Below are 287,277 nucleotides of genomic sequence, written 5' to 3'. Positions count from 1 at the left end.
TCTTCATAAGAAAACCAGCATCGCAGAATTCAAGTAAAAATTTACTTACCATCTGTAAATTGTCTTCAATACTTGGATTGGTAGCGAATGTGTCTCATCTCTTTGTTTATAGGTCTCACAGGTAAAGGAAATTTACAGTTGAACCCTCGCCAAAATGCGTTTGAAGACATTAACACTATCTGCGAACATTTGAGTGGATAGCGACGGTAATGTTATTTTTTTCGCGCCTGTCTCGCTCCTTACGCTAGCCTCCCACTTACCTCCGTTTGACCGGAAAGCTCAAAAACAACAACAATAACAACAAATACTTAATTAAAACAGGGTTTTATCTGTAGGGTAGCAAAACTCAATTTTATATACACCCTTTGACTAAATTTTGCAGTAAAATATGGGCTGGTGCTCAACCATTCTTGTAAAAGTTAGTTTAATTTGCATGTTAATGAAAACTTATTATCATATGAAAGGATGAGCAGAAGGACTCGTTTTGAAAATGAGGCCAAGGGTAATTCGGAAACGGGCTATTGAGACTTGATCAGAAATATTAAATCGCTAGGCGCTATCCTGAAATTGAAATTATTGTACATGCGTGGATTCCTGCTAACCGTAAAAGCGCGTACCACTGACTATTTAAATAATTTTTCAATACGCTCTACTTTACAGCCAGTTCCTAGTTTAGGATTATAATAGACGTTATAAAATAACTGAAATACTACATGCACCCAGGTTTTTATAGGTTTACGGGCGTAATGCTGGGACAACACTCGAAAAGTTCGTCGATCACTCGCCTCTAGCGCGTGATTTACAAACTTTTCTCGTGTTCCCGGCCTCCCAAACATCATGCGTGGGTTATTACTCTGAAAACCCGTTAGAAATTGCGGTCTATTGCCTGAAACCACGCAGCCTCTTTATTTGCGGAAAAACTCAGACAACCGTGACCAGGTCAACCGCTTACAAACCAATCGCAATAAAGTCATTAAAAAAAAAAAAAAAAAAAAATCAAAACAAAACAAAAAAAATCGCACATGGTCATTATCTTCGTTGCATGTGGTTGGTATCTCGTCCCCCAATTTACCTAAACACAGTATAAACATTTCTAAAACATTTTAAGAGCATTTTTGCGGTTTTACCTCCTAAAATCTCTGAATTGATCGACATGAAGCTTCTCCTTACAATATGAGTAAGTTACCTAGCCGATAGGTTATGAGAATAAACAGATTTACTAGTTGTTGTGTGTTTGAATCTGGATGTCACACTAAATTCTCTTTACATATTGACTGTCAAATGTTACGAAGTTACTAGGGAGAACTGCTATTTTGATCCTAAGGGTTAAAAAAAAAAATTAAGGTGTAATTTGTTTCTTAGCGTGCCACTGCACGTATTGCGCCATCGATTTACGCTTTTCAAGTACTTGCCGGCTGATTTTCAATGAGCCGATCGATTTTCTGCCGAATGCAACTCACAACAAACAACACAGCGAACACTATTGAGTTATGGTTGCACTTGGGAGGTTTGCTAGGCACTCAAGAAGTTAGAGACGCTCTCGGCTACCGCCTCGTGCGACTCTCGTGCATCTTTTGTGTTTAGCAGCAACCAAAGGAATGGAAGGTGTCACTCTTCTGTTCTTTTGCAGGCTAGATGAGAGGTGACCATATCATCACCAAGAGAATTCTCAAAAAGAAATGTCAATTTTTCTTAATATTTGTTATGGAAGCATAGTGATAGTATCTCCTTTTATTCCACTCAGACAAATAATCATAAGTATGTACCATTAGATGTTTCTGCTTGTTTGTGATTAGTTTAAATGCATCATATCACTGAATGTACCTTGGCTAAAACTGGGGAATTATTATATAGAACAATAGCCTCCATTTGGTGCAAAAAATATGTACGGATATTTATCCGCAGACATTATCTGTTTGGATCTGCAAGAGAGGGTAGCTCAAAGAAAACTGCAAGCCTCAAGGGACGCACATAATGTCCAAGGACATTGTGTTTACAATCCTACAAATATTCTTCAGCGCACAGGAAAAATGTTTACAAACAACTACCAGTTATGGCGGGGATGTTCATTTCTCATTTTCAACTAAAAAAAAAACATGTTGGGCCTTCTTCTGTAACAACCACATAACTCTTTCTCATCTTTAATTAAACTTTATGCTGAAAATTTTCCATATTGGATGTAAGGTTTGAAAATTGAGGAATAGTGCTAGGGGTATATCCTCAGAAATCCCCCAGGTCACATGATGTATCTTAACCAATCATGTGCTAGTAAAAATATTTTGTTGGATTATTTATAAGAGGTGATGTTCCAGGAATGATACTCCCCATTTTCATTTAACCTGTAATAAGAATTGATGAAGGTCTTCCTATTACAAAGTAGACTGAAGCTGGGAGAGGATTTGAAAAGTCCTTGAGGGTAAGTCGTTTGAAAGTATTTAGTTGTGCATGATGTTAAAATAAATCTATATTTGAATGACAATAAGCACATAAAACCTCCAATTGGCTCAAAATAGCCCTCCTTATTATCCAGCTACACCTAGACGAGTACAAATAACACCATACACCAGTACAAATATCACGCGGTATTTGTACTCGTCTATTGTAGAGTACCGGTTAAACAGGCTTTCCCGGATCGCACAAGCGAAGAATTGGATTGTAGTTACGAAAAAAACACAAATGACGGACAATTTGAATCATATTGCCGACGAAGAAGAGTCAGAATGGCTGAAAAATATAGATCCAAGTTCATTAGATGAATCGAACGAAGAAAAACAGCATGACGACCAGGAAATTTCTTCATTTAATGAAGAAAATAGAAACGGCAACACAACAACGCGCCAATTCCGTTCCGCTTCGCATACTTCTGTCACACACTCCCTGTAAAATAAATATCCACGAAATTCGCCCGCACTGAAATAACAGTTTCGCGTGTTGGATAATAAATAACTTATTAGACATTTTGTTGTGTAGTATCGCTGAGTATTTTTTACGAGTTGTGCCGCATTTTGACGAGCCCGTAGGGCAAGTCAAAATACAAATAACGAGTAAAAATACTCAGCGATACCACACAACAAAACGTCTAATAAGATATATATATTACTTGTCATGGGAAATTCATTGTTCTTGTAAGCTCACAGTTTTCTTTAACCTCTGTACTGAGAGAACATTGTGGCTCAGAACTGGCAAATATTTCGTTAACTACTCGGTTCTGTAAAACACAAGATTCTTTATTCGCGCACACACTAATCCAAGTAATAATAAAATGTAGAGTCAAAATTCACGTGTTTTAGACCTGCGGGCATTTTGCATATAATTACGGTCACACTACAATATACACTAATTAGCAACGATTCTGTTGTGATAAATCTAAATGGCGGCGTGAATTGCTGATTATGCAACATATTTAGGCATGTTTTTTTTATGTGTATATTCATTCAAATTAAATATTTACCAGATAAATTATGCTTGAAACACGAAGAAGGCATACCAGTTGGTTTTGTTTACGTATATTTTTGGATGGTCCTCAACTTGTTATAACTATGAAACAAATCCAGTAATGAAAGGCCGAAGTTGCACAGTATGTCTAATATACAGACAAGGATTGGAACAGTCTATAGATAGCTGTCTGTGTTAAGTATATTTTCACTGAATATTTGGTTAAAATCGAATTTCGTCATGACGAATTGTTAAAAAACTACTCCCTGAACACCTCAACCCATTCAAAATCTATGCTGAAATAGACCAATGAAATGCAAGTTAAAGTGTTGAATTAAAAACTTACAACAACATCTTTATTCTTTTTAATCTTCATTAACACATAATTTGGACTGCCCTGAAAATAGCCACACTGATCTAGGCAGGCTGGTGAAATATTATGATACCATTATTCTTTCAATTAGCATATACCACACAGAACACTGGTTGGCCAGTTCAGAAGTGATTAGCTTGCCCTATTCACAAACAAGTGGCTGAAGAGAAAAAAGTGCATCTCAAGAGTTAAGTTTCCAGACTCTCTTTTAATATATCGACACAACTGAAACATTTTTTTTTTGTTTTTGCGTTGTATTGACAAAAAATTATTCACTTCATTTTTGGTGAAAGTGGGGAATATTTCAACTTTTGTAATTATTAATAATCACTGAGTAATGATATTTTTAAAAATTAAAAATTATTTTTTTCATGAGTTATAAATAACGAATTATCTTTTTACTATACCCTGTGTTTTTTCTTTATCATTATTACTTAAAGGTTAAAGATAACACCTGATATTCTGATTGTCTTAAAACATGAATTTGTGGTAATGAGGGGATTATTTAATGACAGTGACACTTTCTGCTCATTTCTCCAAACAGGGGAAAAAGTTCCATGGCTATCGTCAATTCTGAACTTTGGAATTTCCATGTCTTTTAGGGGGACAATACAACACGACACAACTGAACTTGCTTCAACCGTTTGTAGAAGATTGCGTTATGACTGGATTGAAATGGATGAGGTCATGCAACAGCAATGGCTAGTCACGCAATTTTAAGAAGTATGGGAACTATTGTTACGGTTTGCTTATGTTTTAAAAGTAATAAGATATTCCGGATAGCACTGCGCCTCACGAAATACAACAAAAACGGATGGATTTTCCGTGTTGTCCACTACAGAATCAAACAGAACTTCTGGTTCATGGCAGGGTATAGCTGGAGGTACCAGTAACCCTCTCTGACCTAGGGTATAGAAACCCACAACGACTCGAGCCAGATACATGTGTCTCAGTCCGTTGCTATCTGGGGCAGTGTACCCATTGGAATAGGAAGCTCTAGACGCGAAGTACACCCCATTACCAAAGACCGCTCCTGAAACAAAACAACAGAAATAAAATGTAAAACCGGTTTGCTCTGACCACTAAGGATTAAAATCTCCAATCTAACGCTAGTTCACGCCAGCCGACCAAAGTCTCGCGCCTAACTGGAATAATGAGATAAAATATGAGTAATACGAAACAAGAAATGTCGATGTGATAGAAAATGTCCTGTTTTAGAAGGGGGAGTCCTGGGGAGGAAGTTTTGTCAGAACTCTTGGGAAGGGTAAGAAGTTCTCGGAGTCTTCGGCGCGGATGTGGTCGGGTCCACTCCGAATAATTTTGGAATCCACTCAAGATCAAGATGTCTTGCCTTTTGAGAATATAAGGGAGATATGGTGAACAAACTAACCATGTGTCGTTCCAGGAAAGGTTCTAATAAATCCATGCCTGTTGATGGCGTTCACGTTCGATCCTTTAGTCCCGTGAAAAAGTTGTAACTCGTTCCTCACAATTCGACCGGATCGACTGTTTTTCTGCTCAACATCCTGCTTGTAAGTAATATACTGCGTGTAAAGACATGGATTCTGGACACGATCGATGCGGACTATTGTGCCAGCACCACCGGTGCTGTAAAACATGTTGGCGACGCTTTGGTACTCCATCTCCGGCAAAGGAAACATGGTGACCGGGACTGGTTTTCCGTCTGCGAAGTACGGTTGTGTTGACCAAGAATCTGGAGTGACAACACCTAAAAAAGAAATGGATGCTATGGTTAACAAATAGATGCCATGTTGCCGTGCGTCAATTCAGTAATACATCACATACGACGTAAAAATGTGGTAAGAACAAGGAAGTGACGCACAAGGCGTGGTCGCATGTGCCACGGATAGTCTTACCTCGTTTTGACGTCTTTTGTGATCTATTACTGTACAGACCCACGGCAACATGAAAACAATTTGTTTGATATCATAAATTATAACATAACCTGAGTAAGGCGCGCGCCCTGATTGGTCAATTCAGAGTCCAACATTTGCCCATGGGTGTACGCTGCTCGCGTGAGCAAATGCAAAAAATAGTTTCCGCGCGCTTGTCTTTTTCTGGTCCGTATGGTTTCAGTGTTAAATAAAAGGGAACTCTTTTGCTACAATGTACCAATGTTATGTTATAAAACAAATGGTAAACAACACAGCGAACACTATTGAGTTATGGTTGCACTTGGGAGGTTTGCTAGGCACTCAAGAAGTTAGAGACGCTCTCGGCTACCGCCTCGTGCGACTCTCGTGCATCTTTTGTGTTTAGCAGCAACCCTCCCGCGTGCGTCCATAACTCAATAGTGTACGCTGCGATGTTTACCATTTGTTAAAAGGCAAAATCTTGACGCTGGTGACATCATCTACGCGTTTGTCCTCTGATAAATCATAAGTAAGAACCAATCAAAATGCGTTGCCTGACGAGACCGAAAGGGAAAAAACTTGACAAAGAGACTCCCTCACACTCACAACATAAAGCATCTTAAGCACGAAAGCGTACCAGTTTCTGTGTGTAACTTGCGACTTAACCGGAGGGGTGGATATTTCATGTCACTCGACACAACGGTCATAGACTTAAAGTCCACTTTGTAAGTGTTATTACTCATACAGAATGCAACTCCATCTTGTTTCTTAGTCCAAGCCTCTTCAATCGTTGAGCTGACTTTCTCGTTGACAGCAATCTCCCGGTCAAGAATAACATAGTGCCACTGCACGTATTGCGCCATCAATTTACGCTTTTCAAGTACTTGCTGATTTTCAATGAGCCGATCGATTTTCTGCCGAATGCAACTCACAACCAAACAAACATCGTCCCAATTCCCGCTTACAACAATAGTACTGTTGTGCTCATCTTTCTTAAGGTCCGTGTCATGTTTTGATCCCAAATGTCGAAGCCATGCCCAGCAGCTTTGAATCAAACGAGGCACCTCTTGGTGAGTTACTTTTTGGACTGTGCAATATTTCACAAACTTCCCACGTAAACTGTTCATGACAGTGGTAACACACTTCTTGTCTTTGCCATACACTCGAAACTCCGCCGTCGCAATCGGCGGAGTGTTTCCGTACCCTTCATGAAATGCGACATCCACAGGAGTCATCGCAGTTATGCAGTCTTCCTCCTTAGGGGGCATAGAAAGTGGGAGAAAGCCCTCAAGGGCTTGAATGGGGGCGAATTCATTTTTCATCTCATCGTGAAACGTCGAAAACAGACTTTCGTTGAATAGGACAATTCTTATCTCTCTGATTGTCCGTGGAGGCGACTCAAGAAAGCTCAGAATTGCCCTTGTAAGAACCCGGGCTGAGTTTGTTGGTGACAGTCCCATGGCCCCCACGCCTATCGCTGGCAGAACTATAGAACCCATTCCTCTTTCATCTGCGAACTTAAGGCCCATTTTCACACCCATCTGAAGGTCCAGGATCTGCGGAGAACCTGGGTAAGCGATGACATGTATTAGATTCTTACAAGGGAGATCCCCAGCTCCTGTCATTACTATGTTGCCGGGGAACTGCGCTCCATCTCTGGAAATGATACGCTTGCACTCTTTACGGACAGACGGACCTGCAGTGCGGTCTATATCTTTGTTCAACTGACCACCTTTCTTCAGCTCCAGTGTATTGGTATTCATGATCAACAATGAGTCAGTCATTTCTTTCGTCACATCACCCATGCACACGCATATCTGTGTGTTCTTTATCCATGTGCTCCGACTGGAATCTTCTGATAGTTCATGGGGGGTTCGTTTCCAGCTCCTCTCGCGCCAAACATTCTCGTCCACAACTTCGGGCGAACCCATCTGTAAAATAAGTACCGTCGTTAGAAAAAAATCTTCCATTGTTCAACAGCTGTTTTAGTACCGGGTTGTCGCGACATTCGCATTCGCCTACAAAACAGCGTGGGTGATGTAGTCACCTAGTGGTAAGCGTTATGCACAACGGGTCTGGGGTCCGTTTCTCGAAAGTCCCGGTAACTTAACGGGTCCGAAGCCATGTTTTAAAATCAATATTTAAAGAATAGCAAAGCAATTTCTGGCACCCAAACCAGTCCTTTTTGTTTCTTTAATTGATAGCTTTACTGTATCATTTTCAAAATTTTGAAATACCCATTTTGAATAAAAACAGAACAGCTTTATGGGCCCGTTAATTTACCGGGACTTTCGAGAAACGGGCCCCAGGCCCCAGTTGTATAAAGAGCAGATAACGCTCTCCAACGGGTAAATCGCTAACGTTATCCACTGGCTAGAGCTTTATCCGGTGGATAGTGTTATCCAACTTTCAAACAACCGGGGCCTGGTGTTTTGCTTTGTTTTTTTGTTTTTGTTTTGTTTTCTCGATGTTCTTAGAGGAGGATGACTCTACTCCTCCCCCTCATTCTTCTCTACTCCTCCCCCCTCATTCTTCTCTACCCCATCCCCCCTCATAGTGTGTTGTATTAACTCAGGTTGTATACTAACATGTGTTTTGAAAACATCCGAGATCCTCTCAAACTCAGCTAAGGCACTGTCAAAGCAAGTTTGGATCTCGTCACTGAGGTCAGCCCGTGTCTTGTCGTCAAGTATCTCTATCAAACAAGAATGTTTCCTCTCCACAGAATTCAAAACGTGCTTCCCAATGCCATCGGTGAAAAACTTCCGCAGACCTGGCAGTTTCAAACGCACGTTTGCAACGATTACGTGACTCGCAACTTCAGCGATGAGTGCGTGAAAAGGACTCGATCTTTCTTCCGTCACACCCGTGAGTGTCTCACGGAGTTGATCCTCATCTTTCAACCGCGCCAGGTTATTTTTAAGCTGTTTTAGAGTTTTCTTGTGGGACGGAAACTCTTTTCGACCGTACTCCAATAAATACTTGTAAATAGCACTTTTTGTGTCGTCCAGTTGCCAGTGCATATCCGAAGCTGAACCATATTTCACACTGAACACCTCCTCTGGCTGTTCTTCAGGTATTGGTTGCATGGGCTGAGGTAAACTGCTACGGGACTTTGTTACGTCTGCAAAAATAAAAAAACAGGAATTCAGATAACGAGTCTTTTACATTCGTTATCATATTATACTTCTTCGTAAAGGGAAAGCCAGTCGGGCCTCACTCCCTTGATAGTGCCCAGGCCCCCATCAAACAGTGATGCGTACTTAGAAACCAAACTTTCTACTCTGTCGCATGGCTCTAGGGAAATCTGCTTGATCTGCTTCCAGTTAAGTCGAAGAACGGACAACCAATTTCGTCCCATAAGTGCTGGACCATCACCAGTCGTGACAATAACTGGAAAGCAGGCTTGTTGATCGCCATACGACACCTGGACTTTCGCCTCCCTAAGAACTGGAATTTCATGCCCTGAATAACTCTTCAGTCTCACGTCAGTTTGCCGCAAAGACTTCGCTGCCAATACACCCGACCAAACATGATTCGGAATGATCGTCATAGAAGCACCAGTATCCAGCTCTAAGTCCACTGACTTTCCATCAATCAGTACTGGCACGATCAATTCTTTACATCTTCGCTGGGAATCGACTACGGTGAACATAGGCCAGGCGGACTTGTCTACTGGTTCAGCCATCGTCACCGTTTCTTCAACGCTATGGACTCCACCGGGTTTCTTTTTCCTCTTCTTCCTACTTTTCTTACTTTCTCCAGCATTGGCTTTAGGTGCACGCTTCTCCGGACACTTAAGTATAATGTGGCCAAACTTCTGCCATCCATGGCACTGTGCTTTACGATGAAAACATTTTTCCGGAGAATGGTTAGTTTTACCACACCTGAAGCACTCGGGAAAAGTTCCCTCGATTTTCTTGACATCATGGGCGGAACCATGAAATCCTGAGGCTTCCTTTTCCGTTAACTCACTAGCACAGGCTCTCTCCACTGCCGTTTGTAATGTCAGCGTCGCTTCAGCAAGTAACTCGCGTTGAATTGACTGTGAACGCAAACCACAAACAAACCGGTCTCGAATGGCTTCCTTGCGATGAAGGCCAAATTCGCAGGTCTCCGCAAACTTTTTTTACCTTGGCGAGGTACTGCCTAATCGTTTCCGACTCTTCCTGTTCGGCTTTGTGGAACTTGTATCTTTCCGCGTTAATTATCGGTTTTGGATCCACATGCTGAGCCAGAATATCCACAATTTCCGCGAAATTTAATTCCTTCGGTCTCCTCGGCGCTGAAATGGACCTCAACAAAGCATACATCTTACTACCCATCAATGTAAGTATGCTCGGTGCACGCTTATCTGTCGGTACACTGTTAACTTCAAAGAACATTTCGAGTCGCTCCACATAATTTTTCCAATCGCTGCCCGGCGTAAACTCTTCAATACGCCCTAAACACGATGGATGTACCACGATGCAGGCTGCACTGGTTCTCCTCTTCTTGTTGGAGCAATTCACTTTATTGGGGCCACCGGCTGCGCAATAATTCTTAGCTCCCTTCTTTGCCCTCTTGTCCGCCATGAAACTGTCGTCTTCAGAACCACGACCTACGTTACTTCCTGCGTAAAGCCTGGTTCACATATAAGCGCAGACGATCGCAGACGATCGCTGAAACCACTCAAGCGAAGATCGCGAATAGCATGTTCACATATGATCGCAGCCGATCGCAGCGATCTGTGACAACCAAGTCCATGGTTTACCATTCAGTGGCAGTACAATGTAACTCCAGTCAACCAACATAAACGCAAAGGACGCTGAACTTTTAATTAATAGGTCTTAACATTCTGCTTCTGTTGTCTTTAATTAAACGGAGAATCGCCGCCAGATCAAAGAAGAAACGTCGCTTCTTGGTGCAGAAAGTCTTAAGAAAGAGAGAATTCTTTGCCAAGGCGATTGAACAAACAATCGTATTTTCTAATTTCTTCCATAAACTGCTCCGTGTCACATTCATCTTCCATCTTGTCAAAACACACGCACGTGTAAAAGTTGATAAACAACTGGTTGTCTTGGTATCATGCCGCTTGCATAGCATTATTGGACACATTCCAATCGCATGATCGCAGAACTTTGTTCACATATGGTCGTTTCATCATATTAATAACTAAAATAAGTAAATAAAAATGAACAAAAGCCCTGTTGAAATGATTTTGAAAGCCTAAGTGATAGCACACCAATAACTCAAGAGTAGAATTGGCAGAGAAAAAATCTCAAGGAGAAGAACCTTCACAATCACCTGATGTAATTTGCTCTATATCTCCATGTTCTGAATCATGCATTTCGCTACCATTCGCGTTAGTGTCAGCGGGTGATGGCAACGATGATGCTTCATCATCTGCTTCGTAGCCACTCTGGTTCACATCATCAACTGGAGAACTTACCGCTTGGGCATCATTAGCACCTGGCGTGAACAAGTAAGACAACAGCTATGGTCTGCTATAACTTACTTCTTGCTACACTTATACCGTGGAACCCGCCAGCTAATAAAAAAAAAATTTAAAAGTTCCTGACAATAGGGTTACATCTATTTCATGATCTCCTGGTTTGGGACGGGCCAGGAACGAGTATAGATATCCCAAAACCCGTAGTGAAAAATAAAAATAAAAAATAGAAATAAAAATAAAAAATAAAAGGAGCTGTTGATGATCTGTGTAGCAGTATTCACTGTTTGCAATAAACTTCGACTCCACACGATATGCTGTGCTTCGTACCTGTATCTTATGATCAAAGTGAAAACTTACTGGGTAGACAAATTTTCTTGTCCACGGCATACTTAAGCTCTAACCAATCAATGGTTTCATAGTTGTCTCCTCTGCAAACTTCCTTTGATAGCCTGTATGAGTAAGAAAATGATGTAACGTAGACAGTCCTGCTGAGCGCTACTGCAAATTCTTACGACTTCAGTAACATTTCAGAAACATTGCATCACAAATTAGCCTACAACTTTACCTTGTTTTTACAAAAAGTAGAATCTAAGCAGGAGACTGAAAGGCTCATTACCTCAAGAAACAAGAAGCTTCAAGATTTTAAGAAAAGATGAGAACCATTATCAAAATGATTTTTTCTATTTATCTATTTGTTTTTATTTATTTACTTTTCTGATATTGCGCAGAGAGAATGTGTGGTTGGTTCATTCAAAATCTGCATTATCTATTTAAGTTTTTAACAACCTTCCGCTCAGAAACCTAATTGAAGTATTTGCATTGTGTCTGTGATGTGGTGCTGGTGCAGTCTACCTCTCATTAATTGAAATAACTGCCTGATCTAGAATAAGTAGAAACGGAATTGCATCGTATGTGGAGTAGGCTAATTATTTAAAAAATCATAATCTAAGTAGTGTTTGTATCATATAATCTGAACCCTAAGCAGTCTTTAACGTGAGTAGCGATAACTATAAATAGAAACAGTGTCAGCATTGTAAATAACGTAAGCATTGTTATTCCCGTAAATACTTTGAGTGTTTTACGTATTGTACTGTATTGTTTTGTGCAAATTAAAAGTGAATAAAGACAATTGATAAAAGAAAAAAAAAAGCCCTCGAATAAATTGCATATAAAACGTATGGTTGGAGGAAGACACTCTGAGAGAATAACGTGTATTGACAGGAACACGAGAAAACAGGAACACAGTAGCCATAATCTCTCGATCCGATTTGGAGTCCATTATGAAGGTAACAGGGTTGTCCAAGTTTATCGTATTATCTGAAAATCATTGACTTTTCTCACCATCTATAATGTCAGCATTACTTTTCTGGTGGCAAGAAGGCTTTAAATAACCAACCCAGCAAAGAAATACATAATTCTTACCTTTCATTCACATCCTCAAGGAAATCTCCCAAGATGGTATGTCCATTTGCTCTAGCAACATCTTCAGGTAATGTCAAATTGTTTCTGTAGTGATTAAATAATACTCTTCCAACTGAAGTGCTGAAAACCATTTCGAGAAACTCGCGGCCTTCTATTTCGGCAGCTTTGTACACAAGTAGTGTAAGAATTTCTTCAGGTAGAGCATCATTCCTCTTATTCATATTGGACGATCCTAGTAAAATAACCATATGCAATGTTAGGTTACAAGACCAAATGTAAATTAATGAGAAGGTTTTATTTGAGTATCGTAATACCAAAACTACCGTAAACACATCAGCCAATTAGAGAACAGAAAAATATCACAAGGACACAAAGAGAACTCAAAGCACGGACAAGCGCGAGGAGACGCGAGTGACCATGTCACGATTGCTATTAGTTTTGCAACTAACTGGTTGAGAGAGTAGCGGGAGTCTTCTAAACCAATCAAAGCGCATTGAAGGGAAACCAGCGTTACGTCTTTCGACACTTTATATAAAAGCGCTCTTACTTTACAACGCATTTGCACTAGAGATCTGATAGAGAACTCTAGTGTAAGGCGAAGAGGAAGAAGGCGAGAGGTTACATTGAGTAGTTTGGTGAATCTCAGAATGTTGCGAAGAGGCAATGGAATACACTTCTATTCAATATGAGAAGACCAAGCCATCAATGAATTCCATAAGAAAAGCAGTTAATGTCGTAAAGAAGTCACCCCTAATGTTTTGTTTGTCCACATACGGTATGTAATTGAGAAGATTTCTCCAGACGGAAGAGACTCGTTTAGCCGAGGTTAAAAAACTATCAAAACTTTTTTCCGATGATCCTAAAAGATGAATTTGTTCCGAACCATTACGATATTTAATTTAGTAATTCCAGTTGGCCAAATATCATCACAGGAGTTCACGAATTATGGTTTCACACACTGTAAAAATTGGGTTCCATTGCATTTTATGAATCCTTAATCAAGGTCACTGAAGTGATTCAACACTTTAAGGTAGCCTGCCAGCCTTTGTGGTGGAGCAATGGGTCTTTATAAATAAAATACATTCCTTCGTGAAGGGCAATCAAGGGTTATTATGATACCATAACGTTTTCAGTACCATTTCTTACCTGCCACCCTAGACCTTAGCAGATGTGACGCACATTCAAATACTACGGTATCCATTACTCATAACAAAAATTTCAATTGAAGCCATGATAGTAAAATTACAAATTCAAGTTGTGCATGATACTTTACAGTAATACATACCAACACCTGTTCCTCTTGCACCAGGAGGGGTTTCTTGTTGAACACCACTGCTTCTCGATACAGCAAGACTATTAACCGTCTTGTACATTGCATCTTGGCTCATCCTAACTTTCGAGATCTCTTCAAGTATGACTCTTTCAGAGTTCTTGGTAAATTCAAAGTAGGTAAAACCAATTGATTTTCCATTTGAACCTTTATACTCCAGAGTTACCTTCACTTTTCCGGCCAAAGAAGAAACTAACAAAAATTAAATGCGACCTCAGTAATATCAGTAGATTTAATATCCAAAATAGATTAACTATCCATAAGAATAGGCCATTTCCGAATTACTTTTGGCCTCTTTTTCAAAACGAGGCCTGGTGCTCAACCATTCTTATGAAATGAGTTTAATTTGCATGTGAATGAAAACTTATAATCATATGTAAGGATGAGCACCAGGACTCTTTTTGAAAATGAGGCCAAGGGTAATTCGGAAATGGGCTATTATCATCAATTATAGCTAGTGATACTCTGTCGTTTAATCAATGAATGAATGAAAACTTTGTTCAAGTGTCAATGTAGTTAGCTTTACAGGTGTAAAAACTAATTGGGGACACTACTTAGTTACTTAATCTAAAGAAGTTTGAAGATAAATTTATTAGTTATTTACAAATTTTGAGTAAAATTTGAAATGTAAAACTGGAGCCTTAGTTACATACTAATAATACTTTTAGATGGCTAAAAAAAATTATAATCATTGTCTGGTGATGTTTAGTGTTAAAGGTGGGGGTCAGAAACAAAATTTGGATTAAGCAATCCTTCTTTGATTTTGACACAGCTAAGTTTTTTTCTCCTCTACGGATATTAGAGCCTATACTGCTTGGCATCTACAGTACTGTAAAAGTAGTTTGGAAAACATAGAATGCCGGAATTCGGAACCGGAACCGGAATACTCGGAATACCCGGAATTCCCGGAATGACCAAAAAATAATAAATTTAAAAAAATAAAAGTAAATAAATAAATAAATAAATAAGAATATTGAAGATTAAAAATTAATGGTAAGTTCACAACCTAATCAAATAATTTAACACGAAATTTTTCGCTGAGGGTCCCAAAAAAAAACACTTACCGGCACTGTTCATGGAGATGCACGTATTAGAATTAAAAAAGTCAGCGTCAGGCCAGTAGTCCATACAGCCTAAGCGATAAAATATTTCTACTCTTCCTTACGCCTGGATGGGATGTTAGTCCATCACATGGTTACTCCCCATTTTAAATTCGCCTCCACCCATTTACACACCTGTATGATGTCTCGGGAGCCATGACCGTTAGGCCGCCACGCTTTTCCAGCCGGAACCATTGCAGAAGATTAAACAAATGCAATATTTCCACTCAGTTTAATAGCTGAATTGTAAAAAGCTCCAAACTATTAAAAATTAATACTCTACCTTAAATAATTATTAGCCACACACTGAGAGCTATCAAAGCAGGAACCATTAAGACCAGCCGTCTACAGTTAAAATTGAGAGATCGTCAGTTACTCGACACCTTTTCGCGTTTATTATATATACCTTGAATATATACCTTTAAATATAAACCTTGTTCAAAAGATTCCATCAGTACAATGGTTCCGGCTGGAAAAGCGTGGCGGCCTAATGGTCATGGCGCCTTAGACATCCAACAGGTGTGTTACTGTGTGGAGGCGAATTTAAAACGAGGAGTAACCATGTGATGGACTAGCATCCCATCCAGGGTGAAGGGAGAGTAGAAATATTTCGTCGCTTAGGCTGTATGGGCTACTGGCCTGACGCAGACCTTTTTCTAATTCTAAAGCGTGCATCTCCGTGAACCGGTAAGTGTTTTTTTCGGGGATCCTCAGAGAAATATTCCGTATTAAACTTTTGTGAACTTACCATTAATTTTTAATCATCAATATTCTTATTTATTTATTTATTTACTTTTATTTTCTTAAAATTTATCATTTTTCGGTAATTCCGGGAATTCCGAGTATTCCGATTCCGGTTCCGAATTCCGGCATTCTATATTTTCCAAACTACCTACTATAAAACCTCGCTGACACGAACTCCCATGGGAATCGAAAAATGGTTCAAGTTCCCGGGATTTGTACTGCATTTCAATTCCCCTTTGAATAAATAAAAAGGATTCACATCTTTACCATTCTTTCCCATAAACAGTCTTTCGGTACATTTAATTTGTTTCATAAGAACGTTAAGTTTGGGAACTTAGCTTAACTTGTTACGTTTTAATTAATGTTAGCATGCAACTGAAGACAGGGACGTGTCAATCAGCTATGTTCTGACATTTTTACGTTTATAAAGCTACGGCATCATTTAAAGTTTGAGTTATTAGGAGCAATTTGAGCCAAAGGGAAGTAACATTAGTTAAAGGAGAGTTTGAGTTAAACAAATTCGAGTTTGTTGATAGTAAATGGGGCCAAATCCAGGGGAAATCAGCCATATCTTGTCCAAGTTAGCAGGAGGTTCAACTATATTTGATATCTACTTACTAATATTTCCAGTCAGGGCTGGACCATCTCTTTTTAAAGGCACAGTGGCAATGTTCGCGAAGTTGGCCTGAAAGCTCAATCCCTTGTAGTTTCTAGGCAATTTCTGGCCCAAAAGGATGCAGAAGCGTATATCTGTCTGTCAGTATTCAAAAGAAAGTGTTCCTTTATCGTTTATGTCCAGACACGAAAGAGAACCGGAGGTCAGTGAAATGGTGGATATTAAAGGGAAGAATTCACGGTTATGCACATGAGTGAGACACGACGCAGCTTTATTGTTTATTAGCCAATCAGAGTATAAAGGTAAAGACAGACCGGATAGGACTCCCTATGTGGCTTTTGTGGTCGCGTCGCATTATCGCCTTTCAGTTGTATTTTTGGTCTCACAATAGTGTCGTCAGGGATTTTCCCTTTTTGTAAGAGATGATCGGATGTTACATAAAAATTGTTTTCAGCAAGGGCTGATTGTATATCTAGGCGGTTGGGAGTTTGTGAAAGCCATTTCTTAGTCATGTCATTGATGTGTTTTCCCCGACGCATTTGGTCAATATCTCAGTTACCCTTTCCTGCATATTTTTTCTGTCGGTGCTTTGAAAAGTTTGTAGTGAATTCTGTTGTCGAGTTGCAATGTGGCCCCTTCTTTTTTTTTTTTTTTTTTTCTGTCTTATTCATGACTGCTGTTGTGTTGCTTTTACGAGGGTTTAAAGCAGAGTTGTTTTTCAACTCTTTTGGCACCGTGACCTTAAGGTGTTACAAATTGTTTTATGGCCTGGGCACAGTAATCTCTGCAAGTTAGCTCTCAAGGGCAATAATAGGCTGAACCGGTGGCATCCAGTCTGATATGAAATGGATTTGGTTCTTTGTTTTGTCCGTAAAAGGTGTAATGGAGGCGCATTCATCTTACGAACAGATCTCGCAAAAGTTGGCCTGATTTGACATTCGTATGTCACGGGTGTTGGGATGAATTTGAGACCCTTTGATAACACGCTGATTTAGCTGTCAGAAATTTGATAATGCGACACGACCACAATAGCCAGACAGGGAGTCCGTACCGGTCTGTCTTTTCCTTTATTCTCAAAATTTTTTGCGAAATCTTAAAATATAGTTCGATGATTGAACAACTCAACAAGCACTGTCGGGTCGAAGGATAGCCACTCCTTACAGCCAATTCAGGTCGATTGCTCGAGCGATGTCACATATTAAATTAGTGTTGACCCAATCCGAAGGCTGTCACGTCACGCATGCGTCGACCCGACGAATTACATCCGAGGGCTATCACGCCACGCTTGCTCTTAACCGTGATTTCGCTTCGTGGTTCGGTAAACATCCACCACTATTAACCTTACCTTAGCTTTAAATTTGTGAATAATTATCAAATATTCCCTAAACTCGATCAAAGACTCCACACAAGGCTGAATAGCACAACATATACAAGACAACCGGCAACAAACAGGTCTACATTCTTAGCAAATTAAATATGCCATTGCAGGCAAAACTCTGAGCTCAAAGCCCTTAGTACTACAATTAATTTAATAAGAGGCAGTCAACGAATGCATGACTACTATACTTTTGGAGAATATGGCAACACAAAAAGCAATGCTACATGAAATGAAGAGAGGTTCATACACAGCTCTTATAGAAGCCAAAATTGTTACAAAAAGAGGGCATAGTTAAAGCAGAATTTGTAAAATGGACAATTGACTGGTCCGGGGACAACGCAAGATATTAACCAGAATACCCGTGGCATTTAATGTGCATTGATTGTAAGCGGATACGATACTTCAACAACTGTTTGAACAAACTCTGCGCTTTTACGCCCTGCATATTTGGTGGAATGGAAAACCAACTCCATTGAATGACTACATGGAAAAAGATTTTCAACATACCAAGAAATAAAGCAACCTGGCAGAGTACAACGCACATTATGTAAGAACATTTGACGAGGTAGCTTTTGCGTTCCCATCGATGAAAAGTCGAAAAGCAGAGGCGATACCCTGAACAGAAATCGAACTGCACTCCACAAAAACCAAAAAGGAATGCGAATAAAATGGATAAGATTCGTTCATCGATAGATAGCGTTGGAACTGAACCAAATTACACGAGTCAAGAAAAGTCACGAGAGAGGTTACGCGAGTCTAACAATAGTCTGTCATTTTGAAAATCGTGAGGGGTTTGGGGGAAGGTTTAAGGACTTATACGACAGCATAACATAATGACATTACCGGCCAACAATTTCCTAAAAGGAAGGCAGTAGCAACAAAATTTCTTACCTCAGTACATCCTTGCGACGGAATGATTTCTTTGACCACTGCAACAATTTAGAACATAAAGTAAATCTACATAACAATTTGCTTATCATCTGCATAGTTGTAGTAATGAACAAGGGGAAAACTGGCATCTTGTCTGTTTGTTTGGAATTAAAACTTCACGCAAAAATACTGTAAGAAATTGTAATCAAGAAAAACATGCAGTCAGATCGACAAAGACCTTTTGTTAATTTTAAAACTTTTACTAAGTTGCTTGTTCTGTCTTAATTGCTAAAGGGCGAGGAATTATTAGTAAGCAGAACCCATTAAATTTAAGTGAGGGATTGAATTATAAAGAAAACATCAACGAACATGGCCCAAGCGCCATACGAGACACTCCTTAACAACCTGAGTAGCTCCATCTTGCTCGGGCCGCACATGGGAATATTGCCAGTACAGCCCTCGCACTCTGTTAGATAGAGATAATCATAATAAAATATACTTTTATCACCAATCCATTAATTTTCACGCGATTCTTTTGGCTACGTTGCGTAACGTCACTGACCCCCCCCCCCCCCGTCTTCGTCGATATCTGTCCGATTATTTCCGCCCACAAGAAAAAAGGCCAGTGGAAAAAAAACCATCTCGAGAGTTTCTTTTTTTGTTCTTTCTCTTTATATGAAAGAAAAACAAATTCGTTTGTAAGGTCCTGCGATAGTGACAAAAGAGAGCTGACAATATTCCCTTCGAAGCTTCACTTCCGGGCCAAATATTTATTTCTAGGACAATCTCCCGGCCGCGGATATTATCAGCCGACATACCAGCCACCTGAAGGGGTTTATTTACTAAAGAAAAAAAATGGTATTGCGTTGCAAGAACAAACTGTCGAAAATCCTAACTTTTTATAATATTTTGGAGCAGCCACTTTGTTAATCAATTAGTTTTCTTTTTGGAAACTGTAGTGAGAAGGAAAGATGGCATCTATTGTTTTTATTCAATTACTCATAAGTGCCCTCTAAGGTCATGTTTGCTTATATTTATTATTATTAATTAGTTACAAGTCTTCAATCTAACCCTAACCTCCAGATGATTGGGTTAAGCATTCAAACATCACCTCACTTCCCTCTTCCAAAATAGAGTCAATATCCTCAGACAAATCAAAAATCTGTTTAAAGAAAGAATTATAGACATTTTAGGCTGAAGCATTCGCTCATGTTACCTAGTCTGCTTTTAAGGTTCAAATAGTAATGACAATCAATCGTCTTAACCTTTGCCATTGACTTTCTTCTTACAGTGCATAAGTCCGTTAAGACTTTTCCAGTTTCCGTGGCATGAAGCCACTATGTGTATTCCTACTCCCCCCTGGATGGGATGCTAGTCCCTCGAAGAATTACCCCTTTCCTTTAAATTTGCCAGTACCCATTTAAACACCTGGGTGAAGAGAGGCACTGCAAAAGTAAAGTGTCTTGCCTAAGAACACAACACAATGTCCCCGACCAGGGCTCGAGCCCGGACCACTCAATCCGGAATCGAACGCTCTAACCATGAGGCCATCGCGCCCTCCTATTGAACACTGTTACTTGTAAAACTTTCGGTAAATTTACACAGTAATAGATCACTTTCTGTTGAAGTCTAGCAAGCAAGAAATTTAATATTGTTAATAAATGCAAATACACTTATTAAGGGTTTTGTATTTCATCATCTGTGTTTGTAACTATGTCATGTTCTACACTGATGTAAAAACGGATTCTACATCTATCACCAAGTAACTAAATGAGTAATTACATGAACCATTCAGTCTGCAAGAGTGTTTTTGTGACAGATTTGATCACCTGCTTGTGGATGAGTTAATTTATAATCAACCACCTATCATGCTAACAGAAATTACGCCTTTAAACTGAGCAATGTTCAGCAACAGCCACTGGTCAACTTCCAAAAAAAGGCAGCGAAAACAATTGTCAATAGAACTGCGCTTTGTTATCTAACAGTAATCTCATCTAGACATACGCCTTCACATCAATATAGTATGTTTCGTTGTATCCTAGGGGAAGGTGCAAATCTCTGAAAGTGGATGGATGTTTACAAAGTCAAATTTGGTGCAAATCACAATAAGCATATTCTTTCTCTCAAAATAGAGTTCGTAGGAGATTTAGCAACGAACGGAAAGATAGTCCATGGTCGTTCTCGGCCGGAAAAATTGTACAGTTATAATTGCAAGTATTAAAGATTCATTCTGAAAGCCCTGAAGAAAATTAAATTGCTGAAAACTGCCACACTGTAACTTTTGTCTTCTCAGATGCTCTAGATGTGTTAGAGTCTGGCTCAGTTTTTGAGAATGGCGACCGGACTATGGAAAGCATGCAAGCGATTAGACTGTTCTCCAAGAGCTAAAGAATGACTGCATTAACAAGAAGAGGAAAAGATACCAAAATTGTGGATGTGCCAGGAGAGATTGAGGGTCAAATATACCCTTCAATAAAGCTGACGTCCTCGTAAAGAGCACGAGCCCACACTCCAACAACCAAACAAAACTACTCACGAGGAAGTCAAAGCCATCCCATAGGCCAACGAAAAGAAACCTCTGTTCCCAACGCTAAGGGAGAGGAAAATACATGCAGCTGTGAGCTCTGAACCAAAACCCATTCTTCTTGTACAGGACCTCGAGCCAGTTAACAACCGAATATCCTGAACAAACTACTCATAAGAAAGTAAGGGTTATTCCACAGGCCAACCTCTGATCCTTAGCTTAAGGGAGACGAAAAATAGTTGTAAGGTCTGCGCCAAAACCCATCTCCAAAACTATTAGTTTAAATGTAACAGATGTAAGTGAAGTAGGAACTTTTCTGTCTTTGGAAAGCGAAACAAATTTAAAGTAGCCAGCAAAATTAAGCTGCCTCGGATCCATAAAAGGTGAGCAGGTTCAAGGTGGTAGCCACAGAGGAAACCATGAAAATCCCTCACACAGCTAGCTCCAGAAATTCTACAATTAGATTTTTTTGGCTGAATATCTTGTGTAATTATTGAGCAAACATTATTAGAGGTCAAACGTAAATATACCCCTTCCAACATCTTAATGAACATCTTATACTTTCCCTCTGTTACGCGGACTCGCGGACTCCAGAACCACGGGGACTGGAACGAGACAGTCAAAGTCCACGACGTGACCTCCGTGAACTGTCTGAAGTTTTAGTTTTTCATTGACTAGGCGTTTTTGCGGTTCGGATAAGGTTTTGTTTGTTGACGTTAAAGGTTTGATGCTTAATGCTGTTTTCTGTTTTGTGGCTTCTAATGTTGGACAAGCTTGGACAAGCTTTCTACCTCGAGAAGGTTCATCAACTATCCAAACCACCCTGGATGATATATCCACCTGATGTTCTTCAAATTACATGAAATTGAACCCAAAAAAGTGCAAATAACTCAGAATATGCTTCCTACGTAACCCTGCCACTCTACTACAGTTGACTATTAATAACACCTCAATCGAAGTAGCAGAAAGTCACAAGCTCCTTGGAGTGCTCATTCAGGATGATCTAAAATGGCGTAGTCACATTCTTAGCATTACAAAGAAAGCTGCTCAGCGACTTTATATCCTTCGTGTCCTGCGCCGCAATGGCCTTCCACCCAAGGATTTACTTAGTGTCTATACTGCTCTAATAAGTTCTGTTTTGGAGTACGCATGCCCGATATGGCATTCTAGCCTTCCATCTTACCTTGTGGACAATTTAGAACAGATACAAAGAAGAGCTTTCAGGATAATCGAACCACTAATTTCTGACAAAACTGTATGTAATGTTTTGAATTACCCCACACTGGAAGAAAATAGGGAACGTCTTTGCCTCGAACAGTTCAAGAAAATTAAAAACTCACAGTTGTCATCATTAATTCCACAGAAAAGACTAGACGCACACGGCCGCCAGCTGCGCTCCAGCAATAACTTGACTCTTTTTAAATGTAGGACAAAACGATTTCAAATAAGTTTTTTTCCCGCAATGACGTCAAAGCTTAATGAATTATCGAAATAGACTTATATCACATTTGTAATAATTTGTTAATAGAATCTTGTGAGCCGGTAACCCAGTCCCCCGGCAAAATTTTTAATTATATAGTCTCATTTAATTTGTAAATATTTTTTGTAATTTCTTGTAAATATGAAGTATTTCATTTTAGTGCCGAATTCATATCTAATAAACCATTACCATTACCATTACCATTACCATTACCAAACGTAAGTTCATACAACTTCGTGGAGCTTTCATTTTCCATTTTGATATATTATTTCAAATCATTGATACGTGATTAATTTTCTTACAGCTTCAGAATGTAAACTATTACTATTACGTAATAAATACTGAAAACTCCAAGCTTTTCCGTCGTCATTCCCTCGTTCGACAATTCACCCTCCGCATGCCATATTTCCTTGAATAAGCACCTGGGCACTCATTTAAATTTCAGCTGAAAGGAGTGGCGCTTATTGGAAGGAAGGGGCTTTAACAAGCTAAAGGGAGGCACTTATAAAGTTAGCGTAACAAGAGGACAAAAATTAATAACAGAACAGCTGAGACACGTAAAAGGACCCTCCAGGAAAATGTAGACAGAATTAGCTGTACTGATTCCGCTATAGTCGAAGCCTAAAATCTTGTAAATAAAGTGGCAATAGAAACAGGTTTTCCTTGTATCCTTACTATTTAAGAAAGTGAAACAGTAGGGGAAGGATCACTTATTCAAGTTGAGCACTTTTTTGACCTCATGACCAGCAGGGGGGTTGGCCATTATTCTGGGGAGAGCGCACTTATTAGGGGAAATACAGTAGGTGCATTCACTAGTACCCTTTCTCTCTTCATTTACACCAAAGCTGTCATTAAAGAAGCAGTTGTCATAAATTAAAGGATGAAATGCTATTTTTATTAAGTCACCTTTAAGTGGTGATACATACCTCAGAAGGAGCACTTATATCTAAGGGGTAAAAAGAAGTACGGATACCAGTGTCAATACATTTTTAAATTAACATAATGCCACACATAATATTCAAAGTTAGCTCTTATTTGCTTATTGACGTATCAGGCAGACATTACTCAAGGTCTCCATAAACAAAACAACCAAATATCAATCACACTTGACTACTGATCATGAATTCCTGGAGATCAGAACAAACATATGCACTGACCATTAAAACTTGCGAGTAAAAATGCATTGTAAATTTATGGTGCCCATACGTATTATGTACATCCTGAAAATCCCACTAAATTATATTTTGCTCTTTATCAGAATAACATGATTCATCATAATGACTACATATGGCAGATGAGTACAAAAAAATCACAAAAAAATCACAAAAAAATCTGATGTAGACCATTAACCCTAACCCTAAAAGATACCCTAACCCTAACTTTTTCACCTGATTTTACGTTACCCTAACCGATTTGATTGCTTAATGCCAAAAAGTGGATTTTTCCGAAAAAACTTGCCTCTCTGTTAACCCATTAATGGCCGCAGCTTTTGTGGAAAACTGTGTTTTGAAGCTAGTCCAGCAGATTTCGGGTCACTGTTGGGGTTTTAAAAGCTCGAACTTACCAAAAACCACTCGACAGCTCGTGCACTCGACGGCCTTTCGATCCAAATGCAAAATGGCGGCCTGAAAATCTCGGGCACGCGCAGAGAGCAAAATTTCGACATTTTTTGGGTTGAAAAGTCACGCCCCACTTACGACTTCTACTTTTCTCTCTTTCTCCTGCCCTTTTTTTCCCCTCTCCTTGCCTAAAGTTTCTTCTCACTTGCTGGAAATTGAGTAGGCTTCATTTTGGTGTAGAGATTTTTCAGAAACTACTCATTATTTTCAAAGCACATGCTCGGAAAGGTAGGTGGGTAGTGAAACACGATCTTCGTGCAGATTTTCCAGTCAAAGTGACACGGTTTTTTGGCTATTTCTCCAATCCTCCACTCAATTGCGCTCATTCTGGTATCGTCTGCAAGATATTTTCAACCCGTTCAAGTACATGCTCGAATTCGTGCTCCAGAGTTAAAATTGATGACGTCACAGGGCGTAGAAAGGGTGTGGGTCCCCATGGGCGCATACGGGCGCACTGGACGTTAATGGGTTAAGCTGAAAGTTGAAGTGAGCTGGTCCATAGATTAAGCAGTGTGGTACTTAGACTGCTCTGTTGAATTTTCTGAGAATATAAATTCTTAGTGCGGACTCAAATAAAACAGAAAAGACAAACTCATTGAGTCACCTTCATTGTTGACTGCGTGCACTCCTATTTCCTTTGTTGCACGCATACATTACAAAGGAAATAGGAGATGTCTGCATGCAGACAACCTTCATTGATGAAATGTGATTTTCTTGTTCTGACATGCACAAATGTAGGAAAAGTTCATATAAATGTACAATCCCTTTTAAGTCATCCTGCATACCTGTTTGCATCCTTAGTTTGAGTTCAAACAAGACAAGCCGTAATGGTCATACATATATAATAATAAAAAGACTGAAAGACTGATCGATTCAGACCAAGTAGAAAAATATTTGGCTCTATAGGTCATCATGCTTGTACCTCACTGTCTTCCATTCTGGATTCATAACCTCAAGCCATATAATTTCCCAAGCAACCCTCTCATTCAGTCAAAAGACATAGTGTAGGAACCACTAGACTCACCTCCTGACTGCTCAGCAGGGTCACTAGCTACAGCCAAACCAAGGGCATTGCTCCTGATTGAATCCCTTCCAGAGTCTGACTACATAATTGAGAAGGAATGAAATTCCTCATGAATACAGAAAAAACATTTCAGTCTGCACATCAATACCTCAGTGGCAGATCTAGGGGAAAGGCCCAGGGTTCCCCTTTATTTTGGAAAATAAAATAAAATGCAGGAGGAAGAAAAGCCACCACATGTACACACACAAAAAAAACCAGGCCCCTCTTTTGCTCAAGCTCTGGATCTGCCACTGTAACTAGTAAAAAATTTGTAGAAAAAGGTAGGTTACTGTTTGCATCCATAATTATGTTTACTCAAAAACAATCAGGGGGCTGCTTTCTGCTGGACAGAATAAGTTAAAAGCAAATTACTCTTCAGTCCAGCTAGGACTGCAGCTGACTCAGGCTGCTTAAAACATACACATTCTTTTAAGAGGACTGCATGTTTATATGCAGATGAGCTCTCAAGCTAATTAAGGAATGGCCGCTAAACTATAGCAGAGGGAAGCTTATACCCAGAAAAAATTACTTGTCTTGAGTTAGCTAGGTTATATTACTACTAAAGAAGGTTGGGTTTGAGGGGCTCATAAAAGAGATTTCACGATATCCAAATTGCTCCCAAGCTACTGTCTGCATGGAAATTAAAGGTGTTTGAGAAAAGAGAGTGGAACCATGGACGACCCATCCGAAAACATAGATATATGGCCAAAAACAAAATTACCATATGTGAGGTGGGTTGCTGATCTGCAGTCAAAGCTATTTGTTGTAAAGGATCATTCTGTAATATCCCTAAATGGACAATAAATAAAAAAACGTACAGACTGCTCTAGTGAAGTTAGCACTTCTGGTTTAGGAAAGGGTAAAACACATTCTCAGGTTTAAATAAGTCATCCCTAATTTGCACACACAATGCTACCATGACATCAAGTTAACATAAAAAAATTTTATCTTTCAGTCTGAGGAGAGTTTTCAATTGAATTATGTCATTTAGTTTTACCATATTACTAATCTTGTGCTCCAAGACAAACCAAAATTTGAAAATGAGGATATACATTTTATTTTATCTATTATCTTATTTTAACAATTTAATGGCAACTTAGTAAACAAAAGAAAGAAAAAGAAATGCCAAAGGGATGGTCTGTAAAAGAGTCAAAGACCCCATCAGCTTATAGACAGACCACCCAGCTAATGAAACGATATACATAATTGATATACAAAGACAAAGAAGATATAAAAGTAAAATTTACAATTTACAATTAAATGGCCTATTTAAAATATATATATAAATTATACCAAATTTGTATCTTATCCATTTGTCTTTTAAAACAATTAGTCAATTTCATAAATACATATATTAAGTATAATTGATGTGATTTACCTGGTTCTGTAAGACTTGCCCCTGAGGTTTGGGCATTTTGGGAAATTTGATCTCCCACTGTGTTGTTACCTAAGCATGTCGACGTTATCTGTCCTTGCCCAATTTGGCTTTGACTTGACACTAGCACTACAGGAGATGTGATTATTGTTAGTTATAGCTCCTTGCGTTTCAGGTACTCTGCCAAACACAGACCTTAAAAATTGATTAAGATCTCATTACAACAGATCTGAAAGCAAACTCTTGTCACTATTGATTGCATGCAATTATTTCTTTGCTGGTAAAATATCATTTATCATATTCCTGAGAAGTTGATATCATATCTTTCCATTATAGAAACAATAACTTTTTAAATAACTTACAATACCTTAAGGGTATAAAAGAAGACCTTCAAAGATGTCCTTTGCAAAATAAATTTTTTAAGTGCTCATGCATGCATAACCACCAGAAACTATAATTATGTCAATGGAAAGATTATGAAATGCACTATCAAGCAAACTTATTATGTTTTAGCTCAGTAAAATTGTAAACCAAGTGGGGCATGACAATTCAAAATGGACATTGCTGGACTGAACAAATAAACTGCATAATATCTGACTGCAAAAAAAATAAAACATTATGCATCATTTCATTTCTGAGAGGTTGATCGTCAAAACCAGGTGGGGATTTTTTGATATTTTTACTGACAGGTTGTCCTTTGAAATTTAACTGTCAAGCTTTCTCACAAAATTTAATTGATATGCACTACATTGGAGACTGCATTGATGGGGATCCATTTTGAAAAAGGGAATTCTCCCTAATGTTATTTAGGTTGGCATCCTGGGAGTCTTCTGATAACCTTAGTTTCTCGGTTATAATGCACACGGCTTTTGCAAGAAAATTCTGTCTTTAGGTGGAAAACCAAATCTTAAGATCACAATTTTAGCAGAACTTACAGTTGAAAAGATCTTAAGATTTGGTTGCACAAAAATACTTAGCTATGAGATGCACTCCAATTTAAGCACTAACTTTCCACCCAAAGACAGAATTTTCTTGAAAAAGACCTACGCCTTATAAGCGAGAAACTACAGTAAATTTTGAGTCAATCTGTCTAATAATTTATTGCTTCCAAAGTTTTTCTAACAAGTTATACCTTTGGGTGAGTGACCACAATATCAATAATTAGTTGTGTCAAAACCCTGAAAAACTTGAAATGTTGACTGCCAATAGAGCCACAGAGGTCTCCTGCAGAGTCTCAAGAGACTGATCTTTGCAAAAACACACTAAGTGGGTTACTTAAGTTACCCATGACAGACCTTTCATTCGGTTCTGCTGAACCTCAAATATTGATTTCAACTCTTTTCTTTCCACTTAAAAGTGGCTGAGGCATATTGCAACAAACCTTAATAATTGCTGATCAAGTGCAAGCAATTATGGAGTTTTCTCCTTTTTATCTATCTCCTTTCCATGATTCTAGTTTTATACTCAGAGAGATACTAAAGATCTTCACATGCAAACCAAATCAAGAGATGTTTACGCAATTGATTGAAATTTGACGGCTAGTACAGGGAGGCTTTGGGATTTTTGGTTTTGCGGTATTGACTGTTTTTTGGATCGGTTTTTTGGTTTTTGGTCCAAAAGGTTCGGTTTTTCGGTTTTGATTATCAGAGCGGTTTGTGGATTTTATGTGTTTTTGCATTCGGTTTTCGGTTTTCACGAAAACTCTGATGTGGTTTTCAGTTTTTCCTTTTTGACCCCTTTAAAGGCAAAAAGGTAGTGGTTTTGTCAGGTTTGCATGTGGTTTTCAGTTTTGCTGCCTTTTTTCATCGGTTTTTCAGTTTTGGAGGTTTTTTTCTCCGGTTTTGCGGTTTCCCAGAGGCCCCTGAATGCCCCCCTTCTAGTATGAGGACGTTTTGCCACAAGAAACTCTTCAGAATTGAATTCACTTGAGATGACATGTTAGAATTGGTTATAAGTACACTTTAGAAGGCCTCAGTTCAAAAATATGTTTTTTTTAATAACTTGGGTGCATTTCAATATATTACCAACATTTTTCTTGGAAACTAAAGTTAAAATAATATTGCTTAGTTAAACATGAAAAAAAAACCCTCCCAAAAATTAGCCCTCAAATGTCTACCATATCCTTCACTACCATTTTTTAGAGATGCAGATCTTTAATTACGAGCTAATACTTGTATTCTGTTCATCAATTTATCTTAATTAATAAACTGCTGTGATTGTAAAATGAATTAATTAACAATTATTAAAAGGTGATCATAGATCAATACCCTTACCAAAGTAAAAGTATGGGTCTGATATGGCAAATTATGGCCCTTACGTGGCCCATATATGGGTAAGATATGGAATGGTTAGACCACCATATGGGATTGATATGGTGCCCAGTTTTGTGAAAATTCAAGCTATGGGAAGCATATGGGATTGAAAGCCTGAGAAAAGATTTGTATGGTAATACTATGGGAACAAGGTGCCCATACATATTCCATAGCAATGGCTCATCTGCTTCACTTTCCTTCTCTATGGGAATGATATGGGACCATCACATTGTGTGGGATAACTATGGGAATCAAGTGCCCATAGGAATTCCATATAGCAGCTGGTAATTAAAGCTGCATGCACACTGGCTTTACCTGCTCTATGGAAATTATATGGGATCATTTTACTGCATGGTAAAACTATGGGAATAAGTTGCCCATACTTATTCGATAGCAAATGTGTGATGTAGGATTACATCAAACGTTATGGAGATTCCACATAATTTCACATCTAGAAGAAGTCTAGGAATATTTAGGTGCTGGCAAGCAATGTATGCAATATCACTGCTTGCATTTCCATACAATTGTATAAAAGAAGCATCAAATTTAAGGGCAAAAACAGACAAGTCAGTCAGTACTTTAGCACGATTTCTGAACACATAATACAATGGGTGCTTTTGACAAAATTGGAGGTGTTTGGATAGCAGAAGAAACACTTTATCAAATGTTTGATATGTTTGCTTGATTGAACAGAAACTACAGAATCAGGTTGCCATGCTACAATCACTGTCATGGTTTTTCTTTGACAACCACATTGACTTTATTCTTTTTTTAAAATGCAAGAAATAAAGGCTTTTGTAGCCCGCAGTTAGCAAAGCTATTCTAGGCGGGCTACCTAAACAGACGCTGCATTGTTCTCGCCTGTTTTATATAAAAGCTTCCAGCTACTTTGTATAAAATTTTTAATTTCTAAGGATGTATAAATAGACTTCACCACACAGAAATAATACTGTTAAAAGTACTTCACAGATTTCAATATCCTTCTTTTCTTTTCAAAACCGCAGTTACATTAATTAATAGTTTACTGTACATTAATCTCGTTCCAAGTGATTTGGAAAATGAGCTGCATAATGCACCTCACTGTCTGAAAATGCCATATAAACACAGACATCAATAATGTTTTCAACTGGAACGATAACGAACAAATGCCTGTGTGGGTGGCGCAAGGAAATGATGTGACTCACTGGTCTCCCAAGCACTTCATGTTGCTTGCAGAGACATTGGCTGCTTCTTGACAGTGGCTTAACCACAGCGCCACTGGAAATCCTCGAACCAACTGGTGCTTTAAAGAAAACCTCTATTTGACCATATTCAAGAGAGGGATGTTCATCCAATCTGTAGGCAACTGTGAATGTATTTCTTCTGGAAACCCTCTTGTACTGTTTTGAATGAAGTACAGCGCTTCCAGCTTGGAGTCTTGTAAAGAACTTCACAGATGATAAAGAATCCAGGCCTAGGGATGATTGAAGATCATCTTGAAAAGGCTCAGTCATAAAGCTGCCACTCTTTACTGCACCGAGAGCATAGAAATCATCTTTCAGGTGAGTTTTGTTGCTCCTTTAAAAGAACATAATAACAATAAGAATTTGAGATACTAAGTTCTCCTACATAATTATACTGGTAAAATGAGGGTGACAAATGTAAATGTTGCTTACATTCAAAACAAAAGCATCACAGTCAAATGAGTATCATTTTAAGAGTTGAAAGCCCCCCTAAATTTTAAAATAAATTTTTTTTCTTCCTCTCACCTACAATAATGGTATAATCAGGGAAAAGCCAATGATGAGATAACCAATTGCAAAAAGATTTGAAGTGGATCACATGAGCACAGATACAACTATAGTCACTATGGCAACTCTACCTATTAAGCTGTCCTCGAAGGCGCATCACTAAATCTTTTGCACTTCCTGGAGGCATCTCCTTGATGAGCTCTGGGAGTTGCTGTTGACTTGTGACAGCTGTCATAATCTAACAATACATTCAAAATTATGTATCAAACAGCATGAGCAACATTTTTAGATATTAATATTTCAGTTGATGAAATCATAAAGACCAAAACAGGTCAGTTCTGTTCTTAAAATCTTAAGCTTCACGCTTCTTGTTTTCTCTCTCCCTTCCTTTTGAATGCTTGTCAAACAAGCTATCCTATTTGACCTTGTTGCTATATCAACATGAAATCATTTTCCACAAAAGTCCACTAACCTGACCAGCTATGTTCTGAGTCCCATGGAAATAGTGGCCAATGTCTCCATTCCAGTCCTCAAATACGAAAAGAGAACTAGACCACAGGGGACCATGATTAAGGACAGATTCCTTCAAGTGCAGCAACATGTGCTGATTCATAAGAACGTAACGTGAACCTATGGGAACAAAATTTGTATTTTAAGGTTAGTCTTAGGCTGGTTTTCAATGAGTAAGACTTCACATGACTTAACTCTATGCTTTATGGGTAAAAAAAAAAGTCTGTTTAAGAGCCACGAGGCCCATCAGGCCAGCACTTAACTCCAGTTTCTTTGGCATGAATGAAGCGACTAGGAGTATTTCTACTCCCCCCTGGATGGGATTCTAGTCCATTGCAGGGTTACCCCCGGCATTAAATTTGTCAGTACCTATTTGTACATCTGGGTGAAGTGAGGCACTGTGAGAGTGAAGTGTCTTGCATAAGAACACAACACGATGCCTCCGGCCTGGAATTGAACCAGACCACTCAATCCAGAGTTGAGCGCACTATCATGAGCCCACTGTGCCTCTTGTGCTTTTTGGGTTGGGAAAGTTTGTTGTTGAAAATGGCAATCAATTAACTAGAAAGTAAACAGGTAGCATGTAATAACGGAGGCCACTGCACAAAATGAACAGATTTGTAATGTATATCAAATAATTAATGTACATTAAAGTTAATAAACTTTTATTTCTCATATTCAGAGGATTTTCACCTTAGCTTATAATTAAGTGCTGTTGTAAGTAAACAACAATCAAACCTTCACTGGTTTACTAACCATAATATGCATCAAACATCTCCACAAAATGGATCAAGAGATTACCAGCCAATTCAAGTTGTTCTGGGGATATAGATCTTCCTGAGAGTAAAACAATTCCACCAACCAATAAAGCATAATGCTGATAGTATTCGTCATCCAAGATACCTTTCATACAGGGTAGTGAATAAAAATACAGCCAATTTCGGTACTCGGTTGCTGCAAAAGATCAAATACAGGTACCAGTACTTCAATTTAACTAAAAACTCTAACAAATAAAATATACACTACAGTCAGTGGAACATTGATTTAACAAACCTCTGTTTTACAAAGTCGTCAATATAACGAACAATATTCTTGAGCCAAGCCACAGTTAGGTAGTGATATATATGGAACATGTATAATGAATGTCATACGCAAACCCAAACACAAAATCTACTGTCAACACACAACAGAAGATGAATGTGGAACAGACCAACAGCAATAAAAATCCTTTAATCTTTGCAACTCAAAACGTAGCAATAAGCTGCACTAATTAGGTGACAAAAAAGTTGGCAAGATATACATGTGTACCTTTACAAATCAATCATGAAGTATACCTTATTATTAAAAACTGGATCATTGGATAATGCAATTCAAGACTTTTTACTGGGTTAGCCATTGTGTTACATGAGCCAATATATCACAATCTACAAATATGGTAAGCATTTGCAGCAGCTTAAAATTAAAAGGGAGATAAAAAATTTGAAATTTGTCTAATATAATTTTATTGGGGAGTTTTAATAAAACTATTGTTCCACTCATACTTGGATATGAGATGGCTATCATCTCATATCCAACGTGTACTCATGGATTAATTGTTAAATATAACTTGCATTTGGTCATTTTCTCCTCAAGTTTATTATATGAAGGTTTTCAATGTAACAAACCCTCGATTAAAAAAAGCAATCCACCCATTCCTTAGTGACTTTGTTAAATCAACATTCCACTGTACTATGCAATTTTTTTCAGTTTTGGACTTGGACTGAAAAACTGGATACTTATATTATAGGAAATCATCCAGTGTACCACTATCAATTAGACAACATTTCTTAAAGATAGTGAGACTTACCTTTCCAGAATTTTACATGATGTTCTATACTCCTGGGAACTCTGGTAATGACACTGGGGGGCCTTATCTCCAAAAGACGCATGTCAACTTTCTGAACACTATTTCCACAATACCACATTTCTGTGCTGTGTTTTGAGTTGAACCACAAACCAACTAGTTGTTTTACCACCCCAAGGAACACACAATGCATGGAATCTATACCAATTCCATTAACAATGTCAAAACTTGGAAGCTGTAACAAGGGACTGGGGGCCTTAAAGCCAGAGACCTAAGAAGTATGCACAAAAAAATTCTGAATCAAACTACATGTAAAACTAGACATTGTAAGTGTTGATATAATTTCTTATATTAAGATTGTATAGTTAAATATTAGCAGGGCTGTCTAGCCAGCCCGTTTATCCCAATGTGAAAAAAAAAAAGACATTGACTTTATATTAAAATTAATTTAAAAAGTTCCATTTTACACCTGAACAAGATTGTGGTTGATGCAGAATTACAAAAGGCTGAAAGTTGTTAAAGGAGCTTTGTCACAATTCATGTATTTTGAAAAAATTGGCTAAACCTTTCAAAATCATTTGAATATTGTTTTACTTGATGACTCTGTGAGTTTGTAAAATGCAGTGTATCATTAGATGGCAATGTTAAGCAACCTACCACTGAATTTTTTTCAAGTGCCTCAAATGAGTGGGATGTGACTAATTCTGCAGTTCGTGATTTAGCATGTCCTGATGCTGTGTTTCTGAATGGAAATGACATCACATGGCCCCTGGGACCAGTCTTGACAGTTTCACCATGCTCATCACAGTAACAGCAGCTGTCATGACCAACATATGTCACCTGTTCTAATACACCAGCACGGGCAGGAAGATCAAAATGGCTTGAGAGAGCCTTGACCTTAGATTTTGCCCTCTGTCCATTTGGAAGTACCACTTCAATTCCTGTTGGTTAAAACAGTTGATTAGTAATATAAATAACAATCATTCATCATTAGTGCTGGCCAGAAGAATAAGAACCACACAAAATGTAAAATGCTGGTTTGTTTGACTAAAAGTGCAACTTACCATTAATTTCTGTTTCTTGCAAAGCGTTAACAAATGGTTTGAGGAAGGTAGAAAAAAATGGTTTTTCTTCTCCAAACCACAGGCCACCAAACACCCTGAACTTGTTATTTATCCTAGATAAACAAAGTACAGTGTATATACACTTGTGAGACAAATGCAAATGAGAGAAGACTACACTTAGCATCTGTATTCTGATCTGTGTGTTGTTGCAGTGTGAAAGTACAAAGTTCTACCTTACAAAACAATGTAAGATATTAATTCATACTTAGTTTACATGTTAAGGACATTAATAGTGAGGATTTTTCATTTCACTTTACAATGCACTAGCTTGCAAAACTCAAAGTGATAGTCACTTCAATCTCCAGATTACTCTCAACAGAATACCCGCCTGAGCTCTGGCAGGTGCCGGGTCTTATTGAAAGTGCTGTTTATGTCTGAGTGACATGACCCTTTTTGTTACACTTACCTCATTGCTGGAGGGAGTTCATTGACAAGAAGAAACAGTGGCCAAACTCCAAACTGCGATGAATGAAATATTGCCACACCATCAGTGTTAAGCTTGACAGAGATGTTGTACGGTTCTGAGAGGAAGCCACTTGACTTAAACTCCTTTTGGTAGAGTGCGCCATCATATACATCTTCCATGTTACTGTCATCCCTCTTCACTCTTTGAAATCGATATTTTAAGCCACTTACAAATTCAGGGTCTGCAAAAAAAAAAAAAAAAAAAAGGAAGAAAAATAAAACATCAATATTATTCCTTAATTGCATGATTGTTGCACAAAATGTTAACTCTTAATCTTGCAAAGATAAGGGTACATGTTATCATTCCAGTTTGTAACAGCAGGACTTAAAAATTACAGCTCATTTCTTTTGTTGTTTATTTGTGACAAATCCACATTGTAGGTTCTGCTAACATTGCTGCCATCCGGCTAAGATTTGCTTAAAAAAAGGCTGGGAAAACAAATATTAATTGTTAGCTTTTAAGTGTCCTTTATCATTAGAGGGTCTGTCCCTCCGCAATCACGAGAAAGACACTTTACTAAATTTGTAATCCAAATGAACCCTTATTAGGACATACTGTATGTACAGAAGCCTCAAAGAAGCTCACTGTATGAATATTCTGGCATGCTGCTTGGCCCAGATGTCAATCTTTACCATCTCTGAATGGAAAAGAATAGATATTAAGCTAACTTTAATTAAACTCACCTCCGAAAAATGTTTGCAGCTGCTTAACAATCGGAGCTTCTATGAAGAATCCATGAGTGGTAGCAAGATTCTTACCACAAATGTGACAAGTTCCCTTTATTCCAGTATTTCCTCGATTATCCTGAGTACCTTTGCCAAAATACGCCTTGCAGTAAGAACAAAAGAAGTGTTTGACAATATTCCCTTTTGCTTGACTCACAAACTCGAAAAGTTTCTTAACTTCCTTCTTGCAGTTGTTGGGTCTGGGGCAATGAGCTTCAATCACTGCAAGCAAGTCACGAAATGCTTCTTTAGTGAGTTTATATTTCATCACAAACGACAATATCAAAACAATGCTTGAAGTGGTTGTTATTGGCGAACCAGAATATAAAACATCATCCTCTTTTTCACACTCCTCTGAAAGACTTTCAGAGTCTGATCCCCCACTGTTCTCAACATCACTAAAAATGTCTGAAGAAGAATCATCCTCCTTGATGAAACGTGCATACATCCTTTCGCGTTCGGTGAACTGTAATGGCTCGTCGTCACTTGTACTGTCGCATTGTAAAATCTCGGCTGTAAACACTCCACAATCTGTGCTAAGAACTTCGTCCTCCATGTGGTAGAATTGTTCATCGCTGTTACTACAAGACAAACTGGCGTTTGTTGTCATTGTCACATCGCAGTCGATCGAGACATCATCTTCGCACTCAAAATCGTGATCGTGCAGAGAAACGTTTTGCGACCGACGAATACTGCGGAGATATCGCTTGGATACGTTTTGTCTTCTTGCTGCTGGAAATTTAAACGGGTTTGAATGCCGCATGTACTCTTTGTAGCGTCCTCTCTTCTTCTTCTCCGCCATTTTCCGTGATTTCAAGTGACTGCGATCGTACGTGCCTCCGAATAGAAAGATCAGTGCGCACGCGTTTACTTCTGATCACATGGTCACTTTGAACCAATCACAATGTGACAAAAAGAAAGCGCGTGCTTTTCGAATTTGTCACTCAATTCTTCCTGCCATCGCGATTCATCAATGTTTTAGCAAGATTTTCGTCGCGTTTAGCTTACAGCGAAAGATTCCATCCGATTCGAGTGCGTTTAAAGTTTCAATGGCTGACCGTACCTCACGCAAGAGAAATATCCCAGCTCGTCTTAGAGAAGGTAAGAAATTTCTTACGTGTGAATGCCTTAAGTTTCAAAAGCTTATGGTGTCATTCCTTTGAGAACTTCGATCCTAAGCTTGTATACTCTCACTGTCTTCTCCAAGTTCCTATTTTTTCGTCAGTGCAGAGCTCCTTTCCAAACTTAGGACATACTCCACTCAAAAAGTGATTTCACAATGATCTCGATCCGACTTCGTTCGGATCGAGATCATTATTGAATCTTACATGTGCTAATCGTGCAGATCATTATTGAATCTTACATGTGCTAATCGTGCAGGTCACTGCACGATTAGCACATGTAAATGCTGAAATTGCTACAACCCAAGACAAGTCAAGAAGCTATTTTCAAATAGATCTGTGTTTTTTTTTTTTTTTTTTTTTTTTTTTTTTTTTTTTTTTTAACAGAGTGTTGGTACCTTGTGACCTATGAAGATGACGGTAACCTGAGGGTCCTTCATGAAGATGAAGTCCGTCACATCTTTCCAGAAGACAGTGAAGAGGAGATACAAGTGGGGGATGTTGTTAGTGCACTTTGGCTTCCAAACGACCAATATTATGATGCTAAAGTGCTTCAGATAGGAGGTAAGCGATTTTCACTTTTTATAATAATAGGAATATTTCCTTACAAATTTATATATTCATTAATCAATAGGAGGGTGCCTCCAACAGTTCTTATTGAACATTGCTATACTTTCCCTGATTATTTCCCTTAAGATGATACCTGTAACAGTCACCTTAGTTTATATTTCACAAAAAGGACGGATTATTTTGTACAAAATCTAGAACCTGTTTTTAGTTATGGGACATACAGGTTGGGGGACAACCTGCTTGGAAAGTTTTAAACCATGATTTTCAGTATCGTTAGTTTACCATGCTGTTCATATTAATTTTTGCTTCTTTTTTTGTCAACTTTCTGATTGCTTTCATTTAACCCAATCAAAGTGAAAGGAAAGATTTCCATATAACCCCATGCATTAATTTTGCATCCATTTCTTTAAGACTAAATCTAAATGTTTCTTTGCAACACTCCATAATTGATGTATGGGGTAATATCGAAATCTTGCTCAGTGAAACAACTGTCTGTCATCTCTAGCTTTCAAGTGGGGTACATTCTGTGTGTTTTATTGTACAAACTCTAGTATGGGGTATCACCTTGGACTGTGGGGAAAATTCTTTTCAAAACAGGACCAAATTTGGAGTACTGGATGGTAAATATCCACCCAAAAATACCCAACTACCCCCTTCTCTGACTTGCCTTGTTTGAATTAGTTATTTTAAATGAGAGCCGTCCTGAATTTTTAAAAAAGATAAGTGTCGAAATGGTTTAGCACATGATATTACAACAATTACCTTCATCTTTCATTTTAGGTGAAAAGGAAGAGCTTATGAAGGAAAGAATACGTCTAGAAAAGGCAAAGAAAAAGGGAAAGCAACCAGAAAAAAGTGCAGGAAAGAAGCGCAAGCATCCAGATGATAGCAACACAGAGTTGCAGCAGTGTGAGAAGTCCAACAAACGAAATGATGACAAGGAAAATGAGCAGAAATCCAAAGAAAAGGAAGCAAAAAAGAAGAAGAAAGAAGAAGAAAAACAAAGGCAGCTACTGTTACTGCAGACAAGAAAGTCACAAGCTGCTGCACGATGGGCAAGTAGCAGTCACCAAATGGAAAAAGAGGTGACCATTCTTGGTGAGGTGAACCCTACTCCTGCCGCTGGATTCACACCTTTACCAATTCGTGGCAGGAATTCAACTACACAAGCCAGAGTCTTCCCTCCAGGTAAAGAACAAGATGAGCACTTTGATAATTCAGCTCTAACCCCAACTGGTGGACAGAAAACCTGCTCAAGCTTGCCTCCATCTAAACAAAAGATAGGAACACCCCAACTCAACAGTCCTTGCTCTACCTCAACAAATTCTCCAACCTTGTCTATTGCTTCTACATCTAAAGAATCAACTCAACCTCCAGAGGAGACTCCCAGAAGGTCCAGCAACGAAAAAAGGAGTGACTGTGACCCCAGGCGGGGTTTACATTTTCAAAGCTCTGTGGTAGACAGCAGCAGTGAAGAGGAAGGTACCGAATATTGCACAGAAGACAACCCTGCTGTTGCCCATGGAAATTGCTGTAAAGAACAACAACTGGAAAATAAAGCTTTAAGGGAGAGAATTCAGAAACTGCACAGGAGGCTTAATATAGCATGTACGTAATCTTGAGTATTCTCTTTGTAATCAATAATTGTTATTACTAAAACAGTCCAAGTGTTTTATCTTCATCTACAATTTGTTTTATTATTTGTTTACATTGGCCCTAGTCTGAAGAGCCCCACTGTGAAGTGGTTAATTTTGTTTACATTTCTAGTGTAATCCCTCAATCCTGATATTAATTGCAAGCCTTGCTAGCAGGCATTTCAAAACAAGCTGTGACCATCAGAGTTCTATCAAGTACTTGATTACATGTGTCCAGTTATTTTAGTCCAAGCAATCAGCTCACAAACAAGTTCACTCGCCACAACAGCCAATTCTTTCAGTTGCTGAAGGCATTAGTTTTTTACATGTGTATCATGAGTGGAAGATTGTTTTTTATAATTGTCTACCTCTTTAACATTTTGAAATCATTGGCTTTCCACTTGGTACAACTGTGGCTATTCAGTGGCAGATATTTTACATAGTTCCCTTTTAACCTACTTGTACATAAACACTAAAATTCTCAATCATTTGATTTACAGTGAAAGCAAAGACCACAGAGGAGATAATGAGCAACAGGCCTTCCCCAGGTGTTCTTGATCCTTCCTTAGCCTTAGAATACAAGGTGATGTGTTATATTTTGACCCTTGGAGTTCTAATAATTTCACCATTAATGATTGATGGCATAGTAGGACTCTGTAAAGTATAATCCAGGGAGTAATCAAAGCAAGTAATTTTAAATTAGCTGAGTGTGATGATGTGCAGCCAATTTGAAATTATGAGAAGGATTACCCCTGACTTATATGACACAAAGTCCTTTAACTGCTATAAGTTAATCATTTAAATAACAAAGTAAAGGCTATGAAGTCTGAAAACTTTTTTGCATGAAAGCCAGCGTACAAACAGAAGAAAGAATAAAAAGAACAAGAAAAGCTTATGTTTGTCACTGTATTTTTGTTTTTGATAACAGATGGTAGAACTTATCGAAGGATCTGGGGTGTTTTGGTATACTCAACAACGTGCCTACTGTTCAGCAGTAAAAAATTGGTCCGGCTATGTCAATGCTGTTGTCGACATTTTCTTCAGCAAAGAAAAACTGGCATCCTCTTGTGCCATGGGCAACCAGAAAAAAAGCAAGACTGGTGACAGCCACCAACCACTTAACCCGTTGATTGTCCATGCGATCATTGGTAGGTTTAATTATACTTTTCTAACCATTAACTATTTCTACAAAGTTGCCATAATTTTGAGGGTAATAAAGGGCATAAGATGTAATTCCTCGGTAATTTAATTTTTATGTATTAATAGGGGTGAATTTAACTAGCTCATGTATTACAGTGTACATTAATAGAAAATAAAGAATAAATATGTGGAATGCTTGTGTCTGCAGAAAAAGAAAAGTAATGCTATGTGCCTGGACAATTTTTGAATTTGAATTGTCTTAAATTGCTTACATTCTAAAGCCCATACCTGAATACCTGCTTTTACATGGACACTAAGACACCCAGGTTATAAAAGTGTTGTGACTACTTAGAGTATTGTAGACCATAAACATTATTAAATATTGTTTGGTAAATACAAATGAAACAACGATTAACATTTAATTCTTGATTCTCTCTTTAGGCAAAGTGTGTTCGAAATTTACCCACGACAAAGTTAGTGCCAGCCAAGTTGTTCAAAAAATAAATATGAAATGTGTTGAGGCTAGGCGCCCACAGCGAATAAGAGTTGTCTCTTCCAGAGTAGAATAAAACTATTGTAGTTAAACCAAAAATCAATATAGACACTTAGGTTATACTGTTACAGTTACTGTAAAAGGGGTACAAGACTTGCATGTACAGTTTTACTTTGTAAGTATTTAAATTTTAGTTTCCAGTTTATAAATGTCTAGAGGGTTTGAATAAATGGACTTTATAATTATCACAAAGTGGTTGTTTTCTTTCAGTAGCTTTTACCTTTGTGGAAATGTTGCAGCAATTGCATACCCCCAGGAAGTAGCCTGTTCACAGGCTACCAAATAACAAGCTGTGGTATGGGTTTGCTATGGGTACAGCTTGTGTTTCCCAATGTAGTCCCATAGTTTTTCCATAGCTTATGGAGGACGTATTGATTAATCAAAGGGACATGCTGGGTTACCCCTGACCATTCCCAAAGCTGAGAAAAGTATGGATTATTACGAAATGTCGACATGTCTATCTCTTTCCCATAGATGTGGGTTTGGTATGGAACTAATGTAAGCTCCCATATCATCCCCATATTCCTTTACATAGCAATCATCCCATACCATTCCAACTGCCCATATCATCCCCAAGTATGGGAAAAGTATGGATTTTAACGAAATACGTATCTTTCCCATAGACGTCAGTTTGATATGGAACTGATTTAAGCTTCCATACCACTCCCATATCATACCTTTACACAACAATCACCCCATACCATTCCCATTGCCCATGTCATTCCCATGTATGGCAAAAGTATGGATTTTTACGAAATACGTATCTTTCCCATAGAAAAGACAATAGAGAGGCAGTATTTGGCAACATATGGGTTCAATGTGGTGTGTAGTGTCTCATATCAAAACCATATGAAATCCATATATGGCCCATAGATTATCCCATATCAGAACCATATAGGGGCCATATATGTCCCATAGCACTCAGTTTGGTAAGGGTAGCTTTTTTATACAAGTTTTGCCTAATTTTGTGCTTAATTAATTCTCCCAAACTATAAAATAAAAATTAACTGTGGTCCTTGTATACAAACAAAGTTGATAAATCAAGTATATATTTTTCTTTTATTTTTAGTCCATGAGTGCCAAACTACAGACATACCTGATGAATGAAGACCACATTGAGATCCCGGTAACAGATCAGCATGTACTGAAATCTGACAAGTATTACCTGAATCAAGAATTATCTAAACAATGCAACACATAATAAAATATTAATTGCTTCTACAGATAAATTCAACTAAGATGGAGAAAATTATCAATTAAGGAAAGAAAGTCATTGATATCTCATTATCTACAAGAACCCTACTGCACAAAATGCCCAATAAAATATGAAAGAATGTCATCACAGTACAATTGTATCAAACATTTACATAGAATCTTATTCTTTATCAGTCAATGCAAGTCTAAGCCCAAAGGTACTGATCTAGGAGAGATTCAATGCTAGTCAATCATAATTGAAAAACATTACAGAATCACTGTAGTCCCTTTTACTGGTAATAAAGTTTATGATTTACTAATTAGAGATGAGAACAATTCATATCAATATTTATATATTCATGTACATACATGTAATAGTCATTCCCTGTAGATTTTAAGTCAAAGCATCCCACAACTGCATTTAACTAATAATAGCTACAGTCACTATTAACAGTATACCTCTGAGACTACTTTGGGTCTGTTAGATTGATCTTCTCTTGTTCTTTGTTGTTCTTTTGTTGCTTGCCCAACATAACCCAGGGGTGGGGTTGTCTCTGGTACCCGTGACCATATAACTGGGGCCTATAAAGTAAAGTTTCAAGTTTTGCTCAGGTTTTGATTGGTGCAACTATCATCATATAAGGGAAGACACTGAGGGTTTCTTTCATTTGTGGGCTGCCCTTATTTGTGGCGTGGTTTCTGTACACTTCAAAAGTAAATTGTTTAAGCACAGTCATTTTAGTCATGACACTGTGCAAAGGAACCTGATAGGTTTTTTTCAATTATTTTAGGTCAATTAAGATAATACCAGTCATTAGGTTATTTTAGATAATTTTAGGTCATTTCAAACAGCACTCAAGGTCATTTTAGGTCAGTTTAGATTACTGGTAGTTTAATTTAGGTCATTTTAGCTTATATTCCTTGTTTTAGTATCCATGGAAATACACTAGCAATAGCAATAACAACAGCATTTGTATCAAAGAGTGCAAGCAAATGCATGCAGTGAATGACCAAAGACAAATTAAAATACTGGCGCATGCATATCCCAAACCACTGTACCTGAGTGTGTTATATTTTACTAATGGAAGTGCATTATTACTCCACCTTTGAAAAGTGCTAAGGCTGTGCTCTAAGAAACATTGAATGGAGCCCAGTGCTCTGAAACTGTGAAATCCAGGAAGAGTAAGGCACCAGGGACCACCTAGCACTGCTAGACCACAGCCCTGCATATATAATTCACACCTATTACATGCACCTAAAGAGTGTATTAGGAGTGCTGCAGCAGGCTACTCTCCATGCACATACAGATCACATGACTTGTGAATACATTACCCATGGATGGATCATGCGATTCCTGAATACATACAAGGCTGTGGTCTAAGAAAAATTGAAGGAAGCCCAGTGCTTTAAAACTGTAAAATTCAGGGTGCCTAGCAATTATGCTTTTTGTGAGAAAAACTAAGATTCCCGGGTCACCCAAGAGCAAAAGTAAGGCACCAGGGGCCACCTGGTGCTGCTAGACCACAACCCTGACATATTAGATGACTCATAACAATCCAAGGTATTGGACAGTGAATAGTTAACAACTATTCACCAAAGTGGAGGTGGTTAGTGGTGGATATTTACTGAGCCACGAAGCAGCAAGGTAAATATCCACCGCTAACCACCGACACTGAGGTGAATAGTTGTTTTAGTATACACTAAATCAGTGAGATAACATACACAGCTTTCGTTAATTTAAATGATTTCTTCGCTTGTCACTGACGCAAACTGGTACGCCATTTTTCCCGAGTTGCTCAGAGGTAAATAGCAAAGGATATTCGGAGTTTGACTAGCCAATCAGAGCGCGCCTTCAATGCTATCCACCATTTTAGTATATACTAATAATAACTATTTGAAAAAATTTAATATCAGATACGACCTTGCTTCATTCTTATTCAATCTAAATAAGATTTTGATGACATGACTTGTTAATGCACAGTCATATTAAATGAAGGCCTGTTGTAAAAAGAAATTAAATACCTCAAGTGAAATGGGTTGCTGATCTGTTCTTTGTTGGGAAGAATCAACTTGTAATATTCCATACCCTATTTATATAAAAATATTTCTCATTTTAAACTTTAATTATCACCCTTTGTTATTCTATAATAAATTGTCCCCTGGCTACAAATCATTTCATTAACAGCCTCATTTCCAAGTTAAAATAACATGTCATATACTCTTTAACTTACTAAAGTATTTATTCGTCTATAGGCTGAGCAATTTTTTCACAAAACTTCACCAAAACCTTGAAAATTTGAGCTAGAGAAGGGTCCTCAGCTTATAGCCGAGTGTTTTTCTAAACAAAAATTTTGCAAAACAGCAAATTCAAAAGAAAAATAGATTTATTTGTCTATAAGCCAAGATACTGCATGCAGTGTGGATAATCATATCACCACCTCATTGCTATCACAAACTGAGGGAATTTGATGGTCTGCTCTTCAAGATCATTTGGAAGGAGCTGTGCTAGCTGGATTGTCTTTGTATGAAGGCTGACAGAATGGTGCCCTTTCCACTTTTGGTACCAGCCAAAAAGAAAACTTACCTTGGCTTCTCTGCTCCGTAAACCGGTCAAGTAATCTCTCATCCAACAGCGGATATTTCGGAGTGTAATGGCCTATCCTTGTGCATTTTGCTGACATCTCGAGCTCTCAACTAAAAAGGTTCTCTTGATCTTTCCTCTCATTTGTTTTCAACACTGACAATAAGTTTACAATGTTTTTCATTGTTTATGGCAATACTGCATAAAAATCTCTTTTCTCTTTCAAAACTTTTGCGCTCCATTTCAGTTTGTTTGAGAATGGAATTCTCTGAATAATATGGTCTTGGCTTAAAGCCAAGTAGTTTCAATTTACATGTTTTAAGAACCTTCCCGATTTAAACAGACTTAAGTTTAGGGTCTCGCCTTATAGCCTAGTTCAGCTTGTAGACGAATAAATACAGTAATATATTACATAGTACCATTATAACAAATTTTCATTGTGGGAAAGAAATTTCTCCTCTGATCAGGACAGTTTTTAATAAGCTTATCATTTGCTTTAATTCTCTATGACAAATTAATATTTGCTCTTGAGGCATTTATTCCCAATAGAGACCAGTTCCCAAACGCCTTAATTAAGTCGTTATGCCAATTTTCACATCAGTTCACTAAATGTCTCTTGGGTTTTTTCGCTAACATTTAATATGATTTCACTGATGTACTCTTTAATTTTTTTTCCTTAAAATTGGCAACAAAGGAAACGTCAATTGTGTCTATATGTCATGTAAGATGGGCCAAAGAATTAAGAAAGAAATGTACCAGACTTTCAACTTCAGTTTTATTTGAATTTATTTGTATCTGCATGTAAATGACTTAACTCTGCTGGAACTTTTTTCCAAGTCCAAGTTCCAATGACATGAATCACAATGAAATTATTACATGTTCAATGACATGATTATGTTAGATAAACAACCTTGGATATGTTAGCAAACTCCCCTGAGACAATGGAAAAGATAAACAAATGCATTTAATTTGTATAACCTTTAAGTTTGTTTACAACTTTGGTTGTATTAAGGGGACATGCACACACTTTAAATTATAGCATATTATAGTGAAATCATGATACTGGATTACCTTGCTCAATTTGGTTGGGACTTGACCTTAGAGATACAGGTGATCCACTGGGATAACTTTTTCTTGATATAAGTTTAAGTCTTTCAGAAGCTGGTAAAACTGACCCTATAAATGAAAAAAAGAAAATGAAGGCAATCTTATTGTAGCACCAATATCAATTCTAATTTTAAAAGGAGTTATGGTATTCATATATGAACAAATTTCTAAAGTCAGCAGCCTATTTAAATTCATTAGTCTGACTTTAATCATGAATTCAAAGCAATTAAAATACATTTACCTCTATCTAAATTTGTATTTTTAAGTGGCTTATAGTTTGGGTGGTCATTTTAAATAAAGCTAGCTTGAGAACTGGGGGCAATATGTCTAACTCCAGGTAAGAGAGAGCCTTCTAAACTGATTATCTCGTCATTATTAAACCCATCAGTGGTTACACACAAGGCCGCATATGCATGCTAGTTTCAAGAAAACCCTAACAAACCATACATCATAAGAAAGCTTAATTAATAAAAGCAGTTTACGATAAAAATATAATTTAGGCAATTTTTTCATTTAGGGAGTGTCAGGAGCTGGTAAACAATGGTAATTAACGTATATGAGAACGATCCTTCGCAGTAAAGCACTATTTGAGCAATAGTGAAAATCAGACCTGAAAAAAATTTCAGGCCTGTACGGGATTCGAACCACTGACCTCTGCGTACAGGCCTGAAATTTTTTTCAGGTCTGATTTTCACTATTGCTCAAATAGTGCTTTACTGCGAAGGATCGTTCTCATATACATCTCATAACCGCAGTTCACACATATGTTTCATATGTTTGTTGTTGTTTGATTTATCATCCACGGGTTTATATCGAATTGATTTGATGGCCTGCTCCCAGTTGGCTTGTTAGCTCAATTGGTAGAGCGCTGCACTAGTATCACAGAGGTCAGTGGTTCGAATCCCGTACAGGCCTGAAATTTTTTTCAGGTCTGATTTTCACTATTGCTCAAATAGTGCTTTACGGCGAAGGATCGTTCTCATATACGTCTCATAACCGCAGTTCACACATATGTTTCATATGTTTGTTGTTGTTTGAATGGTAATTAAACTGAGTGGGGTGCAATTTGGGCTGAAATCATATGCGTGATTTCAAAATCGAACGAGCACGCAGCGCAAGTTCGATTTGAAATCACAAGTATGATTTCAGACCAAAATTGCATGACACAAGGTTCAATTACCACTTTATTACATCCATTTTGAAATCGACCAAATACAGGACTTTAGTTAATTCAAATGTTTTACTGAGATGTAGTTTTGAGCCGGTTTTTAAATAAAAAGCGGAACCGGAAACGCTTTTACATCTTACTTTGTATGCAAAACAGAAAGACTTTGATGTCATGTGTCAAAAATTCAGTCAAGCATAAAATGATGTGACTTAGGGTAAAAAATGGTGTGATTTGAGAATAAATCGCACCAATTAGAGCCAATCAGATTACAGGGACCACCAGTGATTTCAAAATGGTTGTAATAAGGCATGAAATCACTGAGCGTCCATCTATTGAAATTTATTGGGTATCGGATCCCGCAGCACAAGCAAAATGGCTGCACGGTCTTATCCAATAGGCATCAAGCATCAAAAGAGCGTCAGGCTTTTCTGATTTTCTGATTGGTTGTCTAGATATCTGCATCTAACGCTAGAGTAGCATAAGAAAGGTGAAGTGTATTGCCAAAAATAGACATCAAAATTCCAATTTGATCTGGAAACAGTGGACAAGAAGAGCCACCCAGTGGAATGTCCATTGCTAAATTATTATTTATCTATAATTTTATTTATTAGCAGTAGTAAATGAAGAATTGAAGAAGTCATAAGTGAAAACCATCCTTGGAGACCCAGGGGCTGTGAGTCGATTTCAAGTTGGAGCAGAATAGCCCCCTGGGGACATTGTCTTACAAGACTAGTCCCAAATGGTTGCAGTTGCTCTGGCATCTGATTGGTGCCAGAAAATCTTTCTGTTTTTCTTCCCAATCAGAGTGAAGTGTGCTTTAGAGTCCTTTTGTGTGTTTTAACACGGACATAATTATACATGCAGTCAAGAAGCTTCTAGTTGCATGCCATGTTTGTTTGGGCCATACGACAGAGCTTTGCTTGAGGTGAAAAGTTTCAGTTTCAGCACAATCGATCAGATTGTCCACAAAAATCTCATCAGAAATTATACTGAATACTTTCGCAGGTATCACAAGAGAACATGTTTAAAAGTTTGTGAGGTTAAATTAGTATAAAAACACGATGGTTGCAGGGTTGATATGTTGCTTTAAACGTTAAACAAGATGTAAGCTTAAATCTTAAGTTTCTAGATTTTTTGTATAATTTGCTGTGACTGAAACTTTGCCGATCCCGTGAAGTTATTTCGTCGCATGGGTCATGCAGGTATGTCAAGCAACTGGCGCTTACGCTTAAGTAGCTTTCTGTGCGAGCTAAAATCTAATCTTCGCTTTGTAGTAAAGTCTTTCACAATATGGCCAAGGTTGCAGAGAACGTTAAGTTCGTGGACGACCTTCAGCAAGCGCTTAGAGAAAGCTTAGCTGTGTTTCCAGTCAGCTAAGTAAAATCTGAACAAAAACTTATTATCAAGAACATCGTGGGAAGGAGAGATGTTTTTGGACAGTTACCAAAGGGGTTTGGAAAGAGCTTAATCTTTCAACTGCTGCCTAGAGTGTTCAAATTCTTGAGCTCGAAAGGCCACCTTTTCTCTTCTAGTGCCTTGCATGGTCATTGTCATTTCACCTCTTTTGTCAAATGTTGAAGACCAAGTTAAATACCTTTGATCATTTGGAATTGATGCTGCTTTCATTGGGGAAAACAAAACCAAAGACCAAGAAATGTTGGATGGAAAGGGCCGGTTTGCTTTATTGTAAATGACTGTCAGCTTAGTACACGGTCATCTACCCACATCTAATAAACAAAAGTTTCTACTCTTAGCTTTTCTTTTTTTTCAAGCAAAGATTAGATTAGATTTTGGCACGCACAGAAAGCTGCGTAAGCACCAGTTGCTCGACATAACCTGCGTGGCCCATGCAACAAAATGACTCCATGGGATTGGCAAAGCCAATTACAATTACAGCAAATTATACAAAAAATCTAGAAATATTTAAGCTTACATCTCGTCTAACGTTTAAAGCGACATATTAACGCCTGCAACCATTATGTTTTACACAAACCTCGCAAACTTTTAAACAGGTTCTCTTGTGATACCTGCGAAAGTGTTCGGTATAATTTCCAGTAAGATTTTTGCGGGCAATCTGATTGATTTCTCTTACATTGTGTGCTGAGAATGAAACTTTTCACCTTGAGCAAAGCTTCATTGCACGGCCCAAACAAACATGGCGAGCAACAGAGCTTCTTGTATAATTATGTCCCTGTTAAAACACATGAAAGGACTCTAAAGCACACTTCAATCTGATTGGACAGAAAATCACAAAGATTTTCTGCAGGCACCAATCAGATGCCAGAACGGCTGCGACCATTTAGAACTATAATCTTGTAAGACAATGTCCCCAGGGGCTCTTCCGCCCTAACTTGAAATTGACTCACAGCCCCTGGGTCTCTGAGGATGAGTCAAAACATGATCCATCAGAAGACAGTTGAACTAAAAATTTCAACTTGAAATCATGTGTAACTTTTGTAGTGTGGAATTAAGACAACTATCAATTAAAAAAAATGTCTTTTACTTAAAATTTATTTATTCTATCTATTGGCGGCAGTAGAAAACAAAGGATTGAAGAAGTTATAATTTGAAATATAACTCCATCAGAAGAAAGTTGAACTAAAATTTTAACTCAGAATTTAATCTTAACTTTTGCAGCGTGGAATTAGGACAACTATCGATTAAAAAAAATATGTCTTTGCAAAACCAAGGAGAGGTGACTGACAGACCATGCTTGTGATTTTAATGACCACTCAATCAAGAATCAAACTTGGAGGATTAATAGCTTTATAAACAGGTTAGAAAAGCTAAAAATATTAATTTGTGAAATTGACTTGAATTTTACGTAAATTATGAAAGAATTTAGGTTATTATTAAGGATACATGAAAAGCCAATTTTTGAGTGACTAAGTTTACAAAGGGCTATTAAGGTGGGTGCCCTACAGGTGGACATAACAGTCAGTAGATTCAGTCAATTAACTGAGATTGAGAACAAGGAAAGTAGGTAATTGACATTTGCAAATTAAAACCAAAGTTTGTTCAACACATTTCAGGTTGAGAAAATCTCAAGAATACTTTATAAAACAAGGTAGGAAGCCTGGTGGTGGTTTAACATGAGAGATAAAGTGGAATAATAATAATAATATAGATCAATTTCTATAGCGCATTTCCATGTAAATGCTCTAATGCGCTTTACAACACTGTGTGGGGGACTTTTCCAGACTGCCGGCGGCAGTTTACAATTGATAAAGGAGAAATTTTTACAGATGCCCCCTCCCTCCCTTCCCAGTAAACAGGCCAGACCACATCACAGTAATCTCGTGATGTGGGTTCTTTAACGTCCCTTGCCGAAATTAACTAATTGATAGGTGCAGGAGACGGGACCTCCGGCTTTACGTCCTATCCGAGAAGACGAAGCAATGTGAGTGAAGCGTCTTGCTTAAGGACACAACGTCAAGCCCCAGCCAGGACTTGAACCCGGGCCATCTGACTTAGAGTCCAGCGCACTGACCACTGGACTACTCACGCCTCATGGAAGAGAGAACCCCTCTCAAACAAAAGATTGTTTCTATTTGTTTTTGTAGTTTTGAGAATGCCATATTAGATTAAAATAAAATTTATCTCTCCTAATTATTTCAACTGCATCCCCTAGCCTATGGTCACTTTAAGGGTATGCCAATTTGAACATTAATTAACACCACCTCACCTGATGAAGTTGGTCCCAGATATGCCACTGTTGGATCCCCTAACCTCGTGGGGATTCTTCCTGACTCTGATGTCTAGTAAACAAACAAAAAATTAATTGGGGTTTATGACCACTGCTGTTTAATAGCTGTATGGTAACACAGGGTCCAAAACATTTGTTTTAAGCCCCATGTAAGAAGCTGTTAAAGAGTTCTTCATTCATCAGATAAAAAAATTGGTTGCCAAAGAGGTTAATCTGCAATTTTTATATCATCAGTTGAGTACAAAGAATAAAATTTTTTGTTGCTTCTTTTAAACAATCGCCACGATGTAAATTACAGCACAAACAAAAAAATAGTTTCAGGGACTTTAAGAGAGAAAATAATGTATGTCTTCTCCCAAACAACCCGAAAATTAATTTTGAGATTGGACACTAAATTAAGATCTTGAGAACTATTCCAGCAAACATAACTAGCCTTAAATTCTGGTCACTTTAAGTCATCTTTCAAGGCACTCAGCAATTTCAAAGGTTGTTCAATCAAACAATAAGAAAATTTAAAATAAAAACAGATGTAAAGATGAACACAAATGATTGAATATATGAAGTACTACAAATACAAACCTCGCCAAATACATAAAGGGCAGAGTTCCCTTTTAAATGTTTTTTAATCATTGCACCATTCCAAAGTCCACGATGCTGACTTTCCTCATGAAAATCCAGCATTGTTCTGTTATCTTTGGCTGATGCACAGGACAATCTAAAAATTTGCAAAGACAATAAAGACCGGGTTGATCGACTAGCTGACACAAATTCGATCTTGCCGCTTGGAATGTTTTGACTTAATTAACTATACACGCGCCGACGAGTCTTGAACAAACTTGAACTACAGGTATCCTCTAGACTGCATGTTATGTATCCCTTCCCTTTTTCGAGTTTTCTTTTTTTAATAATCCAATAATCCATCAGCTATGGAAGCTCAGACAACTGCTACATGCACTAAGGAGCTTAGAGACCTCAACTCGCAGGAGAGCGTGTTGTTTATATTTGTGGTAAACTATATCAACCTAGTTACTCTAGACTGAGTTATACTCAATAACATCTTGGGAATTTCATGCTGTTCGTCGATAACGTTCCTCACATTCAATGTGTAAATAACATAGGATTCTCCCATGAGCTTGAAACGCTTTTCATTGATACGACCCATCACCAACTATCTTGAACGTACAAGAAAGTGAGCACAATATCATTACCTTGCACAAGGGCGCAAAATTGGAAAATGATGCAGGAGCCGTTCTTTGACTTGCATTTCCGTCATCTCTGTGGTAAATTCTATATTAGATTTGTATTGTCCCTTGTCGTGTTTATGGATCCTGGCCATCTCGATCGTATTTGGCATCAAGACCTGATCGTTTACGCAACGAACGTCGCTCTCCAGCAGGACAACTACATTTTTTTTGTATGGGTCTGTTGTTTTGAGCCTTTTGGGAGTTGGAAGCTCTCCTCTTCCTAACGCATCCCTTTCTTCTTGCTCCATCCTTAGCACTCTGTTATAGGAGAGAAAAGTTCAAAGTTTTTCACAGTAGAAAGGACAGAAGTATCATGGTCAAGTTTCGACTAAGAAGCTTCCAATCCTAAAAACATTAGCCTGGAGGTTTGCCCTCCCTATATTTATGCCTCACACTACACCCCTTTCCACCGTTAAGCTCCAGGCAGTCCCAAAACTATCAGAAGACTTTGTAATCTACATAAACATAGTTTTATCTTAAATTAATTCCCGCTCCAGAGTTCTTTCCCACACTTACAGCTTATATCCAAAGCTGAATACTTTTCCAAGACCAACGTCTCACTTACGGCGTAATCAAACGATGCAAATTCGATGTCACTCAAATTGTTAGACCGATAAAAAGTTCCATCGTCATTTGATGAATTGTTGGACAAAATCTCTGTCGTAGCTATATGCACAAACACAAGTACAACTAACTCAAGAGCGGAAATTTTTGGATATACGTTGCGCGCGCACCGAATAAGTCGTACGACTCCAGTGACCTGTAAATACATCCACGTGGTCGCTAACAGAGCCTAAAATGTTTATTTCTCGAAACAGAAAAAAAATGGTATTTATTTGACAGTCGTGAGGTACTATAGACACATTTTTACAAAACTGGAAATACTATGGGGTTAGAAAAATCGTTTGGTAATATGTGTTTGTGTATACCCCAAGAAACGGAAATGCGACCGATGGTGACCTTTCGTACAGCCAGGTGTTCTCTCATAAGCATAAATTAGGAAACGAATCAGGAACGAGGATCGAGGAATGGTAGGGGAGGGATCGGGCCAAATGGGAAAAAAAAAAAAAAAAAAAACGCGCAAGATTTGATAGGTCACGCCGAGTGCAATTTTTTTTTGCGGGGGGGGGGGGGGGAGGGAAATCCACGCAGCGATCAAACATTGCCGCCAATACCAGGTCGCTTCGCGATCGCGCGGCCTCGAACTTTGGTGACGTTGAATGAGATTTTTTGTTTTGTTTTGTTTTTTTTTTTCCCAATTTTGTAGAAAAACTAGACGCATAGCTGCGTGAACTTGGGCTTCTTTTGTTTGAAGTTGTTGTGAAATATGATAGCGCCGTGGTTAAATTTTTTCGATGAATAATTAAGTCAGCGTGGCAGACCCAATTTATTCGAGTTGAGAGGATTTTTACAGATAGTAAACTAAGGAAACCGTGAACACTTATCTTCCTGAGCTATTTTCAACGATCTTGTTTGAAAAGAATGCAAGATATTGGTGAAACTTGAGAAATATTTCGTATTCTTGAATTGTGTGAAAGAAATATTTCATACACAGGTGTTCACGATTTTCTTAGTTTGACTTTGGTATGTGTATTATTTTCTTGCACCTTCAGTCAAAGAATCGATACAATAGAGTGAAACGTGTAACAATAAAACAGTAACAATGTAACTCGAAATTAAAGAACTCTATAAATATTCTTTGTAACTCTTCTAACCTTCACATAACGACGTAGCAAAGAGGGCTTCGGTATGCTTGGACGAATACGCTCATAAACAAATTCCTTCTCTGCCGGCTATCTTTAAAATAGGGAATGGGGAATGAGGAATGAGGAATGGGGAATGGGGAATGGAGAATAGAGGAATGAGGAATGTGGAATGGGGAATGGGGAATGGAGAATGGGAGAATGAGGAAAGGGGAATGGGGAATGGGGAATGGAGAATGGGGAATGAGGAATGGAGAATGATGAATGGGGAATGGAGAATGGGGAATGGGGAATTGGGAATGGGGAATTGGGAATGGGGAATGGAGAATGGGAAATGAGAAATAAGGAATGGGGAATGGGGAATGGGGAATGGGGAAAGGGCAAAGGGGAATGGGGAATGGGGAATGAGAATGGGGAATGGGGAATGGGGAATGGGGAATGGGAATGGGGAATGGGGAATGTGGAATGGGAGATCTTTAAAGTGAGGAATCTTTGAAAGCGGGAATCTTTAAAATGGGAAATCTTTAAAAGCGGGAATCTTTAAAAGGGTGAATCTTTAAAAGTGGGAGTCTTTAAAATGAGGAATCTTTAAAAGCGGGAAGCTTTAAAACGTAACAATTTTTTTTGTTGTTGGATAGCAGTGGCACTCGATTATTATTATTATTATTATTTTTTTATTAGCCTGAATGGTAAGTGAGCCATCAGCCCTATAAGTAATTATGACTGAATACTCTGACCTACATCGTTTTCCGGTATTATCTTCAGGGTTCAAATAACAGCCTGCTGCTGGCGGCAGCTGGAACTTTTAACACACTCTGGCAATTTTTTTACCAAAGAACTAGAATTTTTATAGAAAATATTATGCTTATTGATCGTCCAACTGAAGTAGAAGTCGCTGTCCTGTTATGGTGAACATTTCATATCAGACAATAAAGCAGCAAAGAAATGTTTAGAAGCTTTTTGGAAACATAAACGAGTATAAAGTTTCGAAAATTAATGCGTGCTACAGGGAGTATTTTTGTTTACAGTATTCAGCTTCGACGTAGTTGTTAAAGCGTGAAATATGCAAGTTTGTGTACACACCGTCACATTGCTGTGTTTACGTTTCAGCACGAACATACTACCTTTAATCAAGATTTATTCTCCGCCAAATCCTGTTTAATGTCGTTTGTATAGCCTTCTCACACGTTCAGATTACCACTATTTGCGTTCTACCGTGAGGCGTGAACGTTTTTTCGTGCATGTTTATTTTTCAAACGAGACAGTTTCCCACACAACTGTGACGATTGGACCAATGAAAATGTTTCGTTTTAAGCACGAAACTATGAATAGTTTTCGTGCTCATGTTGAGTGTGGACAACATGTGCTGAGTGTCCTTTCATGATAGCGTAGTTTTACCCGTGTCAACAGTCATGAATTTTGAGGGATTCACTGGCCTAAAATTGAAAAAAAGAGCACCTTCTCCGCAGACCACTCATTCACTTAGTCGATTTCATTTCACGCTTCTAAAGATTCCTCATTTTAAATATTCTCGCTTTTAAAGATTCCTGCTTTTAAAGATTCCCCATTTTAAAGATTCCCGCTTTTAAAGATTGCCGCTTTTAAAGATTGCCGCTTTTAAAGATTCCCCGTTTTAAAGATTGCCGCTTTTAAAGATTCCCCGTTTTAAAGATTCCCGCTTTTAATTAAAGATTCCTCATTTTGAAGATTCCCACTTTTAAAGATTCCCGCTTTTAAAGATTCCCACTTTTAAAGATTCCTCGTTTTAAAGATTCCCGCTTTTAGAGATTCCCGTTTTGAAAGATTCCACGTTTTAAAGATTCCCGCTTTTAAAGATTCCCCATTTCAAAGATTCCCGCTTTTACAGATTCCTCATTTTAAATATTTCCCATTTTAAAGATTTCCCATTCCCCATTACCTATTCCTCATTCCCGCTTCCCCCATTCCCTATTCCCTCATTCCCCATTCCCTCATTCCCCATTCCCTCATTACCATTCCCTCATTCCCTCATTCCTCATTCCCCATTCCCTCATTCCCCATTCCCTCATTTCCTATTCCCCGTTCCCTCATTTTCCCATTCCCTCATTCCCTCATTCCCCATTCCCTCATTCCCCGTTCCCTCATTCCCCATTCTCTCATTCCCCATTCCCTCATTCCCCATTCCTTATTTTAAAGATAGCCGTTTTCTGCCCTTTCTTCTGAGACGTTTCATAGTAGCTTCTGGTATTCTACTGGGTTCTCGATCACGTCTAAGACTAGGTTTATACTAGAGGAGAGTTTTCCGGATTCGTAAATGTTTCCGGATTCATCAATTTTGGAGTATTCGGATTCGAAGGCGTTTACACTGAGAGGATAATCGGATTACCGATCGTTTACACACAAAGACAACTCCGGGAACATTGGAAATGGAATGGTTACCAAGCCCAGACTGTTTTGTAACGTCGTTTGATCGACAAAGTGAAAATGCCTCCCCCAAAAAAGGCTAGAATAGATCCAGATGCCACCGAGGCAAATTTGAGTTGGACAGATGCCAAGCCATCTACGTCGTCGGCGATTAAGTGTGGCTGACGTTAAACTTCCTTGCAATAATAATTTGTGTTTCATCAGAAATACTGCGGTACACAAGATAGCATTTATCGCCTGAACCTGCAACAAGATTTGGCAACCGGAGACCGCCAGCAATGTTAGCACCAGATCCCCGATTTTGGTTTCACCGAAAACTCAAAAGATTGCCGGCGGAGATAATATCCGGATTCGAGAAAAAAAGCGGTTACACGACAAAACTTCCCGATTCAAAAGTTATCGGATTGAAAGTTCCCACTTTAAATTCCGGATTCAAAATCTCCAGAGACACGACCAAACCGGGGCGTTTTTATTTCGGATTCGTCCACTTTCGTGTAAACGGCCAAATCAATCCGTTATTAAAACGTTTCGGATTCATCACGAATCCGGAACAATTTCCTCTGGTGTAAACCTAGTCTAAATACACGGTTGTGTTTATATGTAAACATAATATGACATAACTCGTTTGGTATAGCAGGTTTCGCTTGATATTTCTCGATAAAGGTTCACTCGTAAAGGATCGATCGTAAATTGATCTCTCGTAAAGTTCGCGGAACGACCCGTTCCCAAATCGCTCCACAAGTTTTGGTGCGGTTCTACCGTGAGCGGTGTGTGACTTTTGTATATACATTGGGCGTAATAGCCATCGAATCTCTTTCGGGTACATCAAGCAAGGAATTGTCCATGAAGGCGGCCATTGCTTTCTCGTTTTAAACCATGCGCTCTAGGGTTCATGCTATGCATGCGGTTACATTTTTACGCATGCGCCGTAATAGAACTGCGTTTTGTGACTGAACGCAAAAAAAACAAACAAACCAACAAACAAAGCCCAATTTTTACCTCGGGCGTCTCCTTCGGAAGCCCGTGTTAAAAAAAGCATTAAATTTCAAAGTTTACAACCAAAATACCGTTCGATAGGGAGTAGAACGACGTTTCGATTTATATGAAGAAAATTCAGGTACAGATACTTTTGAAGTCTGTTGTCTGAACAATTTTATGCAGAAACAAGCTGCACTGGTGCCACGCTTACTGTAGTCTTCATTCGCAGCTGGCTGTTTGGTCTCGTCACGCAACACGCTCTCTATCCCCCCATCAACCTCGTTCCCAGGGCTTTTCCCTTTTTGAATATTTTGGCGGGCAAGAAAAGGCCCTGGCATAGGCTGATGAGTTCTCGTTTTCCCGCCCGCCCAAATATTCAAAAAGGGAAAAGCCCTGGGAACGAGGTTGTCCCCCATGCGAATGAGACAACGCTAACATGCGTGAAGGCTCTCATAATTAGCGCTTCGGCACAAACATTTTCACATTAACCGTGGAAAGCGAACCAAAACTCCATTTCATCTCCAGGTGACCTTCACCAAAGATATTTCGCGGTCTCCGTTTCTCGAGTAAATGAACAAAGAGAGAAGAATCGTATTTCAAAGGCTTTCACGTAGCATTACAATGCGCGGGCTGTTGCAAGTTACGACTGCTCTCACTTACAAATTAAAGTTCTCCGCTAATTGAAGTTAAGTATAGACGGTATAAAAAGGAGTATTTAGTGTGTTGCTGGTCTCCTCTCGCGGCCGTTCTTTGTCTCGAGATCCCTGTGCCTCCCTCCCTCTCTGCTTCCTTTCCTTTTCACTTCATCTACAATCCCTTCAAAACACTTCGATATATTTGTGTCAGGTGAAATGGCTTCGACGACATATGTTATATTGGGTTTCTCAGGACTCTCCTAGATTTCATAAGGTGCTTTCATCTGTAATACATCTATTGTCGTATCTTGGGTGTCCTTTGTCGCAGTAGCGGCAACAGCGAGAATGTTAACCAGAGGAGCTAGAGATCTCAACTAGATCTTCCATAGCATTTCCGAAAAGGAGCCAATTTAGAGGCAATAGAAGTCCTCCTGAAATTAAGAATAGTATAAGTAAATCACAATTTGCAAAGATTTTAGCATGTTTTAGCATAGTTTTAGAGACAAGATCTGGGGGTAAAGGTAACGAATCTGATCCAACCGACGCGTCGGCCGACACACTACCGACACACCACCGATGCTGTACAAACAGCCGCTGTCGAACCTGGCTTTTCGAACCTGGTTTTTCGAAGGTTCCAACATCCCGCTGAGTACGTGGCTTCATCTAATGTTCCTGTGGGCTATCAAGGCTTCTGGAAGTAACATCGCCAGACTGACTAGCCTTTCAAAGCCTACAGTGATCCATGCGCTGAGCGACTTACGAACGGTATGTTCGACGAAAATTATGAACGCTGACATGAAGATCGGAGGTGTAGTAAAAACAGTGGAGATCGACGAGTTGAAGTTTGGAGTCAAGCGAAAGTACCAGCGAGGCAGAGTCTTTCTATAAGGTCCGATTCGTTACCTTACCCGATCTGGGTATAACATAAGTTATACGACGTGTTTATATTAAGAATACTAATGAGGGCCAAAAAGACACAACAAACTCTCGCCCTAAAATCAACTTCAGACAATTCATTTTCTATATACTTACCACTGTTTGATGACATGAGCTTCATCAATAGCAATCGCACAGAGTTCAGACGGGTTAGTATGCAAATTTGTCGCCACCTCTTGTTCTTTAGAATTGCTTTGGGAGTAGCGTAAACAACTTGAAACAAGCCCTTCTCCACGTCTGATGTTTCTTTATCGGTCTCAAGATGACTGAGACTTACATAGTACATCCCTAATGCTCTAAAATTTTGTATCTGGTCGTCGATAAGTGTCAGCAGAGGCGGTAAAACAATGACAATGTGACCCGATTCTTTAGTCAAAGAGTCTAACACTAACGGCAAACTTTGAAAAATTAAAGATTTATCGAGGCCATTTGGAAGACTTACAAAGACGTTCTGCTTCTCTGCAACCAGTTTTGTAATTGCAACTTTTTGATGTTCATTTAAATCGGAAATTTTGAACAAATCACAGACAACGCTGAAAGCTTCGCTCATGTCCGCCATTTTGAAAAGCATTGGCGAGGAGATGTAATGAGCCTTGCAGATTTCGGAAGGCGGCACTCTGATTGGTCAATCGGCTGGAATTGAATGTTTGGTCAACACGAGCAGCCGTTTATGGAGAGGGAGACAGAGGGATCCCGAGACAAAGAACGGCTGCGAGAGGACACTAGTGTGTTGCAGGATCCAAAGATAAATATGAAAGGATTACCTCTGTTTACATTAGAAGAGTCTTCTTGAAACAACCGAGACTTGGTTATGGTGGGCATGGATCTTTTGAACGTGTTACTTGCGGCAAAGCAGATAGTGAAACCGTTGCCTCAGAAGTGCCTTGGATGGCGACAGACCTCATTTCTGTTTTTTTTTTTTTTTTTTTTTCAAGTACGGAACCCTTTTCTCTGCAATTTCCTATACATATATAGGAAACTTCTCGATTTCTTCTTTGATACTGGCAAATTTTGCATAACAAAAGGCAATTGATCAGGTTAACATCGCGACAGCGCAGCCATCCTTCAGGCACAATGGTTTATTATTAATCATATCACTCAGTACCAAAAAAAGAATCAATCACACTTAATTTTAGTCACGCGCGTTATCGTCGTGGGAATGAAGCCAACCACTTGAGTTTCTTTCTACAAACTGTTCGCCAGCAGCATACCCAGGCGGGGATCTGTTGCAACATTGATTTTTTTTAATGCTTCGTTTCCTATGTTTCATCTTAAGCCTACGTTTACTTCAAAAATTAAATATAGCTGCTTAAGAAAAACTTCCCCAGAAGTTGCAGTTTTTTCTTCTACTTGTTGCCTTCTGATTCTTCGTGAAGATCTTGCTGGTTTTGAAAAGCTACCGAAGATCGCAGTTTTAGATCGTTTTAGCTGTTGTTTTGACAGTTTCCATGGTTCACTGAGCTCTCGTTAACGGCGCTTTCTGACTGGTTAATTTTAAGAGGCGCTGATTGACATAGACAAGACGCAGGCCTGGACAAGACGATATAAAGATGAAAATAGGGGGCGTTTCGTTAGCTAGTGGGGTCTGTGGCAAGCCCTCCCTCTCCCCTCCGCACTTTCCGCTCCCCCCAATCCCCCCTCCTTTCCCTCAAGGCTTGCTTCGCAGGCTACTTATAACATCGACAACATCATTGTCGATGTTAACCGACATCACTAAGGCGCTTTAAACTACGCAAACGAATAACTTAGCTAGTCTCCCTCGCGTCGAACATCCCGCGCGGACCGATCAGGATCTGTACAAACTTGACACTAGAAATATCACGGTCAACAAATAACAAAGGTCACAAAGACTTTGTCAAATGTGGATTCTCATTACGGCTAAGATGTCCAAGTTTCACGAAAATTGACCACAGATCACCATAGGGGTCACAGAGCAGCGTGATAGGGTCGTGGAAAACGTGGATGTCGACTAGGTCATTGTTCGGCTATTTCCGACCATTTCCGACCATTTCCGACGTTAATAAGATGAGCTAGCTAAGATGACAACTTGATTTTCTTTGCATATATTTCAGAATCTGGAATTCACGAATCACGGTTTCTTTAAAGCGACATTTCCCGATTCACGCCTGTTAAAATCGCCAAATCCCGTGTCCCGGTCATAAATACAATCCCGAATCTCGTCTCCCTTTTCCTTCAAAATCTCGAATCCCGGCCTTCAAATAAGCCAAATCCCGGTCCCGGATCCTGAAAAACCTATTGGGAACCCTCTACGTAAGCTTGTATGCTATTCAATGTTCTCCTGCCAAGCGATTTGGTCTTGTTCAAAAATCAGCTGAGCTTCATATAGCTTAAAAGGCAGATAAATGAATTCATAGTTTGATTTTGCAACATTTTCATCCATCTTTTTACAAAAAACTAGAATAAATCGTCTCGAAGTAACACTGTTACTATTTCTAAAAACCATCGTGGAATACAAAAGCAAAAAATTCTATGACAAAGGGTACAGTTGAATAGAGGAAACATAAGGTTTTCGAACTTCGCCACGGATGTCAATGGATCTTTAACACTTTCAAGTACTTTAAAAAGTTCGGGTCCCTCGTGTACTTTTCCTTACTTGCCTTGCATGGGTTGAAGACTGACATAGTGTACCTGATGAATATGTCCCAGCACTAGGGGCTTGATGTCGTCAACGGCACAATGTGGCCTGATGATCACATCATTGTCTAGACTGCTGACCACATGAATGCACGTTTTCGAGCAATTCCATGACAGGACGGAAAATGTGTGCACTGTAACTACCTCCCGTTGTCCTATACAAAGCCTTAGAAAAGTTTTCTAAGACTTTGTATGGGGACAACAGAAGGTACTTACAGTGCACGCATTTTCCGTCCTGTCATACTGCTGCACAAACAATGAGGTGGTCACCCCAAGCGTCAACTTGTACCTTATATGTTAGGTAATCAGCCCTATGTCCACGGAGAAAGTGGAAAAAATCTGTTTCATCCGGCTGTAAGGAGAGACATTTAAGGAAGCAATTAAGACTAAAATTCCACGAAAAATCAATCTCTTTACGATGAAAGAGGTAGTGATACTTTTTGAACACGTTCAACGTGATAGAAGAACAGAAAAAGCTAAACAAAGATCACGTAAGTGTCATACACTTTGAACAGCCCTCTGTCACAGACCTGGTGAGTTATTTTGCCTTCCCCGGTGGAATTTTGACCTCCCTGGCACCTGGCGGTTTTTTAAAAACTCCCTGGTAAATTTTTTCCTCCCTGGTGTAGAATTTTAGTTTCCCTGGTGAGGCGTGCTCCCTGCAAGAAAAAGTCACAAGTTTGGAGTTCCGTTCTTGTTTCTGTTGCTTGAGAGCTTTTTAAAGGGTCGGGCATTACAAGTCTTATTCTGTTGTACAAAAGGATTGCGGGTTTGGGAAGCGCTCTTAAGAAACATGCGCAGTTTGTCTCTTTCTATTGGTTCCCGCTGGCCAAAATCGTGCGGGCTCTGATCAGTGACCGGCTCGTGAAGGAAAATGGCGGATGGGTCGGATAAATGTGGAGTTTCTGAACATGCTTCTGATACCAACACAAGCAGTGAATTAACTTCTCGATCTTCCTCGTTTTCCTCCGTGGCCAGTAACGAGTATTCAAAGCAAGCTAAACGGAGGAAGAAACGGAAACATGGTGAAGATTGGTGGGATTCTTCCGACACATGTGACACGATTGAAACGAAAAGGCGCAAGAAGAATCAGATGACAAAACGCAAGATAGTCAGAAAGAAAAGGAACACGAAAAAGCGCAGGAAATTACTGAAAGGCACAGAAAGTCTCCTTAAGCGAAGAGCCCGAGAACAAGACGTCATTTTCACTTCCCATGTAAGGATAGATAAGAATGATAGTCGAATTCCTGTCCTTTTTTCCTTGACCTCGAGCTGTGCTGCCTCGTTTGCTGCCTTTAAAGGCAAAATTTTAGAAGCCTGTGGGCTCTCATGTCGTAAGAATGTTCAATTTTTCTATCTCCACAATGATCTTAAAGTCCAATTGTGTGAAACCACATAGGTGGCATTTATGCATTTCTTAAAGGGACGCACAGATTATACTGTTTCGTTAGAGTTGGAAACTGTGTCAAGCAAAGTTAGTGCTTCCATTCAATCTAAAGAGCCAGGCAAAAGCTTTCTTGCAGCCCCGTTGTCGTCAAGGTCTCCTCGTGAATCACAAAATCTAAGCAATTCAGTGTTGAAAAGGATAGTTGAAAAGGAATGGAGCAGTATGTACATATATGGAGTTTCAAAAAGGTAAAGGGAAGAAGCAATACGAGAGCTAGTAACTGAGCACCTGATGGAGAGCCAGTGTAAAAATTGCCGCTTTTCTCATACTTCCAAAGTTGCTGTCTCGGCATGCCCAGAAGAGCTGCCTGATTAACTCAAGAAACTTTTGACAGCCAATGAACTGAAAATGTTTTTTGACAAGAGAGCGAAAGTGACAAAAGTGTATGGATCAGCAGACTTGTATGCTGGGATGAAACTCAGTGTAACAATCACGGAAACCACATACAAGATATCAGTGGAGACGCAATGAAATTCAAGAAATAGCTCAAGTAGTGGCTAGTGAAATAGTGAAATTCAAGAAATAGCTCACGACTCTCAAGCGCGTGTTTAGAATATTCAATTAAAGTTTGGCCCTCACGAGTATGCTTTGAGCGATCGCCCTCTTTTGTAAGATACGAGCGGCGGATTTTTGTATATTTCGCTCAATACTGCTTGTGTTTCTATTAAATGCCAGTTCATGTAGTTTATGTAGTTAATGTTTATGCAGTTGTCATTGAATAATTTCTATTTCTTTGACGCTGAATTTCTCTTTCTTTCGGTGCTTTCCTCTTAGGAGCATGTGCTCAACTTACTTGCGCTGGTCTTAGATTTGCCTTCAGTGGATCGGGAAATTCGGCCGTTGGACCTTTTTCGCCGGGCTAGGGAAGAGCACAAATATAACTCAAGTGTTTCTTGTTATGTTTTTCTCCGTAAAAAACTCACGCGAAGAAGCCACTAGCCAACGCTTGCACTTTGCAATGTCTCGCGAAGGTTTTGGGAAAGGAATGAATACTTTCTTCCCCGATTCCTTTCACTCTTTGAGTGATTTTGGCCATTTATCTGCATATCGTGAGTCTGTCTTACACTCACCCCAACAACAGTGTTTGGTACCAACCATGCCGCTTCCTTTTAGAACGCCAAGTCATTTTTTGACGAAATTTTCCGTCGTTTTGTTTTAATTTTACGGCTCTCGCTCATACATTTCCTTAAGCTGGTCGCAATGTTTGTCTGAGTCTGTACGGGGAGTCTCATAGGTTATCACGTAACAAAATTTATTTTTAGTAATAGTAGAAAGCGCTATTCAAAACAATTCTAGACACGTTCAATGAGTGAGTTGCTTTCACCAAGGATTTTTCCTTTTCCTTTTCTGGGCCTGTTTTTTAGTTTAGCTCAAAATATTTCATAATTACAATTTCTGGTTTTCTCAAAGCCAACACCCTAATTCGGTCGAATTTCGAGTCGAAGAGCCACTAAGACCGAGTGACCGATTCGCGCTATTTCGTTGAATTGAGATAATACGACTCGCTAAGATCTCTGAAGCTGTTTAAAGCGATATTTTCCAAGGACAAAGCTTCCCTGCTTTCGTTGTTCTTCTTTACAGGTCCAATGTCTTCTTCCAATGTCATGTTTAACAAAAAGTTCAGCACGTCTTTAAAGTACGACTAACAGTGTGGTTTGCCGAAAATTCTGCAACTTCTGATGAATATGGATTAATATATGCAGCCAATAATCGGCTGCTACGTCACAGATTTGGCTCGGAGTTCAGTTTGCACGCTCAGCTAGCTAAGCAATAATCAAGCTAAATGAAAGGTATTATGAGTGATTGGCATGGGAATGTGACACGAAGAAAAAACTCACAGCAAATGAATTCTAGGAAGAGATATCCATGAAATTACTCTGAAACCTGAAATAGCTCATTTGAAACACTGATATTATTAAAAGAAGTATATCTCCGAGGTAAATAAACCCGTATTTAAGGCCTCAATTTAAAAATTGCATGAATAATTGAAAAGTCGTTCCCTATTTTAGTATGAAGGGAGTTAAAAAAAGAACGCAAAATTACTGTTGAAAAAAAAGAAAAACGAAAGAAATTAAAGCACTGTTATTCTCTAATGAGGGAAAACCATCACTAAAAGTATGCAAAATGTTTTAAAAGCACTGTCACTCTATCACGTAAGTAGAAAGCAACGTGGGCACCGAGTTACTCGTTATTGTTCGAGTGACCGGCCTCACTGCGCATTGAGCTGGGGTAGTCCTGATACTTACACCTGATAATAGATAAAAAAAATAGAGGCGAATTGCATTTGAAAGAATGTTGCAAAGATTTTCATTAGTCTTGTCTCGAGTGTAAGACAAAAAAAAGCTGTTAGTCTCCAAGAGGATTCGAATGTCATGCCTTCAGATTCGTCGCTCCGATGTCTTACCATTAAGCCACAGAGACTCCACGAGGAGTAAAGCAATTATCGGAACCATGTTTAACAAGCTTCCTGCATACAGCTGCGATAAGGTCGATAGGCAATGTCGATGAAAGCGTCGTATATGTGAACAGGATAATACAGAGACGAGACAAAAAAAATCTTTCTCTAACTTTTTGCTGTACTGTATGGCGGATAAAGCACTCCCGTTTCAGTTTCGTTAAAGTTTCAGCCCAGTTGAACTGAGTGCTCCAGAAAATTTCCTTCCAAGGCGTTTCATGATCTAGAAGGGAAAAAAGGGGAAAAAAACGAAAGGAAAGTGTTTCTCTTTTATTTGGCTTTCCTTCATAGTCTTTTTTGACAAATATCACTTAACAGAACTTTGATACTCTACCAGTTACTTATTTCCCTCGAGTGCTTGCCTTTATATGGAGATGTAGGTCGCAACTTTTCGACCATAGGCGTAGCAGGTACAAAAAAAAACATAGATTAAAATGAATTTTTAGTTGCTCAGGGCTGAATGACTGGTTGGAAACTTTTATTAAAATCATACAATGAATCCAACCAGCAGCTCTCTAATCTGTCCAGGACTAATTGGAAACCTTGGGTTGTCAAACATCTCCAATTTCAAGAAAAGGGGATTTTACAAGAAAGATTAGATAAAGGTGGCAGATCCTTGCTAAAGTGATCGTGTATTGTGCTTAATAGGTTACCGCTGGACCACGTAGCTAGTGGAATCGCATTTAAGAAAGCCACCAAGAAGTGTCTCTTCCACTGTTTTCGCCAAACAGCCATGACCGGCATGTTTTGATAACGTGTTTCAATCGCAAGAGACACACTGGTGAAAAACCATTCTATCACCAGTGGAACTGAAGTATAAATGGCAAACGACACTAGCAAATTTGAAAAGGAATCGCTTTGTAGGTAAATAAGCTGATAAAATAATAACAAGCCGTTGACAGATATTATGGCAGCAGACTCAAACATCATGCTCATGATAGCAGTGCCTGCAGTTAGTCTCTCGCGGCGAGAAGTTTGAAAGCTTCCCCAGGAAGCTGAAGTTCTTTTCCAAAGCCGATAGCAAAAGTGGTCGACAACCATCATGGTACTACGTTCCACGACCTCTGCAAAGCCATGAATTACTCCAAGAGTAGCTATGTAAACCAAAGTGTCAAGCTCCGCTTGTAAACCTCGAGTCACAACGGCAGCACCAAAATACGTTGGCACCAGAAGAACATAGGAATATCCCGGAAGAGTGATGTTCCATAGTTGTTGAACAGATATTCGAGAAATAACTTTAGTAATCACACCAATGAGGGGAGCAAAGATTGCAATTAATAATTTGCCGTGGCTTTCTTTTTGTCTGTTGTAGGCTGGGTAGATGAAGAAAATCACAACAAAGGCCAATGAGCATGACAAACAGCCAGGCGGCTTAAGTTTAAAAACAAGAATTGCAATTTGTTTGCTTGATCCTCTCCTTAAGTTCCATGCGATATAAGAGAATTGTAGACAGGGACCGATAGCAAAGAACACGTACAATGGAATGTAGAGTAAAAAAGACTCTTCGTAAGGCTTTCCAACGGCTTGTAGAGCTATGCAGTAAAGTACATGAAACAAGTACATAATACAGCTGACAAGAAACAAGTTCATTCTTAAACCCTGCCGGCGGAAAAGGAACAACATATTCCAAAACATCCAGAAATAAAAGACGTTACTTAAAATAACATCGTAAACTGTCGTTATCCACTTCACGTTCATTAGAACTAACCTTACTGGAACAAATGCGCAGGCACTGATGGTTTTGTAAGAAAGATAAGAGAAAACGATGTATACAGCACTTACAATTGTAGTGGTGAAAAGCGAAATGGATGCCCCGATGTACATTGATTTACAAACTGTTCTCAGAAAGGACGGTCTTACTCGCTTCCAAGCCATCGCTCTATCCTCCGAAAAATCACCTTGCAATTCTTCCAGCTCCTCAAGAGAACATGCATTTATAAGCCTCACATTTATAGCTCTTCCTGCGATATAGTACGTGCTTCTGCTCTCTTCATTGCCGTATTCTTTGTAAATAAGCTCGCCGACTGGAGGGTAGTACCATTCTCGCCCTGTGTTTTCTAAAGGATTGAATCCAAATGACTCGATAGTGAATGCTGGTTCTTCTGGGTTGCAATGTTCCATAACACTCCATATAAACGAAACTAATATCTTCTCTAACACTTCTATCAGAATACTTCCTGCCATAAATTAGGACACTCGGGAATGACCGTAACGAACGTCACAAAGGCACTGAGACATTAAGTATAGGTCAGAAAGATTTACTAAAACTTTACAAGAAAAAGGGTTTACAGTCAGACCCTTGTTAAATCACTGGTTTAGAGACCCCGTTATGTGGAATATGGTTTGTTGATTAATATTCTGCGGTTACTTACTAGGAGTCATTTTCGGTCTTGTTTAAGCTCTCTACGAATTTTGATTCACAAATAAAAAACATGTGCCAAAGAAGTGTTACAAATCCAGCTATTATTTATGATTTTTCAAGCCTCAGAAGCTTACAAGATAAATTTGCCTTGAAATGGCAATATGACATTACGAGTTCATTGATTTCTTCCCACGTGAAACCGATTCCTCAAACAACCTCATGTTCATTACCACTTGGGAATTGAAAAACAATCTATCTTTTAATGAGAAGATTCTTATGGCTATCTTTTGACGTAGAAATTCATTTTCAACAGTTGTGCACTACAACAATTTAAAGGAAGTGCATTGTCTGAAAATTCTGAAACAAACTGCGACCAACTACATCCGGCCTCGTGGAAGAAAAGTTTAAGAACAATAGATTATGCCTCGGAAAGAAACTGTATCTTTTTCAGCTTGGAAATCCACCGCTGAATAACAAACCACAATAGTGTTACATTTCTATAAAAAAAATTCATTAATTCCTGGGGGATTTAGCTGCTCTCTGGACAGATTTCTTTGTATGCTCTCAAAAGTTTGGTATTCTCAGCATGGCTGGAAGTATTCTGATAGAAGTGTTTGGAAAGATAGCATTTTCTTTCACACGGAGTGTTATGGAACACTATCACCCAGAGGAACCAGAGTTTACTATCGAGTCCTTTGGCTTAAATCCTTTAGAAAGCACGGGACGAGAATGGTACTACCGTCCCGTTGACGAGCTTATTTACCAAGAATACAGCAACGAAGAGACCACAAGCACGAACCATTACCATTACCATTACCTGGCAGTTAGAGGTATAAATGTGAGGCTCATAAACGCATGTTCTGTGGAGGAACACGAAGAAATCCAAGATGAAAAGCCCGAGGAAAGAGCGATGGCCTGGAAGCAATTAAGACCATCCTTTATGAAGACAATTTGTAAATCAATGTACATTGGAGCTCTAATATCGCTTATAACTGCTTCTGTTATAGGTGCAATATACTTGCTGTTCTCTTATTTCATGTACAAAACCTTGCTTAGCTGCGCGTTTATCCCAGAAAGGTTTATCACGGAAAGCATGCAGTGGATTATTACAGTTTGGGATCTAACTGTTTCTCTCATTTTCCATTTCGGTTTATTTTGTAATACTTTATTTCTTTTCCGCCGACACCAACTACATGGTCTTAAAAAAATGCTCTTTCTCATATCTTTTGCAATGTACTGCTTACATGCACTTTACTGTGTTATTCTGCAAGTCGTTAATAAGCCTTATGCCTGGCTCTCTCCTTTATATAGAATTCCAATATACCTATTCATTGCCATGGGACCTTTTCTTCAGCTGTGGTATCTCGCTAAGAGCTTTGGAGTAAGATCCGGAAAAAAAATGATCATACACCTTTGTAAACTAATGCTGCCAGGATTTTTGACATACACAATCGCCTTTGTTGCCATCTATTTCGTCTACCCAGCTTATCAAAAGCAAAAAGGGAATGGAAAATTACTAATTGCAATTTTTGCTCCTCTGATTGGGGTTATAGCGAAAGTTCTTTCGCGAATTTCTGTTCAGCAGTTATGGAACATCACTCATCCAGGATATTCTTATGTCTTATTGGTGCCATTGTATTTTGGTGCCGCCGTCGTGTGTCGACTTTTACAAGCTGAACTTGACGGTTTGCTCTACATCGTAGTGCTTGGAGTGATTCACGGAATCACGGAAGTTGTGGAGCGCAGCACAATGGTGCTTATCGATCATTTTTGTCATCAGCTTTGGAAAAGAAAATCAGCTCCATGGGGAAGCTTTCGAACTCCTCGCCGCGAGAGGCTCATGGCCGACATCGCCATCATCAGCATGATGTTTGAGTCTATTGCCATAGTTTCTGTAAACGGCTTTTTATTTTTCTATCAGTTCATCTATTTACTAAACGATTCCTTTTCAAACCTGATCATGTCGCTGGTTATTTATACTACTGTTCCACTGGTTATTGAGTGGTTTTTCACAAGTGTGTCTCTTGCGATTGAAACACGTTATCAGAACATGCCAGTCATGGCTGTTTGGCGAAGGCAGTGGAAAAGGCACGTTTTGGTAGCAGTAGTAAATGCAATTCTATTGTCCGCCTGGTCCAGTGGTAATCTTTTAAACGCTGTTAGTAGTGAATTCATCCAACAACGCCCTAAATTGAACCGTACTTGCAAAATGTGATTTCCGTAAATTTCTGAAAATAAGAAAAACGTTCTAGCAATCCATAAACGAAGACTTTCAACCAAATACTGTTTCCCATTTTTCTACGGAACAAAGCTACCTGTACAAGTTACGTAAATATAAGAAGAAAGGCAGCAAAATTTCAGGATGGGTTGATTGTAAAAAGAAAGATGTTGGATTCCTCAGTAGCGCGTGATAAACAGCCCCCCGGTCCCACGAAAATTCAGAATGTTTATGTTTCGGATATGAGGGTCTCATTTTCGCTTAGTTTACAATTCCTGGGATTCTAATCGGACACATTTTTCATTGGGGTACTCCTCTTTAAGTGATACGTCACAGGTTTGGATTTGAAGTTACGTTGTAGTGATCTTTAGATATCTCCAGGGATATCGTGTTTCTCCTCTTCAAGTTTTAGACGCGTAAAAAATAAACAGACTCTTCCGTAGTGATCTTATGCAAAGACGACACACGTCTGTTTTATAATTTAATCATGATTTTACTTTGAGAGGTATCTTTAATGATTTTACAGGTCAAGTTATCGGTTACCTTAAGTGTTTCAGGATGCTGAAGTTCCCTTGCAAAAAAAATAAATTTTTTCTTATTCAACGCAAGTCCTACGTTTAATTCGGTTTATCCTACCAATGGGTCATATAGCAAAATGTCTGACATAACCCCTATTCCCTTAGTTAAAACATAACGAGTGTTACTGGAATGTGAAAAAAACTATGGATAAGTTATTTATTCACGGTGATAAATACTAAAATATCTATCAAAGGAAATAAACTGCAAATTCTTCCAGACTACAACAACTGCATTGAAGGCATTTTGAAGAAAATAACTTTTCATCATCGAAAAGTTCAATTGATGTGGTTGTACTAGCTGTATCCCTATAATTAGGCTAAAACTTTCATGTACATATAAAACAAAATAAGTGCACTGATACCCTCTGCTGTCACTTTCTATTCTTGACAAGGAATGTAGAGAACAGCTGCTTCCAGAGTACTTGATTTCTCATGGGGAGGGGTTGATTAGGATCATATTTGTATCATAACATATTTACAGGTAAAATTTCCCGGGAACGAAGTATTTCCAAGTATAGGGTCAGCGGAGAAAGGGTTGGAGGGAAAGGAAGTGGGGGAATGACTACTCTGTTTCCTTTTTAGCTAAATAGTGTTAGAATTTAAAAAACAAAACTGTTGTTTTCGTGAAAATTTCTAAAAACGAATCAAAGTAATTACCTCAGCCAATATTAACGAAATATTACGTAATTATTAGTCAACGAGGTTTCAAAACAAAGACAAGCAAACTACCAAAAATGTGGGGAAACGTGGGCGACCAAGTCTCGATTCATTTTCGTTCGGCGTCTGATTTGTTTAGCACATTGTACGCGTCTCTAGACAAAACAGACCGAAATAAAGGAAAACAAAAGCAATATCGAATTACTTCAGTTTTACACTCAGTTTAGAATTACTCTACATCATAATTTCTGTCAAACCACAAAAACCTGATGGCAACTCATTGACTTAAGCTCATCCAAACTGAAGGACCTGTGACTTCTAAGAATCTTTGCTTCATCTAAAGCTGATTTTTTCAGCTAAAATAGAATTTCGTCGAAGAATTCCTCAAACGTCGCAGTTTTTCCTTATTTCCTTATTGCGTTCTGTTTCTTCGGGAAGGTTTTGCTTGTTTGTAGCCATTACCTTCTGAGAATCTTTACTTCAGCCTGTAAATTCAACCATAAAACAAAAGAAAATTATTGAACAAAAATTTCACGTTTCCCAGGAGATGGTTCTCCGCATAGAGATTGGAAATCGCAATAAATATGGAGGGAGGAAAAAATCCGGAGGGCTCGACGAACAAGGTCTTGGATATAACCCGACCGGGCCTCAATGGTGGAAAGCAAGTGTTCCCACAACGATACCTTCAATACCCTGCACCTCAAATACATGAAGTCGATTTCATATTCAACAGGTGTGACTTGTAAATAACTTTGACTTTAGCATGTATACTTTGCAATGTCCTCCTACCGAGCGACTCTTGTTCAAATACAAATAGCCTTTCTTAATATACAAGGCTCGACACTGACGGTAGCCAACTAGCCACAGACTAGTAGAAATTCAGTTTTGGCTAATCGTTTTCGATTTCCACTGTCCAGTTTAGCTAGGAAACAAACTGAAATTGTCGTAAAATCTACTGTTTGTCTCTAGCCACTTGGTTTAGTAAGTTAAAAAGTTAGTGTCGAGCCCTGATATACCTGAAGAACCCGATGACTGAACACCAAATTCGCTTCCCACGATTTCTTCGTTTGCCATCTTTTTGAATCAAACTGTAAGTTGATCATCTTCATGAATCACTTCTACGAGTTCTAAAAACCATCGAGGAATGTAGCTTGGAGCTTATTTTATAATATGCACGACTTATGAAACGACGGCAATGGTACATTTCAAGTTACTTAAGGCGCTGGTTTGTTTTTCAAGCAAGGAAAATGGAAAGCTTAGTTCATTCTCACGGTTATCTCTGACAAAGATCAACTTAATAACCACGCTGTGATTCGAGAAGTGTTGACTACTCGATGGTCAACCTTTCGACTCAGCTAGTGTTTTACGCAGGAAACATAAGGTTTTCGAATGTTGCTATGGATGTTAATTGATCTTCATTGCTTTAATATTGAACAGCACGTGCATTGTGCATTTTCATTCTTACCTTGTATGGGTTGAAGGCTGACATAGTGTACCTCATGGATATGGCCCAGCACAAGTGGCTTGCTTTCGTTAACAGGACGATGTGGCTTGACGACTACTTCATTTTGTAGACTGCTGACCACATGAATGCACGTTTTAAAGCTATTTGCCGCTGCACAGAGAATGAGGTGGTCTCCCCACGAGCCATCTTGTTCCATGTATGTTAGGTAATCAGCCCATGTTTCATGGCCATGGACGAAGTGAAATAGATCTGTTCCATCTGTCTGTAAGAAGAGACAGTTAAAGAAACAACTAAGACCTGAATTCCAAAACAAAAATCAACCTCCTTACTGAAAAAAGCAGTGGTACCTTTTAAACACTTTGAACTTGGTGGGCAAGCAGCAGTAACTAAGGCAAAAATCACCTAATGTCATCCTGTAGAATCTAAATGGGCAGCTACAGTTTGGCATCAACATAATTTCAAGCACATTGGCAAGCCCATTAATACTGTGCAGCGGTTCCTTCGTAGATGTCATAAACGCAGTTTTATATCCTATGCTATAGCTATATATGATTTGCTTGAGAAAACAGATAGGTCAGTGTCAAAGAGGATTAGCTGCCTGGCTACTCATCCGCTGTACAATTTGCTGCCCAAAGTTAAAGAATCATCCAAAGGTTTGAGAACTCAAACAAGCCTACCACCTTGTATCAACACAGAAAGTTTCAAAGCTAGTCATATTAATAGACTGTATTTTAAATATGCTTCCGCTTTCTACCTTTTTAATTAATAATTTAAACATGTAAATATAGGTATGTATTTTTACTTGTATATTCAATAAAGACTAAAGTAAAGAAAGATGACACATAGCCGTGCATAGAACTTATTACAAATGTTTACCATTATACCACTACTAAGAAATGATTATTTATTGAAATGCGACCACGCGAGGGAAATGTCAGGGAGGTAGTAAATAAAACTGCTAATATTCTATTTTATTCTAATATATTTTGCATCGGTGGAAAGGTCTTCAAAAACTATCAACGTCTTTCTTAGATCCGTGCTAAACTGATGGCAGGTGATCGATTCTAAAAGGAATAATTCTTTAAGTTGGGATGACTCCTCCAGACATACAGTACACTTGGATCAGACAAGAAAGTGGAAAAGAATACCATTTAATTTCTTTCTCAAGAGAGAAACTAAGTTGCCTACTGCTTGGCACTGAGATCCAAGATACAAGCTCTTTGTACAATCTTGCGGTGATTATAACGATTCAGCTCTAGGGGAAAAAAACTCACTGCTCAAGTACCTATCTCTATCCATGAGAATATGCGAACACAGAATAAACTTTTCAGGCCAACCTAAAACAATACTCGAAGATGTAAGGGGAGAATTAAACACAAAAGAAAAAACAGCTAATCCACTACTAGTTCTCTTTCTTTTAAGGCTTACAGTAACTCACCAGCTTTGGGTTTTCCCTGAGGTACTGAACCAAAGATTGTCTCAAATGGCCATGTTGCATTTTGATTCCTTTGACCGGCTCTAGTTGTTCTAACAAGGCATGAAACATGCAGTTTCCTGATCCTTGACTGTCAGAAATTCTGAAACCCTTATCTAAAGCAATCTGCGTTAACTCTTCAGTCAAGTGAGTGTTGCTGTTGACCTTGCTTGCAAAGAGGTGCATCTGCTGAAGATCCTGAATAACTTGCCTCAGCAGCCCTAGCAGAGAAATAATTTGTGGTGGGTTTAACTGAATCATACAATGTAGTTCAAGGAAAAGGTTCAGTTGTGACACGGAGAAAATCTATTTCATCTTAGACCGTACTTTAAATTTACCACGTATGATTTTTGTTTTCGCCCCACCAGGATCTCTTTCGGCATCAGCATTGCGGCTGAGTGAAACTCCTACATGAACAATGAGTTTTCTGTCAGGGAAGCAATACCCGCCCAAATTAGGGATGTGAAAGACATTGACCCAATACCCTCTCTCTACAGGGAGGCAATAGCCTCGACCGAACGAGATCTTTCCTTATTTTTAAGATAATGCGTCGATAAACATTTCATGAGAACATAAAGTGATCCAAAATCGATCGTCACTAAAAGAATAAGGCTATTCTTTCAAGTGGAATATAAAAATTAATATATTGAGAAATACGGCAAAGAGTTCCCAGTCAGGGTCTTTGAAAGACGATTCAACAATGAGAGAAAAAGTAGCGAAATAAACTATCACTCTTAAATAATAGTGGGTAATTGGTTAGACTAGCCACTGAGCATTCTATATTATTGCTTTTTCTTTTTCATCATGACAGATATTTATGTTGCAAAGTAAGCAATAATTGCATTGTGAACAACCGGAGCAGATACCTTTTATCTTGACCCTATCATAGGATATGAGATTTGTGCAACGGGTACATTACCATTCTGGAATATACTCGCTTTACGAAAGATAATGAAAATGGAGATTGATACTATCGATTTTGAAGGTTCCTTTTGCTTTTATTTCCTATCTCACTCTTGTCAATTTGGCAAACATTGGTGCTGTACACAAAAATGAATGAAAAGCCTATTTCACGCTGTTTTAGAAGCTTAATTCGTGGCGTTTTGACATCAATGTCAGCAGAGAGTGGGATACGATATAAAAAAAAAGTCTACAGAAAGACGTTATTAATAATCATCGACATACCCGCACCATAAACTTTGTTCCACATCTTATCAACAAGAAGGTCACACTGTTTCTCCCAGCTGAACTGCTCTTCGTAAGATGTTCGAAGAAGTTGAGTCTCTTGAAGACGCTCTAATCTCTCCTTCACACGAATACCAGCAATTGCCTCAGCCCACACCTTGGAGTCATCAGAATCAACCACAAAAGATCTCCCCGATGGTACGCTGTAGAGTGCGTCTCCGAACCCCGAGTTTCCACTTACAAGAATAGGAAGACCAGCTGATAAGGCTTCCAACCCTGTTAGACCGAACCCTTCCGTCCGCGATGGCATGATACAGAGATCAACCTCACAAAAACACTCTTTCAACTTCTCTTTGTCTTGCAAAAACGTTCTTACTGTCAGCTGACGATTAGAAATACCACTCTGCAGCAAACGTTCTTTGACTGCCTCTTGTTTTCCATCAGGTGCACCCACATATATCAGATGGTACGAGTAGTCATTCAGTTCAACAACTGCTTTGGCAGCGATATCATACCCTTTCAGACTGAAGTCCTCTGGATCACCACGACCAAAGGTCAACACTCTAAAATTTCCTAAGTCAACTGGATCTTGTATTAAAGCGGAAAACTCTTTGAAAGTTCCAGGAGTCAACTTTAAGATATCTTGCTGCTTCTGGCATGGGCGAAGATAGGCAGAATAGGCCTCCGCCAACTTGGGTCCAATCGCCACAACTAGATCTGCCAATTTACACAAATCTACCTCAGTTGTAGTCTTCAGCTCTCCTTTAGCAACAGCTCGAGGATGGGTCTTGAACATTCCGAGCTCTTCAGGCGCAGTATGGACTACTTGCACCCACTGACAATTGTGGGACTCCCTAATGACTTGAGCTTGCTTACCTAGCTGGGCTCCATGACCCAGAATTACATCAATGATGAGATCTTTAGGTGGGAAGCTCAACCAGTCAAGGGGGTCAAAACCTGGACGTTTCTCTGCTTCTTTAATAAGGACATTGTGATTCCAAGCGGTCCTCCTGTCTTCTTCAGAGCAGCTAAATTTTGGAACTAGGAGGGTGACTTCTATTTCCCTATGTTTGGCCAGGAGTATGGCAAGCTGTCGATTGATGGTAGACATGCCACCCATAGATGATCCCCACTCACTCGCTAAAAGAGTAATTCTCAAACTACCAGTTTTTGACGGATCCTTTGAAAAAATAGTAACACATTTTATTCCCAAGTATATAAATACTAAGATTCACGCAATGAAAGGGCGTTAAATAAATTTTAATTTACAAGCTGGTCGAAGAAGACGAGAGCGAATCAAATGGTGCGTATCGTACCTTTCATGCATTTTTTAAAACGATACGTCTAATTAGGGATTGATCAAGATGTAGCGAGAGAAAGGAAAAACCCCGTCGATGATTTTTAGCATACGGCCCGACGAAAAACGCCATTTTGAATTCTGTTGATCACTCGATGTATTCATGATATACCTCTATGCTCATGATATGAAAAAGAAGACGAAAGTACGACTATGGGGACAATACAAAATCTTGTAGGGGAAGCAGGGAATAAATCCACACTTAATGCACAAATGAACTTCCTGACAAATCAGAATTGGGTGAGCGAGTTAGTTTTTTCCCTCCATACCTAAAACCTCATTGTATGACGTCGTATGACATCATACCACGGGGTAAAAACGTGGTAAAAAACGCAATCAAATGTTGCAGATGGTTTGCTTGCTCTTTCCATTTTAATTATTCACTCTTCTGTTGGCCACTTTCGGCCCTTGGTTAGGCTAGGGTTTTCACGCTTTCAAAGGGTCAGTTATTAACAAAAGTTTGAGAGCTTGGCCGTCCTTTAAATCACATTACGCAGACGTTATCTGACTATCCGATGGGCCGAAAAAATCAGCTGTCGGAACGATAAGACAAAACAATGACACGGTTTGTATGTCGCTCAGCTATCCATTAGATTCTACCCTTTTAACGGAAGAACCGTTAAGGAATATTTCCCAAATGACTATCAGCAAAGTGAAATTGAGTTGCAAATGATATTATTTCTTCGATGAAGTGTATTGTTATTATAATAAATGATGATAGTACCTGGGTTCCTTCCGATGAAAACCACAAGTCCCGTCCTTGAACTGTCAAGACTTCGTTGTATCCGGCGCTTTCCATACAGATCAGATGCTTTCCTTGCTTAACTTCGAGAAGGTGTAAACAGTCTTCATGTGTACAAGAGGGTTTTCTGTGGATTGCACATTCTTCTACCCTTTGCAAACAGTACGGGCATTCGACGGAGAACTGATACCTCAGTTTGCTCAGATATGGGAATTCTTGTGAAAAATGTTCTAAGCTGCTCTTCAAGAACAATCTCACTCTTCTTGCAACTTCTGCAGATCTTGAAGTTGAGAGCGGGAGTGCAACTGCTTTGGCTTCCTTTACTTCCCTCAGTAGTATTTTTATAAATCTTTTTTTGCAAATTAGGATCATGTCATGTATGACTTTTCCCTCTAGAACAAACCAAGCTCCATTCTGGTAGAGTTTCGGCAGGTGAGAAGATCCAGTCGTAGCCACCCAAGCTGTCGAACTAGAGACAAGCCGTGGGAAAAGACCATGCGGGACAAAACCATCGAGGAAATAAAGATACAATGGACAAGGATCAGTGGATGATGGCTCCATTTTACAAAGCTCTATTGGTGGGGACTTCAGTTGACATGGTACAAAATACTTCACGTCAGGCAGAGCTGGTGAAGAGAACTTAGCAATCAAACCAAACTGCTCCATCATGTCCAAGATGTCTTCTTTGATAACGCCTCGACGAAGAAATTTTGTAAACACGTGATCAACAAGCTCCATGCTGAGAACACCATTTCTCTCGAGTTCAGGCCAGTGCTTTGATTCCACAGGATCCTAATCAAGAACGCAATTAGCACATAAAGTGAACTATACTTCCCATGAATACTTAAAATATACAGAAATAGCAAACTCAACAACACTAGCTACCTTCGGAAAATTTAATGTAAAATTCAAAAAGAGAATAAAACTAAATATTTGAAGACAATTTAATGGAATACAATGAAAATATGAAGTTCATATATTTTTAACTGCGGTTGTAGATACGTATGATGCACGATCCTCGCAGAAGAGGATCGTGATTTATCATCACGGGTTTATTACGAATCAACTTAACGGCCTGCTCCCAGTTGGCTTGTTAGCTCAATTGGTAGAGCGCTGCACTAGTATCGCAGAGGTCAGTGTTTCGAATCCCGTACAGGCCTGATTTTTTTCAGGTCTGATTTTTGCTATTGCATAAATAGCGCTCTCTACTGCGAGGATCGTGGATGTTTCTCTGACAATTCTATTTGGCCAAAGTTGTTTATTTAATCAGCGAATTCAACAACTCAGAGCTTGAAAACCATTGCTCGCTTAAAATTGTCGAGTATGGGAACACCATAAAACATGGCTACTATCTATCATCACTTCATAACTGGACTGATTTTATTTCTTATACTTATCATAGGGAAAAAACACTTTTTAACGTAAATAAGGCATTTCCTACCATTTTGTCAAATGTTGGAATGGTTATCAACTTCCTGAACAGATCAATTAGCCACTGAGCTTTAAGAATGACCGTGTTGCGGTGCTTAACAATCATCCCCAAGTCGTGATAAAAATTAAGCATGGTTTTGAAATGGTCATCCCCTTCTATTATGTTCGCATTCTCGACGAGCGTTCGAAGCTCCTCCACATCCATGAAATAAACATTGCTAGCCACTAAAGTCTCCACAAGTTTTTCAAAGTTAAACCACCTGTTGAAAAAGTAAGGCAATAAAGTTGAACCACTCCACAGTGGCTACCTTTAGGACAGAAGAAAGTGTCCGTTGCAGAGAGGTTTAAATCAATGTATTGGCAGCCTGCCGGGACCGAAAAACGTGGCCTTTGTGGAGAAGCCCATCGTAGAGAGGTGGCCGTTAGTAGAGGTTCGACTGTAGTCTCAAAGGCCAGAGGCTTATTAAGTTATATAGTGATTCCACACGCAAGCTAATAGATACTTCTCAAGTAAAATTGTCATTGATACAAAACAGGCTAACATAAGATTAGACTGCTCAAAATCCCCTGTTTTACCGAGAGCAAATCAACATTGTTCTTTGAACTCGTGCCGTCAAAATTTCACCCAGGAGTTTCATTGCAGATATGAGGGATTCTAAAAAGCAAAATTTTGAAATGTTGCACGGCGAATGCAGGAGATCTTATTATAATATCATAACCCTGATATCAAATTCATTTTAGACGTCTTTACTTAAAATGTATGCAAACGCACTTTACCTAACTGGTATTTTCTCTCCCATGTATGGCTCCTGTCGCAGAATCTCCATAATTTTGGCACGAAGAATATGAATCTCATCACCAGTAGCTTTGCCTTTTTCTCCACTTTTTCCTTAAAATCATGAGTAAGATAAAAATAAAAACAGTACCTAGTATCCTCTATTACTATCTTGAGGTCACCACGCTATCATATATACAAGGGCTATTTCTCCTGTCAGATGTACGCATTGGATAAAAAGGAAGTTCTATCTCGTGCTCACACAATATGACAGAAATATCAAATAACAAAATGATTTGAGAGTGAACTTTCTTCGCCATTCATTAAGGTATGTATCTTCAAGACCAGATTATTCCAAAAATAACCGCTCTGTTTCACTAATTATGGTAAATTCCACCTTTTTTTTAATTTTTTACACATCACAAAGAAATCTATAGCTAGTGACAGTAATTTGAAATTGACTTGGATTCATTACAGTCTAGATTTGCATGAATGCCGTCCGCCTTATGGATAAATGACCGCTAATATAATGACATATTTTTTAAAGTTTGCCAGAAAAGCAACTTTTTCCACTTACATCTTTTTTACCTTACCTCTCTGATGACTCCTTTGCGACTTCCCAACGAACAATCTCTTAACCTTGGGTAACACAGATTCGTTTCTCTGTGTTTTACCGAACGATGATTGGTGACCTTGTGTGTTATCAATGCTGAAGAAAGGTCGGATCACGTGTTTGTCGTACTCCTTACCAGATATAGCTTGTTGTATCTTTGTTGTCACAATCTCGATATTTTCTGTTGGTTGGTCAGCATGTGTGCCAACAATGAATACCGGGGGTCGAAGATAGGAAATCCCTGTGCCTGAGTTGTCAACTGGCATTCCCTCGTCCTTCGGTTTGATACTGTGAATAGTGGCAAGCCATGAAAGCAGATCCTCTAGATTTGTTATTCGGCCAGGGTTTTCCAAGATAATGTTATGACAACCTTGTCTTGCACAAGGCTGGGCTGGGTCATTCAGTTCTTTGCTGAGATTGTGCACAAGGACGTACACGGCTCTTTTAGTAAAAAATACAGAATGAGCAGCATAATACAGGTGCTGTCCCGCGAAGTCCCATAAATCGATAGTTACAATCGATTCTTTGTCGTCCTGAGGGTTTTGTCTATCCTTACCGTCAATCATTTCCTTCAATAATCTATCAGCATGTTCCACCACTGTATCAGGTATCAATCCAGACTCACTTGAGCAATCACTTCTTTTCTCTTCCAAGCAACCGCGGGTTTGGTTTTCTGTTTCGTTGTCTTGCTTTTCACTTGTTGACGAATAGACGTTCGGACTCTTAGGACTGTCTTCAGTACGAAGAATCTAATAAGGAGGATGGTACGGAAAATATAGTTATAAACGCCACACATTTACACTAGGTCATATCGAGTGTGTGAATTCAAAACTTGCATTATGACAAACCTCATTTTCATCCTTGATGTTGGAGTCTTCCGCGGGTTTTTCTTTAGGTTCTTCATGAGGCACTTCTTCTGATTCCATTTGTTCTTTTTGAAGAATCCATTGATATCTTTTTTCAGCCAACATTCTTGATATCTCTTCACAGCATTCACTCAAACATGATTCCTTTTTACCTGTCGAATTCCAGTTCTTAATTTGGTCAACTTTAATGGCGCACTTAGATGGATCGACCTCAATTCCATCGGTACTCTGTTCTTCAGGGTCGAATGGTTGACCCAAGAGTGACTTTTTCAAGCTTGTTTTGCCAGCACGATCCTGACCAGTGATCAATATTCGAGTTCGATAAACACTTAGAGACCCATCCTTTAGAGCTTCTTCATAAAGCCGTTTTGCAACGGGTCCTTGCGCCAGTATCTCGGCCGGAACTACAAGTTTAAAAATGAAGAAATTAATTAAACAGTATTCATTTGTAGTATTTCTCTCTGTCTTAGTGATGGTTCTTTATCGCCAGGAGTTTTTCAAGAAATACAGAGAATAGAAGAGACAGAGAAAGTCGACTACGATTCTTCAAATCTATACTCTTTTTTTTAACTTTCATGAGGAATTCAGCAATTGATGAAACAGCGTTTTAGGAGGAGTAGAAGAATGAACTGCTGCTGGGAAAAACTATTGCAGCTATGAATTTGACCTACGTAACATATATCTTATTAACCAAGCGCGAGGGCCGTACTGGGAGAATATCGGCCCGAGGTCCGTACAAAAAAGACCGAGGGCCGATATTCTTCCAGTACGGTCCCGAGCAAGCTTGGTTAATAAGAGATTTATTCTACGACTGAAGTTCAAAGGGACACAGGTGCGGTATCATTCGGGACCATTCGGGACAGTACCCGGTCCAATACTGAGAGAATATTGACCGGCGATAGAGCATTTTGATTGGTTGATTTTAGTTATTGGCCCTCTGACTGCCCGAGTCGTGTAATAAAAAACCTTATTGTCCCTTTGCTTCTTTTGAAGATCGTATCATGAGGAAGAAATTATGTAAACATTACTACAGATAATTTTACATCAAAAGCCAAGAAAATGTGAATGAAGATCAAAACAGCCGAGAGAAATGCCATTCATAGGATGAAACGCTTGTTTCAGGATAGTGGAAGTCTTTTCCACACGCTTATCGAGTAAATATTCATTGTCCATGAAACAAAAAACCTTTTTTCATCGGTGAAGTCACCCTTATAAGAATAATGGGGCAACATGGACTGGGCACAAACATGATACGTTAATCATCACCGGAGACATGAATGGAAAAGTGGGAAACCTTGTCAACGGCCTTGGAAGAGTAATGGGGCAACATGGACTGGGCACGGTTAACGATACTGGAGAATGACTGAAAGAATTCTGTGATTTTAATGAAATGGTTATCACTGGAACAGTATTTCCTCACAAGGAAATTCACAAGAATACCAAAATAAAGTTCGACACCCACCAACTCCAAAACGATGACATACACAGAAGGTTCAATATACAGCTAAAAAATAGATTCAGGCACTGGAAATAGAAGAGACAATGACTGATGAAAGAGAAGTAGAAGACCAAGTAGAGAGGAAAAGCGAGATATTGGAGAAAGCTTATGTAAAAAGGCAGAAGAGGTACTAGGGTACAAGAAAAAGAAAAACAAGCCATGGTTGAGTAAGGTAACTTGGGCTCTGGTCGACCAAAGGAAGGCCATCAAACAAAAGTTAATCGGTGCAAGATCAGAGAGACTTAAGCAGAGATGGCAAGATGAATACCGACAGAAGGATAGGGAAATTAAAAGACAGGTTAGGGTGGATAAAAGAAGATGGACTGAAGAGATTGCAGAAGAAGCTGAAAATGCGGCCAAACAACAACATATGAAGACACTGTATACCCTGACGATGATGTTAGTCAGATCCACAATAAGAGATGAAATGAGTACGTGAGCGATCTTCACAGTAACGAACATTACTTAAGCAGTAGTAGTGTTCGTTACTGCAGTTCACACATATATGATTTTCATATATTCACCTATAAAAGATGAGCTTCGTTTCATGCTTTGGTTTGCTTCGTGTTGATCCGCGTCACTCGATGGCATTTAAAATTTCGAAGAGATGAGATGATTTATTTGAGCGTCGTAAAACTTCCACAAATAGCAATCAGAATAACGGAAAATCATGCATTACAACAAGAAGTCGTGACAATTTTTCGGGAAAACGCGAGAGACTTCCAAGTAGACTGGCACGAGCGGTTAGCGCAGTGAGGCCTGGGAGGAAAGTCCCGCGTTGTTTCGGATACTCAATAGGAAATTGTTCTAGTCTGCGACGAAATCGAAACTTGATAGAGATTTGCGACAGGAAACAATAACATTACATTAGTCCGTATGGTATTCTCGAACACCATGATCGTGAATCATAAGGACATTGTTTTAGGCTTGGAAATGTAAGACAGCCTAATCATTTTACAAGAAGTAAATATATTGGTTATCTCTTAAAGCTGGCCAATTTAGATATCACCCCAGTTGATAAAACTAGTCGATCTTGGAATCATCAAATAATTGCGACTGTAATTAAAACAATTAATTAAGCCACCACGCAAGTGGCGAGGAGGACAAGAGGTGTATGAATTAATGCAAGAAAATGTGGGAGCACCTTTTATCTCCACAATGTCTGTACCATAAGGCAAGGATTCCATTTCCTTTTCAGAATCATCTCTGTTTGCGAATGAAGACCCGCTCCCCGCCTGTCGTTCGTTTCTCTTCTGATGTCGTCGTCTTTCAGTTTCAGTCGTGATTGAATCACGCGAATCATCCTTACCTAGTGATATAAAACAACATGGTAAGCTAGAAACGTTGTTGAAAGATACTGCATGGCTTGTAAAATGAATGTTAGATGTATAACTAAAATAAGTAAATAAAAATGAACAAAAGCCCTGTTGAAATGATTTTGAAAGCCTAAGTGATAGCACACCAATAACTCAGGAGTAGAATTGGCAGAGAAAAAATCTCAAGGAGAAGAACCTTCACAATCACCTGATGTAATTTGCTCTATATCTCCATGTTCTGAATCATGCATTTCGCTACCATTCGCGTTAGTGTCAGCGGGTGATGGCAACGATGATGCTTCATCATCTGCTTCGTAGCCACTCTGGTTCACATCATCAACTGGAGAACTTACCGCTTGGGCATCATTAGTACCTGGCGTGAACAAGTAAGACAACAGCTATGGTCTGCTATAACTTACTTCTTGCTACACTTATACCGTGGAACCCGCCAGCTAACAAAAAAAAATTTAAAAGTTCCTGACAATAGGGTTACATCTATTTCATGATCTCCTGGTTTGGGACGGGCCAGGAACAAGTATAGATATCCCAAAACCCGTAGTGAAAAATAAAAATAAAAAATAGAAATAAAAATAAAAAATAAAAGGAGCTGTTGATGATCTGTGTAGCAGTATTCACTGTTTGCAATAAACTTCGACTCCACACGATATGCTGTGCTTCGTACCTGTATCTTATGATCAAAGTGAAAACTTACTGGGTAGACAAATTTTCTTGTCCACGGCATACTTAAGCTCTAACCAATCAATGGTTTCATAGTTGTCTCCTCTGCAAACTTCCTTTGATAGCCTGTATGAGTAAGAAAATGATGTAACGTAGACAGTCCTGCTGAGCGCTACTGCAAATTCTTACGACTTCAGTAACATTTCAGAAACATTGCATCACAAATTAGCCTACAACTTTACCTTGTTTTTACAAAAAGTAGAAACTAAGCAGGAGACTGAAAGGCTCATTACCTCAAGAAACAAGAAGCTTCAAGATTTTAAGAAAAGATGAGAACCATTATCAAAATGATTTCTTCTATTTATCCATTTGTTTTTATTTATTTACTTTTCTGATATTGCGCAGAGAGAATATGTGGTTGGTTCATTCAAAATCTGCATTATTTATTTAAGTTTTTAACAACCTTCCGCTCAGAAACCTAATTGAAGTATTTGCATTGTGTCTGTGATGTGGTGCTGGTGCAGTCTACCTCTCATTAATTGAAATAACTGCCTGATCTAGAATAAGTAGAAACGGAATTGTATCGTATGTGGAGTAGGCTAATTATTTAAAAAATCATAATGTAAGTAGTGTTTGTATCATATAATCTGAACCCTAAGCGGACTTTAACGTGAGTAGCGATAACTATAAATGGAAACAGTGTCAGCATTGTAAATAACGTAAGCATTGTTATTCCCGTAAATACTTTGAGTGTTTTACGTATTGTACTGTATTGTTTTGTGCAAATTAAAAGTGAATAAAGACAATTGATAAAAGAAAAAAAAAAGCCCTCGAATAAATTGCATATAAAACGTATGGTTGGAGGAAGACACTCTGAGAGAATAACGTGTATTGACAGGAACACGAGAAAACAGGAACACAGTAGCCATAATCTCTCGATCCGATTTGGAGTCCATTATGAAGGTAACAGGGTTGTCCAAGTTTATCGTATTATCTGAAAATCATTGACTTTTCTCACCATCTATAATGTCAGCATTACTTTTCTGGTGGCAAGAAGGCTTTAAATAACCAACCCAGCAAAGAAATACATAATTCTTACCTTTCATTCACATCCTCAAGGAAATCTCCCAAGATGGTATGTCCATTTGCTCTAGCAACATCTTCAGGTAATGTCAAATTGTTTCTGTAGTGATTAAATAATACTCTTCCAACTGAAGTGCTGAAAACCATTTCGAGAAACTCGCGGCCTTCTATTTCGGCAGCTTTGTACACAAGTAGTGTAAGAATTTCTTCAGGTAGAGCATCATTCCTCTTATTCATATTGGACGATCCTAGTAAAATAACCATATGCAATGTTAGGTTACAAGACCAAATGTAAATTAATGAGAAGGTTTTAATTGAGTATCGTAATACCAAAACCACCGTAAACACATCAGCCAATTAGAGAACAGAAAAATATCACAAGGACACAAAGAGAACTCAAAGCACGGACAAGCGCGAGGAGACGTGAGTGACCATGTCACGATTGCTATTAGTTTTGTAACTAACTGGTTGAGAGAGTAGCGGGAGTCTTCTAAACCAATCAAAGCGCATTGAAGGGAAACCAGCGTTACGTCTTTCGACACTTTATATAAAAGCACTCTTACTTTACAACGCATTTGCACTAGAGATCTGATAGAGAACTCTAGTGTAAGGCGAAGAGGAAGAAGGCGAGAGGTTACATTGAGTAGTTTGGTGAATCTCAGAATGTTGCGAAGAGGCAATGGAATACACTTCTATTCAATATGAGAAGACCAAGCCATCAATGAATTCCATAAGAAAAGCAGTTAATGTCGGAAAGAAGTCACCCCTAATGTTTTGTTTGTCCACATACGGTATGTAATTGAGAAGATTTCTCCAGACGGAAGAGACTCGTTTAGCCGAGGTTAAAAAACTATCAAAACTTTTTCCCGATGATCCTAAAAGATGAATTTGTTCCGAACGATTACGATATTTAATTTAGTAATTCCAGTTGGCCAAATATCATCACAGGAGTTCACGAATTATAGTTTCCTACACTGTAAAAATTGGGTTCCATTGCATTTTATGAATCCTTAATCAAGGTCACTGAAGTGATTCAACACTTTAAGGTAGCCTGCCAGCCTTTGTGGTGGAGCAGTGGGTCTTTATAAATAAAATACATACCTTCGTGAAGGGCAATCAAGGGTTATTATGATACCATAACGTTTTCAGTACCATTTCTTACCTGCCACCCTAGACCTTAGCAGATGTGACGCACATTCAAATACTACGGAATCCATTACTCATAACAAAAATTTCAATCAAAGTCATGATAGTAAAATTACAAATTCAAGTTGTGCATGATACTTTACAGTAATACATACCAACACCTGTTCCTCTTGCACCACGAGGGTTTCTTGTTGAACACCACTGCTTCTCGATACAGCAAGACTATTAACTGTCTTGTACATTGCATCTTGGCTCGTCCTAACTTTCGAGATCTCTTCAAGTATGACTCTTTCAGAGTTCTTGGTAAATTCAAAGTAGGTAAAACCAATTGATTTTCCATTTGAACCTTTATACTCCAGAGTTACCTTCACTTTTCCGGCCAAAGAAGAAAGTAACAAAAATTAAATGCGACCTCAGTAATGTCAGTAGATTTAATATCCAAAATAGATTAACTATCCAAAAGAATAGGCCATTTCCGAATTACTTTTGGCCTCTTTTTTAAAACGAGGCCTGGTGCTCAACCATTCTTATGAAATGAGTTTAATTTGCATGTGAATGAAAACTTATAATCATATGAAAGGATGAACACCAGGACTCGTTTTGAAAATGAGGTCAAGGGTAATTCGGAAATGGGCTATTATCATCAATTATAGCTAGTGATACTCTGTCGTTTAATCAATGAATGAATGAAAACTTTGTTCAAGTGTCAATGTAGTTAGCTTTACAGGTGTAAAAACTAATTGGGGACACTACTTAGTTACTTAATCTAAAGAAGTTTGAAGATAAATTTATTAGTTATTTACAAATTTTGAGTAAAATTTGAAATGTAAAACTGGAGCCTTAGTTACATACTAATAATACTTTTAGATGGCTAAAAAAAAATTATAATCATTGTCTGGTGATGTTTAGTGTTAAAGGTGGGGGTCAGAAACAAAATTTGGATGAAGCAATCCTTCTTTGACTTTGACACAGCTAAGTTTTTTTCTCCTCTACGGATATTAGAGCCTATACTGCTTGGCATTTACAGTACTGTAAAAGTAGTTTGGAAAACATAGAATGCCGGAATTCGGAACCGGAAACGGAATACTCGGAATACCCGGAATTCTCGGAATGACCAAAAAATAATAAATTTTAAAAAATAAAAGTAAATAAATAAATAAATAAGAACTTTCTTTCTCTTACTCAATTAGAAACATGACTACTGGTAATCAGTTTAAATAAGAAAACGCTCAAATTTGCAAGACAAAGGGATCTAAGAGCACCTTTCTTAAGCCTATCGACGCGTCACAGCCTAAATTCAACTGGAACATCAATACTGCAATCCGTTTCCATTGAAACCCATGTCAGTATCGGATTTAATTGGTATTTATAGCAACATCAATTTTTTTTTAAGGTCAAAAGCGACCTATGCCCAGATTTATTTATCATAATTATTTTTTTCACAATACTACTTATTATATTGTAAAAAACGAAGGGATTTTTATAATCCCTGGAGTATACGCTACGCATTTTCAGAAGCATCCAGTGAGGTATCTGGGACCAAGGTCCATGCAAAAGTGAGATATCAACAGACTTTGGATGTTTTTGCCAAGTCTAACAGAAAACAAGATCTAGTCCAGATACATGTAATGTTACCAGATAACGGTAAAAAATTGCGTCCTGTGCGGCTCATAATTTTTATTAACAGTTAGTGCAATCGGATACATCTATACAGCAAAGGGCTTCGTGTGATAGAATTTTGTACTTCTGAACTTTTTAAAACTGTTATTTTTTTTATTTAATTACCCCTTTTATTTTAGTTTTGTGTCTGTCCATACCTAAGTGTCCTTACTTGGTGGGTTGCTGCTATTTTTATTGACAAAGTAATAAAGTTTAACTTACCATTTCTAGAAAATTGTTCAAGAGTAACCCTCTAATGCAACACAACAGACGCGAGGGACTGGGACTAGGGCTACAACACTGATTCATAAATGCTAGTTTAAGTGAACCTTTTAGCAGCTACTTCCAGGTCTACTTTGAAAACTTTTACATATCTATTTATATCTCAAATGTTGTATTTGTGAGAGTTCTCAGAGGAATCAAAGGTTGTGTAAAAATTTCCTTACATGGTCAGTTTTATAGCCCCAGCTGGTCGGCAACTTATGCTTCCGATGCGAAGCGTAACAAGAAACGGGCTAGAAATTTCCTAAATTGCCATATCTGATAAAAATACGACAAATATTGTGAGACACCCCCGCTTTCAGCACATATACATTTAAAAATTTCCCGTGAAAATTGTGAAGCGAAAACAAATCAAACAAAACCAAATCAAACCAAACCTACACAAAACACAACAAAACGGAATACACACAAGACAAAATAAGAGTTTGTGCACAGCTGATAAACAATAATCGCATTTGGATAAAATCATAATTTTTTTTTGAGAGTATACCATCCATGGAATCTTAATTTTGAAGGTCGTGAATAGTTTCGAATCAGTTGGACTCTTTCAGTAAATGGATCGCTACGCGGAATATTATCTCAAATGTAAATGTCCCCGGTTAATTAGTTGCTACAGTTGAATATTAACTAGCTGTTTGTCGATGCATTACCTTGCAATTTTTAAAATTTTTATGAGACAAGGTTTTTATGGATCTTTGTAGAACTAGCTTCGCTGTGAAATTCACGACCTCGATCGAAACGTTTAATCTCTTTTTCAGGATGTAAATGTTTACGAAAAGCGCTGACTAAGCTCTCGATGACGACACTACTAAGATGGCGCCTAGATTTTCGATTAGAGACTGCCAGACAATATTTCGAGAACCTTCCGACAACTCGTTGACTCTTATTGCGAAATAAAACGTCGAAGACTTTCAATACTGCTTAAAATTAGCGAAGTATAGTGTAGTGCATAACATTTTGAAAAGCAAACCTTAAACGAATCTCGCAAAGCAAATGATTTATGAGTTTCTCAGATCATGGCCTAATTCTTCATAAGAAAACCAGCATCGCAGAATTCAAGTAAAAATTTACTTACCATCTGTAAATTGTCTTCAATACTTGGATTGGTAGCGAATGTGTCTCATCTCTTTGTTTATAGGTCTCACAGGTAAAGGAAATTTACAGTTGAACCCTCGCCAAAATGCGTTTGAAGACATTAACACTATCTGCGAACATTTGAGTGGATAGCGACGGTAATGTTATTTTTTTCGCGCCTGTCTCGCTCCTTACGCTAGCCTCCCACTTACCTCCGTTTGACCGGAAAGCTCAAAAACAACAACAATAACAACAAATACTTAATTAAAACAGGGTTTTATCTGTAGGGTAGCAAAACTCAATTTTATATACACCCTTTGACTAAATTTTGCAGTAAAATATGGGCTGGTGCTCAACCATTCTTGTAAAAATTAGTTTAATTTGCATGTTAATGAAAACTTATTATCATATGAAAGGATGAGCAGAAGGACTCGTTTTGAAAATGAGGCCAAGGGTAATTCGGAAACGGGCTATTGAGACTTGATCAGAAATATTAAATCGCTAGGCGCTATCCTGAAATTGAAATTATTGTACATGCGTGGATTCCTGCTAACCGTAAAAGCGCGTACCACTGACTATTTAAATAATTTTTCAATACGCTCTACTTTACAGCCAGTTCCTAGTTTAGGATTATAATAGACGTTATAAAATAACTGAAATACTACATGCACCCAGGTTTTTATAGGTTTACGGGCGTAATGCTGGGACAACACTCGAAAAGTTCGTCGATCACTCGCCTCTAGCGCGTGATTTACAAACTTTTCTCGTGTTCCCGGCCTCCCAAACATCATGCGTGGGTTATTACTCTGAAAACCCGTTAGAAATTGCGGTCTATTGCCTGAAACCACGCAGCCTCTTTATTTGCGGAAAAACTCAGACAACCGTGACCAGGTCAACCGCTTACAAACCAATCGCAATAAAGTCATTAAAAAAAAAAAAAAAAAATCAAAACAAAACAAAAAAAATCGCACATGGTCATTATCTTCGTTGCATGTGGTTGGTATCTCGTCCCCCAATTTACCTAAACACAGTATAAACATTTCTAAAACATTTTGAGAGCATTTTTGCGGTTTTACCTCCTAAAATCTCTGAATTGATCGACATGAAGCTTCTCCTTACAATATGAGTAAGTTACCTAGCCGATAGGTTATGAGAATAAACAGATTTACTAGTTGTTGTGTGTTTGAATCTGGATGTCACACTAAATTCTCTTTACATATTGACTGTCAAATGTTACGAAGTTACTAGGGAGAACTGCTATTTTGATCCTAAGGGTTAAAAAAAAAAAATTAAGGTGTAATTTGTTTCTTAGCGTGCCACTGCACGTATTGCGCCATCGATTTACGCTTTTCAAGTACTTGCCGGCTGATTTTCAATGAGCCGATCGATTTTCTGCCGAATGCAACTCACAACAAACAACACAGCGAACACTATTGAGTTATGGTTGCACTTGGGAGGTTTGCTAGGCACTCAAGAAGTTAGAGACGCTCTCGGCTACCGCCTCGTGCGACTCTCGTGCATCTTTTGTGTTTAGCAGCAACCAAAGGAATGGAAGGTGTCACTCTTCTGTTCTTTTGCAGGCTAGATGAGAGGTGACCATATCATCACCAAGAGAATTCTCAAAAAGAAATGTCAATTTTTCTTAATATTTGTTATGGAAGCATAGTGATAGTATCTCCTTTTATTCCACTCAGACAAATAATCATAAGTATGTACCATTAGATGTTTCTGCTTGTTTGTGATTAGTTTAAATGCATCATATCACTGAATGTACCTTGGCTAAAACTGGGGAATTATTATATAGAACAATAGCCTCCATTTGGTGCAAAAAATATGTACGGATATTTATCCGCAGACATTATCTGTTTGGATCTGCAAGAGAGGGTAGCTCAAAGAAAACTGCAAGCCTCAAGGGACGCACATAATGTCCAAGGACATTGTGTTTACAATCCTACAAATATTCTTCAGCGCACAGGAAAAATGTTTACAAACAACTACCAGTTATGGCGGGGATGTTCATTTCTCATTTTCAACTAAAAAAAAAACGTGTTGGGCCTTCTTCTGGAACAACCACATAACTCTTTCTCATCTTTAATTAAACTTTATGCTGAAAATTTTCCATATTGGATGTAAGGTTTGAAAATTGAGGAATAGTGCTAGGGGTATATCCTCAGAAATCCCCCAGGTCACATGATGTATCTTAACCAATCATGTGCTAGTAAAAATATTTTGTTGGATTATTTATAAGAGGTGATGTTCCAGGAATGATACTCCCCATTTTCATTTAACCTGTAATAAGAATTGATGAAGGTCTTCCTATTACAAAGTAGACTGAAGCTGGGAGAGGATTTGAAAAGTCCTTGAGGGTAAGTCGTTTGAAAGTATTTAGTTGTGCATGATGTTAAAATAAATCTATATTTGAATGACAATAAGCACATAAAACCTCCAATTGGCTCAAAATAGCCCTCCTTATTATCCAGCTACACCTAGACGAGTACAAATAACACCATACACCAGTACAAATATCACGCGGTATTTGTACTCGTCTATTTTAGAGTACCGGTTAAACAGGCTTTCCCGGATCGCACAAGCGAAGAATTGGATTGTAGTTACGAAAAAAACACAAATGACGGACAATTTGAATCATATTGCCGACGAAGAAGAGTCAGAATGGCTGAAAAATATAGATCCAAGTTCATTAGAAGAATCGAACGAAGAAAAACAGCATGACGACCAGGAAATTTCTTCATTTAATGAAGAAAATAGAAACGGCAACACAACAACGCGCCAATTCCGTTCCGCTTCGCATACTTCTGTCACACACTCCCTGTAAAATAAATATCCACGAAATTCGCCCGCACTGAAATAACAGTTTCGCGTGCTGGATAACAAATAACTTATTAGACATTTTGTTGTGTAGTATCGCTGAGTATTTTTTACGAGTTGTGCCGTATTTTGACGAGCCCGTAGGGCAAGTCAAAATACAAATAACGAGTAAAAATACTCAGCGATACCACACAACAAAACGTCTAATAAGATATATATATTACTTGTCATGGGAAATTCATTGTTCTTGTAAGCTCACAGTTTTCTTCAACCTCTGTACTGAGAGAACATTGTGGCTCAGAACTGGCAAATATTTCGTTAACTACTCGGTTCTGTAAAACACAAGATTCTTTATTCGCGCACACACTAATCCAAGTAATAATAAAATGTAGAGTCAAAATTCACGTGTTTTAGACCTGCGGGCATTTTGCATATAATTACGGTCACACTACAATATACACTAATTAGCAACGATTCTGTTGTGATAAATCTAAATGGCGGCGTGAATTGCTGATTATGCAACATATTTAGGCATGTTTTTTTTATGTGTATATTCATTCAAATTAAATATTTACCAGATAAATTATGCTTGAAACACGAAGAAGGCATACCAGTTGGTTTTGTTTACGTATATTTTTGGATGGTCCTCAACTTTTAACTATGAAACAAATCCAGTAATGAAAGGCCGAAGTTGCACAGTATGTCTAATATACAGACAAGGATTGGAACAGTCTATAGATAGCTGTCTGTGTTAAGTATATTTTCACTGAATATTTGGTTAAAATCGAATTTCGTCATGACGAATTGTTAAAAAACTACTCCCTGAACACCTCAACCCATTCAAAATCTATGCTGAAATAGACCAATGAAATGCAAGTTAAAGTGTTGAATTAAAAACTTACAACAACATCTTTATTCTTTTTAATCTTCATTAACACATAATTTGGACTGCCCTGAAAATAGCCACACTGATCTAGGCAGGCTGGTGAAATATTATGATACCATTATTCTTTCAATTAGCATATACCACACAGAACACTGGTTGGCCAGTTCAGAAGTGATTAGCTTGCCCTATTCACAAACAAGTGGCTGAAGAGAAAAAAGTGCATCTCAAGAGTTAAGTTTCCAGACTCTCTTTTAATATATCGACACAACTGAAACATTTTTTTTTTGTTTTTGCGTTGTATTGACAAAAAATTATTCACCTCATTTTTGGTGAAAGTGGGGAATATTTCAACTTTTGTAATTATTAATAATCACTGAGTAATGATATTTTTAAAAATTAAAAATTATTTTTTTCATGAGTTATAAATAACGAATTATCTTTTTACTATACCCTGTGTTTTTTCTTTATCATTATTACTTAAAGGTTAAAGATAACACCTGATATTCTGATTGTCTTAAAACATGAATTTGTGGTAATGAGGGGATTATTTAATGACAGTGACACTTTCTGCTCATTTCTCCAAACAGGGGAAAAAGTTCCATGGCTATCGTCAATTCTGAACTTTGGAATTTCCATGTCTTTTAGGGGGACAATACAACACGACACAACTGAACTTGCTTCAACCGTTTGTAGAAGATTGCGTTATGACTGGATTGAAATGGATGAGGTCATGCAACAGCAATGGCTAGTCACGCAATTTTAAGAAGTATGGGAACTATTGTTACGGTTTGCTTATGTTTTAAAAGTAATAAGATATTCCGGATAGCACTGCGCCTCACGAAATACAACAAAAACGGATGGATTTTCCGTGTTGTCCACTACAGAATCAAACAGAACTTCTGGTTCATGGCAGGGTATAGCTGGAGGTACCAGTAACCCTCTCTGACCCAGGGTATAGAAACCCACAACGACTCGAGCCAGATACATGTGTCTCAGTCCGTTGCTATCTGGGGCAGTGTACCCCTTGGAATAGGAAGCTCTAGACGCGAAGTACACCCCATTACCAAAGACCGCTCCTGAAACAAAACAACAGAAATAAAATGTAAAACCGGTTTGCTCTGACCACTAAGGATTAAAATCTCCAATCTAACGCTAGTTCACGCCAGCCGACCAAAGTCTCGCGCCTAACTGGAATAATGAGATAAAATATGAGTAATACGAAACAAGAAATGTCGATGTGATAGAAAATGTCCTGTTTTAGAAGGGGGAGTCCTGGGAAGGAAGTTTTGTCAGAACTCTTGGGAAGGGTAAGAAGTTCTCGGAGTCTTCGGCGCGGATGTGGTCGGGTCCACTCCGAATAATTTTGGAATCCACTCAAGATCAAGATGTCTTGCCTTTTGAGAATATAAGGGAGATATGGTGAACATACTCCTATATGGTGAACATACTCATATTGTGCCAGCACCACCGGTGCTGTAAAACATGTTGGCGACGCTTTGGTACTCCATCTCCGGCAAAGGAAACATGGTGACCGGGACTGGTTTTCCGTCTGCGAAGTACGGTTGTGTTGACCAAGAATCTGGAGTGACAACACCTAAAAAAGAAATGGATGCTATGGTTAACAAATAGATGCCATGTTGCCGTGCGTCAATTCAGTAATACATCACATACGACGTAAAAATGTGGTAAGAACAAGGAAGTGACAGACAAGGCGTGGTCGCATGTGCCACGGATAGTCTTACCTCGTTTTGACGTCTTTTGTGATCTATTACTGTACAGACCCACGGCAACATGAAAACAATTTGTTTGATATGATAAATTATAACATAACCTGAGTAAGGCGCGCGCCCTGATTGGTCAATTCAGAGTCCAACATTTGCCCATGGGTGTACGCTGCTCGCGTGAGCAAATGCAAAAAATAGTTTCCGCGCGCTTGTCTTTTTCTGGTCCGTATGGTTTCAGTGTTAAATAAAAGGGAACTCTTTTGCTACAATGTACCAATGTTATGTTATAAAACAAATGGTAAACAACACAGCGAACACTATTGAGTTATGGTTGCACTTGGGAGGTTTGCTAGGCACTCAAGAAGTTAGAGACGCTCTCGGCTACCGCCTCGTGCGACTCTCGTGCATCTTTTGTGTTTAGCAGCAACCCTCCCGCGTGCGTCCATAACTCAATAGTGTACGCTGCGATGTTTACCATTTGTTAAAAGGCAAAATCTTGACGCTGGTGACATCATCTACGCGTTTGTCCTCTGATAAATCATAAGTAAGAACCAATCAAAATGCGTTGCCTGACGAGACCAAAAGGGAAAAAACTTGACAAAGAGACTCCCTCACACTCACAACATAAAGCATCTTAAGCACGAAAGCGTACCAGTTTCTGTGTGTAACTTGCGACTTAACCGGAGGGGTGGATATTTCATGTCACTCGACACAACGGTCATAGACTTAAAGTCCACTTTGTAAGTGTTATTATTCATACAGAATGCAACTCCATCTTGTTTCTTAGTCCAAGCCTCTTCAATCGTTGAGCTGACTTTCTCGTTGACAGCAATCTCCCGGTCAAGAATAACATAGTGCCACTGCACGTATTGCGCCATCAATTTACGCTTTTCAAGTACTTGCTGATTTTCAATGAGCCGATCGATTTTCTGCCGAATGCAACTCACAACCAAACAAACATCGTCCCAATTCCCGCTTACAACAATAGTACTGTTGTGCTCATCTTTCTTAAGGTCCGTGTCATGTTTTGATGCCAAATGTCGAAGCCATGCCCTGCAGCTTTGAATCAAACGAGGCACCTCTTGGTGAGTTACTTTTTGGACTGTGCAATATTTCACAAACTTCCCACGTAAACTGTTCATGACAGTGGTAACACACTTCTTGTCTTTGCCATACACTCGAAACTCCGCCGTCGCAATCGGCGGAGTGTTTCCGTACCCTTCATGAAATGCGACATCCACAGGAGTCATCGCAGTTATGCAGTCTTCCTCCTTAGGGGGCATAGAAAGTGGGAAAAAGCCCTCAAGGGCTTGAATGGGGGCGAATTCATTTTTCATCTCATCGTGAAACGTCGAAAACAGACTTTCGTTGAATAGGACAATTCTTATCTCTCTGATTGTCCGTGGAGGCGACTCAAGAAAGCTCAGAATTGCCCTTGTAAGAACCCGGGCTGAGTTTGTTGGTGACAGTCCCATGGCCCCCACGCCTATCGCTGGCAGAACTATAGAACCCATTCCTCTTTCATCTGCGAACTTAAGGCCCATTTTCACACTCATCTGAAGGTCCAGGATCTGCGAAGAACCTGGGTAAGCGATGACATGTATTAGATTCTTACAAGGGAGATCCCCAGCTCCTGTCATTACTATGTTGCCGGGGAGCTGCGCTCCATCTCTGGAAATGATACGCTTGCACTCTTTACGGACAGACGGACCTGCAGTGCGGTCTATATCTTTGTTCAACTGACCACCTTCCTTCAGCTCCAGTGTATTGGTATTCATGATCAACAATGAGTCAGTCATTTCTTTCGTCACATCACCCATGCACACGCATATCTGTGTGTTCTTTATCCATGTGCTCCGACTGGAATCTTCTGACAGTTCATGGAGGGTTCGTTTCCAGCTCCTCTCGCGCCAAACATTCTCGTCCACAACTTCGGGCGAACCCATCTGTAAAATAAGTACCGTCGTTAGAAAAAAATCTTCCATTGTTCAACAGCTGTTTTAGTACCGGGTTGTCGCGACATTCGCATTCGCCTACAAAACAGCGTGGGTGATGTAGTCACCTAGTGGTAAGCGTTATGCACAACGGGTCTGGGGTCCGTTTCTCGAAAGTCCCGGTAACTTAACGGGTCCGAAGCCATGTTTTAAAATCAATATTTAAAGAATAGCAAAGCAATTTCTGGCACCCAAACCTGTCCTTTTTGTTTCTTTAATTGATAGCTTTACTGTATCATTTTCAAAATTTTGAAATCCCCATTTTGAATAAAAACAGAACAGCTTTATGGGCCCGTTAATATACCGGGACTTTCGAAAAACGGGCCCCAGGCCCCAGTTGTATAAAGAGCAGATAACGCTCTCCAACGGGTAAATCGCTAACGTTATCCACTGGCTAGAGCTTTATCCGGTGGATAGTGTTATCCAACTTTCAAACAACCAGGGCCTGGTGTTTTGCTTTGTTTTTTTTGTTTTTGTTTTGTTTTCTTAGTGTTCTTAGAGGAGGATGACTCTACTCCTCCCCCTCATTCTTCTCTACTCCTCCCCCCTCATTCTTCTCTACCCCATCCCCCCTCATAGTGTGTTGTATTAACTCAGGTTGTATACTAACATGTGTTTTGAAAACATCCGAGATCCTCTCAAACTCAGCTGAGGCACTGTCAAAGCAAGTTTGGATCTCGTCACTGAGGTCAGCCCGTGTCTTGTCGTCAAGTATCTCTATCAAACAAGAATGTTTCCTCTCCACAGAATTCAAAACGTGCTTCCCAATGCCATCGGTGAAAAACTTCCGCAGACCTGGCAGTTTCAAACGCACGTTTGCAACGATTACGTGACTCGCAACTTCAGCGATGAGTGCGTGAAAAGGACTCGATCTTTCTTCCGTCACACCCGTGAGTGTCTCACGGAGTTGATCCTCATCTTTCAACCGCGCCAGGTTATTTTTAAGCTGTTTTAGAGTTTTCTTGTGGGACGGAAACTCTTTTCGACCGTACTCCAATAAATACTTGTAAATAGCACTTTTTGTGTCGTCCAGTTGCCAGTGCATATCCGAAGCTGAACCATATTTCACACTGAACACCTCCTCTGGCTGTTCTTCAGGTATTGGTTGCATGGGCTGAGGTAAACTGCTACGGGACTTTGTTACGTCTGCGAAAATAAAAAAACAGGAATTCAGATAACGAGTCTTTTACATTCGTTATCATATTATACTTCTTCGTAAAGGGAAAGCCAGTCGGGCCTCAAATTGTTTCTTGTGCCAAGTGAAACGTCCTTGACCAACTTGCTTAAGTGGAAAGTGCACTGGAATTGCGATCGAAGGTCCGGGTTCGAGCCGTAGGATCAATGTTTCTGTCCCTGGACAAGACACTCGCCTCTTAAATGCCTCTCTCTTCCAAGGAATACAAACGAATACCGCGAAAATTGATGAAACTGCGCATTTCTTGAGGGTTTACCCACCGCCAACCACTTCGGCTCCTTTCTACCACGGACTAGCAACCCAATCAAGACTAATGCTGTATCAGCTCATGTTAAGAAAGGTGAGATAAGCTCAGGCAGTAAGAGGCAAGTGAGCTTTGGCAAGAACTAATTGAATGGTAACCTACCAACCCCCTCCCTCCCTTTTTGAAAACCTACCTTTTTCAACGTTCCAGTATGATATTTCCGAACCTAGGCCCCAGCCTTTCCTGTGCACCTCCTCGGGTTGTTTCTCAGACAATGACTGCGTAATCTCAAATAACTCTTGTTGGGATAGAACTGCATCTACGAAAAAATACAACAAAGAAATTTAGAGAAAGTAACTGTTTCCTTTTTTTTTTAAGCTAATCAATCTTTTACACCCTGATTTCAGTATGCATATTCCCCCATTCTGTTCTCTTTACATTTCCTAAGGTGCTGACAAGGAGAATTTGTTTAACAATCAAAAGTTCCTTCTAGTTTGGTGATTATTTCATATATTCTCGTGACCTTGATGTTTGATTAAGGGGTGGAATTGTTAAGTAAAATTAGATGCCAGTCACTCTTTAGGGACAATGGGTTAAGTGAAGACATTAAGGGTGAAAAGCAACGAATCACTCGGGAAAAGGCATTAGGATAGGTTAGGGTTAATTGCTTTAAAGTTACTGGCAGATGGCCTCGAGAAAGCTGTTTTTTCCAGGGACGTCTGCAAAGCTCTTTCACTGAGAGACCGAGTGGGGGCGAAGTTTCAAATGCTAGTATTCCAAATGGTTTATACGTTTCGTAAGTATTTTACAAGGGGAAATTTTTATAATTTGCTTATGTCCGAAGGGCTTAAAGATCAGAAAAGCCGATGTCCTGCCTCGAGGCAGGCCATATCTCGTCTTATCGCCTTAAAATAATAATTTTTGTTTTTCCTCTGTCGCAACGTCGATCAAATCTGAACTACTAGAAAAAATTTGGATTTTCGCAATTCTGCAAAGACAACACGTGTGCACAGCTAGCTATCAGTTCAATATTTTAGTCACAGGTTTTCTCGACACACGCTTTATCTGGTCCCTATGGCGAATTTCAACCCATACCAATTTACAAATTTGCACTATTCACCTAATTATTTTCAGTATGGGACTAGCTTGTTTTCACCCTTTGGCTCGCAGATATTATCCCATTTTTTCGCATCCGTCGACGTCGGTTTAAAGCGGCAAGAGCCAACAATTGCCGCTGGCGAGTGTTGTACAATGCGTACAAACCAATAAGGTTTTGTAGATTGAACAAATTAAACAGAGAATGAAGAAATGTCGCTAAGAAAACTAGCACCAGGTTCATGTCTACAAAGTTTTATTTGGTGCTCTTTTCGCGCGTGAAATATTAAGAGTTGACAGTCTGGTTTCAAATATCATTTCTGTCGAACAAGTGCGACCTCCATGACTCCCGTGGTGTAAATGTCGCGACATATTTGTAGGACAACTTATGACGTTCATGAGATAAGAAAATCATTGTGAGCAGTTTTTAGTCGTTCAGAGACTTCGCGTAACGTTGTTCTGCCTGCTTTTTTGAGTAATAAATTCTGGAAGAAAACAGTGACAGTGTGGGCTCCTCACTAATTCCCCACACCCTTTTGAACAGCATCAGGGGCCAAACGGCTTTGGTTAAAATCGTTTATTAAGCCTTGGCAGTCGCGTAAAGCTCCCAACCGGGAAAGAGTACCATGTAACCCCATACATTAATTATGCATTCTACTTTGTCTTTCACGACAAAACTTTAAATTTACAAAGTCTACCAGTCTGAATGCATAATTATGGAAGGCTGGTGATATGGTACTCTTGCCAGACAACCGTCATTGATCCAATGAACAAAACAGACTTTGTGGTTGTAATCTTAACCGAAAGAGCACCTTTTGTCGCCAGAGTTTTTTTTTTTTTTTTTTTTTTTTTTTATTGTCGATGAAGAAACAGACAGCATTGTTTTTTTATTCATTTTGTTTGTTTTTTTTTTTACTGCAGTCGTCTCCAACATCCGCCGTGACGTACCACTTCCTCTACTGATAGTGATGTTATTGATCTTACAACTCGCACGGTTATGAAAGCTGCCATGCATTTTCAAAGTCTGAATTGTAATGTTACTTCTGCGATGATTTAACATCGGTATCATTCCGAAAATCGAGAAGAGTTCTGCTTTGCAGCCGCAAAAGCCAAGTTCATGAGATATAGAAGAAATGAAGTGAAACAATGCATTTTAAATTCCACTAATAAATCACGATTGACGTGAGAAGAAAAAAAAATCGCATAATTTTTTAGTGGTCGGGTTTTAATGTCAGTGTGCAAATTTGTCGGCAAGTACTGCTCTCTCACCCGCGAGCAACCCTTCCGCTTCTCTCGTACTCTTCTAACATCGCAAGTGCATCCAGACTCGACATACGCACGCTCATACAAGAAAAACCAAGAAAAACACTTTCAGTGGCGGTCTAAGACTCGGAGAAGGGTTCTGTTTTTCAAATTGTTGCTATTAGCTCCGTGCATGCTGCAGTTGCAGTTTCCTTCAGAGCAACTACTCTGATGGTGTCAGTTTTCAATATTTTCTTCAACTGAATGACAGAAATTTTGCAATTAGAACTGTCAACTGAACTTGATGGGAACTTTCAACTGAAGCAAATCGCAACCGCACACATCGTGATATACTCTCAATTCCAGAAACGTTGATCCCAAAAATGCTCATGCAGATACTTAATCAGTGATTCACTTATTTTGCATTTCATGATAAACATTTTTGGTATGATAATCCCTTCCAGCTTCCTTAAAGCGTACTTTGATTCCATCATTCACCACTTGGTGCACATGTGTACCCAAGAGCCATAGGGTATCATCCTGCTTTATGAACGCAGTTTTTGTAGTGTCACGTTCTTGCATGCAACCATACGAACACAGACATATCGTAGACAATCATATCTCAATACGAAGCTTCATTGGTGATACAAGCACGCGAGGTACGTTATTGCAATTTAGAGAGGATTTCGGGTCTCGTCGGATGTCACAACTACATAACGAAGCCATTTCACGCAGTCTCATCAAATATTTTGTTATTTGCATTTAGAACAATTATTGATATAAAACTAGCCGACAATTATCCGAATGAGACAGAACGCTTAAAATGTAATTACTCTGGCATATGGCTAAAATTCAGTCCAAGACAGACGTGAAATATGTCATGTACAATAAAAATGTAAGAAGCTGTTAGGCGCTCAATCTTGAGTCCCCTGTCAAAATATCGCTCAGTGTAAAGTAATTAATGACAACGGTTAAATAAGAAAGAAAGGCGACAAATGCGGATTCTCATCGACTACTTCGAAAATAATTTGACTGGATCTGATTTTTCTAAGATGTGTGAAACAGTTGACGGGACACTTTACGTCTAAAATTAAGTTACTTACTCATTTTTGCGCTCTTGGTAGTGATTCCTCGCTAGTTTTCTAAAATTCCTCGAGTCGATAGCCTTCGAATGTAAGGAATCCTCCTCGGCAAGCACGATCTACGTAAAGCACGATCTACGTATTTCCGAACCTAGGCCCCAGGATGGGGATCCAATTTGAAAAAGGGAATTCTCCCTAATGTTATTTAGGTTGGCATCCTGGGAGTCTTCTGATAACCTTAGTTTCTTGGTTATAATGCACACGGCTTTTGCAAGAAAATTCTGTCTTTAGGTGGAAAGCCAAATCTTAAGATCACAATTTTAGCAGAACTTACAGTTGAAAAGATCTTAAGATTTGGTTGCACAAAAATACTTAGCTATAAGATGCACTCCAATTTAAGCACTAACTTTCCACCCGAAGACAGAATTTTCTTGAAAAAGACCTACGCCTTATAAGCGAGAAACTACAGTAAATTTTGAGTCAATCTGTAAAGTTGACATACCCTAATAATTTATTGCTTCCAAAGTTTTTCTAACAATTTATACCTTTGGGTGAGTGACCACAATATCAATAATTAGTTATGTCAAAACCCTGAAAAACTTGAAATGTTGACTGCCAATAGAACCACAGAGGTCTCCTGCAGTCTCAGGAGACTGATCTTTGCAAAAACACACTAAGTGGGTTACTAAAGTTACCCATGACAGACCTTTCGTTCGGTTCTGCTGAACCTCAAATATTGATTTCAACTCTTTTCTTTCCACTTAAAAGTGGCTGAGGCATATTGCAACAAACCTTAATAATTGCTGATCGAGTGCAAGCAATTATGGAGTTTTCTCCTTTTGATCTTTCTCCTTTCACATTCTAGCTTTATACTCAGAGAGATACTAAAGATCTTCACATGCAAACCAAATCAAGAGATGTTTACGCAATTGATTGAAATTTGACGGCTAGTACAGGGAGGCTTTGGGATTTTTGGTTTTGCGGTATTGACTGTTTTTTGGATCGGTTTTTTGGTTTTTGGTCCAAAAAGGTTCGGTTTTTCGGTTTTGATTATCAGAGCGGTTTGTGGATTTTATGTGTTTTTGCATTCGGTTTTCGGTTTTCACGAAAACTCTGATGTGGTTTTCAGTTTTTCCTTTTTGACCCCTTTAAAGGCAAAAATGTAGTGGTTTTGTCAGGTTTGCATGTGGTTTTCAGTTTTGCTGCCTTCTTTCATCGGTTTTTCAGTTTTGGAGGTTTTTTTCTCCGGTTTTGCGGTTTCCCAGAGGCCCCTGAATGCCCCCCTTCTAGTATGAGGACGTTTTGCCACAAGAAACTCTTCAGAATTGAATTCACTTGAGATGACATGTTAGAATTGGTTATAAGTACACTTTAGAAGGCCTCAGTTCAAAAATATGTTTTTTTTTAATAACTTGGGTGCATTTCAATATATTACCAACATTTTTCTTGGAAACTAAAGTTAAAATAATATTGCTTAGTTAAACATGAAAAAAAAACCCTCCCAAAAATTAGCCCTCAAATGTCTACCATATCCTTCACTACCATTTTTTAGAGATGCAGATCTTCAATTACGAGCGAATACTTGTATTCTGTTCATCAATTTATCTTAATTAATAAACTGCTGTGATTGTAAAATGAATTAATTAACAATTATTAAAAGGTGATCATAGATCAAGAGCTTTTTTATACAAGTTTTGCCTAATTTTGTGCTTAATTAATTCTCCCAAACTATAAAATAAAAATTAACTGTGGTCCTTGTATACAAACAAAGTTGATAAATCAAGTATATATTTTTCTTTTATTTTTAGTCCATGTGTGCCAAACTACAGACATACCTGATGAATGAAGACCACATTGAGATCCCGGTAACAGATCAGCATGTACTGAAATCTGACAAGTATTACCTGAATCAAGAATTATCTAAACAATGCAACACATAATAAAATATTAATTGCTTCTACAGATAAATTCAACTATGATGGAGAAAATTATCAATTAAGGAAAGAAAGTCATTGATATCTCATTATCTACAAGAACCCTACTGCACAAAATGCCCAATAAAATATGAAAGAATGTCATCACAGTACAATTGTATCAAACATTTACATAGAATCTTATTCTTTATCAGTCAATGCAAGTCTAAGCCCAAAGGTACTGATCTAGGAGAGATTCAATGCTAGTCAATCATAATTGAAAAACATTACAGAATCACTGTAGTCCCTTTTACTGGTAATAAAGTTTATGATTTACTAATTAGAGATGAGAACAATTTATATCAATATTTATATATTCATGTACATACATGTAATAGTCATTCCCTGTAGATTTTAAGTCAAAGCATCCCACAACTGCATTTAACTAATAATAGCTACAGTCACTATTAACAATATACCTCTGAGACTACTTTGGCTCTGTTACATTGATCTTCTCTTGTTCTTTGTTGTTCTTTTGTTGCTTGCCCAACATAACCCAGGGGTGGAGTTGTCTCTGGTACCCGTGACCATATAACTGGGGCCTATAAAGTAAAGTTTCAAGTTTTGCTCAGGTTTTGATTGGTGCAAGTATCATCATATAAGGGAAGACACTGAGGGTTTCTTTCATTTGTGGGCTGCCCTTATTTGTGGCGTGGTTTCTGTACACTTCAAAAGTAAATTGTTTAAGCACAGTCATTTTAGTCATGACACTGTGCAAAGGAACCTGATAGGTTTTTTTCAATTATTTTAGGTCAATTAAGATAATACCAGTCATTAGGTTATTTTAGATAATTTTAGGTCATTTTGAACAGCACTCAAGGTCATTTTAGGTCAGTTTAGATTACTGGTAGTTTAATTTAGGTCATTTTAGCTTATATTCCTTGTTTTAGTATCCATGGAAATACACTAGCAATAGCAATAACAACAGCATTTGTATCAAAGAGTGCAAGCAAATGCATGCAGTGAATGACCAAAGACAAATTAAAATACTGGCGCATGCATATCCCAAACCACTGTACCTGAGTGTGTTATATTTTACTAATGGAAGTGCATTATTACTCCACCTTTGAAAAGTGCTAAGGCTGTGCTCTAAGAAACATTGAATGGAGCCCAGTGCTCTGAAACTGTGAAATCCAGGAAGAGTAAGGCACCAGGGACCACCTAGCACTGCTAGACCACAGCCCTGCATATATAATTCACACCTATTACATGCACCTAAAGAGTGTAAGGAGTGCTGCAGCAGGCTACTCTCCATGCACATACAGATCACATGACTTGTGAATACATTACCCATGGATGGATCATGCAATTCCTGAATACATACAAGGCTGTGGTCTAAGAAAAATTGAAGGAAGCCCAGTGCTTTAAAACTGTAAAATTCAGGGTGCCTAGCAATTATGCTTTTTATGAGAAAAACTAAGATTCCCGGGTCACCCAAGAGCAAAAGTAAGGCACCAGGGGCCACCTGGTGCTGCTAGACCACAACCCTGACATATTAGATGACTCATAACAATCCAAGGTATTGGACAGTGAATAGTTAACAACTATTCACCCAAGTGGAGGTGGTTATAGTGGTGGATATTTACTGAGCCACGAAGCAGCAAGGTAAATATCCTCTGCTAACCACCGACACTGAGGTGAATAGTTGTTTTAGTATACACTAAATCAGTGAGATAACATACACAGCTTTCATTAATTTAAATGATTTCTTCGCTTGTCACTGACGCAAACTGGTACGCCATTTTTCCCGAGTTGCTCAGAGGTAAATAGCAAAGGATATTCGGAGTTTGACTAGCCAATCAGAGCGCGCCTTCAATGCTATCCACCATTTTAGTCTATACTTATAATAACTATTTGAAAAAATTTAATATCAGATACGACCTTGCTTCATTCTTATTCAATCTAAATAAGATTTTGAGGACATGACTTGTTAATGCACAGTCACATTAAATGAAGGCCTGTTGTAAAAAGAAAATTAAATACCTCAAGTGAAATGGGTTGCTGATCTGTTCTTTGTTGGGAAGAATCAACTTGTAATATTCCATTCCCTATTTATATAAAAATATGTCTCATTTTAAACTTTAATTGTCACCCTTTGTTATTCTATAATAAATTGTCCCCTGGCTATAAATCATTTCATTAACAGCCTCATTTCCAAGTTAAAATAACATGTCATATACTATTTAACTTACTAAAGTATTTATTCGTCTATAGGCTGAGCAATTTTTTCACAAAACTTCACCAAAACCTTGAAAATTTGAGCTACAGAAGGGTCCTCAGCTTATAGCCAAGTGTTTTCCTAAACAAAAATTTTGCAAAACAGCAAATTCAGAAGAAAAATAGATTTATTTGTCTATAAGCCAAGATACCGCATGCAGTGTGGATAATCATATCACCACCTCGTCACTATCACAAACTGAGGGAATTTGATGGTCTGCTCTTCAAGATCATTTGGAAGGAGCTGTGCTAGCTGGATTGTCTTTGTATGAAGGTTGACAGAATGGCACCCTTTCCACTTTTGGTACCAGCCAAAAAGAAAAATTACCTTGGCTTCTCTGCTCCGTAAACCGGTCAAGTAATCTCTCATCCAACAGTGGATATTTCGGAGTGTAACGGCCTATCCTTGTGCATTTTGCTGACATCTCGAGCTCTCAACTAAAAAGGTTCTCTTGATCTTTCCTCTCATTTGTTTTCAACACTGACAATAAGTTTACAATGTTTTTCATTGTTTATGGCAATACTGCATAAAAAAACTCTTTTCTCTTTCAAAACTTTTGCGCTCCATTTCAGTTTGTTTGAGAATGGAATTCTCTGAATAATATCGTCTTGGCTTAAAGCCAAGTAGTTTCAATTTACATGTTTTAAGAACCTTCCCGATTTAAACAGCCTTTAAAGTTTAGGGTCTCGCCTTATAGCCTAGTTCAGCTTGCAGACGAATAAATACAGTAATATATTACATAGTACCATTATAACAAATTTTCATTGTGGGAAAGAAATTTCTCCTCTGATCAGGACAGTTTTAATAAGCTTATCATTTGCCTTAATTCTCTATGACAAATTAATATTTGCTCTTGAGGCATTTATTTCCTATAGAGACCAGTTCCCAAACGCCTTAATTAAGTCGTTATGCCAATTTTCACATCAGTTCACTAAAATTAATGTCTCTTGGGTTTTTTCGCTAACATTTTATATGATTTCACTGATGTACTCTTTAATTTTTTTTCCTTAAAACTGGCAACAAAGGAAACGTCAATTGTGTCTATATGTCATGTAAGATGGGCCAAAGAAGAAAGAAATGTACCAGACTTTCAACTTGAGTTTTATTTGAATTTATTTGTATCTGCATGTAAATGACCTAACTCTGCTGGAACTTTTTTCCAAGTTCAAGTTCCAATGACATGAATCACAATGAAATTATTACATGTTCAATGACATGATTAATGTTAGATAAACAACCTTGGATATGTTGGCAAACTCCCCTGAGACAATGGAAAAGATAAACAAATGCATTTAATTTGTAACCTTTAAGTTTGTTTACAACTTTGGTTGTATTAAGGGGACATGCACACACTTTATAGCATATTATAGTGAAATCATGATATTGGATTACCTTGCTCAATTTGGTTGGGACTTGACCTTAGAGATACAGGTGATCCACTGGGATAACTTTTTCTTGATATAAGTTTAAGTCTTTCAGAAGCTGGTAAAACTGACCCTATAAATGAAAAAAAGAAAATGAAGGCAATCTTATTGTAGCACCAATATCAATTCTAATTTTAAAAGGAGTTATGGTATTCATATATGAACAAATTTCTAAAGTCAGCAGCCTATTTAAATTCATTAGTCTGACTTTAATCATGAAAGCAATTAAAATACATTTACCTCTATCTAAATTTGTATTTTTAAGTGGCTTATAGTTTGGGTGGTCATTTTAAATAAAGCTAGCTTGAGAACTGGGGGCAACATATCTAACTCCAGGTAAGAGAGAGCCTTCTAAACTGATTATCTCGTCACTATGAAACCCATCAGTGGTTACACACAAGGCCTCATATGCATGCTAGTTTCAAGAAAACCCTAACAAACCATACATCATAAGAAAGCTTAATTAATAAAAGCAGTTTACGATAAAAATATAATTTAGGCAATTTTTTCATTTAGGGAGTGTCAGGAGCTGGTAAACAATGGTAATTAAACTGAGTGGGGTGCAATTTGGGCTGAAATCATATGAGTGATTTCAAAATCGAACAAGTACGCAGCGCGAGTTCGATTTGAAATCACAAGTATGATTTCAGACCAAAATTGCATGACACAAGGTTCAATTACCACTTTATTACATCCATTTTGAAATCGACCAAATACAGGACTTTAGTTAATTCAAATGTTTTACTGAGATGTAGTTTTGAGCCGGTTTTTAAATAAAAAGCGGAACCGGAAACGCTTTTACATCTTACTTTGTACGCAAAACAGAAAGACTTTGATGTCATGTGTCAAAAATGCAGTCAAGCATAAAATGATGTGACTTAGGGTAAAAAATGGTGTGATTTGAGAATAAATCACACCAATTAGAGCCAATCAGATTACAGGGACCACCAGTGATTTCAAAATGGTTGTAATAAGGCATGAAATCACTGAGCGTCCATCTATTGAAATTTATTGGGTATCGGATCCCGCAGCACAAGCAAAATGGCTGCACGGTCTTATCCAATAGGCATCAAGCATCAAAAGAGCGTCAGGCTTTTCTGATTTTCTGATTGGTTGTCTAGATATCTGCATCTAACGCTAGAGTAGCATAAGAAAGGTGAAGTGTATTGCCAAAAATAGACATCAAAATTCCAATTTGATCTGGAAACAGTGGACAAGAAGAGCCACCCAGTGGGATGTCCATTGCTAAATTATTATTTATCTATAATTTTATTTATTAGCAGTAGTTAATGAAGAATTGAAGAAGTCATAAGTGAAAACCATCCTTGGAGACCCAGGGGCTGTGAGTCGATTTCAAGTTGGAGCAGAATAGCCCCCTGGGCACATTGTCTTACAAGACTAGTCCCAAATGGTTGCAGTTGCTCTGGCATCTGATTGGTGCCAGAAAATCTTTCTGTTTTTCTTCCCAATCAGAGTGAAGTGTGCTTTAGAGTCCTTTTGTGTGTTTTAACACGGACATAGTTATACATGCAGTCAAGAAGCTTCTAGTTGCATGCCATGTTTGTTTGGGCCATACGACAGAGCTTTGCTTGAGGTGAAAAGTTTCAGTCTCAGCACAATCGATCAGATTGTCCACAAAAATCTCATCAGAAATTATACTGAATACTTTCGCAGGTATCACAAGAGAACATGTTTAAAAGTTTGTGAGGTTAAATTCGTATAAAAACACAATGGTTGCAGGTGTTGATATGTTGCTTTAAACGTTAAACAAGATGTATAAGCTTAAATCTTAAGTTTCTAGATTTTTTGTATAATTTGCTGTGACTGAAACTTTGCCGATCCCGTGAAGTTATTTCGTCGCATGGGTCATGCAGGTATGTCAAGCAACTGGCGCTTATGCTTAAGTAGCTTTCTGTGCGAGCTAAAATCTAATCTTCGCTTTGTAGTAAAGTCTTTCACAATATGGCCAAGGTTGCAGAGAACGTTAAGTTCGTGGACAACCTCCAGCAAGCGCTTAGAGAAAGCTTAGCTGTGTTTCCAGTCAGCTACGTAAAATCTGAACAAAAACTTATTATCAAGAACATCGTGGGAAGGAGAGATGTTTTTGGACAGTTACCAAAGGGGTTTGGAAAGAGCTTAATCTTTCAACTGCTGCCTAGAGTGTTCAAATTCTTGAGCTCGAAAGGCCACGTTTTCTCTTCTAGTGCCTTGCATGGTCATTGTCATTTCACCTCTTTTGTCAAATGTTGAAGACCAAGTTAAATACCTTTGATCATTTGGAATTGATGCTGCTTTCATTGGGGAAAACAAAACCAAAGACCAAGAAATGTTGGATGGAAAGGGCGGGTTTGCTTTATTGTAAATGACTGTCAGCTTAGCACAGGGTCATCTACCCACATCTAATAAACAAAAGTTTCTACTCTTAGCTTTTCTTTTTTTTCAAGCAAAGATTAGATTAGATTTTGGCACGCACAGAAAGCTGTGTAAACACCAGCTGCTTGACATAACCTGCGTGGCCCATGCAACAAAATGACTTCATGGGATTGGCAAAGCCAATTACAATTACAGCAAATTATACAAAAAATCTAGAAATATTTAAGCTTACATCTTGTCTAACGTTTAAAGCGACATATTAACGCCTGCAACCATTATGTTTTACACAAACCTCGCAAACTTTTAAACAGGTTCTCTTGTGATACCTGCAAAAGTGTTCGGTATAATTTCCAGTAAGATTTTTGCGGACAATCTGATTGATTTCTCTTACATTGTGTGCTGAGAATGAAACTTTTCACCTCGAGCAAAGCTTCATTGCACGGCCCAAACAAACATGGCGAGCAACGGAGCTTCTTGTATAATTACGTCCCTGTTAAAACACATGAAAGGACTCTAAAGCACACTTCAATCTGATTGGACAGAAAATCACAAAGATTTTCTGGCACCAATCAGATGCCAGAACGGCTGCAACCATTTAGAACTATAATCTTGTAAGACAATGTCCCCAGGGGCTCTTCTGCCCTAACCTGAAATTGACTCACAGCCCCTGGGTCTCTGAGGATGAGTCAAAACATGATCCATCAGAAGACAGTTGAACTAAAAATTTCAACTTGAAATCATGTGTAACTTTTGTAGTGTAGAATTAAGACAACTATCAATTAAAAAAATGTCTTTTACTTAAAATTTATTTATTCTATCTATTGGCGGCAGTAGAAAACAAAGGATTGAAGAAGTTATAATTGGAAATATAACTCCATCAGAAGAAAGTTGAACTAAAATTTTAACTCAGAATTAATCTTAACTTTTGCAGCGTGGAATTAGGACAACTATCGATTAAAAAAAATATGTCTTTGCAAAACCAAGGAGAGGTGACTAACAGACCATGCTTGTGATTTTAATGACCACTCAATCAAGAATCAAACTTGGAGGATTAATAGCTTTATAAACAGGTTAGAAAAGCTAAAAATATTAATTTGTGAAATTGACTTGAATTTTACGTAAATTATGAAAGAATTTTGGTTATTATTAAGGATACATGAAAAGCCAATTTTTGAGTGACTAAGTTTACATAGGGCTATTAAGGTGGGTGCCCTACAGGTGGACATAACAGTCAGTAGATTCAGTCAATTAACTGAGATTGAGAACAAGGAAAGTAGTTAATTGACATTTGCAAATTAAAACCAAAGTTTGTTCAACACATTTCAGGTTGAGAAAATCTCAAGAATACTTTATAAAACAAGGTAGGAAGCCTGGTGGTGGTTTAACATGAGAGATAAAGTGGAAGAGAGAACCCCTCTCAAACAAAAGATTGTTTCTATTTGTTTTTGTAGTTTTGAGAATGCCATATTAGATTAAAATAAAATTTATCTCTCCTAATTATTTCAACTGCATCCCCTAGCCTATGGTCACTTTAAGGGTATGCCAATTTGAACATTAATTAACACCACCTCACCTGATGAAGTTGGTCCCAGATATGCCACTGTTGGATCCCCTAACCTCGTGGGGATTCTTCCTGACTCTGATGTCTAGTAAACAAACAAAAAATTAATTGGGGTTTATGACCACTGCTGTTTAATAGCTGTATGGTAACACAGGGTCCAAAACATTTGTTTTAAGCCCCATGTAAGAAGCTGTTAAAGAGTTCTTCATTCATCAGATAAGAAAATTGCTTGCCAAAGAGGTTAATCTGCAATTTTTATATCATCAGTTGAGTACAAAAAATAAAATTTTTTGTTGCTTCTTTTAAACAATCGCCACGATGTAAATTACAGCACACACAAAAAAATAGTTTCAGGGACTTTAAGAGAGAAAATAATGTATGTCTTCTCCCAAACAACCCGAAAATTAATTTTGAGATTGGACACTAAATTAAGATCTTGAGAACTATTCCAGGAAAGATAACTAGCCTTAAATTCTGGTCACTTTAAGTCATCTTTCAAGGCACTCAGCAATTTCAAAGGTTGTTCAATCAAACAATAAGAAAATTTAAAATAAAAACAGATGTAAAGATGAACACAAATGATTGAATATATGAAGTACTACAAATACAAACCTCGCCAAATACATAAAGGGCAGAGTTCCCTTTTAAATGTTTTTTAATCATTGCACCATTCCAAAGTCCACGATGCTGACTTTCCGCATGAAAATCCAGCATTGTTCTGTTATCTTTGGCTGATGCACAGGACAATCTAAAAATTTGCAAAGACAATAAAGACCGGGTTGATCGACTAGCTGACACAAATTCGATCTTGCCGCTTGGAATGTTTTGACTTAATTAACTATACACGCGCCGACGAGTCTTGAACAAACTTGAACTACAGGTATCCTCTAGACTGCATGTTATGTATCCCTTCCCTTTTTCGAGTTTTTTTTTTTTTTAATAATCCAATAATCCATCAGCTATGGAAGCTCAGACAACTGCTACATGCACTAAGGAGCTTAGAGACCTCAACTCGAAGGAGAGCGTGTTGTTTATATTTGTGGTAAACTATATCAACCTAGTTACTCTAGACTGAGTTATACTCAATAACATCTTGGGAATTTCATGCTGTTCGTCGATAACGTTCCTCACAATCAATGTGTAAATAACATAGGATTCTCCCATGAGCTTGAAACGCTTTTCATTGATACGACCCATCACCAACTATCTTGAACGTACAAGAAAGTGAGCACAATATCATTACCTTGCACAAGGGCGCAAAATTGGAAAATCATGCAGGAGCCGTTCTTTGACTTGCATTTCTGTCATCTCTGTGGTAAATTCTATATTAGATTTGTATTGTCCCTTGTCGGGTTCATGGATCCTGGCCATGTCCATATAAATTGGCATCAAGACCTGATCGTTTACGCAACGAACGTCGCTCTCCAGCAGGACAACTACATTTTTTTTGTATGGGTCTGTTGTTTTGAGCCTTTTGGGAGTTGGATGCTCTCCTCTTCCTAAAGCATCCCTTTCTTCTTGCTCCATCCTTAGCACTCTGTTATAGGAGAGAAAAGTTCAAAGTTTTTCACAGTAGAAAGGACAGAAGTATCATGGTCAAGTTTCGACTAAGAAGCTTCCAATCCTAAAAACATTAGCCTGGAGGTTTGCCCTCCCTATATTTATGCCTCACACTACACCCCTTTCCACCGTTAAGCTCCAGGCAGTCCCAAAACTATCAGAAGACTTTGTAATCTACATAAACATAGTTTTATCTTAAATTAATTCCCGCTCCAGAGTTCTTTCCCACACTTACAGCTTATATCCAAAGCTGAATACTTTTCCAAGACCAACGTCTCACTTACGGTGTAATCAAACGATGCAAATTCGATGTCACTCAAATTGTTAGACCGATAAAAAGTTCCATCGTCATTTGATGAATTGTTGGACAAAATCACTGTCGTAGCTATATGCACAAACACAGGTACAACTAACTCAAGAGCGGAAATTTTTGGATATACGTTGCGCGCGCACCGAATAAGTCGTACGACTCCAGTGACCTGTAAATACATCCACGTGGTCGCTAACAGAGCCTAAAATGTTTATTTCTCGAAACAGAAAAAAAATGGTATTTATTTGACAGTCGTGAGGTACTATAGACACATTTTTACAAAACTGGAAATACTATGGGGTTAGAAAAATCGTTTGGTAATATGTGTTTGTGTATACCCCAAGAAACGGAAATGCGACCGATGGTGACCTTTCGTACAGCCAGGTGTTCTCTCATAAGCATAAATTAGGAAACGAATCAGGAACGAGGATCGAGGAATGGTAGGGGAGGGATCGGGCCAAATGGGAAAAAAAAAAAAAAAAAAAACGCGCAAGATTTGATAGGTCACGCCGAGTGCAATTTTTTTTTGCGGGGGGGGGGGGGGGAGGGAAATCCACGCAGCGATCAAACATTGCCGCCAATACCAGGTCGCTTCGCGATCGCGCGGCCTCGAACTTTGGTGACGTTGAATGAGATTTTTTGTTTTGTTTTGTTTTTTTTTTTCCCAATTTTGTAGAAAAACTAGACGCATAGCTGCGTGAACTTGGGCTTCTTTTGTTTGAAGTTGTTGTGAAATATGATAGCGCCGTGGTTAAATTTTTTCGATGAATAATTAAGTCAGCGTGGCAGACCCAATTTATTCGAGTTGAGAGGATTTTTACAGATAGTAAACTAAGGAAACCGTGAACACTTATCTTCCTGAGCTATTTTTAACGATCTTGTTTGAAAAGAATGCAAGATATTGGTGAAACTTGAGAAATATTTCGTATTCTTGAATTGTGTGAAAGAAATATTTCATACACAGGTGTTCACGATTTTCTTAGTTTGACTTTGGTATGTGTATTATTTTCTTGCACCTTCAGTCAAAGAATCGATACAATAGAGTGAAACGTGTAACAATAAAACAGTAACAATGTAACTCGAAATTAAAGAACTCTATAAATATTCTTTGTAACTCTTCTAACCTTCACATAACGACGTAGCAGAGAGGGCTTCGGTATGCTTGGACGAATACGCTCATAAACAAATTCCTTCTCTGCCGGCTATCTTTAAAATAGGGAATGGGGAATGAGGAATGAGGAATGGGGAATGGCGAATGGAGAATAGAGGAATGAGGAATGTGGAATGGGGAATGGGGAATGGAGAATGGGAGAATGAGGAATGGGGAATGGGGAATGGGGAATGGAGAATGGGGAATGAGGAATGGAGAATGATGAATGGGGAATGGAGAATGGGAATGGGGAATTGGGAATGGGGAATGGAGAATGGGAAATGAGAAATAAGGAATGGGGAATGGGGAATGAGGAATGGGGAAAGGGCAAAGGAAAATGAGGAATGGGGAATGAGAATGGGGAATGGGGAATGGGGAATGGGGAATGGGAATGGGGAATGGGGAATGTGGAATGTGAGATCTTTAAAGTGAGGAATCTTTGAAAGCGGGAATCTTTAAAATGGGAAATCTTTAAAAGCGGGAATCTTTAAAAGGGTGAATCTTTAAAAGTGGGAGTCTTTAAAATGAGGAATCTTTAAAAGCGGGAAGCTTTAAAACGTAACAATTTTTTTTGTTGTTGGATAGCAGTGGCACTCGATTATTATTATTATTATTTTTTTTTTATTAGCCTGAATGGTAAGTGAGCCATCAGCCCTATAAGTAATTATGACTGAATACTCTGACCTACATCGTTTTCCGGTATTATCTTCAGGGTTCAAATAACAGCCTGCTGCTGGCGGCAGCTGGAACTTTTAACACACTCTGGCAATTTTTTTACCAAAGAACTAGAATTTTTATAGAAAATATTATGCTTATTGATCGTCCAACTGAAGTAGAAGTCGCTGTCCTGTTATGGTGAACATTTCATATCAGACAATAAAGCAGCAAAGAAATGTTTAGAAGCTTTTTGGAAACATAAACGAGTATAAAGTTTCGAAAATTAATGCGTGCTACAGGGAGTATTTTTGTTTACAGTATTCAGCTTCGACGTAGTTGTTAAAGCGTGAAATATGCAAGTTTGTGTACACACCGTCACATTGCTGTGTTTACGTTTCAGCACGAACATACTACCTTTAATCAAGATTTATTCTCCGCCAAATCCTGTTTAATGTCGTTTGTATAGCCTTCTCACACGTTCAGATTACCACTATTTGCGTTCTACCGTGAGGCGTGAACGTTTTTTCGTGCATGTTTATTTTTCAAACGAGACAGTTTCCCACACAACTGTGACGATTGGACCAATGAAAATGTTTCGTTTTAAGCACGAAACTATGAATAGTTTTCGTGCTCATGTTGAGTGTGGACAACATGTGCTGAGTGTCCTTTCATGATAGCGTAGTTTTACCCGTGTCAACAGTCATGAATTTTGACGGATTCACTGGCCTAAAATTGAAAAAAAGAGCACCTTCTCCGCAGACCACTCATTCACTTAGTCGATTTCATTTCACGCTTCTAAAGATTCCTCATTTTAAATATTCTCGCTTTTAAAGATTCCTGCTTTTAAAGATTCCCCATTTTAAAGATTCCCGCTTTTAAAGATTCCCGCTTTTAAAGATTGCCGCTTTTAAAAATTCCCCGTTTTAAAGATTGCCGCTTTTAAAGATTCCCCGTTTTAAAGATTCCCGCTTTTAATTAAAGATTCCTCATTTTGAAGATTCCCACTTTTAAAGATTCCCGCTTTTAAAGATTCCCACTTTTAAAGATTCCTCGTTTTAAAGATTCCCGCTTTTAGAGATTCCCGTTTTGAAAGATTCCACGTTTTAAAGATTCCCGCTTTTAAAGATTCCCCATTTCAAAGATTCCCGCTTTTACAGATTCCTCATTTTAAATATTTCCCATTTTAAAGATTTCCCATTCCCCATTACCTATTCCTCATTCCCGCTTCCCCCATTCCCTATTCCCTCATTCCCCATTCCCTCATTACCATTCCCTCATTCCCTCGTTCTTCATTCCCCATTCCCTCATTCCCCATTCCCTCATTTCCTATTCCTCGTTCCCTCATTTTCCCATTCCCTCATTCCCTCATTCCCCATTCCCTCATTCCTCGTTCCCTCATCTTCCATTCTCTCATTCCCCATTCCCTCATTCCCCATTCCTTATTTTAAAGATAGCCATTTTCTTCCCTTTCTTCTGAGACGTTTCATAGTAGCTTCTGGTATTCTACTGGGTTCCCGATCACGTCTAAGACTAGGTTTATACTAGAGGAGAGTTTTCCGGATTCGTAAATGTTTCCGGATTCATCAATTTTGGAGTATTCGGATTCGAAGGCGTTTACACTGAGAGGATATTCGGATTACCGATCGTTTACACACAAAGACAACTCCGGGAACATTGGAAATGGAATGGTTACCAAGCCCAGACTGTTTTGTATCGTCGTTTGATCGACAAAGTGAAAATGCCTCCCCCAAAAAAGGCTAGAATAGATCCAGATGCCACCGAGGCAAATTTGAGTTGGACAGATGCCAAGCCATCTACGTCGTCGGCGATTAAGTGTGGCTGACGTTAAACTTCCTTGCAATAATAATTTGTGTTTCATCAGAAATACTGCGGTACACAAGATAGCATTTATCGCCTGAACCTGCAACAAGATTTGGCAACTGGAGACCGCCAGCAATGTTAGCACCAGATCCCCGATTTTGGTTTCACCGCAAACTCAAAAGATTGCCGGCGGAGATAATATCCGGATTCGAGAAAAAAAGCGGTTACACGACAAAACTTCCCGATTCAAAAGTTATCGGATTGAAAGTTCCCACTTTAAATTCCGGATTCAAAATCTCCAGAGACACGACCAAACCGGGGCGTTTTTATTTCGGATTCGTCCACTTTCGTGTAAACGGCCAAATCAATCCGTTATTAAAACGTTTCGGATTCATCACGAATCCGGAACAATTTCCTCTGGTGTAAACCTAGTCTAAATACACGGTTGTGTTTATATGTAAACATAATATGACATAACTCGTTTGGTATAGCAGGTTTCGCTTGATATTTCTCGATAAAGGTTCACTCGTAAAGGATCGATCGTAAATTGATCTCTCGTAAAGTTCGCGGAACGACCCGTTCCCAAATCGCTCCACAAGTTTTGGTGCGGTTCTACCGTGAGCGGTGTGTGACTTTTGTATATACATTGGGCGTAATAGCCATCGAATCTCTTTCGGGTACATCAAGCAAGGAATTGTCCATGAAGGCGGCCATTGCTTTCTCGTTTTAAACCATGCGCTCTAGGGTTCATGCTATGCATGCGGTTACATTTTTACGCATGCGCCGTAATAGAACTGCGTTTTGTGACTGAACGCAAAAAAAACAAACAAACCAACAAACAAAGCCCAATTTTTACCTCGGGCGTCTCCTTCGGAAGCCCGTGTTAAAAAAAGCATTAAATTTCAAAGTTTACAACCAAAATACCGTTCGATAGGGAGTAGAACGACGTTTCGATTTATATGAAGAAAATTCAGGTACAGATACTTTTGAAGTCTGTTGTCTGAACAATTTTATGCAGAAACAAGCTGCACTGGTGCCACGCTTACTGTAGTCTTCATTCGCAGCTGGCTGTTTGGTCTCGTCACGCAACACGCTCTCTATCCCCCCATCAACCTCGTTCCCAGGGCTTTTCCCTTTTTGAATATTTTGGCGGGCAAGAAAAGGCCCTGGCATAGGCTGATGAGTTCTCGTTTTCCCGCCCGCCCAAATATTCAAAAAGGGAAAAGCCCTGGGAACGAGGTTGTCCCCCATGCGAATGAGACAACGCTAACATGCGTGAAGGCTCTCATAATTAGCGCTTCGGCACAAACATGCGAACCAAAACTCCATTTCATCTCCAGGTGACCTTCACCAAAGATATTTCGCGGTCTCCGTTTCTCGAGTAAATGAACAAAGAGAGAAGAATCGTATTTCAAAGGCTTTCACGTAGCATTACAATGCGCGGGCTGTTGCAAGTTACGACTGCTCTCACTTACAAATTAAAGTTCTCCGCTAATTGAAGTTAAGTATAGACGGTATAAAAAGGAGTATTTAGTGTGTTGCTGGTCTCCTCTCGCGGCCGTTCTTTGTCTCGAGATCCCTGTGCCTCCCTCCCTCTCTGCTTCCTTTCCTTTTCACTTCATCTACAATCCCTTCAAAACACTTCGATATATTTGTGTCAGGTGAAATGGCGTCGACGACATATGTTATATTGGTTTTCTCAGGACTCTCCTAGATTTCATAAGGTGCTTTCATCTGTAATACATCTATTGTCGTATCTTGGGTGTCCTTTGTCGCAGTAGCGGCAACAGCGAGAATGTTAACCAGAGGAGCTAGAGATCTCAACTAGATCTTCCATAGCATTTCCGAAAAGGAGCCAATTTAGAGGCAATAGAAGTCCTCCTGAAATTAAGAATAGTATAAGTAAATCACAATTTGCAAAGATTTTAGCATGTTTTAGAGACAAGATCTGGGGGTAAAGGTAACGAATCTGATCCAACCGACGCGTCGGCCGACACACTACCGACACACCACCGATGCTGTACAAACAGCCGCTGTCGAACCTGGCTTTTCGAACCTGGTTTTTCGAAGGTTCCAACATCCCGCTGAGTACGTGGCTTCATCTAATGTTCCTGTGGGCTATCAAGGCTTCTGGAAGTAACATCGCCAGACTGACTAGCCTTTCAAAGCCTACAGTGATCCATGCGCTGAGCGACTTACGAACGGTATGTTCGACGAAAATTATGAACGCTGACATGAAGATCGGAGGTGTAGTAAAAACAGTGGAGATCGACGAGTTGAAGTTTGGAGTCAAGCGAAAGTACCAGCGAGGCAGAGTCTTTCTATAAGGTCCGATTCGTTACCTTACCCGATCTGGGTATAACATAAGTTATACGACGTGTTTATATTAAGAATACTAATGAGGGCCAAAAAGACACAACAAACTCTCGCCCTAAAATCAACTTCAGACAATTCATTTTCTATATACTTACCACTGTTTGATGACATGAGCTTCATCAATAGCAATCGCACAGAGTTCAGACGGGTTAGTATGCAAATTTGTCGCCACCTCTTGCTCTTTAGAATTGCTTTGGGAGTAGCGTAAACAACTTGAAACAAGCCCTTCTCCACGTCTGATGTTTCTTTATCGGTCTCAAGATGACTGAGACTTACATAGTACATCCCTAATGCTCTAAAATTTTGTATCTGGTCGTCGATAAGTGTCAGCAGAGGCGGTAAAACAATGACAATGTGACCCGATTCTTTAGTCAAAGAGTCTAACACTAACGGCAAACTTTGAAAAATTAAAGATTTATCGAGGCCATTTGGAAGACTTACAAAGACGTTCTGCTTCTCTGCAACCAGTTTTGTAATTGCAACTTTTTGATGTTCATTTAAATCGGAAATTTTGAACAAATCACAGACAACGCTGAAAGCTTCGCTCATGTCCGCCATTTTGAAAAGCATTGGCGAGGTGATGTAATGAGCCTTGCAGATTTCGGAAGGCGGCACTCTGATTGGTCAATCGGCTGGAATTGAATGTTTGGTCAACACGAGCAGCCGTTTATGGAGAGGGAGACAGAGGGATCCCGAGACAAAGAACGGCTGCGAGAGGACACTAGTGTGTTGCAGGATCCAAAGATAAATATGAAAGGATTACCTCTGTTTACATTAGAAGAGTCTTCTTGAAGCAACCGAGACTTGGTTATGGTGGGCATGGATCTTTTGAACGTGTTACTTGCGGCAAAGCAGATAGTGAAACCGTTGCCTCAGAAGTGCCTTGGATGGCGACAGACCTCATTTCTGTTTTTTTTTTTTTTTTTTTTTTTTTTTTTCAAGTACGGAACCCTTTTCTCTGCAATTTCCTATACATATATAGGAAACTTCTCGATTTCTTCTTTGATACTGGCAAATTTTGCATAACAAAAGGCAATTGATCAGGTTAACAACGCGACAGCGCAGCCATCCTTCAGGCACAATGGTTTCTTATTAATCATATCACTCAGTACCAAAAAAAGAATCAATCACACTTAATTTTAGTCACGCGCGTTATCGTCGTGGGAATGAAGCCAACCACTTGAGTTTCTTTCTACAAACTGTTCGCCAGCAGCATACCCAGGCGGGGATCTGTTGCAACATTGATTTTTTTTAATGCTTCGTTTCCTATGTTTCATCTTAAGCCTACGTTTACTTCAAAAATTAAATATAGCTGCTTAAGAAAAACTTCCCCAGAAGTTGCAGTTTTTTCTTCTACTTGTTGCCTTCTGATTCTTCGTGAAGATCTTGCTGGTTTTGAAAAGCTACCGAAGATCGCAGTTTTAGATCGTTTTAGCTGTTGTTTTGACAGTTTCCATGGTTCACTGAGCTCTCGTTAACGGCGCTTTCTGACTGGTTAATTTTAAGAGGCGCTGATTGACATAGACAAGACGCAGGCCTGGACAAGACGATATAAAGATGAAAATAGGGGGCGTTTCGTTAGCTAGTGGGGTCTGTGGCAAGCCCTCCCTCTCCCCTCCGCACATTCCGCTCCCCCCAATCCCCCCTCCTTTCCCTCAAGGCTTGCTTCGCAGGCTACTAATAACATCGACAACATCATTGTCGATGTTAACCGACATCACTAAGGCGCTTTAAACTACGCAAACGAATAACTTAGCTAGTCTCCCTCGCGTCGAACATCCCGCGCGGACCGATCAGGATCTGTACAAACTTGACACTAGAAATATCACGGTCAACAAATAACAAAGGTCACAAAGACTTTGTCAAATTTGGATTCTCATTACGGCTAAGATGTCCAAGTTTCACGAAAATTGACCACAGATCACCATAGGGGTCACAGAGCAGCGTGATAGGGTCGTGGAAAACGTGGATGTCGACTAGGTCATTGTTCGGCTATTTCCGACCATTTCCGACCATTTCCGACGTTAATAAGATGAGCTAGCTAAGATGACAACTTGATTTTCTTTGCATATATTGCAGAATCTGGAATTCCCGAATCACGGTTTCTTTAAAGCGACATTTCCCGATTCACGCCTGTTAAAATCGCCAAATCCCGTGTCCCGGTCATAAATACAATCCCGAATCTCGTCTCCCTTTTCCTTCAAAATCTCGAATCCCGGCCTTCAAATAAGCCAAATCCCGGATCCTGAAAAACCTATTGGGAACCCTCTACGTAAGCTTGTATGCTATTCAATGTTCTCCTGCCAAGCGATTTGGTCTTGTTCAAAAATCAGCTGAGCTTCATATAGCTTAAAAGGCAGATAAATGAATTCATAGTTTGATTTTGCAACATTTTCATCCATCTTTTTACAAAAAACTAGAATAAATCGTCTCGAAGTAACACTGTTACTATTTCTAAAAACCATCGTGGAATACAAAAGCAAAAAAATTCTATGACAAAGGGTACAGTTGAATACAGGAAACATAAAGTTTTCGAACTTCGCCACGGATGTCAATTGATCTTTAACACTTTCAAGTACTTTAAAAAGCTCGGGTCCCTCGTGTACTTTTCCTTACTTGCCTTGCATGGGTTGAAGACTTACATAGTGTACCTGATGAATATGTCCCAGCACTAGGGGCTTGATGTCGTCAACGGCACAATGTGGCCCGATGATCACATCATTGTCTAGACTGCTGACCACATGAATGCACGTTTTCGAGCAATTCCATGACAGGACGGAAAATGTGTGCACTGTAACTACCTCCCGTTGTCCCATACAAAGCCTTAGAAAAGTTTTCTAAGACTTTGTATGGGGACAACAGAAGGTACTTACAGTGCACGCATTTTCCGTCCTGTCATACTGCTGCACAAACAATGAGGTGGTCACCCCAAGCGTCAACTTGTTCCTTATATGTTAGGTAATCAGCCCTATGTCCACGGAGAAAGTGGAAAAAATCTGTTTCATCCGGCTGTAAGGAGAGACATTTAAGGAAGCAATTAAGACTAAAATTCCACGAAAAATCAATCTCTTTACGATGAAAGAGGTAGTGATACTTTTTGAACACGTTCAACGTGATAGAAGAACAGAAAAAGCTAAACAAAGATCACGTAAGTGTCATACACTTTGAACAACCCTCTGTCACAGACCTGGTGAGTTATTTTGCCTTCCCCGGTGGAATTTTGACCTCCCTGGCACCTGGTGGTTTTTTAAAAACTCCCTGGTAAATATCTTTCCTCCCTGGTGTAGAAGTTTGGTTTCCCTGGTGAGGCGTGCTCCCCTGCAAGAAAAAGTCACAAGTTTGGAGTTCCGTTCTTGTTTCTGTTATATGAGAGCTTTTTAAAGGGTCGGGCATTACAAGTCTTATTCTGTTGTACAAAAGGATTGCGGGTTTGGGAAGCGCTCTCAAGAAACATGCGCAGTTTGTCTCTTTCTATTGGTTCCCGCTGGCCAAAATCGTGCGGGCTCTGATCAGTGACCGGCTCGTGAAGGAAAATGGCGGATGGGTCGGATAAATGTGGAGTTTCTGAACATGCTCCTGATACCAACACAAGCAGTGAATTAACTTCTCGATCTTCCTCGTTTTCCTCCGAGGCCAGTAACGAGTATTGAAAGCAAGCTAAACGGAGGAAGAAACGGAAACATGGTGAAGATTGGTGGGATTCTTCCGACACATGTGACACGATTGAAACGAAAAGGCGCAAGAAGAATCAGATTACAAAACGCAAGATAGTCAGAAAGAAAAGGACAACGAAAAACCGCAGGAAATTACCGAAAGGCACAGAACGTCTCCTTAAGCGAAGAGCCCGAGAACAAGACGTCATTTTCACTTCCCATGTAAGGATAGATAAGAATGATAGTCGAATTCCTGTCCTTTTTTCCTTGACCTCGAGCTGTGCTGCCTCGTTTGCTGCCTTTAAAGGCAAAATTTTAGAAGCCTGTGGGCTCTCATGTCGTAAGAATGTTCAATTTTTCTATCTCCACAATGATCTTAAAGTCCAATTGTGTGAAACCACATGGGCGGCATTTATGCATTTCTTAAAGGGACGCACAGATTATACTGTTTCGTTAGAGTTGGAAACTGTGTCAAGCAAAGTTAGTGCTTCCATTCAGTCTAAAGAGCCAGGCAAAAGCTCTCTTGCAGACCCGTTGTCGCCAAGGTCTCCTCGTGAATCACAAAATCTAAGCAATTCAGTGTTGAAAAGGATAGTTGAAAAGGAATAGAGCAGTATGTACATATATGGACTTTCAAAAAGGTAAAGGGAAGAAGCAATTCGAGAGCTAGTAACTGAGCACCTGATGGAGAGCCAGTGTAAAAATTTCCCCTTTTCTCATACTTCCAAAGTTGCTGTCTCGGCATGCCCAGAAGAGCTGCCTGATCAACTCAAGAAACTTTTGACAGCCTGCGAACTGAAAATTTTTTTTGACGAGAGAGCGAAAGTGAGAAAAGTGTATGGATCAGCAGACTTGTATGCTGGGATGAAACTCAGTGTAACAATCACGGAAACCACATACAAGATATCAGTGGAGACGCAATGAAATTCAAGAAATAGCTCAAGAATTTGAGGATTCCCTCAGACGAGCATTGGTACCACCATATGCAGACGATAACTACGAAGATGACGACGAAGAGGCAACCTTAGAACCTGTCGAGGCAGCAGAGACCCTTGCCTATCAAGTGAAAGTGAGGTGAACTTTAAATACAAAAGGCCTTGTTTTCTTATCATTTGCATTTACCCCCCTTAAGAGGGCAAATGTCGCAGTGTCCTGTGAACCGAGAATAGCCTCGTGAGCGTTTTTTTTTTTCGCTTTCTTTTCTTTTTTGAAAAGCATTACTGCAAAATCCGAGCACAAATCTGAATTAAGCCATATGGTCATCATGTCTTTACAAGGACCAAAGAAAAACTACCTCATAATAAAAACTGCAAGCGTGACCTTGCAGGCCCTCGAACAAAACAATTCTAGACACGTTCAACGAGTGAGTTGCTTTGACCAAGGATTTTTCCTTTCCTTTTCTGGGCCTGTTTTTTATTTCCATTTCTTTTTTTTGTACCCATAGACTTTTTGAATAACTGCTTTTGATTTTTTCCACGAGCAAAGATATTTTCATAAGCTTCGACTGTGTGCGGAATTTTGTCATTCTGCCATGTAAACAAAATACAAATAATTTGAAGATGAGCCGTTGCCGCGAAAACTCGCTCAGGTAGGAGATTACGACACCCTCCTGATTTATCAACCATTATTTGATTTCGATTTGCTTTTTGAAACATTAGGTAAAATGTCTGAGTTCAAATTAGTTTAATAAAAGAAAAACGATTTTTTCGACGTGTGAAGGTGGGAAATACATGTACAGCGGCCCATAAGTGCAAGCTGGATTTGTTTTGCCGTGATGAACAAATAATAACGTATAGTTTTCGTGTGAGACAGTGATGGTCTTTTATAACACCGAATCTTCGCCAATACACCTATTTACTGCTTACTGGTGAATAATTTTGCACGCACGTTCAAGTTGATTTTCGTTCAATATGTTAGCTATTTTTCAACGACTTGTGAAACAATTCAACACTCATTTATTACGAATGAACTCTTTCGAGTCATGATCTGTATTTCTCCGTCGTAAACAGGAGTCAATAGAAACTGATTTGTGTAAAGGTAATTTTCAACTTTATCAGTTTATCGAAGAGACCAGGCATTAGGGTTTTAAAAACATACTACTTCAAACGGAAAACGACTCAGTTAATGGTACAAAGAAATGTATATAATCAAAGGTGGCATTGTATTGAATTCTTGCTTCGTGCATGAAAAACGAGTACTTCTTTTTTCAATAGGATTCCCTAAATTTCCAGTTTAAAAGTTCCTGCCGAGAATAAATTTTCAATGAATTAATATCTTTTTGGCCAACTTCTTTACGTGGTATCATTCAGTTGTCAACGAAGTAGTTCGATCTTTTGCCTGAGGGTAGTCCTGAGGGTAGTCCTGAGGGTAGTCCTGAGGGTAGTCCTGAAAAGGCTTCACTGGCCTGAGCAGACGTCATCAGAGTCGAGTAAATAATTGTTTCGAAGCCGAACGTTACAACGTTGGTTCGTAGAGCTGATTGGCCAGTTTTGCATTAAAATGGCTGATAGACTCATATGGCGTTCATCCTTTGATAAGTAAGTTTTTGTATATCGGAAATGTTAGTTTGTTCTGTTTAGTCCATTGGTGACCGTGTTGGTGTTTTTAAGTTGTCTGTAAGGTGCCATCTGTTGTGAGGAGTCCTCTTTACTTAGTAAACTAGCTTATATTTTAAAGTCAGTCGTTAGAGAAGCGCTAAGTCGATGGTGTTCAGCAATGTGATTTTTGACGTAAATGAATCAGCGGAGTCAGTCAACTCGTCAAAAGATTCAGTTCAATTTTGAGTTTCATTCGATCTTTCTCCGGCCGAAGTAAGTTGTGAGTGCCACCCTCATATCACTTCTTTGCAACATCAACTAGGATATAACAATAATACTAACTGTTAAACAAACCCAAAAAAGTGAGCGATCAGAGCTTCGAAATTCATTGGTCGACTGTGCCGCATTTCGTAGCTAGGATTATATTAGTGTCCGGTTATTTCAGTTTCCTTCTCGATGCAACGAGATTATCTTATAGATAAATTACACCAAATGATAGCTGATAGGTCCTATAAGTCAATAGTCTCCCTCGCATCCGTTTTTTTGGATGTCACGCAACGCTCCCCCAAAAGAACGGCTGCTGACAACCGAACTACATTCCTTTCTCCGAATTGGCCAATCACAGCTCGGGTTCCATTTTTAGGAACCTTTTCGCGCCAGACTCACCTTTTAAGACTCCTCCAATCAGATATCGTTTTCTATCGCGATCCTCATGTGGAAAACACAAGACAAATGGCGGTGCTTGAAGGAGCTTTTCGCAAAGCGTCGTCAAAGTTCAAAATTTTCGAGCTTAATGCTCACCAGAAGCTTGCAATTAGAAAAGTTTTAGTCGAGAAAAAAAAATTTTTTGTCAAGCTGCCTACAGGATCCTGGAAATCGTTAATATATCGAGCACTCCCGCTCGTGTTTGACCATGTTACCGATGAAAGTGGTCATATTATTGTTATTGTTGTTGCGTTGTACGAACGTGCGGAAACACTCGATCATTTGGGCCGATTTCCTGTACCGGTGATAAGAAGCCACGAACAGAACTAATCGGGTTCGCTCCAGCTTGCAGCGGACTGGCAAATGAAGAAGTACAAGTAGTGTAGGAGACGTTGGCCGACCTAAATTGCAGTGTTCTCGAAGCCTTCGCCCGGTTTGTTGACGGCAAGAACGCGCTTTTTTCCTCCTGATCTCCATCTGTAGGTCGAAGCAAGCGTTTAGCCCTTGGCCTCGATTGAAAGGCGTCTTGTATTTCGTTTTGATTATTGATGTAATTTACTGTTTCTTATATATTCTGACTTTTATAATCTGTAGTAACCTCTTGAAGTAGTGCGTAAAAAGAGTTTCAGTTCAGTTTTTAGCTTCTACTTTCTCAGTTGCTCGCTGAAACTCTAACAACCGCTCAAACAATCTAGCGTTCGTGTCGTTGGCGTAGCAGTTGACGTCTATGTTAAGCGTTGATTCTATAATTTCAACGAAATTGTGAGAATATATACTCTATCTTTACCAGGGCACAACGATGAACATGTGAAACATTTTGAGCTCTTACTGACAAATTTCTTCAGTGATTCTGCCGACATGATAGCTGGATCATCTGCCACATCCACATTTTCGCGTGAAACCTTACGTCATTCAGATTTTCTGGTATGTGATTGGTCTGTTCAATAGACCGCGAACAAACCGCAAGGACAATCAGAAAGGAATGTAGTTCGGTTGTCAGCAGCCGTTCTTTTGGGGGAGCGTTGCGTGACATCCAAAAAAACGGATGCGAGGGAGACTAATAAGTCAATTAATCTCTCAGGGTCTGCATAACAATCAGTAACACAGTAAACTATTCCAAAAATGGTGGCCAATTGGGAATTACTCACTTATCATGTAATCTGTTTAAAACTCTTCCAAGACAATTGGTGAAAGAACGAAGACTTCGTACATTAATTACACATATAAAGGGCCACCATTTTTGCTAGGATTACAAAAATGTTCCAAGATTCTTATCTTTGCAGTTTCCATTAAATTCCTGAGCAATTTCAAAGTCTTCCCTTGACCAGGATCTTTGTTCTTCCACCCCTCTAACAACACTGCTCCTCCTAAAAGTACAAAATATAAATGTGATGGGGAAATGCTTACTCCATGAGGTCGTTAACTTAAAAATTCTGTATAATTCCTTTACCTTTTAACAACATTATAGAAAAAGGGAGGATACCAAAAATTATTAAGTGTTATTACATTATTATTTGAGTAGAGGAGCCATGCCTCCACGTGGCAGCACTCAAATACAAAATGGAGTCCCAAAAGATTGAGCAACCAAAACATTTTTATTCGAGCGTTTAACTCAAAATATTTCAAAATTACAATTTCTGGTTTTCTCAAAGCCAACACCCTAATTCGGTCGAATTTCGAGTCGAAGAGCCGCTAAGACCGAGTAACCGATTCGCGCTATTTCGTTGAATTGAGATAGTACGACTCGCTAAGATCTCTGAAGCTGTTTAAAGCGATATTTTCCAAGGACAAAGCTTCCCTGCTTTCGTTGTTCTTCTTTTCAGGTCCAATGTCTTCTTCCAATGTCATGTTTAACAAAAAGTTCAGCACGTCTTTAAAGTACGACTAACAGTGTGGTTTGCCGAAAATTTTGTAACTTCTGATGAATATGGATTAATATTTGCAGCCAATAATCGGCTGCTACGTCACAGATTTGGCTCGGAGTTCAGTTTGCATGCTCAGTTAGCTAAGCAATAATCAAGCTAAATGAAAGGTATTATGAGTGATTGGCATGGGAATGTGACACGAAAAAAAACTCACAGCAAATGAATTCTAGGAAGAGATATCTGTCCAAGAAATTACTCTGAAACCTGAAATAGCTCATTTGAAACACTGATATTGTTAAAAGAAGTAGATCTCCGAGGTAAATAAACCCGTATTTAAGGCCTCAATTTAAAAATTGCATGAATAATTGAAAAGTCGTTCCCTCTTCTAGTATGAAGGGAGTTAAAAAAAGAACGCAAAATTACTGTTGAAAGAAAAAAAAACCGAAAGAAATTAAAGCACTGTTATTCTCTAATGAGGGAAAACCATCACTAAAAGTATGCAAAATGTATTAAAAGCACTGTCACTCTATCACGTAAGTAGAAAGCAACGTGGGCACCGAGTTACTCGTTATTGTTCGAGTGACCGGCCTCACTGCGCATTGAGCTGGGTTAGTCCTGATACTTACACCTGATAATAGATAAAAAAATAGAGGCGAATTGCATTTGAAAGAATGTGGAAAAGATTTTCATTAGTCTTGTCTCGAGTATAAGACAAAATAAAGGTATTAGTCTCCAAGAGGAATCGAATGTCATGCCTTCAGATTCGTCGCTCCGATGTCTTACCATTAAGCCACAGAGACTCCACGAGGAGTAAAGCAATTATCGGAACCATGTTTAACACGCTTCCTGCATACAGCTGCGATAAGGTCGATAGGCAATGTCGATGAAAGCGTCGTATATGTGAACAGGATAATACAGAGACGAGACAAAAAAAATCTTTCTCTAACTTTTTGCTGTACTGTATGAATAAAGCACTCCCGTTTCAGTTTCGTTAAAGTTTCAGCCCAGTTGAACTGAGTGCTCCAGAAAATTTCCTTCCAAGGCGTTTCATGATCTAGAAGGGAAAAAAGGGGAAAAAAACGAAAGGAAAGTGTTTCTCTTTTATTTGGCTTTCCTTCATAGTCTTTTTTGACAAATATCACTTAACAGAACTTTGATACTCTACCAGTTACTTATTTCCCTCGAGTGCTTGCCTTTATATGGAGATGTAGGTCGCAACTTTTCGACCATAGGCGTAGCAGGTACAAAAAAAAACATAGATTAAAATGAATTTTTAGTTGCTCAGGTTGCTGAATTTTTAGTTGCTGAATGACTGGTTGGAAACTTTTATTAAAATCATACAATGAATCCAACCAGCAGCTCTCTAATCTGTCCAGGACTAATTGGAAACCTTGGGTTGTCAAACATCTCCAATTTTAAGAAAAGGGGATTTTACAAGAAAGATTAGATAAAGGTGGCAGATCCTTGCTAAAGTGATCGTGTATTGTGCTTAATAGGTTACCGCTGGACCACGTAGCTAGTGGAATCGCATTTAAGAAAGCCACCAAGAAGTGTCTCTTCCACTGTTTTCGCCAAACAGCCATGACCGGCATGTTTTGATAACGTGTTTCAATCGCAAGAGACACACTGGTGAAAAACCATTCTATCACCAGTGGAACTGAAGTATAAATGGCAAACGACACTAGCAAATTTGAAAAGGAATCGCTTTGTAGGTAAATAAGCTGATAAAATAATAACAAGCCGTTGACAGATATTATGGCAGCAGACTCAAACATCATGCTCATGATAGCAGTGTCTGCCATTAGTCTCTCGCGGCGAGAAGTTTGAAAGCTTCCCCAGGAAGCTGAAGTTCTTTTCCAAAGCCGATAGCAAAAGTGGTCGACAACCATCATGGTACTACGTTCCACGACCTCTGCAAAGCCATGAATTACTCCAAGAGTAGCTATGTAAACCAAAGTGTCAAGCTCCGCTTGTAAACCTCGAGTCACAACGGCAGCACCAAAATACGTTGGCACTAGAAGAACATAGGAATATCCCGGAAGAGTGATGTTCCATAGTTGTTGAACAGATATTCGAGAAATAACTTTAGTAATCACACCAATGAAGGGAGCAAAGATTGCAATTAATAATTTGCCGTGGCTTTCTTTTTGTCTGTTGTAGGCTGGGTAGATGAAGAAAATCACAACAAAGGCCAATGAGCATGACAAACAGCCAGGCGGCTTAAGTTTAAAAACAAGAATTGCAATTTGTTTTCTTGATCCTCTCCTTAAGTTCCATGCGATATAAGAGAATTGTAGACAGGGACCGATAGCAAAGAACACGTACAATGGAATGTAGAGTAAAAAAGACTCTTCGTAAGGCTTTCCAACGGCTTGTAGAGCTATGCAGTAAAGTACATGAAACAAGTACATAATACAGCTGACAAGAAACAAGTTCATTCTTAAACCCTGCCGGCGGAAAAGGAACAACATATTCCAAAACATCCAGAAATAAAAGACGTTACTTAAAATAACATCGTAAACTGTCGTTATCCACTTCACGTTCATTGGAACTAACCTTACTGGAACAAATGCGCAGGCACTGATGGTTTTGTAAGAAAGATAAGAGAAAACGATGTATACAGCACTTACAATTGTAGCGGTGAAAAGCGAAATGGATGCCCCGATGTACATTGATTTACAAACTGTTCTCAGAAAGGAAGGTCTTACTCGCTTCCAAGCCATCGCTCTATCCTCCGAAAAATCACCTTGCAATTCTTCCAGCTCCTCAAGAGAACATGCATTTATAAGCCTCACATTTATAGCTCTTCCTGCGATATAGTACGTGCTTCTGCTCTCTTCATTGCCGTATTCTTTGTAAATAAGCTCGCCGACTGGAGGGTGGTACCATTCTCGCCCTGTGTTTTCTAAAGGATTGAATCCAAATGACTCGATAGTGAATGCTGGTTCTTCTGGGTTGCAATGTTCCATAACACTCCATATAAACGAAACTAATATCTTCTCTAACACTTCTATCAGAATACTTCCTGCCATAAATTAGGACACTCGGGAATGACCGTAACGAACGTCACAAAGGCACTGAGACATTAAGTATACGAAAGAAAGATTTACTAAAACTTTACAAGAAAAAGGGTTTACAGTCAGACCCTTGTTAAATCACTGGTTTAGAGACCCCGTTATGTGGAATATGGTTTGTTGATTAATATTCTGCGGTTACTTACTAGGAGTCATTTTCGGTCTTGTTTAAGCTCTCTACGAATTTTGATTCACAAATAAAAAACATGTGCCAAAGAAGTGTTACAAATCCAGCTATTATTTATGATTGTTCAAGCCTCAGAAGCTTACAAGATAAATTTGCCTTGAAATGGCAATATGACATTACGAGTTCATTGATTTCTTCCCAAGTGAAACCGATTCCTCAAACAACCTCATGTTCATTACAACTTGGGAATTGAAAAACAATCTATCTTTTAATGAGAAGATTCTTATGGCTATCTTTTGACGTAGAAATTCATTTTCAACAGTTGTGCACTACAAACAATTTAAAGGAAGTGCATTGTCTGAAAATTCTGAAACAAACTGCGACCAACTACATCCGGCCTCGTGGAAGAAAAGTTTAAGAACAATAGATTATGCCTCGGAAAGAAACTGTATCTTTTTCAGCTTGGAAATCCACCGCTGAATAACAAACCACAATAGTGTTACATTTCTATAAAAAAAATTCATTAATTCCTGGGGGATTTAGCTGCTCTCTGGACAGATTTCTTTGTATGCTCTCAAAAGTTTGGTATTCTCAGCATGGCAGGAAGTATTCTGATAGAAGTGTTTGGAAAGATAGCATTTTCTTTCACACGGAGTGTTATGGAACACTATCACCCAGAGGAACCAGAGTTTACTATCGAGTCCTTTGGCTTAAATCCTTTAGAAAGCACGGGACGAGAATGGTACTACCGTCCCGTTGACGAGCTTATTTACCAAGAATACAGCAACGAAGAGACCTCAAGCACGAACCATTACCATTACCATTACCTGGCAGTTAGAGGTATAAATGTGAGGCTCATAAACGCATGTTCTGTGGAGGAACACGAAGAAATCCAAGATGAAAAGCCCGAGGAAAGAGCGATGGCCTGGAAGCAATTAAGACCATCCTTTATGAAGACAATTTGTAAATCAATGTACATTGGAGCTCTAATATCGCTTATAACTGCTTCTGTTATAGGTGCAATATACTTGCTGTTCTCTTATTTCATGTACAAAACCTTGCTTAGCTGCGCGTTTGTCCCAGAGAGGTTTATCACGGAAAGCATGCAGTGGATTATTACAGTTTGGGATCTAACTGTTTCTCTCATTTTCCATTTCGGTTTATTTTGCAATACTTTATTTCTTTTCCGCCGACACCAACTACATGGTCTTAAAAAAATGCTCTTTCTCATATCTTTTGCAATGTACTGCTTACATGCACTTTACTGTGTTATTCTGCAAGCCGTTAATAAGCCTTATGCCTGGCTCTCTCCTTTATATAGAATTCCAATATACCTATTCATTGCCATGGGACCTTTTCTTCAGCTGTGGTATCTTGCTAAGAGCTTTGGAGTAAGATCCGGAAAAAAAATGATCATACACCTTTGTAAACTAATGCTGCCAGGATTTTTGACATACACAATCGCCTTTGTTGCCATCTATTTCGTCTACCCAGCTTATCAAAAGCAAAAAGGGAATGGAAAATTACTAATTGCAATTTTTGCTCCTCTCATTGGGGTTATAGCGAAAGTTCTTTCGCGAATTTCTGTTCAGCAGTTATGGAACATCACTCATCCAGGATATTCTTATGTCTTATTGGTGCCATTGTATTTTGGTGCCGCCGTCGTGTGTCGACTTTTACAAGCTGAACTTGACGGTTTGCTCTACATCGTAGTGCTTGGAGTGATTCACGGAATCACGGAAGTTGTGGAGCGCAGCACAATGGTGCTTATCGATCATTTTTGTCATCAGCTTTGGAAAAGAAAATCAGCTCCATGGGGAAGCTTTCGAACCCCTCGCCGCGAGAGGCTCATGGCCGACATCGCCATCATCAGCATGATGTTTGAGTCTATTGCCATAGTTTCTGTAAACGGCTTTTTATTTTTCTATCAGTTCATCTATTTACTAAACGATTCCTTTTCAAACCTGATCCTGTCGCTGGTTATTTATACTACTGTTCCACTGGTTATTGAGTGGTTTTTCACAAGTGTGTCTCTTGCGATTGAAACACGTTATCAGAACATGCCAGTCATGGCTGTTTGGCGATGGCAGTGGAAAAGGCACGTTTTGGTAGCAGTAGTAAATGCAATTCTATTGTCCGCCTGGTCCAGTGGTAATCTTTTAAACGCGGTTAGTAGTGAATTCATCCAACAACGCCCTAAATTGAACCGTACTTGCAAAATGTGATTTCCGTAAATTTCTGAAAATAAGAAAAACGTTCTAGCAATCCATAAACGAAAACTTTCAACCAAATACTGTTTCCCATTTTTCTACGGAACAAAGCTACCTGTACAAGTTACGTAAATATATGAAGAAAGGCAGTAAAATTTCAGGATGTGTTGATTGTAAAAAGAAAGATGTTGGATTCCTCAGTAGCGCGTGATAAACAGCCCCCCGGTCCCACGAAAATTCAAAATGTTTATGTTTTGGATATGAGGGTCTCATTTTCGCTTAGTTTACAATTCCTGGGATTCTAATCGGACACATTTTTTATTGGGGTACTCCTCTTTAAGTGATACGTCACAGGTTTGGATTTGAAGTTACGTTGTAGTGATCTTTAGATATCTCCAGGGATATCGTGTTTCTCCTCTTCAAGTTTTAGACGCGTAAAAAATGAACAGACTCTTCCGTAGTGATCTTATGCAAAGACGACACACGTCTGTTTTATAATTTAATCATGATTTTACTTTGAGAGGTATCCGTTTAATGATTTTACAGGTCAAGTTATCGGTTACCTTAAGTGTTTCAGGATGCTGAAGTTCCCTTGCAAAAAAAATAAATTTTTTCTTATTCAACGCAAGTCCTACGTTTAATTCGGTTTATCCTACCAATGGGTCATATAGCAAAATGTATGACATAACCCCTATTCCCTTACTTAAAACATAACGAGTGTTACTGGAATGTGAAAAAATCTATGGATAAGTTATTTATTCACGGTGATAAATACTAAAATATCTATCAAAGGAAATAAACTGCAAATTCTTCCAGACTACAACAACTGTATTGAAGGCATTTTGAAGAAAATAACTTTTCATCATCGAAAAGTTCAATTGATGTGGTTGTACTAGCTGTATCCCTATAATTAGGCTAAAACTTTCACGTACATATAAAACAAAATAAGTGTACTGATACCCTCTGCTGTCACTTTCTATTCTTGACAAGGAATGTAGAGAACAGCTGCTTCCAGAGTACTTGATTTCTCATGGGGAGGGGTTGATTAGGATCATATTTGTATCATAACATATTTACAGGTAAAATTTCCCGGGAACGAAGTATTTCCAAGTATAGGGTCAGCGGAGAAAGGGTTGGAGGGAAAGGAAGTGGGGGAATGACTACTCTGTTTCCTTTTTAGCTAAATAGTGTTAGAATTTAAAAAACAAAACTGTTGTTTTCGTGAAAATTTCTAAAAACGAATCAAAGTAATTACCTAAGCCAATATTAACGAAATATTACGTAATTATTAGTCAACGAGGTTTCAAAACAAAGACAAGCAAACTACCAAAAATGTGGGGAAACGTGGGCGACCAAGTCTCGATTCATTTTCGTTCGGCGTCTGATTTGTTTAGCACATTGTACGCGTCTCTAGACAAAACAGACCGAAATAAAGGAAAACAAAAGCAATATCGAATTACTTCAGTTTTACACTCAGTTTAGAATTACTCTACATCATAATTTCAGTCAAACCACAAAAACCTGAAGGCAACTCATTGACTTAAGCTCATCCAAACTGAAGGACCTGTGACTTCTAAGAATCTTTGCTTCATCTAAAGCTGATTTTTTCAGCTAAAATAGAATTTCGTCGAAGAATTCCTCAAACGTCGCAGTTTTTCCTTATTTCCTTATTGCGTCCTGTTTCTTCGGGAAGGTTTTGCTTGTTTGTAAGCATTACTTCTGAGAATCTTTACTGCAGCCTGTAAATGGAACCATAAAACAAAAGAAAATTATTGAACAAAAATTTCACGTTTCCCAGGAGATGGTTCTCCGCATAGAGATTGGAAATCGCAATAAATATGGAGGGAGGAAAAAATCCGGAGGGCTCGACGAACAAGGTCTTGGATATAACCCGACCGGGTCTCAATGGTGGAAAGCAAGTGTTCCCACAACGATACCTTCAATTCCCTGCACCTCAAATACATGAAGTCGATTTCATATTCAACAGGTGTGACTTGTAAATAACTTTGACTTTAGCATGTATGCTTTGCAATGTCCTCCTACCGAGCGACTCTTGTTCAAATACAAATAGCCTTTCTTAATATACAGGGCTCTACACTGACGGTAGCCAACTAGCCACAGACTAGTAGAAATTCAGTTTTGGCTAATCGTTTTCGATTTCCACTGTCCAGTTTAGCTAGTAAACAAACTGAAATTGTCGTAAAATCTACTGTTTGTCTCTAGCCACTTGGTTTAGTAAGTTAAAAAGTTAGTGTCGAGCCCTGATATACCTGAAGAACCCGATGACTGAACACCAAATTCGCTTCCCACGATTTCTTCGTTTGCCATCTTTTTGAAACAAACTGTAAATTGATCATCTTCATGAATCACTTCTACGAGTTCTAAAAACCATCGAGGAATGTAGCTTGGAGCTTGTTTTATAATATGCACGACTTATGAAACGACGGCAATGGTACATTTCAAGTTACTTAAGGCGCTGGTTTGTTTTTCAAGCAAGGAAATGGAAAGCTTAGTTCATTCTCACGGTTATCTCTGACAAAGATCAACTTAATAACCACGCTGTGATTCGAGAAGTGTTGACTACTCGATGGTCAACCTTTCGACTCAGCTAGTGCTTTACGCAGGAAACATAAGGTTTTCGAATGTTGCTATGGATGTTAATTGATCTTCATTGCTTTAATATTGAACAGCACGTGCATTGTGCATTTTCATTCTTACCTTGTATGGGTTGAAGGCTGACATAGTGTACCTCATGGATATGGCCCAGCACAAGTGGCTTGCTTTCGTTAACAGGACGATGTGGCTTGACGACTACTTCATTTTGTAGACTGCTGACCACATGAATGCACGTTTTAAAGCTATTTGCCGCTGCACAGAGAATGAGGTGGTCTCCCCACGAGCCATCTTGTTCCATGTATGTTAGGTAATCAGCCCATGTTTCATGGCCATGGACGAAGTGAAATAGATCTGTTCCATCTGTCTGTAAGAAGAGACAGTTAAAGAAACAACTAAGACCTGAATTCCAAAACAAAAATCAACCTCCTTACTGAAAAAAGCAGTGGTACCTTTTAAACACTTTGAACTTGGTGGGCAAGCAGCAGTAACTAAGGCAAAAATCACCTAATGTCATCCTGTAGAATCTAAATGGGCAGCTGCAGTTTGGCATCAACATAATTTCAAGCACATTGGCAAGCCCATTAATACTGTGCAGCGGTTCCTTCGTAGATGTCATAAACGCAGTTTTATATCCTATGCTATAGCTATATATGATTTGCTTGAGAAAACAGATAGGTCAGTGTCAAAGAGGATTAGCTGCCTGGCTACTCATCCGCTGTACAATTTGCTGCCCAAAGTTAAAGAATCATCCAAAGGTTTGAGAACTCAAACAAGCCTACCACCTTGTATCAACACAGAAAGTTTCAAAGCTAGTCATATTAATAGACTGTATTTTAAATATGCTTCCGCTTTCTAACTTTTTAATTAATAATTTAAACATGTAAATATAGGTATGTATTTTTACTTGTATATTCAATAAAGACTAAAGTAAAGAAAGATGACACATAGCCGTGCATAGAACTTATTACAAATGTTTACCATTATACCACTAAGAAATGATTATTTATTGAAATGCGACCACGCGAGGGAAATCTCAGGGAGGTAGTAAATAAAACTGCTCATATTCTATTTTATTCTAACATATTTTGCATCGGTGGAAAGGTCTTCAAAAACTATCAACGTCTTTCTTAGATCCGTGCTAAACTGATGGCAGGTGATCGATTCTAAAAGGAATAATTCTTTAAGTTGGGATGACTCCTCCAGACATACAGTACACTTGGATCAGACAAGAAAGTGGAAAAGAATACCATTTAATTTCTTTCTCAAGAGAGAAACTAAGTTGCCTACTGCTTGGCACTGAGATCCAAGATACAAGCTCTTTATACAATCTTGCGGTGATTATAACGATTCAGCTCTAGGGGAAATAAACTCACTGCTCAAGTACCTATCTCTATCCATGAGAATATGCGAACACAGAATAAACTTTTCAGGCCAACCTAAAACAATACTCGAAGATGTAAGGGGAGAATTAAACACAAAAGAAAAAACAGCTAATCCACTACTAGTTCTCTTTCTTTTAAGGCTTACAGTGACTCACCAGCTTTGGGTTTTCCCTGAGGTACTGAACCAAAGATTGTCTCAAATGGCCATGTTGCATTTTGATTCCTTTGACCGTCTCTAGTTGTTCTAACAAGGCATGAAACATGCAGTTTCCTGATCCTTGACTGTCAGAAATTCTGAAACCCTTATCTAAAGCAATCTGCGTTAACTCTTCAGTCAAGTGAGTGTTGCTGTTGACCTTGCTTGCAAAGAGGTGCATCTGCTGAAGATCCTGAATAACTTGCCTCAGCAGCCCTAGCAGAGAAATAATTTGTGGTGGGTTTAACTGAATCATACAATGTAGTTCAAGGAAAAGGTTCAGTTGTGACACGGAGAAAATCTATTTCATCTTAGACGGTACTTTAAATTTACCACGTATGATTTTTGTTTTCGCCCCACCAGGATCTCTTTCGGCATCAGCATTGCGGCTGAGTGAAACTCCTACATGAACAATGAGTTTTCTGTCAGGGAAGCAATACCCGCCCAAATTAGGGATGTGAAAGACATTGACCCAATACCCTCTCTCTACAGGGAGGCAATAGCCTCGATCGAACGAGATCTTTCCTTATTTTTAAGATAATGCGTCGATAAACATTTCATAAGAACATAAAGTGATCCAAAATCGATCGTCACTAAAAGAATAAGGCTATTCTTTCAAGTGGAATATAAAAATTAATATATTGAGAAATACGGCAAAGAGTTCCCTGTCAGGGTCTTTGAAAGACGATTCAACAATGAGAAAAAGTAGCGAAATAAACTATCACTCTTAAATAATAGTGGGTAATTGGTTAGACTAGCCACTGAGCATTCTATATTATTGCTTTTTCTTTTTCATCATGACAGATATTTATGTTGCAAAGTAAGCAATAATTGCATTGTGAACAAGCGGAGCAGATACCTTTTATCTTGACCCTATCATAGGATATGAGATTTGTGCAACGGGTACATTACCATTCTGGAATATACTCGCTTTACGAAAGATAATGAAAATGGAGATTGATACTATCGATTTTGAAGGTTCCTTTTGCTTTTATTTCCTATCTCACTCTTGTCAATTTGGCAAACATTGGTGCTGTACACAAAAATGAATGAAAAGCCTATTTCACGCTGTTTTAGAAGCTTAATTCGTGGCGTTTTCACATCAATGTCAGCAGAGAGTGGGATACGATATAAAAAAAAAGTCTACAGAAAGACGTTATTAATAATCATCGACATACCCGCACCATAAACTTTGTTCCACATCTTATCAACAAGACGGTCACACTGTTTCTCCCAGCTAAATTGCTCTTCGTAATGTGTCCGAAGAAGTTGAGTCTCTTGAAGACGTTCTAATCTCTCTTTCACACGAATACCAGCAATTGCCTCAGCCCACACCTTGGGGTCATCAGAATCAACCACAAAAGATCTCCCCGATGGTACGCTGCAGAGTGCGTCTCCGAACCCTGAGTTTCCACTTACAAGAATAGGAAGACCAGCTGATAAGGCTTCCAACCCTGTTAGACCGAACCCTTCCGTCCGCGATGGCATGATACAGAGATCAACCTCACAAAAACACTCTTTCAACTTCTCTTTGTCTTGCAAAAACGTTCTTACTGTCAGCTGACGATTAGAAATACCACTCTGCAGCAAACGTTCTTTGACTGCCTCTTGTTTTCCATCAGGTGCACCCACATATATCAGATGGTACGAGTAGTCATTCAGTTCAACAACTGCTTTGGCAGCGATATCATACCCTTTCAGACTGAAGTCCTCTGGATCACCACGACCAAAGGTCAACACTCTAAAATTTCCTAAGTCAACTGGATCTTGTATTAAAGCGGAAAACTCTTTGAAAGTTCCAGGAGTCAACTTTAAGATATCTTGCTGCTTCTGGCATGGGCGAAGATAGGCAGAATAGGCCTCTGCCAACTTGGGTCCAATCGCTACAACTAGATTTGCCAATTTACACAAATCTACCTCAGTTGTAGTCTTCAGCTCTCCTTTAGCAACAGCTCGAGGATGGGTCTTGAACATTCCGAGCTCCTCAGGCGCAGTATGGACTACTTGCACCCACTGACAATTGTGGGACTCCCTAATGACTTGAGCTTGCTTACCTAGCTGGGCTCCATGACCCAGGATTACATCAATGATGAGATCTTTAGGTGGGAAGCTCAACCAGTCAAGGGGGTCAAAACCTGGACGTTTCTCTGCTTCTTTAATAAGGACATTGTGATTCCAAGCGGTCCTCCTGTCTTCTTCAGAGCAGCTAAATTTTGGAACTAGGAGGGTGACTTCTATTTCCCTATGTTTGGCCAGGAGTATGGCAAGCTGTCGATTGATGGTAGACATGCCACCCATAGATGATCCCCACTCACTCGCTAAAAGAGTAACTCTCAAACTACCAGTTTTTGACGGATCCTTTGAAAAAATAGTAACACATTTTATTCCCAAGTATATAAATACTAAGATTCACGCAATGAAAGGGCGTTAAATAAATTTTAATTTACAAGCTGGTCGAAGAAGGCGAGAGCGAATCAAATGGGGCGTATCGTACCTTTCATGCATTTTTTAAAACGATACGTCTAATTAGGGATTGATCAAGATGTAGCGAGAGGAAGGAAAAACCCCGTCGATGATTTTTAACATACGGCCCGACGAAAAACGCCATTTTGAATTCTGTTGATCACTCGATGTATTCATGATATACCTCTATGCTCATGATATGAAAAAGAAGACGAAAGTACGACTATGGGGACAATACAAAATCTTGTAGGGGAAGCAGGGAATAAATCCACACTTAATGCACAAATGAACTTCCTGACAAATCAGAATTGGGTGAGCGAGTTAGTTTTTTCCCTCCATACCTAAAACCTCACTGTATGACGTCGTATGACATCATACCACGGGGTAAAAACGTGGTAAAAAATGCAATCAAATGTTGCAGATGGTTTGCTTGCTCTTTCCATTTTAATTATTCACTCTTCTGTTGGCCACTTTCGGCCCTTGGTTAGGCTAGGGTTTTCACGCTTTCAAAGGGTCAGTTATTAACAAAAGTTTGAGAGCTTGGCCGTCCTTTAAATCACATTACGCAGACGTTATCTGACTATCCGATGGGCCGACAAAATCAGCTGTCGGAACGATAAGACAAAACAATGACACGGTTTGTATGTCGCTCAGCTATCCATTATATTCTATCCTTTTAACGGAAGAACCGTTAAGGAATATTTCCCAAATGACTATCAGCAAAGTGAAAATGAGTTGCAAATGGTATTATTTCTTCGATGAAGTGTATTGTTATTATAATAAATGATGATAGTACCTGGGTTCCTTCCGATGAAAACCACAAGTCCCGTCCTTGAACTGTCAAGACTTCGTTGTATCCGGCGCTTTCCATACAGATCAGATGCTTTCCTTGTTTAACTTCGAGAAGGTGTAAACAGTCCTCATGTGTACAAGAGGGTTTTCTGTGGATTGCACATTCTTCCACCCTTTGCAAACAGTACGGGCATTCGACGGAGAACTGATACCTCAGTTTGCTCAGATATGGGAATTCTTGTGAAAAATGTTCTAAGCTGCTCTTCAAGAACAATCTCACTCTTCTTGCAACTTCTGCAGATCTTGAAGTTGAGAGCGGGAGTGCAACTGCTTTGGCTTCCTTTACTTCCCTCAGTAGTATTTTTATAAATCTTTTTTTGCAAATTAGGATCATGTCATGTATGACTTTTCCCTCTAGAACAAACCAAGCTCCATTCTGGTAGAGTTTCGGCAGGTGTGAAGATCCAGTCGTAGCCACCCAAGCTGTCGAACTAGAGACAAGCCGTGGGAAAAGACCATGCGGGACAAAACCATCGAGGAAATAAAGATACAATGGACAAGGATCAGTGGATGATGGCTCCATTTTACAAAGCTCTATTGGTGGGGACTTCAGTTGACATGGTACAAAATACTTCACGTCAGGCAGAGCTGGTGAAGAGAACTTAGCAATCAAACCAAACTGCTCCATCATGTCCAAGATGTCTTCTTTGATAACGCCTCGACGAAGAAATTTTGTAAACACGTGATCAACAAGCTCCATGCTGAGAACACCATTTCTCTCGAGTTCAGGCCAGTGCTTTGATTCCACAGGATCCTAATCAAGAACGCAATTAGCACATAAAGTGAATTATACTTCCCATGAATACTTAAAATATACAGAAATAGCAAACTCAACAACACTAGCTACCTTCGGAAAATTTAATGTAAAATTCAAAAAGAGAATTAAACTAAATATTTGAAGACAATTTAATGGAATACAATGAATATATGAAGTTCATATATTTTTAACTGCGGTTGTAGATACGTATGATGCACGATCCTCGCAGTAGAGGATCGTGATTTATCATCACGGGTTTATTACGAATCAACTTAACGGCCTGCTCCCAGTTGGCTTGTTAGCTCAATTGGTAGAGCGCTGCACTAGTATCGCAGAGGTCAGTGTTTCGAATCCCGTACAGGCCTGATTTTTTTCAGGTCTGATTTTTGCTATTGCATAAATAGCGCTCTCTACTGCGAGGATCGTGGATGTTTCCCTGACAATTCTATTTGGCCAAAGTTGTTTATTTAATCAGCGAATTCAACAACTCAGAGCTTGAAAACCATTGCCCGCTTAAAATTGTCGAGTATGGGAACACCATAAAACATGGCTACTATCTATCATCACTTCATAACTGGACTGATTTTATTTCTTATACTTATCATAGGGAAAAAACACTTTTTAACGTAAATAAGGCATTTCCTACCATTTTGTCAAATGTTGGAATGGTTATCAACTTCCTGAACAGATCAATTAGCCACTGAGCTTTAAGAATGACCGTGTTGCGGTGCTTAACAATCATCCCCAAGTCGTGATAAAAATTAAGCATGGTTTTGAAATGGTCATCCCCTTCTATTATGTTCGCATTCTCGACGAGCGTTCGAAGCTCCTCCACAACCATGAAATAAACATTGCTAGCCACTAAAGTCTCCACAAGTTTTTCAAAGTTAAACCACCTGTTGAAAAAGTAAGGCAATAAAGTTGAACCACTCCACAGCGGCCACCTTTAGGACAGAAGAAAGTGTCCGTTGCAGAGAGGTTTAAATCAATGTATTGGCAGCCTGCCGGGACCGAAAAACGTGGCCGTTGTGGAGAAGCCCATCGTAGAGAGGTGGCCGTTAGTAGAAGTTCGACTGTAGTCTCAAAGGCCAGAGGCTTATTAAGTTATATAGTGATTCCACACGCAAGCTAATAGATACTTCTCAAGTAAAATTGTCATTGATACAAGACAGGCTAACATAAGATTAGACTGCTCAAAATCCCCTGTTTTACCGAGAGCAAATCAACATTGTTCTTTGAACTCGTGCCGTCAAAATTTCACCCAGGAGTTTCATTGCAGATATGAGGGATTCTAAAAAGCAAAATTTTGAAATGTTGCACGGCGAATGCAGGAGATCTTATTATAATATCATAACCCTGATATCAAATTTCATTTTAGTCGTCTTTACTTAAAATGTATGCAAACGCACTTTACCTAACTGGTATTTTCTCTCCCATGTATGGCTCCTGTCGCAGAATCTCCATAATTTTGGCACGAAGAATATGAATCTCATCGCCAGTAGCTTTGCCTTTTTCTCCACTTTTTCCTTAAAATCATGAGTAAGATAAAAATAAAAACAGTACCTAGTATCCTCTATTACTATCTTGAGGTCACCACGCTATCATATATACAAGGGCTATTTCTCCTGTCAGATGTACGCATTGGATAAAAAAGAAGTTCTATCTCGTGCTCACACAATATGACAGAAATATCAAATAACAAAATGATTTGAGAGTGAACTTTCTTCTCCATTCATTAAGGTAAGTATCTTCAAGACCAGATTATTCCAAAAATAACCGCTCTGTTTCACTAATTATGGTAAATTCCACCTTTTTTTTTAATTTTTCACACATCACAAAGAAATCTATAGCTAGTGACAGTAATTTGAAATTGACTTGGATTCATTACAGTCTAGATTTGCATGAATGCCGTCCGCCTTATGGATAAATGACCGCTAATATAATGACATATTTTTTAAAGTTTGCCAGAAAAGCAACTTTTTCCACTTACATCTTTTTTACCTTACCTCTCTGATGACTCCTTTGCGACTTCCCAACGAACAATCTCTTAACCTTGGGTAACACAGATTCGTTTCTCTGTGTTTTACCGAACGATGATTGGTGACCTTGTGTGTTATCAATGCTGAAGAAAGGTCGGATCACGTGTTTGTCGTACTCCTTACCAGATATAGCTTGTTGTATCTTTGTTGTCACAATCTCGATATTTTCTCTTGGTTGGTCAGCATGTGTGCCAACAATGAATACCGGGGGTCGAAGATAGGAAATCCCTGTGCCTGAGTTGTCAACTGGCATTCCCTCGTCCTTCGGTTTGATACTGTGAATGGTGGCAAGCCATGAAAGCAGATCCTCTAGATTTGTTATTCGGCCAGGGTTTTCCAAGATAATGTTATGACAACCTTGTCTTGCACAAGGCTGGGCTGGGTCATTCAGTTCTTTGCTGAGATTGTGCACAAGGATGTACACGGCTCTTTTAGTAAAAAATACAGAATGAGCAGCATAATACAGGTGCTGTCCCGCGAAGTCCCATAAATCGATAGTTACAATCGATTCTTTGTCGTCCTGAGGGTTTTGTCTATCCTTACCGTCAATCATTTCCTTCAATAATCTATCAGCATGTTCCACCACTGTATCAGGTATCAATCCAGACTCACTTGAGCAATCACTTCTTTTCTCTTCCAAGCAACCGCGGGTTTGGTTTTCTGTTTCGTTGTCTTGCTTTTCACTTGTTGACGAATAGACGTTCGGACTCTTAGGACTGTCTTCAGTACGAAGAATCTAATAAGGAGGATGGTACGGAAAAATATAGTTACAAACGCCACACATTTACACTAGGTCATATGGAGTGTGTGAATTCAAAACTGGCATTATGACAAACCTCATTTTCATCCTTGATGTTGGAGTCTTCCGCGGGTTTTTCTTTAGGTTCTTCATGAGGCGCTTCTTCTGATTCTATTTCTTCTTTTTGAAGAATCCATTGATATCTTTTTTCAGCCAACATTCTTGATATCTCTTCACAGCATTCACTCAAACATGATTCCTTTTTACCTGTCGAATTCCAGTTCTTAATTTGGTCAACTTTAATGGCGCACTTAGATGGATCGACCTCAATTCCATCGGTACTCTGTTCTTCAGGGTCGAATGGTTGACCCAAGAGTGACTTTTTCAAGCTTGTTTTGCCAGCACGATCCTGACCAGTGATCAATATTCGAGTTCGATAAACACTTAGAGACCCATCCTTTAGAGCTTCTTCATAAAGCCGTTTTGCAACGGGTCCTTGCGCCAGTATCTCGGCCGGAACTACAAGTTTAAAAATGAAGAAATTAATTAAACAGTATTCATTTGTAGTATTTCTCTCTGTCTTAGTGATGGTTCTTTGTCGCCAGGAGTTTTTCAAGAAATACAGAGAATAGAAGAGACTGAGAAAGTCGACTACGATTCTTCAAAGCTATACTCTTTTTTTTAACTTTCATGAGGAATTCAGCAATTGATGAAATAGCGTTTTAGGAGGAGTAGAAGAATGAACTGCTGCTGGGAAAAACTATTGCAGCTATGAATTTGACCTACGTAACATATATCTTATTAACCAAGCGTGAGGGCCGTACTGGGAGAATATCGGCCCGAGGTCTTGACAGTACAAAAAAGACCGAGGGCCGATATTCTTCCAGTACGGTCCCGAGCAAGCTTGGTTAATAGGAGATTTATTCTACGACTGAAGTTCAAAGGGACACAAGTGCGGTATCATTCGGGACCATTCGGGACAGTACCCGGTCCAATACTGAGAGAATATTGACCGGCAATAGAGCATTTTGATTGGTTGATTTTAGTTATTGGCCCTCTGACTGCCCGAGTCGTGTAATAAAAAACCTTATTGTCCCTTTGCTTCTTTTGAAGATCGTATCATGAGGAAGAAACTATGTAAACATTACTACAGATAATTTTACATCAAAAGCCAAGAAAATGTGAATGAAGATCAAAACAGCCGAGAGAAATGCCATTCATAGGATGAAACGCTTGTTTCAGGATAGTGGAAGTCTTTTCCACACGCTTATCGAGTAAATATTCATTGTCCATGAAACAAAAAACCTTTTTTCATCGGTGAAGTCACCCTTATACTCCATCTCTAATGTTTTGATAAAATGTTTTTGTCCCTCATTACGTGCTAATCAGATCAGTCTTAAATGAGATAGCCAAGAGAGAAATTTGCATTTTTTTACAGCTACCTGCAATATCCAAACAAATCCTTCCCTGATATTTCTCCTTTAGGTCCATTAGACTTCTGACTGCTTCTAGTTCCAAGGGGTTACCATTCACAGAGAGCTTTTTAAGTCGCTTCAGGCAGCTGATATCTGCATCAAGTCTTTGCAATTTGTTATTCCTCAAATCCAGCACTTGAAGTTTCTGCAGGCTTATGATAGCTTTAGGTAGACAGGAAATCTGGTTGTCGCTCACGTTAAGACAAATCAGGTTGGTCAGTTCAATGATAGCATCTGGCAGCCGTTTCAGCTTGTTTTGGCTTAAGATCAACATTGTAGCATTCTTCAGATTGTTCAAACATCTTGGTAGCTGGGTGAGATCATTCTCTGAAAGGTTTAGTATTTGTACTTCCCTTAATTCTGCGACGGAGTCAGGGACTCTCACCAGCTTTCTGCGTCCAAGATCTAAGGTCTTGGAATTTTTATCTATTGTTTCCTTCAAATCATTCACAGACATATGCGCCAGCTTTAAGTTATACCCTACGAAATTAAAAATAAACCATTTACGCGGTAATAACGCTATAGTGGAATGCGACAAGATTGCTAAGCAAAATTTCATAGCTGAGACAGTAAGACAGATGCATTTGCATGGTAATATATTACTTGTACACTCATTTTTACAACAACAGCATCGCGTTTTGTTTTTTAATAAGGTTAAAAACAGTTGCAGTTGTTTTGTGTGTGTGTGTCTGTGTGTGTGTGTGTGTGTGTGTGTGTGTGTGTTACTGCAGCTCTACTCTAGTGCCATCTTGTCATTGTAAACGTAATCGTACAATGTAGCTGTCCACTGCTCATGTTTTAACTTTCTCTTTAGAGTCTTTCTCTTGGTAGTGGTGCCATCTTGTCATTGTAAATCGCAGCCTATTTGTGACATTTAATGATGGCTTTGAGCTTCTTATAATTTAAGAAAAGTCCTCTTCTTTCTGAAAAAAGTCAGTTACTTCATGCGCTTAAGTGTGGACAAAATCTTCTTGTATGTATAATATCGCTGGAACTGTTGTGACCTTCAATCGCTTCAAGTACAGTAGTCAGTGAAAATCGCATACTGCAAGCCGGATTACTTACCTATTGCCAATAACAATTCTTCCATATTGCCTCCACTCTTGGCTGACAATTCCATGCAGAGATCTATTCCAATGGATTCGGCATAGCTCTGAGCATCCTGATTGAACAAATTCATTTCAGGTTAAAACCTTCACCAAGCAGTTACCCTCATCCCAAGCCAGCTTTAAATCGTAACGGTTGTTGTTTGTGTAAAATTTATAGCATGGTGAACTAAAAGTTAAAAGCATAAGCAGACATCTTAGCTGTGACATAGAAGAGATTTATGGTTTCCCGCTTCCAATTAGGATTTCTAGAAGGCGTTTAACACTGTGTGACTATAAAAGACACAGAAATCCAATTTCAACTGATAACATCGAAATTTGCATTAAATTACCTCACTTTTAATTTTCCTGTTAGCTTCAAGGTCTGCTTTGTTCCCTACAAGTGCCAGAAAAATGTTTGGGATGGCCATTTCCTGAACCTCTTTAACCCACTTCTTCGCTCTTTCAAAAGAAGTCTCCTCTGTTATGTCATACAGAACAATGATAGCGTGAGCTCCTTCGCACTGCGCTGAGCTCAAACTGTCAAATCTTGCGGCACCAGCGGTATCCCAAATAACAAGTTTCACCTGTGTGTCATCTTCAAGATTTACTCTCTTGACAGAAAAGGAGACTGAAAGTACAGAAGTTGAAACAGTGGTCAAAACATGTACTTTTTCACCCCTTTAATTAATCAAGTATTTCTGATTGAAGAAGCACCTCTTACTTCCAATGGTGGAAGGGATACGTTGATCGATCAAGCCATGAATGCATCTGTGAAGCAGCCACGATTTCCCTACACTGTTACCACCTGTTTCAAGAAACAGTCAAAAGGTGTTTGAGGGCGAAAAAAATAGCACTGTGTACCCTTAATTTCGAGCTATAGAAATTTCAACAATGAATTTCCATGGTCGCACATAAACAAGAAGAGAAATAATCCACGAGACACGGAAAGGTCTCAAACATATCAGCATGATACAGATGGTGGAGAGAATAATAAATGATGGCTTACCTTTCAAATTTGCCGGTACATCACATTACAAGCAACGAGAGGCAAATATAATGTATGGTACAAGGGAAGCAAACTGTTGTATCCTGGGTTATTATATGGCTGTGTCTCACAAGGACTGGAAACTACCAAATTCACGAATTTGATTGGCTGAAATCAATATTGAAAGCGGTCTAGATTTTCCCATCTAGACCGGCATCTAGACCGGTCTAGAAAAAAAAGTTACAAATAATATGTTCTGTTACTTTCTAGATCCAGCCATATAATTAACAACTTATTAACCGAGCTAGGTCGGTCTGTATGGGAGAATCTTGACCTCGATCGCTGGTACAGACCTGCGTTCAGTCTGTACTGGCGACCTCGGTCAAGATTAAGTTCTTATTAACCGAGCGGGAGGTCTGTATGGGAGAATCTTGACCGAGGTCGCTAGTACAGACCGAACGCAGTGAGGTCTGTACCAGGAACCGAGGTCAAGGTTCTCTCATACAGACTGACCTAACTCGGTTAATAAGATGTTTATTATATGGCTGTCTTATATGCCAATTTTATTATTGGTCTACCGGAAATTTATTATTGGTATACCGGTCTAGATGCCGGTCTAGGTGGGAAAATCTAGACCGCTTTCAATATTGATTTCAGCCAATCAAATTCGTGAATTCGGTAGTTCCCAGTTCTTGTGAGACACAGCCATATAATAATCTCCCATACAGACTTCCCGCTCGGTTAATAAGAACTAAATAATACCTGGTTGATTAAAGGGGGTAAGTTTTCAAAGAAACTGCGATGCTATATATGTCAGTGGGGGTATTACAAGATAATTTGGTTTTATCAACTGAGATGATAATGAAAATTGACCACCTTTAAGAGTTTCAAAGCTGACGTTGCGAGCGTTCGCTCCTCGTCGTCAGTTCGCTGTTACAAAGAGCTTTCAATTAACGGTGGCCAATATTTCGATGAAATGTTGGTTCCCTCCGGTGCACATTGTCCATTTGAATGTAAGTTAACTTTTTACCTATGCATTGCAATTTCAGCTTACGTTCAGCGCGTTTGCTGGGACTGTTTCATCTCTTCAGTGTAAACAAGAAAGAAAATCTTCTCTTGCTGCATATTATACGCACTACCCAGCTAACTCCTACACATGAATAAAGGCTGATAGTTTCTAAAGAAACTGTTTGGGGCTGCGTCGGTGGGGGTAACGAAATAATTTGGATCGATATATGGACAAAGTTGAAATGGTAAATTGGCCACCGTAACGATTACAAAAGCTGACGTTTCGAGCGTTAGCCCTTCGTCGGAGCGAATAGAGGAATTGTGGGTTGTGTGTGCTTTTAAAGGCAGAAACGTAGCTCCATTTTCTGCCTTTAAAAGCACACACAACCCACAATTCCTCCATTCGCTCCGACGAAGGGCTAAAGCTCGAAACGTCAGCTTTTGTAATCGTTACGTTGGCCAATTTACCATTTCAACTTTGTTGATATATCCAAATTAACTCCTACACACTTTTCCCATCATATTCATTACACTCACCTAAAAGGACTACTTTGAATGAACTGAACTCTACGGAATTGGATCGCAACATAGCGAAGTATCGTTTGAATTCCAGACGTTCAAGCAAGGTTTGTCAGCTGAAGAAAAAAAGGGAAAAACATAACTGTGGACCATTTAGTCACAATAGGCCTAATAACCGCAAATTTGAATAAAGTATTTTGCTTTTTCCCCTTTATTTAGTTTCTGTAAATATTTAAAATGAAATCAATAGCGTGACCGACTCTCACTCGATCGTCTGTCGGTTGAGTTGTCCTGTGTAAACAATTACAAAAGGTGATTTAATTCGTTTAGTGAGTTTACATTCATTGTAATAATCATGCAAAGAATAAAACATCGATAAATTAAAAGGGTCGTGTGGATCATGATATTGGCCCTGATAGTGGTCAGCTGCAAGCTGATATCCGGACTGTATGGCTCTTTAAGACATTATGCGATCTATTTTATCAAACATCACAAAACTGGGTCTTCCAAATTCTATTTTCCATCAACTTTATTGGGCCATTTGATCAATGATTTAAGTGAAGTAATACAAGGAGACAGTGATCCTGAAACGGACCGTAACTAATTATTGCAAAACTGAAGGAAGTGGGAAAGTTAATTAGCAAATGAACCTTATTAAATATGCACACTGTGGAGTGACAATAACTACTCTCGGAATAAAACGACTGAGACCTGTTACTGTTTACTACTGATTACATTTTGGCATGTATTATACTAAGAATTTTATCAGCATCCGTCTCAAAAAGGGAAATAAACTTTAACTATCTTAGATGATTCCAATTTACCTATTTTCGCAGCATTACTCTCGCTTTCGAGTACATTTGCTCTGATTCAATGATTCTTCCTGTTTTTTACTGATATTCCTACGAGCATCAGCATGGGGGAGCAGCTGGAATAACAACTAAAAATATCGAAGACTTTTAGTAACACCTTTCACTGTCTTGTGAACAGATTGTTATTCAATTTAAAGATAAACCCCATGCAATTATATGCAAATGTATATATTGAGGTTTGTTTTACGACCATGGCTTAGCATAGGTTTAATCTGAAACGCCACTCAGAACTGGCATTGCTCAGCATATGAACACCTCTTACCAACCTAGGGAAGGTCGTCTCACCGACATTGTCCTGCACAGTGGCGTTGATGATCTGGACTTTTCTCATAAACAAAGACCTACCTCACAGAGCTTCCATAATGACGTAAGAATCTTTTAAACATATCGTTATTCAATCGACACGGATGGGTGACCTGATACAATGAAACGCATCGATCAAACGTCTGCGTATGCAACTGCATAGAAGTGACGCCACGAATAACAAATAATAATAAAAAATGGGATAATTACATCGCGTTTAAAATCAAATGCTCTTGAAAACAATACATGGAGGACAACTCGACAAAATAGCAATGACATTGAAACTTTTTGGCAGAAAATTCTGAGGTTCTGCTTTTCCCTGCTGTGATTTCCATGTACAGATCAAACTGTATTTTACTAAGACTAGCGCGACACTGCTGGTTGTATCACAAACTTTCCCATAAAATTTTACCCAGTCCCCACGATTCTGAGTGGTTTTGTAGGGTTTTCATATTCGGAGGTACCTATAATTCGGACACCTTTAATTTCATGAAATTTCACTTGGTTACATGTTGTTTAGTTATTAAAGTTCTCGTTTTTCGAGGATGCCGGGAAAGAAATGTCATTACAATTGATACAATAAGACAGCTTTCCAGGAAAGGCATCCCAAACGAACTGACGAGGCGATAACTTAGCCGTCTTAATTTAGTTAGTTCTCCACAACTACGGCCCCGCCACCCCAACCCCCTCCTAAAAAAATAAACCAAAACAAAACAAAACAAAACAAAACAAACAAAAAAAAGTGAGCGTACCTTTGGAAATAAAAACGGGGGGTCGCCACTCTCATTTAGGACCAACAACAATATATGTTTTATGGAGAAAAATTTGCTGTCACTGAATGCTATATGTAACATAAAGGAAAGATAGTATGTCATCTGGAAAAAGAATTTTAAATGTTTTTTTTTTTTCTTTTCAACTAATTTTTAACAAGTCTAGTAAGTAGAGGTAAAAAGTGAAGTACATTTCAAGAAATACACAGGCTGACCCTTCTCTTTCTTTCTTTCTTTCTTTTTTTTTTTTTTTTTTTTTAGAAGAGAACAGTATTAGATACAAGTTTTTGAAAAAATTCTTTCTCTGTTACTCCCGGAGGTGGTCAGTACGTAACTTCGCCTGACCAACCGGTGAAAAGGACTGACTGTGTTTTAATGGTATCATTCAAACTGATATTTCCTCCTTGTATTTTTCACTGTATTTCTCACTGATCTCTGGCTCTACTGAGTTTGACGATTCCATAACACTCCTTGTGAGTGAAATTGCCATCTTTCCCAACCCTTCTATCAATGCCCTTCCTTGATGGGAATACTGACTTTTGAGCAACCGAATCAGTAAACATCTTCTCATTCACAGCTCAGACAAATGCTCTGAAATAAACTAGTTTCATAGCAGGCTCGAGACATTTGTGGTTTACAATTCAGCCGTGAGACTAAGGCTACCAAAAACACAATTTCATTCTCGGGTATTATCTTTTGTTTTGTACGTTACTGTTTGTTTCAAGTGGCCGGATGTGGTTGGTCGCAGTTTGATTCAGATTTTATAGAACACGATACTTCCTGTTTGTTATTTGTATGCCCAAAGACAAAAAAGGTACAACACTCAAAGGCTATCATAAGCATTGACTATTACCTTATGGTCATTCTTTGAACAACATCGGTTTTATAACAAAACATCAAGTCTTCCGAGTTGGGATTGTACTGCTTGTCTAAAGCTCAGCAGGATTCTTTTTTGTTTAACCGTCACTGATAAAAGACATTAATTGGCCCATAATTTCATTTCCGGTTGTTTCAGTACAGCAGATTTCCTTCGGTGGCCTGAAAAGTCTTAGATGGTTCAAGTAAACCTGCTCTAGCCCATCTTTTATCAGTTCACAACGAATATGCTGAAAACACTCCGACGGAACCGAAAAGCAGTCCTTTCAGCTAACCGCAGAATAATTATCATTCAAATTCTTTATGTATTCAGTTCCCAAACATTTATGCAACCAGAACTTCTAATCTGATTCTTGCGTATACGGAAAACTAAGAGGGCAAATTTCAAGTTAGATTAACTTGCACTCTCTTTGAGAAGTTGAATCGTTCTATCGAAAATCCTTCAAGTTATGGCAGTGGGAGTACTGATAGAGGTGTTTGGAAAGATAGTATTTTCGTTTACACGAAGTGTTATGGAACATTACAACCCGGAAGAACCAGCATTCACTATCGAGTCGTTTGGATTCAACCCTTTGGAAAGCACTGGACGAGAATGGTATTACCCTCCAGTCGGCGAACTTATTTACCAAGAATATGGCAACGAAGAGAGCACAATCACGAACTACTTGGCAGCGAGAGGTGTACACGTGAGAGTCATAAATGCATGTTCTCCTGAGGAGCCGGAAGAATTACAGGATGACCAACTAGAAGACAGATCAATGGCCTGGAAGCAACTTAGACCATCTTCCTTTCAGACAATTTGTAAATCAATGTACATTGGAGCTTTGATTTCGCTTTTTGCTGCTACAGGAATAGCTGCAGGGTTCATTCTTCTCTGTTACCTCGCGTATAGTTTTTTTCCGCTACACACATGTCAAGCCCATGCCATTACGCATACAGTGGATCAGAGCAGGTTACGATTTGACTACAGGTTGCGTTCTCTTTCACTTTTGGTCACTTTGCAATGTTCTGTTTCTTTTCCGCCGGCACCAACTACGAGGTTTAAAAAAGCGATTGTTTCTAATTTGTTTTAGTGTGTTCTGCGTTGACGCACTCTATCGAATAATGCTTCAAGCTTTTGTAAAGCCTTACTATGAGAAGTACTCTCTTAAATACGAATTATCGTCGTATGTTTTTGTCGCTGCCGGCCCTTGTCTTCAGTTTTGTTATCTTGGAAGGAAGGCTCTGCGTATGAGATCAAGTCGGGAAACGCTGAGCCTAGTTTGTAAACTCATGACGCCAAGCTTTCTGACATATTTAGGCGGCTTTGCTGTCTTATATTTCCTCTACCCAGCCTACCTGAAACAAAGGAAAGGAAGTCATGACAGGTTACTAATTGCAACGTTTGCTCCTCTTATTGGGGTGGCTGCAAAAGTGTTATCTCGTATATGTGTTCAACAGCTGTGGAATATCACTCATCCGGGATATTCTTATGTTCTTTTAGTCCCGGTATATTTTAGTGCTGCCGTTGTGACACGACTTTTACAAGCTGAGCTAGATGGCATGGTCAGTATTGCTACACTTGGAATAATTCACGGAGTGATAGAAGTTGTGGAGCGCAGTACCATGGTGGTTCTCGATCACTTTTGTCATCAGCTTTGGAAAAGAACCTCAGCTCCTTGGGGAAGCTTTCGAACTCCTCGCCGCGAGAGACTAATGGCAGACATTGCTATTATAAGCATGCTGTTTGAGTCAACTGCTATAGTGTCTGACAACGGTTTTTTATTTTTGTATCAATTGATTTTTTTGCAAAGCGATTCCTTTGTTAACTTGCTGATATCGTTTATTTCTTGTACCTCAATTCCACTGGTGATTGAGTGGTTTTTCACCAGTGTGTCTCTTGCAATTGAGACACGTTATCAGAACATGCCTGTTATGGCTGTTTGGCGAAGACAGTGGAAGAGACACATCTTAGTGGCATTTGTGAATATGATTCCACTGGCTATGTGGTCCAGTGGAAACCTTTTTGTCGCTGTGCGTCACTATTTTAAGGAAAAGTCCTTGTAATTACAGGAGATGCATGCTCCAGAAACCAGAAACATCTATCTGGGCTATCAAAAAACTTTTTGTAAAATTTACTGCTTTTCAAAGAGTAATATAACCGTTCCAAGATTACGTTAAAAAAAGAAAGAACAAAAATTGACTATGAATGTAACCACTTTGATAGTAATATAATGAATCCGTCTTGAGCTCAGAACTCTAGTCGTTATCAAATTTCCCAATCAAAGGCAATTAACCCAAAACAAAAATTGCATGAACAGCGTATAAGGTTGCCTCTTTATTAGGTGACAGCGAGAGTAATAGTTATCTGTGTTAAATTGGTTCTTACGGTTAAATTGTGTAATTTTTGAAAGGGAGATGTTCATTGAACGTCTCTTGTTGTCGAGTAAAGATTTACATTATCTTCAAAATGGTTAAAAGTGATTAACGAACAGATATCACAGGAATTACCCAGGTAACATCTTTAAAAAAAGACTTGCAACCAGAGCCCCAATCTGAGAACTCAGCTTCTACATCTTTTCGATAGATTCATTTTCCACTAATCCTGGCTAGCCAGCGTTAGTTTGTATAGTATTAAATATATTAATCAGTAGTTTCACTAGCAACCTTTGTGGCTTTCCTTGGTGTTGATGTATGGGATCCCATGAAAATGGGTTCCCACTCCACTAATCCTGACTAGCCAGCGTTATCCATCATACACCACCTTCTCAGCCAAAACAATGGCTGCTCACAGTAACTGCTTCGTCTCAGAACATGTGTGACTTCACAGATAAGTGAAAGCGGGAAATGCAACCTATATGCGTCAGAAATGGCGATATAGTAAGCGTGGAAACTTTTTCTTATATTTTGGTATGAAAATGTGACTCTTCTATAAAGGACAACGAAACCTATTTTTAATTGAAGGGGCTTGTTTGTAGGGGGGGGGGGTGAGGATTGGCTACACCCTCCTCAGAATATTCTGCGGTCTAGAGGCCCGGAAATGAAGAAAAATCGACAACGGTCTGACGTGGTCTGTACTCTTATTACACGACTTGGGCAGTCAGAGGGCCAATAACTAAAATCAACCAATCAAAATGCTCTATTGCCGGTCAATATTCTCTCATTATCGAGAGCCATATAACTATACTCGTCATCACAGAGGTCAGCATGTTGTGGATTGCACTTCGTGAGTCAATGACATTTTCACAACGTTGTTTTCGATGAGAGTACATACTACGTCAAACGACTGTCGATCTGTTATTTACTACAATATCGACCTCATTTAAAGCGATTCTTTCATGCGTCACCATTATGTGAAACGTTGAAGCGAGCAGCAATGTCTTAATTAACTCCCATCGAAAACTGCAAATTAGCCAATCAGAATGGTTTAGTTTTAGTTTTAGTTTAGTTTAATTCATTCGCCATAGGAATGGCAGGAGAAAGGAACAGAACTTTCATTCCAATTGACACCTAACCCCTTTATTACCCACCCATCCCACCCCAGGGAGGACATCCATCACACTGTAATCTCGTGTGTGGGAAATTAACGTCTCCTACCCCAACCCTGCAGGAGACGGGACCTCCATTTATCGTCCCTATCCGAGAAGACTAGAAAGTCTAACCATTTTGCAGATATTATTACAAAGGCACCACTTTCTTCTCAGTTAATTAAAGACCCTGAGTGTTGGTCCGGCCGGATTTGAACTCACGACCTCCCGCACAACAGCCCGACGCTCTACCAATGTGAGAGTATTACCAACTGTAGTGAAATGGTATTTTCAATATTCTCCATGAGATATTTTGTGTCGAAACATTTTCGATGGGCGTTTTATAAGGTTGTAATTTTTCGTTTCTTCGCGTCCTCCCAAAAATTGAGCCTCACCGTCCCTTTGTTGGTTTAATTTGTTCATCCCATCATTCAGGAACCAGAAAACGGGCATGGGCGAACTGATCAGCTAAAGGACGCTATAACACTAAGCATATTTCATTAATGTATTTGGAATTAATGCTGTTGGGGAGGATCGCATGTTAGATATTTAAGGCACAAAGGGGAAAACCTTCTGGTGCGTTGAAGCCTACTTTTATATCCCACTCAGAAAAGGCTTGTAACTGAAACGTTACCGCTTCCGGAATGTTGCCTCTACTCCTCTTAGGAAAGCTGCGCGTATTCAGGGACCAGTTCTTTTTTTTACCGTCGAGGGAGGGGCTTATGAAGGAATTTTGGGGGAGGGGGCATCACATTATTTTCAAGGGGAAAGCAGAGGGATTCGGCCGTCGCCAACAGAATATAAAGTGAGGACTATAGAACATTGACTGCCTATTACCTGTTAAAGAGAGGTGGATCATAACAATATAACGAAGCCTTATGGGGCATCAACTGAATTTTATCGTGACATAAGCAAAATCCTCCCCCCCCACCACCCTGGGGATAAATGATGACCAGTTTCTAAGAATAGTGTTATTGTTTAGGGAGATGATACTAATTAAATTTTACGTCTACTAAATTTACAACCAAGTAATCGCCACAATCAACTCGCTGACCCTTTTTAATTTCAATTACATTGCCAAATCGTAAATCTATCAAAAAAGTAATATTAAAAAACAGGAATAATGAAACAGTAAAAACTGATTGTTGCTCATATAATGCGACTAAATACTTATTTATGTTACAACAGCAATCTACGCCTTGTGTGATGATATGCAATAGCTCCAGAGTTATAGTATAGTACATAAAAATGCTAGATAAAGTACTTCACCTGGAAGATGTAATCTTCACGGCTAGAAGGCTCGGCACTAACGTAACTTCAAATGGGGTTTGTGTGGGGTTTGCGTGGACTCCTACATTCGGAAGGGACTTTTACTTTTAGAGAGGACTTGTTCATTCAGAAAGGACTTGACATCTGTTAGGCCTTACATGGGGAAATAAACTAGATTTACACGTTCTGACTTTACAAGGTTTAAGAAAATTGATACACTTAGCTTATTTGTTCCATTTATTCCCCCAAGTGTTTTTCCTGTTCATAGATAGTCTCCAGTGCGTAGATGAGATAAGGAGGGGGGAATCATAAAAATGAATTTGCACTCCCCATGGGGGAAATTGCTCATATTGTTGCTTTACCCGCGTATCAGCAGGCTCGTATTTACTCAGGGAGATTCGAAGAACCCGCAAGCTGAGTGAGAGTATAAAACTAAAAAAAATTATGCCTTGGAAAGAAATTATTATCTCTTGGCCATGGACGCTGTTTTGACTGAATTATGAAAGTTTTATGTTGTCGACGCGCAAATAGTTATCTCATAAAGGGGGAGGAATTTACGGACACCCCAGGGGTTACGGGCACCTCATGAATCCCCAGCCACACTCTTGATCTAGAGACGCATGCGTATAAGCCATCACCCGGTTGAGACCCTCGATCAGCATATTGAGAGTAATGGGTAGATCTTGATCAACAGTGGATGCTATTCCACAATATTTTTTTCTAAAACGACTGATCATGCTTTCAAAAGGGAATAGGGAAAGCTATGATTGTTAAAAGAAAAAACTGTTTGCCTCGGTTTGTTGGAAACTACAACTTTCCACGAGACCGCTCAATTTGGGTCAGGAAATTTGCGATGAACGTTGTTGTAGGATGTTGTTGAATCTTTAGGTGACGCCATTTGATAAAAACTGAAAATCGAAGAAAGTTATCTGAACCTAACTCTAACTTATCGGTGGAAGAGAGATCTCAAGCTATAGCGGAGACGATGCTTCCAAGGTGCTTGTTGGTGTCTAGCGTATTAATTGGTTGAAAAAGCATTGAGTTTATAAGTGTGGTCTAAACACATTTTCTTATTGGCTGATTAATTATACTTGGATGTTACCATGGCACTGATCACGATGCACGAAGTTGCAATTTTGGCAGGAAACTTGATTACACACGGGAACCCACGCTATCTCCCGGAGAAGTCGAGAAGTCCGGCTGTGAATCAGATACTTTACTGACGCACTGTTTTTCCTGTACAAACCATGAGTACGAATCGTCGCGTCACGCAGTATTGGCAGCGCAGAATCCACTTTGTCACCGATTCACTAAGCGTTCAAAATTAACAGTTGGGCGGCCTGTGAAACTTCCTGTCCTACTCCAAAGGCAATCGCAGAAACACGACCCGTCAGGTACATTATACACCGCTGACCTGGCTTTGACTGTCGGCGGTAAGTTTGAAAAACAATATGGCGGAATCTAAAAACAACATGAAGGGATCGGAGTTCCCGAACTTGCCAAAAGTTGAGCTTATTGAGTTTTTCCGCCCTTACAAAAACGAAGTCAATCTTTATGTCACCAACATATCAAGGCGACTTGAGAAAGAAGTAGTGCAGGTGAGGTTTGATTTGAAGATAACTGCCATTTAGGTTACATTTGAATGATTTTTACAGCTGAGTTTGTTCGTAGGTGAGGCTGTTAGAAATATTCTCCCAGTTCGGTTTAATATACGAAGTACAAGTGATGGACTCATCAGATAATTCAGAAGGTATATTACTGAGATAGCTCAATTCTCCGATCTGCAACTTGCACAGACAATTCATTAAACTTTGCAGTTATCAATTTCAATACTTCTAATGTTGCACGTAAAATTAATACAAGAAATCTTCATCATTCTAGCTTCAGAGGAAATCAATTCAAACTGCGGTTCTTCATATGCATTTGTCAAGTTCTATTCAGCAAGAGCAGCAAGAAGGGCCAAGGAAAACATACACGGAAAGTGGATTCTAGGAGGGCTGTTTTTGAAGGTAAAAAGGTTCTTATGTGTTTATGATAACTTTTGTGAATAATTATATGAAAATCATATATTTGAACTGTGGTTGAAGCAATGAGTATAAAAGTGATCTTCGCAGTAGTGAACACTACTTAAGCAGTTGTGAAAATAAGGTCTGAAATTTTTTAGGTCTTAATTATTTTCACTACTGCGAAAACCGCTCTCATACGTATACTCATTGCTTTATGATAACTGTTTGGTAGTGTTTCTGCGGCTGACCATGAAAGAGATACATGATTGTAGTTGATAAAAAGACCTAGTGTCAGACAGCCTTATGGAGGTTCACAAAAGTGCTCGTGTAAATTTGATGTTCTCTTGGCTTTAAATGAATAAAAGGCCCATACACAAGATGATAATAGTTGCTTCTACTTCTGTTATAATCCTTAGTAATATAATGCATCATTGAATTCATGTACTGGTATGTGTGACCCACATGCAGGTTCGATTTGCTCAACGAAAAAAGTTCACAGAGGTTCGACGACCATTGTACATGGCAAAGTGTACAGTGCTGGCTAATTACTATTTAGGATTCAATGGTTGGTCAACTCGGATAACGCAGGTAAGAGATTCTCTGTATCCCTATGACAGAAACTAATCATTACAACTCATCACTTGGCTTTTTTTTTTCGCTTTTATGATGAGTTACCATAATATTATTCTTTAGGGGATAAAACATTTTCTTAATGACTTGGAAGCTTTCAAAGAACAATTAAATTTGGTAGGTTTACACCTATCCTGTAGCAATATTATTATTATTTAGCTAAAGGACAGTATAGCATACTCTGAGCCAGAATTCCCTCTCTCCCAGTTGAGTCTGTTGCATAAGAGAGAAGTGATCTGTGTCTAACAGCAGCAAGTTTTCTTTCTTTTTTTTTTCTCTGATTTTTTTTAAAATTTAATTCTCCACATGTTAAGCTGTTTAGTTATGTGCTGCTCTAAAGAGTACAGCTTTTTTAAATTATTGTTTTGGTCAGACGATGGGTGTAAGCTTTGACTCTTAAGGTCCTATACCAGTTATACAATGTACTAGGGCATACAGGACTGGTATATGACAGTATTTTTGCTTTCAACTCTAAATTGAGTTTTTCAGAAAGAGAAGTAATCAAATTTTGTAGTGAGTTTTAGCCACTTTCAATAATAAATGTGGAAAATGATAAATATATCTGAAGAAGGGTCATGATTTGAAGAGCTAGGTTGCAAAACTCTCCTAAGAACCCTCCTAAGGATTCCAAGATGTAATCTCTCTCCCCCCCCCCCCCTGCAAGGTGGTTACTTCTGAGTAATAAAACATGACAGACCAATCCGGGAGAAAGAAAATTCTCACAGTAAAAAGGTAATCTGGCAAACATTGACCTTTTATTGCCAGTTGTTATTATTAATTCTCTTTACTTTCTACCATAAAAATTAATTCTTATGATGTTATTACAGATAATTTGGTATTGGATGAACCACTGATACTGTAGTTGATATTTTTCTCTCCTCTCCTCTCTTTTCTGCTGATTTTGTATGGATATTGTATGGAGAATTTTTATCTTGGTCACTCATGGGAGTCTGAGGGTCTGTCAGAAATAATATGTTAATGTAAGCACTGAAATCTACAGAGGGAGCACTTCTTGAAAAGGAAAATGAAAACAGCATTAATGAACATTGCAAGAAAGCTAGTTGTCCATACCGCTCTACAACTGTGCTACAAATCCCGCTCCATTAGTCACTAACCAGTGCTGATGTTCTGTTCTTTTAGTTGGATAGACTTGAGAATACGTCTGAAGCTGGAGATAGCCAGGAAAAGACAAATGCTGTTTATAGATGTGTGGTAAGGCTGGAGATAAAAGATTGTGAATTCTTCTGTGAAGGTACTGGATATGGTGGAGATAAAAACATACTGGAACAAGGTTAGAATTGAAGAGCGTAGTGGGTGGCTAAGTGAAACCGGTTGGGTCAGCTAAAGAAATTTTTATATCTGAGTCAGTTGGTTGGCCATGATTGGTCAATTTAGCAGACCATATTTCACTTAATGGCCCACTAAATTCAAAATTTTGTTTGAATTAAAATCTTCCCCCTTCATTTCATGGCTGTGCTCTAAGAAAAATTGAAGGGAGCCCAGTGCTCTGAAACCGTGAAATCCAGGGTGCCCAGCATAATTATGCTTTTTATGAAAAAACTAAGATTCTTGAGTCACCCAAGAGCAAAAGTAAGGTGCCAGGGGCCACAGGGCACTGCTAGACCACAGCCTTGCATTTGAACCCTCAGATTCAATAATTATCTTACCAACCTTGTTTTGGTCTTCTTGGTCCACATTGTAAGTAATGAAACCTCATTTTTTCTGGTTTCAAGATCTGGCTGGTTCATTAATGTTACGTTGTTGGGCAAATTTACACTTTTCTTTGACAGAGTCTCTCTCCTACCAGGGATATCCTTGCACTGGACTGGCATCATATTTGGGCGGGGGGAGGGGGGTAGTAACACTCTTAGTTGTTTCACTGATAAGGAAATCGAGATATTTTCAGGCTGGTTAGTCCAGTGAAGAAAAGCTACATGAATGCCAGATTGAGACACTGGGTTATTCAGTTTTACATGTAGTTATAATACCAGCACTGCAATTAATTTGGAAAAGTTGTTTTTTCCTCATTTGCAGAAAAAGACCCCACCAAGAAGATTGAATTGCTTGGATATGCAAAGAAGGTTGCTCACAGACACGCTTATGAAAATGCATTCCAAAGAGTTATTATTACAAGTTTAGACAATGGAAAAGTAGGAGTGGAAATAAATCTGCAAGATATCCCAGAGTGTAGTCTTGATGAATCAGGAGATCTAGAGGAAGGAATAGTTCAAGTTAATTATTTGCAAGAAATGCTTTTCAGTGATTCAGAGGAAGAAGACAACTCAGAGGTTGAATTTCAGGACACAAGTGGCACCCTACTTGATTCTCATGTTACTGATGGTTCAAGCTGAAACTTTGTACTTTTCAGTCAATGTCATCAACCCTTACAACCATGTAACTCCCACGAGTGACCGAGACTGAGTTTCTCCTAAAAAGATCAATAAAATTTCTGGCAGGAAAGTGATGAGAATAAAGAAAAATGTCAATAAGGGGATTATTTGTTGATGCAATACCAAATTCTCCCAAATAAGATCATATGAATTCTATGGCAAACAGTAAGGAGAATAAATAATGAGGTCTTAGGAGTGAAAGGATTAATGGAAAAGTGCTGAGTCAGATGTGATGATAGTGTTTCCATGATTATTACTTTTGATTATTACTGTATTTCCTCAAATAAGTGCCCTGTCCTATTGTGTACCCACCCCCTGGGTCACAGTGTCAAACAAAAGCCTCCCTCAAGTAAGTGCCCTGTCCTATTGTGTACCCACCCCCCTGGGTCACAGTGTCAAACAAAAGCCTCCCTCAAGTAAGTGCCCTGTCCTCCTCCCTCACGTTCTTAAAAAGTAGGGATACATAGAAAACCTGTTGATATTGCCACTTTTTTAGATTCAACTAGAGAAAAATCAGTTCAAGAAGTTTCAATTCTTGTCCTTTTGCTGTGTTTTGATGTATTAAGTTCCACTCTTGATTAAGCACCTTCCTTGAAATAGTCACCCCTCATTTTTTTAGCCAAATTTTTAAATAAGCACCTATGTGCTTATTTGACAAAATAATTATGGTCTGACAGTGGTGAGAAAAAAAACTAGTATACACAATTTTTTCTTCAAGCATGCACAGGATAGAAAATATAAACTATGAACACATAAGAGGATGTTTTAGAAGAAGAATTTGTCTGATTGCTTTTTTGTGGAAAATTACTCTGAAGACCGGCATTATTTCTTTCATCAAGTATGATGCTTAGTTGTGCATAGAGTACATTGAAAAAGTGATGTGAAAATGATGAAAAGGAACCACTACACCCAGTACTATTTGTAGAGAATATCAAATTATCTGACATGGAAAATTCTACATTGAATGCAACACAGTGCTTATTAAAAAGCTTTTTTACTTCCATGTCTCATTTCCCACTGTTTATTGATAGGACAAAGAGGTCTGGCAAGTGGAAGAGTGTTGACAGGTTATATCTAAAAAGTGAAAAAAGGGTCAAGAGAACAAAGGTACATCAAACTAAGTCAAGGTGGAAATTAGACCGCAAGTAGTCTCTTTTCCTATTGAAGCAAAATGTAACTAAGGAGAATAAATAGGGCATGCAGAAAATCTGCTCCTTAGTTCTGCCAACTGCTCTTAGGAGAATGGTAGGACTATTTTACAGGACTGGTGTACTACAGAATTCAAGCAGATCTGATTGAAAGGAATGTTCTGTAAACTTTTAAGCTTTCATTAAGCACCATGCTAAGTTTTCTGATATCCCGAATTCGAAATCAAATAATTGTTGACCTTTTGATCCCTAAGAGTGACTAGCATCTAATTTTTCGTTAAAATGTCGCCCCTAAATCACAGCTTAAGGTCACAGGAAAAATAAAAAAAAAAGGAAATGATCACAAAGTAAGGAAGCTCTTGATTGTTCACCCTTTAACCCCCTACAGAGACTAACATCTAATTTCTCCTTACAAAATCACCCGACTCAATCATTAAGGTCATGAGAATAAAGGAAATGATCAACAACTGCACAAGCTCTTGATTGTTAAGCAGATTCTCCTTGTCAGCACCTTAGGAAATGTGTAGAGAACAGCATGGAGAATATTCATACTGATATTAAGATGTCAAGGGTTAATAAAACAAATTCTCCATGTCAGCACCTTATAAAAACTGTCAAGATCAGTGTAGAGAATATGCCTAATTATTCAATTTGATTGAACATGGTGCTTTACTTCTTTAAATTTGCCTTCAAAAATATTTAATAATGTCACTAGTTAGAGGCTAATGAGAAGTCACACTGTTTACGAGCGGGTAGAGTACATGTCTTTGTCTTCAGGGTTTGATTGCCCTGTGTCTCCTTCTGCCTTAGGAACATCGCTTGATGTCTCCTCTTGAACTATCACTTGATCTTTGCTACTTCCAGTCTTATCTGAAGATTCTACCACTTCAACCCGCTTCACTTCATGAGCCTCACTTGGTCTTGGTGCCATAAACTTATCAACAAATGGGATCATACTCCAAAATGATCCCTTGGATGTGTTTTCCGTTGACACAACCACTGGTTCTGTAGTTGTCTCTTGTGTTTCTTGCTTCTTGACTTTGTTCTGGCTTGAAGCACCTTCCTCTTTGACTACATCCACTGAAGCAGTCTCTGCTTTGACTTCTTCTGCTGTGGAGGTTTTCTGACCTTCCAAAGTTTTTGTTTCATCAACAGAAGTTTTAAGTTCCCCCTTAGCAGCTCTTTCAGCTTGCCTTTCATTGTGCTTTTCCCACTGCTCTTTAATGAAGGTCTTTAGTCTGTGGTAATTTTTTTGTGAAATAAGAACTGCCTCGTTTGGATAACAAATAGCTGCTGCAGTTGTTCCCAAAACCGATGAGAAGAAAAGTCTTCTAATTGGCCGACCTGCAACAAATACAATGACACAAAGTAATCAATAAAATCCAATGAAAAAAGTTAAAGGATAAGTTCCACAAAGAGAATTCTATATACTTACGGCCTCTTCCTGCAAGCAGTGCACCACCAAACACAGCCGCTGTTATGCCTCCAACTTTCATTTGAAACTGTCTGTCAGTGTGCAAGAGCTGAACAAATTCTGTTAAAAAAAAAAAATAAAAAAAAAAAAATAATTATTGAGTACTAAGGCATGTACTATTTTTATAGATGCAATTAAAATGTCTTAGAGATAAATGTACAGGTGAATTACTTTCTTTTTTTGTTTTTTCTTTCTTTGCAGGATTTTTTTTTCACAGGGAACTCATAATGATCATTTAGAAGTCAAAAAAACAAAATCTGAAACTATCAAAATGAAACATTTTTAAGTCAAATGGTACATGATGAACACTGCTGGGGCATTTGATACTGAGACCAAAAAAAAAATCTTTGAAGTGGTTGTCTGATTGAAGAGCCATGATTTATAACTACTTGTACCTATAGATCTCTCCTCAACTGAAGAAAAGGTTCTTCTGGTTTTATCTATACCATCCTGTCAAAAGAAACAAACAAAAATGAAAATGCCAACCATACGTAGAAAATAAAAAGCATTTTCCTTAGTTCCTACTTTAATACTGTTATTGAAATACATGAACATGTACATCTTTAGAGGCTTAGGGCTGTTCTTTTGGCTCTAAAGCTCAATTACAAACAACTAAAGCCCTAGTGCTGGTAATAATAAGTTCTCAAAAAATAAAAATCTGTAATGATGATTAAATTATTAAAAAGATAGGAAGGGAAATGTACAATAAGTAATTTAACTACTGAGGCAAATTTTAATTCATTTTGCGTCTAACACATGAAGGAACTTTTCTAGAGATGGACATCGCTGCTAGTTCACCCAAAAAGTGTTTTCCTTTTCAGGCAGTGACCAGTAAAATTTACTGCTCATAGTATCTCTTATTACTGTCTAAAATCTCATTTGTAAATTCTCCTTACTGTCTGCCACACAATCCTTATGATGTCATAATTTGGATATATCAACAAAGTTGAAATGGTAAATTGGCCACCGTAATGATTACAAAAGCTGACGTTTCGAGCGTTAGCCCTTCGTCGGAGCGAATAGAGGAATTGTGGGTTGTGTGTGCTTTTAAAGGCAGAAAATGGAGCTACGTTATTGGTGGATGCATGACAACGAGAAAAACATGATGTCAGTTGGGAGAATTTGGTATTGGATCAACTAAGAATCTCCTTATTGATACTGCATGTAGGTAAAAGGATTGCTGTACCAGTTTGAAAATTTCTTTCACCTGTCATGCTTACAATAAAAGGAGAAAACTACACACATCAGCTGATAACAATGCTTGTTAACTTCAATGTGGTGAGAACCACCTAGGAACTGTTACACTTAAAGATTTGTTGCAAAAGTTATTCCCAAACCTTCACTGTAGAAGTCCAACCCCACACAAATCTTCTAGCCACTGACACTTTCTCCTCAAATGCTGAGACTTCTTCCTCATCCGGTTTGACTTTAGATATCTCAACTGGTTCGTCATAAATCTCCAACTGAAGTCAAATGATTAAAAATTAATTCAAAGGTTAAGGGTAACATCAGCTGATGGGCCCTGTTACCCATCTGAACAGAGCTTGCCATCAACATGAAGCAACCAGTAGTGCTGTTACAGTGTACTTCCCCTGGATGGGATTCACATCTGATGTACCCCTCCCCTATCCCTTTGGCATTTTGTCAATTCTCACTGACACTTTGCCAATACCCAATTTTACACTCCTGAGTTAAGAGAAACACTGGAAATAAGAGTGTCTTTCCCATAATGCAACTGAAGAGGTACCTTTAGCAGTCAGGATGGCAAAGCTAAAGACAAGGTGGATTAAAAAATGAATTTACATTTTCAGTTAGAGTTTCACAAAATAATGACTGGGTGTTCTTTATCATCTCTTACCATGCCACAACTTGACTTCAGTAAAACATGTGGGAGAAGTGTTAAGTTCCAAATGGAAACTTACATGTAAATAATTTGCCATCAGGGTTCTCACTTAATCCTTAATGTCCTATCATCAGCAAGCATAATTTATTCTCCATACTGTTCTCTACACATTTCCTAAGTGCTGACAAGGAGAATTTGTTTAACAATCAAGAGCTTCTTTCTTTGGTGATCATTCCCTTTATTCTTGTAAGCTTAATGTTTGATTCAGGGGTGATATTGTAAGGAGAAATAAGACATTAATCACTCTTGTGGGTATTTACAGTAAGGGTTAAAATTAATGAGCAGCCTTGTCAGACGTTCCTGAGAATTGCTCCTTGAACATACAAGAAACTGATGGACTTTGAAATCCTGTTGTAAAGTATGTAGAAATGAAGGTATACTGTTAATAATTACCTCACTGGGATGTACCTTGATGGACCCAGCTTGGACGGTTTGCAAGAAAGGAACTCCAAGGGCAGGTACTGAGACAGCAACCAACAATCTGCTCTTCTGTTTTATGTTAAAAAAAGAAAAAAAAAAAACAAAAAAAACATAAGAAACATTTATTTACCTACTCTGATTACAAGCGTTTTAGACTATAATTTATACAGATTCAGGGGGATTTATTTCTGGTGTTAGGTTTTTTTCATCTTGCAAAAGTGGAGGTATATCGTGCTTGAAATGAAGCCGACTAAACCATGCACGCAAAAAGTTAAACTTTAAAGTTAAACAAAAAGAATAACATTGCTAGATCGCAAGAAGCGACAAGATGGGGTTAGACGGAAATATTTTCTAAGAAGCTTATGGAATATCGTTATAGAAATAAGTTGGTAAACTGTAAGATGAACTGATAAGAAACTTTACATGATAATGGCAATATCAAAGAACGAGCAGTTTGCTTTGGACGAGGCACATTTGAACCCTACGATGGGGTTGCAGGCCTCCACTTAACCCCTTCGTATTTGAGCTATATCGTACTGACAGCTTGTAAGAGCGAAAACTAAAGTTCATCAACTGCACTGGTCATGTGTACATTTTTAACTTCACGTACCCAACTGACTCCTCCAACTGCCATCTTGGCTGCCATCTTGAACGATGCGTAGCTTCATGTAACACAAAAGCGAATCCTCGCCGACTTTCCTCTTCGAAATGGCCCATGGGAATTTTCATTCTCAAAAATAAAATGGCGGCCAGCGAGGATTGTTATAGATTTTCCAATATTGCTGGAAAATGAAGCTTAACTCACATCTTTGAATTGTTCGAAAAAATAACCTGAAACCATGTTCATATATCTGAGCAAGAAGGTTTGTCGCGTTCTGTCTTGTTGATTTGTTAATCTATTTTCACAGGTTTGTTTACATCTCAGATCGTTGTCAAGGCGAATTTTTTCTAAATCTTCCTTTTATTTATTTATTTTTAATTTATTAGATTGCCATACCAAATAATGTCAGACTAAGATGCCTGGCTTGGAATCGAGAACAGGGGTACATTGCTTGTGGAGGTGAAGATGGATTGCTCAAAGTTCTCAAACTGGAAACACAACCAGGTGAGAATTAGATGTTAAATCAAACAACAGCGATTATCCTTTTGTTGCTATTTTCCTTTTTTCTCGTCACCTTTCTAGTTTATGTTGTGTATATATATTACACCTACCAACTTAATCGTCACCCTGCCTCTGGAATCAATGAGAGTCCCGGAGAAACAAGATAAGACTCCCCGTTTTTCTCCCTTGGGGCCAGCCATTAAGTGCTTATTGATGTTGTTAGGAGAAACTACATTTTGGTCATGTGCAGGAGTGAAAATATTTTAGAATACAATCATGTCGAACAATTGTCATAAAATAATGTACATGTATATACTATCAAATTTCATTGTTGACAGGATATGTATCTCATTGCTCAGTGAGGACAATTCTTTGTGATGATCATGATTTCATTATCATATTCTGCAATATTCATACCTGACTCTGATGATGACTTCCGCACGGGTTGTCGAAACGTCAGTCACTACAACCGACAACAGTCCTTCTCAGGACTACACTCACCCGGACGATCAGACTACATTTTCACATGCTACCCCTGGGTTCAAGCCTTTTACTGCAATATTCATACTGTTTTGTTGCAGGAAAAGATGCTAAAGTTAGAGGATTGGCTGCTCCAAGTAATCTCTCTATGAATCAAACCCTAGAGGGACACACTGGTAAGCCCAAAAAAAGATGCATACCAGTTTTGATAAATTTAGTTCTTCTCCCTCTATTTAACCACCTTTACCATGTTTAGGATTTAAAAAAGGTGTTATGGTATCATCTAACCTTCTTCAACTATTTTCTGATGTTTTAGACTTCATAAATCTATATTTGTTAAAATTAATTTTTCTGCTCAATAGGTGCTGTGCAAGTAGTAACCTGGAATGAACATTTTCAAAAACTGACCACAAGTGACCAATATGGCCTGATCATTGTCTGGATTCTGTACAAAGGTTGGTAGCAATATCTATTGTAGTGTTCTTTATCTGAAACATATGTTGAGGAAAGGCACTGGCTTACACCTTTAGAAGTAAGCTTCCTTAGTGGACTCTGTTTAGAGGTTTTAGATTCAAGACCAGGTCTGGTTATTTTTTTGTGTTTTTGTGCAAAATGCATTACTCTCAATGTGCAGTTGGTCTGAACCTAAGAATTTAAAGGGGTACAGTCAAGCCTTGCTTCGATCCTGACCTGGATTATCCGGATTTTTTTATTATCCATTTTTTTATTACTTCTCTGTTTCCATTTGCTATTCATATTTTTGATTATTCAGACTCTCGCTTATCCAGGCTGAAGTTCACACTACTCTGGATAATCAAGGTTTAATATTACTAGCAAACTGTAGGAAGCCTGAAAAAAATTCTACCGGGGAGGGGTAATCTGTAATGGTGTAGCATTAGCACAGACTATAGCTAAATGATTTCAGTTAGCACATTGGGTTTTGATATTGATTACTGGTATTATCACTTGTCTGATTTAGAGTATCATCTGATAATAAGGGTGTGGTCAAACCAATTACGTGTCAAACCAAGAGAAGGAAAACAAAATAAACAAATAATTTGTGTGAAATTTATAACGTACAGGGTCTTGGTATGAAGAAATGATCAACAATAGAAACAGAAGTGTGGTGCGAGACATGAAATGGAATGCAGATGGACAGAGAATCTGTATTGTCTATGAGGATGGTAAGTGTATGGTACATGCTGTGCTTTCATAATTTGCATTTGACAAACCTTGAGTGTATACTACATGTATAAGTGTAATTTTTTTTTTTTTGAAATGGTATATGAAGCTACATGAATGATGACAAGCTACAAAATTGTTCCAGCATATGACTTGTATAATGTCAAGTTAAAAGTGAATTATCTTATATTAATTTTAATTAATAACACCATTCTCTGCTGTTGATGTATAATTATGTATTATGGGTTGCATGACTGAATGACCCGTCATATTAAATATCTCATGGATGTATACTATTCCTGTAAAGTGTGCTTGTTGATTTAAACAAGAGGTAGTTTATTATCGTCATCAAGGAGTATTTGGCTGTTTAGCAAGCTGGAACCACTGACCATTTATTTCTGCAAAGTTGTCTGTGTCCAGCTTCTTGCTCTCAGATCTATCGCACAGAGTGACATGTTTTAGTGAGACATTGCTCTGAAAAAGAGGCCTGATGACTTCTTACAAATATTTGTAATTAGTTTTTATTAACCAAGTGGGAGGTCTGTATGGGAGAATCTTGACTGAGGTCGCCAGTACAGACCGAACGCAGTGAGGTCTGTACCAGCGACCAAGGTCAAGATTCTCCCATACAGACTGACCTAGCTTGGTTAATAAAATGTTTATTATATGGCTGTGTCTTATATGCCAATTTTTTATATTCTTTGTACCTTTTTTTTCTAGACTGGTCTAGATGCCGGTCCAGATGGGAAAATCTAGACTGCTTTCAATATTGATTTCAGCCAATTAAATTCGTGAATTCGGTAGTTCCCAGTCCTTGTGAGACACAGCCCTATAATAATATATACATAATATTTGCAGAAGATGAAACAGTTGTCTTCGTCAAACTTGAATTTAATTAAAAATTGAATATGGCAGCAGCTTGGGGGCTACAATAGCCGGTGTGGCAAGGAAGGGGTGTATTGACCGTGTTTTTTTGGAATAATTATGTCATTACAGGGGCAGTGATTGTTGGTTCTGTTGATGGAAACAGGATTTGGGGAAAGGAATTGAAAGGACTGCAGCTCAACAATGTGGAATGGTCCCCAGATGGAAAAAATATTGTGTTTGGAATTAGTAATGGAGAAGTTCAAATCTTTGACAACACAGGCAACTTTTGTGTGAGTTCCTCTGGAGTTAAAGCATTAAGGATTTCTAGCCATCCTTACAAAATCTCACTTAGTCGTGTACTGTATGTGTATATGGTAAAGCTATGGATGGTTTAATAAATTCAAAAACAAAACCAGATCAGATTATTGTTAAATATTCAAACTACCTGTAAGCATTCATAAACAGTTTAAAAACTATATAAACCATTCTTGACTACAAATTTGAATTTTTCTCTCTCATTTGTAGACTAAGATGACATTGTTTTGCTTGACCAATGTTACCGGAGCTGTTAAGATCGCTGGGATTGAGTGGTAAACCCCAAACTTTTGTATTGTCCTACCAACTAGATATTCTGTATTATAGTGTGGCACAAATTGTGTCCCTGAGCAAAACTCTAGTTTACTATCAGAGTACCTCACTTATTAAAAGCACACTTGATTTGAAGTGTTGCTCTGTTCTGAGAACTGCACCTTCATGGTGAAAGTGATTAAATATATAAATAAATAGAGTAACTGTCTTGGACTACAGTAGGATATTGGCTTACTTAGCTAAAGGGTTTTCCTTTGGTCTCTTGTCTGCTAATATCTGCTCTATATCAATTGAAATTCTTTCCTTGTTTGAAGGTACGATGGACGAGAGGGATATGTTGAGCCTAACTGTCCTTGCCTGGCAGTGTGCTTTGACATTGGACGGATGCAGATAATGAGACACGAACTGGATGAGAGTAAGTGATTGGAAATGAATTTGTGAGAGTTTCTGCCAAGCTGAATATAAAGGCTAATAGTTTCTAAAGAAACTGTTTGGGGCTGTGTTGGTGGGGGTAACGAAATAATTTGAATGTATCAGCAAAGTTGAAATGGTAAATTGGCCATTGGCCGTTACGATTATAAAAGCTGACGTTTCGAGCGTTAGCCCTTCGTCGGAGTGAAATGGTCTATAAAACCTTTCGCTCCGATGAAGGGCTAACGCTCGAAACGTTAGCTTTTATAATCATAACGGTGGTCAATTTACCATTTCTACTTTGTTGATATAATTTTATTCAAATTATTTCTGCCAAGCTGGTCAGCTGAGTCAATCAAAATTAGGAAGCTAAGCCTGAGTCCAATTCCTGGACCTTTTCATTTCCTTTTTTCCCTTTTTTTTTCTTTTTATTTGTCATTGAATTTTGTTGGTTTGGCATGTGTTAAAAAGTACTCATCCCCTCGTCATACTCCAGAATCGTCATTTTGAGTTGGCAAGGGGTGTAATGTACTATCTATTTTTAAAAACACATTGGCTATTTCAATACTTGTCAATGACTGGCATATTGTTTTCAGCATGGGAGTTTGATGTTGTGCTGCCTACTTTGTATCACAATTTGGTTAGTTAGAGTCTTTTTTACAACCCAGGTAGACTGAATAATTATGTGGTATAGGGTTGCCTTGGTTAAAATTAGGAAAGGTCTGGGAAAAACAAGAAATTTTCAAGGTTAATGTTACAGTGTACCAATTTATAAAAGTCAAATTTTATTTTCGATTTCACAAGTCATTGTTAGGCTGATGAGTGTGAGTAACAGCACGTGATCATGGAAGTGCTATTCTTACACATGAAGTATTGTAATACTTGTATTTTGCACTTAGGTCCCATATTGATTGACACATCAATGTCAGTGATGAATATTCAATGGAATAACTGTGGGTCTGTTCTGGCTGTTGCTGGAGTACAGCGAGCTTCAGGACAGGTAGGTACAGGACTGTACAATTATAGTATTGCAAGTTATGGAACATTGGAATATCTTGTCTTGTACATCTCGTTTCACTCAAACATCTTTTGTGGCCCAAGTTGTTGATTGAGTGTGAAAAATGCATAATACTGGTATTACTGCTGTTAAAATATCTCATTTGTTATTTTTATTTTCATACTTAAACAATTGCCTCAAGAACTCTAGATGTCCTTTGGACCTCTTCTCTAGACATGTTTACCCACGAAACTCAGTACATTGGCCATGATTACCATTCAAAAATTAAAACAACATGCCTAGCTTTGATTCTTGAAATATTCACAAAACAACTAAGGAACAGAAAATTACCTGGTATAATAATTTGTTATCTAGACATGTACAGGTGTACATTCAGTTGTACAATGTCAATTCTTAATTTATTTCCAGGACCTAATTGAATGTGGTATGACTTCATCTTGTGGTTGTTTCTTTTGTTTGAGATTTGATTCGTTTCTTTTGTTTGATACAATTATATAATTTTTTTTTCTCCTAAAGGACAAGGATGTTAATGTGGTGCAGTTTTATACTCCTTTTGGAGAGGTAGGTGTCAGATAATCTCGCCTTTACTTTTGTACATGTAACTGTAGTACTCCTTGATGAACCTCTGTAACTTCTGTAGACATTATACGAACACATTGTCCAGTTAAAAAGTGTCAAGTGGTTGGTGGGTTTTATCTTGACACTGACAGTAACAAATTCTCAACTTACTTTAACCTTCATTTCATGGATTTGTTTGTGTTTGTAGCATCTGCGAACTCTTAAAGTACCTGGTAAACAGATAATGCAAGCCTGCTTTGAAGGTGGAGGGCTGCGCATTGCCTTAGCTGTGGATTCGTTCATCTACTTTGCCAACATTAGGCCTAATTACAAGGTGAGTGGATTCTACGAGACTTTTTAGGTTGAACCATTCAATTGTAATTCCAAAACATTATCTTGCAAACAAGTTATGAGAGCAGACAAGCTTATCAGTTAGAGTGTGTAACCTTAGTATAGAATGGAATTCTCTTGTCTAATTTACAAGAGAATGTATGGCAGTCATTTGGGAGAATGACTAATTGGATCTTGAGAGTTAGGGAGTATTATGTAACACAGTGACAGGATATAATTTTGAACAATAAAATTATACGCTGTAGAGTAATAGTAGCAACACTGAAGATTGAATCTTTTGAATGAAAATTTCGCCTGTATTGGAAAAACTACTGAGATCAGAATCACAATCAGTCACAATTGAGTATAATAAATTGATTGGCAGTGTGCATTGTATATGTATGTGATGCACATGCATACAGTTCACATTTTGTCACCAGGAGGTAATATTTCTATCAAGAGGGACTCTTGGTGGGGTGATGGCTTTTATGGCTATCAGTTAAAATTTTGGCCTTATTATGGCTAACGGTTTTTATTAAAAACTGGATCATTGGATAATGCAATTCAAGACTTTTTATTGGTTCAGCCATTATGGTATATGAGCCAATATACCATAATCTAATTTCTGTACATTGTTAAATCCGGTTTCTTCTCACAAAATAAAGTCGAGAAGATTTGTCTAATAGCTTGGGGGCGTTTTTTTTTTAATAAAACAATTATTCCACTCGCGTTTGTTGGATATGAGATGATTATAGCCAACTCGGCGCTACGCGCCTCGTTGGCTATCTATCATCTCATATCCAACGCGCGCTCGTGGAATAATTGTTAAATATCATTCCATTCTTTTCACCAGAAATTGTTTTCTATGGTTAACTGTTTTTGAGACTTGGTTAAAACTTGTCAATTTTTACGCGTAACGGCTAAATTTTGTGGCCGGTTATGGCTATCGGTTAACCTAATTGAGACCCTCTATTCATGTTTAAAAATATCTTTTCAGTGGGGTTATTTCTCAAATACTGTGGTATATGCATTCAACAAGCCAGACAGACAGGAACACTGCGTGGTGTTCTGGGATACAAAAAATGGAGAGGTGCGTATTTGTGTATGTTTAGAGGAGGAGTCTTGGGAGTCGTAAGGAAGTTAATGCTGGCCCTCTTGATCTAAGTTGTGAATTTGTTTTTTTTCTATTTAATTGCCGCTTGGACAGATTGGCTTCGTTTGACTTGAAGGATATTTTCAAAATGTTTGTCCGTGCAGTATGATTTTGTCCCGGTAACTAGTTACATCCGGTAAGACTGAGTTGAAGTCATGGGTATGGGCATTACGACAACATTTTGTCGCACTGGAACGAGAATTTTCATTTGTCGCCCGGAGGGAACTGTGGTTATGACGTACCGCCTTGATTTTAGCGAGTTTGCACGACGTGTCAATTTTTTTTTTTCATCTGTTACCCGATGTTCTTGATTTTTTCTTTCACTAGAAATACGTAAAGTACGTGCGAAACTTATTGTCAATCACAGCCTGCGGAGAACACTGTGTGCTGGCCACAAGGGGTGATGACAGCAGCGGCCAGGTACAGTACAAATATGTACGGCGCAATTTTCATTGGATTGTTCAAAGTAATGCAAAGTTCTTTAATTTTGCCTTACCCCAGCCGGTTTCGGATTTGTCTGGAAAACTCGCCGAACACTCTCTTAAACAATCAGCTCTATAGCAAAAACGAATTTGAAGTTGCTTACTTGTGTTTTTATTTTCCAGCATGTTCTTGTGCTGTGTAATGCGATTGGCACTCCATTGGACTCTAAGTATATTGAAATAGGTAAGCTGGGTCAAGAAGAGAACTCTGTGTGGCATAACACTTTTTAACATTTTGCTTATAACCTACTACTTGCCATGTATTTATAATGTACAAGAACTATCCTTTATGCTATACTTACCAATTTACTCTTCAGAGGTACATAAAGTTTAATTAAAAGATGAAACGAACTTGCAAGGTAGCGCGATTTGCACAGTTTTTTTGCATTAGTTCTGTCGAGCTTTCATTTCATTTCATTTGTTCTGGCGAAGGGCTAACGCTCGAAACGTCAGCTTTGAAACTCTCTAGGGTGGACAATTTACATTATCAACTCAGCTGATTTAAAACAAAACTACCATGTTACTCTCACAGACGCAGCACCAAAGTTTCTTTAGAAACTTGATTACCCCCTTTATTCATTTCATCAGTTCAGAACGTACGTCTTAGCTAGCCGCAACCTCGAGTAACTCACTCTCGTGTTCTCCAAATTTTCTGCTATGATTGGTAACTCGAATCGTAACTCGATTTTGCCGGCGAACAGGCTCACCTTAGTTGTTTATTGATGCGTATGAAACCTTCCATCATTACAGAACCTCTCTTCGTTGCCATGACTCGAAGTCACGTGATAGCTTCATCCAGGGAGGCCTTCTATTCCTGGCAATACCGCAGCCCAAAAAAACTGACTGCTCTGGAACTTCAGACTCCCTCGAAAAAGAAGGATGTCAGAGAAAGGTGGGTTTTGATTCGCTGAAAAAGTTAGCGAGTTAAAGTAATCCCTTGCAACAAATTTGGATCTTTGTCATCATCTGAGCTACAGCGCACCCACCCCCCTCCCCTAACGCAACATTAACCCTTACTTGGTATCAGTTGACTGTAGTTGGGTTAAGGGGGGAAGGGGTAGGTGGGAAGTTGCACAGATACTGATATTCGTGGTTTTCACTTGACGTCATCAAAATTAGAAAATAAGGAATCATCAATCCTTTTGAGATTTTAGTTTAGTTTAAAACAGCTGAATACTTATCTCTTTACAAATTTTTAGTTTGATAGGGTTCTTCGTTTTGTGTTAAGGCAGGGTTGAATTTCTAAGCTTTTGCGCGGCACTTTATTACAATGGCTGCCGAGAATGCTTTTACGTAGTTTAAAATGATATATGACACATGTTTTGCTAGCTTTCGACCGCCGTATTTGTGGCCTTCAGGGGGACGCAAACATGTCGTCTCCATACTAAGCCTTATGAAATTGAGTAAAATATTTCTTCGAACATCTCCCGCTATCACAAAGACCTACATTTTTTGCGTGATTGTTTGGATATTCATATTTTTTCATCTCTTTGGTTCTTTATTTGCTGAATGGTTTTGATGATGTGACAGTGAAAACCGGCAATTGATCCACAAAGTTTCTTCGTTTACACGTATCTTCATATAGCGTAGATGGAATGTCAGCTAATTGTTGATTATCCAAGAAAATAGGTGTCCGAAGTATGGTTAAAATTCATCGATATTAAAATCTCCACGTGGCTACTTCTCGACCATTGTCGACAACCTTTTTTTTTACTAGCATTCTAGCCTGCAAGCAGGCCACTCATTATTATTAACGTAACAGGAAGTGCGTTTCTTCGCCCCCGGGAAGATTTGGGACAAAATGGGGAGAAGTTTTCAGGGGGTCTCGCACTAGTGATGAGTTTATCGGCCCTAGACTCCCCCCTCCCCCGTAGACCACTTACTGGCTAATGTTGCACAAGGCCTCATGTCGATGCGCCTATAATGGGGGGCCTGTTCGCAGGTTGCTTGCACTTCCTTGTCGTTTTTGTTGCAACTTGAACTTAAAAGATAATGGTTGTATGGGCATCCTTTGAAATTAATTTAAGTAAAACAGAAAAAAAATTAACTCAAACCTAAGTTCTGAGTAATGAGGTAATGAGGTTGTGAATTGCAGTTAAAAAGGAATATAGCATAATGTTGAAACTTCTTAATTATGAAAGTATGGGAAAGCTTAAAATTTCAGTCTTTATTTTGAGTGTAAATAAAGTTTCATCTCAGTTCTGGTGCTAACAAAAAGAACAAAAAAAAGCTAAAAACAAATTTAAGAATAAATTGCATGCATAAATAGCTATTATATTTGTGCGTAGCTTGCGTAGCTGGGGGTTTTGAGTACGTCAAATGGCGAAAAAAAGCTCTTTTCCGTCCCAAAACCTCTCTCGGAACGGAACACTGTTCATTCCCGAACCTCTTTCCAGAAGGAGCTCTTTTCCCCCCCAAATCCTTTTAGGCTTCGAAACCTGTTATTGCCGGCCATTCCCGCGAGTGACGCTTCAAAGCGCTCTGAAAGCCACTAGCTGTGCATTCTTAATTGTTTAAAACATGACAAACTTAACTTGCCATCAAATACTTTAAACTAACTGAAGGAAAGCGTGGCAGAAGTGTTTTTCTCTGTTGCGCATTTGTTTTAAATTTGTCAACATTAAACTCTTGTAGTGATGTTGGAACTACTTACTACCCCGAGTACTCCAATCTCCGGTAAGATTTCTCAACATTTTGCCTTAAATAATTTATTTAAATACAAATAAATCATCTTGATAAGGACGTTTGAAATAAGAGTCTGAAGACAAACTTTGTCCTAAACAGGAACTTATTAAGAGATGTATTTTCGGTTCTCTTTTATCTAAACAAATTTGAGGTTCCGATCCAACAATGTCTCTGAAATAAAAGTAGTAAAAACGATTTTTTTAAACTTTCCTTGAATGTGACCTTACCAGTCTCTGTTTCGAGAACTTGAACATGAAAGACAGTTGACCGTGCTTGCTAACGAGATTTTAGAGTGGCTAATCGTCCCCCTGTTATGCCAGTACTGGGAGTGAGCATGCGCTCTATTTCATTGGTTCATGGTACATTTTGCAGTTGCTGGGTTTTTAAAGTAACACTTTGTAACTTCCTTCCGCATGAAAGGAAGTTAATCCCACAACCTTTGGGCAAACACAAGGACCCGATTAATGGCAACTCATTTATTTGAAAAAGTAAAAGGAAAACAAACAAACTGATGAATCAAGGATTTGATAGGATAAGATGGTAATTTCGTCACGTTGGTTTAAAGAGAGTTTACTTAATTTCTATTTTGTTACTTTTATTTTCGCGAGCAGAATGTTTCACATTGACGACGTACCGTCAGGAGCTGGAGAAGGCATCAAAGACGTGAGCAAGGCTTTAGCGGTACGTAAACCTTGTCACTCCCGATAGCCCACAATACAGAAAAATTTTGCGCAACTGTGTCATGCGTGCAAAACGTGTAAAACGTGTAAAGCGTGTAAAATGCACGTTGATCGACTCGTGATTCGTCTGAGGACGCGTGGTTCTCGCCAAAGACGATGTACCCGTCACAGCTCGCAATTTTTTTTTCTTCTGATTTTTGTTTCGGTTTAGTTTCAGTGGCTATGTTGTTATTGGTACCCATTAAGTTTTAATACATGTCTCACTTTGAACTTTGCAGCCAACTCACGATCCAGTGTGTTGTATTTGTGCTTCTGATAAACTCCTTATACTGGTAAGCGATTAAAAGCGTTATGTCGCGTCCTTTATATGCTAGACAGCATCTTATCAGATAAGCAGGCAGAAAGGCAGACAGACAGGTATACAGAGGCAGATAGAGAGGCATACACAGTCAGACACGTGGACAAACTTACGAATAGACAGAACGGCAAGCATACAGATAGACAGATAGACTTACGAATAGACAGGCGTACAGACAGACAGGCAGACTGACCGATAGACGTACAATCAGGCAGATAGGCAGTCATACAGCGCAGGGGTAGATAAGCAGACATTGAGTCATTCAGTCATTCAAACAGACAGACTGGCATGCGTGGTACCACTGTCAAAACTGAGTACTGCTGCAATTATTCCAATACTTTTCCTAGGGACGTGAATCAGGCACCATTCATCGCTATTCCTTACCAAAGCTTGCTCTGGAGATGAAGAATGTTCTTAACTGCCGCCCACACCAGCTGTCACTCAACTGTACTTCATCGTAAGAAAAAGCTGTTGTATAAGGACCAGAATCGAGTCTTCTTCTCTTTCCATTTTTCTTTCCTTAATTTCTGTCGCTTTTGAGGTCATCGTATTCAAGGGAACTGCACTAAAATTTCAGTATTTACCGTAAATACAGTAATTGATAATTAATTTATTATTAAAACTACCGAGAAATGTGGCTCAAAATTAGACCTTTGCAGCGTTTATGAGAGGATCTTCTTTATACATTCCCTTGGAGACTGACAAGAAAACCTGAGTTAAAAATCAAGAGTTTTTCAAGTTTGTGATAATTTCCTTAATTCTCATGGACCTTATGTTTGATTCAACTGCGATGCCTTCTTGAAAAATCAGATGCTAGTCACCCTCAAGCGTTAAGGGTTTCAACACTGTACCATTTCAATATGTATCCCTCTATAACCTCAATTTCTTAACAGACAATGTATTTATTCTTCTGTTATCCAGGCGCTTGGCAATCATTGATATCTCCGGAATTTTATCATTCTTTGATTTAGTAAGTTTTTGTTAAGAAACTTTACACTTTACTTTTGTTATTTTACGAAGAAATTTAACTTCGATTTATCAAAAGTTTTTTCTTAGAACAAACTTGAATGATTTTTTTTACGATTCATTAGAATTGTCTTATAGTAAAGCCAAGTTTCTTGCCTCTTTCTTTTTCTTTTCCCCTAGGACGTGAGAAAGACAGATTCGCAAAAGAATGAGACTGTGGTCGGCGAACATTTGAAGTTTGAAAGGAAGGATGTGTGGGACATGAAATGGGCTGACGTAAGTTTAAACCGACATAATTCACAACGACCAATTAAAATGAAGGAATTGTTACCAGGAACCAATGAGAGCTTAAAGGAAAACAAGTAAACTGACCGAAGCGATTGGTTTTTAGTTTTGCATCTGATTGGTCGAGAGGGTGGCCAGAGTTTTCTTGACCAATCACAGCGCTCAGTAAAGCAAATTTAGTGGTATCCCGAGTTACTTTCGACATTCAGATGGAAATTATGGTAATTAAAGCGTTTCGTGTGCCTCTTTTTGTTGAGAATGACAGTCACGGTAAAAAAAAAATCTAAGAAAAAGTGTTTAGCTACGGTTGAAAAACAGCATAATTGGCAATCAAAGCATTTTGCAAATGAATAAAGGCTGATAGTTTCGAAAGAAACTGTTTGGGGCTGCGTCGGTGGGGGTAACGAAATAATTTGGATATGTCAACAAAGTTGAAATGGTAAATTGGCCACCGTAACGATTACAAAAGCTGACGTTTCGAGCGTTAGCCCTTCGCTCTGACGAAGGGCTAACGCTCGAAACGTCAGCTTTTGTAATCGTTACGGTGGCCAATTTACCATTTCAACTTTGTTGACATATCCAAATTATAAAGCAGTTTGCAGTTTTGCAATAAAGAGATCAAGAACTTTTGTGGCTGTCTTGTATACCCAGATTTTTCACCCAAGAATCCCAACTTAACTCACCCAAAGGATCACACAGCACCTTGATATTGTTAGATATATAGCGACAAACACTGATAATTTCTCACAAACTCCTCCATATGCAGTTTTAATTACAGTTTAACAACGCGTATTTTAATTCTGATATTAATTGAACACGAAAAGATGCGTTATTGATAAAGCTTGAGGTGAGGGTATCAGAACGTTGTAAATTTTATATTTATCGCCGCAAAAGCTTTTTTTCATGTAAAAAAAATAAAACTTTCTTCGAAGTTCCAAGCATGTTAACCGACTGGAAGCGCTGTGAATATAGGTGGTTTGCAACCAATCTTTAGAGACACAGTTAACAATGGTGAAAGGAACAACTGCTGGTGGACGAACAAAAGAAGCTAATGAGATATCTATTGTTTACGTCCACCAACATGGCGGCGATGACATAACGTGCAAACCTCTTATAGCAGGGACTGAAATCCAGAATATAGCAGGGAAATCCCCGGATGGCAAAGTGGCGAAACCAATCGATTCGCCTTGTCTAGTCCCTGTTAGCGGGGCTAGCAAATGATTTTACTTTGTCAACGCTGTTTTCTCCCGCAGGATAATGCTGAGCTGTTTGCGATGATGGAGAAGACAAGAATGTACATATTCCGGAACTTAGATCCGGAGGTATACTTGACGTCCTCAATTGATTAAAAACTTCCCTTATAAAAAGAACTTTTCTCTCTCCTAAGAAGTACATGCATAGCGTGAGAATGATGTGTCACATGTCTTGTACAGCGCCAGATCTCTCCTTTAGCAGAGCATGTCGATGCAGTGTTTAATTCGAAATATTAAACATAAGTTATTTCTGTCGGAGTCCCCGTTTTCGGGCTACGCAAAATTTGATGATTTCGCTTTATTGTTTCGCACTAGGCGGCTGAAAAGTGTACAAAAGTTGAATACGTGCCAGCTGAGCTGTAGCTATTCTCATTAAATCTTTTACTTCGCTACGTCCTCAATTTCGTCGCCATTGTGGTTTTTTTAACAAATTATTCAAAAGAGTTAATGAACAAAACAAAAGCTCAGCACGTTCGGTCTAAAACCTTGTACGTTTTCCAGCCGTCCTATGCAAAATAACAAGGTGAATTCACCGAATTTTGCTCAGTCTGTAAAAATTATTTCCTTTTCTTTTTCATGGCATTTAACTTTCTGTTGCTTCCACGTGGCAGTGTGATAAACTTTTTCGTCCTTTTGTGAAACAGTTTTTATCTCGTCAACTGTTTTTGTAAGATAACTGTGCATGTATGCTCTAGTGTTTTGGAAATTTGATATTTGAACTTTGACAACTCTGGTTTTTAGGAGCCGATTTTGAGTTCTGGTTACATATGTCAGTTTAACGACCTGGAGGTGAAGGCTGTGTTGTTAGACGAAATCATGAAGGTAAAATATTTAGTGAAGGGGAAGACGTATCTATTTGACGACTTTATCAGCAGCTATTTACTGATGATGTTTTGAAGTTGAAATTGGAAGAAACATCTTACGAACGTGTAGGGTTTGCATGGGTTTTGATAACATCATGCTTTGCTTTCCCAACAGGATCCTGACCATCCAAACAAAGAAAACTTGATCGATTTAGAAGTGAAGGTGAGGTTATGGAGCGTTCTCAGAAATGTTTGTAGGTTACTTTTGCTTTCTCACTTATGGGTGAAAGGTAAGGCCCGGAAGATAATATCATGATATTGTTGTGATATTTCATAGTACTGCGCTCTAGATGGAAATGTGGAAACTATTTTTTCGCAGACGGGTGCGACGTCGAGCCATAGCTAAGACTAACAATCGGTTCATATGGCAACATGCATTAATCGAAATACAAAGCTCGCGGAAAGTTTGAAGAGCACGAGAGATGCCTAAGGGTTCGCTTAGGCGTTGTTAAGACGGATAAGCTCTAGCTTCTTGAGTGCTCTTCAAAGTGTTTTTAAAATATCTTGATGAAATCACAGAGCACGCATGAAGCAATTGTGTGCAACGCGGAAGCGCAAACTTTCCTTGACGCTTACTTTTCGCTTTTGTTCGCAGTCTTTGAGAGATGCTCGCGATTTGTTGGAGAAAGTCGGTATTCCAGATGCCTACCAGTTTATCGAAGATAATCCCCACCCGCGACTTTGGTAGGATAGAAAATTCATTAGAGAAAGTGTAGCGAGCGAGTAGGCCTCTTCCTTATTATTAGCCTTTCGGGACGAGCGCTTTTTCGCCCGCGGGAACATATGAGGCCTTGAACGACGGGCAAGAGGTCTGCGAGGGGAATAGGGCCGATAATTAGTAGTGCCAAACCCCCAGCAAACCTCTCCCCGATTCGTCTCAAATCTTCCCGCGGTGGAGAAGAGCGCGTCCAAAATAATGAGGCCCTGCTCGCAGAGGTTAGAGAAAGTGTAGATATAATTCCTAAGCCGCTCTGCATAGCTGAGGGTCTCAGCGTGGTTAACCGTAAAACGGCTAAAAAACTTAGCCTTTAGGCGTAAAAATTGACAAATTTAACCGTTAATCGTAAAGAAAAGTTTACCTTAACAATGTTTTCTTTAATCACAAAGGAAGGAAGTTATTCGTTAACCGTAAAATGGCTGGAAACAACAACGTGAAATCTCCGATATTTGCATGGTCTGAGAACATAAAAACGACGGCAATTCATTTAAGTTTCCATTTGGAATTCAACTTTCCACACATACGTTATGCTGAAGTTGCAGTGTGGCGTCTTAAAAGACAGTAAACTCATCCAGCTCTTCGCGAAATTCTCACGAAAAATATTGATTATTTTTTTTTTAATCGACGTTTTCCTCGGCGTTGTCGTCCTGACTGGTTAAGGTCCCTAAATCAATATCATGACCGTAAATATTTATTTTCATTTATCTTTTACAGGCGTCTTTTGGCGGAATCGTCGCTCGAAAGGCTGGATCTTGAAGTTTCTGAGAAAGCTTTTGTTCGATGTCAGGATTATCAGGGAATTAAGTTCGTCAAGAGACTTGCCAAGTTAGACGTGAGTTTTGTGTGATTTACTTGTAACTTCTAGGATAAGCTGGATTGAATACGCATTTTACAGCTAATTGGTTCATACTTATAATATTTTTAACAAATAGGTTTTATGTTGCTGTGTGGCAGTTCTGTAAAAGGTCACAGATGTGGATCAAAAAATGTGGTATAATTAATAATTATTCCACGAGTGTGCGTTGGATATGAGATGAAATAGCTATAATCATCTCATATCCAATAAGCGCGAGTGGAATAATTGTTTTTATTAAAAACGCCCCCAAGATATTAGACAAATTTTACGAAATCTTGAATTTTTTAGTTCCTTTTTAATTCTAAGCTGACGCGTACGGTTGCCATATTTGTAGATTATGGTATATTGGCTCCTATACCATAATGCCGGCTAAGCCAACAAAAAGTCTTGAATTGCATTATCCAATGATCCAGTTTTTAATGAACGGTAGTGATCCACTCGGCTAGACCTCGTGAGCCTCTTTTGCGCTCTTACTCATTTTGACGTTATCTGTGATCCCAATCTGTACAGACGCACGACAACATCGAGCCGGTTATTTATACGAGGTCTAACCCAAACTGCGGTTTTTTTTTTGTATTTTTTGTATTTTTAACAGAATGAAACCAAGAAAAAAGCTGAAGTCGCCGCATACTTCAAGCGATTCGAGGAAGCAGAAAGACTGTACTTAGAAATGGACAGAAGGTAACGTTTCCTGTAATAGTCCATTTTATAGTTGCGCGGTTGGTTACCAAGCCTTTGAACAGGAGTGAGGCTATAAGGGTGACCTTGTTGCTGCTTTCCAAATGTAAATTACTTTGTTATCGTGCTCACTAGATACTAGTCTCTGTTACAACAAGATCACCCACTGCCTCACTCAAAGTGAAGTAACTTAACTGTAAAATGGCATGTTGTTATATCAGAGCTGAATTTTTTTTTACGTTTTCTTGCGGAGGTTGATTCCAAATATAATAAGAGTCCTTCCGCAGCATGTTTTGTTTTTCATTTCTATTTAGAGACCTTGCTGTTGACTTGAGATTGAAGCTTGGAGACTGGTTTAGAGTCGTTCAACTTCTTAAGACCGGAGGGGGAGGTGGTAAGTAACATTACACATGCAACATACATTACAATTCAAGCACCTTTTTACTTATTGTGAACATTTCTCACCAGTTTGCATGGGGACATTTTGAATGGTGCAAAATAAGTTCTTAGTTAGTTCTTTCTTTTATATAAAGCTTCCAACTTCCCATACATTCGGTAATGACGAGATTTGGTTGAATTCATTGTTTTTATGACAAATATTTTTCCACCTTTGTTTTAAGCATTCATTTTTTTCACATTGCTAGTGATCATCAACTTTTTAACCATGTTGTAGTCGTATGTAGGCACTGGCGGAGTTTCAAAGCGAACACTCCTGTTATAGACCACTTTCATAAATGGCTGCCGGATTAATATTCTTTTGTTTAAATTTGAATTAGCCCTGCTGGCCTCGTTCTCCAGTACAAAATTCAAAAGAATACATTATCTCAAGCGAGGCCAGAAGGGCTAATTTAAATTTAAACAAAAGAATATTTATACGGCAGCCATTTATGAAAGTGGTCTATGTCGACGTCCAAGTAAAACCGTGTTAAGTTGACCGTTTGAGCATGATCAACAGAGCTAGCTAACATTTAAAATGACTAATTTTTTTATTTGCCCATCGACGCAGCACGAGTGTTTCTCAACAAGCTAAGCTCTTCGTTCACACGAAACAGCGCGATGTTCACGCAATCTGCGTCTAGCGGAAGTGATTCATCTTTCACCGGATACAAAACTCAACCCTGATTATTTTCGAAAATTGTTCCTCGTTTAGGTGATGACCAACTCTTGGAGCAGGCGTGGAACGCAATCGGTGATTACTACGCTGACCGACAGAAGTGGCAGAACGCGGTCACTTATTACGTGCAAGGAAGAAACCAGGCTCGACTGGCGGAGTGTTATTATATGCTGGAAGATTATAACGGACTTGAAAAAATGGTCAACACACTGCCAGAAAATCACGTCTTGTTGACGGTTAGTACATTCTTAAGGTTGGAGGATATTTAAATGTTTGGCAACGTACGGTGTAGTGCGTATTATCATTTCTAAAGTATTTTTCCTGTGATAAGTTTGCATCTTGTTTTGCAGGAGATTGCTGCGATGTTTTCTGCTGTTGGAATGTGTGAGCAAGCAGTACTTGCTTTTACTAAGGTACGCATATCGGGCACACTCTCTCGCTTTTTACGATGTTATACGAACTGCCAATAGCAGCTTCCAAAGAGTCAATCGCCTCTACTGACCCGCACCCCGTCTAGGGCAGGGAGGGGGTTGGTAGAAATGCCCTTAAACAGCCTTAAATGAGCTTTGACATGGTCTAAGCGCCATGCAATGTGTGTCAATCAAACCCTAATTCTTCTAACTCCCTAGATCTGACTTTTGATTCTCCCCTTCTAGCTGCTACAGATTTCCTCTTAAGGTAGTTACAAGAATTTGGAGTTAGATCAAGATGACAACATCTACCTGACAAGTTTGAGTATTCTCTTAACCTGTGCGCAGAATAATGAACTTTCAGTTCCATACATTTCAAAGACCGTCCTCCATTTCACTTACCAAATATTTTTTCTATCTATCTTTTAGTCATTCTTTTTTTTTTTTTTTACTGTTTTTAATATGTTCAGACGGGCAAGGTGAAGGAAGCCATTGATTGCTGTGTTCAACTCAATGAGTGGGATCAAGCCATTAGTCTGGCACAGAAGCACAACGTCAAAGAGATCGATAGTCTGCTCGCCAAGTACGCTTCATACCTGCTGGAAAAGAAAAAGACTCTCGATGCCATTGAACTGTATCCTTGCAACAAATTATATCCTCCATTCCTCCCCCGGAAGTTAGAAATCCAGAGGGAGTGTCCGGGCTTCATCAAACCTGCCGGTCTTTCACTACTTATGTGATACAAAATAGGGACTTTAAGCAGTCAGGACGGCAACGCTACGGAAGACGTCGATTAAAAAATGAGTTTCTACTTTTAGTTAGAATTTCGAAAATGGCTGCATGTGTTTACCGTCTCTTAGGGCACCAGACCTCAAACTCAACATAACGCATAAAAATAGCGTTGAGTTCCAAATGTAGATTAAAATAATTTGCCGCCGCGGTTTCGCTTCGCAGACGACGCAAATTTTGGTGATTTCACGTTGTTGTTTTGCAAAGGACGGCTAAGAAATGTACGAAGTTTTAAAACGCACGTGCTGGGCTATTGTTCTGCCAATTAGGTCTATTGTTTTTTCACGTTTTCGTTGCCGTCGCCCTCGTGGTTTGCTTCAAAGGGAGCTTTAGCAACAACGACGGCGACGGCAACGGCAACAAAAACGTCGTGTCGAAATCTAACTTTTGGTTTTTGTAACTCTTTCGAGATTATTCCGATGTGTTTCACTTGGAAAATGCTGGCGAACTATTCAGGGACTATATCACTACGAACGGCGTTAAAGTAAGGAAAAAGAAAGAAAAATTAACCGTAATCCGCTCAGGTTGTCGAGAAAACCTAAAATTTGGTTATTTCACGTTGTTGTTTTGCCGAGAACGGCAAAGAAATGTACCAAACTGTTAAACGCATGTGCAGGGCGATTGTTTTTGCTCATTAAGCCTATTGTTTTCTACCGTTCTCGTTGCCGTTGCCGCTCTCGTTGCTAAAGCTCCCTAATGTCCCTAATATTTCATAACGGCAGGATCGCATATTAGCAATCGGTGGCGTGTGACTTGTAACTGCGAGTGAAGGGAGAAGGAGAGTGGTGTGATTTGGTCCGATTGTTTGTTTTTGTTTTTTTTTTCGGACTCCTTATATAAAAAAAATTCCTGGATGCATTCTGCAAGGCGTGATCCATGTCAGTTGGTCCAGAATTAATTTATCCGACTCGGGCCTCCAGGCAGCGCCCAAATCACTAGAACACCATTTGACCCTTGTAGAAAGAAACAACTTTTATGCATAAAATGACGACTTTGTTTTACTGTAATAAGACGTTTGTGCAGCTTAGGCATGGCTCGCGCAACACCGTTTTTTGCACCGATTCTTGACCATGTTTAGATACCGCAAAGCAAACCATTTCATCGATGCTGCTAAACTCCTTTTCAAGGTAAGAGTTTGTTTATTTGTACATTGGGTAGAATGAAATTGAGAAACAACAGAGACAAATTTATGTTAGGAATGGACAATTTTCGTTTCGTTTTCTAACCGTTCATTACAGATCCTATATAATCCTCATTAAAAGGATGAATATGATTGATTTTCAATGAGCATAATCTCTCGAGATCTCTCACAAGATATGAAGTGAGGCGACAAAACAGAAGAGCGAAAAGTCCTATTTAAGCGGGATTTTATATAAAGAGCAAGTCACGACTTCCTTTTATCGTCAGATTTTCAGTGCTTTTATTTGAACAGTATTCAGCAACTCCTCATTGTGTATCAGTAACCTGTTTTCCAGAAACAATTAATCAAGAGACAATGCCTTTGCGTAAGAAGTTTGTCTTTGCCGGAACTTTCTCTTTTGTTGATTTAAGGTTGCTTCCGAAGCGTCAGATGCTACGACAAATCCACTTCGTGCCAAGAAAATGTACGTTTTGGCTGCACTGCTGGTACGTATATACAGATCTCTTCTTTTTTTTCATATATATAGGTCAGCGTTCTAGACTTGGGGTTGAGGGGTCTGGGTTCGAGCTTTGTATAGACTCAATACTATAAACTCAAAACCAATCTTGACGTGGTCACCCACGCTTTCCTGCCCTTCAGGCAGTTTGCTTGTTTTTACCTCGAGTGCTCATTGGCTCACTAAGATATTCCCTTTGTTCTGTTTGGTTGTTTAATTTGGTGTTGCTTTTGCGTCACTCAATCGAACTGCGCTTAATGCAACTGAAGCTGGAATAAGCTCGGACCAGATGGAGTACAAGGCTGAATTAACCTTTTAACCTCCACAATAGAGGTAGTAATGCAAAATATACTTTATGTCATTAAAGATGTTTTGCGTTAATTGTAGGTGGAAAATTACCATGAACACGTTAAAATGACAAAGATGAGAACGGCTTCAGGGAAAGAAAAGAGAAGTACAAGAGAGGTTGGTGAAGCTTAGCCTAATGTGTAGCATTGAATCTATTTATGAAAAGGTAATTTTCGTTCGGTCACTGCAACAGTTATAAGAAAAGGTATCGGAGAAAATTTCCCATTTTTAGATGAAGTTTTCTTCGCAGAGGTTTCTGTGCTTGATTTTTGTTTTCAGACAAACTCTATTTCTAATTGTGCGCGAATTGAACAACTTGGTGAGGAAAGAAAGAAGTTGGGACCGAGGAGATAGATGAACATTTCGTTTAGCATGTGTTTCCCGATACGTGCCCCTCGCCTTTTTCTATCAAGGGGTTTTACTATCGGTATTTTTGTTTTTGTTCAGGCGACGTCTGCCCTGGCTGGTTTGCTTGAAGAGGACGCCATTGCTACAGATGAGAGCAAAATCATCGACAACGCTTGGAGAGGAGCTGAGGTTCTTTTGTTGTTGTTGGTTTTTTTTTTTTTTTTTTTTTTTTTCTCACTTTTTTAGTCAGACTTTAGGAGATCAGATCGGTGACAACCAAGAAAGCGTCAATTAGGACAGTTTTCAACTTGGGGTAAAAAGGATTGCGTTGCGCCTGTTCTACTTTGTTTTGTGATTGCTTTGTAGAACACGCATCATCTTCGCACGTAATCAGATGCGAAACTAAAGGCAATCGGAAATTTGTCGCTGGCTCCCTTTTCTTCCTTTTCTTCCTTTTCTTCCTTTTCTTCCTTTTCTCCCTTTTCTTCCTTTTCTTCCTTTTTTTCCCTTCTCTCTTTTCTGTGGTTTAGGAAGAAGTCTCCTTGTTGCTACTTTGAGTTCTCACTGGCTCTCTGAATGGTCGTTGTGATTAGGCTCAGTCGACAACAGTCACGCCTCGATTAACACTCCTTTGGATAATCTTTCTAATTTTACGTGTTGCTCACGTCGCTCCTCCATAGATGGCCATGTAAAGGCAATGATATGTACCACGTAAAACGGCATTCTGTAAAAATCAAGCGACCAAGTTTCCCGTTATTGGTAATACGCCAATTGCAACAATCTCGTTAAGTGGGTTTGCTGCAGGGCATCCAGCTCCAATTCTTTAAAGACGCCGTTTTGTGACCTTAAACTCATGAAATGGTTACCAAATTTTTTTCGCTCTCGCCATGGCGACCAAAATGGTCGAAGTTTGGAGCGCTGTCTAGGTGAGAGCCATGGAAATGAACGTCATTTCAAATCGTGCGCATATACATCTCCAACTAAATATTCTAAGTTGCAAGATAATATGCTAATGACTCGTATTACTGAGACACTTGCTTTTTCTTTGTCTCCTTTTACAGGCATACCACTTCTTCCTCTTGGCACAAAGACAAATGTATGAAGGAGCAATTGATGCTGCAATGAAAACGGTAAGAATTTTACAGCAGAATGTCTGCAAAACTATTGGTTTCATTAAGTGATATGCGAAACTTTTATTCTTTATTCTATGCTGGTTCCCCACCTCTCTCCAGGCCCTACGCTTGTGTGATTACGAAGATGTCCTGGATCCAGTATGCGTCCATTCCCTTCTAGCACTTGTCAGCTGTGCCAACAGGGCATTTGGGACTTGTTCTAAGGTAACTCTTTTCTCCTCTCAGTATGTACCACCGAGTACTGTTCCGCTGGCTCCATTTACTTCTCCGAGACTTATTAGTTTAAAGACTTAACTCTGCTCGCTTTGATCGGTCAAAACACAAACGCTAATTGCATCGATACACCCTGAGCGATTTTGCCACAGACTACATTTCCATCGGTTTAAAAGGCGAACTGTTTACTAGCTTTTCGACTGTTCTCCTGTCGTTGCTTCGGTGGCTGTAATGTGTACATCTGATCAATTGGTCTTCCACCGACCCACGGAAGATGATGACATAAATTTAAAATTCAAGCCCGGCATCCTTGCCACCTTTCTTTCATCGTCACTACATCTGTAATTTCATTTAAAACAATCTCGAAAATCGATGAGATGTACAAATACAAGAGTTCAAAGCCTCGCGTGAAACAGTGACAACATTATGCAAGATGTTACTGAAGGATATTATGCAATCTAGAGGTTGTTGTCATTACAATTACCACACCAAATTATCTGAACTATTTCCCTAGACAGCTTAGCTCAGCTCGAAGAGAGAGTAACGAATTTGACCTATTGAGTCTAAGGGTTGAAAATGTTTCTGTATCTTTGCAGGCCTTTATAAAGTTGGAGTCGATTGAAAGTCTGACTCAAGAACAGAAAAATGCATACGAAGAACTAGCCCTGGAAATATTTACAAAGTATGTGAACATTGACTCTTTAGCGTTAAATTCGACTGATCATAAGCTAACTCTTTCACTCCTCGTAGTCACCCACAATGCATTTCTCCACGAAACATCAACACATTCTTAGGCACATAGTTGAAGAAGAGAAGAAAAGAGAAAAAAAGAAAGGAAAGAAAGAGAAAAAAAAAAAGAAAGAGAAATGTCATCCAAGAGATATATTGTCTCACTTCTCGCGCATTTTAAGTCATAAGTGTGGTAGGTTAAGTCTTTACTCGAGTCAGGTGGTCCATCCAACTTGAGTTTTTCTGGTCTCCTCAGCATGAAGCGACTAGGATTATTATTACACGCCCCCCAACTTTCGAGATACCCATCAATAGCAAGTTTATCCCCCCCCCCCCCACATTTTTTTCCTTTAAACTTTTATTGAAGGAGTTATTTAACCCTTTCTTTCCGTACGTTCTTTTCAGACATTCACCCAAAGACTCACGTGGTAACAAGGCGGAGTGCACCAGCTGCGAAACAATGATTCCAGACTGGTACGTTTACAGATGTTTTACTTTAATTTAGGGTGACGTGAGGTCGATGTCACGTCTTACGAGCCTTGTGGCTCATTATTTCCGGGGCTTATCCAGATGTCTGTGTTGTAAAGAGAATGAGAAAGAGTGTGGCCAAGACTAGATCTTTTGGTGCCAGGTCCAGCGCGTATACCACCAAGTTTTCTTTCATTCATGGAGATTGTGGTCTTCTGCGTTGAAAGCTTACGATGTTCTCCTTGCCACTGCATTTGAAATTTGTCCATCGTGTTATTTGTTTAATAGTCGGTCATAATGTACTAGTACTTATTTCATTAATTTGAGTGACGTTTGATGAAGACGAATAACGTGAACAACTTATAGAGAAGTTCTAACCACCGATCAGTGTTTGTATGGTGGTATGTAGAGAGGAAGCTAGCTTCTGAGTGACCTCGTAAATGTAGGTGTTTTTATTTTATTTCTTTTAACCTTCCTCCCAACTTATAGGAGCCAAATTTGTCCAAACTGTGACACGAAGTTTCCCACGTGCATTGTGACTGGACGTCCATTAATGGACTATCAGTTCTGGATGTGTGGCACCTGCAAACACCGGGCCTACGAGCAAGAGATCAGTTCCCTTAATCACTGCCCACTTTGCCATGCGCAGATCTAGTTTACCGTGTACGTTACTTCAACTGGAAGACAGAGCTGAAAAACTTCTATGCATGTTACCGAGGTTTTAGGAGGATTTGCCATATAATGGTTATAATTCACATTAGCGATTAAACAAGTTTGCTGAAAACATCATTAAGACCGTCGTGACACTTCCTCGCGGTGAAATACAGTAAGAGAGCACTTTTCAATTGAGTGTTGTGAAACCAAAATCAAAGCAATCACAACAGCCAATCATAGGAAGGGAAATTTCACAAAGAGCCAATCAGCTTGAAGTAAAAACAAGCGAACTGCTCGAAGCGCGGGAGAACGCTGGCGTCCAAGTCGCGATTTGAATCTGATTGGTTGAGAAAGTGGCGCGAGTTTTCTTGACCAATCTCATAACAAGATAAAGCGAAAACAAAGCAGTCCCGGATTACTTTTGACGTTCACTTGAAAATTGCTCTCATGAAGTATTGGTGTTGATTCACATTCGATTTATTTACTCTCGATGTGTACTCATTGTAAACATTCGAAGATATGGCTGGGGGAATGTGAGAAAATCATTCCTTTTGGTATACAAGTATTCATCGTATTTAAAACCTCTTTAAACCGCGTATTGCCCTTTAGTTAGAGTTGAGAGAAACACATACGGTTAAATGTATAGTCTAGGCAGAGTTAATAGAGGGGAATTAACTCTGGTCTAGGTAACTCCCGCTGATTTGCACGTAATAAAAAGCGAACTTGAACTCCTCGTCGAAGCAGAGACAAATCCATTACCTTCGCTACGTCAGTTTTTAAACTTCCTTTCGGTGAGTGATTCAATCTTCTCAAATCATCTTGATAACGATTTGTTTCCCTTGCACACCACGGCAGCACAATGTCGTTTTCTTTCATAGAGTTACGTATGATGCACGATCCTTCGCAGTAGATAGTGCTATTTATGCAATAGCGAAAAGCAGACCTGAAAAAAATCAGGCCTGTACGGGATTCGAGCCACTGACCTGGTCAGTGAATATATGAACTTCATATATTTATTGTATCTTTCATGGAGTTGTTACTCGATACAATTATGTAAAGAAAAGTGGATTAAATTTTATGTTACTGATACCTCTTCAGGTAGTTGTGGTTATTGCGTTGCCATTTTGCTTTTTTCTTATAATTATTCATCATGACAATCTCCTTATTTATTAAATGGAGAAAGGAAAACCTGCCCTCACTCTTTACCAACTTCTGTATTATAATAACATTCGTATGAATAAACTCTTCAGCAGCCAATAAGGAACTCATCCTTATCAAGCGAGAGGCTGTAAAATAAACTAACCGGAGCTCCGCGTTTAGGTTAAACCTATGATTATTTTCATCTTTTTAACAGTGTAAGTATTGCGTGCGTTCGACGTGTTGAATGTGTTATCATCGAGCGGTGTCTCTCTTAATCAGTTGTAGATAATTCATTTCAAACCCAGCAAATGTCGAAAACTTCTGCGTGAGAGAAATTGCTTCCGATATATCTACATTCTATTGCTTGTGGTCAATATTTTAACCCGCTAACTCCCAGAAGTGATTTAAATGTAACTTCTCACAATAAGATGGCTTGATATATGTTAACCCGTTTCTTTTTGTGTGAAAGCTTTCCTCACGGCAATAAACCCTACCTGTCTAGTAGGCGGAAATACGGCCAGAAAAAACTCAGGCCTTGTTTTCACCTACTAGATAAGTAGGGTTTATTACCGCGAGGAACGCTTTCATACATTTCATGAAACCGCAGTACACATGTATGATTTTCATACATTTAAAATTCATCCTTTTCTCTTTATTTAGCCCTCTTGCACGGAAAAGAAAAGAGCGATGCCAGGTTCAGGCTAATTTAACCAAGCATGGGTTGGTCAATAAAATATTTAATATATGCTTATCCCCCCCAAAAAAAAAACAATAAAAAAATAAAAAAAAAAATAAATGAAAAAGCAAAAGTAATCTGTAAATTACATTTACGGAGTTCGTTGTAGTTTTTGCTGTTTTGTATATCTTCTAAACAGGCGTTTGCTGTGTTTTGTCACTTATTTGCTGTAAAAACAGTTTTCGGTTACAGTGTCTTAAAATTACGAAGAACCTAAACAGGATAAAATAATTTTTTTTTTCAAAGACGGAAAGGCCTCGATCGCTTTCTCTCACCCGCTAACGTGGCCAGTCAAAAATTAAAGAAAAGTCCGTAAATCCAGCTTTTACAACACTTCACTCTGGTACCTGGCTTAAAGCAGTTGTATAAAGCAATTTCTTTGCAGTGATTTCAGCTGTAAAGATTGTTATGAACACTAATCGTCACTTTATAGATCTCATTAAAGGTGAATGGGAAACGTTCCATATTCTGAATTTCTGCATTAGTTTTTGTGACATACTATCTGCTTATCTGCGTCATAGAATTGAAGAATTGAGGAAACACATCAAACTTTTGCCATAGCCGGGGATCGGTCAGTCAACTGGAAAATCTCTTTGGGCCTTTGTTTCATATCCCTAATACACTCCGGTGCAGAATTCACGAGGTTATCGTCAACTCATTTGTAAAGGAGCTTCTAACAGGTATCATATTTTTGTTTTGTAAGTTCATTTAAATGGATCAATTGAAACAGATTGCTAAGAAAGATGACTTATAATTGGCGTTCGTTGGTCGAGGATCAGTCAAAATTGCGACTTACCGCGGAACATCGCCAGATAAAGCTTTTGTTCATCACACACGCTGGAAATTATTTTGCCGTAATCAATGACGCTAAGTCGAGACTGAGGCCAGAGTTATTGCTGCTTGCAACCCTATCAACTACCTACGCTGGCCTGGCTACCTAAATCAAGCTAGTGTCACACTTTCGCAAGTGCAAGTAACAGGTTCGATAAGTTAAGGTGAAATTGCGGATTAGCAGGATTACTCAGATCTTTTACTTGAGTTTTTTGTTGATTCGCAATAGCCGGGCTGGGAATTTTCCCACCTAGCTAAGCAACTCAGCATTTTATTTTTTTTCTTTATCTTCGTAATTTTTTTGGTTCCCCGACGCTCAATCGTAAATATGGAGGGAATGTTCGGAGAGAAAGAATGACGTAGTGACCAGAAGGCTTCATGTAAGGAAGATTGAAACGACTGCTCTTACATGCTCAGTACAGGTTTACAAGTTACCATCGCAGAATCGTCACATGACAGGCTATTTCCTCAGCGTGATGTGTTTTTCTGTATTTTTTGTTGTCATAAAGGCTACTAAGGAAAGCCACAGAAGTCTTAGTGAAGGTCCCTCAAATTAGTTAAATCTTAAGTTCGGCGAGGAACTACTAAATCAGAGGCACTGAAGTTCTACAGCGCTCAATCATAAATATGGAGGGATATTCGGAGAGAAAGAATGACATAGTGACCAGATGGTTCCATGCAAAGAAGATTGAGACTACTGCTCGTACATGCGCGATACAGATATACAAATTACCATTGTAGGATCGTCACATGATAAGCTGTTTTCTCAGCATGATGTGTTTTTCTGTATTTTTGTCGTTATAAATACTACCAAGGAAAGCCACAGAAGTCTTAGTGAGGTTCACTAAAACTAGTTAAATCTTAAGTTCGGCGAGGAACTACTAAATCAGAGGCACTGAGGAAAGGAAAAGCTTAAGAATGTTTTTTCTTTGCCACAACTCGTTATAATTAAAGTTTTCAAAATTTTACTTTTGCTAAAAGATTTTTTTTGAACATCGGTATTATTGATTTAATTCTACAACAAGTCAAAATGGCAGTCAGAGAAAGAAAAAAAATTATGTAGGGCGATCGTTTTCAAATCAAGCTTGCTTTTAACATAAAGAAAATCACTCTTCAACCGAAATGACAGTCATTATTATTACTTCCATTAAGTGAAACAGACAGAATGCATAAACACTGTCCGAGAGCTGTGCAAACACACAATTAAATTGTTCATAAATCGACCCTTTTATATTGGTGGGAAAAAAAATTTTGAAATGAACGGAAATTTGTTGTTCTACGGGGTATCACAGCTGATTTTGCGAAGCGGAACTCGAGAAGTTGAAATGATACGCGAAACACTAAGTCGCAGCCCTACAATCAGCTCTCAGCGGCGTATCAGCTGTTTAAGTGACGGCAGGTGAAAATTACTTGAAAGAAACAAGTTCAAATTATTTTCAATAGATGGTTTCAATATCCCACGACACTTGATACGATTTTCCTTGCCGCGGTTTAAAATTCAGGTGAACTTTAAGTAAATTTGGTGTTCTGTAAAGACGCTTTCGTAAGATTGAGCGCAGTTCAAGTTCGTGACTTCCAGAGCGTTTTCAATTATTCAAGAATCACCGAGATGAAATTTACATAAGTGGACATTTCGCCGCGAATGTCTCTTTTCAGCGAATCAGCCGAGCTACATAAACAAAGGCACCTCTAAATGTCGACTTTGAATGTGTGATAAACAAGTAATTGATCGATGAAATAAGAAGCAATAAAATAACTAGCTCTCAAGAAAAAATAACTAAAAAGTAGAATGCGAATTGAAGAAAAAACTTTAAAATGAAGTCAACTTTTTGCCGTCTTCAGTCTGTGTCTAAAACACGGCGCTCTGGTTTAAATACTTTGGACAGTATATTTTTGAAAAATAAAGGTTTCCATAGCGATATGTTTCCCCATGTGCTATTGTTTTCACAGCCTTTTATCGTGCGTAGTTTCTTTACAAAACAGGCGTTTGCTAATCATTATTGAAGCAACGTCTAGAAATTGAATATCATATTGAAAGACCAATTTGACAGTGAGTCTCTTGACTTTAAAGGGGTTTTTTCCAAAGAGGTAAGAATGTTCGTTATCTTTGATTGATCTTCCCTCCAAGATACCCCTTTAAAAAAAAAAAAAGATGTATCACATTTGTAAAAAACATTCAAGGTGAGCCAAGAAAAGAAATTCATACTCAATGTGGTAGGCGGCATAATATTTCTGTTTGGCTTGTACGTCTTTGAATGAATGAATGGATAGAGACGCGATCGAACTTAGACGTTTTGATTTTCTTTGCCAATTTATCATAGACTAAAACTTCAGTTTTTTTGGTAGATCACTGAGGTGAAAAGAGGCCCAAAAATCGTACCGCACGTATCAAATTAGTTACACTTCTTTCAGATCACACCTGCTCCGTAAACACTCCCTTGTATCACTAAATAGCTATTTTGCGTGCCCCGCTTAAAAGTATTGCCCTCTCATAACTTGAGTGAGATGATAAAAATCGGATACTGAAAAATAGGGGGACAAGGTAGCATAAGGCTCGCGATATTTTCTGATTACCAGCGAAGCTTATCGAACTTTTGACTAATAGAAAGGTTATTATGTAACCTGGAGCATATGCAAACTAAAATTTTGGTCTCTCTTTGCTCTGTCAGAATAGTACTTTAGACTAACTGAGGGCGTCATAAGAGGAATCGAATCGACACGAAATTTCATTTGGTAAGCCCTATATAAGTTCAAAAGTCAACATACGAATCATTAAACGCAATTTTCAACTTTAGAAATATTTCGTTACTTTTTCTTGGGGAGATTATTTCATTTTCGGTAGGGGGTTTTATTCACTTACAAAAAGCCAGCTTTTTAACAGAGCTTTTTATTTGTTTACATAGAAGGGCTTAAAACTGCATTATACTTCAGTGATACCATTATTGTTGCAATCGCATCTCGAACAGATGGAATACTTTGTAACTGAAAGACCACTGGTGATCAAGGTTTTGATAGCTTTTGTTGGTGGCACTGACACGTGCAATCAGAGTAGCTATCATTGTGTCACGGCCGAGTAATTATAATTTAACTGTAGATTTGACAGAAAAAATTAAAAGTTTGCGCTATTTTCAATTTGTGATAAAATCTGACCCTCTTTGAATCAAATAATGTAGTATTACAAGTTTTGTCTTCACGGCGTCGATAGCGCATGATTTTGTCGCATCAAAATGCTTTCTAGGAATGTTAAAGCACACCAGCTGGCTATAGAATTGAGACAAATTTGAAAAGGCAAGAAAAATATCCGGCCCGAGTCTTCAGTGAATTTATTCAGCGGCTAGTTACTAGGCGATCATTTAAGTGGCTGATGATGTATTTTACTTCGAAAAGAAACCTTTCTTCTGCTGCTGCGATCTCCATCCTTTGACAACAAGGCCAACAAAAGAGAAAAGAAACAAAAAATAAAAAAAGAAGTAAAACATCCGCGATGCATCGACCACTGAGTAATGCGGAACATGACGCAGTATTGAAAAAAATATTTATGATTCCTTTCATTTTTTTTCTGTAGTTTTTAATAAAATGTTTTGTTTTTAATAAAAAATATTTATTATTCCTTTCATTTTTTTTCTGTAGTTTTTAATAAAATGTATTGATATTAATAACAACAAAAATTCTTGGGTTAACATTACAAACCATGTTTAAAAATTATTTCATATTTATAGGAATTTGATATCGATTTTATTAAACTGAGCAAATAACGTACTGGAAATTCTATCCTTAATTTGACGACGGTGTCGGCTTGCTTGCTTTCTCGCCAGCGATAAAAGCAAAATAAAGCATGAAAAATAAATTTAACGCGATTCGAAGTCGGTTTAAGTTTCGATTCGTCAATCTCCTATCCTCATACAGTGCATGATACGAACATCAAAATGCAATTTACTTGGTCAACCAAAACCAGTAAATCACTTCATGTTTGCTCTAAGCTTTCGTTTGATGGGAAAAAGCACGATACAATTAAAAGCACGTAACTGCCGCCCCGAAAAAAACCCTTCACACTCAGATAAACGGAAAGGAAGTTGAGAAGAAAAAATGCGTTCGAGAACTTTCCGCCCGGCCGCGCGCCCGCCAGTCTAGATTTCTTGCCGCTGCTAGGATCTTCAAATATAAGTAATTATATTCCAAATAAAAATTAGCTATACAAGAGAAAATTAGCTCTTTGTTCCACAATATAAAACACAAAGTGTAAAAATACTGAATTACAATGAAAGCGGTAATTCAAATTCGTAATACTGCTAAAAGCGCTATTGTATTCCTTTTCTAAATACAACTTAGAACATAAAGATATTTTTTGATCGAATCTTCTTCTTTTTTCCAATTGCCGATGACTTGAATTGAAGCGCCTATGATCAGATCCAGTCCAATATTTTATTCTAAAGAAAGATCTCCCTCACTTTTATTATAATTTACCCGGCAGTGTGAACCACGATCGTTTGAACAAGAATTTGTAAAGTTGAGCTATTGCAACTGAAAAACCTCGTTCGGCTTTTGTCGTACTGAACAATGACATCATTTAGATTTAAATTTGGCAAAAGCTGAGCAAACACCGAAGTATTTTGCATGTATTATTTGTATGTAACCAACGAGAACCAATCTGTAAACGTATACTTGATTTCCCTGTGAGACAGGCAACGCATCTTTGAACTCGTTAACATATCCGAAAAAATTATCAACGCTGCGAAGATATCTTAAGAGAGAGGGTAAGTATAGAGCATACTATTTTAAGAGTATTCCGCGTTGACACTCTTTTTAATTATCCAGGGTTAAAAACGTGAAATTAAGCTTTTTCAAAAATTTCAGCGACATCGCCTTCGAAAAAAAAAACCTCTCTTTGTTTGTAGAGACTTCGATTTCGTATGTTGCACCGATTTGACTTAATTACAGTAAATTCAAGGAGTCTTAATAAAGGATGTACCTTTATGACTTCTAAATTCAATTTTGATTTCTAGAAATCAAATACACTTAACAAGTGATCCTTTGAAGCTGTGTGAGAAAGGAAAGACTGTAGGTCGGCTTGAAGCTAATTCAAAGTTAGAGAAAGTGAGATTGCGAAGGTGAGAACGCTAAAATTTTTTCGACGTCTTGCAGAATGGGTTCTTTGCAAAGAAATCGCATGAAATGAGAGAAAAAAAAAGGAGGTCGGTTTATGCCAGTAGAATACAAAATAGCAAATTAAATAACATGCTGAAAATTCGCAAAGCGTATTTTGCAAGAAAAAGAACAGCAAAGTACCGAGTTTCATCTCCAAGTAACTGTTTCTGTAGCCACAAAAATGTTCTTTCATTAAACGAAGAGTAGTAATTATTTGCCTTTTGGTCCGATTATTGTCGTCATGAAAGAAAATCGTTAATTAAGGAAGACCGTGCTATAAGTAACATGAATTAGCGACTACTCCTGTAAATGAAAGAGGTTTCTTCATTGTCTACAAATTAAAGAAAATGTGTTTAAACCCTTCCGCCAATCGCAATGTCCTGTAAATCGCTGTTGAGTCAGCTGATGCAGATAAGTAAACACGGCTTTACTAAACTTGTATCATTCACTGCTGTAACCTTCTCAACTCCACCACAGGTCCGTGAGACAAAGAAGACGTTTGCTGGTTTTACCGGTAAATAATAGTCTAAGAGGGTTGACAAGCTACTACATTTTACAAGGGTTACTGGCTTGTATGAAAAGACAGAAAGCGCACGTGAAAAAAAATATCCGGAGACTTAGAGACAGAGAGAGAGTTCAGTTAAGGAACCGCTTCTTGTGAATATCGGCGCCCTTGTGAATATCTATGTACGTGAGGTTTCGTTTCATCCTCACGCCGAAATTAAACATGCCACGTTGATTTCGAATGTAAATAGCCTTTGCTTTGCTCTTTTGCAGTTCAAAAAGATCCGCCAAGATGCCACGATCATTTCTTGTAAAGAAAACGTCGCAGAACACCATCCAGAAGAAGAAGAATGTCGATGTTTTACACCACTCAATGGAGCCTTCCTTGCTCAGTCCTCAAGGTAAATCCAGGAAGCTATTTCTAGGTGCATAGAATTTCGTTCAACACTCAACAATTCTGGTTTCTTCTACTATATAGCTAATACTTTTTAAACACCATATGTCGGTGCGAAGATGAAAGAAAAAAAAAAAAGAAAAAAAAAAAAGAAAAAAAAAAAACCGGATAAAAATTAACCTTTAAAACCTCTGGCTTAAAATTTATGCTCAAGATGTACAAATTAACAATCAGTCCGCCTCAAGGCACATGCGCAAGCTAAGAAGAAGCTCAGAGCAGACAGCCTTCACATCTTTATACTCGAGAATGATATTTTTTGAGAGGAAAACTGTTAATTCATGGGTTCTCCCGGTCTTGCCTGAAATCCAAATCTGCTATAATTACGGATTAAAAGATCCGTGTGGAACTCGAGTGCACCACCGTGACATGTTTTAGACAAAAGAGCGCATTGTACGCATAAAAAGATCAGATGCAAGCGCGTGGATTTTTCTCTGACAAGCATGAGTTCCGACAAAAGCAATTACATGTAAAAGCGAGCGGTTTCATTTTAGGCCGGCAACTAATATTGGCATGACATACTACGAATTGATTCTGTCAGAAGAAAAAAAAAAAAAAAAACTATTTCAGAAGGCTCTGTCCTACCTTGAAACGAGATTATCTTTAAAAAATTCCATATTTTTGGTTTGGTCACAATTCTTTGGATAATGATTGCAAGCTCAAGCTCTTTCCTCAGTTTTGATCAGTATAATCGTAAAATCATACTTCAAATTACGATTTTATTCTGACGATTTAGATGTAATGTCAAAGGACTGTTTAGCAGAGTTTAAGACATTATTACCTTAATATAGAAAACGAAATTTTCGCCACTGGCCGAAAAAACAGTATGTGCGTGGTCATAAGATCAGAGAATTAATTCGTTGATCTTGGTAGTGACCGGGGTGATATCAAATGTAAGCCGATTTCTCAGTTTATCTATTAGGTTAAATAAACTTAATCAAAACCGGTAAAAAAATGACAAGCCACCTAAAGTAGGGCAACCTCTAACTGGTATTATACCTTCTCTTGGAACAACGACTGAATTTTAATTAAATTTCAAATACAAGTGTTTCCTTAGAAACAATTCGAAACCGTTTCAACGAATATTTAACAACCATTCACTGAAGTGGAGGTGAATAGCTGTTTTAGAATATACTAAAATAAGTGATCGGATAGTAAAGCTCATAGAAAAGAAAAATGATTTTAGCTCATCTATACCTGCAACGATTACTAAATGTTGATATTTGTTAATTAACGTTTTTTAGGAATATAACTTACGACATAGTTAACCCTCTTATAATCCTAGTCCTCACCAGTAATTCTCATTTAATTTCTGTCTACCGCACAATTCTTATGATTTGAAATTGGAGAATTTGGTAATGCAGAGGCGTAGCCAGGATTTTTCAAAGGGGGGGGGGGGGTAACAGAGGCTACTACATTTACACCAATGCTCTCCCGCGCGTATCAGCGGGCTCAGTCGTATTATCTCGGCATGAAGGCCCATATCAATGGCTTTTACGGCCAAGATATTGTGATGGCGTTTTTGCCACCTGAATGTTGTAGGTTGTTTGCTCTAAAGAAGACCTACCAAGGGGGGGGGGGGTCACGGGGGCACCCCCCTTTGCTACGCTCTTGTAATGTATCAACTAATAAAAAATCTCCTAATTGATGTTTTCCTTTATCATGATTCTCGTTGTTTGTCTGCCTGCTATTGCACTGATATTGTAAGGGGAAATTCTCTCTTTGTCACACATGGGAGTTAAAAAAGGGTTAAGTAAACGACCTGTGAACAATATAATCAATTACTGGAACTCCATGCTTGCTATTTCTTTCACTTCTTTCACCATTATAGAAATCCTCAGTGATGTTAGTGAGAACTTTAGTGTTTTCTAACTTTGTACAAATCATTAGGGCGGTATTTTTTTTCCCAGGAAACCTCGAATTTTTTTGGAAGGAAAAAAATAACAAAGAACGCTCTTTTCCATCGAAAAATTGTCAGGGAAAACAGAAAACCTTATTCGGAAGTGGGTTTTACATTTGTGTGTTTTCATTCACAACATGCTCCCAGATGGAGCGCCCAGCTTTTGTTACCTATTTCTTAAACACGTTGACTCCTATGAATGACCAACATCTAATTTCTCCTTACAATATCACCCCTGAATCACACAATAAGGTAACTAGTATAAAGGAAATGATCTCCCACTCGAAAAGCTCTTGACTGTTGAACAAATTCTCCTTGTCAGCACCTTAGGAATTTCTAGGGCACAGTATGGAGAATATGCATACTGATGCTAGGATGTAAATGACTCATGGCAAATTGTAGGCCCGGGTAATATCCATACGAAGTCAACTCGCCGCAGAAGAATGACGCTTTCCATTTTATTTGAAGCAATACAAGCAACACTTTTTCTTTCGAAATCCTTATCGGTTTCCCCCAAATGCAAAAACGTACAGAGGGACTAGGTTTTCCCCTCTTTTCTTTTCGATACAGTTATTTGTAGGAACCTTTGCTTCATGATAGTCCTACAGAAACAACTCATAATTTCCTTTCTTAATCTGTACAGAAGAAGCAGCCATCGAAAAGTTGCCACACATTGAAGTAAAGGCGAGCGAGATACACGACCCACACGTACTTGACATCCAAGACCCTTTCCTGAAAGATAGAGGGCTAGAATTAAATCATTTTCAAAAGCCCTTAAATCTTGAGTTCCACCAATCAAAGGAGAGAATCCTCACAGCAAATCAGAGCGCTTTTCAGTACCTCTACGCACCAATAAAGGTCGATCTTGGCTCCAGTGATATAAACTTTCACTGTGGAATCGTTGATGACGTACGAGGGTCGAAGTTAAACAGCACTTTAAGAATCAAACAAGAAGTCACAAATGATGAAGATGATTCACAAGATGTAAAAGTGGAAAGAAACGGCTGGGAAGGTCATGCTACTGAAAGCAGTGCACGAGAATTTTTTAACGAACAATCGGTGCGCCATCAATCAGATTTGGAGAACAGCGTCCCACAAAACGACTCTGTCCTCAGTGTCTACCTCGAAGAGAATTTGGACGGAAAGTTCGAACTTTCTTCGTTTCTTGAAGTCAGCGACCTCGGTAGATTTTTGAAACAAGAGAGGGCGGCAGTAGGTCTTCCTGAGTATTCTACCTTCCTCCCGTCAAGTTCAGAAGAAGATTTGAAGCAGTGTCCTCAGAATGGCGAAACCGCAAAAAAGGTAGAGACGAATTTGCAACCAAAACCTACCAAGCCAAATGGTTCCGCAAGCAAGAAGTACCGTTACACTTGTGATGTATGCGACAAATCTTTTAGCCGCTCGAACACCTTAACGACTCACAAACGTATCCACACTGGAGACAAACCGTTTATCTGCGAGCAGTGTGGCCGCGCCTTCAGACAGCCAGGAAACCTGACACGCCACCGACTGACGCACACCACCGTGAAACCGTACGTGTGCCTGCAGTGCAACAAGGCTTTCAACCGTGCGTCTAATTTGCATACGCACATGCGCACACATACTAATTACAAGCCATTTGTGTGCGACTTCTGCGGAAAAGGATTCCACCAGAAAATTGACATGAAGATCCATCGCTACACTCACACGGGAGAGAAGCCCCACAAATGTGACAAGTGTGGGCGAGGCTTCAAGCAGTTGACACATTTGACGTACCATCTGAGAACCCATTCCGAGATGCGCATGTACCAGTGCGAGTACTGTGGAAAGGGCTTTAACCAGAAGGGAAACTTGCAGGCTCATATCTATGGCCATACAGGTGAACGACCTTTCAAATGTCAGATCTGTGGGAAAGGATTCACACTGGCTTCCACTTTGAACACGCACAAGAGAACACACGCTCCTAAGAAACCTTTCCAATGCCAGTTTTGCAGTAAAGCATTTTATCAAAAGAATGCCCTCAAGACGCACTATATTGCATCGCATCCATATGCCAACGGAGTGAGCCTTCTTTAAAATAGAGTTTTAGAAACTCGAACCACTGACGATTGCAACATAAACTGTTACAATTATGTTTAGGTAATAACAAAACGTTAAGATATCTTCAAGTAACCATGAAGGAGCAGTTTAGATATAAAACTAGACTAATTTTAAGTTCAAGATTATTCCAGAGCAAGCCGATGATTTCTACAACAGGAGCAGTCATGGCACCAGACTCGGTCACGAGTCTGACTTAGATTTGCGATATGCATAGAGTTAGAACGCCTCAGTGGATAAGTAATTGAAACAGTATTACGTGAGATTTAGTAAAGGTGAAGTCATGTTAGTCTGTTGTAGACAAATTAAAGTAAAAGTATAATTATTCCTCAACTAATCCGCAAGAGTGACTGGCCTCTAATTTCACTTTGTATCACCACCCTTTGATCAACTATAAAGCGGCCACGAGAATAAAAGAAATGATCAATGATTTTAGAAACTCCTGATGGTCAAACTAATTCACCTTGTCAGTATCGGAGGTAATGTAAATAGAACGCTGTGGAGAATATGAATATTTATGTTAGGCTGTAGGGTTTAAAGGGTTTCGTGATGTATACTTGAGGGAACACGTTTTGCACAATGATCATTTTTTATGACATCGAAGCAATTTTTAACTTGAGATGATTTAAGAGAGTGCTGGCCATCGGACAAATGAATATATCTTATTGAACATTTTGTTGTGTAGTATCGCTGGGTTATTTTTACGAGTTGTGCCGTATTTTGACGAGCCTGTAGGGCGAGTCAAAATACAAACAACAAGTAAAAGTACTCAGCGATACCACGCAACAAAATGGTTAATAAGGGATTTTTTTATCCAATTCACCAAATTGTTGCGGGCGAATGTCTAACCGGTTCTCTGGAGTAGAAATACTGCGACATATTTGTATTCGTTTTGGTAGTCATTAATTTTGTACTCTATGAAGCACAGTTGGATAATAAAGCAAATTAGTTTAGGTAATTTAACACCCTTTCACGCATCATAAATCATATACACAAGAAATAATGAAAATAAAATATTTGAATAGTCCACCAGTTTCACTTTTTTAGTTATATCGAGTACCCGGGCCAAGTTTTGTAATTACGTTAATTGTTAGAGAAATTTCAGTTTATTGAAAAATTTGGCGTCCTAGTTTATATCACTGAAACCTTTATTTTGACATTTTCAGCGAGCGTTTTAGCTACTATAATGCAAAACGTTTTGGAAACGTTTCAAGTTTACTTGAATGACTACTGTATTTCGTTTGTCTGCAATCTGCAACAGGTAGATTGCGGGTGTCATTATATTTATTTGTCGAAGAAGCCCGCATTCGTAACAAATTCTAAGAGGTAGCTGTACATCTATCTATAAAAATCCGAGAAAACTAATTTGCTCGGAAGAACGGAAGCTTGTGGTGTTTGCTTCAAGTGTTACCAGCGTGCAGAGCAATCGATATTTCATGCCGAGACAAAAAGATCGCAGTCAGGAAAGGGTCCACGTTGAACATGACTGGGAAGACGAGGAAGAAATGAAGAACAGGGCGCAAAGGGGTGAACTGTCTGTGGACTTCCTCATTTGCTGTTTCTTTTGGTGCTCCTGTATTTGGTGGGCCTAGAAACTATAAGAAACAAACAAACGGTGGATGACAAAAAATCGTCATCCACGATTTCACAATGCAACTTTTGGTGAACGCCTTGGGGATAAAGAGACTCATGAATACTACAAGCACATTGTCAACGTCTCGTTGAATTTTCAACGGTGTTAATTCTTTGATGTAATCTAGTTGAGAGAGTTAGAACGGAAAATTATGGTAATTTTTTTATTTCGCTACCAGCCTTTAGGTCGTTTTTGCAATATTGTAAAAACTGAGATACTTTTGTTTCTCAGGTAAGAAGAAGTGTTTTGTATTCCTACTTGGTGAAATTTATTCAAAATTACTGATACAATTGTTGCTCTGAGGTTTCATAGCCAGAGAATCAAACTTGTTTGGATAAAAAGTAACAACATTCTCTTTCATCAGATGGTCTAGGTGAAAGAACATAACTTCATGCTGAAGATATCGAATGTTTCACGCAAAAAATGCCAGCAGATAAGTAATAACACAATCCTGTTTGTTATTTTAATAACTATTCTTATCAACCTCTTTCCCAGGGCCTTTTCCCTTAGTTGGGGGGGGAGTCGGGGGTGGGGCGGGAAAAGGCATTTACCCGCCCCACCCCCAGCTAAGGGAAAAGGCCCTGGGAACGAGGTTGTATTCTTATAACTATTATATAGTTACAAGAAGCTCCTTTAACCGCAATGCTTTGGAAATGTACACCAAAATAAGAGACTGAGATGAATTTTTAACATTTGATTGGAGATTTTAGAGTAAAAGTAACGAATAAATACATTCTAATCACAGATTTTTGACATAACAATTATTTATTCGTGTAGTCTGATAATCTAGATGGGTGCGGTCTTGAGAAGGATTGTTGTCGGTAGTGGACTGACGTTTCGACAACGTCAGTGGAAGTGACTCTCAGTGTAAAAACAAAAACAAAAAAACAAAAACAAAAACAAAAAACAAACAAAAAACAAACAGAAATCAAACAATTAGAAAATAGATAAAAAAATAAGTCATAGAGCGCACGTACACTTATACACTCATTTGCTCCTTGTTTCACGAAGCTAAAACAAAATAAAACAAAATACAACTAAAGAAGGTATCCTTAGGATGAAATTGTTTATCAGAGGGAAACCCTTCTTTAGTCAAAATAATGAAAAGCGATTGATCCTCGCGATTTGATCAGAAAGAGACGCCTTTTGGGTTACGAGAGTTAAGAGTTAACTCGTAAGACGGTATAATTCTGCGCAGAAGCTTTTGACCTAGACTTCAAGGTCATAAGCTTCTGTTCTAGGTTATCTGATAGAATGATGTTCTTGGCCGAGCGGTAAGTTCCTTTGTCTCAGTGTTTGATCTTGACTGCAACTTTGTCCTGGTTTTTTCATCTTAAAGGGTACAAAGACATGGAATCCTTACTAGTGTAGTCCCTTACATCCTACTGACCTTAACTTCCCGGTTTCGTTCCTTCCTTGGTACTTAAGCCAAGCAGGCATATGTAATCTAACGGATATAACGGGTAATTTTTTCCGTTAGTCGTTTGTCAACGACAGACTGAAATTTCTACATATGTCGACAGCTTTCTCTCTATTCAAAGCCTTTCGTTTAATTTTACGCATAGACGTTTTATGTATTTGGAATTTTTTTATCCCAAGAATGCTGCGTTGAAGTAAAACTTATTTGAGCGACAATTCTCATACCTCAAACGCATTTTGCACGCTAAGCAGTCCTACATTTCCTAAATATAATCTGGGAGAGTAGACCGAGTCTTACCCAGTGCTAATGCGGTATTTTGCAATATGGCGGGAGAATCGTAATACATTTGTTTGTAGCAAATTGCTTCTTAAAATTGAATAGCCAGGAGAAATAAAGAAGATCCACGACCTAGGGATGGCGAATACTTCTAGTTCCATGAGCGAGAAACTCGCGCCCATAATGGCGACGTTAATCGCAAGTCGAAATCCCGAAAGGTACGTAAGAATCAGGCTTTTTAATTTAGCATGCTGATTTGGCCAGTTACCTAACATCGGTGTCCAATTTTTCCACACTGATGTCTCTGAATTCCCTATGGTAGACAAGGAGGATTTGTATAAAAATCATAAGGTTTTCAGTTGGAGATCGTTTCCATTTTACTCACTACCTTTACATTAAGAGACATGAAAATCCAGACACTCTAGGGAGCTTATTTAAAGAGTACAGAACGTGATTTGATAGAGGATTTCGTTTGATTGGAAGCTGACTGTCGAAAGTGCAGACCCTGGAAAGAAGGTGTGGAAAAAAGAGGGTGATACTCGACTTTAATCCGTTACGGTTTAAATTGAAAATATATGTACAGGCTTTATGATGGTCTTTGTACATTTTAATACAGTAACTGCAATGTGGCAAATTAATGTTGTTCTATGTATTTCTCTATTTTAAAGAAATGAAGTTAACATTTTTGCTGTCTCAGCTGATTTTTTTAATCCCATTTTATCCAGTCTTAGTACCCAAGAACACTACACTTCAGCAAACCAAATGAAGAAACTCTTGTGTGAGTTTGTGAATAGCATATTGACTGATCTTGATGCTGGTATGTACTGTTTATATTTTTTACTGTTTATATTTTGTTATGAGAGTAAACTTTTGCATTTTGATTACTTTAAGATCTGCACAGTGTATGATCAAATGCTGTCATAAACCTAGCCCACTGCAATTTTTTTGAAAGATATAATTAACTCTGTCATTTGAATCCTAAAAGGATGCAATACCTTGAGACTATTTGGCAATATTCCCCAGACCCCTCTAGTTCCATGCATGTACTTCAGAGTCACGGTAGTGTTAAATGCATGGAAGTAGTTATAAAATACAGTGTGTGTAAACATTTTTATAATCAAGGTGAGATACCTTTGGCTGACATAAACATGTTAACAGGGCTCAACTCACTAGCCAAGTGGCTAGTGACATCTTAGATGTTACAACAATTTCAGTTTGTTTACTAGCCAAACTGGCCAGCAGAAATTGAAAACCGCTATCCAAAACTGAATTTCTTGTAGACTGTGGCTCAAAGTTGGCTACCATTAGTGTCGAACCCTGTTTAAGAGATGTGATTGGCCAGGGGTGTGCAGGGGCCTGTTTCTCGAAAGTCCCGGTAACTAACTTAACGGGCCTGAAGCCAATTGTTTTACAATCAACATTTAAAGGATAGGGTAGCAGGTTCTGATTCCCAAACCAGTCCTTTTTGTTACTTTAACTGATAGTTTTATTGTATCATTTTCAAAACTTATGAAATCCCCATCTTGAATGAAAACAGAACAGCTTTACGGGCTCGTTAAGTTACTGGGACTTTCAAGAAATAGGCCCCAGGTCATAAAAGATGTTTAACCCTCAAAATTCCTCTCTCCCCATAGGGGTGCAATAATTAACAATTATTCCACGAGCGCGCGTTGGATATGAGATGATAGACAGCCAACGAGGCGCGTAGCGCCAAGTTGGCTGTAAACATCTCATATCCAACAAATGCGAGTGGAATAATTGTTTTATTAAAAACGCTGCATTAAATTATTAAATTTTATTAAATTTTTAGCTCTCTTAATTTTAAGCTGACACGTACGCTTACCATATTTGTAGATTATGGTATATTGGCTCATATACCATAATGGCTAAGCCAATAAAAAGTCTTGAATTGCATTATCCAATGATCTAGTTTTTAATAATACCTTTTATTACACGACTCGGGCAGTCAGAGGGCCAATAAATAAAATCAACCAATCATAATGCTCTATTGCCGGTCAATATTCTCTCAGTATTGGACCGAGCACTGTCCTGAATGGTCCCGAATGATGCTGCACTTGTGTCCCTTTGAACTTCAGTCGTATAATAAATCTCTTATTAACCAAGCTTGCTCGGGACCGTACTGGAAGAATATTGGCCCTCAGTCTTTTTTGTACAGACCTCGCTGCGCTTGGTCCGTACTATCAAGACCTTGGGCCAATATTCTCCCAGTACGGCCCTCGTGCTTGGTTAATAAGATATATTAACCCTCTGCACCCTCTATCAGCATGCATATTCTCTATACTTTTTTCTATACATTTCCTAAGGTGCTGCCAAGGAGAATTTGTTTAACAATCAAAGTCTTATTCCCATGATCTTAATGAGTGATTTCGCAGATTTACTATATCGAGAATTTAGATGCTGGTCACTCAAAGAGTTTAGGGATTAACCTGACTTAGTATCTTATCTCCCACCTTCTAGATGGAGAAGACAATATTTATAGATAGTACAGTGGAACCTCGATTTAACAAACCTCTATAATTATAATGAAGTCCTCAGTATAACGAACATTAAACTTCAGTTTCAGCCTGGCTAAAGTTACAGCAAAATGAATGCCACAGAACCTTGATAAAATGAACCCTTGATATAATGAACCAGTTTCCCCAGTCCCTTAGCACCTCGTTAAATTGAGGTTCCACTGTAGTTTTATACCCTAGAGACTGGAATGGGTTACAGTGTTTGACTGCCATAGTTTAATTCATTCTATGTACCTTAATTTACTCTTGTTTTGACCAGGACTTCTTTTATTAGTTAAACATCTATAAATTTTTTGTGGTTGATGAATTTATAGTTGCTGTCCAGTTATCACGAAAGACAGGAGGAACACCTCATTCTGAGATCTTTTGGCAATTCTTGCATCACTGCCTGGATGCATTCCCAGAATGCTTTGTAAGTTTAGAACCCCAGAATACAAATGATGGAATACCTGCCACTGGAACATCCAATTTACAGGGTAACAAGATCTGCAAATCAGGAAAAGGTAAACTTAAAGATCTGATTATGTAATATTTTAATTGATATCATTCTTTCACTCTACAAGTACTGTACAAACCCCAGTTGGACAAAAACTGTACTTTTCATCAACATGAACTCTGAGCCAAACTTACAATTTCTTTTCTTGCTGCTGTTGGAAAATGAGAGAAGATGAATTTGTGAGAGGGCGGTGTTATCATGACTTTTTGGACAGGTAGCCCTGTGCTAATATGGGCAAGTCTCTTGATACTGATTCCTTAAAAAGAAGTGAGAATTTCAAGAGTTTAGATAATGTTACTGACCCAAATCTTCATCTGACAGTTTTCACATCATGGATCCTTTCAAGAATTCTTTGTGTTCTTGCTGAGCCAGATTGTTCTCAGTTGCATGACAAGTCTGTCTCTGCCATTCTGTCATTGATGCAGGTGAGTATATTAAATATTTGTCTGGTACATATACATAATTTATCTTATTAACTAACCGCGAGGGCCGTACTCGGAGGATATCGGCCCGAGGTCTTGACAGTACGGACCGAGTGCAGTGAGGTCCATACAAAAAAGACCGAGGGCCGATATTGTTCCAGTAGGGTCCCGAGCAAGCTTGGTTAAGAAGAGATTTATTATATGACTTAAGTTCAAAGGGACACAAGTGCGGTATCATTCGGGACCATTTGGGACAGTGCCCGGTCCAATACTGAGAGAATATTGACCGGCAATAGAGCATTTTGATTGGTCGATTTTAGTTATTGGCCCTCTGACTGCCCGAGTCGTGTAATAAATTAAATATTTGTCTGGTACATATAGACACATTCTGTACACTGGTGCTTTTCTATTGAGCCACAAACAACTCAGTGGTGAGCTACGTGGAGGTATTACATTTGTCTATTTGCTCAAATCAGGCTTGCTAATCTTGGCAGTGTTCAGGACAAATGACACACATTAACATAGTCGTGGCTTAACTGACCATAGAGTTCACTGAAGCTCAGAAGTAGAACATCAAAGTGCAGAATCCAAAGTTCTGGGGTTTGAATCCTTCTATGGAGACTCTGTATTTTCTTTGTCTAGCACTTGTGATAAGCAAAATACTAATAAAATCTCTTTATTCCACCAACATGCACAAAATTTACCATTCTCCTCTTACTCTATTTAGCCCTTGACACCGTAAAATCAGTATGCATTTTGCCATACTCTCCATACTGCCCACTATATTTTTCTTAGGATTTGACAAGGAGAGTTTGTTGAACAACCGAGAGATTCTTTAGTCGTTGATCATTTAACAATTACTTGATCAGGTTGAGCGTGATTGCAATAATCATCAAGGCCAAAATTTGTGCTATCTGCTGGAGCCAAAGGCTGAGGCTGATAACACAAACTGAGCCCTTGATAATTATCGCTATCATGCAAAAACCAAATCCAATAATTGTTTTATTATGCATATTCCTGAGCTTCACTTGTAAAGACAAGAGCGCGTAAAACTATATCTGTAGGTATGATGTCACTTCTATACAGTCATATGTAAAATCTATTGTTTAATGTAGGTATGACGTAAGAGAATGTATAATAATAATAATTCTTGTGACCTTAAGGAGTGATTCAGGTGTGATATTTTTAGGGGAAATTAGATGCTAATTAATCACTTAAAGGTTTAAAGATGTGTTTTAACTGTTGCTTATGTAGCTTTCAAAGACGGGTTATATGACCAGTGCAGCATTGGTTTTTGCATTTACCTTCATTGAGTGTAACATACTCTTAGTACAATGTACATGTGCACCTTTATTTGTCTCCAAAACAGCTCCTTAAAGGAAAAGACGTAGTATATTACAGCACATGTCTCAAAGAATTTGTTTCACTCTTGGAGGGTAAGTCTTGAAAAAGTAAAATGATGAGCAACTAATGTCCAACTGCACTCACTGTGTAGCCAGTGTCATGACATAATGACATTAGGCCAACTTTTCAACTGTGACTTGTGGTGGCTCCGACTGTTGGTCACCTAGGCTACCGGTTAACCCTGCACCCCTCACTGATTTAAGTGGTCAACTATCCATCCTATTGTATGTGGCGATTCTCGCAGTAACGAACCCTTCTTATGTGGTAGTGGAAGGAAGGCCTGAAAAAAATTCAGGCCTATACGGGATTTGAACCCATGACCTCTGCGATACTGGTTCAGTGCTCTACTAACTGAACTAACAAGCCAACTGGGAGCTGGTCATTATGTTGGTTCATATTTTTATTCGTATTTTTTTAAGGCCTTATTTCCACTACTATGTAAGTTAAGGGTTCATTACTGCAAGGATTGCATTCATAAATTTCATGAAACTGCAGTACACAAATGTGATTTTCATATACTCAAAGTCATTTATCCATCCTATTGTTTGACTATTGATCAACATACAGCTAAAAAATTGTCAATTCTTGGTTTTCATGTGGTGTCATTCATAATTAAAAAATAAAGAATGGTCATTCCTTTTGAGATTTTAGTTAGACTAGCCATTAGAACAGCTGAAGACATAAGCAATATTAAAATGGTAGTTGAGAATGCTGTTTTAGCAAAACTCAATGACATATGATTTTTATGGCTGATAGTTTCGAAAGAAACTGTTTAGGGCTGCGTCGGTGGGAGTAACGAAATAATTTGGATATATCAATGAATTCGCTCCAATGAAGGGCTAACATTCGCTCCGACGAAGGGCTAACATTGGCTCCGACAAAGGGCTAACATTCGCTCCGACGAAGGGCTAATGCTCGAAACGTCAGCTTTTGGAATCGTTACGGTGGCCAATTTACTACTTCAACTTTGTTGATACATCCAAATTATTATGATTTTTATGGTTTGGGCCACCATATTGGTGCCCCTTAGAGGAACACAAACATGGTGTCTCCACACAAAGCCTTTTAAATTTGAATAAAACATTTCTTCAAATATCTCCTGCCCAAACTATCATACAGACCTGATTCTTTGAGGGGCTATTTAAATAATCTTCTTCTTTTATTTCTTTTATTCTTGACTTTATTTTTGGAATGGTTTTGATGATAGTGTGACCAGTGAAAACTGGCTCTAACTTGATCAGTGTTTTCTATCATTTTATCAATTTTCAGACCTAGTAAAGATTGATGAGAAATTGTTTTCATCTGGCACCTGTCCTGTAGATGCTTTGCCTCTCTTTCTTGGCCATTTTCAGTATACAGAAAACCTTGATCAAGAGGTATGGATATTGTAAAATTTTGAGATGTCCATCCCTTGTTTCAAAGATCAAGAATGAAACTGGTGGTGACATCCTCACAGAGAGTAGTAATAAAAGGTTGCTAAATCTCAAACTAACCAGGGTACTTCCACTGCCACCTACATTGTACACTGACAATAATTGATAGTGACAGACCATGAGCATTTAAGCTGGGTTTTGATATTATATCCATATAACTGTATAATATTTCACATTTTCAAATAAGTTTATCTTTTTATAGGAGGAGCTCAACATGGTAAAGAAGTTCATCTGTATCAAGCATGCAGAGGACTGCTATACTTTACAAGAAGGAACATGGTTTGTTTTTCATTGCATATGGTAGTATGTACACAGCTGTACTTATAGTTTCGACCTAATACAGTATGACTGTACAGTTCAATAAAGTACAGTACGAGTGTACTTCTAAAGCAGGGGTTTGAAAATGTTTTGAAGAAGGTGGCTGAGTCTGGAAAAGTAGGCGGCTGTGATAACACCAAGATTGTTTGTCAGGAGCATACTGCTATGACCAGAGTAGCCGGTGACATACAATCAAGTAGCCAGCCGAACTCAGGCAGTGGCTAGCTTGTTTTGAAACCACTGCTAAAGTAGGGTGAAATTATGGGATTAGAGCTGAAAGAAAGAATGTCACAGGGCCTCCTAGAAAGAGGCTACATGTAAACAGCCACTAATTTTTACTCTTTAACTCCCAAGATCTGATTATAAATTCTCCCCCCCCCCTGCCTTGCTGCTTCACATTTGCCTGTGAATTAATGACAAGAATTTGGTGTCAGATTAAGAATACAACTTCTGCCTAACACAGTAAGTTTGAGTATTCTCATTACCTGTTTGCTGGATAATGTATGGATATTATAGGGAGAAGTTACATGTTAATCACTTCTGGAAGTTTAACAGTTAATTTAATTAAATTTATTCCATTTTCACTGCATTATTGCAGTGGGGAAGGACTAGAAGGGAACATACAAACCATTCGAGCTACTCCACCTTCCCACCCATCCCACCCCAGGGGAAGACATCCATCACACAGTAATCTTGTGTGTGGGAAATTAATGTTTCCTACCCCTAACCCTGCAGGAGATGGGACCTCCATTTATTCGTCCCAATCCAAGAAGACTAGATTATCTAACCATTTGTTGATATTATAGAAAGGTAGCAAATTCTTCTCAATTATTTTAAGACCTTGAGCGTTGGTCTGGCCGGGACTCGAACCCTCGACCTCCCACACAACATTCCAGTGCGCTATCCATTGGGCTAACTGGGTGGTGGTTAAAACACTTATTGAATGAGTAGTGCATAAGTTAATTTATTCATTCTTTGAGGACATTATTTTAATTACTAGTAAAACTAAAAGAGGGGTATTTATTTCTTAATTCTTTTAGTAAAATTATCAGCCATTTGGTTAGTGATGTGTACCAGTTTAATCACAGCAGTGTGACAAGTTTATGGACAATCTGCTGCCACCTTCTTCAGACTGGTCTACTTCACATTAAGCAGGTTTGTTCCCATGAGTCATAATATAAAATTGAATTTGTTTTTTGAGTCTACCCTGTCCAGGTGGCCAATTTGTACATGGTGTTAATGGACTACTACAGGCTTTAAAGACTATCAAACCTTGATAGGTCAAAGTTTGTTTTTCTTTTCTTAATTCACAACAGCGCAGAATACATGTAGTTACAATAATTATTTGTCATCACTTGCGCATAAACTCTTATGTCACATGTATTACCTATCATACATCACCTAACTGTTTCACTCTCAAGATCTCTTGAGTAATTCTCCGTACTGTCTGCTGTACAATTCTTAAGATGTTAGTTTGGAGAATTTGGTATTGGATCAACTGATGATCCCCTTATTTATATTTTTCTTGATTCTCATTATTTGTCTGCTTGATACTGTATTTATGTTGTCTGGAGAAATTCTGTCTTGGTCAGTTATGGGAGCATAATGTGTAAAGGGTTAAAATACCTTACTTACAGTAATAATCTGCTTACAATGAATTTCCACAATTACTACATACCTACAATGGGAACATAAATTGATACTAAATTGAATTAATTGAATTAACTTCAATTTCAAAACTTCAAAAAATCCAACATTGCTTACATTACTAAAAACTTTAAGTTTGTTATTTTAACTGCGTGAAAAAGTTTCTCAGCATCCATGCAAAATGTGTCAATAGAAAATTAATTGCCCAGCATCCATTAAAAAATGTGATCAAATGTTGATTGAGTTCTATTGTTCCATTACTCGGCTGTTTGATAGTGTTCGATAGGGTCTTAGGTATTTCATGTAATGCTTAAGTACCAGTTGTTCTTTTTCATTCAGGTAGCAGTAAGTGTAATGACAGCCCTGCTCCCTTGGAGTGGACTTCCCACTGTACCTCTTCTGGACAAGTTCGTCAAATGCCTTTGCTCTTTACTAGAGCTTTTGGTATCTGATGTTGCCTCTAAAATCCCAGTTAATGGGAGGTAAAATATGCATTCCATGTTTTCCTGAGTATCAATGAAGTTACGTGCATACATGTAGATAGTTTGTACCTTGTAATAAAAGAATGATTGTTGAAGCCTACTTATTATTATCTTAAACCCTTATGCTATGTTTCTAGGGATGTAGGTTCACAATTTGAACTGTAGACCATTGATATCTAAATATAATCATAATTATTAGGACTTTTTTTACACGGTTCTGTTGGCTAGATTTTTATTTTTTGTCTTTGAACCACTGTCAGGGGTCAATACTCCTTGTTGCTTCATGCTACAGAAATGGGAGTTAAGCACTTGCTTGATGGGCCACTTGGCTCATAAACAGACTTTACCTTTTATTTAAGTAATGCACTGGAGTTATACGTGCGTTCACTAACGAACTGCCAAGAAAGATTGACTGGTGGTATCTATAATGCTGCTATGGAGTGCCACGCCATTTAGGAGAGGGGAAATGCCTAGTTGCTTCTTGCTGCAGAACCATTAATTTAATGTGTGAATGTTCCCTTTTACGTTTGGTATGCAAAGCTATCTCTACTTTCATCATTTAAATCTGACAGAGAAAAATGCACTACATTGGAGGTCAGTGTAGCTAAGTGCTTGGATGTCCTATCAACAAACCTTCCATCTGAGAAAGGAGAGCCTCCTCAATTGACAGGCTCAACATCAGAAAGACCTCTCTATGCATTTCCTGTGTGGCATGTTAACTACTTTCTATTGAAGCTCAGAGGTGTTTTTCGTGGAGCTGGTCTGCAGAAATTTCTGACCAAAGAGTTAAAGGTGCTGTACTCTTTTTTTTTTTTTTTCAAAATAAAAGATGCATGCGCATGCAATTAATTAGTTAAGTTTCCAAGAATGCTCAAGCACTATTTGCAACATGAGTCGAGTGATTTTTCCCTCCTGCAGAGGTCACCTGCTATTGCAATAGCTGCAACCCTTATCTAGTATGCTAACTATCTGGCCCCAGTTATTCAGAAGATGTATAGCGCTATTCACTGGAGTAGATAAATCTTTATCTCGTGGTCAGTGTAGTGTGTTTAGTTGACACTTATTAATTAATTTTGTTGAATAGTGATTTATCCATCTGGCCTTCAAACCATTGGGCCAGGGTACTTTGAGTTACTCTTGCAGCTAACTGTATAATGATTTATATGTTATTTTTGTCAGGTGGCTGTATGCCAATTCATTTCTCGTATATACAGACATGTGCCAATCAACACTAGTCTTTTAATACAACACCACGTCAGAGATGACATCAATAAGTGTCTGGTCAGATACGTTGGCACTGAACAACAGGAACAGGTAATTGCTTTTATTTGGAAAGGAGTTTTAGGGAGACATCAACAGGTTTTTACTGATAGCATTATGCAATAATTTTCTTGTATCAACCAGCTTATTTTGATGTACTCGTAGGTTTTACCAAAAAGAATTTAATTAATTTATGTTGATCTTCATATGGCTAATCCGTAAGTCCAGCGTGTGGTAACTTCTTCACAACCAAATGTTCCCATTTTGGAGAAATGTCACGAGTGTTTTTCTTTTTCTGTAGTTCTTGGTTAGGTGCTTATGTGAGGCAGTGAATGCAGAAAGGTCCAACAAAAAGGGCACCACCAGTGTCAAGGTAATTGGAAACATTCCTTGGATCTACATGCATGTACGTGTTGTTTCTACATGTCAGTCTATCCGAGACGAATTACCTAAGGTTTGAACCCATAAACTTTCTTTTAAAAGAAATTCAAGTATATGAACTGTAACACCGAAATCATTTTAACTAGTGATATGGGCATGTCATTACTATAATGTCGCGTAATGGCGTAACGCGTTGTTTTCTTCTTCATTCGTTCCTTCGTTTTTTTCCACTCATCTTAGTATCCATTGCTATCTTCAACTTTTTGCTGCGGCTGCCACCTCTATTTTTCCTGTTGTCCCAGTCGTTTACCTCAACGCCTTTTGAAATCTCATCAACCATCCCAATAGTAATTGTAATCAAAGTTTAATGTGTTTACGTGGGGCATGGTTACCCATATTGCCCGAGCCAGAGGCTCATGTATGAAACGCAAGACAACAACCCACCGATCCCACCCCAGGGGAGGACATCTATCACACAGTAATCTCGTGCGTGGGAAGTTAACGTCTCCTACCCCAACCCTGCAGGAGACGGGACCTCCATTAATATTATTCGTCCCTATCTGAGAAGACTAGAATATCTAAACCATTTCTTGATGTTATAGAAAGGCAGCATATTCTTCTCAATTATTTTAAGACCTTGAGTGTTGGTCCGGCCGGTGCTCGAACCCTCGACCTCCCGCACATCAGTCCAGCGCTCTATCCATTGAGCTAACCGGGAGGCGGTTCGTAAATAGGGAAGGAGGAGCATTTATTCCATGTAGTCAAATTTTGCTTTTTAAATATTATAGTCTGATGCCTCAGGAACAGATGGGGTCTCAGGTGAAGAAACAATAGAAAGGTTTGTGACAACGTTTTATTATCAATATCAACCTTTATTATAAAAATTATAGCTAAGGTCATCTGTGGGCAAATGGAGCTAATTCCCTGTTCTAATCGGCTACTTTAGCCTAGCCCGCTTAGGAATGCCCGCTTTGAGCCCGTCCAATAAAAAAAAAAGACATTGCGTGAAGTGGACTTATAAAGTTCGTGAGTTTTGGACAATGTCGCAGATGGAGACGCAAAAGGGGCCCAAGACATCTAAAATAAAGAAAACATAAACCATTGTCGTGGGTTTATTGCGCTACAAAAACTGTTGGCTTTCTTTCCCGGCTCTCGAATGCTTGCGAATTTTTTTTGCTATGTAATAAATCCTTTATTGACCAGGCTTGTTTGCGCGAGATGGCGGGATATTAGCCTTGGTCTTTAAAAACGTCACATAAAAACGCAATTCAGATCTCGCCAACATCTACTGAGCCATGTTGACCTCACGCTTTGTCAGTAACACATAGATGTATACTGTACGTTGTTATCGTTTTGTGATGCTACAATTATATCCTATGATTTGCAGGGCGTTCAATGACTTGAGGCATTCATGGCACGATTTCTGACTAGTAGCTATAATAAATACTTCCTGTTTAATAACTACTTTCTGTTTTGCGCAGTGAGACCAGCTCTTCAAAGAAACGAAAAATGACCACCATCTCAGAGCCTTCTTTGCCAGGCAAAAAGAGATCAAAAGACTCAAGTTCAGAAACAATTGGTAGATTACTTGAGAGAGTAAAAGCCCTTAACATGTCTATAATACGTAAGGGAGATGAAAAGTTACCCAATTTGGTAAGTGTGAAATCATTTGTCTTTTTCTTGTTGTGTGGGATTGGTTGGTGGGAGGGAGGGGGAGCTGGGGACAGAGATTTCTGATGAAAACTACAACGTATCTGCCAAACTACAACGCTGGTCTTGCATCATTTAAAGTAGATACTTAAATATTGTAGCTGTTTTAAAACAATAATTTGTCTTGACCCTAATTTGTGTTTGTATGCTTCGCTTGTCAGGACGAGTTTGCCTGTGAGCTGGAAGGCGTCAGAGTCATTCTGGAAGTGATTGTTCACCTTTGTGGTCAGCAAACAAGGAACCTCAGCGCGGAGAATCCAAGTGACTTAAGTGAAATTAAAGGTGATCTTGTGAACCATAGTATACACAAATTACGAGAGTTAACAGAAGTAGAATTCCCCTTCGAAAAAGTACTTATCTAATAAACATCTCTTGCTTTTTTAAGTATATTTTAAATTTAACGTTATGGTACCTACATCAATGTCTTCACCGAAAGATGGGAGTCAAACGAATGGGGAGAGATCAGTCATCACCATCGTTCCTTTAATCTTTTGTGCTTCTGGAACGTTTGTATTCATTGTTGTAAGTTTGAAGTTTTTTCAGCGAATCATTTATAATCCCGTGAGCTGCCGTTTCATTACTTCATTGTTCGGTCTCTTGTTTTTTACATAGTTTTCGAGGTTGTCACATAGTATGTTTTAATGTGATAACACATTTGGGGTGGATGCATTTAAGAAGTTTGGTTTCCTTTTGAATTTTAGCCGAGTTTTTCTCTTTTTCAGAGTTTTTTACAAGCTTGGATCTCGGCCACCTTTTCTCCATGTTTAAGTTATCTCTGCAATTCATTGTCCAGACTGCAGAGCTGTCATCGCAAGGCACAAGCGCATTTAACATCGCTGATTCGTCCTTTAGAAAACTTGTACAGCTCTGCGGACTATTGTACAGCATATCAGATTTAATTCACATCCCTCTAGCATTATGCCAGTTCTTTATATTTCTGGTATCTATTCCTTGGCTTTCAAAGTGTGATCCTCCATGGTTTGATCTTCCGCATGGGTTCGGTCTTTCGTTGGACGGCATGGTCAGAGTTGGGAGGTCACTCGATCCTTTGCTTGGTAAAGACAGTAGAGTTGGTTGTCTCCAATTACTGGCAGTTCTGGATGCAGCGCCAACCTGGAGAACACAAGTGTTCCTTCTAGTTCTTGTAGGTGTCATTTCTTGGAAGTTTTTGGAGCGTAAATGATAGCATTAAGTGATAACGTAAAACTATGGTACATTCATTTGTGTGAGGTTCATAAGAAAGTTTCAATTGAGTGTGCAATGTTCAAGTAGCTCCGATAGAAAGCATTAGTGTCGCTTCTCTTTGATTGGTTTGGCAGACTTGCAGCACTCTCTCGGAAAATTACAAGTTGAAATGACAGAAATTATGATTTGCCTGCTGGTTTTTATCTACATTGTTTTCAGTCTTTTACGTCTTCTCACCTTGGTCCGTCGTCGGCGCCTTTAGAACTTGGCAGTAGCTTTGTTAGGATCTACCATAATAATGGAGATTTGTGCCTTTTGAACAGATTCCCCTTACTTTTTACTCGCATTGTTTACCCTAGCGAAACTGTAATACACTGAACCTTACATTTTTTTTTAATGAAAGAAATCTCATTTGACCTGTGGATGAAAACCTAGCTCGGAAATGATCTTCGTAATTCCTTTGCTTGATTTTCATCAGCAGCTCATTTGAAATTGATTTTATTAGAAAATTGTGATCAGATTCCTCTAGGGGATAAAGGATGAGCCCTCGAAAATATACCTCCTTTCCAACGTGTAGCTTTGTAGCTCAGTTGCTAGTATGCTCAATCTAGTATTATAACATAACCAAAGTAAAGCGCGCGCTGTGGTTGGTCAATTAAGTGTCCACCATTTGCCCATGGGTGTACGCTGCTGACGTGAGCAAATGCAAAGACAAGTTTTCGCGCGCTTTTTTTCTGGTCACGTAAGATTTGTTATATTAAAGGAAACTCTTTTGCTACAGTGTATCGATGTTGTTATAAAACAAATGAACAACACCACAGTGTACTCTATTGAGTTGTGGATGTATTTGGGAGGTTTGCTAAGCACTCAAGAAACCAGAGTCGCTCTCGGCTATCGTTTTGCTCGACTCCTACGCTTCTGTCGCGCTTAGCAACCTCCCGCGTGCATCATTGTTAATCTGGGAGAGGCAGGTTTGAATCCCTTCGAAGCCTGAATCTTTTCGGACTCCTTTTTCTGCAATTGCTCAAACTGCAGTCCATCTGCATAACTGGTTATCTTTTTTACACAGAAAGATACCAATGACATGAAGATTGTGGCTCTCAAGTATTTTCCTCTGTTGCTGTCCTCTATTGGCTCCTACGCATTTCACTTGATCAATAATGTTCTTCCTGGGATGCTCTCTTGCGGTGAAGCTGTTCAAGTAGAAATTGCCAAAACTATTGGCTCACTAGCCTGTGTACTTACAGAGAATACGGTGATAAAGAAGTTGAAGAATGAATTACCTTTTCAACATTCCATCTCCAGTAGCATCGCATGTCTTTGCCCCGATTGTGATTCTATTAATCAAAACAAAGCAGGTAACAAATTAAAAATATTTTTTGGTGTAATGAAATAGTGTTGTAAAGAAGACTCAGGACTTCCATTACTTCACCCTTAAGAAAGCTGCTTTTCTGACTCGGAACAGACTCTTCTCAACAGAATTCAAGCATTTTTATACCTTAACCTCTATGCACAACAAAATTGTTGTCATCAATAACATAGACATAATCAACGAAACGAATTAAAAGAGCAATCTTTACCTCCGGATCAAAACTGGCGAATGAGATTTGAAGAATGGTCTTTAAGTGTAACTCCAATGCAGAACGGGCCAATCACATTACACGAATCAGACTTTTAGTATTCAACTAGCTCATGGCACTAACATAACACGTAAGTATGAAGGAACACGTAATTATGTGTGTGTAAAGAAACTGTGCGTTTCCTTTCTAGATAATTTGGCTTTATCAAAGGAGTTGATAATGTAAATTCGATAACGCTAGCCCTTCGCTCTGACGAAGGGCTAACGCTCGAAACGTCAGCTTTGTATTCTTTACGATGGTCAAGTTACATTATCAACTCGGTTGACGAAATCAAATTATCTTTTAATATCCCCACTTTCTTGATGATTTGGTTTTATCAACTGATTTGATAATGTAAATTTGTCATCGTTAGCTCTTCGCGCTGACGAAGGGCTATGTTTGAAACGTCAGCTTTCTATTCTTTGCTGGCGGTGGCCAAATTACATTATCAACTCAGCTGGCAAAACCAAATTATCTTGTAATATCCCCACAGACGTAGCACCACAGTTTCTTTAGAAACTTACTCCTGTATTCCTTCTTAGATGACTTGGAGGGAACTAAACCACATGCCATAGTGAATGCAGGAAATTTCATTCCTTACCTTCAACTTATCTCTCCTGAAGCAAGCTCTTCCGTCAAGTGCGCTTTCATCAAGAGCATGAAGAGAATCTTTGCGCATTTGGCAGTGACACCTGATAATGAAGCCCAAAGATCTATTGTGAGTGCAACTTGCTTTGACCTTATTGAGGACCCCGATTTTGACGTCAGGATGCAGTTCAGGTAAGTGATAGAAACCTGTAAGCTCACTTATTATATGAATGGCATGCCCGCGGGTAAGATGAAGTGAATCCCGTGTTCTAATTGGCTACCCGAGTGGGCAAGATGGGCCCATCTTGCCCGCTCGGGATTGCCCGCTTCAATCCCGCGGAAGAAAAAAAGTGGGTGGAGCAGACTTACAAAGGTCGTTACTTTTGGACAATGTTGGCAACGAAGTCGTAAACAGCGGCACAAGACAGTCAAAACAAACAAAAAAAATAGACGACCCTCTTGGGTTTATTGTGCTACAAATTGGCTTTCTTTCCCGGCTCTAGAAATAAAGGAGCATTCTTGATTCTAATTAAAGCGAGATCTTTTTGCTTTATAATAAATCCTTCATTGACCATGCTTCTTTATTGACCAAACTCGGCTAATTTCCAGCAATCCTGACCTCACGCTTGGTCAATGACGCATATTTAGTGGAGATGTGATGGCTGAATAGCTTACACGGTGAGCTTCAGATTAAACCGTCTCGACTTTGTAAAACGTTAGATAAACCTGGCGAAGTGTTGGCTGCTACCAACGTCAACACAGCGGTTAAATGTCGGCGCAAATGGATAAATTTGGGCGGGCAGTGCGCAAATCTCCCGTGCAAATTTCGTAGGATACCATACACTGAATCGAAATAGTCTAGTGAGGTTAGGAATACTCTAAGCTTCATGCGAAAGAAACGGGAATAATTAACAACTATTCACCGAAGTTGAGGTGGTTAGTGGTGGATATTTACCGAGCCGCGAAGCGGCGAGGTAAATATCCACAGCTAACCACCGACACTGAGGTGAATAGTTGTTTGAGTATATACTAAAACAGTGAGATAATATACACTACCAAAAACTAATTTGAGTGATTTCTTCGTCTGTCACGGATGCAAACCGGGACGCCATTTTTTCCCGAGTTGCTCGGAGGTAAATAGCAAAGGATATTCGGAGTTTGACTAGCCAATCAGAGCGCGCCTTCAACGCTATCCACTGTTTTAGTATATACTAACATTCGTTATTAATACATCGTGGGTTACTATACCTGTGTAAGACTTAAACACTGAAATTCAATATTCTTGAGAGTGGCAAATTGATTGCTTGATGTTTGGCAGCAATGTCGTCCCTTATGTTGTTAAACCTGGAGGAGCAGACTCAGACGAGAGCACCCAACAAAATTTCATTTCCAAGCTGAAGAAAGTGTTCGTTGAAGCGTCTTCACAGGGCAACTGCAAACTGCAGGAGACGGTTGTTTTAACGATTGGACAACTTGGAAAAGTGGCCGAAGGGGAACTATTGCTGGTTGTTATTGTGAGTTTGCTAGAGAGCCTGACTGCTCACACTCGGCTCATAAGAGCTGCAGCTTTCAAACAGGTATGGATGCGCTCTGATGGAAGTTGTGTTCATCTGACCTTCTGTAGCTACAAATCCATCACGAACAATTATCTTACGTTCCTTGGTTTGTGGTTAAGTAATGGACCGGTTATTATTTTTTGCCTGGGGTTTGGAGGATTTTGGTTGTGTCGTTAAAATTTACCTTTTTCCCCATAATGTAATGAGGAAAAGCAATAAACCCTCGGACAGGATGATTGTTCCAAAGGTCTGAGGTTCAATGCCTTGATGGGACATAAATTTTGTTCTTTTTCTTACGTTCTTGACAAGACGAAAAGAAATTTTCTCCAGACGACGTCATTTCTGACGTCTATGGTTAAAACTAGATGTGTGACAAAGAAGATTATAGCCTTCAGTGGTCGCGATAGGGAAAAAATGTCCAATTAGAGAATTTCACATGACTTCTAATTCACTACTGATCAACGATTAAGACTTTTGCTTCTTCTACAAGCCAAACACAGTTCAATGAACATTTTTGCGACGTCGTCACACATCTTGATCTCTTTGTCTTTTCTTGTCAGGTCCAAGAGGTGGCCAAGTTTCAGAACAAACAGCTGAAGGATTTGTTTGCAGGGTTCAAGCAGCCGATTTGTAAATTTGTGGTAGATGCCATGGACGAAATGCAAAACTTAAATCCATCTTCTAAAGGTTCTTTGGATGTTGTCTCCGAAGTTGCCAGTGTGTTTGAGTTTAGGGATGTCCATTCGTTTTTAAAGGTAACTCAAGCATCCTATACTATCTTGAGCAGAAATGCAAAAATTGTTGTTGTTTCAGTTGTTTTTTGTCCTAGGTTCATTATTTGGGATCCATTTTCCATTCTTGTACATTCTTTTTTACTTATTATTGTTCTTCACACTTAACCCTTTACAACCCAACATCAGTCTGCATATTCTCCATACTATTCTCTATGCATTTCGTAATGTGCTGACAAGGAGAATTTGTTTAACAATCAAGAGCCTCTTTAGTTGGTGATCATCTCCTCTGTTCTCGTGACCTTAATTTTTGATTCAGCGGTGATGTTGTAAGGAGAAATTAGATGTTAGTCACTCTTAGCGGTTAAAAGGGTTAATCTAATAATCTGACTATTGCACGCATTTTGATTGAGAAGAATATGCTGCCTTTCTGTAACATTAAGAAATGGTTTAGATATTCTAGTCTTCTCGGATAGGGACGAATAAATGGAGGTCCCGTCTCCTGCAGGGTTAGGGGCAGGAGACGTTAATTTCGCACGCACGAGATTACTGTGTGATGGATGTCCTCCCTTTGGGTGGGATGGATGGATTGTTGTCTTGCGTTTCATACATGAGCCTCTGGCTCGGGCAATATGGGTAACCATGCCCCACGTTAAGACATTAAACTTCGATTACTATTACTATAACTTACTTTGATATATTGGAGGACACAGAGATGACGTCACCATTCGCAACGTATGCTGTCTCTTTGTTACGATATAAATAGTTCCATGTTACCCTGGGTCTGCTCTGTAATAGAAGATAGAAGAAGTCAAAAGAACATCAGTGACACACTCGCCTGCCTCTAACGCGCCACCACTTTTTTGTTCTTACCACATTTTGACGTCATCTGTGATTTAGTTCAGAACTGATGCTTGGTAACATGGAACCTATTTCTTAGGTGTTATGTTTTTAAATTTCTCTCTCTTACAGAGTACACTGCGTTTTGTCATCCCTTACTTGGTAAAGAAAGCATCGCCTTCCTCATCGGCAATCTTAAGACACATCGCTAAAGAGCTGAAAATGAACAGAAGGGAAATGCTGTTGGAAAACTTCAAGTTTATTTTTTCTTTCCTTGTGAGAACATGTTCAGCGTCAGAGTTGGAAAAAGCTCTGGGTTATGTACAGGTAAGTCATAGTGCTATACATTTAGGGAACAACAACTGGGTGGAAACGAAAAGTGTGGAATACAGTGATATTCAGTGGGCAAACAGGCGGATGGTTGATTTCAACCTATACTTAAAAAGATTTCCAATTCTCCAAGCTGCGGTGCAAAGCCTTTTTTAATGAATGTAACGTTGTTGTTAATCAGTTGAGATTAGAATTATCTGAAAAGAGTTTCAAACCAGTGTGTAAAATGATGTGAAGTTGCCTTAGAATAGAGGCAAACCTTTAGCTAACGGGTTGTTCGTGCAAAGAAACACCAAAACGGTTGGAGCAAACCGAAAAGGAAGATTGACTCGGATTGAAAATGATGGAACTTGAAGAAAATAAAAATGTGGCTAAATGTAGAAACCTTCATATAGAAATCGACATGTTATATATCATAGACAACTTCACTTAAAGAACGTTTTTGGTTACATCACTTTTCCATTGGAGACAAGGGATGTTGGAGATGCGGAAGGCTAATAGTTATTTGCGCCTGACATCTATCACATGCCCCAGGTTGAAGTAGTGATTGCGAGTAGATAGTTCATGCTCACAGTGCCTCCCGCCAACATGGAGTAAATGGGCGACAAAAATTTGATAGGAAAACCTGAGGTGTAAGTGGAAAGAAATAGCACTGCGGTCAAACATCTGGGCATGCGCGAACTACGTTATGTCGAGGAGGCGCATTTTTAGGCAGCAAGAGCCAAATTGTCCCTCAAGAGTGCTATATATTCTACTACACAAACTTGTAAGTCACGGTGTTTAAAAGGCTGCAGAGTTTTTGATAAAGTCAAGAAAAAAAGAAGATAAATCAATGGGATATTCATAGCAAATAAGCTTTGGTTCCGACAAGTCTCGAGTTTTCCTTTTCCCTGCTATATTGTCGAGAAGGAGGAGATTCCAAAAAGGGCCTGAAAAGGGTATTACATAGCAACCCCACTACTCAAAGGGTTTGCCATCGGATTATGATAGCCTGATACCCATAGGTCATCGCTACGTCAGTCATAGTCACAAATTATGGGTCACTAGTCGCTACTCACTGATTTTGAGGGGGGACGGAGGTGCTTCAAAGCATCAATATGTTTGGGTTCATGAAGAGGGGGAATGGGTAACTTTTGCAGCTACTTAATGTGGGATAATTGCGGTTGGTTAAACCGTTACTATGGCAATGCTTGCCCAGGAAACCAAGATTAACATGTTTTTTGTGAAATACCGTTACAAATGCCTTTTAAATTATTTCTTATCGATATGTAGTACAAGGGAAAGATAATAATCGTTTTGGGTCAATTGTTGATGTTTTGTCGCTAATTTTCTTAATTTATACTGAAGAGAATGAATGGCAGATGTTATCAGCTCGAAAAATACGAAGCCCATGTGACAAACACATTAAAAAAGACAATTGAGAACTTCCGATCTTTCCAATTGAGGTTGGTAAAGATGTCGATGTTCTACTAGCCAACCAGTTTCCAGTCGCCTGTATTCGGGGTACATGACAAAGTAGTCAGTTCAGTGCATGAAATTATTGACACTACCTAACTTCATCTGCTGTTGTACCAGCCTAACATGTAGGACCGTGAAGTGAGCTTATGAAGGCCTCAGAAAATCAACTTCTTGGTACTTGTTCTCTTATCTCCATTAGATGCGAGTAGACATGTTTGTTACTCACAAGAGCCTTCTAAGCCTTTCTTTTGCCTCTGACGAAGGGCTAACGCTCGAAACGTCGGCTTATAAACTCTTTATGGTGGCCAATTCACATTCTCAACTTAGTTGATACAACCAAATTTCCTTGTTACCCCCACCGACGCAGCACCACAGTTTCTTTGGAAACTTGCCCCCTTTCTTTTGCTTGTCTGGCAAAAGCCACTTGTGAGGTCAAACCCTGTAAAAGCATAACTAGCGGATGACCTTCTTCTTACTTGCTCGCCATATTTAATGGTGTTCTCCTTGTCATACCAATCAAATATGACGTCCACGCAATTGCAGCCATTCTTCCCAAGTGGAGCAGTTATGACTGATCTCCAAGTACTTCTTGGCAAACTCTCCAAACAGTGGTAAACCCACTTTCCTCCTCCACTGCACAATTGCCATACCATCGATAATGAATGCAGTTGTTACGTCAGCAGTGTCATGTGCATGACGCCTTGGTAGAACAACAACTTCTTCTTCGAGGACACCTTGTAGCATGCTCTTTGATATCTTTATCAGAGACGAGTCTGTGTGCCAACCGTTGGCAATGAAGGACAGTGCGAACTTCAGAACCTGTCTGAGTTTTGTATCGTTAGGTCTTGACGCAAGATAATTATCAAGCTGATAATTTCCCGTCTGCCTTCACTGTGAAAAGTCTGTCCTGAGCTGATTTTACCTCAGCTTTCTTTGACAAAAATTGCAAACGTTTGATGTTCATCTTTGATAGAAGCTCCCAAAATCCAACTTCATCAAGGTACATTTATTTTCTTATCTGTGACTTCATCTCTTACGCCACCAGTTTGCAGAATTAAGAAGACCTAAATCGTCCAGCTTGACTGCTCCTGTAGCCAGGTTGTGTACCTCTTGTGGTAGTCGAGGTGCAAAACAGTTTCTCTCTACTTTTACTAGATTCTTTGTGTGCCTCCGGCAGTCGCTGTGCGATAAATCCCTCACAACTTTGGTAACTGTTAGGTCTGTAACTCGTTCATGTGCGGTAAGAAACCATCTTCCCTGGCCTCTGGATTTACAATTAGCATTTACGCTTAATTTAAGAGCTATGTAGGTCCATACTTTGTTATATGATAAACATTGGGCAAAAAGTTACACAAAAGCTCATTGACTCCCTTTGACCAACAAAGTTCTTGTCATCGCCGGGAGGTATTATAAGAGCTCATTGTCTCTCTAATTGACCAATAATCTTCTTGCGATCGCGAGCGCTTATCAGAGCTCATTGACTTCCCGATCGACGCACAAACATTTTGCGATCGGATGTTGACGTTAGAGCTTACTGACTCCCCGATCAACTAACAAACGTCTTGCGATCGGGAGCTCTTATCAGAGCTCACTGACTCCCAGATCAACCAACAACCTTCTTGCGACCGGAAGTTATTATCAGAGCTCATTGTCTCCAATTGATCAACAATCTTTTTGCGATCGGGAGAGTATATCAGATCTCACTGATTCCCTAAGTTAGACGCACTAACTTCCTGCCATCGGATGCTGTCATTAGAACTGATTGACTTCCCGATCAACCGACAAACGTCTTGTGATCGGGAGCTCATTGACTCCCCAATTGACCAACAATCGTCTTACGATCGGAGCTCGTATCAGAACTTATCGACTCCCCGATCAACCAGGAACTTCTTGCGATCGGGAGCTCTTATCAGAGCTCATTAAATTCCCGATTGACACAACAGCCTTCTTGCGATCGTGAGCTCTTATCACAGCTCATTGCCTTCTCGATCGATGCACCAACTTCTTACGATCGGATGCTGTTATTAGAGCTCATTGACTCCCCGTTCAACAAACAACCCTCTTGCGATCGGGAGCTCTTATCAGAGCTCATTGACTCCCCGATCGACACAACAACTTCTTGCGATCGCCAGCTCTTATCAGAGCTCATTGATTTCCCGATCGATGCACAAACTTCTTGCGATCGGATGCTGTTATTAGGGCTCATTCACTCCCTGATCAACCAACAAACCCTTTTGCGATCGGGAGCTCTTATCATACCTCATTGACTCCCCGATCGACCAACAACCTTCTTGCGATCGGGAGTTATTATCAGAGCTCATTGTCTCTCCAATTGATCAATAATCTTTTTGCGATCGGGAGCTCTAATCAGAGCTCATTGATTCCTCAACTGATCAACAAACTTCTTGCGATCAGGAGCTTTTGTCATATTTCATTGACTTCCCGATCTACGCACAAACTTGTTGCGATCGGATGCTCTTATTAGAGCTCATCGAATCCCCGATTAACCAACAAACGTCGTGCGATCGGGAGCTCTTATCAGAGCTCACTGACTCCCCGATCTAGCAACAGCCTTCTTGCGATCGGGAGCTTTTATCAGAGCTCATTGACTTATCGATCGACGCACTAACTTCCTGCGATCGGATGCTGTCATTACAACTCATTGACTTCCCAATCAACCGACAAACTTCTTGCGATCGGGAGCTCATTGACTCCCCAATTGACCAACAATCGTCTTACGATCGGGAGCTCGTATCAGAACTCATCGACTCCCCGATCAACCAAGAACTTCTTGCGATCGGGAACTCTTATCAGAGCTCATTGAATTCCTGATTGACACAACAGCCTTCTTGCGATCGGGAGCCCTTATCACAACTCATTGACCTCCCGATCGATGCAGCAACTTCTTGCGATCGGATGCTGGTATTAGAGCTCATTTACTCCCCGATCAACCAAGCCTCTGGCGATCAGGAGCTCTTATCAGAGCTCATTGACTCCCCGATCGACAAAACAACTTCTTGCGATCGGCAGCTCTTATCAGAGCTCATTGATTTCCCGATCGATGCACAAACTTCTTGCGATCGGATGCAGTTATTAGAGCTCATTGACTCCCCGATCAACCAACAAACTTCTCGCGATCGGGAGCTCTTATCAGAGTTCATTGACTCCCCGATCGACACAACAACTTCTTGCGATTGGCGGCTCTTATCAGAGCTCAATGACTTCCCGATCGACTCATAAACTTATTGTGATCGGGAGCTCTTATCAGAGCTCATTGACTCCCCGATTGACACAACGACTTCTTGCGATCGGGAGCTCTTATCAGAGCTTATTGACTTCCCGATCAACGCATAAACTTGTTGCGATCGGGAGCTCTTTTTAGAGCTTATCGAATCCCTGATTGACGGACAAACCTCCTGCAGTCGGGAGCAGTTTTTAGAACTTATGGATTCCATAGTCGACACACAAAGCAATCAGATAATGACGACCTGTTGATTGGTTATAAATTCTGTAGTTGGTTCACGCATTGGTGTAAACTGAAAGTCTACTGGAGTAATGTGTTATATCCATAGAGTAATAGTGACGATTTATCTCAGCTTTCGCCTCAAGACCTATATCCTAGCGCCCTGCACCCTTTGCCCCTATTACTTAACAAGAAGCAACGCCATGTTTATGTAGCGTTTCCCAATAACTGCGGTGATGAACTCTGTTTCTTAAATCTGCTGAACAGTAAACGACGGTCTTTCGATGTATCACTTAGCAGAGGATACGTATCTTTTATCTCTTCAGTGATAGATGACGCCTTGTATGTGCAGATATCCAGAACTTCCTTATTCTCAGAGGTCCACAGCAACCTCAGTAAAGCTTGCATTAAAGCTTATGTGCTCTAACTCCGCGGGTGAATAACTTCGTTAAAGTAGCATAAGTGTTGTTTAAAAGCTATACAGACCGGATTCTGTGAATGGGTCTTCCGTCTATACCACTTTCTTGAAATTTCTTGGCTATTGCAGCTAGAACGAGGACGCAAAATGAAAACCTCCAAACAAATTTGAACGTTCTCAAGCTCTTAAGAGCTGTCCACTGAATTTCTTTTGCCTTTGATTACAAAGATCAATAGCAAGTTACTTTTCGAGTGAACGACTTCTACCTTTTATTCTTTTCAGCATTTTTGACTGTATTTCACAAAACCACGCTTTTTTCTTAGCTTCCTTAGCAGCCGTTTCATGGTAACGATAACCAACCAGCCAATTAACCAAACAAAATTATCCCACATTAAGTTACAATTTTCCTCCAATTTTTTTATCTTATTTGGTCCAGTAGCTCCGGATGTATTGCCGAAAAGTTGTTAAACACATGAATGTTGGTGCAAAACAACTTCGCCGCCATCAATAGCAAGTCACTGATCCTACAATTTGAGGCTACGATTATCGTAGCAATTATCTCTGGGTATCAAGCTATCAATCTGATGTCAGACCTTAGGTGTAATAGTGCTGTTACGTGATCGACTTTTTCTGACTTCCTCTCCTCGACTATTACATGGAATTCACTTTTGAAGATTTCTACGAACGTATAGCTTGCGTGCCGCCGCCGCCAAGTATAGCTTGCTTTAACCGCCGCCCAGTTAGCCCAATGGATAGTGCGCTGGACTGTTGTGCGGAAAGTCGAGGGTTCGAGCCCCGGCCGGACCAACACTCAAGGTCTTAAAATAATTGAGAAGAATTTGCTACCTTTCTATAACATCAAGAAATGGTTAGATATTCTAGTCTTCTCGGACAGGGACGAATAAATGGAGGTCCCGCCTCCTGCAGGGTTGGGGTAGGAGACGTTAATTTCCCACGCACGAGATTACTGTGTGATGGATGTCCTCCCTGGGGTGGGATGGTGGGTTTGTATTGTTGTGAAGGCCGTAAGTCAGATAACTCATTGGGTTAATTACGTCACCTTCGTTAAAGAATAAAGAATATTGTATTGTATTATATTGTCGAGCCAATAGTTGTTTCTAATGTTTTTCCTTTGAAATTTTGGGCGGGATATTAGCGCGCGACTGGCCAAACGTATCAAGCTTTGGGTTTAAATTGTGGGCAGACATTGGCGCGGCGTCACTTTCCTTTCAAATTATTTCAATTGTTCGTAGCTTCGAGGCTGTTTTGTCACAAAGCTAATTTTCGAACGCGAGATTCAAAACCGTCGTTAATGACTAATTGATAACATAATCAACCCTTCTACTTTACCGGTGCATGACGGACAATTGTTGGCTATGTTCGAAACATCAGCATGCAATTTAGGAAGAGCAGCAATACCTCTGGTCGCTTCATGCGACAGTAACCGAGGCAAGCTTGGGGAGCCATACAGACTGACCTACTGAGGCAGGATAAGTTCTGTTGTGGGTTGTTTATTTCAGAAAGAGACAGATGTGGAGCTTGGTAGCCTACTGAGATCTGAGGCCCAGAGTGTTTACAATCAGCTGTTATTGTATCTAAGCGTTAGTTATAGCAAGGTGTTTAGTGGACTGGCAATGCTAGCCTCGAAGGATGACACTTACACTGGGCCAAAGGATCTTAAAACTGATCTACATCTGGTAGGGGCATAACTAACTAGATATCATAGAAAAAGATATTTTTCGTCTTGTCACGAGCGTGGGACAAGACGAGTCCTCACGAGGAATCTAACCCTAGGCCTTCGGATTCCTCGCTCCGATGCTCTGAGCCACTGAGCCACAGATACACTATGGCTCATTCATATATGACACGCGTCCTGCATACTGCCAAGATCGGCAATGTCGTTACTGTAATGGTAAATTGGCCACCGTAACGATTACAAAAGCTGACGTTTCGAGCGTTAGCCCTTCGTCGGAGCGAATAGAGGAACTGTGGGTTTTTGTGCTTTTAAATGCAGAAAATGGAGGTACATTCCCACCAATGACCTAGCTCCATTTTCTGCCTTTAAAAGCACACACACACAACCCACAGTTCCTCTATTCGTTCCGACGAAGGGCTAACGCTCGAAACGTCAGCTTTTGTAATCGTTACGGTGGCCAATTTACCATTTCAACTTTGTTGATCTATCCAAATTATTTCGTTACCCCCACCGACGCAGCCCCAAACAGTTTCTTTCGAAACTATCAGCCTTCGTTACTGTAATGTTTGTAAATAGAATAGAGTTCCGCATGGGGACCCAGAATTTTTCTTTTTCGTCTCACGCTCGTGACAAGACGAAAACTATCTTTATCTTTTTCTTTTCAGAGCTCAAAACTTGCCATCTTTCTATTTCCAAAACTAATTGTTGTTGGAGTCAAGCCGCGATCCATCGTTTAGATAAAATTACGCTAAGATAAAGTAAGGCTGCAGTTTACGACCAGTAAAATGTTTCTGGCTTTTTCGCAATTGGTAGCAGCAACTTCTTGGAACTTCTCCCTCCCTTACAACAAAGAACTTAAGCAAAGCACAACGGCCACAGAAAAACAAAAGATCTAGTGGACAGAACAATAGCTAAGTGCTAAAGCGCCAGTATTGCTGCGAGTTCCAAATATTGTCTGGAAAAAATTTTAATGGATTGTGGACAGTAACCTGGGCTTGCATTAATTGTTAATTTTCTGGGCTCTTGTCTGCCGAGATGTTCAGAAAAGACGTTATCCCAATCAGAAGAAAGAAACCTAGAATTAGTTCACTTTCCCATAAAAATAATTTACTATTTGGCCATATTGTTGATCTTGATGTTTTAACAAAATTTAATGGTTATTGTGGAAATAATACCGTCGTTTCTTTTTCTAGGCCAATTTTCTACAATCCAGGCTGCTAGGTATCCTGGCCTTCTATAACACTGTACTCCTAACAAACACTGACCTGGAAGAGAAGAGGTTAGCTCTTCAGAGTCTCACCAAACTGATGCAAGTGATGGGACGAAAGTACATCACTTACGTACGAGTCAAAGTCATGGGTATTCTGCGGTTGTGTCTAAGATTTCAGGATGAAGGGTTTCCCGAGCTATCATGTGATGCGTGGGAGAACTTTGTGCGGAATATGGAACTTTCAAACCTTGGCCACATGCTAAGCCAAATCATTGTGACTCTGTTGCCGTACCTGAACAAGCTTCCAGCAAGAGTCACACAGATTTTCCACTTTCTGATTGTAGAAAACAAAGCTGCTCTACGAGGTTATTTTCATGAGATCTATTTTCTCCCGGATATTCCTGAACTGCGTCGAGTCAATGCAGTACTGAGGACGTGTAGTGGGAATAGTATGGAAAAAATGGACTTTCGAGCTCAGTTGCGGCAATCCCTGAAAGGAATATCTCATGAAAGTGCTGATGTGCAAAGACATGCTTTGTCAAAACTCAAACAGCTACTTCATGATAACCAGGTAAATATTTCTCTTGTTGAGGTGAGTTTTGTGGCTTTTCAGGCTTTTCTCATTCAGCTTCTCACGTCCAAAGCCCACAATTTTGACCTTACGCGCTTAAAAAGTCCTGTCCTTGTTACTGGGGTTCTTTCTCCAACTTCCGTAGCAACCCGGCCGTGGAACAAACTTGTCAAGGATATGGGGGGGGGGGGGGGGGGTAAGTTTCTAAAGAAACTGTGGTGCTGCGTCGGTGGGAATAACAGGATAATTTTGGTTTCAAAGGTGACGTTTCGAGCGTTAGCCCTTTCGTTAGAGCGAATGGTTACGGTTTTTGAAGTAAATAGAGAAAAAAAGTTTTAACTGTTTCGTAACTCATTGCGTTGCAATAAAATGTGCCGTATTTTCACTACCTTGGTTTTTTAACATCCAGCCATAGTTGTATATACACTTACTTGTCTAGAAATGTATACATTTGTCCATGATTTTCTTTACCTTTTTTTCAGGCCACCTTACACGGCTATGTCCTCAGCAATGAAACCGTTGATCCTATTATCCCGCAGCTTATAAGTGTGGTAAGAAACGATAGCCTGTTGACTTTTCCTGCAACTTCTGTTTGTAGTCTCAACCTGGTGCAGAAGAAAATGACCAACAGCTAATATAACAAGAAAATAATTTTTTTTAATCATCATGGTATATCTGTTATTTTTCAAAATTTCCAGCTTTATCCAAGTCAGTACTAAGTATTCTTTTCACAGCTACGACTTTCATCTATGTCTCCGTTCTTGATTTATACTCATAATCAGGTGACAAGACATGCTAAGAATGATATATGTGTTAGTTCTTTATTATCTGAGCTCAAGTTATTTTCTGTTTGTAGTTAAGCCATTAATTCCCAGGAGGGACCAAGACAGAATTTCTCCGAACAATATCATTACAATGTCTAGCAAACAAGTGATGGGAATAACGAAAAATATATTATGGGGGATTTTTTGTTTATCCAATACCAAATTGTATGGCAGACTATAAGGGGAATTCCCCATTTCAAAAACGAGTGGGGGACACAAATCTTTGTTTACTATAGATTTGTGTCCCGAGTAACAATCCCAGACAAACTTTCGCGGCGAACTCGACCCACTCCCCCACTCGTATTTGAAATAGGGAATTAGTAATGATACCTTGGGAGCCAAAGGGTTAATTAAACATGATCTAGAAACAGAGCACCGGCTAATATAGCAAGGAATTCTGATTTTTAATAGCTCATGTCCAGTTGCCGTGTGACTGATGCCGAAGTGAAGATACTTGTGGCTGAATGCCTCGGTGAACTGGGGGCCGTCGATCCTGGAAGGTAACTTTAACTTTGATCTTGTTCATCTTCCATTACAAGTATGTGCTGAGATCTGCTACACAATACCTGGCAACACCTGTCCTTAGGGTGGACAGTGCTTTCCATAGGATAAATCCCTATCCATAGGATAAATCGCTATCCAGTGGGTAAATGTTAACAAAACGTAATGTGCATGCCTAGAACCGGATAGAGATTTATCCCGTAGATAGAGTTATCCAAACTTCGAACCACAGGGGCCTGGCCCCGGTTGTTTGAATGTTGGATAACGCTATCCGTTGGATAACGCCATCCATTGGATAAAACTCTGTCCAGTGAATAACGCAATGCGTTTAACTATCACTTATACGCCGGATAGCGATTTATCCGTCGGATAGCGATTTATCCGTCGGATAGCGATTTATCCGTCGGATAGCGTTATGCGCCCTTTATACAACTGGGCCCCGGTGTTTAAATCAGAAAGGAATTTATCAGTTTTAATGTACACCCCTTATTATGGCAGGACGTAGAAAAGATGGCTTTAAATAGACGTACACCTTGCTATCATTGTTTTTTTTTTGTGCATTCTGACTGAAAGTGCTACCCTACTTACTGAAAACCCTAAAATCAAGCTTTATATCCATCACCATTCCTGTTTCATTTCATTTATCGTCGGTTTTTTATTCTGGTAAACTGGTACTGTGAGGATAACATTTGCTCTCCTTTAAGTAAACTGATGAACCACAAACAAAGTAATTTTTGCGCTTTGATTAAATTAATATATTTCGTTGTTAGACTGGATAAGCTCACGCACGATCCTGTGGATGAACAAACAGTTTTTGAGGTAGCATACATGCATGGTGATTTGTAATTAGTACTTCTCAAGTCTTAGTGACACACTTAGTATTGTATCATTGAATTATTGTTTTTGTGATCAGAAGCAGTGGCTCTGTTTAACCCCTTAGCTCCCACATGTGATTCACATGTAACCTCTCCCTTTAACACCCATATATTATCCAGCAAACAGGTAGGGAGAAAATTCAAACTTATGATGTAGAAGTTGTTACTTGATCTAACACCAAATTCTCGTAACTGATTTGCAAGAAGGGGAGAATTCTCAGGGGAGAATTCACAATCATATCTTGGGAGTGACAGGGTTAAAAGATAATGTTTCCTCATTTAGTGACACGAGCTCTGGTGCTAAATTTACCTTATGTAGTAAACGTGCTGCATAGTATTCTATTTGACAACACCCCCATTTATCCTGGGTTGAATTAAACAATGGGAATAATGGTTGATCATTGGGTGCTGGAACAGCTTAGCTTAGAGTGATGATTGTAGCAGTATGGCCTAAACGACGAGGGTGGGTGGGTTAGGGGACTTTTCTCTTCTCTGGCTTCCTCTGTAGAAAACTTTTGAGCAATGCTAGGAAAGCTCACGTAGCTGATACAAAGTTCTGTATTATTGTAGTAGTGTAGTCTGATCGTCCGGGTGAGTAGTCCTGAGAAGGATTTTTGTCGGCAGTGGTGACTGACGTTTCGACAACCTGAGCGGAAGTCATCATCAGAGTCAAGAGAAGTCATCATCAGAGTCAAGAGAAGTCATCATCAGAGTCAAGAGAAGTCATCATCAGAGTCAAGAGAAGGTCATACGCCGCCACTGACAACAGTCCTTCTCAGGACTACACTCCCCCGGACCATTAGACTACACGATCTCATGTTACCCCCAGGCTCAAAACATTTACTGTAAACTGCATTATTCACATATGAAATATATGAACTTCATATATTTCATTGTATCTCAAACTGCATTATTGTTACGTAATTCGACTTAGCATGTCTTTATTAGTCTTGAGAATAATGGCAGAATTTGAACCTAAAGCTTGGTTATTTGAGTGAGGAGTGATACTGTTGTTGATCACTGCCACAGACATACTCGAACAGAAGTATACTCCAAAAAAAAAAAAAAAAACCTGTTTAGCTAGTTCCTGTAGTATCATCGTAAGATTTAACATGGATTTAACACTATAACTGTTTTCAGAGCGGTTGTGATGATAGGGAGTTTGCTGTTGAGCTTATTAATAAACTGGTGCAAGCGTTCTTAGCTGCACACGATACAAGGGCACAGGTAAGACTGTGGAGGTCAGTGGAATTACCAAAACAATTTCCATCGAGTGTTGAAAGTAATTCGAGATTGCGTTGCCTCCAGCGATTAGTTAAGACCACTGAGGCTATCTTTTTACTAGAGCAGTTTTCAATTGGGTGTTGAAAGTAATACGGTGTTGCTTTGGTTTTCCTTTACTTCGCTCTTTGATTGGTCCAGAAAACTCACGCCACCAATCAGATGGAAGTCAGTCACTCCTTTTCCCGCGCTTTTTGGCCGCCCGCGCTTGAGGCAGTTTGGTTTTTCCTCGTCGGCGCTTAAAGTAATCGCTTGATTAATTTTAATGTCCTCAGTCCCGAGAGAAACTATAAGCGTTTCATTGTTGTCTGTGATGTTCTTGTATTCACACCATAATCAGAAATTCATTTCGTTGGTTTAATGCACGTGCATTTTGTATTTTTTTTTTTGTAAGGACTGCTCTGCTTATGCCATTCAAGAAGTTCTGTTAACTTACGGCTGTAGTGAATCGAAGAAGGACGGGTGAGTTTTTTCTCGATGTCCGTGTATTGGTTTCCACGGCACTAGATTAAACCGGGATTGAATGTAGGGGTGATAACACGATTTATTTCGTTGGCAGTTTGTAATCCAAGGTTTTCATAAACGTTTTTATTCTGCATAGGGATGGCTATGACCTGTGGCAGAAATTTCCAGAGCACATCCAAGAAGTTCTTCGACCTCACTTATATTCAAAGTAAGTAGTATTTTACTTGAGGAAATGACCTTCAATAAATCACGACCTAAAACAAAAATCGTATTAACAAAGATTTAGTAATGCATAGACAGGTAAAAACAAGCGATATAATATCCCGACGTTTCGGCGACTTCATGACGCCATTATCAAGGGTACAAATGAAAATAAAATTAACAAATGCGAGTTCAAGAGTTACAACTAATTTGCATAGGAAAGGTAGCTACACAAATACTTAAGCACGGATAGAATCCGTTTGCACGTTCAAACTCGGTGTTAATTCTTTGATGTAAAGCATTTCGTTGACAACACAATCAAATTTGTTCATGCACTTCTTGAGAAGTTTGAAACAGCTAAGAAGGTCGTCAGGGACAGCACCTGCGTGGTCGTTGTCGTAGTGCTTGCGTACTGAAGATGACGTGCTCTTATGGCTATCTTATGGCATTTATATGCCCGAAACGTCGGGATATTATATGGCTCGTTTTTACCTGTCAATGTAAAACAAAAATAGTCATTTAAATGATTTTGGAACATAATCCATCCTCCCTTCAAATTTTTAAAAAAATTTTTTTTTCGTCGTGAGCAGTCATTGATGCCAGAAACCATTAGTATGAATAACACAGTAATTTGAAAATACATTGCACCGTGCAAATTTAAAAACATTAACCGTGTAAGCTCTAATACGTCCTGGGGTTGGGAAAGGGGAGAGAGCAGTAGTATTCTATACGGGGTATTAAATTAGATTTCTTTGAGGTTGTTATCTTTGGCTGGAGCAAGGAGGTAAGGGGAGGGTAGTGGAACTCTATACGAGGTATTAAATTAGATTTCTTTGAGTTGGTTTTCTTTGGATGTGGGGGGGGGGGAGGGGGAAGAGTATTATCATATTCGATAACAAGTTAATCATGGTACTCGATTCGTGGCTATGTAAACTGTCAATTACCATCCTCTCTGAACTATGTTCTTGTTCCAATGATAGATACTTGTTCTGACTCGAAAAAATAAAGGGAAAGTTTTTATCGTAGATCCCTTTGTGGTTTTCCCGCGCGGGCCAGTCTAACGCGTCCTATTTAAGTTAAAACAAACTTTTTGAATTTTTCAAATTTAGTCAGTGGTCATATGCTTATTGACTGAGGTAGGCTGGGCTGTAAGGAAAATATCTGACTCTCGTTCATGGTATTTGATAACAAGTAAATCATGGCATTCGGTTCATGGCTATGTAAACTGTCTCATACCACCCTCTCTGAGCTAAGTTTTTGTTCTAATAACAGGTACCTCAGCTCCAGCACTCCCAATTGGTCTGGTCTCCTTAAACCCATCTACAGGAGCACTAAGGGCCGAGTCTACAATGAGTGGGTCAGCACATGGACATCATATATGATCACTAAGGTATGCTTGGACAGATGCGAACCTTATGGGTTTATCTGTTGAATTAGACTAATTTGGGGGTGAGGGACAAATTGAATTGTTTATCTTCGACTCTGTTTGTTTGTTTTGATTCATTTGTTGTTTTTTTAGGTCAAGGGCCAGAAACCATCCCATATATTCCAGGCTTGCAGTAAAATTTTTAAGGTAAACTCTGATCGAGAAGATTATTAAACGGCTCTGTTTTCCGAGCATGGAAACTTCTGTTAACTTTTTATGTTATTGCCGTATGATAGAAAGTATGTCAATATCTCCCAATCCTTTGCGCCCATTATTTTGCAGCATGACGTTAAGACGGCGTTATTCTTGCTGCCTCACGTGTTGTTGTATGTTCTGTTAGATGGCACAAAAGAGGATGTCGAAGAGGTGAGTAGGGGGATCGACGATCAGCCATTAGCAGCTGGATAGGAAATAAAACAGTTAAAAAAGAGGTTATGCAGAACAGTTAGAGAAAAACACTGATGAAAGCGCAAACTATCTTTATCAGCTAGGAAAGACTCTCTAACCTGTAAACAGGAAGGCATCAGGACCTCTTTCAAGCCCGGTTTTACATTTGTCATTTCATAATCAGGTTTACGGAGAGATCATGGCAGTTCTCACTCATCTTCAAAGAAATGAAGAGCTTCCTGCTCCCTCCTCAGGTACGTCTGCCTGAAAGAGCGCGATGTTCTTTTCGCGAGGCTTTGTTTTAAAGAATGGGACACGCGGTGACCTTATAGTAAGCGCGCTAGACCTTAAATTATGGACCTCAAACAATTCACAAAGGCTTCGAGAGCGTGATTAAACAAAAGGTTTCATCAGTAAATCAATGGTTCCGCAAGTGTAGGAAAAATCTTTTTATATATCACGCCCTGTCCTCTTGGTAAACCAACTACGTAAAAATCACAACAATGTACATTTACAAGAACGCGGGCTTCAATGATAAATGGTTCATATTTCTCTTTGAAGGAGAAGCAGGCCTCCACTTGTCCCATAAAACATGATTTTGACACAGTTCCCCCTTCCTCACAACAGTATCAATAGGAACCTACCTTTTTTTTTTCCTGTAGAGTATCCTGGGAGAGTGGGGGAGAGGGGGGGGGGGGGTGGGGAGACGTGGGCAGTTATCGTAGCTACCGAAACCGGATTATACTCCAAGAGCCATGTAAATCTGGTTGTTTTGCAGACTTCAACTTTGTTTTCACGTATCTTTTTTTGTTCCCTTGAAGATTTCCGCCAGATGAGTGCTCAGACTATATTTTCAGCCCTGGATTATTTGAACCGTTGGGCGAGAGCAAAGGCTTACAGATTGGCCGTAAAGACACAATTGGTGACCTCCAAACATCGAAACAGTTCGTCAATCTCAGGTACCTTTATAACTTAAGCATTCTTTTGTTAAATACAAATGTTTTCCAAAAGAAGGAGCAATTCTCAACAGAGAGTTATTTCACAAGTTTTGTTATAGATGGCTCTGTGATTGGTCCAGAAAATTGGCGCCTTCTTCTTAACCAATCAGACGCAGAACCAAAGCCAATCGTGTCTTATTTTTAAAGAATTTACGTTATAATTTCATCCAATTGGTCGATTTTATTACTTTTCGTTTCGTGTCACTCAGTGGAAAAGTGCTCTTTGATCCGAACAGATTTTCCTCATTTTATTGAAGAATAGAGACCTCGATGAACTTCATAGACAGTCACATCATGGAAAATAATGATTTCCGTGACTTCTCCGCGTTAATCTGACACTTTGAAATAAATTATATTTCCTTCAACGTACTTCATCATCATGTTTGGCGGTCAACTGCAGCGTTTTCTTGGCCTTCCTTTTACTCTTTGATTCCTGCGGGTGACTGGTCTCTAATTTTTCCTCCGACTTTATAACCCTCAAGTCAAATTTAAAGGTCAGAAGTATAAAGAAAATGTTCACCAATTTAAGAACCTCTTGTAAAACAAATTTTCCTTTTCAGGACCATTGAAAATGTAAAGAGAACAGTGTAAAGCATGTAAATGCTATCTTGGGGTGGACATGGGTAACAGTGCTTGGTTATATGATTATTAAGAACGAATGTTACCAACGGTCAAACATTCCATAATTTAAAGTCAAACATGGTGGCAACAGCCGAAAAAATCGATTCGGCTCAAATTCTCAAGTTATGTAGGCCTAATGGTGAAACAAAGCACTGCATACTTAGTTTGGCTGAATATCGATTTATTTTCGAGAAAATCGATAATAACTGAATTTCGACCAAATGCCGCTTTTGAAGCTCAAAATTTCAGACAAATCTCGGAGCGTCGCGCCACAAAGTGAAAACACTTGGACCGATAAAAATTACCAAATCTTGAAAAACAACATCATTACATATGTTGACAGCAATTTGAGCAATTCTTGATCGTTTATTTACACAATCAAATTGAATTTAACCGACCCTCTTCTAACATGATTAAAAATAGGTCAAAAGTAACTCGTTATTTAACTGTACTATACAAAGTAATCGACTGAAAATCTGACTTCTGGAAGGTGAAGTGTGGTTCTTTTCGATCTCCAAAGGATTTTTTTGGGAAATGATTCAGTGCGATTTAATCAAATTTTAAAGTTGGATAAAATGAGCTCATTTGACGGTGCCGTCAGTTGTTCGAAAATGTTCACATTCACACACAAACTCAATTGTTTCGCATTTTACATTCAATCTACAGCTTATTTAACATAATATCATCTTACCGTCCATATTGCTGTATCACAAAAGGGGATTGCAGTCCTAAAATTGTTGCATTGCTCCCTCAATAGCAATAGAACTTGGCAGGATAGTCAACACCTCCTGATAATGATTGTTTACAAAGCCTATCTCGGGGTTTCTCTATTCCCATCATACATCTGTAGTGATGTATGATGGCATAGCCCATCATACATCACTACAGATGTGCGACAAAGAAAAGTGTAGTGTTTGAATATTTGTTTATTCTTTGAAATACTATGCGTAAAAGATCTTTGTTTAATGATAAGTCTACAACCGAACCGTGAACCAAATGTAAGCGGAATGTTGCTATTTCAGAAACATGTTTCTCGCGTGCAGAATAACGCTAATGAATTCAATATGAGGCCGGTCTACTAAGATTAAAACATTGGACTATGAAGCACGTCGCTACAGGAACTAAGGTCGTGTGTTACATATACGAAACAGGAGCAAACAATTATCTCCTCCGATCATAATTTAATGTATCATAATTGAATGTTTCATGGTACTTTGGGGGATAAAGCTCATTTTAGGACAAAAAAAAGAGCGAAAGATCTGCAAAGGGCATAGCCCATCATACATCACTACAGATGTGCGACAAAGAAAAGTGTAGTGTTTGAATATTTGTTTATTTAAAGGAAGTTTTATAAGGGTCAAACCTGGAAAACTACAACCTTCGCTGAAATGTTTGTAAAAGCCAACGTTCAACAGCTTTATTTTTTTACTACTTTTTCTCCAGAGGCTACTGTGCCTTGTTAAGTTACTCGTGCCGGTAGTAAGACTACGACCCATGTAGCACGTTCACATTTTTCACACCCATCTTTTCCCAGCAGCGGTCCAAAAAAAGCTCACATCTGGAAATAAAACCATTTCTGCGTATCTCGGAACTCAAGAAACGCTTCGAGTAATCATTGCACCAGCTGACACAACAGACTCGAGTGCGAGTCGGTATACTTACATTAAATACTTGCACTTTGGAAACAGTGGCTTTGAAAAATCAACTCAACTAGTTAGTTATTTAGTATTCTTGCCCAAGAAGGTAGCCAAGTAGTGATCTATCCCCCTCAAATATGGTCGGGTCCAAAGCCATCATTGCATTATATGGCGAATATTATAGAGCGTGGCTGATAGGTAATGAAATATTTAACATAAGCCTGTTGTCTGGTCAGACCAGAATGTTCACGCCCATCGGGAAAAGATTGACATCTAGATTTAACCAGAAAAAAGAAAGTAAACAAACCCATGTTGTGCCTATCTCCTTAAATCCTTCCTTCCAAGATAATAAATTTAAGAAGTGAATGACTACTTCTTCTAGAAGTCCAAAGCCAATCAATGCTTCATATGGCGATATATTATTGAGCATGGTTTGATATATCAGAAGGAACTCTGCGCCTCGAACTAGAGCCTCTCGTTCACCCCAAACCAAACTTTGCACTAAGTGAGGGACAAATTGTCGTGGAATGTATGTCAGCAGGAGGAGAGAATATGGCAGCTCGGCTAAGAACTAGGTCAACTTCATCTTTTGGCCAGGAAAAACCGAGACTAGCGGAATTGCTCTCAATCCGCCTTGAACAGGCAAGAAGAGGTATAATTACTGTTTCCCGTTTTCTGGGTCGTCTGTCGAAGTCACAGTGTACAGCAGTATGGATGGTAAGATGATATTATATTAAATAAGCTGTAGATTGGATGTAAAATGCGAAACAATCGAGTTTGTGTGTGAATGTGTACATTTTCGAATAACTGACGGCATTGTCAAATCAGCTCAATTTATCCAACTATAAAATTTGATTAAATCGCACTGAGAATCTTTTCCCCAAAAAATCCTTTGGAGATCGAAAAGAACCCCACTTCACCTTCCAAAAGCCAGATTTTCAGTCGATTATTTTGTATAGCACATAGTTAAATAACAGGTTACTTTTGACTTATTTTTAATCTTGTTAGAAGAAGGTCGGATAAATTCAATTACGCGGTGTAAATAAATGATAAAGAATTGCTCAAATTGCTGTCAAATTATGTATTGATGTTGTTTTTCAAGATTTGGTAGTTGTCATCGGTCCAAATGTTTTCAATTCGTGGCGGGACGCTCCGAGATTCGTCTGAAATTTTGAGCTTTAAAAGCGGCATTTGGACGAAATTCAGCTATTATCGATTTTCTCGAAAATAAATCGATATTCAGCCAAACGAAGTATGCAGTGCTTTGTTTCCCCATAAGGCCTACCCAACTTGAAAATATGAGCCGAATCGATTTTTCGGCTGTTACCACCATATTTTGAAAATGTTCGATTTTTGGCCACATTTCCTCTTACTAATTAGTTCTTATTAACCGAGCGGGAGGTCTATATGGGAGAATCTTGACCGAGGTCGCCAGTACAGACCTCACTGCGTTCGGTCTGTACCAGCGACCGAGGTCAAGATTCTCCCATAAAGACCGACCTAGCTCGGTTAATAAGATGTTTATTATATGGCTGTATCTTGTATGCCAATTTGTTATATTCTTTGTACCTTTTTATTTTAGACCGGTCTAGATGCCGGTCTAGGTGGGAAAATCTAGACAACTTTAAATGTTAAAGGCTCATAGTTCCGAAAGAAACTGTTTGGGGCTGCGTCGGTGGGAGTAACGAAATAATTTGGATATATCAACAAAGTTGAAATGGTAAATTGGCCACCGTAACAATTACAAAAGCTGACGTTTCGAGCGTTAGCCCTTCGTCGGAGCGAATAGAGGAATTGTGGGTTGTGTGTGCTTGTAAAGGCAGGAAATGGAGCTAACTTTAAATATTGATTTCAGCCAATCAAATTCGTGAATTCGGTAGTTCCCAGTCCTTGTGAGATACAGCCATATAATAATAGAAGGTAAATATCATAGGGAACCCTGATCAGATGATAATGCACTTTTATCATAATGCTTTCATGTTGTGTGTCATCGTTCGCGTGAGGGTATTCCTAAAGAGGAAAGTTGTTAGTGATAGTGAAATCACACTTGATTTGACCATAACCCTTTGATCGTTAAGAGTAACTGGCATCTAGTTTCTCCTAAAAATATCGGTCCCGATCAGCGTCTTATGAAATGTATAGAGAGCAGTTTGGAGGATATGCAAACTGAGGTTAACTGAAAGAGTAGTTTGGCTACCCTCACTTGGACTTGACAGGAAACGATCGGTTTTACTTCCAGGTTCACCTGATGCCAAATAACGTGGGTAAATGAGCATGATTGGTCATGTAATAATGATATCGAAAGGAAAAAAAACGTCAAAAAGCTTTCCATCTTGAAGATTAAACGTGCGTGTTATTAATTTTCTTCCTTATTTACTTAGTTATTTCCTTACTTATTTCTTTATGTATTTTAGATATTCAAGATGAGCAGAAAGCCGTAGAAAAGTTCCTGGAAAAAATTCCCCAGGTAAATCAGAAAGTGGCTCATGCTCGGAAGGATTTAATTTTCAATGTAGACATTGGCTTCACATTCAAATAAACTTGAGTTTGCTTCGGATTTTGAATTCACTACTAAATGATGCTGAATTTTGAAATTAGTTTGTGGGCGAGGCGAACGCATTGATTGTATCTGTGGGGATCTACTTGACTTGGTTCTTTTGCTTGGATTGGAAGGAAGGCGGGGGATTTTGACGTTTGTGTTTGCAGTAAAAGTGGTTCGAAATCTTCATTATGTTACAGGATGTGCTGGCCTACGCATCGTTCCACTGTAAGGCATATGCCCGTGCCTTAATGCACTTTGAAGCATTCATCTCGAGTCAGAAGCAAGATGTCCACCAGCATCTGGGATTTGTACAGAAGCTCTACATAGTTTTGGACGAACCTGATGGAGTTGCTGGGGTTGCAGCCAGCAGGAAGCAGGAACCCACTCTCCATGAACAGATCCTTGATCAGAAAAGCTCAGGTACTGTAAGACCCTTTTAACTATATTAGGCTTCATGGCTTCACCCTTGTTCACACTTCTTCACACTCACACTTGCTCACTCTCTTAACACTTGTTCACACTCGAGATAAGGTAGTGAGAGGTCATAGCTCGTAACTCTTTCAGACCCCTTTAACTCCCATGAGTGACTTAGGCAGAAATCTCCGCAAGATCAAGCAATAAGAAGCATACCAATAATAAAAATAATTGTTATATAGCTGTGTCTCACAAGGAATGGGAACTACCGAATTCACGAATTTGATTTGCTCAAATCAATATTGAAAGCGGTCTAGATTTTCCCCTCTAGACCGGCATCTAGACCGGTCTAGAAAAAAAAAAGGTACAAAGAACATAAAAAATTGGCACAGCCATATAATAAACAACTTATTAACCGAGCTAGGTCGGTCTGTATGGGAGAATCTTGACCTCGGTCGAGATTCTCCCATACAGACCTCCCGCTCGGTTAATAAGAACTAAAGAATGATGTCAATTAGAGGATTAGTAGTGGATCCAATACCAATTTCTCCAAACTGACCTCATAAGAATTGTATAGTAGATAAAAAGGAGAATTCATGGTGAGATCTTCGGAGTGAAAGGGTTGAGGTAATTGTGCCTTGTCCTTTGTAAAGATGTTTGTCTCTCAAGTTGGTTGTTGAAATGCATCTGCCAAATTTTGGCTGAAAATGAAAACTGCTAGATATAAAACTACACCTCAAAATTTGTACTAACATCCAAATAAGCAGTACAAACTGTAACCCCTAAGTTATTTATCTTACAAAGTTTTACTTGGTCAGGTGCTGTTTCAGCCGAGAGAATGTAGGTTTAAATTTGAATAAAAACTAATCAACATACATTCTTGTGCTTGGACTAGCAATTTTTGTTACTCAATGGTGTAGGAAAATTATGTGACGTTTCTGCTCGTTACGAGAGAGCAATTCAAGAAGAACCGGGTGAGATTGGACATCACAAGGTGAGGACAGGGTTTGTTGAAGCTGGACTTAACATCTTTTCATCTGTTTCAAAAACGAGCTCTGTTTTTAAATTGTAGTTGTTTTTAAATTGTAATTCCTAACTCACAAATAACACTTTGAGAGTCAACTCTCAAACAAGATTTCTAGAGTCATTGCGAGTTTGAAATTACTTATCTTAGCTGTACAAATGTATGTTGGACGCTGGCCACTACTGAACCTAGTATATGGCGTGGCTCACCAAAGAGTTCGGAAACCATAACTGGCTGAGGTTGGAACAGTTCTAGGGAACTAGTTTTTTTCTATGCCACACGTTTGAGACAAATCTGTAACAACTTTCAAGGAGTATTTTTATTGTCATTTATACTGTTCCTTACTCCTTTTCTAGGGCTTGTTGCAGTGTTTTATTGATCTTGGTCAGGTGACCACCGCTCTTACTCACGTGGATGGAGTTGTTACTCGCAGGTTTGTTGAAATAGTAACCACAATGACAGACTAATGTTACGTGAGCTGTGCATAAGTTGGATTTTATAACTTACTCGTTATCCTACCGTGGGTAATCGAACCTGGCCAGTGTTTGAGTTCCCACAAAGGACTCTACACCTATGGCAACTCTATAACCTCGAAGTTTCAAAGCTTTGCCAGCCATGTCTCATTATATCCTCAAAGCGTATTCGGCCTTTCATGCAATACCTTCCTAGAGAAGTTACTCTACCTACTAATACTTTTCTTTTTCTTACCACTGTCTTATAATCTGATGATAGTGTGCTTCTTTTTGATTTTTGATACGGTAATATGGTAGCTAATGCCTTTTGAATTCGTTGATCTCAGACCTGAATGGGAGAAGTCGCTGAACGCCTACCGTGTTGAGGCTTCCTGGAGACTAGGGCAATGGGACTCTCTTGAAAGTTATCTTAAACTGGTATTACTTTGATAATATAATTGACTTTTCACGTTATTGTAAATGCGCCCGTAACACGTCAAGAAATTTCGAAGACTATCAGCACCGATAGCTCATCCTTACCTCTTTATCAGTGCATTTTGTGAATACGGTGAATTTTTATGCCTAAGCTTGTCTGGAATTTGGCGCAAGTAACAGTGTTGAAGTACAGAACATTGAATCAGAACTCCGTACTGAGAACTTGCTAAAGTGGGTGTTTTGGATTAACTTTACTAAAATTTGAACAACCTAGACAAGGGTTTTTTTTCTCGAGTTACAACAAAGGTAACTCGAATTTTTTTACTCTGACAGGATGCAACTCCTACGTACCGAACTTTTAATGAATTATTCTTGCATTCCTTCTCTATGCGCTGTTCTATGCATTTCCAAAGCCTTGTTGAGGTTATTAGTTTATACTTTTTAACAAATAGTAAACAACACAGCGTACACTAGTGAGTTATGGATGCACGCGGGAGGTTGCTAAGAACGAAAGAAGCGTAAGAGTTGCGCGAGGCGATAGCCGAGAGCGACTCTAGCTTCTTGAGTGCTTAGCAAACCTCCCAAGTGCATCCATAACTCAATAGTGTACACTGTGGTGTTTACCATTTGTTTTATGACAACATTGATACATTGTAGCAAGAGAGTTCCCTTTTGTTTAACAAATCTTACGTGACCAGAAAAAAAAAAAACAAGCGCGCGCGGAAAAGTAGTCTTAGCATTTGCTTACGTCAGCAGCGTACACTCATGTGCAAATGGTGGACGCTGAATTGACAAATCAGAGCGCGCGCTTTACTTTGGTTATGTTATAATTAACAAATGGTAAACACCACAGCGTACACTATTGAATTATGGATGCACGCGGGAGGTTACTAAGCGCGAAAGAAGCGTAAGAGTCGCGTGAGGCGATAGCCGAGAGCAACTCTAGCTTCTTGAGTGCTTAGCAAACCTCCCAAGGGCATCCATAACTCAATAGTGTACGCTGTGGTGTTTACCATTTGTTTTATAACATAGCGTTGATACATTGTAGCTAACGAGTTCCCTTTTATTTAACAAATCTTACGTGACCAGAAAAAACAAGCGCGCGCGGAAAAATAGTCTTTGCATTTGCTCACGTCAGCAGCGTACACCCATGGGCAAATGGGGGACGCTAACTTGACCAATCAGAGCGCGCGCTTTACTTTGGTTATGTTATAAATCTTTTTATGCATTCAGGAAAGAGGAGTTGGTGACTGGGATGTTGGATTAGGAAGAATCCTGTTAGCTGCCAAAGAAAAGGTTTCGGTTATTGTTTCTTGCAATTCTCGTTGTTTTTCGTGATAGGAACCTGCTTAGGAATAGCATTTTTATTGTAGGTTTTGTGTTGACGATAACGTTGCTTATCGATTTCTTTTGTAAGTAGTCGCCTGATGCTTAGTCGCTAGAAAGGTGTGGGTTCGAGCCAGTCATTGTGTTAAGTTATTGGGTAGGAAGGAAATGGATGCCAGTGATCTCTCATTGAAACTTGACTTGATTACTTGACTTGATTACCATTCGCCCCGACGAAGGGCTAACGCTCGAAACGTCAGCCTTTATAATCGTAACGGTGGCCAATTTACCATTTCAACTTTGTTGATATATATATTCAAATTATTTTATTACTAGGGAATTACTTGCAATGACTTAGCATCCAAGATACTTATGCTTTATGTCAAGAGCATGAATAAGTGCCACAACAGCAGGAAAAAATTGTTAGCTTTTTCTTTGTTTGAATATCTTTCACTACAAGAACGAGAACGAATTTAGACGTCAACTAAAGGTAGTTCGCAGTCAACAGATGGGATTCCTGTCCGCCGCAAGCATGGAGTCTGGGTCCTATCAACGCGGTTATGAGCATATTGTCAGGTATGTGAATAAATGTGAATAATTGAAGCGGCATCGTCCTCCTTAGATCGTGTAGAAAAATTCAGCTGAGATTTTCAATTGCTTCCTTTGCCATCCATTTTAATGGACTTCTCTATCCAGAGTTATGTTTGTTTCTTCGTGTTATATTATCTCTTCTTCCATGTTTTTCCATGTTCTCTGGAACAATGGTCGAATGCTCTAGTAATGAGCCGCATGGAACTCCTGGCGAGATAGACCATATTTCTGTTTGATATAAAACACTAATTAAAGGAATTGTCTTTAAACTTTACTATCTGTGCTACATATTGGATATAGAAGACGAAAGGTAACCCTGGATAGCTGAATTAAATGGTTACGAAACCTAATAAATCTAGCAAAGGAGAGCGGGAGATGGGAGGGGCCTTGACCGCACAAGACGTGCAATTTTATTCCAAGCATTTTGAACTGTCGGACTATTAGAGTCTTGACATCCATTTTTCAGTTACAATGTGCGAATGCAAAAACAAACGATTATGAGCGTTTGAGAAACTCATCATAAACTGCAGCATTTTTGCCGGCCTTTAAAACCAGTCGTCCCTTCTACCTATGTAGATTGCATTTTACAAGCATTTCACTAAGTGCGTGTGGTATGGTTCTCTGTTGGAAAAATACTAATTTTGTTTATTTTTACGACGATGTTCACTTCTTTTTCGTTTTTAACCGATCGTGACATGAAGGCTTCACATGCTACGTGAGGTTGAGGAAGCAGTGCAGCGGAACTTCCTTCTAGAGGCTGATGGTATCCAAACAATGGGCGTGACAAATAGCTGGCAGTCACGTTTGCACATTTCGCAGGTCTGTGACAGTAGTTATCATTATCATTATCATTATTATTATTATTATTATTATTATTATTATTATTATCATAGTTGATAGATGAGATCTAAGATCTGATGGCTCACAGTATATTTATTTTTTTCTTATTTTTACTCAGAGCACTCCTGTCAGAACTGCTTGTGATATGTTAACAATGAGGGTTTTTTTATTTATTTATTTTTTTTATCGTGTACCATCTGTATTGTAGACATCATTTCGCACAAGAGAACCAATCTTAAATTTGAGACGAGTTGTTTTAAAGCTGTTACCAAGGTTAGTGTCTCCTTGAATAAAAGGGGAAAATTTCTAAAGAAACTGTGGTGCTGCGCCGGTGAGGGGGTTTAAAAAGAGAATTTGATTTTGTCAACTCAGTTTTTTGTGTTAATTTTGTCACTGTAAAGAGTTTCTAAAGCTGGCGTTTGGAACCTTAGCACATCGTCAGAGCGAATTGAGGAATTGTGGCTCTCCGAACTAATAGGCAGACGAAGGTCTAACGTTCGAAATGCAGGGTTCGACACTAACGGTAGTCCACTAGCCACAGACCAGTAGAAATTCAGTTTTGGCTAGTGGTTTTCAATTTCCACCAGTCAGTTTGGCTAGTAAACAGACTGAAATTGTCGTAGCATCTAAAAACATCTAAGATATCACAGCCACTTGGCTAGTAAGTAGAAAAGTTACTGTCGAGCCCTGGAAATGTCAGTCTTGGGAACTCTTTGCGGCGGCAAATTTACAGCATCGACTCAGTTGATAAAACCAAATTTTTTCCTTGAATAGTTTTATCAGCATCTTGTTGTTTGACTTGGTTTTACTAGATATCTTAAGAGAGAGTCTCAATGGGGTTAACCCGCGCCAACCGTCAAATGGCCAAAATATTAACCGTCAACCGTCAAAAACGCAATATTTTTACCGTCAATCATCAAATAAGCAAGCCAGTGTTAACCGTCAAATGTTCCTGATATCCCTAATTCAAAACTAAACGATTGCCTTAATTGGGATCAAGTTCTGTTGTTTACAAAACAAAAAAAGAAAGTTTTGATATATCACAAAAGTACAGTTATGTCAGTCCTTAACTTCTAGTCGCGACAGGTTAGCGACAGAACTAACTACCGGTGTGGAAACACTTCCGGTGTCGTAAAACGCAAGTCATTTAGTAATAAAAGAGGTTAGAAATTAACAGTGCTTTGCAAACGTGTCATTATGAAACCCTCTCAAGGGAATAACGTATCGGGAAATTCCATGTATGGCTGCTTTGATCAAAGGAAATTATACACTGGTAATTGAAAAAAAACACATAGCAGCCCCTGGAAGATGCGAGGACGATTCCAAGACAAAGAAGAGAAGATTTTGAAATAATGTCGTGTTTTTAAATTGCCTTTAGTTCCGAGGAGTTACAGAAAGAACAAGGGAAAAGCTGGCTTCAGAGTGCAAAGGCAGCCAGGGTGTAAGTGTCGGTTTTTGGTTGAATATGTTTCTTAGTGTCTTGCATTTTCATATTTGCCAAAATGCCTTTTTTTTTTTACAAAAAATAGACGGAAACTTACTTTCCGGTTCGATTAAACGCAAACGGCGACTAATAAGTTATGATCCTTGTAATGAACGCATCGGTTGACAGTTACTTCGAAAAGTGGAATTTACCCTTATGTAATGTTTTCTTGAGAAGGCCAGAAGAAAAAAAACACTTCAACTAACAAATGATAAAAAAAATCTATTCTTTCCTCTAGGGCCGGTCATGTCCAAACTGCTGACAGTTCGCTTTTAAGCGCCAGTGCCTTCGCTTTACCAAGTTTATGTATTGAACGCGCAAAATGGATGGCCAGTCAAGTAAGAGGACCGAATCAGTCCTTATCAATAAGAAACTTGCTTTGTGGATTGTACACTAAAGAAGCTAGACGATCGCTTCTGCTTCTTCTGGAAGAACCTGGTTACGACGAATTGAACACTTGATATGGTGCCGATCTAAAGTTCTACTGCTCTCCAAAAATAACAGTTTACTCTCCAGAAATATTATTTCATTTCAATTCCACGTTACCCACTAAACTGCTGAGCACGCCTTCTTCCTTTAGGGTAATTATGTAGTTGCCATTCGTTTTTGCCGATTCAGCGACATCTCATGTCGTAATATCTGGGAAACTGGACAGAAAGATGAAATTTTTTATGGAAGAAAACGACGCAGCTTAGGAAAACTTTTCATTGAAATTTTTATCTCACGCAGACTTCTGGCCATGGAAACTAAGTTATAAAAGCGTTACAACTTGGTACATGACCGCTAAACACAGATCACTAGGTTGGCGACTTATATTACAATCTTAGTCGCTTAAATTTTTCACCAGTCGCCATGGTGACCAAAGCAACAGGTCCACTTACCATACTCTTGGTTTTATAAATTTATGCGTTCCATCACCATTTTTTTTTGGTGCTTTTTTTTCTTTTTTCAACACTTGATTTCAAGAGGTGAGGGGAAAATGAGAATCCTATTACGGCACAGTTTCATGTAATCCATTAAATATCATATTCGGGTTGTATCTTAATTACTAAAAAGTTGTGTATCACTCTTGTGTTGTGACAGGGTGATGTTCATAGCGCTCTGATAAGTTTGCAACGAGCTGTCAGGTGAGCTCTGCAATATGTTGCCCTTGCTTTTGATGAGAATTCTTTCCTGTTTCCGAATAGTTTGTAAGTTTCACTGTCAATTTTAAGATAGCCATTTCTTTATGCATAGTTCATCTTTGTGAAATACCTTTCTGGTACAAAAACGCTGCAGAAGGATACGGACAGAATAAAAGCTTTAAATCCAAAGTTTATGTAAACAATATCCTCCCCTCGCTTTCGTAGACTCCGTGCATCGGACGGAAGTTTTGGAAACTATAGAATAAGGCCTGGTAATTTTTTTCCTTTTGTATCTGACGTTTTCACAAGCCAGAAACATCCTTTCAAAGTTAACATTATAGCTTTTGGTCATATTTCTTAACAGTGAACAGTGGCCTGATGGTAGCAGTACAATATCAGATGGGGGAATGGACAGATTTATCCATGCAAAGGTTAGTAGCTGTGGGACTGCGTCTTTTTGTGTTGCGCACGAGTGCTTCAGTCCTTATTTAGAGCGAGACATTGTTAGAAGTATAGCGCTTGTCTCGCTTCATGGTCTATAGTAAAGTATTGGTTCATGTTTTATCGAGTTGTGGATGCACGCGGGAAGTTTGAAGAGTACTTATTTTTAGTCACTCCAATACAATTGAAAATTTTAAAGTGAAAAAAAAAATACGGACCTAAATTTTTTTTCTTTTTTCGTTTAGGCCTTGCTACTTATTGGCCGATGGATGGAGGAGACAGCACATTATGCAGCTAATCGGGCCATCCAACAGTACAAGGTAATGCGATGTCTATACTCAGTTTTTACGACCAACTTGGGGCGTATTCGCGGTTTAAGAGGATGTAGCTGTTAATCTCAAGACTTACGATCAAATTCTTATATCAAAAAGATAGAGGCTACAGTTAAATCAGAAATGGGCCACTTAGTTTCAGATTGGTGCTCAGCTGATGCACCCGATCACTATTCAACCACTGTCTCCATGAAGACTGGTGGAGGGATTTTTTTGTTTTCGTTGTTGTTTATTTGTTTGTCTCTTTCAGCTTTAAAGCTCTGTAAATTACTTTGATTGCAGTTCATCAATGCGTATGAAATTTTCCTCACATAAATAACTCTTCCTATGGACCAGACTATGACATTATATTGTTAGCTGTTTTTTTTCTTTTCTTTTTTGCTCATATGCTTATATTCTTCTCCCCTCTTATTCTTATAATTTAATTTAATTTAGTTTAGTCCATTTTCACTGCATTAAGTTTTGCAGCGGGGAAGGACTAGAAAGGAACATAGGAACCATTCGTGCTAGTCCACCCTCCTACCTATCCCACGCCAGGGGAGGACATCCATCACACAGTAATCTCGTGCGTGGGAAATTAATGTCTCCTACGTCCCCTAACCCTGCAGGAGACGGGACCTCCATATATTCGTCTCTATCCGAGAAGACTAGAATATCTAACCATTTCTTGATGTTATAGAAAGGTAGCAAATTTTTTTCAATTATTTTAAGACCCAGAGTGTTGGTCCGGCTGGGGCTCGAACCCTCGACCTCCCGCACAACAGTCCAGCGGTCTATCCATTGAGCTAACCGGGAGGCGGTTATAAAAGCCCTGCAGTCGTCATTCACAGTCTTAATTCTTTTATCATAGGAAGTTACTGCTCTTCATGGAAACTGGGAAAATGGACATTTCTATTTAGGAAAATACTATGACAAGTTGATGTCAGCTTGTCCGGAAGGAGAAGAAAAATCCACCAAATTTTATGTGTAAGTACAAGAAATTTGTGATGCTAATGCTATCATTACTGTCTTAAGTTTCTTTCACTCGTTTGTCTTGTATGTTCACCGCAAATACTATCCAGGTCACCTAGAAGGGAGCTTTCACGTAGTTGCCATGGTGACTTCCTCGGCGCTAACTGAGGAAAATACTGCCCTCATTTTTTTTGCTACCTTATCGACATCTACCCTCTGGTATTGTTGATTCGGTCCTTTAACCATGTTTAACAGATTTCAGTACTCGTTTGAGACTCCCATGCTAACTCGGTGTGAATCATTCTCTTTCCAGGGACTTCATTGATGCCCTCATTTTTATTTGTTACCTTAACGACATCTATCCTCCATAATGGTTGATTTGGCTTTTAACCTTGTTTACAGATTCCAATACTCTTTTTGAGACTTCCATGCTAACTCTACATGTGAATCATTCTCTTTCTAGAGACTTCATTCCATTTGTTCTAAAACATTATGGACTGTCTCTTCAGTTCGGAAACAAATTTATCTATCAATCCATGCCTCGTCTCCTAAGTATTTGGCTTAATTTTGGCGCCACAGTTTCTGATCAAGGTAATGCGTTGTTATTTTATAATAAAAAAAGATCGATAAATAAATACATATGGCAACAAAATAATTTAACATGAATAACTTATTGAATTTGAATTTTTTCACAGCGGCTTGCGTTTTATAGGGCAGCTTTTGGCAATTGATTTCTCCCAAATAGACATAGCCGAGTCATGATATCATGCTTAAACTCATCCAATAATTGCGTATGATCTCCACCCACACTCATGCTTGCCTCCGTGGTATTGCATAGACGAGAAGTGCACAATTATTTCAAACAATTGCTGGTTTAATACGAGTTCCTCTGCCACATCTGTTTTTTTTTTCCCCTACTGCTCGTGTCTTCGTCACTCACTTTAGCGACTATCTCCTACGTAGTTCAATTCAGTTGCCTGCAAGACAGCTACTTACTCCATGTCTAGTACCGGGACTGTTTCTTGTTTTGAAGCGATAATAATTATTATATACTGGATCAGCTTTGTTAATGTCAAACTTACAAACCTTTTTATACTCAACCAAGGTCGACAGACCAAAGCTTCTGATAGAGGAGGAAAAAGGCAAAAGTTGGCAGATTGCAATGAGGTTTGAATGAATTTTATTCGCTATCACGAGTTTTTCGGTAAGGTTATATTTTGAAACGATGGAAAACAAAGTGTAAACCATGAATGAAATTTAACCACGAAGCACAGTGGATCTATTAAGACTCGTATCATGATCAAGTTTAAACTGTAGTTTTCCTCGCTCTTTACTACAGATTATGTCAGATCTGACCAATAAACTACCAGCCTACCAATTCCTCACGGCGTTCTCTCTACTTATTTCTCGCATTTGCCATGCGAACCAAACGGTCTTCCTTCAGCTCGAGGTAGGTATCAGTGAGAGACCGCCTCCATGTTTTGCCATGCTTCTATTCAATAATACATGTCAGAGGACATCAGACTTTATTAAGCACGTGAAAGTAGCACTTTAGGGGTGTGCCTCTGATGTGCTTACCACAGTCTGACGTTTCAAAGCTGTAGGGATCATTCTAAATAAAACAATGCACACTTTTTCTGTAACATCAGTCATAAGTTTGTTCTCTGATAGGTCATGGGCAACGACCAATCGGAAGAGTGCGTTATGTGTACCTTTTTTGTGTGTGTGTAACGCTGTGCGTCAAAGGTTCAGTAATAGATCATCGGCGACGTCAAAATGGGGTAAGAACAAAAAAAACAAAAAAGTGACACACAAAGCACAGCCGAGTGTATCACTGATGAACCACTGGTCTGCCTTTGTATGGGGTCTGTGACTCTTTTGTAGACTATCCTAATGATGATGTTGTTTATTGTCATTAAATTGTAATAAATAAATAAACAAATAAATAGATAAATAAAAACGGCTTTGCAGTGTCGTGTGGAAACAATTTTGTTGTGTTGTCCTCGTTCTTTTCTATATTGTTCAGGAGATTATCGCCAAACTGTTAGTGACGTACCCACAGCAAGCGATGTGGATGATGATGGCTGTTTCAAAGGTGAGCCATTACAGAAAAAAGTTCAAGAAATATCATGTCACCTGTATCGAGAGTAACTTCTTTTGGAGATTATAACTTGAACTATATATCGGTAGCGTACTGTATCTGGAAGGGAACATAATTGTGTACATGTAATCGTTTGGTTGAGGGTCTACCGAGGGTGTAGTGCTAACTATCAATTGTCAACCCCCTGCAGACCTCTCGCGGGCTCATGTTGCCCCAGGCCTCATCCTTTCCCGCGACAAAGAAACGCTGGTGCTGAAGGACTAATTATGAGGGCCTGGTCCCCAGCTAAATTATCGTCAAATGGCACTAAAAGGATGTTAACATCCGAGACAACTGAGGGGTCGTTTTGAACCGTTTGTAACTCGATTTAATAAGTCTTTGTGATTGCCAAGTTTGTTTTTTTTTACTAAAACGTTAAGTTGTTCTGTTTACCCTGATGATGGCTTAATTTCAGGTTGTGGAAACGTCAAAAAGCCAAACAGATTAAAGATTATTAATTTCCTTTTTCCACAGTCGTCTTTCGCCATGAGAACAAAGCGCTGCCATCAAATCTTTCTGAAGGCCAGGTGAGCTGAGTATTCCTGTTCCCACTTTCTGCAACCACGTTTTTGTTTGTCGAGTTATTTACTGCTTTTGACAATATCATGCGCATTTTTTATACAGAAAAGTGAGTTACGTTTTGGAAATTTTCTACGCTGCCTTAATAAGGAATGAAAATTCACAACCTCATCGACTTGAAAGTGTCACCTTGATCTTTCGGCTCCAGTTATATAAATAAATGATAAGTAGATGCATAACAATCAGGAAGAAAATTTTTCTACAGATCTGGGAAGGTGAAGGGATTAGTGCACAAGCTTCTTCTTTGCTATCAATAGTGCATGTCTAACGAGCATTTATTTCTCTTTTTCACGGTCTGTTTTTTTAGTTCGCGTGACATTACATTAAACAAGTTCCTTGAGGTAAGTTTTCGATGAAATGCTGTTACGCTAAAAATATATTTTTTTGTCTTTTTCTTTATTTTTTTCCGGCTTTGACCGTGGGTCACATAATTTCAGTTACAAATAAGTTTCAATGTTCTTGCACTAGCAGTACACAGAACGTTCGTCATATACAAAGCTGGTGTGGAGGGTAGCTCGCCTACAAGTTCTCTTAAGTGAAGTGCATTCGAATGTAAAGGTCCGAGTGTGAGGTTTGAATTCCCAGGAGAACCCAAACATTTGAATATCCCCGCTCTCGAGAAATGTGTAAATTGAAATCATGAATTTATCTACTAACTCTTTCCCTAAAACATGATACAATATTTGTATTTGAAGGGCTAACTAGTGAACTTAAGTTTTTTTTTTATTCCCGTATGTAATTAAAGCGTCGTAGTTTATGGAAGTCAGTTTTATAGAGAAACACCTGTTCCATCCAGTAGTAGCTTATACTAGTCTGCAAGGAAGCTCTGACTCCCTAAGTTTAGAGAGTAAAATTTATTACAAAAGAACATTCCGGTGAATCGGTCGGACCTGGAACAGAGACCTTTTCATTAACACAAAAACAATAAGGCTGTCCTCACTCTCGTTGGTAGAATAGTGAAACACCAAAACTGGAAACATAGGTGGACTGGAAAGGTGGTGCAGACTGGAAATGACATTTTAATGAAGAATTTACTTCTTTTAACGTAGTTCAACTGATATTTATTACACGACTCGGGCAGTCAGAGGGCCAATAACTAAAATCAACCAATCAAAATGCTCTATTGCCGGTCCAATATTCTCTAAGTATTGGACCGGGCACTGTCCCGAATGGTCCCGAATGATACCACATTTGTGTCCCTTTGAACTTCAGTCGTATAATAAATCTTTTATTAACCAAGCTTGCTCGGGACCATACTGGAAGAATATCGATCCTCGGTCTTTATTGTACGGACCTCGCTGCGCTCGGTCCGTACTGTCAAGACCTCGGGCCGATATTCTCCCAGTACGGCCCTCGCGCTTGGTTAATAAGATATATGTATTGGTTCCCCTCTGTCAATACATGCACATGACCACCTCAGTGGTGAAGTTTGTTTACCTTTGGTAACATGCTTTTCTTTTTCACTTCGTAGCACTCCACAAGACTAGCTGACAGACTTCTTGAAGTATGCAACAAGGAAGTATCGAATAAGGGTCCTTCCAAAGACAAGTTGAGCATGAGTCATGACTTCTCTGTTCTCAAGAGGCTTGTTTCTGATGGGTGAGGTGTTTAGATTTGCTTCCCCCATGACCAAAACACTTGTAGGCCCTTCGCACGACTTGATCGCGTAACTTTATTTATCATTTGCTTCTGACATATTTCTTATTTCAAAACCTTTGACGGGCCCACCTAGATAGGCTTGTTCAGTGTATAAATTTACCTTGTATAAATCAAAGAACAAGGCTGTTATCTTTGTTATCCATCAAGGAAAAAAAACAAGTGCTTAAATACACTAAAAAATTGAAATTTATCGAATAGACAGTGGTTTAGCACTGGTTTAGCGCAGCCGAATGTGTCCGCAAGAAATTTTGACCACAGTGATGACGAATTTCGTTGTCGATTAGAGTACAGATCACGCTAAACCACCGTCGATTTGTTTAATTTTCTTTTTACTACAATATCGACGTAAAATAAAACGATCCTTTGAGTACGTAACATGTTGACGAGAGTACCGTTGTCTGTACCCCTATCGACAACGGCAAATTTGCCAATCAGATTGCTACATTACTGCCAATTGTGGTAAAAAGTCGTTTGGTGAATTTTATAGAATTTTTGGATTTTTAACCCTTCTTTGTTTTGTTTTGTTTTCTTTTTCAGAGATTTTAGTCCTATAATAGTTCCTCTCCAGTCCGCCATGACTGTGACCCTGCCATCAGGAGCCGGAAGCCATCATGATCACAATCCATTCCCAGGCTCGTTACCTTGTATCATCGGTTTTGAGGACAAGGTTAGTATTTGCCTTAAAGTGGTTCGATCAAAGGCTCTTCCTTGAATGAGAAATGCGTTATGGCTCAAAGGTTAGTGCCGTCGATTCTGGATCGATGTGTCCTTGGCTGGGTTAGTGTGATGTGTTCTCGCAAGTCGTTTTAAGTTTTAAGCAAAAAAGACGCTCATATCATTACACTCAATTACATTAACAATTTTGAAGATCGTTCCTTTGTTTTGTTGTGTTCAGTTTGTGTTCAGTTTTTTTTTTTCTTGTGGATTTACATTTTTTATGTATCTTTCATAATAGGTTGATGTTCTAGCATCTCTACAGAAACCCAAGAAAATCACCATTAAAGGCAGTGACGGAAACTCGTACACCATGATGTGTAAACCCAAGGTTTGTTATTTGTCCTTTTTAACAAATTCAAAAAGAAATATGTTTCTTCGAAGTATGGACATGAATATTGCCACCCTTTCGGATGATGTCATCAGATTTCTCAAATAAAGAAATTGAAAATGGACAAGATTTCAATCTAAGTTGGGAGCTTTTAGCCTCAGTGAAGAAATTCATCGTGATAAAATACAAAACAAAGATAAATCTTCTTTTATTTTTTTGAACATAGCCCTCAGCTATGAGAAAGATGTATGACTCGCTGCAGTTTTTATCCATAATCAATCTTGTAGCTTAATCTCAAATAAGAAAATTGCACAGTGACAGAGGAGGTAGTTCAGCTCAAACGTCTTTATTAAACACACTTGAAACGCCGCTGCGCGTCTCTCCTTATTTGTTCTGTATTCTTCAACAGGATGATCTTCGGAAGGATTGTCGGACAATGGAGTTTAACGCCCTCATCAACAAGGTTTGATTTATGCAATAAAAATAATGGATCTTTCTATGCAAATACAGAATTAGTAGTGGAGAGATAAAAGACATAAAGTTAGTCAATCAGTGGGGCCAGTGGATAAGTGTGTCAGTAAGTCAGTGGATCAGTGAGTCAGTGAGTCAGTTCATTCAGCCATTCAGTCATTTCATCGGGTGGCCATTCATTCATCAAAATGGATAGGAGTTTCTTTGAAACTTTTGTTTTCCTATTCCTTAATTATGAATCAAGGATTACTCACAATTGATTCTGTTTTGTAGATATTCCTCAATCTGGGTTGTTACACTGATCAGTTTTTTAATAGATGGTTTAATATTTTATGACGTTGTCAAGCGTGGCAATATGTTTGTGTCTTTCCATATGATAATAACAACATTTTTCTAATATTTCTTTTCAAATTTTTAGTGTTTAAGAAAAGACCCTGAATCTCGACGAAGGCAGCTGCACATTCGTACTTATGTAAGTCCAATGTGTTTTTTAGATGAATTTAATTTGTTTAGGGAGTAGTAATCAAAAGACAACTCAGCATGTTTTCCTGGAAGGGCAAAGAACCGAAAGGGATTCGCTTGCTTTCATCTTTGCAATTGAATTTGTAATGATGATAATGCTGAGTTGAGTCCAATCACGAGTGTGATTACAGACAGAATTGGACGACACTCAGTTCCGTTACCAATTATTCAAAACTATGACACCATTTAAGAAACAAATTAGCTATCTGTAATACGTTTTGGAAAAAATAACTCGACGTGATGCAAGATATCAGTGCGTGTACATGACAGCTACAGTACAATTACAAAGGCATGACCTAAACACCGTCCGAATAGTGCTCAAATTGGGCTGGTGTTAACCAATCAAGTTTCAGAATTTGTTACAGGTCAGTTTTCTCCAGTTAGGAGGATGAGTATCAGTTAGTTGTTGTTGTTGTTGTTTTTTTTCATTGTTTTTGTATTTGTTGTTTTCAAAATCGAGTGTCCCTCTCCTCTACGGCATACCTCAGTGGAACATTCGCCTTGTACTTTTCCTCTTTTTATTTACGAAGTTCTTCTTTTCCTAGGCGGTGATTCCCCTAAATGAAGAATGCGGACTGCTAGAATGGGTACAGAATACTCATGGATTGAGAAACATACTCACGAAAATTTACAAGTAAGTGTGTCGTTTTATTATTTTGCTGTTTTAAGCCTGTAACTGAAGTGTAGTTAAAAAAGCAATAATAGCTTTTTTTATGCGGAAAAAGAATCGGCTAATTGAGCGGAGTACTATGGCCTGTTGCTGGCCAAAGAGGAATTAGGATACGCTTTACATCACCCTACCCTTGAAGCCAGCTACCAACCTAAAACTAATCGTATAAAGGGGGTAAGTTTCTAAAGAAACTGTGGTGCTGCGTCGGTGGAGGTAACAAGGTAATTTGGTAATATCAACTAAGTTGAAATTGTAAATTGGCCACCGTAAAGAGTTAAAAAGCTGACGTTTCAAGCGTGGCCAATTTACAATTTCAACTTAGTTGATATTAAAACTAATCGTATCTAAGTTGTCTAATCCAATACAAAATACAGAAGGGCACAAAGGTTCATGATAAAAAAAAAAACAAACAAACAAAAACTTTGGTCGGGGAAGCTAAACCATATCTATGACTTCTTCCTCCGTTTACAGAGAGAAAAATATGTATACTCGAGGTGGGGAACTCAAGAAATTAATGGACAGAGCAGGAAGCAAACCTGAGTGAGTCTTTTGGTGGTGTTCATTTTTCTGTGTGACTTTTTTTGTTGTCTTTTGTTTCGTTGCTCTTTTTTCATTCCTGTTGAGAAAAATACTATATTTGAAGAAAACTAAAAGCAAAAGCAAGAAAAAAAAACATAGACATAAGCAATAACAAACAGTAAAAATTTCTTGTCATCATTTCGCTCGAACCCGTGTTAGTAATTTTTATATGTGAGCAACATCAAACAAGTTTAAACCACCGCTTCACATACGAGACAACCCGTCTCACCACTGAGTGAAAGTAGTATTTAAAAGAGAGTTAAATTGAGCACGAGTTGGTAGGAACTCAAAGTACATAATTGTACCTAATTGTCGACAGTCTGAAGCGCAGATAACACAAGTAATCAAATAGCGGTGGCTTAAGATTGAATCTGATTGGTTGAGAGGGTAGCCCGGGTTTTCTAGACCAATCACAGACGAAGCGAAACAAGATCAGTGCACTCGTGGATTACTTTTAACACTCAATCGAAAACTAATTCTTCATATACTCCCTTACTTTAGGGACAAGAAACGTGTCTTCTTGAATGAGATCCTTCCTAGGTGGGTATCTATGTAGACTATGTGTCATTTTTTCAGTTTTACAGTATATGATGTGAAATGATGACATTTCCATTTCGACGTTATTGACAAACAGGCACCCTTCCGTTTTTCATGAGTGGTTCCTGAAGACTTTTCCTAATCCAACTTCGTGGTACGTATTTTTCCAAGTACTTTATTGATTTAATCGATCCACGGGTTCAGTTCGTAAAATGTTATAAAATTTGATCAAAGTCAATTTCTCTCGATTTTTTATTAGGTATATGAGCCGCCTGACATACTGCCGAACGTCTGCGGTTATGTGTATGGTGGGTCATATCCTAGGTCTTGGTGATCGCCATGGTGAGAATATTCTGTTTGATGCTACCAGTGGAGACTGCGTCCATGTGGACTTCAACTGTCTCTTTAAAAAGGTCAGTTCCTTCCTTCCATATGTGACTTGTCACGTTCTGACTTCCTTGCTGACAATAATTGAATCGTATTGGTTCTTTATTTGTTGCTTAGTGTGGCTGATACTAAACCAGAACTGTCTGACTCGACCCGTCCGATTATAAATAGCTGATTCTGATTGGACAGGTCAAATTAAACTGTTTGAAAACTAGCCAAACATTTTACCAACTGTTTGACACGTTTGTCTTAGGTTTATCGTGCGGTAATTTTAAATGAGCCTTCCGCCACTTACAAGGCCGATCACTTTTAGCATTACGGATTTGAATTTTGTCATAATGGTCAGACTTCAATTGGCCAACTGAACAGCTGTCCGTCGTTGCGTACGAACATGGAGCATCACAAACTTTGCTTTAGTTTTGTTTGTGGCATAGACCTCGTTTTTGTTTTAATCCTTGTCTATAAATTACAATCAGAGAGAAATATTAAGCAAAAATGTGTAAACTTCAATTTTTCTGTGAACATTGGTTTACTTCTTATAACAGGGAAAGTCCATCGTGGCAGTAACACTGATCTTGTTATCGGCTAGATTTATTTATTAATTTATTTATTTATTTTTTTGCAGGGAGAAAGCTTCGAATGTCCAGAACGCGTACCATTTCGATTAACACATAACATAGTTAATGCGATGGTGAGTGATTCCAGAAAAAACAAAAAATAAATAAATAAATAAAAGATACAAATAGTCAAACAAAATATAGCAAATGAGGTCTCATTACGTTTTCATTTGGCTGGTTATTAAGACAGCCGTAGTGCTTTTAGCTTGAACAAAAAGTTATGTAATCACCATAAATTGTTTTTTCCCTCGGTAGGGTCCTCTTGGATACGAGGGAGTTTTTCGTCGTTCTTGTGAAGTCACCTTACGTCTTCTGAGAAATCAGTGTGATTCTTTACTCACGTGAGTTCAAAACTTTTTGCGCTCAGGTTTTTCGACTAAGTTTTGTTAAAATAAGTCCAGAGTAATCACGCTGACCAGTCAGGCCTTTGTGAGTACGCAACGAGCCAACTTTAGAGGGCCTGAAGTGCCACAAAACATGAGGGTCAAGGTCACGGTTGAGTTTTATTTTGTTTTTGATTGGTGGACGTTGTAGGCAAGTATTTTTGACCAAACACAGGGTCTAATGGACCTGTTAGTCTCGGATTCTTTTGAAACGCGCCAACTAATGACTATGAATATATGAACATCATATATGTGAAATGCGGTTTAAGAGGTAAATGTGAAAGCGATCTTCGCAGTAATGAACACTACTAAAGCAGTAGTGGAAATAAGGCCTGAAAAAGATGCAGGCTGTAGCACTCTATTGATTGTCGAAAACGAAAACTAAGAAGAAAAAAACAACAGCCAATCAGAGGAAAGGAAATTTTCTTAGGGAGCTAATTAGAATTCAGAGTAGAAACAAGCAATTTCCGTAAAGCGCTGGAAAACGGGAGTGGCTTTTCCGTGATTAGTTTAAGTTTTGAATCTGATGGGTTAAGAAATTGGCGCTAGTTTCCTGGCCAATCACGTAATGAAAGAAAGCAGAAGACAGTAACCCAGGATTACTTCTGACCCCCAATTGCAACTTGCTCTTAAATGCGTTAATGACATTACGCTCAAACCTTTGCTTCCTTTTTTAGTGTCCTAAGAACCTTTATTTACGATCCTCTTGTGGAGTGGCAGAGGACTAAAGGAAGGGAACTACTTACCGAGGCATCAAAGAACAGAGAAACAGGAGAAGTTACCAATGAAGAGGTGAGTGTCCTAATTTACAATCCTCGCGGAAAGAATTTGCGATTTCACGATTGTATTTACATTGATGGATAGATGTCGTTATGAATAAACTACTCATACATAAGATATAATCATGTATTATTTAGGGTAGTCAATTTAGGGAGCCTAGAAAACATCTCTACTAACAATAGGAGCCTAATCCATATGGCTTGAGAGAAGCCAAACTCGATATATTAAAATGTGTTCCGGACCAGGAAGTAGTTCCGGCACAAAACCTTTAAGAATCAACTAATAGCAGTTTAAAGTGCTTCAAGTTTGATTGTCACAAAAGCAAAAGCAAAGTTATTTAGCGGCGGAGCAGGAGTATTACTACTAACCTTGGACGGGATGCTTGTCCATTACAGATCCCTCCACCCCCCCACCCCCTATAACATTTCTGTCGGCGTCCTCTTCGGTTTGTCGTCACCAGTTTTTGCTCCTGGGTAAGGGCACGCGTAGGCAATGTGAGACTAGAGGGCGCGAACTCAAACCTCTTTTGTTAACCACTGGGTCACTGTGGAAATATTATAACGGTTTCTTTCGTTCTCCATTTTCAGGGTCTTAAGATTCTGAAAGATGTTGAAAGGCGGATAAAAGGCTTTGAAGGAACAAGCAAGATCATGATTCCTCTCTCGATAGAAGGACAGGTGCATTACCTGATCGAGGTGAGGTTGCTTGATTGATGGTATGTTTGTATGTTGGTTTGGGTTATGGTTTAATTCCTGTAGTTTTTTTGTTTTCCTCCTTTTTTGTTTTTTTTTTTTTTTCAAGATTAAGAGCGGCTTGTTCCTTTTGTAGTTAAGCAAAGTGTGGGAGAGAAACTGCGCGTAACTTTTGAAGGTTGTTATCATTATCCTCTTTTGGATTTTACACCTAACTCATTCATTAGTTTGTTGTCGAAAGAATAACTGCCTGACTGACTGATGGAAATGAAATGGAAATTGTTGTTGAAAGAAATTTAACTAACAATACAAACGAGGAACTTCACTCATTTAAGCGGAACGTCTTAAAATTACTTGTCTTCTGGTTAGGACACTTCTTTTAGAGAGCTCTGGCTCTGGGTTCCAGGCCTGGCGAAGGCCCTTGTGTCATGCCCTTGGGGTGGTCTTTACCCGTAAGAACCCTTTCGCCAACTCTTCTGACGATATTTAGACTCTTGATGTTTTAAATCTTACAGGAGGCCACAAGCGATGATAACTTATGCCGGATGTACATTGGATGGGCTCCTTTTCTTTAACGAAAATATGTTTACAATAGACCTTTGTAAATCATGGTAAAGAAGACGCTTGCCAAATTGCAGCAAACTGACTTGTGTATGGAAACTCATTATCAGAATACCAGTATTCTCTTACGTTATTGTTAAGTTGGCGGTGATAGGTTGAGTTCTAAGGGCGATATTTTACGAAATATTTTCAAGCTGCAACCAACACAATTGTTACAATTAAAGAGTTGTTTAGGTTTTTTTGTGACAGAGTGTTTTAAATGATCATAACACACTTTCTCCCTTGCTAGCTATGAAGAGTTAGCAGACTTCGCGATTCAGCGAAGCCCCGTACTTATGAAAAACGGTAGTAACCATAGAGCTGAGGAAGTGTAGTTTATCACGTGACCTTTCCATTGACCGTCCGTACAAGGTGCTATTTTAAGCATACGCGAGAAAAGGTATTGCGGGCACAAATCTTGGCATCGTATGTGTCAGTTCCAAAATAAATAGTCACGCAGAAATTCAGATTCAGGTCTACCCCACTGAGTATTACTCACGTTTGTTAACCCATATTGGTATGGAGCTTTACGTTATTAAATAAGTTATCGCTATACCAACACCTAATCACGTTTTATTCGTCTATAAATCGACCCACTATAGAAAGGCAATTAAGTCAGATAGAGCTAATTATTCTCTTAGTTATAGTTTTGTCAGTGTGGACGCTATCGTACGAGGATTTAAGAGTGTCTTTGCCGAGCATTGAGTTACGTTTCTATCCACACTCTGCGGAATTGTGTGCTGTACTTTTAACCCTCAATCGCAACTTGGTGTAAGCGTAAACCAAACAAACTGCCTCATACTTTCTGATCATTTACGTCACTAGATAACTACAGCACGATTCGTTTAGGATAAAATGTTGTGATTGTTGCGTTGCTTTCAGTTAGTTAGAACGATGATATTGATTCGCGCTTTCGTTTTGAAGCGTTACTGTAGCTTTGAAAGTTTCTGATGTATGGTTGCCGTTTATTTTTGTACTTGTTGCCATAGGAAGCAAGTCAAACTAAAAAACAGATACAGATTTTTTTAAATATCGAATAACATTTGAGAGTGTAACGAAATTTTAACTTACAATTCGTAGGGCATTCCATACTTCTTTTAGATCTTTTCGTGATCTCTGGCTGACCGTTATTTGAATATTAGATTCTTCGCGACTTTAAATAAAAAGAGGGGTTGGTCCCCAGACTCCCTGGGACAACGCTCTGGCGCCAAAACTATAAAACACTAAGTGCAAATCAGATATATTTGAATGTTATCGCTCGAAGTGAGTTGAGCTCGTATTGGAGTAAGTCGAATTGATATTAGTATCGATTGAACACGAGGCACATCTTAAATGATCTGTATTTTATAGTTAACAACTTTTCATCTAAATAGTGGCTAGTGGTAGAAGCTGCGGAGTAAATTTCCACAGCTAACCACCAACCTTGAAGAGAATGTTTGTTTAAGTATATACTACAGAGTGGGATAATCTTATTCTGCCATAAAAAGATTGGATTGTATTGTATTGTATTTGAAGATTTGTACGTTTGTACAGGTGGGAGAACAATAGGAGAAATAGTCCCTCACGTAGACCCAACCCATCCATCCCACCCCAGGGAAGGACATCCATCACACAGTAATCTCGTGCGTGGGAAATTTACGTCTCCTACCCCAACCCTGCACGAGACAAGACCTCCATTTATTAGTCCCTATCCGAGAAGACTAGAATATCTAACCATTTCTTGATGTTAGAGAAAGGTAGCATATTCTTCTCAATTGTTTTAAGACCTTGAGTGTTGGTACGTGGTCCGGCCGGGGCTCGAACCCTCGACCTCCCGCACAACAGTCCAGCGCTCTATCCCTTGAGCTAAATGGGAGGCGATAATTTTAACTCAGTTATTCCTGCAACGATTGCAATATTTTGGGGCGCAAATCACGCACGAGTTGCTCGAAGGGGAAATTACAAAAGATATTCGGAGTTTGAGTAGCCAATCAGAGCGCGTCTTCGACGTTATTCACTGTTTTAGTGTATATAGTACAATTTTTTGTCCTCGTTGAGCATGTTTAGAAAGTTAGAATTTTTTGTATTCAACCGCTCAGTTCGAACAGACAATTCAATCGACAATTTACGTTCCGTATTTAGCTGATTTGTTACCAAGTTTAAGAGATCTCCACCCAGTTGGTGTTGGTCCGTATTCAACTCGTTGGTCGATTCGTACTCAAACACGAAACATTTCGTGACAATAACCCCAGCGAGTAGAAAAATATTGTTTCGTGCGACAGGTTAGTTAGAGTTTGGCAAGCGAGCAGGATACAAATAAAGAAGGCATTAGGGGTGATGTGTATGTGTTTGTCGGCAGAGAATGGAGCTACGCTATTGGTGGGAACATGGAAACAAGAAAAACAAAATAAATTAGTTGAATGAAAAGCGGGATTAAGAGTGCCGATTTCAAAGTGAAATTTTTGTTCCAATCACGGTTCTTAACAAGAAAGACCGTGAGTCGGAAATTTTTTCTCAGAAGTTAAGAAACTGAGACAACCCATTCAGTCCAAAGTATTATATGTCGACGAGGAACATCTAAGCGATCCTGAGGAGATTTATGGACAGTTTTTGTGACGCGAAGATTACTACTTGGTATAAATTATTAGTTCGATATTTAATGTCTACCTCAATTGCATGAGAACTTTGAATAAAATTACCGAGACATATAAATAAGTTCTCAGCTGTTTTCACTTCGTGTTGTTGCAGAACGGAGGAGTTCTTCAAAACACCGTATCTTTCCCGATAAAACTGTTCTTCCTTAATCACTCAGTTGTACGTTTATAATGATCGACACGTCGCCAGTAAACGAAAGCCTGAAGAATGCGTCCGAATTTGCAAGAAGTATTCCTTCTATGGCAGAGGGCATTGCATTGTGCAGCGCCTTCGCATTATCATCTGTCTTAATTATTACAGGAAACTTACTTACTCTCGTTCTCTTTGCAGTTAGCAAAGCTCTCCAAAAGAAAAGTTTCTTCCTAATCATGAATATGGCTTTTGCTGATTTGATGCTGGGAGCCATTACTCTACCTTTTTACATTTATTCTGTCGGAGGCTTTCTACAGCTTTGGACAGTTAGATATGGTTTAGATCATCTGGCCTTCCAAATATTCTTCACAGGTTTTGATACCATGTTTGTGTTCGGCTCGTATCTATCTGCAGCCTTTATGTCCTGTGAGAGATTTCATGCCGTATATTGGCCGTTTAAACACCGATCATTATCCACCAAAACATATCGCATCGCCATTTTTATACTTTGGACACTTGCAGTCTGTCTGTCCACGATAGTAACTTTGCTGTCGTTTTTTATTTCATTTGAATCTGGTTTGTATGTTTTTATCCCCGTCTTGTTAAGTCTAACAATCATCATGTGTGTCTGCAACATCGGGATCTGGAGAGGTCTTCAACACCAAAGGGTTACATCACACCATCAGAACAGAGCTCTGCGAAGGAAACGCTTAACAAAGACTTTACTTCTTGTATCCATGCTGGCTTTACTATGTTGGCTTCCTTTAATTATTATGAACGTTTTATACTATCTAACAAAGACCACAATACCATGGAAGTTTTATTTCATGGTGAACATTTTAAATTATTCAAACTCTTTTGTCAATCCAGTTGTGTACGCACTGAGAATTCCTGAATTTCAGCAAGCGTTGCGTTCGTGTTGTAGGAAGGGAATAGCAACCATACAGACGGAACAAATCGAGAAAAAAACCCAAACGGCTGCATCTGCAACGTCGGAGATAGAGCTACGAATCCTTTCACTCAATCTCGCTTACCAGCAAGAAGAGTTTGAACAAGAATATATGGAAAGTCATTTTTAATTAGACAATTTGGCTTTATCGACTGAGTTGCTAATGTAAATTGGTCACCGTAAGGAGTTAAGATTGCATTCCATCCAGGGATTCGACCATGTTAGTTCATTTACCCTGTGTAAGTCCAGTATCTTAAGACCAGAATAAAACTCTTTATAGCCCATTAATAGTCAGAACTAGTGATTTTCGGCAGACACTGCGTTGTGCCATACACCAAGAAGAGACCAGCCATGAATACGGGACAAATCGAAAGGACAAACCAATCGACTATACTTAAAACGCCAGAGATAGAGCTAAGATTATAACAACCGATCGCACTCGCCGGCGAGTAGAGGTTGAACAAGAAGATATTCTGCTTAGATCGACGACAAACCGAAACCTAAATAGGAAAAAACAAAAAACCGCATCGGATTCCAAATCCGAAAACCCGTACGAATTTTTGACGAAACCGAAATCCAAATGTTTTAATTAGCTGAGACAAGAGGACCACCGTCGTTGATTCTGATTAGTGAGGTTCATTAGAAGAGCCACGAATATGAAGTATTGTTAAAAAAGAAAGTAATTCTCCATCATTATAATAATTGTAGCCCTTAAGAGAAGCCGCCAGAATATTTCGAGAATCGAAAATCAGCGACGAAAAATGAAATTTTTTTTTATTTTGCCAAAACATCCCTTTCTGTGAACTAGTTTCGAAAAAATATTTTAAAGTTCCAGCGATTTTTGTTCCGGCTGAAAATTTAAAAAGTTTGAAAATTTGTTAGAAAAAGCCGTTTTCGCCTTGCCTAGACTGTCAATTCGTCACGCAACTTTAGGAAGATGTTGGCAGCGCTAAGAATGTCTATTCACCATCAAACTTTGCACAATAATTATAATATCACTGCAAAATGAAAACTATAAAAATTTTTCTGTACTTCTTTTTGGTGTGATTTTTATCGCCGTTTTTATATATGTATCGTGTATTTTGCTCGATGTTTTGGGAGACAAAAGGAAGACTAACTTTGACCGGTTTGAACGACACCTGGTACCTTAAATTTCGACATTATAACCATACCAGACGAAAGCTCATTTATCAAAATATACATCTGGAAAGTTTGGCCTTTGGAAATTAAGTCTCGTCTCGGCATTGAAATAAAACGTGATGCCATTCAGGCGCCATGTGAGTGTGCAGAATTCGATGTTTATTTCAAGCTAATTATAGTGTCAGTTTTTGGAAAATACACAGAAAGAAATAAATGACCATTGAAAGTAGTCAGCATCGTTATGTTTCTTCTGTGAAGCTGTGAATGTTAAGTAAAGTCGCTTTTAATCTTTCTTAATCACGCTTTAAGTGCCAGCATGTCTCTTAACGAGACTGAAGCGGTTTACAAACTTTTAAGTTTTTTTTTTTTGAAATTTATGGTACCAGGTGTCGTTCAAACCGGTCAAAGTTAGTCTTCATTTAAAAAAAACATTCAGAAACATTTGTTGACAAAAACATTGCTTCTTATACTTGAAGAAATGATCTGTTGAGTTTATACTACATATCCAAAAATACATTTCAACGTACTCTTAAAACTTAAACTTAGTAAAAGAGAAGTATGTTAGGTTTGGTGACATATATAACTACCGAAAATGTAGATAACATTTGAAAATTCTCTTAATTTGATCCTTCGCGTGACCTAACCCCTGATCCAAATTTGGGTAACCAATAAATTTGACCACTTAGGGTTAAGCCTTTTTCAGCTTTTTGCTCACTTCTTTAATCTCTTATTAAAAATCTTTGGTGCCACACTGAAAATCTGCAAGGGAAAGTGCACTGGAAACGCGATTGAGAATTTCCCTGGGAAAAGCAATTTGAGATGGGCTGCAAGTGGTCAAATTTAACAGCTGTCAAAACACAGTTGCATATATAGTTTTAGAAAAGCAAACATAAACATAACCAAACGTGCAAATGACTAGCACCGTACGGCACTGTAAAAGCAAGTAAATACGCATTTTAGTGCAAAAAAGTATGTGGCCTTGGTCGACGCCGTGCAACATGTACAGCTTAGATAGCCATGAAAATTACATCAAATTTATCAATGATATCTGTGTAAATGTCACGGTAAATCATTTTCTCTCGATACAACAGCATGCGTACTCCTTAACAAGAAGTAGCTCGACTCTATTGTGACCGTTTACACTTAACATCTAATTACAGCTGACAATAAAAAATCTTCGAATTCCAGAGAGAGAGCGTCAAACAACTGCGAAACCACAATATGTATTTGAGTTCTACATATGCACTCGTGTAACGCTTGTGCAATGCGTGAGAAACTTCCTGGTAACGCACAAAGTGTATCTTACATGCCTGTGACGGTTCAATATTTATTTCAGCTCGCTGCGTACCTGTCGATCGTGACGCTGTTTTTAACGCGACTATTTTTCCACCTCCCGGGAGGGTTAAGTCAACTAACATGTAATAATCACACTCTAATAATAACCTAAGCGAGAGGACACTTGTTCGGGTCTCAAACACGTCTACCGAGAACTAAATCTCACCCCAATAACAAAAGGACCATTAGAACAGTTATGGGGGAAATTTGAAAATCGCACGATTGCGTTCGTTTTGTCCATTACTCGCTTTTTTTAGAGTTTAAGTTATCCATTTACTCCATTGGCTACATGTCTTTTTAAATCTCATCTCGTACGTATATTTCGTGTTTTTTGTTTTTTGTTCAATTACCCTCTTGTCCTAATTAAATTAAAATAACCAAAACAGAAACTCCTAAACCACGTAAAATGCCAAAGTTGCTGATTAAAATTTACTTATATAAATAAAATATTATCGATTAGGCGATCTGTTCAGCCATTACAGCCCTGGGTAATAAAAAACAAGCAAACGAGCTGAGATAACCGATCAGAACTGATTAAGATCGGTTACTGCCGGGATCTGGCATGTGCACGGGGAAACAGCTTCACCAAGCATGGCAAGGTATGGTGCTTTTCGTCGAATGGCAGGTACAAGAACATTCAGCTCCAAGTTCTGGCAAATACTCTGCTGCATGCCAAGCTTTAGCTTCTTCAACGTGTCGTTCTTCACTATGGTACAGATATCGAACTCATCGAACACTATTAGGTGCTGAAGAGAGATGGTTTCTAGGGCCAAATTCCTTGCCATCGATATCGCGAAGTTGATTTCCTCTTAGCTGACCTGAACATCGCGACCATCCGGTAGTTGTTTCCGAACCTTGGCAGCAAGGCGGGAGAAGTAGGAAGAGGTCTGCTGTGGGTTCAGGACTCTGCAACGTTGAAAATTCGAGCACCTTCAGGTCCTTGGGTACGCCTCATCTCTCTTGCATCTACTTCCCCATCTAATTTTCTACCTGACGTTTGGCCAGTATTGAAGTTGTCATCAAGGTATGCCTTTTGCTTCTCACTAAGCTCGTAGGCCTTCTTGGTTCACTTAAGAGCCCAGTCTTCCAACAATCACTTCGACGTTCACTTCCTGGAACTGGTTGCAGAGTTGGTATAGTTCCAACACCTTCCAATGCAGATTTATATGCGATCTTCGCCAGGTCTAGAAAAGATCTCTTCTCTAAAGACTTTGTGTATTTTTCTGAGGACGGGTGTTTCTCTAAGGCAGAATGCCTTTGAAAAACTCTCACGCACCCGTCTTGAGGGAAGGCAAATGCTGCTGTTTCATCACCTGCTATCTCTTCGTACGTCTTAGAGACTTCAGGTCTCTCTGTAGTCTCCGACTCAGTCTGCGTGGGTTGCTTTTTGCTGAGCGATTTAAAACCACCAGTGGGAGATGTTGACCCCATCCAGCGATAACTACACTCTGAAAATAGAATGATGTTGTGGTCATCAAAAGATTCCGTAAAGAAGACGTTGTTAAATTGTAGTAATTTTTTATGCGATTTTTCAAAGACCATGCATGTAAAAACATGCATGTACGACAAAGACCATGCATGTAAAAAAATATTGCTATGTTAATTGTAAATTGACTAAAGTGAGACTAGCTAACGGATCTGACCGACAGGAAAAAAAGGAGAAACTGTAAGCGGAAGGAAGCGATCAATTAACAAACACAGGCTCGACAAGAGAAAGAAGAATCGATGGATGTACGGTCAGACGGTCGGGTGGACACACCCACGAACATGGGTGTGGAGTATGGACGGGGAACTTGCGCGCGGTTAGGTGGCAAAGGAGATTGCAACATATCAAAAACATGCCACTTGTAAACACTGTATGTAGCTCACTGGCACTTACCGGAAGATTGCATCTCTAATCTGATATCTTTCCCACTCCCGATTCCATAGGCACGCCAAGCTGTAATGCTTTCGGGGTTGAACTTAAAATTGTTGAGCTTGCTGATACCGGTAATCTTCCTTGCCTCATCAATGACGAAATCCTCCATGCTGTCAATTGCAACTACTCTCACTCCCTCGACGCCTCCGTGGGAAAGAAGAGCTTCTTGGAGCTGACTTCCTGTCGTTACCTTCGTTTATGTAGACCCTTACGTGGCCTTTACATTTTGCCGCAAGTCTGTCTGCGGCACCTTTACCTCCCTGCGGGTCAGAAAAGTCAATTCCTATAACCTGGACACCAGTAGATTCTGCAATGGCTGGACACGCTAGGATCGTACATGATGAATGATAGCAATGGGCGTTGTCTTGCCATAAATATGCCTTCATTTTTTCACCGTGTTTAGCTTTAGGGTCTTCAGAACATCTTGCATGATAGCCACAACTTCAGGTCTTCCTTGACTGCAGAACTGGATTTCATGGGTGAATCTCTGCCATTCAAGAAGGCCATTTACGCGACGATAGATGTTCATACAAATAATTCTCGGGAAGTTTTTTAAAAAATAATACAACGGTTTAGCACATATGTTTTTAGCTGAGATTTTGTGGCAGGATGAAAACATCTCTTTAAAGGCTATATTTATTGGGTTTTTAGGGTGTCTTCGAGCAGTACTCTTCCAGTCAGTTTCCCCCCCCCCTTGTTCTTATTTTGCTGGAAGCTCAAATCTTTTCCCTTTGTCATGCAATGCCTTTAGGCCGTTATGCAACGCTTTTTCTAGCGAAACTGTGTTATATCTTGGTTTCGAAGAACATCAATAGCCTGTTTATTTTTATGAATTGTGTATTACTTATTACACATTACTGTGGACTCGTGTTTGTGCAGCTTTTCATCATCGGAAAAATCAGAATGCTGATAAACGTTTACAAAGTACTACCTTTGTTATTCTCAGGAAACAAAAATATTTTTCTACACTATTCCTGTGACACCTGAAAACAGTAAACTCCAGAAATATATGTACTTATGTAATGTCAGTGCAATTCAAGACAACTAAACAGCAGCAGTAGGGAGTTTGCTCACTCCTCAGTGAATTATGCGTTGAACAGTACACAACTGTCCTTTGAGAATCAAACCAAAGTGTTTGAGGTTTTCTTAGTTCCACAGTAATAAGTAGTTAAGCAGTGTGGTCATGTAGTTTGAATGGTTGCATGGCCATATTTGCTGCAGATCTAGATCAAACAATCAATCAATCAATCACTCAATCAATACTTTATTTACCCACGTAGCGTCAAGGAGCTCATAGAGCTCGTTCAAAATACGTACGTGCCTCTAAGATTAAGAATCTAAAAAACCTAATACATACTGTCAAAACCTAATTGATTAGAAATTAAAATAACTAACAATTAATATTAAAATTTAAGTTTGTACAGTAAAATTCAAAGTCGCTTAAATACAGGTATAAAATGGTGAAGCAGTAGCTTAAATAATTTAAAATTAAAATTAAAAATTAAGTTTGTACAATGAAATTGAGAGTCACTTAAATACAAGTATAAAATTGAGAAGCAGCTAAAGTTTCAATAGTTTAACACTTGCTCTACCCTTAGACTGGCTAGGTGGTCTGCCTTCTACAAATGATTTGTATTTGAATGTGCTTCCCAAAAACTACATCAGAGGAATTAAATCCGAACCAAGGTTAAATCAATTTTTTTATAAGGTTAAATTAATTTTATCATAAAGTAAAAAGGTTTCTAAACATTTGGTGTAACAGGACAATTCAAATATTACTATTGAATGATTGATTTGTTTATTTATTTGAATACTTGTTTATCTAATTCATTGTGGGGTTGCCAGTAATGGATGATGTTTTAAGAAAAACTTCAGAAGGAATACTATCAAGGTCTCCATTATAAACAAATCACCGTGTTCTTTTGCCTCTCGTTTCACAACTGAGTCCTTCAAATCCATGCTGACAAGCACAAATGTAACCATTCACTTGGTCAGTACAAGTACCAGTATTTACACAGGGATTATTGGGACTCTCATTGATATCGTTTATGCTTTTGTATGGCTTGCTCTTCTGAAACCATGTCAAGCATCAAGTGTAAAGCACCTCGCGTACCATTTTTTTTTAGCTCATTGGCCACTTTTTTTAAATATCCTCTCTTGATATGGTTATCAATTTACAGAGTGCATCAAGATGGTGAATTGAGAAAACAAAAAATTAGGGTCTGTTCACACATGTTGCACATTAGTTTTTGCAAGGAAGCATTTATGTAAGTCGGTATATATATGCTTGATCTATACAACAAGCAAAACTTCATCACAATCCAATGTCACCCTGGCCTTTCATGGCATTTGCTTTGCATCCTTGTGCTTTGGGTAGTTTACCCAAAGATGTAACTGGCCTTGATTTTCCACCTTTGTTTTCCTTCAAAGACGGTTGTAGTCAAAATTAAGGTCTGCCAGCGGTAGGATTGATATTAAGTCATTAGAAAACATAGAACTAGCCCATGTTCAGCACAACAATTGAGAATAAGTAAGTGACTACCAAATTGTTTCTAGTCCTAAGAATTAGAAAACAGAATAATTTGGTATACAGTAACCGTAAGTAAATAAATGTACATGTTCCAGCTTTTCCTCTCTGAAATGATCAGTGTGGCCATGCTATGCATATAATGGAGGAGCCATAATATAATTACTTCTGATAATAATTCAGTTAAAAAAAATTTTCCAGATACGGTGGATATATGAAGTTAATATATTTTGAACTGCGGTTATAGATACGGATGATGCACGATCCTCGCAGTAGAGAACGCTATTTATGCAATAACGAAAATCAGACCTGAAAAACAAAAACAAAAAAAAAATAAAGGTCTGTACGGGATTCGAACCACTGACCTCTGCGATACTAGTGCAGCGCTCTACCAATTGAGCTAACAAGCCAACTGGTAATAAACTCGTGATAATGAATTAGATATGGTAATAAACCCGTGATGATAAATCAGATACGGATCGTGTGATTTACCATCACGGGTTTATTACGAATCAACTTAACGGCCTGCTCCCAGTTGGCTTGTTAGCTCAATTGGTAGAGCGCTGCACTAGTATCGCAGAGGTCAGTGGTTCGAATCCCGTACAGGCCTGATTTTTTTCAGGTCTGATTTTCGCAGTTGCATAAATAGCGTTCTCTACTGCCAGGATCGTGCATCATACGTAAAAATATTCTACTCTAACAAAATAGTACCTGGTGCTTTGCTGCTCCTATACAGTGAAATTAAGTACCTGCGCTGTGCTTTCTATGAAAATCATAAACCTGCAGAGTGTAAGTACAAGCTGGTCTACATCATTGGGGAAATTTGATCAACCACAGAATGGTAGCCCGCTAGAAAGCTTTTCTTCTCAACTGCGGAGGCCATCTGCATTGCTTTTGTCAGGCCTGGTTAAGTTAGGGATGTAGACAATTTTTCATACTCCTAAAGCAATATAGAGTCATTGGTATTCATGAATTAAAGCTAACATTGCTACATTGCAGCAATTTTTAAAAGGAAAGGTTACCAGCAAAACAAATTATTTGTGTATAAATCTTATATTGCGAATTATGAGTCAGAGAGTTAATAGGTAGATAACAAAGAAAATCAAAACAACTTTAGCTTACGAAAAGTTCAATCGGTGCATGTTCTCTAGGTCTAGAATTCACGAGGTGAGAACGAACGAAGCGATCACAATCTAACAACACTCGCCCTTTGGCGACTTCTTGGAGACATGGCCAGCTGAAAAGTGTTTTCCGTATTCTAAGAATGGCAGCCAGAGAAATCTTTATTCGTCCCTGATCTACGTGGATACTCCTTTCGGGTGGAGGTTTGAGCGATGCGGGCGTACGAATGCCCTACCTTAGCTTTCGTAACTATTTCGTTTGGCTTGTGTAACGATATTTCAGCAATTGTATAATAGAATAATTTCTCAATACTGCACAACTTAACTCTAGGGTGGCATTTCCAGCCTTAAAACGACAACCAGACTCTCCTAGATCTTTTCAAGTACAGCAATCTCCGTCCATTTCTTGGCTACGAGCTTGCGCGAAGATTTTGGGGATAATATGACGTCACAGACTTCGCACGGCCATTTCTTAGTTTAGGTATTGGCGGACGTTAAATCGAGGAAAACAAGTCTAAAGAAAACAGGTTCCACTTCCAATTTAATCCACTTTTTTGTGGGAATAATGAGTAGCCACTAAGGACTCCAATAAGTGAAAATTCTCGTAAACCCTAAATCTAATCTCAGTGGCACTTTAAATTCAGGGTCTCAAAATTTCCGTGACTACGTTTTTTGCAGAGCGTTTGAAGTAAATAAATGCGAAGGAAAATGCATCGGTAAGTGCGCATTGTTTATTTTCCCGTTCTCTAGCGTTATTGGTAAGGTAACGACTTGGAAAATTTCGACAAATTCATTCATGACCAATCACGTAGTCAACTTCAATAGGTATCCAACCTCATCGCTATCGTGCTGTTTTTATTTTTCCCCTTTTTTCAGCTTATAAAACTTTACTTTAGGACGTTAAATGGAATCAAATAAACAATGATAAATAAATAAATAAACAGTTAACGGGTGCCTTTTTTAAATTTCCCTGTTCGTTCCCTCGCGTTCCTTTTATTCACGTTTGCAACTTTTCTTCTTCCTTCCTCAGTAACTAATCACTTTTCCGCCATTGTTTACTTCTCATTCCCATATGCTCAGGCAGCAGATCTCTCCCCTTCATTTTTGCTTAATTAATCGCTGTAGAATAACACTTTAATAATCTCTTGTGAAAAATTTGAACCAAATAAAAAGCTTTCGAGCAGCATATCTTGGTGAACATTCTGAATTATGCTAGCTCTTTTCAAACCAGAAGTGCATGCAATTGTAATTCCTGCGTATCAACGCCAGTGGTTGTCATGTGTCAGCTGACTAAAAATATTCCTCGTCAAACTCTATTTGAGGTAAGTGAGATTGGTGCATAGTAATCTTAGCTTTATCTCCAGCGTTCAAGATGCAAGCCGTTCGGTTTCTTTTTTCGATTTGTTCCGCCTCAATGCTTGCTCTCCTCTTCATACAGCACGAACGTAGCGCTTGCTTTAACTCGGAAATTTTATTTGCATACACAACTGGATTGACAAAAGAATGATAATAATTTAGAATGTTTACAATGAAATAAAACTTCCGTGGTATTTGTCTCTCAGCTATGCAAATTAAAACGTTTATGATGATCAAGGGAAGCCAACACAGTAAAGTCAGTATGGGTAGAGAAAGTAGGCTCTTCGTTAAGCGTCTGCTTCGCGACGCTCTGTTTTGCTTTTGTGAGGCAGTACTTTCGTGTTGTTATCATATAAGGGGCGAAATTACTGAATTGTGATTGGTCAAGACAGAGGGCATTTTTTCTTAGTTTTTGTAATTTCCCCGGGCAAAATTACTTGTAAATGATTGGCTGAAAATCGCTTAGCAACGGCTGCCAAGGAAAAGAAATTTCTGTTTTGTAACAATGGCGTCCCGTTTTGCGCCAGATCAGTAAGAAGACATTTTGCCCCTTATATTAGAAACAAGTAATCACATGGTTCCTCGTAAAATTAAGGATTATTATCACTTGTGTTTTCGCAAGTTGCAGAAATTGCCCTTCTCGCTGCGCGACTCGGGAAAGTTCAACACCGTCCGAAAACACGCCTGATATTAATCCTTAATTTTACTCCGCCCCATGCGATTACCTATACAAATTATCTTCAGATTCCTGTGTTACAGACACATGATGATTGTAAGACTTAACACAACAGGAACAGCGACATATAAAGCAGATTTAAATAGACTAAAAAACGACAGCAAAATTTATACTGCACCCAGAAAGACAGTGGAAGTCTAAAGTTCGAAAATGGTGATGCGGTATGTTTTTGTAGATAATGATCCTTTACTAGGCTCTTGCCGGATATGGTCTAATTTAACTCTTAAACATACAGCTGACAGGAACTTCATGACACTTCTCCATCCGATCCAGAAAAAGTTAGCTGACTTGGGCTTGAATGAAAGTCAGTGTTTTGATAAAGAAATACTCGTTTTCCTATTCTCCACTTCAGTTGGAATAATTGTTTGCCTATCAACACGATTTATTCTGCTAATTTTAACTGTGTCGGCCATAGACCTGACATCTATCTCTTTGCACGTGCACATAACAAATGTCATCATGGCCACAAGGTTTATCAAAGTGTCATTTTTACTTTAAACGGAGAGTTATTTCTTACTAACATTTGAGCTGAATTTAAAAATTAATTTCAGAAGGAAGCATTCGTAATGAGAATTTGTTTTATTTTAAAATTGTCCTTGATATAAAAACGTGCGATCGGTGTCATTATGATAAAGAGGAAATTACTTGTTTAAACTGTCTTCAAAAGAAAAACAAAGACTAATGGGAAACTAATTTTGCTTCCGATGCGGCGATAGCTGAACAAGTGATAGCTGAACGGTGATAGCTGAATGGTGATAGCTAACCGCCTCCCGGTAAGCTCAATGGATAGAGCACTGGACTGTTGTGCGGGAGGTCGAGGGTTCGAGGCCCGGCCGGACTAATACTCAAAGTCTTAAAATAATTGAGAAGAATTTGCTACCTTTCTATAACATCAAGAAATGGTTAGATATTCTAGTCTTCTCGGATAGAGACGAATAAATGGAGGTCCCGTCTCCTGCAGGGTTAGGGGACGTAGGAGAAGTCAATTTCCCACGCACGAGATTACTGTGTTATGGATGTCCTCCCCCGGGGTTGGATGGGTGGGTACAAAGGAGTTAGGTATCAATTGGGACGAAAGTTCTGTTCCTTTCTCCTGCCATTCCTGTGGCGAATGAATTAAACTAAACTGAACACTCGTCTTCATTCTAGCCTGCGTAGCGGCCCTAGAGGGAGGGGGGAGGGGGTGGGAGCTGAGCGGAGAGAGGCTTGGGGAGAGGAAAGGAAGGAAAGGAAGGGCCTGCTACGAGAGGCCCGCATTCCGCAAAACTCTCCCTGATTAATTATGCATATCGTGTTTCGAATGTCAATCAACAACTGTCAAAACTATCCAATCACGACGCGTCATTTTAAGACGTACGCCAGTGAAGCAGGGAATAGTAAAATAGCAGAGCACTGACCCATGCAAACTGTCAAAACACTGCTGCACGTGGATGAAAATCTTGGACGACAAGGAAAATGTCAAAGAAAAACCCAAGAGGGGTAGAAAGCCTAATATAGATATTCCGTCAATTTGCCGCTTTTGTGGAGATAAGCGTGAAGAATCAAGAATCAAGGAGCTGGGTTCAAAAGCTTTATTAAAATCTTTAAAGCAAGTCAGAGAGAAGAATCTCATCGCGAACCGCCTTCGAGATCTTGGATTTTACTACGCAAAACAGCCAAATCTCTCCCAAATTGTTTGCCTTGCCTGTGCCCGAAAAGTGAACACTTTTTGCAAGTTTTATGAACTCTTGGAAAGGGCTTCAGGTCCATCTTCGGTTGAGAACTCGAGCTAATGTAAAAATTAGCACAGATGACTGATACCGCTCGAACGTAAGAATTTATTTTCAATAAACGGGTGGCGTTTCTAGTATGAACCTTCCAAACGGATGATACAAGTCGTTCGACGGAAAATAGTCCAAGTCGTTCGAACGTACTGATGTTTTTCAAAAACGGATGACCAAGCCGTTCGAACGGGCTAATATTTTCAATGAGGGGATGATCAAGCCGTTCGAACGGGCTGCTGTTTTCTATGGCGCGTTTTCGACGAACGGGTGACCAAGCCGTTCGAACGGGCTGATAATTTCGACGAACGGATGACCGAAGCCGTTCAAACGGATGCAAATTTTTTTCTGTAAACCAAGAGATTTTTCAAGTTCGAGTATTTGATCTTGTATAATGCTTGTAAGTGGAGTTATAACCAACACAACGGGTCGTTTATCGTCGTTGGCCTCGAAGCGTGCAAACAACACTTGAGCTTGGAAAATTAAACTTTTTCCAAACCCAGTCGGCAAAATAGCTACAAGATCCTTCTTTTTGACGTAGAGCTGTTCCAAAGCTTGGCGCTGTTCGTTTTTCAGATTGATTCCGAGTTGTTCTAGGATGTTTTTCAACGTATTCTCATCAAAGTTAGCCTGCGAGTACATCCTTGCGTTCAAGAAGGGATTCCACTGCAAGTTTTTGGTTATTTTTACGTTGAACACCATTCAGTTTGCTTGCACAAACTTCAGAATTACGGTATCGAAATTAATCCTGAAAGTATTACATTTTAACTATGATTTTAAAAAGAGATTTTGTGTATAAACTGTATAAACTGTAACTACCGTATTGACCGAGGCTCGAAGGTTTCACACCTTAACTCGAAAAACAATGCCACGGTTTGATTGACAGGCGATTGACCAATGAGAATTTTACGTTCACGAGATGAATATAGTTATGCGGAATGCGGGCCTCTCGTAGCAGGCCCTTCCTTTCCTTCCTTTCCTCTCCCCAAGCCTCTCTCCGCTCGGTTCCACACCCCCTTCCCCCCTCCTTCTAGGGCCGCAACGCAGGCTATCTTCATTCTGTTTCACTTTTTTTACATAATATCTCAATCGGCCATAGCCTGGTGCCCTTAAGAAGGCGACCGGGAAGGTCTGAGCAATAATTTTAGGGCTACAATTATTATAATGAGGAAGAGTTTAAATCGTTTGTGACATGACAAGATATCATACAGTGTTGGATAAATAAAATAGCTTATTTTTTTCTCAGTTCGTCAGCGGGCGGTATTCTACGAATCCTGCAATCTGATTGGTTGCGAGAGAGGGCAGTATTCTCCCCATCCGGCCCGCTCACTGCGGGCGGTATCGTTTCGCTTGAGTCACTTTGCAGAACATCTCAAGCTTCGTTGCAATTTTTCACAAATGTATCTCATTTTGCCAGCTGGGCAAAATATTTGAGCAAAGACTTCGGTCACGACCTTTTGGCGATAAATAATATTAATTCTTTCTTCTCTCTCGCTCTCAAATCACTTTGGTTTTTCGGCAAAAATTGATTTCGAAATAAATTTCGTGGTACTAAATTTGTTTATAAAAAGATTGAAACGCAGCCTAGAAACGATTTGTTATTCAATAATCCTTCACAAAAAGTAAGTCAGAAAGTTAAAGCGAGAGGTAGTTGCAGTTAACGATTACGTTAATCAATGTGACTCTCAATCGTTAATATCCGAATTCTTCAACACAATTTGTTCGTTTGTAAAACGTTGAGCGGAGTTTTGAGTTCTTCTATAAATACACTTTCGCCTATTCTTTGCAAGTCCCTTGAGTTTGGACATTTTTACCGTAAATTTCACAACAGTAACCGAAGGAATTCGATGAATAAAAGTCGCATTAAATCCCCTTATGTCCAGCTGGAAAGAGTCTCATTGACTGCAGCTTTTCGGTGAAAAAAAAAACCAATCTACACACACCATTAGAGAAAACAAACAAGCAGACTGACAACTCCAACGCATACATTTAAATTCACTTACAATTTGACTTTCCGTGGCATTTTAAAATGGAACGGAGGTAAATCTTCGAAGATTAATTGTCGTTGCAAATAAACAATACTTTTTCGTAAGATCTCCGGGTGTTTTTCTTTTAAGGAGAAGGTTGTCGCATTGTCCTTTCACTCGTGCGTGTTGGTCATACCAGTACTGTTGTTTATCCAAAGGCGTACGCTTTTTTTCCTCTTTAATTGACAGGTGTCACATCATGACAGTTACTTATCAAAAAATGTTTCAAAGCTTGCCCGGAGGCCTTTGAAGTTACCTTTACATATAAAATTGTTTCGGTGAAAGCTTTCTCTTTAACTCGCTAACAAATTGTTAAGTTTATGGAGGATTTCCGCGTAATTAAACTCGTAATTGTCGCCCTAAATCATTCGGGTTCTAATGGCAATAATATTTTTATGTGTTAGAAAAAAAATAAAAATGTTATTGACCAGCTTAGGTCGGTCCGTATTGGGAAAAGCTGTGCCCTGTGTCTTGGGTACCGCCTGGTGCCTACGGCCTCGGGCGGTATCCAAGACCTCGGGCACAGGTTTTCCCAATACGGACTTCCGGCTGGTCAATAACATAAATATATTTTCGTCCCTGGATAAAATTCAGACTTAATTTGTGTGTACCACCGGGGGAAAGTATTTCTTCACAAAAACGGTCTACTTTAGCAAAACCATGACAAATAAATGAGAAAGTTGTCCTATTTTCTAACAATACTCCATATTTATGGCTCTTCTCCGAATCAAAATAAAGTAATTGAATGGAACAAGAGTTTTGCAGCCATCATGTTAATTAGGGATCTGCATTCTAAAACTTCCAGTTTTTGAAAATTTGTACTTCACTACTCAGTATTAACACCGATGATCCTCTTGCCCCAACTAATTAAAACTTAGTTTCTATATCTTCTTGATCAATCTCTTCTCGCAGGCGACTGGGATTGGTTTTATATTCTTAGCTCTATCTCCGGCGTTTTGAGTGCAGCCAATTGGTTTCTTCTTTCG

General features: G+C 38.9%; 17 protein-coding genes and 1 long non-coding RNA gene across 37 annotated transcripts in view; 10 read left to right on the top strand and 8 right to left on the bottom strand.

The window, feature by feature from the left end:
• The window catches only part of LOC148739290 (uncharacterized), an 18,829-nt gene extending 18,418 nt beyond the window's left edge, over positions 1-411 (bottom strand). The window contains exon 1 of one of the 2 annotated variants that reach the window (XM_088749778.1): positions 50-411. The gene's annotated coding sequence lies outside the window, so the exon portion shown is untranslated. The remainder of the gene's footprint in view (positions 1-49) is intronic. The other variant, XM_088749777.1, reaches the window with a different exon arrangement.
• A 2,795-nt stretch (positions 412-3,206) lies between these two features.
• On the bottom strand, positions 3,207-52,087 carry LOC111338552 (uncharacterized). Of its 4 annotated transcripts, none has more exons than XM_088749783.1 (23): positions 51,931-52,087; positions 51,330-51,623; positions 50,701-50,836; positions 50,101-50,173; positions 45,212-45,316; positions 43,582-43,646; positions 42,019-42,141; positions 41,462-41,546; positions 26,641-26,766; positions 25,984-26,051; positions 25,224-25,302; positions 23,507-23,526; positions 19,654-19,738; positions 18,598-18,635; positions 16,331-16,466; positions 13,824-14,060; positions 12,539-12,770; positions 11,474-11,565; positions 10,969-11,133; positions 8,271-8,806; positions 6,320-7,613; positions 5,199-5,537; positions 3,207-4,841 (listed from the first exon to the last, which is right to left on the bottom strand). In XM_088749783.1, exons 2-23 carry the CDS (start codon positions 51,611-51,613, stop codon positions 4,558-4,560), a joined length of 4,602 nt encoding a protein of 1,533 aa, XP_088605909.1. In that variant the 5' UTR covers positions 51,614-51,623; positions 51,931-52,087; the 3' UTR covers positions 3,207-4,557. The 4 variants fall into 4 exon arrangements, 3 of the variants coding, with proteins under 3 accessions (XP_088605909.1, XP_088605908.1, XP_088605910.1); XM_088749782.1 differs by having other exon boundaries at positions 51,882-52,075; XM_088749784.1 differs by having other exon boundaries at positions 41,462-41,516; positions 51,882-52,075.
• LOC111320617 (uncharacterized) lies at positions 29,835-36,284 on the bottom strand. The gene is made up of 9 exons (XM_088749792.1): positions 35,306-36,284; positions 34,563-34,803; positions 34,097-34,209; positions 33,690-33,973; positions 33,036-33,303; positions 31,946-32,143; positions 31,152-31,309; positions 30,811-30,917; positions 29,835-30,506 (listed from the first exon to the last, which is right to left on the bottom strand). Exons 1-9 carry the CDS (start codon positions 36,147-36,149, stop codon positions 29,981-29,983), a joined length of 2,739 nt encoding a protein of 912 aa, XP_088605918.1. The 5' UTR covers positions 36,150-36,284; the 3' UTR covers positions 29,835-29,980.
• Positions 36,314-40,557, top strand: LOC148739289 (uncharacterized). Its single transcript, XM_088749795.1, has 6 exons — positions 36,314-36,448; positions 36,856-37,032; positions 37,819-38,646; positions 39,173-39,255; positions 39,601-39,820; positions 40,254-40,557. The coding sequence occupies exons 1-6, from the start codon at positions 36,397-36,399 to the stop codon at positions 40,379-40,381; spliced, it is 1,488 nt and encodes a 495-aa protein (XP_088605921.1). The 5' UTR covers positions 36,314-36,396; the 3' UTR covers positions 40,382-40,557.
• Positions 52,088-67,497: 15,410 nt separating the features above from the next.
• LOC111338555 (uncharacterized) lies at positions 67,498-69,500 on the top strand. The gene has a single exon (XM_022945053.2). It carries the CDS (start codon positions 67,526-67,528, stop codon positions 69,152-69,154), a length of 1,629 nt encoding a protein of 542 aa, XP_022800788.2. The 5' UTR covers positions 67,498-67,525; the 3' UTR covers positions 69,155-69,500.
• A 125-nt stretch (positions 69,501-69,625) lies between these two features.
• LOC111338546 (uncharacterized) lies at positions 69,626-90,046 on the bottom strand. Of its 3 annotated transcripts, none has more exons than XM_088749781.1 (15): positions 89,038-90,046; positions 86,177-86,391; positions 84,892-85,123; positions 83,827-83,918; positions 83,323-83,487; positions 82,943-83,107; positions 80,283-80,704; positions 79,415-80,183; positions 78,824-78,935; positions 78,057-78,306; positions 76,598-77,407; positions 74,523-75,696; positions 73,296-73,552; positions 71,858-72,119; positions 69,626-70,877 (listed from the first exon to the last, which is right to left on the bottom strand). In XM_088749781.1, the coding sequence occupies exons 3-15, from the start codon at positions 85,110-85,112 to the stop codon at positions 70,873-70,875; spliced, it is 4,704 nt and encodes a 1,567-aa protein (XP_088605907.1). In that variant the 5' UTR covers positions 85,113-85,123; positions 86,177-86,391; positions 89,038-90,046; the 3' UTR covers positions 69,626-70,872. The 3 variants fall into 3 exon arrangements, with proteins under 3 accessions (XP_088605907.1, XP_088605905.1, XP_088605906.1); XM_088749779.1 differs by having other exon boundaries at positions 74,517-75,696; positions 89,038-90,045; XM_088749780.1 differs by lacking the exon at positions 89,038-90,046 and having other exon boundaries at positions 74,517-75,696; positions 86,177-86,572.
• A 2,146-nt stretch (positions 90,047-92,192) lies between these two features.
• LOC148739288 (uncharacterized) lies at positions 92,193-112,865 on the bottom strand. 7 transcript variants are annotated; one of them, XM_088749786.1, is made up of 13 exons: positions 112,718-112,865; positions 112,117-112,410; positions 111,486-111,621; positions 110,886-110,958; positions 106,908-107,012; positions 105,281-105,345; positions 103,717-103,839; positions 103,160-103,244; positions 98,099-98,224; positions 97,077-97,612; positions 95,094-96,418; positions 94,197-94,342; positions 92,193-93,824 (listed from the first exon to the last, which is right to left on the bottom strand). In XM_088749786.1, the coding sequence occupies exons 2-13, from the start codon at positions 112,398-112,400 to the stop codon at positions 93,541-93,543; spliced, it is 3,288 nt and encodes a 1,095-aa protein (XP_088605912.1). In that variant the 5' UTR covers positions 112,401-112,410; positions 112,718-112,865; the 3' UTR covers positions 92,193-93,540. The 7 variants fall into 7 exon arrangements, 6 of the variants coding, with proteins under 6 accessions (XP_088605912.1, XP_088605911.1, XP_088605913.1 ...); XM_088749785.1 differs by having other exon boundaries at positions 112,669-112,852; XM_088749787.1 differs by having other exon boundaries at positions 103,160-103,214; positions 112,669-112,851.
• Positions 112,866-128,335: 15,470 nt separating this feature from the next.
• LOC111338554 (uncharacterized) lies at positions 128,336-130,615 on the bottom strand. The gene has a single exon (XM_088749794.1). The coding sequence runs from the start codon at positions 130,537-130,539 to the stop codon at positions 128,923-128,925; it is 1,617 nt and encodes a 538-aa protein (XP_088605920.1). The 5' UTR covers positions 130,540-130,615; the 3' UTR covers positions 128,336-128,922.
• A 689-nt stretch (positions 130,616-131,304) lies between these two features.
• Positions 131,305-133,541, top strand: LOC148739287 (uncharacterized). Its single transcript, XM_088749793.1, has one exon. It carries the CDS (start codon positions 131,305-131,307, stop codon positions 132,931-132,933), a length of 1,629 nt encoding a protein of 542 aa, XP_088605919.1. The 3' UTR covers positions 132,934-133,541.
• Positions 133,542-133,647: 106 nt separating this feature from the next.
• LOC111338556 (uncharacterized) lies at positions 133,648-150,276 on the bottom strand. 4 transcript variants are annotated; one of them, XM_088749772.1, is made up of 16 exons: positions 150,176-150,276; positions 149,862-149,977; positions 149,056-149,153; positions 147,247-147,330; positions 146,876-147,153; positions 146,503-146,599; positions 145,405-145,917; positions 144,060-144,481; positions 143,191-143,959; positions 142,599-142,710; positions 141,831-142,080; positions 140,372-141,181; positions 138,291-139,470; positions 137,072-137,328; positions 135,637-135,898; positions 133,648-134,657 (listed from the first exon to the last, which is right to left on the bottom strand). In XM_088749772.1, the coding sequence occupies exons 3-16, from the start codon at positions 149,105-149,107 to the stop codon at positions 134,632-134,634; spliced, it is 5,112 nt and encodes a 1,703-aa protein (XP_088605898.1). In that variant the 5' UTR covers positions 149,108-149,153; positions 149,862-149,977; positions 150,176-150,276; the 3' UTR covers positions 133,648-134,631. The 4 variants fall into 4 exon arrangements, with proteins under 4 accessions (XP_088605898.1, XP_088605899.1, XP_088605900.1 ...); XM_088749773.1 differs by having other exon boundaries at positions 138,297-139,470; XM_088749774.1 differs by having other exon boundaries at positions 143,191-143,932.
• Positions 150,277-152,202: 1,926 nt separating this feature from the next.
• Positions 152,203-154,485, top strand: LOC111338557 (uncharacterized). The gene has a single exon (XM_088749798.1). It carries the CDS (start codon positions 152,780-152,782, stop codon positions 153,902-153,904), a length of 1,125 nt encoding a protein of 374 aa, XP_088605924.1. The 5' UTR covers positions 152,203-152,779; the 3' UTR covers positions 153,905-154,485.
• A 3,501-nt stretch (positions 154,486-157,986) lies between these two features.
• Positions 157,987-161,758, top strand: LOC111338565 (RAD52 motif-containing protein 1). Its single transcript, XM_088748567.1, has 6 exons — positions 157,987-158,236; positions 158,310-158,383; positions 158,515-158,642; positions 159,108-159,227; positions 160,410-160,560; positions 161,304-161,758. Exons 1-6 carry the CDS (start codon positions 158,085-158,087, stop codon positions 161,618-161,620), a joined length of 942 nt encoding a protein of 313 aa, XP_088604693.1. The 5' UTR covers positions 157,987-158,084; the 3' UTR covers positions 161,621-161,758.
• Positions 161,759-163,343: 1,585 nt separating this feature from the next.
• Positions 163,344-167,317, bottom strand: LOC111338562 (uncharacterized). The gene is made up of 6 exons (XM_088748566.1): positions 167,215-167,317; positions 166,578-166,673; positions 165,619-165,744; positions 164,677-164,731; positions 164,243-164,341; positions 163,344-164,151 (listed from the first exon to the last, which is right to left on the bottom strand). The coding sequence occupies exons 1-6, from the start codon at positions 167,248-167,250 to the stop codon at positions 163,550-163,552; spliced, it is 1,014 nt and encodes a 337-aa protein (XP_088604692.1). The 5' UTR covers positions 167,251-167,317; the 3' UTR covers positions 163,344-163,549.
• Positions 167,318-167,320: 3 nt separating this feature from the next.
• Positions 167,321-192,092, top strand: LOC111338563 (WD repeat-containing protein 35). Of its 2 annotated transcripts, XM_088748564.1 has the most exons (40): positions 167,321-167,467; positions 167,592-167,709; positions 168,288-168,362; positions 168,549-168,641; positions 169,269-169,370; positions 170,365-170,525; positions 170,761-170,825; positions 171,138-171,238; positions 172,134-172,234; positions 172,769-172,813; positions 173,019-173,144; positions 174,138-174,230; positions 174,621-174,713; positions 174,899-174,959; positions 175,526-175,667; positions 177,410-177,451; positions 178,072-178,141; positions 178,419-178,472; positions 178,846-178,955; positions 179,420-179,468; positions 179,645-179,740; positions 181,003-181,071; positions 181,744-181,824; positions 181,981-182,028; positions 182,461-182,549; positions 183,298-183,415; positions 184,035-184,120; positions 184,432-184,511; positions 185,268-185,467; positions 185,582-185,644; positions 186,112-186,275; positions 187,509-187,557; positions 187,982-188,056; positions 188,455-188,532; positions 188,863-188,952; positions 189,825-189,893; positions 189,996-190,100; positions 190,706-190,791; positions 191,244-191,312; positions 191,796-192,092. In XM_088748564.1, the coding sequence occupies exons 1-40, from the start codon at positions 167,444-167,446 to the stop codon at positions 191,959-191,961; spliced, it is 3,606 nt and encodes a 1,201-aa protein (XP_088604690.1). In that variant the 5' UTR covers positions 167,321-167,443; the 3' UTR covers positions 191,962-192,092. The 2 variants fall into 2 exon arrangements, with proteins under 2 accessions (XP_088604690.1, XP_088604691.1); XM_088748565.1 differs by lacking the exon at positions 177,410-177,451.
• A 5,228-nt stretch (positions 192,093-197,320) lies between these two features.
• On the top strand, positions 197,321-205,770 carry LOC111338548 (uncharacterized). Of its 4 annotated transcripts, none has more exons than XM_088750814.1 (3): positions 197,321-197,400; positions 200,590-200,717; positions 203,311-205,770. In XM_088750814.1, the coding sequence occupies exons 2-3, from the start codon at positions 200,609-200,611 to the stop codon at positions 204,720-204,722; spliced, it is 1,521 nt and encodes a 506-aa protein (XP_088606940.1). In that variant the 5' UTR covers positions 197,321-197,400; positions 200,590-200,608; the 3' UTR covers positions 204,723-205,770. The 4 variants fall into 4 exon arrangements, with proteins under 4 accessions (XP_088606940.1, XP_088606939.1, XP_088606938.1 ...); XM_088750813.1 differs by lacking the exon at positions 197,321-197,400 and adding an exon at positions 198,407-199,421; XM_088750812.1 differs by lacking the exon at positions 197,321-197,400 and adding an exon at positions 198,407-200,326.
• Positions 205,771-206,049: 279 nt separating this feature from the next.
• On the top strand, positions 206,050-207,343 carry LOC148739286 (uncharacterized). Its single transcript, XR_015997030.1, has 2 exons — positions 206,050-206,607; positions 206,741-207,343. It is a non-coding gene; the product is annotated as an uncharacterized LOC148739286 (long non-coding RNA).
• Positions 207,344-208,113: 770 nt separating this feature from the next.
• Positions 208,114-268,857, top strand: LOC111338559 (serine/threonine-protein kinase ATR). The gene is made up of 70 exons (XM_088748785.1): positions 208,114-208,290; positions 208,798-208,889; positions 210,921-211,109; positions 211,424-211,527; positions 212,894-212,960; positions 214,198-214,304; positions 214,564-214,640; positions 215,720-215,834; positions 216,666-216,808; positions 217,381-217,600; positions 217,988-218,122; positions 218,370-218,441; positions 219,238-219,287; positions 219,931-220,102; positions 220,321-220,441; positions 220,882-221,303; positions 222,414-222,702; positions 223,506-223,743; positions 224,870-225,128; positions 225,668-225,862; positions 226,811-227,005; positions 233,868-234,044; positions 235,237-235,824; positions 236,307-236,375; positions 237,060-237,148; positions 237,920-237,968; positions 239,165-239,251; positions 239,700-239,767; positions 239,907-239,978; positions 241,244-241,361; positions 241,491-241,544; positions 241,680-241,763; positions 241,969-242,038; positions 242,606-242,743; positions 247,455-247,507; positions 247,780-248,002; positions 248,917-248,990; positions 249,377-249,453; positions 249,820-249,910; positions 251,141-251,203; positions 251,694-251,809; positions 252,526-252,643; positions 252,873-252,937; positions 254,043-254,105; positions 254,386-254,485; positions 255,231-255,274; positions 255,636-255,702; positions 255,958-256,032; positions 256,895-257,010; positions 257,459-257,586; positions 258,101-258,162; positions 258,335-258,445; positions 259,022-259,090; positions 259,610-259,662; positions 260,022-260,055; positions 261,186-261,313; positions 261,911-262,040; positions 262,329-262,418; positions 262,828-262,881; positions 263,308-263,361; positions 263,957-264,045; positions 264,553-264,621; positions 265,162-265,200; positions 265,295-265,351; positions 265,457-265,610; positions 266,210-266,275; positions 266,457-266,542; positions 267,262-267,376; positions 267,952-268,059; positions 268,572-268,857. The coding sequence occupies exons 1-70, from the start codon at positions 208,211-208,213 to the stop codon at positions 268,629-268,631; spliced, it is 8,106 nt and encodes a 2,701-aa protein (XP_088604911.1). The 5' UTR covers positions 208,114-208,210; the 3' UTR covers positions 268,632-268,857.
• Positions 268,858-271,354: 2,497 nt separating this feature from the next.
• Positions 271,355-272,659, top strand: LOC148739285 (adenosine receptor A3-like). The gene has a single exon (XM_088748786.1). It carries the CDS (start codon positions 271,461-271,463, stop codon positions 272,499-272,501), a length of 1,041 nt encoding a protein of 346 aa, XP_088604912.1. The 5' UTR covers positions 271,355-271,460; the 3' UTR covers positions 272,502-272,659.
• Positions 272,660-287,277: the final 14,618 nt, after the last annotated feature.

The sequence above is a fragment of the Stylophora pistillata genome, chromosome 2 (genome assembly GCF_964205215.1).
Source record: "Stylophora pistillata chromosome 2, jaStyPist1.2, whole genome shotgun sequence".
NCBI lineage: Eukaryota > Metazoa > Cnidaria > Anthozoa > Scleractinia > Pocilloporidae > Stylophora > Stylophora pistillata.
The sequence above is the reverse complement of the archived record's forward strand: the minus strand, read 5'-3'. Positions and strand labels throughout refer to the sequence as shown.

Bases quoted from the DNA above. Each gene is read 5' to 3' on its own strand.
- LOC111320617 (XM_088749792.1), bottom strand. From the start codon at position 36,149: ATGGCGGAGAAGAAGAAGAGAGGACGCTACAAAGAGTACATGCGGCAT. The intron at 33,304-33,689 runs GTAGGTTGCTTA...CATACTTCTTAG, and splicing joins CACTTGAAAAAAATTCAGTG to GTCTCTGGCTTTAAGGCCCC. The intron at 31,310-31,945 runs GTTAGTAAACCA...TTGTTCCCATAG, and splicing joins GATGTTTGATGCATATTATG to GTTCACGTTACGTTCTTATG.
- LOC148739289 (XM_088749795.1), top strand. From the start codon at position 36,397: ATGGCTGACCGTACCTCACGCAAGAGAAATATCCCAGCTCGTCTTAGA. The intron at 37,033-37,818 runs GTAAGCGATTTT...CTTTCATTTTAG, and splicing joins TAAAGTGCTTCAGATAGGAG to GTGAAAAGGAAGAGCTTATG. The intron at 39,821-40,253 runs GTAGGTTTAATT...TTCTCTCTTTAG, and splicing joins GATTGTCCATGCGATCATTG to GCAAAGTGTGTTCGAAATTT.
- LOC111338552 (XM_088749783.1), bottom strand. From the start codon at position 51,613: ATGGAGCAAGAAGAAAGGGATGCGTTAGGAAGAGGAGAGCTTCCAACT. The intron at 12,771-13,823 runs GTATGTATTACT...TTATTTTACTAG, and splicing joins TGCAAGAGGAACAGGTGTTG to GATCGTCCAATATGAATAAG. The intron at 8,807-10,968 runs GTGATTGTGAAG...TTATTTTTGCAG, and splicing joins TATAGAGCAAATTACATCAG to ACGTAACAAAGTCCCGTAGC.
- LOC111338555 (XM_022945053.2), top strand. From the start codon at position 67,526: ATGGCTGGAAGTATTCTGATAGAAGTGTTTGGAAAGATAGCATTTTCT.
- LOC111338546 (XM_088749779.1), bottom strand. From the start codon at position 85,112: ATGAATAAGAGGAATGATGCTCTACCTGAAGAAATTCTTACACTACTT. The intron at 83,919-84,891 runs GTAAGAATTATG...TTACTCATACAG, and splicing joins CTTGAGGATGTGAATGAAAG to GCTATCAAAGGAAGTTTGCA. The intron at 73,553-74,516 runs GTATGTCGATGA...TTTCTCTGCTAG, and splicing joins GAACAAAGTTTATGGTGCGG to GGCTGCTGAGGCAAGTTATT.
- LOC148739288 (XM_088749786.1), bottom strand. From the start codon at position 112,400: ATGGAGCAAGAAGAAAGGGATGCTTTAGGAAGAGGAGAGCATCCAACT. The intron at 107,013-110,885 runs GTGAGGTGGTGT...TTTCATTTATAG, and splicing joins TCTGGGACCAACTTCATCAG to GGTCAGTTTTACCAGCTTCT. The intron at 93,825-94,196 runs GTATGTTCACCA...GTTTTGTTTCAG, and splicing joins GTGGTGCTGGCACAATATGA to GAGCGGTCTTTGGTAATGGG.
- LOC111338554 (XM_088749794.1), bottom strand. From the start codon at position 130,539: ATGGCAGGAAGTATTCTGATAGAAGTGTTAGAGAAGATATTAGTTTCG.
- LOC148739287 (XM_088749793.1), top strand. From the start codon at position 131,305: ATGGCAGGAAGTATTCTGATAGAAGTGTTTGGAAAGATAGCATTTTCT.
- LOC111338556 (XM_088749772.1), bottom strand. From the start codon at position 149,107: ATGTTGCGATCCAATTCCGTAGAGTTCAGTTCATTCAAAGTAGTCCTT. The intron at 146,600-146,875 runs GTAATTTAATGC...TTGTTCAATCAG, and splicing joins ACAGGAAAATTAAAAGTGAG to GATGCTCAGAGCTATGCCGA. The intron at 139,471-140,371 runs GTACTATCATCA...ATTTTTTCAAAG, and splicing joins TTTCATCGGAAGGAACCCAG to GATCCGTCAAAAACTGGTAG.
- LOC111338557 (XM_088749798.1), top strand. From the start codon at position 152,780: ATGCCATTACGCATACAGTGGATCAGAGCAGGTTACGATTTGACTACA.
- LOC111338565 (XM_088748567.1), top strand. From the start codon at position 158,085: ATGGCGGAATCTAAAAACAACATGAAGGGATCGGAGTTCCCGAACTTG. The intron at 158,384-158,514 runs GTATATTACTGA...TCATCATTCTAG, and splicing joins CTCATCAGATAATTCAGAAG to CTTCAGAGGAAATCAATTCA. The intron at 159,228-160,409 runs GTAAGAGATTCT...CTGTTCTTTTAG, and splicing joins GGTCAACTCGGATAACGCAG to TTGGATAGACTTGAGAATAC.
- LOC111338562 (XM_088748566.1), bottom strand. From the start codon at position 167,250: ATGGCAGCCAAGATGGCAGTTGGAGGAGTCAGTTGG. The intron at 165,745-166,577 runs GTAATTATTAAC...ATTTGACTTCAG, and splicing joins TCAAGGTACATCCCAGTGAG to TTGGAGATTTATGACGAACC. The intron at 164,152-164,242 runs GTAAGTATATAG...TATTTGTTGCAG, and splicing joins ACTGCTTGCAGGAAGAGGCC to GTCGGCCAATTAGAAGACTT.
- LOC111338563 (XM_088748564.1), top strand. From the start codon at position 167,444: ATGTTCATATATCTGAGCAAGAAG. The intron at 179,741-181,002 runs GTAAGTTTAAAC...TTTCTCCCGCAG, and splicing joins GGGACATGAAATGGGCTGAC to GATAATGCTGAGCTGTTTGC. The intron at 190,101-190,705 runs GTAACTCTTTTC...GTATCTTTGCAG, and splicing joins CATTTGGGACTTGTTCTAAG to GCCTTTATAAAGTTGGAGTC.
- LOC111338548 (XM_088750814.1), top strand. From the start codon at position 200,609: ATGCCACGATCATTTCTTGTAAAGAAAACGTCGCAGAACACCATCCAG. The intron at 200,718-203,310 runs GTAAATCCAGGA...TAATCTGTACAG, and splicing joins TTCCTTGCTCAGTCCTCAAG to AAGAAGCAGCCATCGAAAAG.
- LOC111338559 (XM_088748785.1), top strand. From the start codon at position 208,211: ATGGCGAATACTTCTAGTTCCATGAGCGAGAAACTCGCGCCCATAATG. The intron at 256,033-256,894 runs GTAATGCGATGT...CTTTTATCATAG, and splicing joins GGGCCATCCAACAGTACAAG to GAAGTTACTGCTCTTCATGG. The intron at 262,419-262,827 runs GTTTGTTATTTG...ATTCTTCAACAG, and splicing joins CCATGATGTGTAAACCCAAG to GATGATCTTCGGAAGGATTG.
- LOC148739285 (XM_088748786.1), top strand. From the start codon at position 271,461: ATGATCGACACGTCGCCAGTAAACGAAAGCCTGAAGAATGCGTCCGAA.